This window comes from Macaca nemestrina, chromosome 6 (assembly GCF_043159975.1).
Source record: "Macaca nemestrina isolate mMacNem1 chromosome 6, mMacNem.hap1, whole genome shotgun sequence".
Taxonomy (NCBI): Eukaryota; Metazoa; Chordata; class Mammalia; order Primates; family Cercopithecidae; genus Macaca; species Macaca nemestrina.
The window spans coordinates 139,867,147-140,126,308 of record NC_092130.1 but is presented as its reverse complement, the minus strand read 5'-3'; the positions used below and the strand labels follow the sequence as shown (position 1 = coordinate 140,126,308).

The window sequence follows — 259,162 nt, the reverse complement described above, 5'->3', positions numbered from 1 at the left end:
TTAGGATTGTTGCAGCAGGTCAGCAAGGGGAAAGTCATTTTTAAGATTAAATTTTTAAAAATGTTTTGAAACTTCCAAAATAAGTTCTTGAACACCTATGGAGAGGCTTTGAGGAAAGCTAAGAGAACGGCTTTATACCACAAAAATCAACGGAAAAAGAATAAAGAGTGTGAGAATTCCATCTGCCTGCCCTTCCCTGTGCCTCAGATCAGGTGAGGGTCATCTGGGTTAGAAGGGGATAGAGCCTTGGAGGAGGCAGAGGGCAGAAAGCATTGCTGAGATTAAAGTCATTTGGCCCTCAGAAGGAACAGATAGAGAGAAGGAAATTGGCTGGTGCATTAATCATCACTAGCTGCAGGGAGCTATGTGGAGGCCAAGGCACATCCTACAGATCATCGCTTACCACTCATGAGGATGCTACAAGTTACCTGGGCAGAGAAGGTGCCTGGGAACGTTACATTATTAAGAGACTGAAGACACTTTGGAAGGCTCATTATCATCATGCCAAAGCTACTTAATCCTATAGGGTCACAAGGGGGTCCAGTCAGTGGGCTTGAATGCAGCTTTATATAATGCCTGACTTCAGGAGTTGCTTTTGGTGCTATCTGTGCACAGAAGAGTTTCTGGACTTAGAGTTCAGTTGTGGCGCCTTATTAAATACTTTCACAATGCACACGTGGGTTGTTTATAGCCTAATGATACACCAGTCGTGAGCCTGTCATGTTAATCCCTTTTCTCTTAGGGATGCCAGGCAAAACTTTTTCTTTAAAAAGAAAATTCTATTTTACTATTGCTGAAAATTCCTTGACCTCTCTGTATTCCCAGTTGACTTGGGTAGCTGATTATTTTGTAATAGACCCTCAAGCCAACATCACATGTATTTTGTTTTTCAGTCAATGTCTCTCTGTCTTGGACATCATTGATCTGCCATGTACCTAAGTCCCCTTCCCTGGAATTCAGTGCAAGTCTCATCTCATAGAGATGCATGGAAATAACAGTGATAAAAGAGCATTTCCTAGGTTTGTCTTTTCACAGGAAATTGTCCTCAGCCTATGAATCAAAAAGAACATTTTCACCTTCCTTCTTCTCCTGCGCACCTTCTCACCTCCAGCCCACCCCTTCTGAAACAACGGCACACTGGTCTTGTTAACCCTTGGTTGAGAAAGCCAATTTTTCTATGTGATTGATATCTTGAATGTAAATCTAGAGCTTTGCCTTCACAGCCTGACAGGAATAAATAAAAAGACAAATCGTAGGCGCTTTGGTTGTCACAGCAGGGGCTCCTATCATGGCATCAGCTTTGTGTCTACAAATGTGTGAATGGCCTGAAAGGCCAAGGAAATTGAAAGTCAGGCATAAACCTTTCTGTTTTCTCAGATATTAACGGAAATTGCCTCCTACTGAGAGGTTGCTTTTCTGGCTTAGCGTTCTGAGGAAAAAACAGGCCATTCTGTTTCTAACACAAGTATCGAGTACACTTTAACTAGTCCATCAACGAAGAAAAATCTCAGTAATGACTGGCTGTTTAGCATGGACATAGGCACAGATTCATTACATGTGGCAGAGAAAGGCACTTTTGAGGAAATCTGGTTCCCAAATCCCCTATAGCTTGGTGAAAATAGTGACTTATCCTTATGGTTCTAAGCTCCTCATTGCTCAGTACACTGGCTGTATATGCTTAATAAAATGCCCATTTTACAGTCACTTTTCACAGTCTCACAGCTAGTTAGCAGAAAGTCTAGTCTTAAAGAACCTGTTTATCTCCCAGAGTAGAGCTCATCCTGTTTCACTCCAGCACTGGCCCCTTTACTATCTTGTAGACCTTGTGGATATTTTATGCTAGTTGTGTCTTGCCAGACAGCAGCATAGTTAATGAGTCGTGTAGGGGTGATTTCTTGCTATAGTATAGTGCTAGTATTATGAAATGCCAGCATAGACTTAAATAAGCAAGACTTTTCTTTTGTTCCATGGGTAGTATGATCCTCCTAATTATCTTCCTTCCTTGTGTTGAATATAGATGGAGGTTACCTATAAATTTCCCTGTGGGGCATTGATTGAGGGTGAGAAAGTTGAAAATTGTGGTAGACAAGGAGCCAGAAGGCTTAAGGAGGAAGCTTAGCAATTACTGAGATCTAAACAATGTTGACAAATAGGCCTAAGTTTTGGAAAAGTTGATCTGGGGACTTTGGCTTATGAAGAGACTGCTAGTCCTGCTTCTAACAGTGGAGGTGACTGCAGCCAACAGTTCTTTTGGATGTATACTGGGAATTATGATCCTGCAATAAACATTCTTTCCCTTTAGATGGGAGAAAGGAGGGGACTGTCTTAGTTGGTTCAGGTCTCTATAACAGAATACCACAGACTGGGTGGCTTAAACAACATTTATTTTTCACAGTTCTGGAGTCCAGAAAGTCCAAGATGACAAATTTAGCGTCTATTGAGGGCCTGCTTCCGAGTTTGCAGATGGCCACCTTCTTCCTGTGTCCTCACATGGTGGACAGAGAGGGAGCTCTGGTTGCTTACTCTCCTTATCAGGGCACTAACATCATCAGAAGGGCCCCACCCTCATGACTTCATCTATACCTAATATCCCCCAAAGAATCTACCTCCAAATACCATTGTATTGGGGATTACAGCTTTAACATATGAATGGGTAGGGGGACAAAAACATTCAGTCGGTAGTAGAGACTGTGAACTGGTGTGATTTTTTGGGTGAAACTATTGCTTCATTCAGTGAGTTTGTGAGGAATTTTGCTTCAAAAGGTTGCCCTTTGGCAATCCTGGCAAGTAAGGCAAAGAGATCAAACTAAATTTGTAAATCTGATATATTGTGTCTGCAGATGCTGGGGAGACAGTTTTCTCTCATATTGAAATAGCAGTGCCTCAGAGAACTAATCCAGGGCCTCAGCAACGTAGGCTGGAATTACCATCTCTTCTGAGACAGAACACAGGTCCTCAATCTTCAGATGTGTAATGCAAAGACCTGAATACCAGAAAAGAGCGATGTTAACATTTAAAGCTAAAACTTCAGTAGTGCTTATTATGTGCCAGTAAATGCTGCTAGTTGCCTAGTTCCTTGCTTCTTATAAGTGGTTGATCAGAAATATCCAGTGCAGTTATTTCATGTATCTCTATTACCAGTTCATGCCATGGTGCGTAAGTGCTCTCTTTACTACTGGAAATAGAGTCATTAGCATCTTTAAGCTTAGATCCAAATCAGAAAACTTGTCTTTGAAATTCTGTTTCTCTAGAACCACTCTCAGTAAATAAATCTGTATTAGGGTTCTTCAGAGAAACAGAACCAGTCAGATAGATATAGATATATGATATCATATATATCCTAAAGGATATATGTAATATATATTTATATAATTTATTATTTTTTAAATATCTTCTATATTTGTCCTCATTGTCTTGAGCATATGGAGCACATTTTTAACAGCATTAAAAGTTTTAATATATTAATTCAATCAATTTTGGCATTTATGGGTCCATTTCAATTATTTTTAAAACGTTTCTTCTGGTTAATATTATTTCTTTTTTGAATGACATAATTTGTTGACAAATTTTACATTCTTTCATGTTGGATTTGATCCTAATGCACAGCTAAGTTACTTAGAATACGTTAGATCTTTTAGTACAATCAAGAGCTACTATTATTATAGAGTTTATATTACATCCTTCCATTCTGGTTGGTACAAAATGATCCCTCCTTGTGTGAGTTAGGAATTGTTAGACTTAGTGGTTTCTGGTGCTTCTCTCCCTCACTTGTACACAGCTCAGCTTCCAGTCAGCATTCAGCATAGATCAGCAAGAGCCCCCCTCTGCTGAGCTCCGGAGCTCTCATTCCTCCTTGTGCAGCTCCTTTGTCTCAAGCAGTTTACTCTCTAAATTCTAATGCCTTGACTCCCCAAACTGAGATTTTAGCTCTTCAATTCAGTGAAGCCAATGGACACTGTTTGAAATCCACCTACCTGTGCAGTGGCCTGGAAATTGCCACAAGGAAGTAAGCCGTGGCAAGTCTAAGTCTCGCCTCATTTGTTTCCCTTCTCTTGAGGATCAGAATCCTTCAATGACTGTTGTCAAATGTTGTCAAATCAACTAGAAGTTGATTAAGGTGGAAGAGGAAATCTAATTCCTATCACTCCATATTGGTCAAAAGCAGAAATTTCTTTAATATAATAGCATTTAAAATAAGCCTCTCATTCAAGTCCAAACATGAACTGTGTGGTGGTGTGCTTCCCAAAAGTGGAATGCAGCATCAATGAAGGTACTTTTTTATTTGTTTGTGTTTGAGACAGAGTTTTGCTCTGTCACCCAGGTTGGCGTGCAGTGGTGCCATCATGGCTCCCTGCAGCCTCAACCTCCTGGGCTCCAGTGATTTTCCCACCTCAGCCTCCCGAGTAGCTGGGACTACGGATGCATGCTACCATGGTCAGCTAACTTTTTAAATTTTTGGTGGAGATTTTTAAATTTTTTAAATTTAAATCATTATGTTGTCCAGGTTGGTCTTGAACTCCTGGGTTCCAGCATTCCTCCCATCTTGGCCTCCCAAAAGGCTGGGATTATAGGCGTGAACCACTGCCCCGGCCTCTGAGGGTATTTTCTGATTTCCACGCTGTTCAGTTTTGGGAACAAGCACTTCTCTTGGGAAGAAAGTAGCTTCATTTTATTATCCTAGTCATTTAAGCTTAAATTCTCAGAGTTTTCTTTGATTCACCGATTTAAATCTTTCAAGCAAAATTATCTCTGTCATTTATCTTTTTTCTTTTTTTAAAAAATTATACTTTAAGTTCTACAGTACATGTGCACAACGTGCAGGTTTGTTACATATGTATACATATGCCATGTTGGTGTGCTGCACCCATTAACTCGTCATTTACATTAGGTATATCTCCTAATGCTATCCCTCCCCCCCTTCCCCCACCCCATGACAGGCCCTGGTGTGGGATGTTTCCATTCCTGTGTCCAAGTGTTCTTATTGCTCAATTCCCACCTATTGTGAGAACATGTGGTGTTTGTTTTCTGTTCTTGCGATAGTTTGCTGAGAATGATGATTTCCAGTTTCATCCATGTCCCTACAAAGGACATGAACTCATCTTTTTTATGGCTGCATAGTATTCCATGGTGTATATGTGCCACATTTTCTTAATCCAGTCTGTCATTGATGGACATTTGGGTTTGTTCCACATCTTTGCTATTGTGAATAGTGCCGCAGTAAACATACGTGTGCATGTGTCTTTATAGCAGCATGATTTATAATCCTTTGGGTATATACCCAGTAATGGGATGGCTGGGTCAATTGGTATTTCTAGCTCTAGATGCTTGAAGAATCGCCACACTGTCTTCCACAATGGTTGAACTAATTTACAGTCCCACCAACAGTGTAAAAGTGTTCCTATTTCTCCACATCCTCTCTAGCACCTGTTGTTTCCTGATGTTTTAATGATTGCCATCCTAACTGGTGTGAGATGGTATCTCATTGTGGTTTTGATTTGCATTTCTCTGATGGCCAGTGATGATGAGCATTTTTTCATGTGTCTGTTGGCTGCATAAATGCCTTCTTTTGATAAGTGTCTGTTCATATCCTTTGCCCACTTTTTGATGGGGTTGTTTTTTTCTTGTAAATTTGTTTGAGTTCTTTGTAGATTCTGGATATTAGCCCTTTGTCAGATGAGTAGATTGCAAAAATTTTCTCCCATTCTGTAGGTTGCCTGTTCACTCTGATGGTAGTTTCTTTTGCTGTGCAGAAGCTCTTTAGTTGAATTAGATCCCATTTGTCAATTTTGGCTTTTGTTGCCATTGCTTTTGGTGTTTTAGACATGAAGTCCTTGCCCATGCCTATGTCCTGAATGGTATGCCCTAGGTTTTCTTTTTGGGTTTTTATGGTTTTAGGTCTAACATTTAAGTCTCTAATCCACCTTGAATTAATTTTTTTATAAGGAGTAAGGAAGGGATCTAGTTTTAGCTTTCTACTTGTGGCTAGCCAGTTTTCCCAGCACCATTTATTAAATAGGAAATCCTTTCCCCATTTCTTGTTTTTGTCAGTTTTGTCAAAGATCAGATGGCTGTAGATATGTGGTATTATTTCTGAGGGTTCTGTTCTGTTCCATTGGTCTATATGCCTGTTTTGGTACCAGTACCATGCTGTTTTGGTTACTGTAGCCTTGTAGTATAGTTTGAAGTCAGGTAGCATGATGCCTCCAGCTTTGTTCTTTTGGCTTAGGATTGTCTTGGAGATGCGGGCTCTTTTTTGGTTCCATATGAACTTTAAAGCGGTTTTTTCCAATTCTGTGAAGAAACTCATTGGTAGCTTAATGGGGATGGCATTAAATCTATAAGTTATCTTGGGCAGTATGGCCATTTTCACAATATTGATTCTTCCTATCCATGAGCATGGTATGCTCTTCCATTTGTTTGTGTCCTCTTTGATTTCACTGAGCAGTGGTTTGTAGTTCTCCTTGAAGAGGTCGTTTACAGCCCTTGTCAGCTGGATTCCTAGATATTTTATTCTCTTTGAAGCTATTGTGAATGGGAGTTCATTCATGATTTGCCTGTCTGTTACTGGTATATAAGAATGCTTGTGATTTTTGCACACTGATTTTGTATCCTGAGACTTTGCTGAAGTTGCTTATCGGCTTAAGGAGATTTTGGGCTGAGCAATGGGGTTTTCTAAATACACAGTCATGTCATCTGCAAACAGGGACAATTTGACTTCTTCTCTTCCTAACCGAATACCCTTTATTTCTTTCTCTTGCCTGATTGCCCTAGCCAGAACTTCCAACACTGTGTTGAATAGGAGTGGTGAGAGAGGGCATCCCTGTCTTGTGCCAGTTTTCAAAGGGAATGTTTCCAGTTTTTGCCCATTCAGTATGATATTGGCTGTGGATTTTTCATAAATAGCTCTTATCATTTTGAGATACGTTCCATCAATACCAAATTTATTGAGAGTTTTTAGCATGAAGGTCTGTGGAATTTTGTCAAAGGCCTTTTCTGCATCTATTGAGATCATCATGTGGTTTTGGTCTTTGGTTCTGTTTATATGATGGATTACATTTATTGATTTTGCATATGTTGAACCAGACGTGCATCCCAGGGATGAAGTCCACTTGGTCATGGTGGATAAGCTTTTTGATGTGCTGCTGGATTTGGTTTGCCAGTATTTTATTGAGGATTTTTGCATTGATGTTCATGAGGGATATTGGTCTAAAATTCTCTTTTTTTGTTGTATCTCTGTCAGGCTTTGGTATCAGGATGATGTTGGCCTCATAAAATGAGTTAGGGAGGATTCCCTCTTTTTCTATTGTTTGGAATAGTTTCAGAAGGAATGGTACCAACTCCTCCTTGTACCTCTGGTAGAATTCGGCTGTGAATCTGTCTGATCCTGGACTTTTTTTGGTTGGTAGGCTATTAATTATTGCCTCAATTTCACAGCCTGCTATTGGTCTATTCAGGGATTCAACTTCTTCCTGGTTTAGTCTTGGGAGAGTGTAAGTGTCCAGGAAATTATCTATTTTTTCTAGGTTTACTAGTTTATTTGCATAGAGGTGTTTATAGTATTCTCTGAAGGTAGTTTGTATTTCTGTGGGGTCAGTGGTGATATCCCCTTTATCATTTCTTACTGCATCTAATTGATTCTTCTCTCTTTTCTTCTTTGTCTTGCTAGTGGTCTGTCAATTTTGTTGATCTTTTCAAAAAACCAGCTCCTGGGTTCATTGATTTTTTGGAGGATTTTTTTGTGTCTCTATCTCCTTCAGTTCTGCTCTGCTCTTAGTTATTTCTTGCCTTCTGCTAGCTTTTGAATGTGTTTGCTCTTGCTTTGCTAGTTCTTTTAATTGTGATGTTAGGGTGTCAATTTTAGATCTTTCCTGCTTTCTCTTGTGGGCATTTAGTGCTATAAATTTCCCTCTACACACTCCTTTAAATGTGTCCCAGAGATTCTGGTGTGTTGTATCTTTGTTCTCATCGGTTTCATAGAACATCTTTATTTCTGCCTTCATTTTGTTATGTACCCAGTAGTCATTCAGGAGGAGGTTATTCAGTTTCCACGTAGTTGAGCGGTTTTGAGTGAGTTTCTTAATTCTGAGTTCTAGTTTGATTGCACTGTGGTCTGAGAGACAGTTTGTTATAATTTCTGTTCTTTTACATTTGCTGAGGAGTGCTTTACTTCCAACTATGTGGTCAGTTTTGGAATAAGTGTGATGTGGTGCTGAGAAGAATGTATATTCTGTTGATTTGGGGTGGAGAGTTCTGTAGATGTCTATTAGGTCTGCTTGGTGCAGAGCTGAGTTCAATTCCTGGATATCCTTGTTAACTTTCTGTCTCGTTGATCTGTCTAATGTTGACAGTGGGGTATTAAAGTCTCCCATTATTATTGTGTAGGAGTCTAAGTCTCTTTGTAAGTCTCTAAGGACTTGCTTTATGAATCTGGGTGCTCCTGTATTGGGTGCATATATATTTAGGATAGTAAGCTATTCATGTTGAATTGATCCCTTTACCATTATGTAATGGCCTTCTTTGTCTCTTTTGATCTTTGATGGTTTAAAGTCTGTTTTATCAGAGACTGGGATTGTAACCCCTGCCTCTTTTTGGTTTCCATTTGCTTGATAGATCTTCCTCCATCCTTTTATTTTGAGCTGGTGTGTGTCTCTGCATGTGAGATGGGTCTCCTGAATACAGCACACTGATGGGTCTTGACTCTTTACCCAATTTGCTAGTCTATGTCTCTTAATTGGAGCATATAGCTCTTTTACGTTTAAGGTTAATATTGTTATGTTTGAATTTGATCCTGTCATTATCATGTTAGCTGGTTATTTTGCCCATTAGTTGATGCAGTTTCTTCCTAGCATCGATGGTCTTTATATTTTGGCATGCTTTTGCAGTAGCTGGTACCGGTTGTTCCTTTCCATGTTTAGGGCTTCCTTCAGGAGCTCTTGTAGGGCTGGCCTGGTGGTGACAAAATCTCGCAGCATTTGTGTGTCTGTAACGGATTTTATTTCTCCTTTACTTATGAAAGTTAGTTTGTCTGGATATGAAATTCTGGGTTGAAAATCCGTTTCTTTAAGAATGTTGAGTATTGGCCCCTACTCTCTTCTGGCTTGTAGAATTTCTGCCAAGAGATCCGCTGATAGTCTGATAGGCTTCTCTTTGTGGGTAACCTGACCTTTCTCTCTGTCTGCCCTTAGCATTTTTTCCTTTATTTCAACTTTGGTGAATCTGACAATTATATGTCTTGGAGTTGCTCTTCTCCAGGAGTATCTTTGTGGTGTTCTCTGTATTTCCTGAATTTGAATGTTGGCCTGCCTTGCTAGCTTGGGGAAGTTCTCCTAGATAATATCCAGCAGAGTGTTTTCCAGCTTGTTTCCATTTTCCCCGTCACTTTCAGGCACACCAATCAGATGTAGATTTGGTGTTTTCACATAGTCCCTTATTTCTTGGAGGCTTTGTTCAATCCTTTTTACTCTTTTTTTCTAAACTTCTCCTCTTGCTTCGTTTCATTAATTCGATCTTCAATCACTGATACCCTTTTTTTCAGTTGATTGAGTCAGTTACTGAAGCTTGTGTATTTGACACGTAGTTCTTGTGCTGTGGTTTTCAGCTCTGTCAGGTCATTTAAGGACTTCTCTACATTGGTTATTCTAGTTAGCCATTCGTCTAATATTTTTTCAAGGTTTTTAGCTTCTTTGCCATGGGTTCGAACTTCCTCTTTTAGCTCGGAGAAGTTTGATCATCTGAAGCCTTCTTCTCTCAACTTGTCAAAGTCATTCTCCTTCCAGCTTTGTTCCATTACTGGCAAGGAGCTGCATTCCTTTGGAGGGGGAGAGGTGCTCTGATGTTTAGAATTTTCCACTTTTCTGCTGTGTTTTTTCCCCATCTTTGTGGTTTTATCTACCTTTGGTCTTTGATGATGGTGATGTACAGATGGGGTTTCAGTGTAGATGTCCTTTCTCTTTGTTAGTTTTCCTTCTAACAGTTTGCAGGACCCTCAGCTGCAGATCTGTTGGAGTTTGCTGGATGTCCACTCCAGACCCTGTTTGCCTGGGTATCAGCAGCGGAGGCTGCAGAACAGCAAATATTGCTGAACAGCAAATGTTCCTGCCTGATTGTTCCTCTGGAAGCTTTGTCTCAGAGGGGTACCCAGCCGTGTGAGGTGCCAGTCTGCCCCTACGGGGGATGTCTCCCAGTTAGGCTACTTCAGGGTCAGGGACCCACTTGAGGAGGCAGTCTGTCCGTTCTCAGATCTCAAATTCCATGCTGGGAGAGCCAATACTCTCTTTAAAGCTGTCAGACAGGGACATTTAAATCTGCAGAGGTTTCTGCTGCTTTTTGTTTGGCCATGCCCTGTCCCCAGAGGTGGAGTCTACAGAGGCAGGCAGGCCTCTTTGAGCTGTGGTGAGCTCCACCCAGTTCGAGCTTCCTGGCCACTTTATTTACCTACTCAAGTCTCAGCATTAGTGGGTGCCCCTCCCCCAGCCTTGCTGCAGTCTTGCAGTTAGAACTTAGACTGCTGAGCTAGCAATGAGGGAGGCTCCGTGGGTGTGGGACCCTCTGAGCCAGGAGCGGGATATATTCTCCTGGTTGCCCTTTGCTAAGACCCTTGGAAAAGCGCAATATTACAGTGTGAGTGACCCGATTCTCCAGGTGCTGTGTGTCATAGTTTCCGTTGGCTAGGAAAGGGAATTCTCTTACCCCTTGCACTTCCCGGGTGAGGCTATGCCTCACCCTGTTTTGGCTCTCACTAGGTGGGCTGCACCCACAGTCCTGCACCCTCTGTCTGACAGGCCCCAATGAGATGAACCCGGTACCTTAGTTGGAAATGCAGAAATCCCCCATCTTCTGTGTTGCTCATACTGGGAACTGTAGCCTATAGCTTTTCCTATTTGGCTATCTTGGAACCGCCTCTGTGTCTTTTCTTTTTTGTTTCTTTTCTTTTTTTTTTTTTTTGAGATGGAGTTTCACTCTTGTTGCCCAGGCTGGAGTGCAATGGTGCAATGTCTGCTCACCACAACCTCTGCCTCCTGGGTTCAAGTGATTCTCCTGCCTCAGCCTCCTGAGTAGCTGGGATTACAGGTGTGTACCACCATGCCTGACAAATTTTGTGTTTTTAGTAGACATGAGCTTTCTCCATGTTGGTCAGGCTGGTCTCAAACCTCCCAAAGTGCTAGGATTACAGGTGTGAGCCACTGCACCTGGTCACCTCTGTCATTTATTTATATATTTCCTTAGTCTAAAAACCATTCGGCTAGTGTCTGATTTACCAGTTTATCTATTCTGTTAATCATGTCCTAAAGTGCTGATATTATCATTTTGCTATCTGGATCAAGAACCCCTTTTGGTTACCCACTGTCTTCTGAATAAAGATTAACTTAATTTGTCATTCAACGTTTGGTCCCTTTGCTGTTTGGTCATCTTTATCTCTTAACAAAACATTTCTGCTATTGTCAAAAGGGCTTCACTTTGTCCTCTGTTGAATGTAACAGATCAGGAAACTGCCACCATCAAGCCCTGCCCACAGGCCTATCTGCCCCATCCACAGGACAGGCACATTCCCACTGTCTCTACCCTGAGCACAGCCTCTCAGGATTGGATAATGAATGGTTTTCTTACAATTCGACTGGAAGCAGAGTAAAGATAGATTCGAACACCCCCTATTCTCTTTGAAAAATTGAAAAAGTCCTGGTTAACCTGTACTGCAGGCTAATAAGCAGTTTCCCAGGCTCTCCATCTCCATGATAGAGCCTCTTTTGACCACTGTGCAGTTAAGAAAGTGCTAGGGTATTGACTATTTTAATCCTCAGACCCAGAGTATTTGGAGGAAGTGGTAGGTAATGCAAGAGAAGCAATTTCTTATCTTGTGTTTTTCAGTGGCTCCCAAACTGAAAAAGAAGCTGTGAGTCACATATATTTGGAAAGTTATATTCCCCAAATTTATCTTGCCTTTAGGATAACCACATAGCTCAATAAATAAAATCCAGGACAGTTTGTCCAGAAGGAATACAAATAAGTAAGGATGTTTTTGTTGGATAGAGAAAGTCTGACAAAGTAGAAGTAGAAAGCAAATGTCCTTTTTTCAGGTCATGACTTGGTGATTATATACACACACAGACACACACATGTACATACACACACACACACACACATTTTTGTAATGAATTCCACTGTCCCTCCCTCATGTTCCTCTCCACTCTGCCACATTTTCTACTTGGTTTAAGGGATACCAGCAGTGAATAAGATCCCTGGTTTAAGGGATACCAGCAATGAATAAGAAAGAGAAATCCCAAGAAATGATAATTCCCAGGCTGCAGCTACATAAAATTGTTTATCAGAAAGTTTTTCTCTGCCAGGACTTTTGATTAGCTCACAGGTTACTAGCCCTTCTAATTGACTATGCATTCTCTACTTCTATACTCAGGAACTCTGAAGGATGATGGCGGGGTTGGAGACTAGCTCAAGTAAGAGTAAAGCACCATTAGAAAACTTTGCTCTAATTTTAGAGCCTGGTGAGTGCTTCAGAAGTGCCTCTTTCTGTACTTTATCCTTTGAAACAGTGGCAGTACTGGGGCAATTCCAGTTGAGCAATTTCTCTGGCTTCTTTCACTGGGAGCCTATTTGTTTCTTCCTGTCTGTGATCTTTGTTCTTCTTTATTTCTGGTAAAACTGCCTTCATGGCAGGGTCAGCCAAACTAAACAGGCCTGATTTACCAGCAGAACATTGGCTTCCACTGTTGGGTTAAAGGGCAGAGTTCTGAGTATCAAAATAACAAAATTCAGAGTTCTTCAAAGCAGTGCTCAGCCATTAGGCAGTTCATGAACATTACAAAATCTCCATCCTAAAGTAAACATAAATTGAAAAATGATTATGTGTGCAAATAATAGTGAGAAAAACAACAGGAGTGAGACTAAAAGAAATCTGTAATTTCTCCAAGAATACTTGAACATGCTATTCCTCTGCAACTCTGTTTCCACGAGACCCTCAAGGAGACTCTATTAGCTCCTTCTCACACTACTATGAAGAAATACTCAAGACTGGGCAATTTATAAAGGAAAGAGGTTTAATTGGCTCACAGTTCTGGAAGGATTCAGAAAACTTACAATCATGGGGGAAGGGGAAGCAAACACATCCTTCTTCACATGGCAGCAGGAACAAGAAGTGCTGAGAAAAGGGGGAAAAGCCCCTTATAAAACCATCAGCTGTCATGAGAACTCACTTGCTATCATGAGAACAGCATGAGGGTCATTGCCCCCATCATTCATTTACCTCCCATCAGGTCCCTCCCATGACATGAGCATTATGGGAGCTACAATTCAAGATGAGATTTGGGTGAGGACACAGCCAAGCCATATTATTCTACCCCTGGCCTGTCCCAAATCTCACGTCCTCACATAAAACACAGTCATACCCTTCCAACAGTCCTATCAAGTCTTAACTTATTCCAGCATTAGCTCAAAAGTCCAAGTCCACAGTCTCATCTGAGACAAGGCAAGTCCCTTCTGCCTATGAGACTGTAAAATCAAAAGCAATTTAGTTACTTTGTAGATACAATGGAGGTAGAGGCATTGGGTAAATACACCCATTCCAAATGAGAGAAACTGGCCAAAACAAAGTGGCTACAGGCCTCATGTAAATCTGAAATCCAATAGGGCAGTCATTAAGTCTTAAAGTTTCAAAATGATCTTCTTTGACTCCATGTCTCACATTCAGGGCATGCTGATGCAAGAGGAGGGCTCCCATGGCCTTAGGCAGTTCTGCCCCTGTGGCTTTGTGGGATACAGCCTCCCTTCCTGGCTGCTTTCATGGGCAGACATTGAGTGTCTGTGGCTTTTCCAGGTGCATGGTGCAAGATATTAGTGGATCTACCATTCTGGGGTTTGGAGGACAGTGGCCCTCTTTTCACAGCTCCACTATGCAGTACCCCAGTGGGGACTCTGTGTGGGGGCTCCGACCTCACATTTCTCTTCTGCACTGCCCTAGCAGAGATTCTCTATGAGAGTTTCGTCCCTGCAGCAAACTTCTGCCTGGACATCCAGGTATTTCCATACCTCCTCTGAAATCTAGGTATAGGTTCCCAAACCTTAATTCTTGACATCTATGGACCTGCAAGCCCAACACCACATGTAAGCCACCAAGTCTTCAGGCTTGCACCCTCTGAAGCAACAGCCTGAGCTTTACATTGGCCCCTTTTAGCCATGGTTGGAGCTGAAGCAACTGGATTCAGGGCACCATGTCTGGAGGCTGCATAGAGCAGGGTAACCCTGGGACCTGTCCACAAAACCATTTTTCCCTCCTATGCCTCCAGGCTTGTGACGGAAGGGGCTGCCATGAAGGTCTCTGATATGCCCTGGAGACATTTTCCCCATTGTCTTGGTGATTAAAATTCAGCTCCTTGTTACTTAAGCAAATTTCTGCACCCAGCTTGAATTTCTTCCCAGAAAATAGGGTTTTCTTTTGTATCATATCACCAGGCTGCAAATTTTCCAAACTTTATGTTCCGCTTTTTATTGAATGCTTTGCCACCTAGAAATTTCTTCCTCCAGATACCATAAATAATCTCTCTCAAGTTCAAAGTTTCACAGATCTCTAGGTTGGGGCAAAATGCTGTCAGTATCTGCATAGCAAGAGTCACCTTTCCTCCAGTTCCCAACAAGTTCCTCATCTCCATCTGAGACCACCTCAGCCTGGACTTCTTTACCTATATCACTTGTCAGCATTTTAGTCAAAGCCATTCAACAAGTCTCTAGGAAGTTCCAAACTTTCCCACATTTTCCTGTCTTGTTCTGAGCCCTCTAAACTCTTCTAACCTCTGCCTGTTACCCAGTTCCAATGTCACTTCCCCATTTTTGGGTATCTTTACAACAGCAACCCACTCTCTGCAGTACCAATTTACTGTATTAGTCCCTTCACATGCTGCTGTGAAGAAATACCCAAGATTGGGTAATTTATAAAGGAAAAAGGTTTAATTGACTCACAGTTCTGCATGGCTGAAAAGGCCTCAGGAAACTTACAATCATCATGGGAGTGGAAGCAAACATGTCCCTCTTCACAAGGCAGCAGGAGAGAGAAGTGCTGATCAAAGGGAGAAAAGCTCCTTACAAAACCATCAGATCTTGTGAGAACTCACTCACTGTCATAAGAACAGCATGAGGGTACCCATCCCATCATTCAATTACTTTCCACTGGGTCCCTTCCACGACATATTGGGATTATGGGAACTATAATTCAAGACGATATTTATGTGAGGACACAGCAAAATCATATCAGAGACTCTCTCACTTGAGTAACCTGCCTGTGTTTGAACTATAGAAATGAACCACAGAGGGTCCTGGGGGAGTGACTGGGAAAAGAAGTATCAAGGAGGAGGACTAGTGACAACTCTCTGAGGGGGAAATGGTAGAAATATTTGTTGAGGATGAAAAAGAGATCTAAATGTGTCTCCTGTTACAAAGCCTGACTGTGGTGTACTATATGTTATGAGAGCAAGTGAGAAGACTTTGATGGGGTCTGGCAAGAGAAACAACTATGAAGCAGCCAGAGCAGGAGCACCAGATGCTGAGCTGAGATCTCCTGAATTAGAGGGGCCACCTCATCTTCAGTGTCCTATGAAGGGCAGTAATATTCACAGGGTCAGGAATACGGCCACATGGGGCTGAAATCATCAGCTGGGTTTATATACCAACCATTAAGTTTATGCTAATATTTGTGATTATAATGATAAATTTGCTAATATCATTAATATTTATATTGCATAGTTAACAATATAAATATTAATTAAACAATGATTCTGTGCCGGGCTTCTAAATGCTTTACTTGTGCTATAGAATGAATGTTTGTGTTTCCCTCTAATTCATTTGTTGAAGCCTAATGCCCAAGGTGATGGTATTAAGAGCTGGAGCCTTTGGAAGTGGATTAGGTTCCACCCTCATGAATGGGATTAGTGCCCTTATAATAGAGGCCTGAGGAAGTTTGTCTGCCTCTTCTACCATGTGAGGACACAGCAAGAAGGAACTGCAGGAAGGAACATACGAAGAACGAGCCCTCACCAGACACCAAATCTACTGGCACCTTGATCTTGGACCTCTCAGTCCCAGAACTGTGAGCATAAATTTTGTGGCTTGCAGATTACTAAGATATTTTGTCTTAGCATCCTGAATGGACTAACATATTTAGTCAGATAATAATAATCAAATTATTATCCTGATTTTACAGTTGTGGAAATTGAAGTACAGAGAGGTTAAGGGGTTTTTCAAAGTCAAATGGCTAGTAAGTGGTGGATCCAGGATTTGTGAGAAAGAGAGTCTTAGAACAAGTCTTAGAACTGTCTAAGATGAGGGTTTAGACAGTTAAAGTTTTCAGAGGCAATGTGTGTTATGTGTGGCCATTCTACCTAATCTCTATTAATCAACCTATGAGAAAGGCCCTATGCTGCATGCCAGGATGGGGCTGTGGTGAAGATATATCAATACCCGACAAAGTCCTATGTGAATGAATTTACACTCCTGTCTAGGATGTCCTATGGTTCTGGGGTGGCTCAACCCAAATTCTATTAATACTTTTTGCCCTACATTCTGAAACTGTCCTGTGCAATACCATAATTACTAGCTATATATGACAATTTAAATTTCTGTTAATTAAATTAATTAATTAGGTTTGATTTTTAAAAAATGATAAATAATAAAATTATTAAAATTAAATAAAATTAAAAATAGAATCCCTCAACTACCTACATTTCAAATGCTCAGTTGATACACATGGCTAGTGACTACCATGTTGGTCAGTACAGAAAGAAAAAATGATTTCCATCATTGCAGAAGTTATATTGGATAGCACTATTTTGCAAGGTCATCTGACTTAAAATATCTGCCAAAAGATTTCAACTAAACCCATCTCTTTTGCCTTCTTTTTTTTTTTTTTTTTGCTCTGTTTCACAGATGTTGTGCTTGGGAATAGCTTCTGACTCCATTAAGAAGTTAATGAAAGCCATTACCCAGAAAATGTACCTATGCAATTCTATGCAGAAATTCTTATACAACTTTGGTGGGATCATGGACTCTCTGTGTAACAGTTACCTACTGGTGCCTAGCAAATTACCTCAAAACCTAGTGGCTTAAAACACTGAAGTTTTATTATTTCACACAGTTTCATGGTTCAGGAATTTGGGAATAGCTTGGTTAATGATTCTGGTTAAAGATTCTCATTAGATTTTGCTGGAATTGCTAGATTTTGCTAATAAAAATATAAGATGCTCAGCTAAATTTGAATTCACGATAAACAAGAAATATCGCGATATTCTTGAATATCGTGAATCACGATAAACAAGTGTAATATACAACTAGGTTATATTTTTACCAAAAAAAATTCAACATTTATCTGAAATTCAAATTTAACTGGGCAGGTGTATTTTATCTCAAAATCCTAGGTTGCAGTCAATGTGTGAGTGAGCTGGGGTTTCAATCATCTGTAGACTAACGGGTTCTTGGGTCCATTCCGGAGATGATTCACTTACATGCCTTGCAGCTCAGTGCTCATTGCTTGCAGGAGTTTTTTTGCTACATGGACCTCTCCACAAGGATGCTTGGGTGTCCTTACAATACATCATGAATGAATCAAGAAAATGCACTATCACTTATGACCTTGTTTTGGAAGTCATATTCCATCACTACTGAAATATTGTATTGGTTGCACAGGTCAGTTTTATTCTTTGTAGGAGGGGACTTCCCAGGGGCATGAATACCAGGAAGCAGGAATCACTGGGGCTATCTGGGAGGTTGGCTCAATTCCTTGGAATTTATACACAGATTTTATAGAATGTGAGCTCCATGAAGGCAAAATTTTTCTATTTTCCCTCCCTGTTGTGGTTCCAGTGGCTATAACGATGTCTAATAAAATATATAAAACGCATTCAATAAATGTTTGCTAACTGAATAAAGAAATTAACTCCTACTCCATAATCTCTTACCCAAAAGATTCTATTGCTCCCTAGGTTTTATATAAACAAAGATGTTTCCCCAAAGAGCTTGGCAATGAAGATATTAGAATACAAGTAATAAAAATTTGCAGGGACATTCTAAAGTAATATATTAACAGTGGTGCTAATAAATGATCATGATAGTGCTTTTAAGTGAGTGCCAGTATCTGTGTTAGAAACTTCATTTTAGGGCTGGGGGCTGTGGCTTATACCTGTAATCCCAGCACTTTGGGAGGCCAAAGTGGGTGGATCACCTGAGGTCAGGAGTTCAAGACCAGCCTGACCAACACGGTGAAACTCTGTCTCTACTAAAAGATACAAAAATTAGCTAGGCATGGTGGTGGGTGCCTGTAATCCCAGCTACTCAGGAGGCTGAGGCAGGAGAACGGTGTGAACCCAGAAGATGGAGCTTGCAGTGAGCCGAGATTGTACCCCTGCACTTCAGCCTGGGCGACAGAGCCAGACTCCATCTCAAAAAAAAAAAGGAAACTTCTTTTTAAGTACATAATTTCATGTATGTGACCGCTCACTTACGCATTGTGAAAAACAAGAAATAATAATGATCTCGATACTATGAAGAAATGAATGCACTCACGCACACACATATACACGTGCTTGTGTGTGTGCATATCCACTATTGCTCTGGGATAAAAGCAGAAAGGAAATGATGACATTTAATAGAATATCAGACAGGGTCTTTTGTAGAAAAGTTCCTGGCATAGTCTTGATACATAAATTATAACCTGGGAGAGAATAGGTAGGTTAAAGTTTATCATAAGACTGATTTTAAAAAGAGGAGTGTGGGTAGTAATTCAAAGCTGACAAAGATCTGAGAGGAAAGGGCTACATGTGGAAAATAACAGTGGACCTCTTTTTAGTGGCAGCAGAATTGTGTGGGTCAAGTTCTGCCACTTTTTGATATCTGCTGGGACTTACTTTCTCAAGATAGAGGGTTATCTTAGGCAAAGCCATGTGGCTGTCACTATCCAAATCACAGGTTATTCCTGAAGTGAACTTGTGGGATTTGCTTTTTGCTAATGGAAGCCACCAAGGAGATTCTTTTTATTATTATTATTATTATTATTATTATTATTATTATTATTATACTTTAAGTTCTAGGGTACATGTGCATAACGTGCAGGTTTGTTACATATGTATACTTGTGCCATGTTGGTGTGCTGCACCCATCAACTCGTCAGCACCCATCAACTCGTCAGCACCCATCAACTCGTCATTTACATCAGGTATAACTCCCAATGCAATCTCTCCCCCCTCCCCCCTCCCCATGATAGGCCCCGGTGTGTGATGTTCCCCTTCTTGAGTCCAAGTGATCTCATTGTTCAGTTCCCACCTATGAGTGAGAACATGCGGTGTTTGGTTTTCTGTTCTTGTGATAGTTTGCTGAGAATGATGGTTTCCAGCTGCATCCATGTCCCTACAAAGGACACAAACTCATCCTTTTTTATGGCTGCATAGTATTCCATGGTGTATATGTGCCACATTTTCTTAATCCAGTCTGCCACTGATGGACATTTAGGTTGATTCCAAGTCTTTGCTATTGTGAATAGTGCCGCAATAAACATACGTGAGCATGTGTCTAGAGGAAGAAATATACCACCACTTCAATATCCCCATCCTAGGCAGCATCTCTTTCCTCAAAATGCTGCAAGTTTGTGAGGTAATAGGATGAAGACAGGAGTCAGATATAGGAAAAGCCAGCAGTTTATTTCTTGATGGCTTACAGAGGAATGCTTGTCTCTTTACACCTTCTCAGGAGGGTCTGCAAAGCAGCCTCAGCTGCTCTCTGGACACTAATACATGGATCTCGACGAAGTGCTTGGAGCCCTGAAATGGCAAGAATAGCAAATAAGCACATGAGGAGAGTCAGAGCCCAGCAAGAAGGGCAAACCAAGCCAAGGCCCAACTTTTTAGCACTGAGGGTCAGATCCAAGTGGGGCTCAGGTCCTCATGCTCGAATTTTATCCTAAAAGGTAGAATGTGGAACTACAAGAACTGCTTTTAACATTGAAATAAGGGAAGAGAAGCCCTGACCTTGTGATCAGTAGGTTTAGGCAATTGGAAAGTTGTAGTCTATTGGTGTTTCTGATGCCTGCAAAGAGCTGGAGCTGGAGGTTGCTTTATACCCTGGAGAAATTCTACTGTCTAGAGAGCATCAGATACAATAACTGGTGCTAAGATTTTCAAGTTCTGGGCTCACTTGGAACTTAGAGTAGCAATATTTTCTCTTTTCCTAAGAATGTAACAATATGCTGGGAAGAAACTAGGTTGGTACTCACGTGTGATCAGTTGTTCTCTGTCTAGTAACTCCACATATTGGCTGGTCAAATTGAGAATAATGGCATCTAAAGTCAATAGGAGACAATGTTACTGATTTCATTATAAAGGAAGAAGCCATGAAAAGTAGATCAGGTTAGACTCTGCACCTGGTGAGAAGGTAAATGGTAGGCTGGTGACTGAGCAAACTATATGACTTCCTTTGCACCCCCTAAAATGATGTCAGGGTGACTTCTATTGGGTCCAGAGTGCCATGCCTGCAAGTAGTCACTTATCCAGAATATTTGGCAGAGTTTACAGAATGATCTTCTGAGGAGGCTAGTTGTTGCTGGGATTTCAAGTGTGTGTAAGATAGAATCTCTGTCTTCAAAAAATGTATAATATAGTTGGGGGGATCATATATATGAGTCAAGAAAGAACCCTCATATTTTTAATTTGGTCTTAAAGGTGGTGAAGGGAGTGGGCCTGTAGTCTCTTGGCTGAATTAGTTGGAACAGGCTTCAAAGTAAGACTTAGAATTTCATGATAGAAGGATCTTTAGAGACTTACTTATGTTTTATTTTATACATCAGACAGAGAGGTAACATAAAGTTAAGTCAATTTCCAGAATCACATGGCAGAGCCAGGGGTTGCTGGCCCCCACATGAACATACTTCCCACTTTTATCATGTTACCAAAGCTCTCAGCTTGAACTGAGCTTTGGATGTTGAGTGTGGGTTATTTTATGAGATGAGGTGAAGAAAAATATTTATGTAAGAGCAGCAGCTGGGAGCAAAGATTTGGGGAAAAGAAGGAGCAGGACTTGGAGCCAGAAGGAGCATGAAGGGCTCAGATGGGAGGAGAATTAGTGTAGGTGAGTCAGGAGAGGTCATGAGTTTTCACTGCAAAAGGAAGCAGGTTTCTTTGCAGGAGGATGTTACAAGATGTAAGATAAAAGCCCTTCCTGAGATTTAATAAAAAAGGTTATATTGGTCATACTAGTGTTTATACTGGACAGCTTCTGGTCAAAGCAAAACCAGATGGAAAGAGCAGACATATCTGGGTAGGAAATGGGGGAGTGTACTCACCTGTGAGTTTGACAGCTGCACTCCTGATCACCTCCCAGCTGCTAGTGAAGAAGGTGAAGGAGTGTGTGTGGAGGATCCACAGAATTTCCTGGCTTTTCTTGGCCTAGAAGAGATGTGAATTACAAAGAGAGCAACTGGAAAGTGAACCTTTGTGACATTCAGCATCCTATAGGTCCTCAGAATGGATCTGTAAAGGCCAGTGAGCACTCATACAGCCACAAATTAATTGACTGCAAATTGTCTTATGCGTATTTTGATCTACATTTAATCAGGAAGGCATCAGAGTTTAAGGGATTAATCAACTGATACGAATTTTAGGAACCGAGGAGAACATATCCCAGTCAGGACTTGGGAATGGAGCAGAGGGTCCTGTGGCAGGATACCAAGGATCACTGCCATCCTTCCAAGGCAGTTCTGGCTCTGGCCAGAGATTCCTTGCTACATTGTTTGCCCTTCTAGGATTTATCTAGACCCTTGTCCTGCCTGTTTTGGAGGCGGCATCTATTGGACACTCACCAGTTTCACACAGAATTGCCTATAGAAATCCCTGACCCTTGGTAGATCCTGATCAAGGAGATGGTCTAATACCCCGTAGAGTTCCTGGAGGCCCAAAAAGGGAATGCAGACCATCAAGACATCACGGCAAGCCTGGAAAACAAGAGTTTTCTGCATCACAGTCCAGAACATTAGGATCTCCTTCCAGAAGGGAAAAAATGCTGAACAGTACTGGGAAAGAAGCAGTAAAAGTCAGTGGTGTGAATGGCTTTATAGTCATTGCTGGCACCTTCCCAGTTTCAAGGATGGAAGAGTAAACTCGGGAAGAGACAGCAAGAAGAACCTAGAATTGGAGAAGAGGTTTTCAGATTCAGTTCTAAGGGGTGACTTTAGATCTGGCACTTTAGATCTGGCTTCTGGTGCAGCTAGACCAGGTTTATTGGTGCTTCTCAGCCATGGGGAGAGCAGGAGGTGCAGGTGTCTGTGGAGAGCACTTACAACTCCAATCTTGGGGTTGGGATCCCAAAGGTGCAGAAGGAATGAGATCAGGCTCTTTTTTATTTCTTCAGCAAAAAAAATCTTCCACCTTCTTCCTGTTAGGGATGCCAGGTCCTCAAATAAGAAGATGGCAGTCAATCTCACATCATCCTGCTCCTGTGGTGACGAATGCATGTCGTGGTGAATATCCTCTCAGATGCCATTCCCTGCCAGCACACTCTCAGCTCTAATCCCACCCTTCCCACTTCAGCAAAAGAAGGCTGGAACCCAGGCACTGGTCCATCATAGTCACAGCCTCTAAATGTTCCAAGAACTCGTTTTCTTTCCCGAAGCTTTCTCTCCACACTACATGAGTTGAAAAAAACCCTGGGTCTGGGGTTTATGTGATGCCAGAGAGTTGATTTCTGTCTTTGAGTAGCCAGTGGGGAAGTGTGAGCATGACCACAGGAATGATACACAGGGGTACTCATAGACAAAGCCAGGGAGGGCTTCTGCCAGTTGTGTATTTTACTTAGTTTGGTTGCGTTACTAACTTAGAATTATGAGGTCTCTAATCTTAATTGTCCAAGGCCTAGTACTGTTCTCCATGACACCAAATATTTTCTAAAGGGATTACAGGCAGTTTGGGAATTTGGGCCTTGGTTCTTAGAGAGGTTAAACATAGAAGTGCCTAGCTCTACTCTTGAGTATGTGAAGTTATGGAACTTTCTTTTTTTTTTTTTTTTTTTTTTGTCTAGGATGGCAAGCAATGATTTTAGAAAACCAAGAGAGGCCAGGTGCGGTGGCTCATGCCTGTAATCCCAGCACTTTGGGAGGCTGATGCGGGTGGATCACTTGAGGTCAGGAGTTTGAGACCAGCCTGGCCAAAATGGTAAAACTTTGTATCTACTAAAAATATATAAATTAGCCAGTCCTGGTGGTGTGTGCCTGTAGTCACAGCTACTTGGTAGGCTGAGGCACAAGAATTGCTTTAATCTGAAAGGAGGAGGCTGCAGTGAGCCAAGATCATGCCACTGAATTCCAGTGGTGAAGGAGCAGGACTCTGTGTCAAAAAAAAAAAAAAAAGAAAACGAAAAAAGAAAACAAGAGAAAGGTGGTGGAGGAAGATGGCCTCCTGTTTTCTCGTTAGAGTTATGTTTCAGAGTTCCGACAGGGAAGAAATGAAGCGAGATGAATTTCATGGAAGTTTTTTTACTTTTAGGCCCAGAAAACCAGTTTAAAATACCCATATGAACAAAGAGGGATTAAAGAAAAAGCAGTCCTGAATAGCAGAATATTATTTAGATCCACAATAAAGTTAATATAGATCTTCTAAAAAAATGATGATTTGTTGGGAAAAGGCCGGAAAAGCTCAGATGTGACCTTGTATAATGAAAATGAAAGTAGAAACACATTCTTTAGATTTATTAGGAATAAGGTCAGGATATATTTTTAAAAGATATCTCTTTAGAAAGGGAAAGCTAACCAAAAACAAGGTACTAGAAAAGTAGAGAAGCATCTAGTTAAAAAAGTTTGAATTTTGCAAAATCAATGAGCTAATGATAGGTCCAGGAAAAATCGACCAATCGGGATGATGAAAAATCTGAAAGAAAAAGTGGCAAAAGGGTTTTGGGTGCTGGGAGAAATATTAGAGAACGTCTAGTCCAATGTCCTCATGTTTGCTTGAGAACATTGAGTCACAGAGGGAAAAGCAATTGCTCAGGGTGACAGGGTAGGGAATAGTAGCAAGAAGGGAACGGAGCATGTGGCAGCAGCCACATTTTCTGTTCTGTCATTTCATTCAAGTGTCACCATGTTTTGAAAAGTCTAATAAAGTATTTAAATATTGAAAGAACCAAAGAAAGGAAACTTGGAGATTATAGAGAGCTATGCTTAATCTACAGAAAAATATCAGGGCAATAGATCATAGAGTTAAATATACTTATGTAAAGATGGCATTACTGGAGAACAAATAAGAGCCAAAGTTTTGTCCAACTTTACTTTTATGCAAACATGATGGAGTTGACACCTATTAGAGATGAGCAAGGTCTGAGCTAACAACCAGTAAGACTTTAGCACATTTTATCCTTCTCTGATGACACTGAGAAATATTATCTTGACCACGAAATTGTTAAGTGGACTTGTGATTTACTGGAGGCTCAGATCTAAAAGAATGATTATCAGATCAACAACAATCCAGGAAACTTAACAGCTGGGGTTCTGAAGGAGTGACTTCAGCCCTGTGCAATGAAGAAAAAGAATATCATTGTTACTTTTACCCCAGTAAGCATTTTTGAGGACAAGATAATTAAAAGTTGCTGGTTTTTTTTGTTGTTGTTGTTGTTGTTTGTTTTTTTTGGAGACAGAGTTTCACTCTTGTTGCCCAGGCTGGAGTGCAGTGGCATGATCTTGGCTCACTGCAACCTCTGCCTCCTGTGTTCAAGCGATTCTCCTGTCTCAGTCTCTTGAGTAGCTGGGATTACAGGCACGCACCAGCACACCTGGCTAATTTTTGTATTTTAACTAGAGGTGGGGTTTCACCATGTTGGCCAGGCTGGTCTCAAACTCCTGACCTCAAGTGATCCATCAGCCTCAGCCTCCCAAAGTGCTGGGATTACAGGCATGAGCCACCATACCTGGCCTAAAAGTGATATTGGTTAATTGGAGGAAGTAGTTGGAAACAAGCAGAAAGATATTTTCAAAGGCCAGGTTTAGGCTAGCACACACACAAGAAAAACCACAAAAATACAAAACTGAAGAATGCTGTGGGCATATATTACAGACTAAAATCTAGAGGTTCATATAGTTAGCATGTCAAGATCAGGAAGAAAGGGCAAAATTTTAAAAAAACGAAGCAAAGAAATAGGAAAAGGTTCGATTTGAGAGATAATATTTCCTTAGATTCTATTCAATACTTCTTGAGCCTCATTTAGAGGTCCAACTCAGTCACAGGCTTGCAAAATATTTAATGAGCAGAAAAATTAGATTTATGATGAATAATGAGGGAAATGAAGACTTCTCAAGTCTGCAGACTGTACGGTAACTAGGTAATCGAATAAAGCCTTAATGTTTATGAAGAATGCACTAGAGAAGGCAACTAGCAGTTTTCCATCTCCTTTGACAGTAGCACACGAGGAAGCAGATTTAGATTACAAAGTAATAGGTTTGGGTTAAAAATATTTTTACATCGCTGGCAATGAATAACCAAAAATAAATACTAAAATGTGCTTCCTGGAAGGCATAAGGGAAAATTACCCTCTGCCTAGGACTGCTCACTGATCTTTTTTTGAAATTGGGATTATGGAGCAGGCAAACTTTTTCTCTAAAAGGCCAGACAGTAAATAGTTTAAACTCTGTGGATCCTAAGGTCTCTGTAACAGCCAATCAACCCTGTTAGTGGAGTGTAAAGGCAGCAATAGACAATAAGTAATCAATGAGTATGACTGTGTTCCAATAAAATTTTATTTACAAGAACAGGCTGTGGGTGGGATTTGGTCCATGGACTGCAGCTTACTGACGCCTAGATAAAATGAGTCTCTGAATGTTGGAAGTGGAAAGATAGTGTTAGAAGCAACATTGTCTTTACTCAGGTCCTAGTTCGTCTTTGAGCACTGTCATAATTTATGCTTCCCCCTAAAGCAACCTTGAGATGAGGACTTAGGTGCAAGTAATTTATTTGGGAGGTGAACCCAGGAAGCAGGTCGGGGAGTGGGAATGAGATAGGAAAGGGAGGAAAGCCAAGAAAGGAAGTATTAATGAGTGTGTCACTGTTATGAACAAGTGGAGCTCAATCTTTCTGAGGGGTGAGGAAGCCGGGAAATTTATCTACAAACTCTTGTTTCTTATTGTTTGAGGGTCCTTCCCAGCGCATTTCTTCCCCCAACAATTCTGGCTCACTCAGCTTAGATCAATCATGACTGCCAAGCCACAGAGCACCCTCAGGCAGGGAGACACAGGAAGCCATCAGCTTGTATGGAGATTGTGCAGGTGACCTGTCTGGGGCAGGTCAAGGAACATGGGTGGGACACTGACAATGTCTTCTGTGAACACTACCTAAACCTTTTTCTGTTCCTTAACTTCTGGAGGGAAGATTCCTAAACAGGCTCACTTACATCTTCAAAGAAGGTCCTTGTTTGCAGCACTATTTCCTTGAAGTAGAAGCTCACGTCTCGGTCTGTGAGCAGATTCAGGATTTTTTTTAGAGCCTTCAAGCTTTCACAGACGACTTCGGTGCGAGCCAGGTGATACAGGCCTCTGATGATAGATTCTAGCATTAACTGCTTATGTTTCTTCACCTATTTTGAAATAAGACCTCTTAATCTTCAAAATTGTTCTGTGCATATCTGGAATAGGGAAGGAGTCCTCAGACAAGAGGACTGAAATTTTGTCAGGGTCACATGTACTTCAACCCAAGAACTACTACTTCAGCAATGTATCTGGATTTCCAATTAATTTTTATGCAACTACTAGGTGTGGGTTAGGAAGTAATTATTTCAAAACTCTACTTAAGTGAACCTTTTCCCCTTAGAATGCCTTTTACCTTGTGAGGAGCCCCAGATGCTGTGTTGCCGAGCCCTCGGATAGCCATCTGCCTCAGAGTGGCGTTGGAGTCCCAGGCACTTTGATCCATCAAGATCAGCACATCTCGCAGATTCCCATGCTTCCAAAGGATTGGCTCCTTCATGAGCTGAAACCAACACACTCCTCCCCTTTAGTTAAGGGTGTGGCCCCCTACTTCAGGAGAGTGCCAAAGACATCATAAGTACAATTAAAGAGAGGACCCCACTGCTTGTGGAGCAGAGGAGGAAGCCCTCTGGGGAAGCAGCAAGTCTTGCTGAGGCTGAGCTCTAGATTTGAGCAGCGCACAGGTCAGGCTTAGGTGGCGCTGTGAACCCGGTTACCTGCATAAGAGATGTCTAGTCTCAATGGAAAACGGGGCAGGGAAAACAGGAATGACTGAAAGTTTTCCTTCTCTGGATTGGCTGGAATAGTCTTTAGGCCAGAATTTGAAGCATCAGTGCTACAATGCTTTGTTTCATCCCTCACAGATGTATTGTCCCCCTTTCTCTGTCTTGTGCAAACTAGAGGGCAGGAGGTGGGTGAGGTGGTTTATTTTTCCTCTTTCACCCCCTGCTTAGGTACCATATCTCTGGCAGTAGCTGGTCTCTCCTCTATTAAAGCCCCCCACTTTGAAGTCTCTCTTCCCTGGTTCCAGTGCACACTGGGCTCCAGACCCTAAGAGAAATACCCCAAGGGGACCCAGTGAGTGTGCTCTGGGGGCTGCTCTCCCTTGCCTCAGAGAAGAAAGCGGTGCCGGTTATCCGGTAGCTCTCCGAGGAGGAGGTGAGAGATGAGAGCAGCTGTTCCATGATGTCCAGTATGACTCCGTGTTGCCACACTGCCATGCTCCTAGAAAATGCACGTTTTAGCAGAGACTTATTTTTCTAAACAATGGAGGAAAGCTTAGTCTATTTGTTCATCAGGCAAGTAATTTGTCTAAAACGGAATGCTTGGCTGGGGGTGGTGGCTCATGCCTGAAATCCTAGCACTTTGGGAGGCTGAGGCAGGTGGATTGCCTGAGCTCAGAAGTTCGAGACCAGCCTGGGCAACGCGGTGAAACCGCGTCTCTACTAAAATACAAAAAATTAGCCAGACATGGTGATGTGCGCCTGTAGTCCCAGCAACTCAGGAGGCTGAGGCAGGAGAATTGTTTGAACCTGGGAGGCAGAGGTTGCAGTCAGCTGAGATTGCCCCACTACACACTCCAGCCTGGGCGAAGAGCAAGACTCTTGTCTCAAAAAAAAAAAAAAAAAAAAAAAAAAAAAAAAAAAAGAGAGAGAGAGAGAGAGAGAGAGACACTTGATGAAAGCCCACCAGGGCTCAAATTTTAAAATGACCTATCCAACTGTCCAATTTAAATGTAGTTTGAAATCCCATCAAAAAGCAGGCTAAGGACATGAATAGATAATTCTCAAAAGAAGATATACAAATGGCCAACAAACATATGGAAAAATGCTCAACATCACTAATGATCAGGGAAATGCAAATCAAAACCACAATGCGATACCACCTCATTCCTGTAAGAATGGCCATAATAAAAAAAAAAAAAAAAAAAAAAAAAGATGTTGGCATGGATGCCATAAAAAGAGAACACTTTTTCACTGTTGGTGGGAATGCAAACTAGTACAACCACTATGGAACAGTGGAGCTTCTTAAAGAACTAAAAGTAGATCTACCGGTTGATCTAGCAATCCCACTACTAGGTATATCTACCCAGAGGAAAAGAAGTCATTATACAAAAAAGATACTTGCACACGCATGTTTACAGCAGCACAATTTGCAATTGCAAAAATATAAAACCAGTCCAAATGCCCATTAATCAATGAGTGGATAAAGAAAATGTGGTGTGCATATATATATATATATATATATATATATATATATATATATATATATAATGAAATACTACTCAGCCATAAAAAGGAGTGAAATAATGGCATTCACAGCAACCCAGATGGAACTGGAGACTATTATTCTATGTGAAGTAACTCAGGAATGGAAAAGCAAACGTTGTATGTTCTGTCTCATATGTGGGAGCTAAGCTATTAGGATGCAAAGACATAAGAATGATACATTGGACTTTGGGGGTTTGGGGGAAGGAGCAGGAGTGGGGTGAAGGATAAAAGACTACACATTGGGTACAGTGTACACTCCTCAGGTGATGGGTGCACCAAAATCTCAGAAATCATCACTAAAGAACTTATTCATGTAATCAAACATGACCTGTTCCCCCAAAACCTAATGAAATTAAAAAAAAAATTTTTTTTGAAAGGCTGATTAAGAAAATGTTCAACAGAATTCTAGGTATGTGAATATTAAATATTTCTTTCAAAAAATAAGTATAGTTTGTCTAAAGATGTTCACCTGAATCATGTTTCTTGAGGTGAGTGGTGTGTGTGGGGCTGATCTTACCGTCTCTTCCCACTCCCTTTTCCTTCTTCCCTGTTTGTCCTCCTTCGACTATTAGTCCTAAGTGAATCATTATGCTCAGTGAAGTTGCCTGTATTGCATGTTTTTTTTTTTCTGTTTTTGTTTGTTTGTTTGTTTTTGTTTTTTGTTTTCTTCTTTGTATCTGGTTCTAGAAAGTCTGCACATTACCTGGCCAGTGAACATACGCCTATGTGATGTGTACTAGGACTGCTGAGGAGAGTCCATAAGTTGTCCCCCTCATCAGATTCCTTTGCAAGGCCTTCTCTCATGGCTTGGGCTTGCAAACATCTTAGAGTAGCAGTTGAAAGCCTAAAGAAGACAGTCAGCGTTACAAAACTAAGTCAACCCTTATAGGGAATTGCAAATTCCCAAGTTTACCTTCCCACTCCTCACAATGCTTTCCCACCGCTGGACTAGGGGATGTTGTATAAGGGAAAAACAGGCAGCCCTATGCTCACATTTTAGCCTTAGGATCCTTGGGGACATTCAGATGACGTGGGTCAGTAAGTAATGCCACAAAATCTTGTCAACACTCCCCCCATGAGAAAAAATAAGCCATAAGAATAAAAAGTGAAAAATACCATATTTCACTGATTCTAAAACAGCATCTCTAAAATCAGGATGCATCCTGCAGTAGATGTGTGTTACAATTGTTCTTGGCCAGACAGTACTTGTGACGTAGTTGCTATTGTCTGTGCATTCACATCTGTTGCCTGTTAAGGTATAGCTCTTTATATTACCATCATTTTAGTAAAGTTACATGTATTATTGGAACTATTACTTTTAATAGTAAAATCAGCAATTACTTTTGCACCAACCTAATACATGTGTTGAATCTAAATGGTGTTTAAAATGTCTTTAAAAATGTTGCACTATAATTTTACATTGGAATGAAAAGTTCTGCAAAAAGCAAGGAAACAGAATGATGTGATATAAAATGAAAATTTATACCTCATAATCCTAAAAGAGTTCTTTTGATAAGTACAGAATAAAAATTTTAAAGTTTAAGAAAGCATTGATTCACTGCTTACTTTGGAGTCCTTTTCTGTTTTCTCAATGGTATGCAAAAATGCTTTTTTTCAATTGCTGAAGTCTCAGAATTTATGAAATATGGTATTTATTTTTATTTTTCTTCTTTCCCTGGTAGACTTGAAGATCACAAGAGTCCAGCCTCTTTAGGAAGATCTCAATGATAGAAACCAAAGATAATACAGTAGTTCCTCTAGGAAAGAAAGCATAGACCCTCATTCTTTAAGTGACTATTCTGTGTAGCTACACTGGATACTGGCTCAAGAAGAACTATGGTGTCATGGCTTAGGGACAGTAGAGCCTTGTTTCTTCATGGACAATGGATGTTATGACAGAAAGGGCAGACCCTGACTTCTGCAATGCTGCTCCTGGAGTCTGGGATTGGGACCTCTGTGGAAGATGCTTCCTGATTGGCCGTTTACCTGCAGGGGTCTGGGATCTGCTGCTGTTCTCCCTGCTGCATCACATGCCGCCTGCGGCTCCAGGAAGACGTGGGCATCTTCTGGCCCAGTGTGCAGCTAACCAGCTTCAGGAGGAGGGTGAACAGCTCTGAATACAAGCCGGTGACAGAGGTGCCTATTGAGATCACTTCATACATAGCACAGGCCACCTGAGAGGAGAAAGGGCCTCTTGGTCAGGCCGTCTCATCTCCTCCAACACCATCTTCTGTCTGGGCTGATGTTCAACTTTGTTTTCTCCACCAGTAAAAACACATAGAAATGGGAGGGTTTCTTGTCTGGAAATTTCTCAACTCAGGGACTGCCATGTCAGTCCTGTGACTGCCAGGGGATACTAGTCATGTAAAATAAAATGTTTTCAGCACTGGGGTTTTTCGACAAAAAAGGGTCCTTCGGATATCTTCTAGACTAATCTAGAAATATAGATACATAGATTTTGGGGGTGGGGGTTGATGAGAAATTTGCTTCTAAAAATGATCAGCCACAGACAAAAGTACAGCCATAACTATAAACTGAATAAAGTTAGGGTATGAGAGAAGGAGGTGTCATTAATGTGAGAGCACCAAGCTCCAGGTGGGGATAGATCATAGAGGATGGCGCAGTCTCAGGCAAGTGATGGGTTCAGGCTGTCCAACTCACTGAAATTGCCTCAACCCTGGCGATGTCATCTTCTAACTCGGTCTCCAGTTTGTCTATTAAGGCTTGCAAGAGTTTCCCACTGGAGGCTGGCTTTTCAGCCAGCGCCTTCCACAATGTCTTTGTGTCCCTAGGGTGGCAAAGCAGGAAATTGGTAGATAAGGCACAACCCCTCAGGCTCTAAGCTTCTCCATCTGACTCACTCTAAAATCACATTATGACTAATCACAATTTCAAGGGCAGATGGACATGCTGCCATGCCTGGGGATAAGAAAGATGTTTTACATAACAATTCAGCAACCTAGCCTTGGGTTACAGAACTTTGTTAAAGTCCACTAAGATGGGAACCTCTCACGTAGGTGCATTCTAGGCCACCAGAAAGAGGAGAATATTCACTTTTTAATATTCTCTTATTCCTATGGCATATGGTTAAAAATATTATTATGCAATACATATATATCTTATATATATGAAAAGCACTTGGAAAAACCTCATTTGTGATTCAAATACCAATTGTTAAATTGTTATTCAGATGAGCTATTTTCAGCCTTTGTTTGCTATCTTGCTCTCAAACCATAAATCCCTCCCCAAGGCCTTTCAGAGTGGCCTTCTCTAGGAGAAGGAATCAGTTCAATAAGAATCTACCTGTCAAAGGGCAGAGGCTTCTGTAAAAGGTTGTCAACAACTGTTTCCATGTGAAAGCTGGCTATCTGGGAGATGGCTTCTAGCATGAACTGAAAACTTTCTTCTTTTTGTCTGAGGACTGGCATGTGATGGTAAATTGTGCTTAAGATCTCCAATAGCTAAAGAGAAAAAAGCGAAGTCAAACATTAAGTTGCCATTTTCCCTCTATGTGAATGACTCAGAACAGGTACCTGTCGTGGGTGGGCAGTTGATGAATTCTAAGTAATGTTAAAAATAATAATTGATTTCACATGTGGCCTATTTCTCACTCAGGAGGATTATTCATGAATTGGGTATTTATTCCTGATTCAATTTAGGAAACATCTTGTGAAAGAGTGTATTATGACAGTTGCTGTGTTTGCCATTGTTGCAATTTACCAAAGATGAAAAAGATGTACCCCTTTTGCAAAATGAGTGAGTGATCCAATAAAAAATATCAATCATAGACCTAAAGTCCTGTACTTCAAGGCAGTCTATGGCAAATGGTATACATGAGGTGCATACAACCAGAATCCAGGAGGAACTGATTCACATTGGAGGGCCATTTGGTTTGGGTCTTGAAGCATTTGTAGCAATTTCAAAAGGCAAGGTGGAGACAGATGGTGGGGAAGGGCATCCTTGTCAGAAAGAAGAAAAACAGATAAAGATGTGAAGTTAAAAGACATGAGAATAGGTGGAGCACAGAGGATTTTTAGGGCAGTGCAACCACTCTGTATGATCTTATACTGGTGGATACATGTCATTACACATTTGTCAAACCCATGACTGTACAACACCAGGAGTGAACCCTAAACCCTAAAGTCCATGGACCTGTGGACTTTGGGTGATAATGATGTGTAATTGTAGGTTTACGGATCATAAGAAATCTACTCTGGCGGGAGATACTGATAGTCGGGAGGCTGTGTGCATGTAAGGGGAGTGGGTAGATGGGAACTGTGCTTAATTTTGCTGTGAACCTAAAACTGCTCTAAAAAATCTATTTTTTAAAAAATCATGGGAACATGGGCATAAGAAAATGCTGAGATTCCTAGTGTAGGAGAATGGTCCAGGCTGGAGTGTAGAGAGAACAAGGGTAATAAAAGGAAGATGACTTTATAGAAAAGATGAACCCAGATCTCAGAGTACTGAATGCCACCTTTATGGATTTGGATGTTAATCTGTGGGCAGTAGGGAATGATATCACACATTTGGATTTTTGACATGGACAAACGCATATATCTATGCTAAAGTAACTTTGCTTCTAGTAGACATTTCTCTCTCTTATTTTGGATAGACATTTAAGTTAGACATTAATTTAAAATATATTTTCTCTGAATTACAACTCCTTAGTTATAAATAGCCCCCCTTTATGATTACCACAGATTCCCAGCTCAATGATGGTTGGAGAGTATTTAGGTCCCTATTGTAAGCCTTTGCCTACTGTGTGAACAACTCTTTATGCTATACACTCAAATATATGGACATTCCACATTTATCAATTTATCAATTTTGGCTGTCCAGTGCCTACCACGTAGTATATACTCAATAAATATTTTCAAAAAGACTTATTGAAAAGTAATCAGCACAGAAGAAATTTTCAATGCCCTTGACACAAAAGCTGTGCTTTGGAGAGTCTTTAAATTGAGAGTAGTTGACTGGACCATAGGGACAAGAACTTCTTTCTCTTACTCCCTTTGAATTGCTTTCATTTAGGTAAAGATTTTTTTTTTTTTTTTTTTTTTGAGACAGAGTCTTGCTCTGTTGTCCAGACTGGAGAGCAGTAGCACAATCTCAGCTCACTACAACCTGTGCCTCCCTGGTTCAAGTGATTCTCCTGCCTCAGCCTCCCAAGTAGCTGGGATTACAGGCACCTGTCACTATGCCCAGCTAATTTTTGTATTTTTAGTAGAGACAAGGTTTCTCCATGTTGCTCAGGCTGGTCTCAAACTCCTGTCCTCAAGTGATCCACCTGCCTTGGCTTCCCAAAGTACTGGGATTACAGGTGTTAGCCACCTCACTCAGCCCATTTTTCTCTTCTTATTAATGTTTGAATAACTTGTATTCTATTTTTGACTTCAGAAGAGAAAAGAGAGGTATCTCCACTTGGAGCTCTTAACCAAGCTTCCTGAATTTAAATCTTGTTCACTCTGCTTAACTCTCCAGTTGGGAAGAAGAATTGAGGACTTTCCCCAGTCCAATGGTTATCAGACAATAAACACTATGGGGTGTGGGAGAAAAGCCTGAAGAGTAGCAGTGAAATTAGAAACTCCTGCCCTTGGTGGTTGTCTCTAAGGCATCCACATGGTCACTCTTATCCTTACAGCTCTAACAACCCAGTTTTCAATCATCCAAATGGCCTTGTTTCAAAGATGCTTCCTCTAGCCAGAGTGAGACAGTTTGAAAAGCTTTTATATTAAAAGACAAGAGACGCAATTGAGACAGGACCTCAACATGAGCCTTGTTGTTAAACACACAATGTGGGTCTCTAATGAGGCCTCTTGAGGCTGTGCAAGCCTTTGCATGCCGCCCATCAGTGGACAAACAGAGGCAGTGGCTGACTTGGCATTTTAGAAGTGATAGAATTCTGCTCAGTTGTAAAACTGGCTATCAGTTCACCTGATCTTCCAGAGCAGCTCCCTGCTCCTTCAGGACAGTGATCATCCATATGCCACAGGCCTTTGTGCATGTGGGGTTGAGGCTCTCCAGACCATCCAGCATTTCCTCTAAGAACATCAGAATTTCTTCATTTGGGATGAATTTACTGACAATCTGAAAATGCACCCAGAAAGATTCATGTAATCAACCACCCCATTTTATATCTAGATACTTACAACATGCTGTTATGGTTTGTTTTAGGGTATTAGAAGCCACTGAACTTTTCAACAGTTTTGACTGAGGCCCCAGAAACTAGAGAAAATACTAGAACAGGGCATAGACATGACCTGTTATTACTAAGCAAACTTTCCATGGAGTTGTCTTTTTATCATTTCATATTTATTGAATCCTAAGCCTGCTAAGGCAATTTCCTCTCCAAGCCTAAAGTTATAGCATACTACATAGGGAAAAATAATGTAGAATGCTTATATAGCAATATATACATTATAAATTCCTTTTACATACATTCATATATCATAGAAACATGTCTTGAATCTGCCACATAATACCTAAACCTTGAGAATTCAGGAAAATCTATCAATATGTACTAATTACCATGCTGAATAGTCAGGTGGTGGACAATGTACATATGGAGTATGGATTATTATGAGCCTTGTTTCTTGCTCTTCCATATTTCAATATTAAGAACAGTCCATAAAAGGTCAATAAAATGGAAGAACTTTGCAATTGTTATCTCTAGGTGCAAGCACTATACAGAATGCTTGGTTGATAGCAGTGTGTGAATTTGAGTGTGTATGTCTGTGTGTGTGCATTAATGAAAAAGGAGTGGGAGGGCAGGTGAAAAGCTGGTGTTTGAATGAGTTCCAGGATCATTATCTGGGGAATTAACTAAGCAAAATGGTAATGATTATGAGTTTGTAGACCTGAGAAAGTTCCTATTTACAGTGGTCTTCCCCTTGCATTAAGTGGCCGGATGATATTGTGAAGATATGAGCTCCTTTCCTTGAATATTTGCACATCCAAGCCATTCGCTGAGTTATTATGGTTCTAAGATCAAAGGACTATGCCATGGCTACCATTCTATGTAACTCCAAATGCTTGTCTGTTGTCCAAGCTTCATGATTAGCTGTTTTGTCTCACAGTGGGTTGGATGTTGATTCAGGAGCAAAGGAAAGAAGGGAGCTCATGTTTTTGAGCACCTATTATGTGTCGGGCCCCTTTTAAGGCATTTGACATATGTTCCCTTCCTGTCCCCCAAATGGCTTCTCTGTCATTTGCTGATCAACTACTCGTGTCTCTGCTACAGCCACCTTCCTTGGTCCCAATTGCCTCATTTGATAGCTGGAGTCTTGCAGTTTCCTCCAAACTGACTTCCCTAATTTTGCTCTTAACAGTCTACATTCAAGTCTCCACATAGCTGCCAGAGTGGCCCTTCAGAAATGTAAGTCTTGTTGTGTTTTTCCTCTCAGAACCACTCTTAGCCTAGAAGAGGCATTTGCACACTAGGAATATGAGCCCCGTCCTCAAGATATTTCACTTCTCTCTTTAAGTATATTGTCATAACGTACTGATTTTGCTGGATCCTTTACTGCCACCTGTGGAAAATTGCCATTAACATCAATATAAATCTGTAATGTCTACATTATGAGTGATGTTGTCACACATGAGGGTGCCTTTTTGCATTTCAAAATTGGCATAATTATGTGTAGTGGCCTGACTCTTCTCAGAACCCTCCACTGGCTTTTGATTTCAAATAGAGCAAAAAAAAAGTTCCTTAAAAAGGCTCAGAAGGCCCTTGGATCAGCCTCTGGTTATCTTTTGGATCTCATTACTCCCTCTTTCTATACTTCAGGGGCTTTGCACTTGCTCTTTTCCCTCTGCCTGGAATTCTCTTTTCCAGATATTTCCATGATTATCTCTTTCAGGGTGTCCTTCTCCAGAGGATCACTTCATACCTATTCTTTATTCCCTTTCTTGACTTTATTTTTCTTGGTTATCATTATCTGATGTTTATTTTTTGGATTTCCTTAACTAAGATGCAAGCTCAGCGAAACAGGAATTGTATTTTCTGCTTTCTTAGTGCCTAGAATAGAGCTTTGCATATGGTAGGTGCTCAGGAGAAGGGAGGTAAGTGAATGCATGACTGAATGAGTGATTGAATTGATTGGCCAGTCCTCACAACAACTACAAAATGGTCTTTTGTTTTTGTTTCTTGAGGATGAGGAGACTGAACTTCAATCAGTGCACACAGAGTGCATCTGATTAACTCCAAAGCTCTTGTTCCTTCCACTCCAACCCACAGCATCCCACATTCTGGGGAAGAACACTTGGTCTACAAAGTTTCCCACCATATGAAATGATCAGTAGTGAGTGTTGACTAGGCATGTGTACTCAGAGTTAGAAAATGACAGGACCATGAGTCCTTCAACCAGCTTGAATATCTATCTTCCTTTGCAGTGGGGAGTATGTAGCTTACCCATTTGGAAATCAATCCAGAATCTTTATATCCACTGGCCACTCCTCCATATTTATTACCTTAGCTATTTTAGAAGAAATCTTGATCTGAACCTGCACATCATCACTTTCCAGCCCTTCCTGCAAACGCTGCAGTCTTTCCACTTCCAGGTGAATGCCTAAAATCAACAAAGGGAGAAATGTTTAAGCATTCAAAGACCTGATAGGGGTTGACGAGGCTGGCTACATTTTGATATGACTCTAAATTAGCTGCTGTCTGATGAGAAGGTGAACATAAGCGCTAACACATACTGAGGGGTTTCTACATGCTGGGCACCATGCAAACACTCTGCATACAACGATCTCATTTATTACTCATAAGCATTATCTGAGGTAGACTCTCCTATTCCCTTCTTGGTTTTGCAGATGAGAAGGTGGGAACAGAGCTGTGAAGATATGGCCCAAGGCACATGGTGAATAAAAATAGGAGAGTCTGAATTTGAGCCCTGGTCTGTCTGACACAAATGCCCAGGCTCCAACTACTCTGCTATGCTGCTATCTCTCTTGGATTTCTATTCTTCAGTGAGCTCCCTCATCGGGGAAACTGAAAAGTAACTATTGTAATGAGAAGTTTACATCAGCAACTGTGTAAGTGATTGTTGATATCAATTTGTAAATGCAGGCCTAACCAATAAAGATTTTGTTTGTTATTTGAATGTATATTAATCATGGAAACTAACACATGAACCATTCTACGGAAGGCAGCCTAGCCCAGTGCAATACATGTGGACTTTGAAGTCAGATGCGCCTGAGCTCAAAACCCAGATACTCTACTTTCAGTGGTCCAAGTAACTGGAAACTTCTTAATTTCAGATTCTCCCCTTTCAAAACTAAGTGAGAAATGTCCATGAGTATCGATGGGTATTTAATTTAGCATCACACTTGTTACTTGTGTCTAGTAGGTATTTTAGTAGTACATGTTCTTTCTCTCCACCATGCTTGTTTGGTCCATCAGGGAAAATGTCAATGTAAATTACAAAGTATGGGAGTTTTATTAACAAAGAGTGTTTGAGGACCTGAATTTTTCATATTTTAGGAAAATGAAGTAGGCTAAAGGAAAAATAGGTAGAACAATAATAGAATCCAAATTCCTTTCTTCCTATGAGTTCCCTACTGGCATATTTCTGTTATTACTGTAATGGTTTTTGTTTTGTTTTGTTTTGGTTTTTTTGAGACAGTCTCCCAGGCTGGAGTGCACAGGTACGATCTTGGCTCACTGCAACCTCTGCTTTCCAGGTTCAAGTGATTCTCTTGCCTCAGCCTCCCAAGTAGCTGGGATCACAGGCATCCACCACCACTTCTGGCTACTTTTTTGTATTTTTGGTAGATGATGGGGTTTCACCATGTTGGCCAGGCTGGTCTTGAACTCCTGACCTCAAGTGACCCACAGACTTTGGGCTCCCAAAGTGCTGGGATTACAGGGTGAACCACCACGCCCAGCCTGGAATGGTTCTTTAGTTCTCACTTCCTTAATTCTGCTTTTTTCCTGACTTGGTAAAAACATATATCCTTAATTAATTATCTTCCTATATCCCAAAGGACTTTCATACCTACTTTGATTCTGCTGAAGAGTTTTTTCTTTTCTTTTGACTGACTATCTCTCTCCCCCTAACCAAATCCTACCTTTTGGCTTTAACACACTTATAAAATGTGAATATTGGAACTGTAATATCTCTGTGTCCCCAGCATTAGAACAGTGCCTGACACATGGAAAGGCACTCAACAAATATTTTGAATACCTAAAAGAATGATGTGTGGAACACAGGCAGGCATGAGATGACATTAAGTCTAGACTGTTTCTGGCCGCGCCTGCTCTGCAGAACTGCACACACACAATGTTGAGCTATCCTTGATGAAACATGGACTCAATTAACCTGGACAGGAAGCCCTGATTGTTGGTTTCAGCCTGAGACGGAGGTTTAAAAATTCCTAATATCTGTGGTATTGACAGTTATTCACATGTACTTGGAGAGCAGGAGGAGCTCCTGCTCTGAAAATTTCCACAATGTTCTGTCTCTTGGAGAGCTTTGAAAGGCACTTAGTACCATGATAATACTGCAATTTTCTCCTGAAGAAAACCATGTGATAGAGGAAGCATTGCTAATATGCCCAATTGCTTAGTGATTTAAATCGGAGACTCTCAAAACATTTTACCTACTTTAATGGATCTTTATAATGCTTTGGTGTTATTATCTCTATTTTAAAAAATGGGAAAACAGAGCCACTGAGGAAAGAAATACTTGTTTCAGATCTAGGAGACAGATTCTGTGATATAATTAAGGTATTAAAACAGAAATTGCTGAACTGGAGAGGGAAGGAGGAACAGAGAGAGAGAGAGACAGAGAGACAGAGACAGACTGAGAGAGAGATGGGGAGGGGAGAGAAGAGGAGAAAAGGAGGAAAATGAGGAAAGAAGAGACAGGAGAGGGGAGAAAGGAGAGAGACATAGGTGCATAGGAGAAAAGCTGAGAATAAAAGAAGATGGGTTTCTTTTCTTCATTTGTGGGCTCCCCACCTTTCCCTCACCTTTTATATAGAACAGACCAATAGTTGAGCTAGCAGCCGCCTGACGGATGGTGGGCAGGGTATCACAGGAGTGAGGAGCCAGGAGTCCAAGCAGTGAACCAATTTTAAAGTTCTCTGGTGCCTGCAGGATAAAGGAGGCACCCTGTTGTGATGAGGTAGCTTGGTCATATCCCAGGATATTCCCAACACTGGATCTCAAGTCTCTTACTTTCTCTCTGCAGGTCCTTGGAATGAAATCTGATCTTGCACTTTCTCCTAAAAGATGCCTATTTTTAAGGGCAGTGGAAAAGTAAGCATGCATGTAAAGACAACCCAATAGCTCAATTTGTATGTGTGAGCTGCACTCTGAAGTTAGAGCTCTCTCCAAAAATACTTCAAAAAGCACTTTGCTCTGAGATGCAAGATCCACCATGCAGGAGTTTTGGATTCCAGACGTCTCAGAGATCCCTGCTGTTCACAAGCAATAAAGTCTATTCATTCCAGGGGATTACTTACCACAATATCATTTGTCAGCACTTTCGCGGTGATCTGGAAGGCTCTTTCTCTTTCCCACTCTTTTTGTGAAACAAGCCACATTCGGAGAAGCTGTTGGTCAAAGAATACATGTTCTTTCTTTAGTATTCTTCATATTCATCTAGTTTCATATTCTCTCTTTCTGTCTCTGCCTCTTCTGTAACAGGGTGCTCGCCTCCCCACAATTTTTAAGTAGATGGCTGTATGTGGGGTGTGGGTGGGTCCAGCTGGATGTCTTCATGTGAGGAAAATGCAGTAGAGTTTGGAGTGAACGTTGAAGAACAGGTTAGGGAGAATGAGAATCAGTTTGAGTAGAGGCTCTACTCACATTAAACATTTCCTGACAGTCCTCTGCATTCACATTATCCCACATCATGGTCTTCAGAAGTTTTCCTAGGGCATCCATGGATCGTTCATAGAGAAACTGAAATCAAATACATGTGTGTAAGTCTCAGGCTGGGGTGAGAAAGTAAGGTCCCACTGCAGATTTTCATTCTGCTTAGGCCTCACTAGTGCATACTTGAATGTGCTCCTTGTCCTTGTCTGTCTGGCCTTCACTTTTCAGATTTTCCAGAGGTGGAAGGGGCAGCAACCTCCGAGTATTCTCTTCAAGAATGTTAAGGTGATCTTGTAGTGACAGCTGAGGTTTCAGTTTACTGAAATGAGAACCAGGTGGAGGAATGGATATTACAACGACCAACAGAACATACCCAGTGGAGTTCCCAAGAACTGCCAATCACGTCTGACCACGTGACTAATGTGTCACATTTTCTGACATGTTGGGATGTTGAGAGAGGTGGTAACAGGAGTAGGGAGAGATGGGAACGTAGAATCAGACTGCATTGGTGAGCATAGTCAATACACCTCCATTCTTTAGATTGATGAACAAATCACCACTCACTTTGTGTTCCTTAACACTTTATTATATGATCTGTGACCGCTTTAACCCACTTGTTTTCTCCGTCTTGTGTGTGTGTATGAGAGAGAGTGTGAGAAAGAGAGAGAGAGAGAATGACAGAGAGATATATATGTATCTCCTCAACTAGATTGTAGGTCTGCAGCAGTGACTTTTATCAATTTCATGTGCCTTTTCATGTTCTAAATAGTGCCACATATACTATAGGTTCTTATGAATGCACAAGTGAACAAATGACACTGGAGTGTTTCTTCCTTTCTGCCTTTCTTTCAAATGTTTACTATAGACTTCTTGAGGATATGAAAAAGTCTAGACATAACTTGGGAAAATGCACATGTTCAATAAGGCTGAAAAACCCCATTTACTTTTAAATAAATGTAAGTTAAGACAATAAGATACCATTAGTCAGCTACCAAATCAGCAAAGCAATTAAAAATGATGACACCATCAGGGAAATAAGGTTCTCTTAGAGAGGAATAAAATTCAGTACCAGCTGGGAAAGCTCTATGTAGTATTCTCGTCTTTATTGTCTGGCTCACTGCTAATCAATGTATCAAAGTATAATTTATGTATAGTAAGCTGCATCCATTAAAACAATTTTGAGAGATATTCATACTTACGAAAACACTGACGGTTAGATAACCAATATAGAATATTTCTATCATACTTTATTTTTTTTCTATTCCCCTTTGCAGGTTATCTTTTCCTCCCCCTTGACAACCACTGATTTGCTTGCTGTCATTAGAGATTAGTTTTCAAGTTCTACAGCTGTGCTGTCTCTAGCCACATGTGCTGGTGAACATGAGTTGTAGGCTGATCCGGATTAAGATGCAATGTAAGTGTAACACATGGGATTTTGAAGATTTAGTATGAAGAATAATATAAATTATCCAATTTTAAAATACTGAATATATGTTGAAATAATATAATAAATATATTGGATCAAATAAAATATACTATTAAAATTAATTTAATCATTTCTTTTCACTGTTTTAAAAGTGGTTACCAGACAGTTTTAAATGACATATGTGACTTACATTGTATTTCTACTTGACAACACTCTTCCAGAGCCTGGTTAATTCTTAATTCATCTTCAAGATTGATTTATTTGAGATTTCTACAAACCTCTCTCATTTTGTTAACATGGCAACCTGTACTTTCTCTTATCTTGCCTCTTACCACGTTTGGAGAAATTACGTGGGTGCTTCTCACATCCGTTTCCCCCAGTAGGCTGAAACTCTGTCAGGGGAGGGTCATATCTTGTTCATCATCACTCTTTTGCAACCGAGTTCACTGACCGATATGACATAGATGCCACTTAATAATATTTATTGAATAAAACTATCAACTATTATACTTAAAAGTTCAGAAAATAATTTTTTGCACAAAGGTGTTCATCAAAGTATTATTTCTAGTTTTTAAAATAGGCAACAATTATAGATAGCAATAGGAGGTTGGTTCAGTAAGATGAGACATATTTATACAAAACACTAGGCAGCCATTAAAGATATATTTGTTACCTCAACGTAATCAACACCATATGTTAAAAGCTTATAACTAACATTATACTCAATGGTGAAGGGCCGAAAACATCCCCTGTAAGGTCAAGAATAAGGCAAGGATACCATTTTCACAAGTTCTATTTAGCATAGTACTGGAAGTCCCAGCCAGAGCAATTAGGTAAGGAAAAATTAAAAAGGCATCTAAATTAGAAAATCAGAAGTAAAACCAGCTCTGTTTAGAGATGACATAGTCTTATATGTAGGAACCCTAATGACTCTACCAAAAAACTGTGAGAACTAATAAATGAATTCAGCAAAGTTGCGAGACACAAAATCAACCTACAAAAATCGGTTGCATTTCTACGTACCACTGATTTGTTAAGAAATGAACAAACTGAAAAGGAAATAACAATTCCATTTACAGCAGCATCAAAAAGAATAAAGTACTTAGGAATAAACTTAACCAAGTGAAACACAGAAACCCACTAAACATTGTTGAAAGAAATGAAAGAAGGCACAAATAATGGAAAGGCATCCTGTGTTCATGAATTAAACAATAATGTAAAGATGATGAGATCTTAATATTGTTAAGATTAGATCTACAGAGTTAATGTAATTCCTATCAAAATACCAAAGGTGCTTTTTGTAGAAATAGAAAAATTCATCCTAAAATTCACATGAAATCTCTAGAGACCCTAAATAGCCAAAACAATTTTGAAGAAGAACAAAGTTGGAGGTCTTATATTTACTGATTTCAAAACTTTTTACAAAAGCACAGTAATCAAAATAGTATGTAACTGGCATAAAGTTAGACATGTAGGCCAGGTGTGGTGGTAGGAATCTGTACTCCCAGCATTTTGGGAGGCTGAGGTGGGCTGACAGCTTGAGCCCAGGAGTTCAAGACCAGCCTAGACAACATGGCAAAACTATGTCTCTACAAAAATAGAAAAATGAGCTGGGTGTGGTGGTGCTCACCTGTGGTCCCAGATACTTGGGAGGCTGAGGAGGGAGAATCACTTGAGCCCAGGAGGTCAAGGGTGCAGTAAGCCGAGACTGTGCCACTGCACTCCAGCCTGGGTGACAGAGTAAGACTCCGTCTCAAAAAACAAAAACAAAAAAAGAGACATATGAATCCACGGAATAGAATAAAGAGCTCATAATAAACCATTAAATGAACTACGACAAGGGTACCAAGACCATTCCATGGGGAAAGGACAATTTTTTTAAAAAACAAATTTTATTGAGTATATTTAAGGTTTACAACATGATATTATCAGATATACATAGGAAAAGGTTACCATAGTGAAACAAATTAACATAGCCATCATCTCACATAGTTATCCATTTCTCTTCTACCCGCTCCCACCTCTGCCCCATGGCAAGACCAAAAGTAGGAGCAGCTATAATCTACTCACTTAGCAAAATCCTTAATACAATACAGTATTATTCAATATAGTCCTAGGTTGTACATTATTAGATCTTTAGACTGGTTCATCAGACTTCCTTGCTACTTTATATCTTTTGACTTACATTTTCCATTTCCCACCCACCACTAGAATAAAACAGTAGCCACTGTTTTTTATTCTCCATTTCTGTATATCTGACATTTAAAAAAATTCCACATACAAGTGAGATTATACAATATTTCTTTTCTGTGTCTGGCTTATTTTACATAGTATAATGTTGTACAGGTCCACTCATGTTGTAGTAAATGGCAGGATCTCCTTTTTAAAGGCTGAGTAATATTCCATTATGGGCATAAATATCACAATGTCTTTATCCATTCATTCATTGACAGACACCGAGGTTGTTTCTACATCTGAGCTATTGTTAATAATGCTGCAATAAATATGGAAGTACAGATAACTTAAAATTTTTTTAATTTAAAAAGCTATATGGGTACAAGTTGTTTTTGGTTACATGGATGAGCTGTATAGTAGTGAAGTCTGAGATTTTAGTGTACTTGTTACCCAAAGGGTGTACATTGTACCCCAATAGGTAATTTTTCATCTCTCAGGGAGTGCAGATATCTTTATGAGGTGGTAATTTCATTTCCTTTGGGTATATACACAGAAGAGAAATTGCTGGGTCACATAGTAATTCTATTTTTAATTTCTTTTGGGCCCTCCATCCTGTTTTCCATAATGGATGCACCAATTTACATTCCCACCAACAGTGTGCAAGGGTTTCCCTTTCTCTACATTCTTGCTAACATGTGTTAGGGTTTCTTTTTGATAACAGCTATCTTAGCAGGTATGAGGTAATATATCAGAGCAGTTTTGATTTGTATTTCCATAATTATGAGTGATATTGAGTATTTTTCATTTGCCTTTTAGCTATTTGCATGTTTTCTTTTGAGAAATGTCTACTCTGGTCCTTCGTCCATTTTTAAATCAGGTTATATATTTTCTTGCTATTGAGTTGTATGAGTTCTTTTTAATTTTGGATATTAACTCCTAATCAGATACATGGTTTGCAAATATTTTTTCCAATCCATAGGTTGCCTTTTCATTTTGTTGACTATTCCCTTTGTGCTGCAGAAACTTGATAGTTTGATGTAGTGGCATTTATTTGTTTTTCCTTTTGTAGGCCAAGCTTTTGATGTGAGGACAATCTTTATAAGAAACGTCGTTGGAAAAACTGAATATCCACATGCAAAAGAGTTAAGTTGGACCCTTATGTTACACCATATGCTAAAATAAACTCACAATGGATCAAAGATCTAAATGTAAGAGCTAAAGCTATGAAACTCTAAGAAGAAAACATAGGGAAAAGCTTCATGATCTTGAATTTGACAGTGATTTCTTGAAACACAGGCAAGAAAAGGAAAAATAGACAAATGGACTACTTAAAAATTATAAACTTCTGTGCATTTGGGGAATACAAAAGAGGGAGTGAGAGTGGGGAGCAAGGTTGAAAAAAGCTACTTATTGGGTACTATGCTCACTATCTGGGTGACAGATTCATTTGTACCCCAAGTCTCAGCATCATGCAATATAGAAACTTGCACATGTACTCCCAAATATAAAATAAAGGTTGAAAAAACAAACTGAAATAAAACTTTTGTGAATCAAAGGATAGAATCAGCAGAGTGAAAAGGCAACTTATTAGATGGGATAAAGTATTTGCAAATCATACATCTGATAAGAGGTTAATGTCCAGAATAAATTTAAAAAATACTATAATTAAACAACAAAACACCAAACAACTTGATTTTAAAAATATGGAAAGGACTTGAGTAGACATTTCTCCATAAAAAATATACAAATAGCTAAAAAACATATGAAATGATGTTCAACATAACTAATCATTAGGATAATGCAAATCAAAACCACAAGAAAATACCACCTCATACCCATTAGAATGGCTATAAAAAACAAAGTTTTGGGTCACAAAAATCAATATACACAAATCAGTAGCTCTACTATATACCAACAATAGTCCCTTTTACAGCAGCTGAAAAAAAATTAAATACCTAGAAATATACTTAACCAAGGAAGTGAAAGATCTCTATGAGGAAAACTACAAAACACTGGTAAAAGAAATCATAGATAACACAAACAAATGGAAACACATCCCATACTCAAGGAAGGGAAGAATCAATATTGTGAAAATGCCCGTACTGCCCAAAGTAATCTACAAATTCAATGCAATTCTCATTAAAATACGATCATCATTTTTCATAGGACATAGGATAAACAATCCTAAAATTCATATGGAATAAAAAAAGAGCCCACATAGCCAAAGCAATAGTAAGAAAAAAGAACAAATCTGGAGTCATTACATTACCTGACTTTATACAAAACTATAGTTACTGAAACAGCATAGCACTGGTGTAAAAATAGGCACTTAGACTGATGGAACAGAATAGAGAACCCAAAAATAAAGCCAAGTACTTTTAGCCAACAATATGAATGTACTTAACAATACTGAACTGTACACTTAAAAATGACTGATTATAAATTTTATATTTTATTTATTTTGCCACAATTAAACATCAACAAAAACTAAAAACTAAGAAAAGTATGATGTTTGTGAAGAATTGGTGATAATGTGGAAATATGTAAGGTGAAGTTAGAAAAAGCAGGATGAAAAATCATATGCAGAGTAGAATCTCAACTCTGTTATAAAAATGGAGGACTACAAATAAAGACTTAAAGGAATGTATTAGCACATTTTCACAGTGCTATAAAGAAACACCCAAGACTAGGTAATTTATAAAGGAAAGAGGTTTAATTGACTCACAGTTCCACATGGCTCAGGAAGCCTCAGGAAACTTACAATTGTGGCCGAAGGCAAAGGGAAAGCAGGTACGTCTTCACAATGCAGCAGAAGAGAGTAAGCATGTGAAGGAGGAACTGCCAAACACTTATAAAACTATCAGATCTCATGAAAACTCACTCACTATCACGAGAACAGCATGGGGGAAACACTCCCACGATCTAATCGCCCCCTTCCCTTCACACGTGGAGATTACAGGTCTCTCTCTCAACATTTGGGGATTACAATTCGAGATGAGATTTGGGTGGGGACACAAAGTCAAACCACATCAAGGAAATAGACCAGAGTTTTAGCAACAGGGGCACGATGGGCGGTTTTTATTATTTCTTAAAAATTTTGTGTGGTTTCCCAATCTTTACAGAGGACTTCTATTTCTTTTTCTTTTTGTTTCTTCATCTTTTATTTTAGGTTCAGAGGGTACATGTGTAGGTTTGTTTTATGGGTAAATTGCATGTCATGAGGATTTGGTGTACAGATTATCTCATCAATAAGCATAGAACTAGATAGATAGTTTTTAAATTCTCACCCTCCTCCCAACCTCCACCCACAACTAGGCCCCAGTGTCTATTATTTCCTTATTTGTTTCCATGTGTACTCAATATTTACCTCCCACTTATAAAATTAGTGGTATTTGGTTTTCCTGCATTAATTTGCTTAGGTTTATGGCTTCCAGCTCCATTCGTGTTACTGCAAAAGACAGATTTAATTCTTTTGTGTGACTGTATAGTATTCTATGGTGTAATGTATCACATTTTCTTTATCCAGTCTACCATGGATGGACATCTAGTTTATTTCAAGTCTTTGCTGCTGTGAATAGTGCTGCAATGAATATATGCATGCATATGTCTTTATGGTAGAGCTATTTATATCCCCTGGGTATATACCAAGGAATGGGATTGCTGGGTTGAATTGTAGCTCTCTTTTGTGAGATATCTAAACTGCTTTCCACAATGGCTGAACTAGTTTACATTCCCAGCTGCAGTGTATAAGTGTTCCCTTTTCTCCACAACCTTATCAGCATCTTTCTTTGAGTTTTTAGTAATAGCCACTCTGATTGGCATGAGATGCTATCTTATTGTGGTTTTAACTTCTATTTATTTTATTGCAGGGTGAAAATATTATTTTTAAATTGTGCTAAAAATTATTTTCTTTTTCAGGATTATTGCTGCTAACCAACCAGAATGTGATTAGGGCTTTCATAAGATTTTAATTGAAAGTTTAAAATTTGCTTGGAGGCCAGGATCTAGAAAGAGGAATTTCCTTTTGCAGAGAAATTTTAGTCCATATATCAATACATGTAATTCATCTGAGTAGCTCTTCAGTCTCTGTCAGTCATCAAATGACCAATCTCTCAGCCAGATCCGTAACTCTTTGGAAGGAGAAAAAGCCCCAATTTGAAGCTCTTATTAATGAACTATTTTCAGTTTTTGGAGTGTGTACCGAAGTCTGCACTAATAGATGTTAGTTGATCAGGAGGAGGATAATTGGGAAAATACTTTTTCAATAAAAACAACAAACAATTATCTACCTGAGATATCTAATGGCGATTAAGGCTTTCCACCGAACAGGGCTAGCTAAGGAATCCAGGGGCTCGCCTCTAATGAAGTCCTGCAACACAAATAAGGAGATCAAATATTTCAGAAAGGCTCAGGAAAGTTTCCAGATGCAGCTGCAATCTCATCGGACCATTGGGTGCCCTGGGTCATAAACAAGGCAGAGATCTGTTGTGTGGGACTGGTGAAGTCTATTCACTTTTTAAAAAGATAGCCCTGAAGTCTTGGTAATAGAATACTCAGGACCTTCCTTATTCCCTCTCTGCACACTCACCAGCATGTAACCAATCAGCATCTCCTTGTAGGAAAACTGGAACCCCTGATCCTCAGCATCTTGGACAGCAATGCCAATCTCAGTGATGCTTCTTGTGAAACTCATTTGCAGATCCATATCCTAAAGAAAAAGCATTCACAACGCAAGTCAAGGTCTAAGGCACCACACTCAGGTCTATTAACATGTGACCTAGCTTTGAAATATGTTCCCAGACAGGAGTGAGGATCTTTGCTTCCTTTGCCATCTCTACTCCAGACTAGGGTTTAAGTTGCAGGGAAAGTGAGAAACAAAGGCCATTTTTCCTCCCTACCACCCACAATAGAATGAAAGTTCTCTAGAGCAGTGGTTTTCAAACCTTTTTGACCATAAACAACAGTAGAAAACGTTTACAATTCCACCTAATATCTATATGCCCCAAATATGTTTAATATATAACAGAAATAATAGTTATAGTTTTTATATGTAAAGTACTCTGTTATTTCATTAAAGAATTTTTCTGTTTTTGACCTATTAAACTGATTTCATGGTCAACTGGTGGGTCACAACCCAAAGTTTGAAAAACGTTGCTTTAGTTTATAGCTCAACTTCTAAAGATCCTGGAACCAGAATACAGTCCCTTGTTCTGCCCTGGATTAGGATGATGGATTCTGACTTCAGAACTGGATTTTTACATGTTGGAAATCTTTCAAATGGAATCAAATCAAAAGAACATCTTTGCTTGGCATACTTCAGGGGGGCATTTATCTATCTATCTATCTATCTATCTATCTATCTATCTATCTATCTATCTATCTATCTTATCTATCATCTATATCTCCTACCTTGTTCATCACAGACATGCCAAGAACCTAAAAAAAATAAAGGCAAAATTAGATTCTCAATGAGTAGCAGTCAGATATACACTCAACCCAACAAAATGACCCACCCATCAACCTGAAGGAAAACAGTAAAGCAGAAGGTAGAGCCTTGCCAAGGGGGGTCTTGCCAAGGGGAGGGAGGCAATTCACTTCTTCCATTTTTAAAGTGAGACCTTGTACATTTGCAGAGTCTTTCCCCCAGGTGAATCATGAGTAAGCTGCAGAAGGCAGGTTAGAGACCTCAAGTCTTGGGTTTTTAGCCTTCACAATCATTTAAAGAGGCTCAACAGACTTTGGTAAGGAAGGGTAAAGGCTCTTAGGGAAATGAGAAGTGAAAAATTATAAAATGAAAAGTCAAAGGGCAGCTAACTCTGGAACTGTGAGTACAGTGAGTTCTGCTATAACATTTGTGTTGAAAATGCAGATTTGTTCCAATGAGATTGACATACTGTATCAGAGAATACTTTTAGTACATGCTGAATTCACATTTGCTTGTGTGCAGTTTCCTCGGTGAGAGGAAAGGTGCACAGGTGAACCGAGCCACGTAGGAATACTCAAAGCATACACATGCACACACCCCATGAATCTACCAGCTACCTCAGTTTACTGTGTGTTATGAGTCTTTCCCATCCAAATCTAGTATTACAACAATCCATTAGACTTCAGATAACCCTCCTTCCTTTTACCATTTCATAGGAAATTCCAACCTTCATAACTGACCTCAGGTGTTTCAAGGTAAAATGCCATTTTTTAGGTAGCATTTCTGTATTTTTAATTTTTTGTAAAAAAATTCCTATTCACTGGCAAAATGATTGCATACGCAGGAAACCCGAAAAACTCCACCAAAAGACTGCTGGAGCTGATTAATGATTTCAGTAAGGTTTCAGGATACAAAGTCAATGTATAAAAATCAGTAGCATTTTCATACACCAAAAATGTCCAGGCTGAGAGTCAAATCAAGAACATAATCTCATTTACAGTAGCCACAAAGAAAATGAAATACCTAGGAATACAGTTAACCAAGGTCATGAAAGATCCTTATGAGAACTACAAAACACTGCTGAAAGAAATCAGAGATGACACAAATAAATGAAAAAACATTCCATGCTCACAGATAGGAAGAGTCAATATTGTTAGAATGATCATACTGCCCAAAGCAATTTACAGATTCATTGGTATTCCTATCAAATTACCAATGTCATTCTTCACAGAATTAGAAAAAAACTATTGTAAAATTCATATGGAACAACAAAAAAAGCCTGAATAGCCAAAGCAATACTAAGATGGAAGTATCATACTACCTGACTTCAAACTATACTATAAGGCTATAGTAATCAAAACAGCATGGTGCTGGCACAAAAACAGACACATAAACCAATAGAACAGAATAGAAAACTCAGAAATAAAGCCATACACCATATGATCTTTGACAAAGTTGACAACAACAACAAAGAAGCAATAGGAAAAGGACTCTCTATTCTATAAATAATGTTGCTGGGATAACTGGCTAACCATATGCAGATAAGTGAAACTAGACCCTTATCTTTCACTATGTATCAAAATTAACTCAAGATAGATTAAATATTTAATTGACAAGTGGGATCTAATTAAACTAAAGAGCTTCTGCACAGCAAAAGAAAATATCAACAGAGTAAACAGACAACCTACAGAATGGGAGAAAATATCCTCAAACTATGCATCTGACAAAGGTCTACTATCCAGAATCTATAAGGAACTTCAACAAATCAACACGCAAAGAACAAACAACCCCAATAAAAAGTGGACAAAGGACATGAACAGACACTTCTCAAAAGAGGACATATAAGTGGTCAACAAACATGAAAAAATGCTCATCATCACTAACCATCATAGATATGCAAATCAAACCCACAATGAAATACTGTCTTATAGTGGTTAGAATGGCTATTACAGAAAAGGTAAAAACAAACAAACAAACAAAACAGAAGCTGGTGAGGCTGGGGAGAAAAGGGAATGTTTATACACTGTTGACGGGAATGTAAATTAGTTCAGTCACTGTGGAAAGCAGATTGGAGATTTCTCAAAGAACTTAAAACAGAGCTACCATTCTATCCAGTGATTCCATTACTGGTAATGTACTTAAAAAATAGATCATTTTACCAAAAAGACACATGCACTCATATGTTCATTGCTGCATTATTCACAATAGCAAAGACATGGAATCAACCATGGAGGACTGGATTAAAAATGTGGGATACACACACACACACACACACACACACACACCCCATATTTACATAGTTTGGCTGTATCCCCACCCAAATCTCATCTTGAATTCCCATATGTTATGGAAGGGACTTGGTGGGAGGTAATTGAATCATGGGAGCAAGTCTTTCCTATGCTGTTCTCATGATAGTGAATAAGCCTCATGAGATCTGATGATTATATAAGTGGGGAGTTTCCCTGCACAAGCTCTCTTCTCTTGTCTGCTGCCACATGAGACGTGCCTTTCACCTTCTGCTGTGATTGTGAGGTATCCCCAGCCACATGGAACTGTAAGTCCACTAAACATTGTTTTCTTCCAAGTCTCAGGTATGTCTTTATCAGCATAGTGAAAATGGACTAATACAGTACATATACCATGGATTACTATACAGCCATAAAAAATAATAATATCATGTCTTTTGCAGCAACATGGATGGAGCTGGAGGCCATAATACTAAAAATTAATGCAGGGACAGAAAACAAAATAAGTGTGAGCTAAATATTGAGCACATAATCATGGGAACAAGACACTGTGGACTATTAGAGGAGGACAAGGGTAAAAAAACTAACTGTGGGGTACTATGCTCACTACCTGGATGCAATATACCCATGCAACACACCTGCACGTGTACCTCCTGTATCTAAAAGTTGAAAAAAAAATTCAATGGGAAATAATTTTGTTCAGATCTATGAAAAGAAATAATCTGTCCAGGAGGGGCTTCTAAACTAAAGAGTGTGTCACTGATGGAGTTTTTTGAGTGTTATGCCTCAACCTCATTTCCTCCTTATGTTTTTACCTATATTATCTTGTGTATATGTTGTTATAGCAGAACGGACTGTACCCTGAAAGTGTATAGTAATGTTTATCTTAATCATTCTTATTTTCTTTCCTCTTTTATTTATTTATTTTTAGAGATAAGGTATTGCTCTGTCACCCAGGCTAGAGTGCACTGGGACTAATGGTAGGTACCACCCCACCTGGGCAATTGTTTTATTTATTTATTCTTATAGATGAGGTCTTGATACTTTTCCCTGGCTGATTTCAACCCCCTGGTCTCAAGTGGTCCTCCAACTTTGTCCTCACAAAGGGCTGAGATTACAGGCTTAAAAAATAATTTCTTGTAGAGATGAAGCCACACTATGTTGCTCAGACTGGTCTCTAACTCCTGGCCTCAAGTGATCTTCCCACCTTGGACTCTCAAAGTGGTTGGATTACAGCCATGAGCCACCTTGCTTGGCTCCTCTCTCTTGTATTTTCCTCATAATGTTCCTCAATTACTGACTATAAATTAATGTAACATAAAACATATTTTATTATGTTTTCTATTTTCATCATTGCTTATCAGATTTTGGGGGCATCAGAATCAACTCTTGAGGAGCATGTTGAAAATACAAATTCAGTGATTCAACTCTGAAGACTGGGATTCATTAGGCATCTCTATTTTTGACAGGCTCTCCAGGCAATTCTTATGCAACTAAGGTGTGAGGAAGACTGCCCTATACCCTTCCACTAGCATATACTGATGACTACAATTTCATGAGTCCTTATGAGTCTATTCTTATCACATGTACATATGAATAAATTTGAAGAGCACTTATGCATCAACATGTGGTTTGTGGAGACACAGACCAGAAGCTAAAGGAGTCAGCAAGGTGCTGACAATCTAACAGGAGAAGCAGATGTGCATATAATCAATGAAAGCCTCCTACATCGATCTATAAATAATCACTTGACCCTTTAAGCATATAGATTTCCAGAGCTTTCCCAAGACTTACTGAAGTAACTTCTCTAGAAAACAACTCTAGGAAGCTATATTTTAAACTTGATTCTTATGTGATTCTTAGGTGGCCAGCCTGGTATCTGTCAGCAAAATGGATGAATTCACAACATGTATAAAGCAATTTATTAAAGATACAAATAAAATGCTATGGAAGACAGAGTGATCAGATAAATTTCAACCTGGTTTGGTGGCTCTGAAGGTAGAACATTCTTCGTATGTTTGAGAAGCATCAAGGAGGGTCAGGGTGGCTGGGATGAATGTGGAGAGGAAGACAGTGCAACATAGGTGAACTGAAAAGCCTGACGAATGACCTATTTTATTCACTTAAAGTATGTATATGACACTTACTATTTGTGAGACACTGTTCAAGGTAATTTGTAAGTCTTATCACATAAAAAGTTAAAGAACTACCATGGGCTAACACTTCTGATACTATTACAAGGAAGTAATAAGCCAGGTGCCCTAAAATAGTACAGGAGTAACTGTTTTAAGTTCAAACATGGGTGAGATCACTATGGATATGATTGATCTGGGACAATCACACATCACAGCAGTGGTAGGACATGAACAGCTCAGGGCCTTAGGAAAGAAAATAGATTACCTGATGCTATTTTAAAATGAATTTTTCTGTTCCCATATGTTCTCATTTCCCAAACATAGCAGATCCTATCTATCTTTCTTTTGGCCTGTATCCTTTGAGCCTGAAGGATGCAGCCATCCATGTTGCTGCAAAACACATGTTTTATTCTTTTTTTATGGCTGCGTAGTAATCCATGAGACATTTACTGTATTAGTCTGTTTTCACGCTGCTGATAAAAACATACCCAAGACTGGGAAGGAAAAAAGCTTCCCAGGGGCTGAGTCCCTGCAAGTTTTAGGAACCCCAGCCTAGAAATGGAGGCAGTCCTGCAATGGGCGTTACCTGAGAGCACTGGCCATGAAGAAACAGGACTTGGGATACGATGTCTTGATTAAGTCTGGAGAGAAGTTGCTTCTTGGGAGCATGGAGGGCCACAGCTCCATAGATGACCATGACATCTGTCTTGGTCAGGCTCTTTTTCCCAGAAAAAAGGCTCTGAAGACCAGGAAAGGGAGATGTGAAAAATGTGACTGAAGGAGTTTTATTTTCTCTCATGTTTTTTTCCTAATCCCATGGACCACTATAGGGATAAGAAACTGAACTGGGATGATTCAAATGAGTCTAAAATGAATGTATTTTTGCCTGTTTAAATGTAAACACGCAGGATGGTCCTGTGGGACGATCAGGGCTTCAGAGAGATAACTGGGAGAAGCTTTTGTCAATTATTTACTTATCAGGCCCCTTTCCTTCAAGGTAAGCAGAGTATACATGAGAGGAGCTATTCCTGAAGGCTGAGCGGTTGGCAGAGCAGCAAACCTAGGCACATGCAGAGCGCATTTAGGATCTTCCAGATCAGCTTTAGGGTCAGAGAAAATAGACTTTTCATATAGCTGATCATCCTGCAAAGACTAGGCTTAGACGGTTCTGACCTGGACTAAGAACCTGGCGACAGGAGTAAGTGTAATGTAGAGAAAGGATATGCACTGAAGAAATCGGGGTTGTCTGGCCTTGCAATCCTGAGAACCTTGAAGAAGATGATTCTTCTTACCTTACATCGATTCATGAAAAACTTTTCCTGATTTTGAAATGTTTTAAGTACTTTTAAAACAATATCCAAATGGTTCTCGGCACAGTATCCTAAAATAGATGTGATTCCCTAAAATCAGAGAAGGTATGACATTTTGAGTTTAACCATTTATTTACTCAACAAATACTTACTGAGCACCTATTATGGGCCGGGTACCCTTTTAGGTGCTGAGGGCCCAGTAGTTTGCAGAACATACCAAAGTCCCCATCTTTGTGAAGTGTACAACCAGGAGAACTGACAGGGAAGGAACAGGGAAGTGAAATAAGTAAACACATCAATTCAGTAAACAGGTAAATATACAGCGTGTGTGCCAGATGGTGATGAGTGCTACGAAGATAAGTAAAGCAGGAATAGGTAATGAGGATTGGGGGAAGTTTGCATTTTTAAAATAGGATAGTCAGAGATGGTCTCATGGACAAGGTGACAATAAGCAGAGCCCTGAAATGAGTGAGGGAGTGAGCCATTAGACTATCTGGAAAGGAGAGTTTCAATCAGAGAGAAGGTAAGTGCAAAGCTCCTGAAGTCCACTGAGAGGGCTGAGTGAGCAGTCAGGGAGGAGAGCAGTGCAAAATGAGTCAGACAGGAGGTGGGAGTTCGTCACAGTAGGGCCGTTTAGGCTATCCCCAAGATTTTGGACTTGTAATCTATGATTGCTGGGATGCTAATGGAGGTTTTTTTCCAGCTTGAATTAACTGATGCTTTTAAAGAATCATTCTGTTCCTGAAACTTTATTGTATCTTAAGAGGTTAAATTTCTGAAAGTCGGCAGCTCTTGTTTCACACTCAGGTTATATATTCCGGCTGTCCCCACCTCTCTTGTCCAAAGCTGATTTCACCAGAGTTCCTTCATGGCAATTTGCTCCTGAAACCTGTTATATGTCATTCAGTTGCATAACCCTGCCAGAGCCATTATGAAAACTCATAGACTAGATCATTCTTGTAGAGTCTAGATAATAATCGTTCTAGTATGAAGCTAGAATTGGAGCTCTGGCATCACATGATTGAAAACATTATGCTTAGGAGATTGAAAACCAAGTAGGTTTGGTGGGTTATGAAAGTCACGTGTTAACAGTTTATTCATCCAGAGGTCATTTACTAAGCCACTTTAGTATGTAAGACATATTCAAGAACTTAAAATTAAGTCAAAAAGGCATTTGAGAAGCTCAATTGGACGTCATAATTTTTTATTTTTTTATTTTTTGAGACGGAGTCTCACACTGTCACTCGGGCTGGAGTGCAGTGGTGCAATCTCAGCTCACTGCAACCTCCGCCTCCTGGGTTCACGCGATTCTCTTGCCTCAGCCTCCCGAGTAGCTGGAATTACAGGTGCATACCACCACACCCGGCTAATTTTTTGTATTTTTAGTAGAGACGGGGTTTCACTATGTTGACCAGACTGGTCTCGAACTCCTGACCTCATGATCCGCCTATCTCGGCCTCCCAAAGTGCTGGGATTATAGTCGTAAGCCACTGTGCCCAGTCACAATTTATTTTTTAAGTCTGTGAAACTCTCAGAGCTTGAATGAGAGTCTTATTATATGCTTATATCTAAAATCAAGTTACTTTGTTTCCTAACCTATACCAGAGCTAAGATGGAAAAAAATGATATTGAGATGGTGCCAATAGCAATAAATGATGATAATATCTGACAAGAAAAAAGGAAATAATAGTAACATAAAAGCAGTTTCAAAAGTTCAGTGAGGTCTAGTGGTTTCTGGTCATTTAATGTGTGAGAAAGAACCCTAAATATCTCATAATTTCTGAGGAGAAAGTATAACACACTATACTTTTTTTATACTGGTGGTCTTTATCAGCCTGGGAACTATTTTTTGTTGGTTTGTTTGTTTTAAAATATACATCTTCAGTGGGGCGTGGTGGCTCACGCCTGTAATCCCAGCACTTTGGAAGGCCAAGGTGGGTGGATCACCTGAGGTCAGGAGTTCAAGACCAGCCTGGCCAACATGGCGAAACCCTATATGTTAAAAATATAAAATTAGCCGGGCATGGTGGCAGATGCCTGTAATCCCAGCTACTTGGGAGAATGAGGCAGGAGAATAGCTTGAACCCGGGAGGCGGAGGTTGCAGTGAACCAAGATCCTGCCACTGCACTCCATCCCAGGTGACAGAGTGAGACTCTGTCTCAACAACAAAAACAACAGCAACAAAATGCACATCTTCTGCTTCCTCCATATTTACATATGCTCTATAGCCACAGGCTATGGTAGGAAGTAGGTAAAGCTTTGCAGAAACACTTCAGGTTATCTTTACATTCTCTCTAGATTAGTCTAAAAGTAGCTTTCAGCTTGTAAATTCAATCATTTTGATGCTCACAATCATGCTGTAAGTCAAGCTAAGGTCAAAATATATCAAATACACTCTCGTTAGGTAAGAATTATTGAAATTGATTTTTCAATATTTTCACGAACTTGGCTAAAAATGAAGTATTGATTTTTTAAATAGAAAAGCCTAACTTTTCTGAAAAATTCTGTTAGGCTATTCTGAGTGTATTAATTGATAATTCTGATTAAGTAGAACATTATTATAAAAGCTGTCAGATGTTTTGTGGGTAGGATTAGTTGTTATCATCATAAGAGGAAATTGAGAGCAAGGGGTCCCACCTGTCTTTGATCCCCCAGTTGGTTGGGAGCAGTCAGAAACTCCTTAATCTGTGAGTTTACAAAGTCTGAATCTTGGCAGGATGCTAAGGTGGTTCCCAAGGCTTTCCAAAGGAATTTCTGGAAAACAAAAGATAAGCAACAGGATTTTAAAGGTTGGAAAGCAAGATTCTGATGAAGAGTGGAAAGAGTTAAAACAATCATCTGAAGGAAAGAAATTGGGGTGACTTAAACCACTTAATAACCAGGTACCTCAAGCATTCTGTCTTCTTCAGAGTGTTTCCTTACTCCAGGCTCTGTCCTCTGTCTGTGCTCTCCTATGTTCTTCTCTACTTTGTGCCCTGCCCCTAAAATATTCTTCACTCTCCATTGTAATTTTTTATTTTCTTGCTTGTCTCCATGCTTAGGATTTGGGTTCATTGTAGCAAAGGGTCTTATTCATTATTTCCACTGTATAGTTCCTGGTTGTTTATATGTGCTCAACAAATGCTCATTGAACATGCTCAATAAAAAGAGGGTTTTGTGTTGTTGTTGTTTTTTAGATAGAGTCTCACCCTGTTTGCCCAGGCTAGAGTGTAGTGGTATGATCTCAGCTCACTGCAACCTCTGCCTCCTAGGTTCAAGTGATTTTTTGCCTCAGCCTCCTGAGTAGCCAGGATTACAGGCATGTGCCACCATGCCCGGTTAATTTTTGTATTTTTAGTGGAGATGGGGTTTTACCATGTTGACCAGGCTGATGTCAAACTCCTGGTCTCAAGGGATCTGCCTGCTTCAGCCTCCCAAAGTGCTGGGATTTCAGGTGTGAGCCACCTTGCCCAACTGGTTATTTTGAAGATGGCTTTAATTTTTTTATAAGGTTCAAATCATTCCTAGCCATATAGTATCAGATTGGCATTTATTTAGAATCTCCATATTGTCACACACAAGAGACAAAACAGGCTAGTTGGTGATTGACTTCAAGGACTCTGCATAGCTGGCAGGACTGTTCCTAATGAGTGGTCATTATTGACCATAGGAGAATCTGTGGAGCAGGAGGACAGGACATTCTAATAGACACAGACCAAGTTAAATTAGTACATTCAGGAGAAATGTGCAGCTCAGTCTGGCTTGAAATAAGAGGGGTGCATAAGGTTAAAAAGAGGTGGAGCAGTTGCTGTTATCTCAACTCCCAGAGTGACAGTGGCCTCAATCAAAGTGAGAATCTGACCAGGTCGCATCCACCCCACTTTCACTTATTCAGGTCAAAGTCCCTATAATAAGGAAATTATACTGGAGAAAACTGTGTACAATACAGATGTAAATACAATTTGGGGACGAAGCTGCTAAAGTCTATTTAAGCCCACCTTGGAGGAAAGAGTGGAAAGAATCTGGGAAAGTCGTGCTGCAGGAAAAAATTGATGTCATGAAGGGAAAAGTTCGACTTAGGTGTAAAATATTAGTCTTAGTGCCTCCCAGTCCTGCTGACCTGTTGCTTCTCTGCAGATTTTGGTCCAGTGCATAGTACATTCCTGCTTTGGTGCTTCACATGGAATCCAAGAAATCAGGAGCCTAGCACTGGGAGAAAATGTGGTAGGGTGCAAAAATAGCAAATTTTCTATCCTACTTCTGTCCATGCCTCCTTACCATAGGGTGTTGCAGCTCCTTCAATCAAAAAAGGAGTCTATTTTTCCATTTATTTGAACCTGGGCTGGCTTTTTGACTTGCTTTGGCCAATAGAATGTGGCAAAAATGATAATGGGCCAGTTCTGAGCCTATGTTGTAACCAAGTGAGTGAGAGAGAAATGCCGCACTTTGAGACGAATTCAGGAGTCCTTTATCAGCCAGCGACTGAGAGACAGCTAACGCACGAAATTCTCTCGGCCTAAAGAAGGGGCTAGATTTGCTTTTATACTTTGGTTTAGAGAGGGGAGGGGGATTCTAGCTATAGCATTCTTACAGAAGTAAAACAGACAAAAAAGTTAAAAAGACAAATGGTTATAGGAAAACAAACAGTTCCAGGTGCAGGGACTTTAAATTCATCACAGGGTGATAGGTGTGGGGGCTCTGGGTATTATCTGCCAGACACAAAAGCAGAGGCTTTATTGTATTCTCTGCCAAGTGAACTCCTGGGAACTGCGGACATTACTTGCCTCAGTACCTTTTTAGTTAATTGCACTCTTTGATATGTTGAGAGTCAGCTTGCACAAGTTAAGTCCTTCAGGAAGAGGGTGGGTAAGGAGCCCTTGATGTCTTGTAAATGAAGGAGCCAAGGGTTTTCTCAGCTAATGGAGAGCCTACTCATATTAAAATAAGGTGAAGTATTTAAGGGAGAGTCTATTCATGTTAAATACAAGGTTGGTTATTACACCTATACCTCAAGAGTCCTTACATACTTTGTTGCTATCACCCTGAGAGTTAGCTTGGGCTAGCTTGCTAGAGGATGAGAGAACAACAGGAACAGAAATCAACTGTGCTATTTAAGATGCATCATAGGCCGGTGGTGTGGTGGCTCACACCTGTAATCCCAGCATTTTGGGAGGCTGACGTGGGCGGATCATGAGGTCAGCAGATCAAGACCATCCTGGCTAACATGGTGAAGCCCCATCTCTACTAAAAATACAAATAAATATATTTGCATTTTACAAATATATTTTGTATATTTTTATATACAAATATACATTTGTATTTGAGTTGGGTGTGGTGGCATATGCCTGTAGTCTCAGCTACTCAGAAGGCTGGGGCAGGAGAATTGCTTGAACCCAGGAGGCAGAGATTGCAGTGGGCCAAGATCGCGCCACTGCACTCCAGCCTGGGTGACAGAGCAATAGTCCATCTCAAAAAAAAAAAAGATGCATCATATACCAGCCAACCTCAAGTATACCTTGTAAGCCTAGTTAAGATTAGATGACTACCCACCTGAGCCCAGCCCAAAGTGTCAAGGTATAAAATTGTGAGATAAATAGGTAGCTATTATTTTAAGCCACTAGGGTTAGTTTGTGATTCAGCAGAAGCTAATTAGTACATTCTTACTTTACTCTTGTTCAGCGTAAGGCTTGAGAGCATCTCGGCAGCTAATTACTAAAATTGCTCTGCCTACCAGTACCACCATTATTCTGGAATAATCTTGTGAGTCTGGAAGCTGTTGAATACATGGCATGGACCTTTGAAGAGAGTAGTGGTTCTCCCACATGGAGTTTGAGATCTGAGAATGGACAGACTGCCTGCTCAAGTGGGTCCCTGACCCCCAAGTAGCCTAACTGGGAGATACACCCACAAGGGGAAGACTGACACCTCACACCTCACACAGCCAGGTACCCCTCTGAGACGAAGCTTCCAGAGGAATGATCAGGCAGCAACATTTGCTGTTCAGCATTATTCACTCTTCTGCAGCCTCCGCTGCCAATACCCAGGCAAACAGGGTCTGGAGTGGACATCCAGCAAACTCCAACAGACCTGCAGCTGATAGTCCTGACTGTCAGAAGGAAAACTAACAAACAGAAAGGACATCCACACCAAAACCCCGTCTGTACATCACCATCATCAAAGACCAAAAGTAGACAAAACCACAAAGATGGGGAAAAAGCAGTGTAAAAAAGCTGAAAATTCTAAAAATCATAGCACCTCTACCCCTCCAAAGAAATGCAGCTCCTTGCCAGCAACAGAACAAAGCTGGATGGAGAATGTCTTTGACGAGTTGAGAGAAGAAGGCTTCAGACAATCAAACTTCTCTGAGCTAAAGGAGGAAGTTCAAATCCAAATCAAAGAAGCTAAAAACCTTGAATAAAGATTTGACAAATGGCTAACTAGAATAACCAACATAGAGAAGTCCTTAAATGACCTGATAGAGCTGAAAACCATGACACGAGAACTACGTGACAAATGCACAAGCTTCAGTAACCAACTCGATTAACTGGAAGAAAGGGTATCAGTGATTGAAGATCAAATGAATGAAATGAAATGACAAGAGAAGTTCAGAGAAAAAAAGAGTAAAAAGAAATGAACAAAGCCTCCACAAAATACGGGACTATATGAAAAGACCAAATCTATATCTGATTGGTGTACTTGAAAGTGACAGAGAGAATGGAACCAAGTTGGAAAACACTCTGCAGGATATTATCCAGGAGAACTTCCCCAACCTAACAAGGCACACCAACATTCAAATTCAGGAAATACAGAGAACATCACAAAGATACTCCTCGAGAAGAGCAACTCCAAGACACATAATCATCAGATTCACCAAAGTTGAAATGAAGGAAAAAATCTTAAGGGCAGTCAGAGAGAAAGGTTGGGTTACCCACAAAAGGAAGCCTATCAGACTAACAGCTGATCTCTCAGCAGAAACTCTACAAGTCAGAAGAGAGTGGGGGGCCAATGTTCAACATTCTTAAAGAAAAGAATTTTCAAATCAGAATTTCATGTCCAGACAAATAAGTTTCATAAGTAAGGAGAAATAAAATCCTTTATAGACAAGCAAATGCTTAGAGATTTTGTCACCACCAGGCCTGCCCTACAAGAGATCCTGAAGGAAGCACTAAACATGGAAAGGAAAAACCGGTACCAGCCATTGCAAACACGTGCCAAAATGTAAAGACCCTCAATGTGAGGAAGAAACTGCATCAACAAATGGGCAAAATAACCAGCTAACATCATAATAACAGGATCAAATTCACACATAACAATATTAACCTTAAATGTAAATGGGCTAAGTGCTCCAATTAAAAGACACAGACTGGTAAATTGGATAAGGAGTCAAGACCCACCAGTGTGCTGTAGTCAGGAGACCCATCTCACATGCAGACACGTACATGGCTCAAAATAAAGGGATGGAGGAAGATCTACTAAGCAAATGGAAAACAAAAAAAGGCAGGGGTTGCAATCCTAGTCTCTGATAAAACAGACTTTAAACCAACAAAGATCAAAAGAGACAAATAAGGCCATTACATAATGGTAAAGGGATCAATTCAACAAGAAGAGCTAACTATCCTAAATATATATGCACCCAATACAGGAGCACCCAGATTCATAAAGCAAGTCCTTAGAGACTTAAAAGAGACTTAGACTCCCACACAATAATAATGAGAGACTTTAATACCCCCCTGTCAACATTAGACAGATCAACAAGACAGAAAGTTAACAAGGATATCCAGGAATTGAACTCAACTCTGCACCAAGCAGACCTAATAGACCTGTACAGAACTCTCCACCCCAAATCAACAGAATATACATTCTTCTCAGCACCACATCGCACTTATTCCAAAATTGACCACATAGTTGGAAGTAAAGCACTCCTCAGCAAATGTAAAAGAACAGAAATTATAACAAACTGTCTGTCAGACCACAGTGCAATCAAATTAGAACTCAGGATTAAGAAGCTCAATCAAAACTGCTCAACTACATGGAAACTGAACAACCTGCTCCTGAATGACTACTGGATACATAATGAAATGAAGACAGAAATAAAGATGTTCTTTGAAACCAATGAGAACAAAGATACAACACACCAGAATCTCTGGGACACTATTAAAGCAGTGTGTAGAGGGAAATTTATAGCACTAAATGCCCACAAGAGAAAGCAAGAAAGATCTAAACTTGACACCCTAACATCACAATTAAAAGAACTAGAGAAGCAAGAGCCAACATATTCAAAAGCTAGCAGAAGGCAAGAAATAACTAAGATCAGAGCAGAACTGAAGGAGATAGAGACACAAGAAACCCTTCAAAAAAATCAATGAATCCAGGAGCTGGTTTTTTGAAAAGATCAACAAAATTGATAGACTGCTAGCAAGACTAATAGAAGAAGAAAGGAGAGAAGAATGAAAAGACGCAATAAAATAATGATAAATTGATATCACCACCAACCCCACAGCAATACAAACTATCATCAGAGAATACTATAAACACCTCTACACAAATAAAGCAGAAAACCTAGGAGAAATGGATAAATTCCTGGACACATACACTCTCCCAAGACTAAACCAGGAAGAAGTTGAATCCCTGAATACACCAATAACAGGCTCTGAAATTGAGGCAATAATGAACAGCCTACCAACCAAAAAAAGTCCAAGATCAGACGGATTCACAGCTGAATTCTACTAGAGGTACAGGGAGGAGCTAGTACCACTCCTTCTGAAACAATTCCAATCAGTAGAAAAAGAGGGAATCTTCCCTAACTCATTTTGTGAGGCCAACATCATCCTGATACCAAAGCCTGGCAGAGACACAACAAAAAAAAGAGAATATTAGACCAATATCCCTGATAAGCATTGATGCAAATATCCTCAATAAAATACTGGCAAACTGAATCCAGCAGCACATCAAAAAGCTTATCCACCATGATCAAGTGGGCTTCATCCCTGGGATTCAAGGCTGGTTCAATATATGTAAATCAATAAATGTAATCCAACATATAAACAGAATCAAAGACAAAAAACCCATGATGATCTCAATAGATGCAGGAAAGGCTTTTGACAAAATTCCACAGACCTTCATGCTAAAATCTCTCAATAAATTCAGTATTGATCTAACATATCTCAAAATAATAAGAGCTATTTATGACAAACCCACAGCAAATATCATACTGAATGAGCAAAAACTGCAAGCATTCCCTTTGAAAACTGGCACAAGACAAGGATGCCCTCTCTTACCACTCCTATTCAACATAGTGTTGGAAGTTCTGGCTGGGGCAATCAGGCAAGAGAAAGAAATAAAGGGTATTCAATTAGGAAAAGAGGAAGTCAAATTGTCCCTGTTTGCAGATGACATGATTGTATATTGAGAAAACCCCATTGTCTCAGCCCAAAATCTCCTTAAGCTGAGAAGCAACTTCAACAAAGTCTCAGGATACAAAATCAATGTGCAAAAATCGCAAGCATTCTTATACACCAATAACAGACAAACAGAGAGCCAAATAATGAATGAACTCCCATTCACAATTGCTTCAAAGAGAATAAAATACCTAGGAATCCAACTTACAAGGGATGTGACAGACCTCTTCAAGGAGAACTACAAACCACTGCTCAGTGAAATAAAAGAGGACACAAACAAATGGAAGAACATTCCATGCTCATGGGTAGGAAGAATCAATATCATGAAAATGGTCATACTGTCCAAGGTAATTTATAGATTCAATGCCATCCCCATTAAGCTACCAATGACTTTCTTCACATAACTGTAAAAAATTACTTTAAGGTTCATATGGAACCAAAAAAAGCCCATATTGCCAAGACAGTCCTAAGCCAAAAGAACAAACCTGGAGGCATCATGCTACCTGACTTCAAACTATACTACAAGGCTATAGTAACCAAAACAGCACGGTACTGGTACCAAAACAGACATATAGACCAATGGAACAGAACAGAGCCCTCAGAAATAATACCACACATCTACAGCCATCTGGTCTTTGACAAACATGACAAAAACAAGAAATGGGGAAAGGATTCCCTATTTAATAAACGGTGCTGGGAAAACTGGCCAGCCATAAGTAAAAAGTTGAAACTGGATCCCTTCCTTACACTTTATACAAAAATTAATTCAAGATGGATTAGAGACTTAAATTTTAGACCTAATACCATAAAAACCCTAGAAGAAAACCTAGGCAATACCATTCAGGACATAGGCATGGGCAAGGACTTCATGTCTAAAACACCAAAAGCAACGGCAACAAAAGCCAAAATTGACAAATGGGATCTAATTAAACTAAAGAGCTTCTGCACAGTGAAAGAAACTACCATCAGAGTGAACAGGCAACTTACAGAATGGGAGAAAATGTTTGCAATCTACTCATCTGACAAAGGGCTAATATCCAGAACCTACAAAGAACTCAAACAAATTTACAAGAAAAAAAACAAACAATCCCATCAAAAAGTGGGCAAAGGATATGAACAGACAGTTCTCAAAAGAAGACGTTTATGCAGCCAATAGACACATGAAAAAATGCTCATCATCACTCACCATCAGAGAAATGCAAATCAAAACCACAATGAGATACCATCTCACACCAGTTAGAATGGCGATCATTAAAAAGTCAGGAAACAACAGGTGCTGGAGAGGATGTGGAGAAATAGGAGCACTTTTACACTGTTAGTGGGACTGTAAACTGGTTCAACCATTATGCAAAACAGTGTGGCGATTCCTCAAGGATCTAGAACTAGAAATACCATTTGACCCAGCCATCCCATTACTGGGTATATACCCAAAGGATTATAAATCATGCTCCTATAAAGACACATGCACCGGTATGTTTACTGCAGCATTATTCACAATAGTGAAGACTTGGAACCAACCCAAATGTCCATCAATGACAGACTGGGTTAAGGAAATGTGGCACATATACACCATGGAATACTATGCAGCCATAAAAAATGATGAGTTCATGTCCTTTGTAGGGACATGGATGCAGCTGGAAACCATCATTCTCAGGAAACTATTGCAAGGACAGAAAACCAATCACCGCATGTTCTCACTCATAGGTGGGAATTGAACAATGAGAACACTTGGACACAGGAAGGGAACATCACACACCAGGGCCTGTCGTGTGGTAGGGGGAGTGGGGAGGGGTAGCATTAGGAGATATACCTAATGTAAATGATGAGTTAATGGGTGCAGCACACCAATATGGCACATGTATATATATGTAATAAACCTGCATGTTGGGCACATGCAGCCTAGAACATAAAGTATAATAATAAAAAAAAAATACATGGCATGACATGACGTGCACAGAGCTAGTTTGTATTATAAGAAGATAGAGCATTACTCACCAAATCTTTCCCATGTGTGTTGGTGGGTTTGATAAACCCATATGGAAAATCAGTACTCTGCACCAAACTAGAGAGTTTTGAAAATTACATATGTGAGGAGAATTTTGAAAATTACATATGTCAGTCAAAGATTGATAATGAATAATTTGTGGAAAGAAATACTGAGTACTGGAACTGAGAAACGTAAATATTTTTCCAGGAAAATAAACTTATGAATGGTATTAACATAATAAAGACTATGTTAAAAGACCATGTTCCAAGCTACTATTACATGAAGCACACGCCCTGTGTTAAGCACTTCACCAGGAACTTTATATACTGTATGTCATTGAACCCTCAGAATACTACAACCCTCAGAGGTGGGTATTGTTTCTATTTTATTGATGAGTATGTTGAGCATCCAGAGAGATAAAATAATTTACCTAAAGCCCCATTAGTATTAAGTAGGGGGGAAACTGGCTCCAAACCCCATTGGGAATGGATGGCTACAAGGTGGAAGGTTAGGTAGGGGCCATTTAGAGACAGAGGGATAGAAGAACTGACTTTAAAAACATGGAAAAGAATAATGTTTGAAAAATACTTTATTGCTCTGACTTGTCCTGTTAACCGACACATGGATGTGGGGCCTTTAATCATTGTTCTCCATGGCCGTACCTCTTTGTCACTGGAAATTAAAACATATTTCTTTGGGCACCCTTTCCTAGAAGTAGCTTTTGAGTATTATTTTAGCTATAAGCCTATGTTAAATTGTAGTAGATACTTTTTGATAGCCAGCATCACAAGACTGGCATAATGGAAGCCAAGACAGAAGCTGACATTAAGCATTGCTGTTAGCCTTCCAGTATCTATTCTTCTTCCTCCTCTAGAAAGAACCTCTGAATATTAGTCAGGCACATATCTATCTTATCTACCTCTCAGTCTTCCTCGCAGATATGTGAGGCCATACAAGTAAATTTGGGCCAAATGTGAGGTGCAGAGAAGGTAGTATTCAGCTTTCAGCTAGTGGCCTTAAAAAGAAGGAACTCTTTTTTTCTAAATGTGCCTCCCTCCCTTTGATTGTAATACAGACAAGATGGAGCTATAGAAGCCATTTTGGATCACAGGTAAAAGCTAAGGTTTCCCCCTTAGCTGAAAAACCAACCTTCTCAATGGAGGTATTGCTGTAACTGCCCATTTGTTGTTTGAAATCCCGAGTCAGTTGAATGGTCCAGGCCACGTCATCGATCTTCCACAAGGATTCTTTGAGCAACTGTTGTAGGAAGTGGAAGTTAGATATGAATATGACAGTTTCATGTGCTTACTTGGTATTTTTTTGGTTATTTATCTTTTAAAAGTTTAAATCTATTTTAAACAGTATTATTACTTTTCCCATAAAATAATTAATTCCTTTGAAACTTTCCTGTTAGTTTATTCCAAAAAACATTTTATGATATGTTCTGAATTTGCATGGAGAATAAGATACACAGAATGTGGAAAAGCAACTTCCTTTTCTTCCTTTAAATAAACATTGCTAAAAGACCTAAAATAGAAACTAATCTAATCTGAAACTTAAATTTGGCATTTTTCTAGTTTTGATAGATTTGGAAAAACTCCATTTGTTAATATTAATTTAACTTATTACATACTTAAAAAAAAAAAAACCCAAACAGGATAGAGATTTTTGGAATCAAGAATTAAATGTCTTAAAGAACAGGCACATTTCAATGTACAGGTACATTTCTGCAAACTTCAACTCTAGTAACTAAAGATTCGTGGTTTTACCAATATCTATGAGACAGGGTCACATCAATCCTTTGAATCCATGTCCTTTTTCTTTGAACAATACATAGAAAGGTGTTCTTTTTTCTTTTTGACAAACACATTGCAATATATATATTATTTCTCCTATATTTTTTCAACTTAAAGCTTAGAAAAGGACACAATGCCAAACAAAACCAATGAAAGGATGTGTATGTATGCTCTTAATAGGAGCTCATTCATGGGTTCTTTAAAGAAACTAAACAGTTTTGGAAATTTAAGAGAAGAAGACATGGGCAGACAGTTTTGGGGAAAAAAAGACCAGAAATATATTCAAAATTGGAAGAGGAAAAGGAACTGTTGTCAAGGCTTCCCATTAGAAAAAAAAATATTTTTCTCCCTAGTAGAGATAGTTATTTTAAAATGGTAGCAGAAGAAAATCTGGTGGGAATTTTGAGAGAGGGAATGGAACATAAAAGAACCATAAATATAGGAGAGAGGTGGATCCTAGAATTGAGGACCAGGAGAGTAGAGCAGTCACTTTCTTTTTTTTTTTTTTTTTTTTTTTAATTTATTTATTATTATTATACTTTAAGTTGTAGGGTACATGTGCATAACATGCAGGTTTGTTACATATGTATACTTGTGCCATGGTGGTGTGCTGCACCCATCAACTCGTCATTTACATCAGGTATAACTCCCAATGCAATCCCTCCCCCCTCCCCCCTCCCCATGATAGGCCCCTGTGTGTGATGTTCCCCTTCCTGAGTCCAAGTGATCTCATTGTTCAGTTCCCACCTATGAGTGAGAACATGCGGTGTTTGGTTTTCTGTTCTTGTGATAGTTTGCTAAGAATGATGGTTTCCAGCTGCATCCATGTCCCTACAAAGGACACAAACTCATCCTTTTTGATGGCTGCATAGTATTCCATGGTGTATATGTGCCACATTTTCTTAATCCAATCTGTCACTGATGGACATTTGGGTTGATTCCAAGTCTTTGCTATTGTGAATAGTGCTGCAATAAACATAAGTGTGCATGTGTCTTTATAGCAGCATAATTTATAATCCTTTGGGTATATACCCAGTAATGGGATGGCTGGGTCATATGGTACATCTAGTTCTAGATCCTTGAGGAATCGCCATACTGTTTTCCATAATGGTTGAACTAGTTTACAATCCCACCAACAGTGTAAAAGTGTTCCTATTTCTCCACATCCTCTCCAGCACCTGTTGTTTCCTGACTTTTTAATGATCGCCATTCTAACTGGTGTGAGATGGTATCTCATTGTGGTTTTGATTTGCATTTCTCTGATGGCCAGTGATGATGAGCATTTTTTCATGTGTCTGTTGGCTGTATGAATGTCTTCTTTTGAGAAATGTCTGTTCATATCCTTTGCCTACTTTTTGATGGGATTGTTTGTTTTTTTCTTGTAAATTTGTTTGAGTTCTTTGTAGGTTCTGGATATTAGCCCTTTGTCAGATGAGTAGATTGCAAAAATTTTCTCCCATTCTGTAGGTTGCCTGTTCACTCTGATGGTAGTTTCTTTTGCTGTGCAGAAGCTCTTTAGTTTAATGAGATCCCATTTGTCAATTTTGGCTTTTGTTGCCGTTGCTTTTGGTGTTTTAGACGTGAAGTCTTTGCCCATGCCTATGTACTTTCAAATCATATATTGGATAAGAATCACTGATGGAAACCTTTAAAACATGCCAGTTCTCAGGTACCACCCCTAGAGATTCTGAATCTGGAAGGATGGAGATAGAAGGTAGAGGAGGTGCTGTAGAGAGATCATTGAAAACTGACTCTTCTAAGAAGCCATAGGTAATTCCTAGGTAGGTGCCTTATAAACTGAAAACCTATATTAAAAGCTCCCTATCTGTGGGCTTCTTCCCTCCTGCAAGTTTCTGAAGTCACATCTTTGTAAAGTCAATGTCCACCGCCTGTCTGCAATTTACTATTTCTGGGATTTGGTATCACCTGTAGTGCTGTTAGTTGTAAAGCTCCAAGAAGTTTATGGGTGAGAGATGAAATTCGTTTTTGGAAATGGGATACAATGTGGCCGTTTGTTTTCTAGACATTAGGAAAAAGACATTAAGCCACAAATAGAAGAGGAAATACAGTTGTGTTTAGGGGCACGGAAGTGGAAATTATGTTAATCTGTGCTTCATTATGTGGCTGGTAAAAGAATAAAGTTGCAAGAAGTAAAAAGTTGAAAATTAGAGAAGATTTAAGAAAGACCCAGGAAAAATATTGCTAAGTAAAATCTTCAAAACTGTCTGAAACTTACCCAAGTGGATTTAAGATTGTTGTCCAAATTATGGCAATTTAAAGAACGTTATCCTTAAGTGATCACTTATAGCATTCTAGTTCTTTTCCAAAGAAAAGAAAAGGTTATTATCCTCGGGAATCTAGTTCCTTTAATTTAGGATGGGTAACTTTAGCTGATTTCATCATGCCATTATCAACAATTATTCTAGAAGCCAGCCTTACCTGAAGCAGCATGGTTTCCCATAGAACGGTACTGATGTTCTTTCCTAGAAACAAAAATTGATGTAATAATCGCAAAAAAAACCCAAAAAACAAAAAACAAACACAAAAACCACCCCTAGACTCAAATTCTCCTGGCCAGGCCTCCAGTGGTGCTGGAGTTCAATTTTAAGCTTTCTTTTTGCTCATAATGCTTATCTGAAATCAAATATACTACATTGGCTAGGTAGAGAGAAGGTCTTCAATCCATCATAAAAATCTAGGCTTTCCGCTAATTTCGATGACTACTGAAATGACCATATTTTGATATTCTAACATGATTAATAACTTTTTAGAACAGTACTAAAATAGAATTTCTCTAGATACAAGAAAAAGACAAGCGCGAAAGTAAAAATTCCCGTTAAGAATGTTACCCACTAGGTCTTCTTGTAGTATGAATATTGGCAGAGAAACAGAACATAAGGAGTCAAGAAGAAAAAAATAGCTATCTACCTTGCATATCAAGTTCATTGTTTTTATTGCCTAAAATGAGCAATAATGGCTTTACACAGAGAAATGGTGCATCATTTCTTTATGTTCCTGCCCTGCTGGGTAAAGACCTGGCCCCACTCCCTCGTACCTTCCAGAGGCTGCAGAAGCTCAGGTAAACGTATTTTCCATAGGTCTACCAATTTTGGGTGAATGATCTCAGGCAGTATCTTCAAAAGCCCTATTGCACCAGCCCCACGTAACTCCCCTAAACTGGCAGGCATAGATATTACCTGAAGGATAGAAGAGAAAGAGCTTATCAATTTCAGGGGCCTTTAAAAGGCCCACTTATTTTTTCCTTTTACCATTGTTCCAATTCCTTTGATTTCTGCATTGGATAATCTTTTAACAAATCATCACAGTCTGTTCTTATTTATTCTAGAATGAAGCTAATACTTAGTCCTTCTCCCATTTCCTTTTCCCTGAGGATGAAGGTGAAAAATACATGGAAAGCACCAACCAAAAATAAATGGAAAGAAGACTTAGATATATCAATTAATTAAATAAAGACACGAGGAAAGAGTGCTTGAGTAAATGATCCATATGGGGCCAAAGAGAGAGATGGGAAATCCAAACAACAGATGTGGAATTTGTTTGATGGTACGTACGAATGCGATTCAGTATATGCTCACTTTAAAATTATAAGTAAAGTTTAACAAGTATTTCAGAGTGGGAAGGTAATCGTGTGAATAATAAATACTCATGAATGTCACTAGTATAGCAGAAATTTATTATGCTTTTTTAGTGTTTCTTTTTGTTTGGAGTCTCCATGTAATTTATATTAGCATTTATTTGGAACTGAATTATCCTTATCAGCTTAAATTTGCTGTAGTTTGGTTCTTTGTAACTCACTCACCAGAAGTCTGGCCAGTAGCTGCTGTGGTGAAGGAAGTTTCACTAGAAAGAGAAAGCAATTTTCATCATCACTGTAGGGGTTAGAGATTGGGGTTGGGTTTAAGATCAAAGCACTGTAGCCTTCCTGGAAATGGATCCCTCATAATAGAAAAGCTTTTCTGTGTTTATGAATGTACAGACCAGCTCCCGTAGAGATGACAAGTGCTGTTGACTCCTTGGCACTGTGCTTCTTCTTCTCCTCTGCCATAATCAGGATTCTGATGATACTAAACAGGGGCTCCAGAGCTTCTGTGTATTCTGCAGGTACCACGAAAGTCAGGATCCTTGGCCACAGCACCTGTGGAAAATAGGGCAAGATGCAAGGATTACTTATTCTTTTCCATTACTTCTCCCTGGTCCTCACTAGATGTTTTTTCTCTGATGTAGAAGCTTTTATCCTGTTATTATTTTGCTTTTCGGGCCAAGTCAAGATGAGATCATTAAATGAAGCCTCTGCATAGCACATTCATTTTCAGGTGTTAGCCGTAGTGAGTGTTGGTCAGTGTTTCTCCATGGGGATGTTGCTGGAATGTGGGGCAGGACAATTCTTTGTCATGAGGGACTGCTCCAGACACTAGGGGAATGCTGGCATCCCTGGGCCCCACTCACCAAGTGCCAGTATTCCTCTTGTCAGTGTGACAACCAAAAATCTCCCAAGTACTTCCCAAAACTCCAGGATTGGAGTGTGACTGCCCCAGTGAGAAGCTTGGGAGAGGATAGTGAATGGGCTGCTACTGTCCTCTGTGCTTCAGGCTCTGACCTGCCTGCTCTGGAAGTCTGAAACATTGTGTTTCTTTAGTATGTTTTATATCCTTTAGAAAACTCTCTTGTGGCAATGGAAACCTTGGTGTCAACTTGTACTCTTCTCTCTTCTTTGTCATCTATATTTAATCACCAGACTCAGTCTTTTTTTCATTGTAAGATCTCTTGTGCCCTTCCATGTCTCATTTCTATTGTAATGACATTGCTGTAGTTCCTACAAGTTGCATCTGATCTCCTAGACAGTCTCTTTGCTGTTAGTCTACTCATGTGTGAATCTACTGATTCCCTACAATTATCATTTTAAATGTTTAGCTCTTGCTTAAAATTCTCACTGGTTTATCAACCATAAGGTAAAAGTTTGGCATTCCAGGCCCTTTAGGGTTTGACCCTAGATTATTTTTTTCATCATTTACTTCTATATCAAAAAGTCTTAAACTTTAGTATGTATCAGAAATATTGGAACTTAGTTGATTGTAGACTTTTGGTCTCTATGTCCAGTTTTGCTGATTCAGTAGGTCTGGATGTGACCTGGAAATCTGCATTTTAAGTAAATATCTCAGATAACTCAGGAACCACATATCATCCTAGATGAAGCCTCTGATCTACTACTTAAATGGTGTGGTCTGTTGTTTGTCTTCTGATTGTGCTATGTACTTCTGGGCACTACAGATTCTAAGGCTCTTCCCCTTGAGTTTCAAATGAATCAGGTCTCCAGTGAGGCCTGAGAATGGCTGCTTTTAACACTTTCCCAGATGGAATAGGGTAAGTTGGCATTGGTTGCATTAAAACCACTACTTAGTATTACCGTATGCATTAGAGGAAGAAGAGAAATCATATACTAATATTATATATATAAATTGTCATGAACTATCCAGATGTAAGATACTTTATATTAATTATCTTAATTAATTCAACATCTGTTTTTGAGGAAGCACTATGTGCTGGACACAGTATTGCCATACACCTCCTCTAGTCAGAGCATCAGGAAGCTGATGACAAATGGAGCACAAACTCATGCCTTTATTCTTACACAGACTGGACTTTAAGAAGGTGATCAAAGTAACTGTAAGTGGTGACAAAAGACCCCTTACCTGAGGCATTCCAATGACCAGTGGGTCCAGGGTTTTTAAGACCTCAAGACTTGTTTCTCGGACAGATTCCTCTTCCTTTTCATTCTCATGAAAGTTAGTTTTCACTGGTTTCTCCTTTAAGAAAGGTCAAACAGGTGACTTGTTAGTGACTCCTAAGGTTAGTCTCCTCTGTCTTTCCTTGGGTGCATTCTCAGACTCTGGAGTAAAGGATGTAGTCCCCCAACTTAAGTGGCTCATGGAACCTAGAAACCTAGAATTCCTTGGAGGAATTAGTTGGGAAACACATCCCTTGCTAAAAGAGAGAAACAGAAATTGTGAGGCTCCTTTAACTGCAGATATCCCCTCTCTTTCTCAGACCTTTGTCATTGTCTTCAGGGCAAAATTTTCAAAGCGTGCTTCTTTGTGGAGGGAACTGTGATTTCAGTTGCAACTAATTTGCTAAAATCACAGAGATCATAAGCGCATATTTTTCAGTCAATTGATCCAAAGAAAGCTGACCTCAGTTGCTGTGGTCTGAGTGTTTGTGTTTTCCCAAAATTCGTATGTTGAAATCCGAACGCCCAAGGTGATGGTATTAGGAGGTGTGGTCTTTGGAAGATGATTAGGTCATAAGAGAAAGGCCCTCGTGTTTGGAATTCATGCCCTCATGAAGGAGACCCTGGAGAGCTAGCTATTCCCTTCCACGGTGAGAAGGCACCATCTGTTAGGAAGGAGACACTCATTGGACAGTCTTGGACTTCCCCGCATCTTGAACTGTGAGAAGTAAATATTTTCTGTTTATAAACCATCATTTCACGGTATTTTCCTTTATATATGGTAAGTGTTCCTAAAGGATTTTAAAAGCCTGCTCCATCAGCATACAGCTTTTTCTCATTTTATATAACAGATACATTTCTGTTTGTGCACAGCAAAGGGTTAGAACCCTAATAAACTTGTTTATGATTTCAGAAGTATGCTGTTTTAGAAATGCACTTCATAGAACTTACTTCACTGCTCCATGGTATTTTGCTATAGCAGCCTGAATGAACTAAGACATCATTGCAGCAAGTGTTGACATCTCTTTTGCTTTCTCTGAAGCAATCCAGTTTCTGTGCCCCTCTCCAGACAATCCCAATCCAAGCTTTTGGTGGCTAGGTTAACTTAGAGAAAACTGATTTAACCTATCTTGTGCTTATTATAAGTTAGAGGTCATTTTAGAAAAAAAAAAAAAAAGAACTGAGAAAACTAGAGGCTGTAAAAAATATCAGCAAAAGTGACAAGATTAAAATATTACTTCCAAATCAGTTATTTAATTGAACTCTAGTCATTTTTATTTTTTTTACAATGTATTTTTTTTACTCTACTCCTGTGACAGATTAAGGACCCTAACAGTTTTTTAAAAAGAAACATAGTTGAGCGAACTGTACTTTTTATAGTGCATCACTCAGAACTGTAGCCTCTGCATACCAGATTCCTGTTCAACGTTGCAGACTGGGAGAAGACATAATCAATCAATGGCCATCCTTCCCGAGCTTCAATATAGGACTTTTCACACATGGTTTGGATGAGGAGAAGAACAGAATTTCTTACCTAGGGTAAGAACAACGCAATAGCAACATTTTACTATGTTTTGCAGAAGGGAAATTTACCTTCCTTTTTTCTATAATCTTAAGGATAATTAAGTGGGAACATTTTTGAAAAAGGAACATAAATTGAGTAATGTTAATACAGGTTGAATAATCCTTATCCAAAATGCTTGGGATCAGAAGTGTTAAAATTTTGGAATTTTTTTTCAAATTTTGAAATGTTTTCATTATACTTACTGGTTGAGCATTCCTAATCTGAAAATCCAAATTCCAAAATACTATAATGAGCATTTTCTCTGAGCATGACCTTTGAGTGTCATGTTGGCTCAAAAAGTTTTGAATTTGGAAGCATTTCAGATTTCCTTTGGATTAGGGATGCTCAACCTGTAGAAAGTGACTGATAGGTTATGAAAGAGTCACCAGAAATGCTCTCTTTAGGCAAAATCTTTCTCCTTGGTTCCCAAAGACATATTGTCTATCACTATAGATTGTGAATTGTTGGGTAACTTTGGGCTAAAACACTGCTTAGCTTTTAAAATACTCAATGAAAGATAACGTATTGAACTACAGGTCCACACCTGCTTATTCGCAATTTCCAAGTCCAAACAACTATGAAAACTGGAATTTTGTTTCTTAAGTTTAGTGCCAACTCATTTGGTGGCAAACCCAAACTGAACTGTTTTAAAGCTATTTGTAATCTTATTCTATGCTGTGTGGATATGCATTAATTTTCTTGCAGAAATATTCATGGATTTTGATTGTGGGTTACTATCAGAGAAATGTTTTTCTAAAAGCTGAAAAATTGTCAATTCTGAAATATATCTGGCCCCAGAAATTAAGAGTGAAGTTTTATGAACTTGTATTATAGTATTTATAATAATTTGGTTTTAATTTGTTTATTATGTTGCTTCTCTGGTGAATAGAAACCTGAGAACCAATCCCTTAGTGAACAGGCCTTTGAAAAGAGAGTGGGAAGAAAAAAACCATTTTGAACAGGGAAGCAGAGTTATATGGTGGCCAAAACAATTAGCATAAAGACTCTGAGTAGTCTACCTAGAGAAGAGGTACACCTTTTCTCTATTTTTGCCTGGGGAGTTGGCCTTCCTCAAAGATCTGTGCTCTTTATGCTATCCTAAACTCTTCTCGTAATTCTTCTTTTGTCTTTTGTCAGTTACAAGGCCAGGTTTTTTTGTATAATCACTCTATTGCTTTTTATTGCAAGGCTTTTACTATTTTAAACGTAGTCACTGGCAGTCAAAGTTTCCTAAAAGAATTTATTCCTCTTAATTGTCTTCTGTCTAGCATTTTATTCCAAACAAAATGTGGTATTCTTACAAAAATGTAATAATTGATAATGTTTCTTGTTTTCCCAGTATAAGTTCTATAACTTCTAACATAGAATCTCCCCACCTTTTTTTTTTTTTTTTTTTTTTAAAAAAAAGAGAGAGTCTCACTCTGTTGCCCAGGTTGGAGTGCAGTGGTGTAATCTGGGCTCACTGCAACCTCCAGCTCCCGGGCTCAAGTGATTCTTGTGCTTCAGCCTCATGAGTAGTTGGGATTACAGGCGTGAGCCACCACACCTGGCTAATTTTTGTATTTTCAGTAGAGATGGGGTTTCACCACATTGACCAGGCTGGTCTCGAACTCCTGACCTCAAATGATCCACCTACCTCAGCCTCCCAAAGCACTGGGATTGCAGGCGTGAGTCACTGTGCCTTAGAACACTTTCATCAAATAATCAGAAATATTGAGCAATCCACTATGTGCATTACTTGCTCTAGGTGGTGCCTGGTTGGAAATTAGGATGTCTATGCTAAGAACAAGGTTTAGGGATTATTATTTCCTGAATGAAGATACATTATCTTTATAATTAACAAGTAAGTTTTAAACTATCTGAAGTACATTGGCATAGTGAGATACAGTCTCTTTGCTCTTATTCTACTCATGTGTTAATCCACTGATGTCCTACAATTATTTTAAATAAGCAAAAATCTTCCTTTCACTGAGATGTCCTTTAGCTGTGTGTACTTTAGGCCTCTACCTTGATGAAGTTTATCTTTTTGGAAAAGATGGAGTTCTTTGAGAAACGGAATTGACCACAGAGTTCTTTATAAAATAGTCTCATAAGTAGGTCATTAAAGAATCAAAGTAATTTCATTTATTCTTAAAGCTACCATCGACAAAAGTTTCTATTAATTCTCTTACTTTTGTATTGAGATCACCCATGACGATTTTGACTGTTCTTTCTATTGAAATGATGTGATCCCTCAACCTGGGCTCTGAAAGACAGAGGGAGAAACTGAGAGGCCTGACTCAACAGAAGCACAGTATGTGCTAGGATTGACGAAAAGCTATTCGAATTATGGCACATAATAAAGTCTCTTGTCTTTAACAACTTATTTTTTTTCAATTCCCTCCCATCCTCTTTGTTTCCAAATCTTTAATGATGTCCAGTGCTTTCTTTGTTTCTTATTACATTTGTTTCATTTTGTTTAAAATGTTAGGTTCCATAGTGGTTTCAATATATCATTCCTGGTAGATCCGATCTAAATATTGTGAGACTGCTTCATATTCATCTGCTGATTCTTCAGTAAATCAAAGTGCTAACTGAATGTTAAAAAACTATATCATACTATGCAAAAACTAATTTTTGTATTTTAGCAAGTCTAAGATATCACCAATTTTATCATGTACCATTATTTCATATTGCACCAAAAAATAGTGGCTAATTATAATTAAAGATGCATTCAATTGTAAGATGCATTCGATGTTATGAAAATATGTACTTCCTGGAATAAAATATGGCAATTCATTAAATTCTGCTTTTTTGTAACCATATCAATCTCTAGAGAATTGTACACTCTCTCCCACCCACCCCTTGATATTGGACCATTTAACCAACCTACAAGAGCTTCTAAATTCTAACTTTAATTCTCAAAAATTCTGCTCATTCTTCTCAACTGGGTGCATCCATAAATGTTATGAAAGAAGTGAAGTAACTAAAGATGCCTGTTGAAAGGAATTATAGATTGTGGAAGATTGAGAAGACAGAGTTTCATTTGCACATGATGTTATATAAGCATCCAAAAGATGTAGAATAGGATTAAAGAGTGCATAGGCTTCAGTCTGCTTCTTGGCATGAAATAAACCACGTTGGTTTCAACCCTCTTGCTTACCCTCAGCACTGACAGCCGATCTTAACAAAGTCAAGATTCCCATTCGAATGGCTTCATTATTACTTCTTATTTGTTCATCAAAAAATTCCATCAGCTCTCCAGGATTGGAATGGGCTGCAGGTTCAAGAAACACTAGGGCTGTAAGAACTCATTTTCATCTTTGGTAAAATACTTGTGAATGGGAGGAGGGAAATTCACCATGAAGATTATCCAAGGCACTCTTCAGTTGTTAATTTGATTTTATTATGTCCATGCTTCTTCAGTGTCACAGAATTAATCAAGCAGTTTGGTTCCTAAGAGAGCTTGCTATGCCTAGGCCATTTCTGTTCATATCCGTGAATGTGGCCTTATTTAAAAATGAGGGTCTTTGCAGATATAATGAGGTTAAGAAGGTTATTAGAGTGGGCCTGAATTTAATATGACTGGTGTCCTTATAAGAAAAGGAGAAGAGACATGGGGCACAGTGAGAACACCATGTGAAGATGGAGGGAGAGATGGCAGTGATGCTTCCCCAGCTGTGAGAGCTGCAGGCGTTGAAGCAGGGAGGGGTGAAAAAAGGCCTGGCTAGAGGACAGTGGTTTATTCTAGAAAGTATCATGGGTAAGGTGAATTAGTTAGGCAGGGATTGGGGAGAAGAAGAAAGTATAACGACAAAGGGGCCAGTCAGGAGAGAAGTAGAAAGGTATGCATACACATGACAGAAAGATATGCAAGGAGGTAGAAGTGATGTAGTATTTGGGGGAGTGAGGAGGTTCAGGAGGTATTGGATTGCTGCTATCCCTCCTCCTCAGGAACTGTATGGGAGCATAGTTTTGTATTCTGACCCTGGGATTTTGGTGCCCCCCGTGCATCCCATGTCAGGCCTTCTAATCAGGTGATATAACGTAAGGTCAAGATAAAGAAGGATAGAGTGGAGGACAGAGAGAGAGAGAGAGAGAGATACAGAGTGACTGATGGTTAAAGAGATGTAGACATTAAGAGATAACCAGGAAGAAAAAAGAGTGACTTTGGATTTGACACAGACTCAAATAATCTCAAATATCAAAAAAAAAAAAAGAAAAAAAAAAAAAAAAGAAAGAAAGAAAGAAAGAAAAAAGAAATTTCCTATTTTTAGGGTTGTCAACTCATTCCAGTTTTCCTGGGACTTCCTTGGTTTGAGAACTGAAAATTTTATCTCCCTGGACCTATCCCAGTCGTGGGAACCCTGGCATCCTTGGCCATTCTTCCCGTCCTGCTCCTCCTGGGAACTTGTGGGGAGAGGGGCAGGCACAGAAAACTGTGAGTTAAAGAAACAGTGTGTGTGTGTTTGTGTGTGTGAAAGTAAGTTAATGCGACGGTTTGCCCTCCTTTTACCATTGTCATCATCATCACTTGGGGACATTTTTATTAAAAGCCTTCTGGATGCTGGTCCTACCTAGAATGAGAAAACAGCTTGAAGCTTCCATTTCATTTTCCTTTACTGGAGGCTCTGGAGCTCTGCAGATCTGAATGGGGGTGGAAATCAGGTGGTAGATGTTAAAAACAGAAAACAGGTTGAAATTAAAAATCGGAGTTGACAGCATGGTCTTCTTACCTGCTGCAGTAAATTGATAAAGATGGATCTTCTCAAACTCCTTGGCAGGCCAATGTCATACAGAACTGCTGCAGTCAGTATTTGCTTTAGACTCTAAAGTGGAAACTCCCACAGGTTAGTTGGAGGCTGCCAGGAAAGCAGCTGCACAGGATGTGGAAGGCAAATAATTGTGTTCTGAGAGAAAAACAAGCTCCTCATCTTCCTGCAGTTACAAGTTTTCTTGAATGATTCTGGCCCCTTCTACCCGGTTCAGTGCCTCAGCAGCTTGGAACGAACATCCTCTTTTTTTTTTTTTTTTTGAGACGGAGCCTTTTTCTGTCACCCAGGCTGGAGTGCAATGGCACGATCTCGGCTCACTGCAACCTCCGCCTCCCGGGTTCAAGCGATTCTCCTGCCTCAGCCTCCCAAGTAGCTGGTACTCTATGGGCATGCACCACCACGCCCAGCTAATTTTTGTATTTTTAGTAGAGATGGGGTTTCATCATTATGGCCAGTCTGGTCTCAAACTCCTGACCTCAAGTGATTCACCCGCCTCTGCCTCCCAAAGTGCTGAGATTACAGTTGTGAGCCACTGAGCCAGGCCCAGAATGAACATTCTTAATCCCTTTCTGAAGTTCCCTTCATCCAGTGATACAATCCTTTTCCTATCTCATATTCTTCGAGAGATACTTAAATTCAGCTGCCCAAACAGGAGTTTAAGCTGCTTCGGCTCTTTTGAGACTTACTAGCCTCTGGGAGGGTTGCATGCGGGTTCTCTGATTCAGTTCCTTTAGGGTATGACTCTTACCTGAGTGACATGGAAATCAATCTCTTTGTCTTTATACTGGCTCAGGAGCCAGGGCACCTGGCCCAGAGCGTATCCGCAGAAGTCTTCCCGATGCAGCAGCAAGCTCACCGTGGGCCCGTGGGCCTTAATGATGCTCAAAGTCTGTACAGGCAGCAAACAAATACCATTTCTGAGACTTCCTTGGGTTTTTCATGGGTTTTCAGAACACCAAGAGCTTTAGGTACGCCCCAAAACTTTCCTCGCTGCTTTCAGTCAAGAAATAGTTCTTTAAATTCTTTAAAATCTTTTAAAAATGTTCAGATTAAGATCATTGCATGGGACAGAGCTGTATTTATATTTACCTCTGTATTTATACTGATACTCATTTCAATACTTGCCCTTCTCTCATATTTTTTATTTTATTGTATTTTTTTGAAACAGAGTCTCACTTTGTTGCCTAGGCTGGAGTGCAGTGGCACGATCTGAGCTCACTGCAACCTCCGCCTCCCAGGTTCAAGCAATTCTCCCCACCTCAGCTTCCTGAGTAGCTGGGATTATAGGCGTCCACCACCATGCCTGGCTAATTTTTGTAATACCAGATTGTATTTTATTTTATTATATTATATTTATTTTATTTTATTTTATTTTATTGAGACAGAGCTTTTCTATTTTTTAAACCTCTCTCTAATAGTCACTTTCTTTCAGTGTATTAAGCAATAGAACTTACCTCATCTTAAAGAATCTTCAAGTTGTTGTGGTGGCTCATGCCTGTAATCTCAGCACTTTGGGAGGCTGAGGCAGGCAGATTGCCTGAGGTCAGGAAATCGAGACCAGCCTGACCAACATGGTGAAACCCCCATCTCTACTAAAAATACAAAAAGTAGCTGGGCATGGTGGTGGGTACCTGTAATCCCAGCTACTTGGGAGGCTGAGGCAGAAGAATCACTTGAACCTGGGAGGTGGAGCTTGCAGTGAGTGGAGATGGAGCCGCTGTACTCCAGCCTGGTTGACAGAGTGAGACTCCATCTCAAAAAAAAAAAAAAAAGAATCTTCATTGATTCCACCTCACTTTGACCCCAACTATTACCCCCACCTGACTCTGTTTCTCTTTCCTGCCCTTGGAGCAAAGGGTTTCCAAGGTATGGTCTATATTTGCTATTTCTACTTCTCAGCTCCCATTCACCTCCCAATCCACTAGAATCTTGCTGCCATTCAGTGTAGAAAATCAACAACTTCCAGATTATGAAATATAAATGTGATAAATTCTGATTATAAAAATGTAGAAATCACAAATGTTATGATGAAGAAAACGTAATACACATAGTACTCATGGATAAACACTGGTATATTTTAGTATATTTTTTATTTATTTGACTTATTCTTTCCTATGTTTTCTGTGAATTTTAATTTATTAAAGATGACATCATTCTTACAGAGTTCTATATTCTGCCTTTTCTATCTAATGTTTGACAATTTTTTGTATCAGCTACATTTTACAACAAATCATCTCAAAACTTAATGGCTAATGGCAACTATCATTTATTTCATTAAAGACTATGTATTAGCTGGGTGGTTCTTTCACCATACATTTCCAAGGAATGGACACTTGTCAAGATTTTTCTTGAGTGCTGTAACACTCAGGACTAGATCTTTGCTTCTTTAAAACTTCTCCTTTCTAAGCTTCTAAGACCTCATTCTACTTCACTTTCCTACACTCTTAGCACATTCCCTATTCTCCACCATGAGTTCTTCTCTCTTGCTTTTCCCTTAATATTGATGCCCTCCAGAACTCTATTTTTGCCACTTTCCCACTCTATATACTCGCTTTAAACAACTCCATCTAAATCCACTTATTTGGTTGTTACTTATGCAATGATGATACTCAAATCTGTATGTCCAGTTTTTGCTTTTCTTTTTAAACTGCAAATGTGAATATCCTCAAACCTACTAATATCTCCACTTGACAGTACCATAGGTGTTCAAATCAAAATGTCTACATCAAACCCATTTTGTACTGTTCCATATTTGTAATTCCTCCTCGTTTAAATTGATGATCCCAAGATCACCTGAGTCAGAAACCTAGGAAACCATCCCAGGTGTTTCCATTGTAATAAGCTTCCAAATGATGCCAAGTGCTGGTCATTCTATTCTTCAGCATCTGACTACTCTGATCAGTTCCACAGACACTATGTTAATTGATCTCTTTACCACTTATGAGCTGGAATACTTCTATAGCCTCCTAGCCAATAGTCTTATCTTAGTCCACCCCATACCCCTCTATTTTTAATGTTGATATTAGAATGATTTTGCTACTACAGTACTCAAATCCTTGCTTAAAACCTTTCAAGCATTTCTTGTTTATTAAAAAAAAGTCCAAACTTGTATGTAGCAGCTAAGGCTCTTCATTATATGACTAAGACCATCTTTTTGGTTTCATTTCTTTCTGCCTTATATCTTTTTTTCTCTCTTCCCTTCCCTGTCTCCCATCACACTAACTCAGGTGTGCCCGATCCCCCATTTTCAACCTCTGCCTCAGTAAGTTTTAGTCCCTCTGTAGGGAATGCATCCTCGCTGTGGTGAGCAGCTTCATGGGCTGCAAGGATCAATTCCAATGCTGCAGCTCACCAGGGCAGCTAAGTGCTTCCCTCTCTGTGCATCCTTCTCACTTTGTGTACCTTCTGTGCACTTGCCTGGCTCTTCCTGTGGGGAGCAAGGAGAGTAGTCGTTAAACAGATGCATTGAATTTGTTTTCCAGGTGCCTTGAAGAAAACACTTCCCTACAGAATATTTTTAAAGTTCCATGTTGCTAATGATTTAACTACCTCAGGATGTTAAAAAAATAAATGCTTTAATAGTTTAAAGTGTTGAAAAGAAACTAGAGAAAGTTGCTAAGTGTTAAACTTTTTATAATAAAGCAATGAAGAGACCTAAATAGGATATCATTTAGCCTTCTTAAAAAAACTATAGCAGTTAAGCAAGATAAAGGGAAGACACTTTTAAAGCAAGATATGTGTGAATGTACTTTGTAATCTATTCTTTACAAGGACAAGGCACTGCAGTATTTTGAAGCAGCCGAGTATATTCTTTAGAGGTTATTTTATTTAATCATGATATTCTTAGACACAAGAAGCATCTGTGAACTGCTATTTTTCCTAATTAGTGACTCAGCTCAAATATGAGTTTTAATATATAAAACGTGAAATATCTAACTTTTTGGGTTTTCTTTACTCATTTTATCTTATTGATTGTTCTTTCCACACACTGAAATGTCAGTTTCATGAGTGTGGGATTTTGATTTATTTAATTCCTGCTATAACCTCAGGATCTGGAACAGTGTCTGGCATGTCATGGGGATTCAATAAACATTAACTGAAAGAATAAATAAATGGTGATTTGAAATAGGTGGAAAAAAAAGAAAAAATGGATGAATCTCATAAAATACAACCAATGGCTTCCAAAAATACTGACTATAATTATCATGTTACAAACAGAAGAGAAATTTCAACCAGCATGTAGGGACATCCAGCTTGAGGCATCCTGAGGCCCACTCACCTGCATGGGTGAGGCCGAAGGAGCCCACTTCTCCATTATATACCGGAACAGCATGAAGATCTTGTCAGACAGTCGGTTGGCATCCAGTCTCGGGTAGGGAAAATCTCTCCAGTGGTTGACATATTTGTAAATGGCTTTGCTGAATTTCTCAAGGGCTGCATTTAAAACACATAACCACAGACTGAGAAAAATATAAAAATGGGACAGACGATAAAATAATTTGAGAAGAGAGTGCTGATGATTAGTAAATATGTAATGGTTTTTATATGATCTTACGACTGCATCAAATACACATATGGAAAGTACTCAGCCACAATAGTGAAATGCAAATTAAAAGCATAATAAGACACTACTATCCAGAATGTCTAAAATTTAAGACTGTCAATGCCAAGTGTAGACTAAGGTGCAGTTGCTATTCTCACATACTGCCGTGGTTCAAGCATTTGGCAGGACTCTTTGGCACTATCTAACAAAGTTGAATATGCATTCTATTTGACCCAACTATTCCAGTCTTATGTATATAGCCATTAGATATGTGTAGATATGAGCACTAAAAGTTTGTACAAGAATCCATTCATATTAGCTTTTTGTTTTGGTAATAGCCCCAAACAGAATATAGTATAAATATCTGCTAATAGGTAGAATTCTATTACATTCTATAGACATGTAAAAGAATACAGAAATAAAAATGGGTGATAGCTCCACAGAACAACATGGATGAGTCTTACAAACAGGCAAAGCTAATGGTGTTTGAAGTTAGGACTGTGGTTACCCTTTGAAGGTAACATGAGGGAGCTTCTGGGCTCTGACAGTCTCCCACTTCTTGACCTAAGTGGTGGCCACATGGGCAACTTCACTTTGAAATAACTCATCAACATGTACACTTCTGATTTGCGTGCTCTTCTGTGTCTATCTTTTACTTCAATAAAATAAAAAAGAAATCTAAGCCTGCCAAAATACCACTGGGGCAGTGAATCCACATATATTTGCATGAAATGCATAAAATAATAATATTATTTTCTTCAGCCCTTGTGTGCTACTTATTTTGCTCACATTCACAAAATACCCCGGAAAAGACCCTGAGCATGTTATAGCAGTAGAGCTGGCCATTTATTGGCTCATTGATGGTCTCTCCAAACTCCCTATAATTTCTTTGAGAATCTCCTGCAATACTTTCTAATAATTTATTTCTTGGTGTATGTGTGCACGTGTGTGTGCGTTTCTAACTGACTTGTAAGCAACCTGAAGTAAGGGATGATGTCTTGCTGGTTCATGGTATGTGAAGCAGCCAGCACAATGTCTGCTAATTTGCTGATTGATCAAATGACTAGGTATGAATGAATGGATGGATGGCTGAATGGCTGGCTGGATGGATAGTTATTTTTTATACCTTTTCTTTAGTTGCAGTCAGGCAAAAAGTTGCTTTAAGACCAAAGGGCGCTTAGATAATTTTATAACACAGAGAATTCCCTTAGTAATGTTCATGAGGATTTCCAGTTTTATTTAATTTTACATTCTTGGTTGTTAATATTAAATGTAGAAATGCTGTTAGAGGCTCCAAAGTTTTTTTTTGCAGGAACACAGTGTTAGCTATGATAATAAGCAGGAATAGTAAAAAATATTGAAAGTAGGTTAGTCTAGTATAGTTGCACAGGTCCTTGAGTCAGACTGTCATAGTTGACAGTCTTAGCTCTGCCATGTACTGGCTGTGTGACCTGAGGCAAGCTGTTTGAAACTTTCTAAGTCCAATGTTCTCACTTGTAAAATGGTGAAAAACATGCTACCCATCTAATGTGGTTGCTGTGAGAGTTAAATGAAATAGTAATCTTTCTATTTTTATTTTTTATTTATTTATTTTTTGAGACAGTCTTGCTCTGTCGCCCAGGCTGGAGTGCAGTGGCGCGATCAAGGCTCACTGCAAGCTCCGCTTCCCAGGTTCACGCTATTCTCCTGCCTCAGCCTCCTGAGTAGCTGGGACTACAGGTGCCCGCCACCATGCCTGACTAATTTTTTGTATTTTTAGTAGAGATGGGGTTTCGCCATGTTAGCCAGGATGGTCTCATCTCCCGACCTTGTGATCCGCCCACCTCGGCCTCCCAAAGTGCTGGGATTACAGATGTGAGCCACCGTGCTCTGCATGAAATAGTAATCTTAAAATACCCAGGGCAGTGCCCAGGCACACAGCAAGTTCTCAATATATATGAGATAAAAATATTACTTTGATGACAGAACAAGAAGAAATGGGAAAGATGGAATAGAAGAACCTTTATTAATAAGTAAAGAAGACATTCCTGACAGTGTGGGCTTTTAAATTACAAAATAGTAGTGTTAGGGTATGTTGGAAGTGGAAGGGAACGTAGCAATCACTTATTCTGATGTTTTTGGAGTTGAAACTGGGACTGAGAGAAGGGCAGGGTCACTTGGTGGCTCAGTGGCTGAGCAGAGTCAAGAGACCAGGTCTCCAGTCTCATCCAAGTAACCTCCCTGTACACTGTAAACACTACTTCCTAGGAATTCCAAGGCACGTTTTTCTCTGTAGGCTCTTGATTTCTGTGACGTATTTCAGTTTTGGATAGAGGAGTTTGTGACCATAGTTTGCTTGCCTGTTTTTCTTGATTTTATGATTGCTTGTAGTTTGGTTACTTTGTTTCGTTATCATTATTACAATATTGCATTATAATCAGATGCCAAAATTTAACCTATGCTAAGAACTGGTAAGTGCTGACAATCATTGCCAAGAAAGTATCCTCCAATTAGAGAAGGAGGTCAGTTGAAATGGAAGTTTGTACAGGGCAGTGAAGAGTGTAGACTGGGTGGTCCCATAGACCTGGGTTTGAATGCCACCTCTGTATCTCACTGACTGTGTCATCATTTTGGGAAAATTCCTTACTTTCCTTGCACCTCAGTGTCTCCTCTATACAATGGGAAAATAGTACTTATCTTGCAGCATTGCTGTGATGATTGAATGAGATAACTCCCCTGCTGAGGACTTTCCATGTGGTAGGCACTCAAAAAGTGGTAGCTATTATTATTCAAAAGGACAAGATTGGAATTAAAGGGAAAATAAGACTTTTGCTTAATTTGTAAGACAGTTCACAGTCTGGTTTTAAGCAAAAAGGAAATCATCGGGATACCCACCAATACAGAAAGTCCCCTTCATCCTTTCATCCTCGGCCAGCCTGAGCATGGTTTGCATGGTGAGCAGGGTCATCATCATGAAGGGAATACTCTGGGACACTGCAGTGAGGGGCAGAAAGGAGAGAGGTGTTATTTGTCTTCTCAAATTTGGGGTTCTGTGACTCCAAATCAACAAAAAGCATTTCAGGGCTGCATGGAGGAGGCAGATGAGGTGTAGTAGAAAGATGTTTCTATAATTCCCCCATCTCTGCCCCACTTTAATACCAGGCTATAGTTAGATAATCAAGGAGGGGCTGATTGAAAATAAGGTTCTAGCTACACAGCCATTTGTACCTGTTGTTAAGTGGCAGTTGCTTATTTGGAAGGCAGCTATTCTCACCACTATACCATCAATGCTGCCAGCAATTGCTTAGTTGGATAATTAATTTATTAATGTCAATCTCTCCCACCAGATCTTCCCTGTATCCCCCAAGTATATGTAAATATATATAACAGATGATTCCTAAATATCTGTTAAATACAGTAGTGTAGAAATAAATGATAGGGATCCCTATTTCATGAAAGTGTTCAGTGGTTAGTAGAATATACCTTACAGAAAATGTGCTTCTGCAAATGCAAAGCTGGATGAAGGGGAAGGTGAGGATGGGAGAGTGGCCAAATTCAGAGCAGTCTAGACTAGTGGCTGGGCAGCAGAATCGTCCATGCTCATTTTAAGTAGCTGCCCATATCCCTCTATCAATATTTCTTGGTAGAGAAGAAGGTAGAGATGCTAGCTCTTCTACCATTTGCTCCCATTTAGCTTTTAGACAATTAGCAGTTGTCATTTCCCAGGGAAAACATGGAGAATAGTCCCACTATACCATAGCTGGCTGCCAATTCAGCCAGGGCAAGCACAACGAATTCATTTGGTAGCTCTAAGATCTTGAAGTTACTTTGTACTTCATACATCACAGAGTTGAAATCATGTGCAGCAAGAGACACCAAAACCTCACCAGCTAGCATTCTGATTTCTCTGAGCATCTGAAGAGGAAAAGAAAAATAACAATAACAACTGAAAAAGGGGTAGAGTGAGGCTATGGAGGGGAACTAGTCAGCATAATATTTATGTATGTATTTATTTATTTTTAAAATTACAGATTCACGGGCTACGTGTGCCGGTTGGCCACATGGTTCAACTGTGTAATGGTGAGATTTGGGCTTCTAGTGGACCCTCACCATTCCTCCCACCTTCCCTTCTTTTGGAGTCTGTGAAAACGTCTACTGACCCCCAAATCTGCAAGAACACTATTAAAACTAGTTTTTTAAAGTGCAATCAAGTTACCTCTGCTTTCCCAGCAACTGACACCTACCAAGAATCTTTCACCATGGTTTTCTAGCAGCCCGTTCTCTACTATCCAGCCATACTATTTATAAGCTACTCTAGCGTTGGGACGAAGGGAGAACAGGCTGTTACAAAACCGTAGTGAGAAACGCTTGGTAGGTGTCAGTAGCTGGGAAAGCAGAGGTAATTTGAATATGTTGAAAATGCTGGTTTTAACAGAGTTCTAGTAAACTTGGAGGTCAGTAGCTGTTTTCTTGCTGATTGATCTGGTACCATGAACACAGGACTTATATTTTATGTTTAAGTGATGCAAATTACTGTGGTTGAAAGACTGAAAGGAAAAGTGAAAGGAAATGAGCTAGGAATTGAGAGCTTTGGTTTCAGTGTTAATCTGGCCTAATTATCTCCAATATTGATGGTACTGGGAAAGACTTCCGATTTTGGTGATGGTGAGCTAGGTAAATTTGATCAACTCCTCTTCCTGAGGAAAATAAAAAAGACCCAGATAAGATATAAAAATATATACTCATAAAGCCATCAGCAAACTCACAATATAGGTTGGAACGAATTACTGAGTTGAGGCCTGGAAATGATTATTGATCTAGAGAGATAAGCCCTGCATTTGAGACTGTTTTGTTGCATTTTGAAGCAATAGTCAGAGTTCAGAGCCAACCAGTGGTGAGACTCTGCTCATCCCACCTCTTGTCTTTTGGGCTAAGACACCAAAGGGCTGTGCTCAGATGAAAGGTTAAATTGGTGTTCTCATGAATAACAATCCAATTTTGAGTTATAGAAGTGACCCAGAAATCTCAAGCCCTGAAAGCATCATAAATTGTTAGTGCCATTGGCGGGAACAAGTAATTCTTCTTTCTGGAAGAGATAACATCATCCTAGGATTCAAATTATTTCTACAAATTATTATTTTTTGCTATGTTGTCTATCAGACAATCTAAGATAAGTAGGTACATAAAAAATAAGTCATAAAGAAGCCAAGAAAATTGGTTTCTAGTTCTGTCAATAGACAGCTATGTTCCTTTGAAAAAAATATATCTCTAATTGTGAACTTCCTCTTCTAAAAGGAGGTTGGATAATATCACCTCTAAAATAACTCTTATCTTTGCCTCAGTTTCCTCATCTGTGAAGGAGTAAATATCAGGCATTATAAGGATATCCAAGTTACTGCAAAGAACAAATACAAGTGATTTGTGGTCCTGGCAACAGTGTAGAACAGTCCACATGGGTGCAGTTGGATCACTTAAAGACCCTTTTCACCATCATGAACCAAACTTACATTGTTGTCTCTCATGTCCTTAGAAGCATAATAAATCAACTGTTGGACAATTGCATCATCCAAGATGTCAGTATTCTGAATAACAGAAGTGAGATGACTGTAAATGTCTTCCTGTGAACATACAAAGGCATACATAGAAATTTGGATTGCAAAACTAAAGAATCAAATGAAGTCCTAATGAATAACACCATTAAAGTAAGCAATTTATCTTTTCTACACAATGAATTTCATATTATATGCCTTAATTAAGACTTTCTTTTTTTTTTTTTTTTAAGGTGGAGTTTCACTCATTTTGGCCAGGTCAGAGTGCAATGGCATGTTCTCAGCTCACTGTAACCTCCGCCTCCTGGGTTCAAGGGATTCTCCTGCCTCAGCCTCCTGAGTAGCCAGGACTACACGTGTGTGCCACCATGCCCGACTAATTTTTGTATTTTTAGTAGAGACGGGGTTTTGCCATGTTGGCTAGGCTGGTCTCGAACTCCTGACCTCAGGTGATCCACTTGCCTTGGCCTCCCAAAGTGCTGGGATTACAGGCATGAGCCACCGTGCCTGGCCTTAATTGAGGCTTTCTGAACATAACGTGCATCTTTAGGAGTCAAAGGCTACAGAGCAAAGTTAATTCTAGAAACTATTTTAACTTGGCTACATTTCTATGGCAAGATCTGATTGAAGACCAGGATAGGCTACCTGCCATTCCATGTCTTTTGAAAATCACTGTTGTGGGACACTCAGGGGAATGGAAATGGCTGTCAGCCTAATTGCTGCCCTTACTACCAGGGAGTGATATGGTACTAGGGAACACACTGTAACTCCCCAAGAGGCTGCTAAACTATGAAACTGAATCCTAAGGGACATTTACAGGCCCTTGTTTCATTCATGCCTCTGCAGACAGAAAGTTGTGGACAACCTTTTAGACAGGGCCTCCGGTTGTGTGGCTTGACTCGATGCCCTGTGTGAGGGCTCTTGTAAATCTTTTAGGTGGCTATGTGTCCTCTGGAAGACAAGAGACTGGTGTTCTGAAATCTCCAACAGCTTCAACATGTACCTCCACCCACTGCACCCATGCTTAAGTTGTTAAATAGCATCCTTTGCATTATTCCTCAGGGCTGGTCCTTGGGAAGTTTGAGAATAATGCATAATTTTTCTTTGCTTTCTTCCTTGTATTTTCTGGGCCTGCCTAACTATCTCTGTGAGTCTTTTTCTTGCTCCATGTGCTTACTCTTCTGTCTGCAGGCCTTGTTCTTTGGCAAGGCTAACATTTATGGAGCTCTCACCACATTCCTGGAACTGTGCCAGACTCATTATCTGGAACATTTTATTAATACTCACAAGTCCCTGTGTTAGGTACCACAAATATATTCATTTTATAGATCAGGAAATTGAGCTTCAGGGAGCTTAATGTACTTAGTATTACGTACTGATGCTACAATTTGAAACCAACAGACTGAATTTTAGCTGGCACCTTAACCTCTTGGTTATGCTGGCTATTATTATTCTTTAACTAGAATCATCATAAAATAAATAGGAAGTGCTTCTTAAAAACATGTATTCTCTGATCCCTTTACTGGAAATTCTTCTTCAGTGCTTCTGGGATCCAGAGGTTATTCTCCAAGTGATTCCCAATGTTTGAGAAAGAGTGCTCTTTGGGAAAGGTGACTTCTACTGAGAGATTAATGTAATGGTTTTCAACCATACCTAAATATTTGGATCACCTCCAAGAGCTTTAAATGCTCAAGATTTTCACAGACTGATCCAATAAGAATCCCTGGTGGTAGGGTCTGGGTGTTGATATTTTCTCAAAACTCTCTAAAGGATTCTAGTACGTGGTCAGGGTTGAGAACCACTGAATTAAGAGACAAAGGTATAGGCACTGCCCTTCACATGGAGACAACACTGAATAATGATTAGGAACATTTTTTTGGAGTCAGATGGACTTGCTTTTGGATATAGTCCTCTGTTCTTAGTTGAGCAAGTCGTGTAACTTCTCTGTGCCTAATTTTTTCTCAGTTATCAAATGGAACTAGCAATATCTACCGGATAAAATTGTTCTGGGGAGTGAATATTATACAATACACTGTTGTTTGGAAAATATCTAGCATTTTCCTTCCCAGGTAAGTGTTCGATGAAGGGCAGTTATTTCTTTTATTTTACAGAAGGTTGTTGAAATGTGAAAAGTCTTCAATTCTTAGGTAAACTTCTAGCTGTGAAATAGCATTATAGATGATCAGGGAAGAGCTTTAGGGATTTTTGTAACAACCCTCAAATTATAAAGGAAACAGTCTCATCCACATGTTTGTAAGTCTGACATACACCTTTCAACATCTGCCTATATAAAGTTATAAAAAGGAGCTTTTTTTTTGCTATTTTCTAGACATAGATACTGTGATTCTTGAAATGCTAAATATCATTGCTTAAACATTACAATGACTTTCATTACAACAGTGTTTACTGAAAAATTGAATGCCATGTGACACGCCAGAGAAAAATGAGAAAGTTGAGGCAAAGAAAAATATATACAAAATATCGCAACAACAAGACTGAAAAAGGGAAAAAGATTTTTTCTACATTCCCTACCTTGTTAACAATATCTTCCTTGTTCAGCATGCCAAGAGTGAGGTTAATATCCCCAAACATCTCTAAAATGTACAGAAAAATATGAATTAAAATATGTGCTGAAATGTCCTCCTATTAATTATTTTGTAATCAACACAGAAAGTTCATTCATTCATTTATCCTCTCTCTCTTTGTCTCTCTCCCTTGACTGCTAGCTCTTTGACGGCAGGAACTGTTTTATTCATATCCATGACATAATTGAAACTAGCAGATGCTCAATTATTATTATTATTTTTTAAACCTGAATCAAATGTGAAAGGGAAGATAAAAGATGCTGGATTCCTCTTCATCCCTCTAGGCAAGTGGGCATTGCCTTGTAAATTATCGCTTGCAGGGTTTAGCTCTAAGTGTCAATGAGTTGAATTTCTCACTCCTGACTTGAGCATTAGAAGGCAGGGGTGCAACATAGCTGTTTATTTTTCACTCGTCCTCCCCTCAGTACCTCTCCCATCTTCTTTTTCCATGCCCTCTTCAACTCCATCTATTCTCCTGTGCCTGCTGACTCCCTCTTTTTGTCCCATCCCCATGTCCTGTTTTCTGATAATGACCTAAATGTGTTTGACTTGCATTTTCTATGAATATATGTTTTGGAATAATGCACTCTAGAAAACTGGAAAAAAATGGAGTCAAAGGAATTGAGCAATTTCAAGCTACATGGCAAGTTGATAGGAGAAATGCTTTTGGAGATGAAGATTTCTCATGAATTTCCAAACCAAACAATATACTCATTTAGGGCAATCTTTTTGGCAAAGCAGAAAGGCAACCATACCTGGAAATTGGGAGAAATACTTCCAAAGGACTCTTCTAGTATTTAAAATTAAATAACAAACTGCCTTTCTTTGATATGTAGCCACTTTCTCCTCAGGTAGACTATAAATTTTAAAGCACAACCATCCCTTAGGCTTCCAGTCTATTATTGATCCTTCACAATCAGCATAACTTTATTATGTATTTTGCATACCATTTCATAAATCCTTTGAGGTGTACAGACCTCCCACAATGACGCACCACCCCCAGACCTCATATATGCCTATAATTCCACAGACACAAAACACAGGGAAGAGCCTTGACTTCTCAGGATCTGATGATGCTTACCTATGAATTCTTCTGTACTGGGTGTCATGTCTTGGCTGTTTCAGGGTCTCTAAAAGATAGCACCTAAGTATTCGAAATAGTAAGGCTAGAAAATCAAACAGGCAGGTTGGCAAGTTTCTCATATAAGGTTCACATAAGCCTCTCTAAATGAAAGTGCCTCCTCCACTTGATTGGCACAATGGTCTGGGAGCTTCCAGCGATGGGCTTGCTGTTGAGGTTGATACTGTATTCTACCACTATGACATTTTCTTGTGTCTGAACTCCTGCTAACCAACAAAATGGCTGCATCTCACCAAATATTTCCCTTTGATTACCAGAGTATTTGGGAAAGAAGTAATTAGAGACTGGGATTCAAACCATAGTTGTAGACCAAAGGTGCTCCTCTCCCTAAACTTGAGTCCATTGATCACAAATTCAGGAATGGTTTTCCGTGGTCACTTTAGTGTCCTGATGTTGGGAAAGGCTTTCTGGTGAACTTGTTGATTGTTATACTTAGTGAAAGTCAGTCATATGAACTGAGCATGCTCAGTGGGCTGGAATGTACTTCAGGGGCAGTTGGATGGAATGTCCAACTGACAGCAGCAAAGCGAAGCCCTCTCTACCTCCCTCTCCATTAATTCTTCACTGGCATGTTCAGGATCTTGGCCTCACTCCAGGCTCAGGCTTTTTCTCTGTCTTCATGCTTTCTTTTTGTTTTCAAATTATTTTTTATCTAGACCAATTTTCCATAATGCTTTCAACTTTTCTAGCATGAACTGAAATCTGGTCCCCAACTATAAATCTATGTGATGACAATCTTCGATATATGTCCAGATGCTATGTGAATATGGAGGATGATAGAGAATGGAAAGAGGGTACTGCTAGTCTGTAGGGCTAAATGTAGAAGGCGCTGAGGAGGGGAGCTCATGACAATTTTCATCTGCTGCTGCTTTTTTGGCTATCTTACCTTCATCAGCAAAGCTTATTCCAGATTCAAAGGTCAAGTGCCTCCAACTAAACCTTTGAATTCATCATTCTTCTCATAGACATTTTGCACTGTATTAAAGAGTTCCTCAACATTTTCCTCTTCCAAAGTCAGCATCACTTTCAGAGTTTTGTCTGGAAGTGACTTATCATGGGATTTACTTGGTGTCCTTATTTAAAATGTGAATTCCCAGTCCCCACTTCAGACCCAGTAAATTGGAATGAGGGGGCAGCAATCTATAGTTTTAATGTGCGCCCCTGGTGATTCTTAGGTTCGTTAAACTTTGAAAAGCATTGACCAAGGTCCTTCCCCAAATATTCATTAGTGGATCAGTAAATAGCAGTTAACTGAAGAATGTTTGTTGTGTTTCGGCAAGGAACTCTTCCCCAGCATCATGACTCACTCACTGAAGAATAGGCCAAGATTGGTGAGTCAGGGAAGTACTGGGGTGATTAGAGGCATTTTGAAACTCTTAACATCTTATAGGGAAAAAAGATATTACAAATTATGTGCTCTTAAAGTCTTAAAGAACCATGTACAGCAGAATCGATAATAAGAAAGCTAGGAATTTAGGTAATTGTTACAACCATTTTCTTAATATTTTTGTGAATGGTGACAAATGATTTTTCTGTATGTCTGTACATAAAGACTTCCTTGATTTCATAGAGATTAGAGAATTTAGGAGACAACTGATTTATATTGGCTTTAATTTATTAATCACTACAATCAAAACACGTTTTGCTAAAATCCTTTCAGACAAAGCAAATTCACTCATTGAAACCAATATTGTAGATAGTTTAAAAATCCCCAAATCCTCAAAACAGCTAATTTGCTGTCATTTCATTTCATTTTCAGTGGCCTGGTTGTTGCATCTTCCCATCATTTCTTCCTCTTCTCATTATACGAGGCTAGCACAATATGGGTTTGATTTCTCTAAGACTCTACGAGGATTCTAAACATGAATTCTCAAAGTGAATAGGATGGCATGTGCTAACTATGCCTAAATCTAGCCTGCTAAGGAACTACAGTGCCTCATTGGATATGTGGTAGCCATCGCCTTTCAATGTAACTTATCAAATGAAGCTACCCAATCCCAGGCCGACTATGTTCCCATGTGATGTTATCAGACAAGAATATTAATAAAGCAGTAAAGGTAAAATAGAAAGCTATAGAAAAATAGATACATAGAAATAATACAGAAACATTATAAAAATTGAAATTTTGTGGTTTTATTACTTTTATTGTAGATGATTTTAATGTAGACAATCATTAATTTAAACTTTGAGATTTCTCCTTTTATTCTTCAAATGAAATGTTAGATTTTTATAAAGTATATTAAAAGTGAAATTAGGCTCTGTTTTGTTTGATTTGTCAGTTTCATGAGATAAGCCTAATCTCTTTTACTCTAAGATACAAAAGGGAAAGAAATATTAGCTGGCAATGTCATGTAGAAGTAATTATGCCTTTTGACGTTAGTAGCCCTAATTTCTCTTCTTTCCTTTTCCCTTCCTCCTCCCTTACTACTTCTTCCCTCTCCTCTTGTCTCTCCTATCTTCTCTTTTCCTCTCCTTTCCTATTCCCTGGTCTCTCTTTTCTTTTCTGTTATTATTATTTTTTACTCTTTTTCCTTTGCTTTTCTACTTGTAGTAAGTAAAACAACAGAATAACTTACAGTAAAATTCACATTAGCTGAATTCAGCACACATTTACTGACTACTTAGTAGGCAAGAAGCCCATGATAGGGATTCTTGGACAAATCGTAAAAAGAGAACCATGTCCTAACCTCAAGGAACTTGCACTCTAGGGGAGAAGCCAGTCCACTCATTCAACAAATGGAAAAATGAGCCAGGACAGTGATCGTTATAATAGAGGAGTAAACAAAGAACATGGAAGAGTTGTGAATTTTGTCTGCAAAGCATGATGGTAGGACTTGAGTTGGTCCTTGAAAGTAGAGATGAATCCTCTTCATAGCATTCAGAGAAACCTGTCTTATTCTCCAAGTAGAAGACTGCACATCCTCTAATTATTTTTTCTTCTTCAGCATGAGTAGCATGAGTAAATTGTAGCATTTTTACTATGATGATTACTTCTTTTGCTATGAAGAAATTCTTCAGTTTAATTAGGTTCCTTTTATTTATTTTTGTTTTTGTTACATTTTCTTTTGAGGTCTTAGTCATAAATTCTTTGCCTAGGCCAACATGCAGAGAGTTTTTCCTAGGTTTTCTTCTAGCATTTTTATGGTTTAGGTATTAGATTTAAGTCTTTAATTCATCTTAAGTTCAGTTTTGTGTATGGTGAGAGATGGGGATCCAATTTCATTCTTCCACATGTGGCTAGTCAGTTTTCCCAGCACCGTTTATTAAACAAGATGTCCTTTCCCCAATTTATGTTTTCGTATGCCTGTGGATCAGTTGTCAGTAAGTATTTGGCTTTATTTCTGGGTTTTCTATTCTCTTCCATTGGGCTATCCATCTGCTTTTATACAAATATCGTGCTGTTTTGATACTATAGCCTTGTATTATAATTTGAAGTCAGGTAATGTGATGCCTCTAGATTTGTTCTTTTTGGTTAGAATTGCCTTGGCTATTTGGGTTCTTTTTTGACTCCATGTGAATTTTAGGATTTTTTTCCTAATTCTGTGGAAAATGATGTTGGTATTTTGATAAGGAATTGCACTGAATATGTAGATTGCTTTGGGACATACGTACATTTTCATGATACTGATTCTTCTAAACCATGAGTATGGGATGGATTTTTATTTGTTTGTGTCATCTATTTCTTTCAGCAGTGTTTTGAGTTATCCTTGTAGAGATATTTTACCTCCTTGATTAAGTATATTCTAAGGTGATTTTTTCTTTCTTTTTGTTTTGTAAAAGGAACTGAGTTCTTGATTTGACTCTCAACTTGTGATTTACCAAGATTTAGACTGTTATTGTTTTCAGTTGCTTTTTATTGGAAATATATAGTGTTCAGCTGTTACTATGATAAAATATATATTCAACATCCTTTTTATAGAGCAGGATTCATATCTGAAATAAAAAAGAAGAGGAGAAACAGTATGAGGCTTCTAGCTCAGAAACTTGAATTGCCTTTAGATTCTGCTTCAAACTAGTTTTATTACTGTGGGAAAATCAACCCAGTTGATATGGTTTGGCTGTGGTCCCACTAAAATCTCATTTTAAATTGTAGCTCCCATAATTTCCATATGTTGTGACAGGCACCCAGTGAGAGGTAATTGAATCATAGGGGTGGGTCTTTCCTGTGTTGTTCTCATGATAGTGAATAAGTCTCATGAGATCTGATGGTTTTATAAAGGGAAGTTCCCCTTCACATCCTCTCTTGCTTGCCACCATGTAAGATGTGACTTTGCTCCTCCTTCTCCTTCTGCCATGATTGTCAGGCCTCCCCAGCCATGTGGAACTGTGAGTCAATCAAACCTCTTTTTTTTTTCATAAATTACCCAGTCTCAGGTATGTCTTTATTCGCAGTGTGAGAACAGACTAATATACCAGTCCCTGGATTGATACATGAAAAAGGAGGAGATAAGGTTAGTTGGCCTAAGGATCATTTCTTCTGCCAAGCAACTTTGTTTTCACTTTCTTTGTACCACTAAAAACATTTGCAATGCTGTTTCTAATTTTAAAGCAGCAAAATTATAAATAAAACTTTAAAATATTGGAACCTTGCTATGCATGGTTTGAATACATCTCTCAAAGTTTATGTGTTGGAAATTTAGTCCCCAGTGCAACAGTGCTGTGAGATGGGACCTTTAAGAGGTGATTAGCAGGGTCATCAGGTCTCTGATCTCATGAATGGATTAATGTGGTTACCAAGGGAGTGGGTTCCTAAGAAAAGGTTGAGTTCATTCCCCTTTTCCCAACCCCTCCCATCTTTCTTGGATGTGTGTGCTCTTTTGATCTTTTATTTCCTGCCATGGGATGATACAGCAGGAATGCTCACCAGATTCTGGTACTTTGGTATTAAACTTGACGTCTAGAATAAGAAGTAGTATATATTGTTTATAAATTACCCAGTCTGTGGCATTCTATTAAGCATCACAAAATGGACTAAAACAAATCTTCTGTGAATAAGGAATTTCTTACACCTTTCCCCATATAAACCCAGGATGAAGATTTCCTTTTCCCTTGCAATTGATGTAGGGACAGGAGGTTAGAGAATTTTCTAAGGACTGAATGCACAGCAGCCATTGCTGTGGACAATAAGGTAAGGCAGGATAATACATCTCTAAGCTTAATACAATGACCAGGCTTCAGTTAATGTTTTTTGATTAAAAATCCCCCAGAGATATAAGCTATAAATTGCTAATATGAAATGTGTAAACAAAAGCTACTTTTCTGTATGTCATCAAGGTCATGCTTGATGACACTTTAAAATTGAGAGAATGGTTTGAAAATTATCCCTTTAGGAATTTAGAAAGAGCTTAAGAATATAATCTTGGCCAGGCATAGTGACTCATCCCTGTAATTCGAGCACTTTGGGAAGCCTTGGCAGGAGGATCACTTGAACCCAGGAATTTGAAACCAGCCTAGGTAATATGGTGAAACCTCATCTCGACAAAAAATAATTAAAAAAGAAAATAGGCCACCCACTGTGGTAGTGCGTGCCTGTCATCCCACCTACTCAGGAGGTTGAGACCAAGTGCAGGGTGGGGTGGGCAGTGGGGGGTGGGGAGATCACTTGAGTCCAGGAGAGAAGGTGCAGTGAGCTGTGATTGCATCACTGCACTTCAGCCTGGGAGACAGAGTGAGACCCTGTCTTAAAAGAAAAAAAAAAATTAATCCCTCTAGAATTTGCAGACGATTTAAAAAAATGATTTCACTCTCAAGTGATAGAAAATTAAATTTCCTGTAGATAAGTAATTTACTAGTATGGTATTTCTCAGAGCCTCTTTTATTAGGCATGTCTAGCTTTGCTACTGACAGTAGCTGAGAAAAGAACTCAGCCTATCTTTATAATTTGGGGTAGTGAGAGAAACAACAGAGCCCTTTACCTCTGAAGATGTTACCTAGTGACTTGGCCTCATGGTAACTGGGGCTTTCTGCTTTTTGGAGCTCATTATACCTTGGCCAGAACTTTTAGGACTAGATTTTAACTGTCAGTTCCTGAACCTGTAGGTTGTGTTAGTGAGAAATTAGACATCTTTTTTTTTTTTTTTTTTTAACTGAACAACTCACTTTTTGTGGCAGCTAAATAATTCAAAGCAGGATACTTTGATTATCTCAGCTTCTCATAATGAATGACTTGGATATCATAATTGCCCAAGTAAATAATCTTAGATGAAAAAGTTGTTAGTATTATATTTTTAAGGATTAAAGTACAAATTCATTGCCTCTGAATGACTCTCTTACATTTTGATTTTTTTCCCCTTTTTTAAAGAAGAAATAAACATTTTCCTGTTGTCTTTTGTTTACCTTTATGGGATTAAAAATATGCTTTTGATTCATTCTTTTTGTAGTTTCAATGGCCTCTAGATGTGCCATAAAAATGTGAAAATTCTCATGTTACAGTTAGAGACTTTTAGAATCCTAGAAACGGTCAGTAAGTTTTATAAAAATAATTTGTTGGTGAAACTATTAAAAAACATTTAAATCAAAAAGTGAAAGTAAAATATTAGATACAGTTTCAAGTAGTAAATTTTCTGGTACCAATGGCATTCAAATATGATAGGAATATTTGCTGGAAAAGAAGCAAATAAAAAAATAAAGTGGATCTAGGATTGAAAAACAAAACATAACTTTCATTGTTGGCCCTAGTATTCATATATGTAACTCTTCATCCACGTCTGTAGTGCACAGAAATGAGTACAGAAGCTTAGAAAGATAAACCTGGCACTCATTTTCATAGTTTGTACTTACTAAAAGAGGAAGTAGATATATATCCGTTAATATTACAGATTTTTTACCAGTAAGGTTATTTAATCCACCTGAGTCTTAGTTACATTGTCTGTAAGATTGTTTGTTGTATAGATTAAGTGAATAGTGCAAGGAAAATATGTTGTACTGAGGTAGCATTATTTATAATCTGTCATTTTTGCTGTTGCTGCTTTTGTTGACATAATTACACCAAAACAGCCTAATGAGACCACATCATTCCTGCAACCTTTCTGCTCATTGAGGTGTTAATATCATGATTTCTGGTTTTAAGAAAATGCTTGTAAGCTTTGTAAAATGTTGGAACCAAGCAATCTTAATATAGGGCTAATTTTAAGAGAAAGTGTTATGTATGTAATGTGTAGTTTTTCTTCTAGCTGATTTTTAAAGTTCTTTTTATCACTTATTTTAAGCAATTTGGCTATATTGCAGCTCAGCATACTTTTCTTCATGTTTCTTTGTTTGGAGTTCACTAAGTTGCTTGAATATATTAATTTATAATTTTTATCAAATTTGGAAATATTTTAGCCAGTACGTTTCCAATTTTATTTTTCTCTCTTCTTCTTTCTTCTGCTTCACTTCATCAGGGATTCCAATGATACATATGTTAGGGCACTTGACGTTGACTTATAACTTGCTGATGCTCTGTTAATTTTTCATCTCTTTTTTATCTTTTTGTATTTTATTTGGGATATTTTCTATTGCTTTGTCTCCAATATTTCTTTCAGCATTGTCTAACCTGATGTACCGCCTGGTGTACTTTTTGTTTTTCTGTCCTGAGATGGAGCCTCATTCTGTCGCCCAGGCTGGCGTGCGGTGGTGCCATCTCAGCTCACTGCAGCCTACGCCTCCTGGGTTCAAGCGATTCTCCTGCCTCAGCCTCCCGAGTAGTTGGGATTACAGCTGCCCACCACCATGCCTGACTAATTTTTATATTTTTAGTAGAGGCAGGGTTTCACCATGTTGGCCAGGCTATTCTCAAACTCCTGACATCAAGTGATCCACCTGTCTCGGCCTCCCAAAGTACTGGGATTACAGGTGTAAGCCATTGTGCCTGGCCTGTATTTTTTATTTCACACAATTGTTTTCAATTCTAGAAGTTTTATTTGGATCCCTTTTTATATATACCTTTTGTGTCTCTATCTAATTGGATCAATTTTTCCTCTAGCTTCTTTAGCATCTGTAATAGTTATAAGACTGTTTTAATGTTCTTATCTATTAATTCTGTCATCTGTGTCATTTCTTAATATGTTTCTATTTGTTTTTTTATTATAATTGATTGTATTTTCTGCTTTTTTGAATGCTTTCCCTCCATTAGATAGCGGATATTGTGAATTTTATTTTGTTGGGTGTTAGATACTCTTGAGCTTTGTTCTGTGATTCACTTGTTATTTGGAAACAATTTGATCCTTTCAAAGCTTGCTTGTAAGTTTTGTAAAATGTAGGGACCAGACAATCTTAATATAAGGCTAATTTGGTGTATTCTTTTGAGTATATCTGATGTCCCATGAATTACAAAGCTTTCCACTCTGACTGGTTGAAAATATGGATTAAGCCGGGCACGATGGCTCAAGCCTGTAATCCCAGCACTTTGGGAGGCCGAGGCGGGTGGATCACAAGGTCAGGAGTTTGAGACCAGCCTGGCCAATACGGTGAAACCCTGTCTCTACTAAAAATACAAAAAAAAAATTAGCCGGGAGTGGTGGTGGATGCCTGTAGTCCCAGCTACTCGGGAGGCTGAGGCAGGAGAATCACTTGAACACGGGAGGCGGAGGTTATAGTGAGCCGAGATCAGGCCACTGCATTCCAGCCTGGGAGACAGAGTGAGACTCCGTCTCAGGAAAAAAAAAAAAAAAAAAAAAAAAAGAAAATATGGGTTATTCCTAAACCTGTGTGAACTTTGGAGATTATTGATTCTTTTCTTTCTGCAAGACTTATTTCCCAGCTTCAGTTCTCCTCATATGCATATCCTAGTAGGTACTCAACTGAAGACTAGAGAGGAATACAATGGAGATTGTCAGAGTTCTCTCTGTATGCACCTCTCTGCTGTCCAGTATTCTTCCACTTAAACTGTATCTACTTTGCCATTCCTTGACTCCCAGCTCCATCTCTCCAACTCAAGGATACCTCCAGGCTCCTTCTGGTTTCTCTTTCCTGTGCTGAGGCTTAGAAACTTTCTCCAGAAAGTAAGCTTGAGCAATCATTGTGGCTAACCTCATATTTTCTCCCTCTCTCAGAGATCAATGTCCTGCATCAATGGTGTCCAGTATCTGAAAACTGATATTTCTTAGACTGTGAGTACCTGGGTTGGTTTTTTGTTTGTTTGTTTGTTTTTGTTTTTGTTTTCCAGTTGTTTCAGTGGAAGAGTAAAATTCAGTTCCTGTTACTTCATCTTTGTCAGCATCGGAAGTCTGCCAAGATTCTTACATATATTTATGCTGTTCAAGTCTTCTGAACTTCTGCCACCTATTTTGCTCCCAGGAATAGTAGTGTAAAAGTTAGGACTATGTTACCCTTCCCCTCCCACCAAAACCCCAAATAATGAACCCCCAAACAAAAAACAGACCCAGAAAGCGCTCTTAACAGTTGCTTAAATCTATAATGTTTTTGTTTACTTGTATAAAGCTCATCTGGAGACAGGTAGCCAGGGCTAAAACAGCTCTTCAGCAATGTGTTATGGATCTGTACTCTTTCTTTTTTGCTATCTTTAGCATGTTATTTGACCTTTAGTTACAAAATGACTGCTACATATCCAGAGCTCATGTTTACATTCCAGGCAGGAAGAAGGTAAAATACAAAACTTTCTTCATGTGAGAGTTTACATTTTCAATTTGGAAAGAGAAGACATCCACAGTGAATTTCATTCACATATTATTAGTAAGAACTTGGTCACATAGCCACTCTTCACTACAGTGTAGGTTGGGAAACCATGTATTTTAACAGTTTCAATGCTTCTCAATAGAGGAAGGTAAAGAAGAAAAGGGCTGTGAGTATCTTTCAAATAGAGTGTCTATGGTATCTATTAGAATAATAATTCTTTCATGTTCCCAACGTTTAAGGGTATGCAAGATTGCCACAAGCCTAAATCTCGAACTATGACTAAAGATCTGTGGGAGCCAGAAATAGCCACTTATTTCCTATATTTGATAACATTTTTATTATTAGTCAGTCTTCCATATGTAAATCATGAACAGTGAATGAGAGTAGAGGCAGGATGATAAAATTAGGTTATAAGTGATAAATTCAAATAGAGACTATACTTTATATCGTTGTCCTAATTTGTTAGTTTTACACCATGTTGAATTATCGTTTTATTTAATTCAGAAGCTCTCAAAAGTATTCATTTTTTCAACTCTCATTTAAGCTTTTGGGCCTCTTGATCAAAGATGTACAGATGCATATATGCACGCATACCTGCGAGTATGTGCATGCATACACACACAATAAATTAGATGCTGTTTTGATAATAAAATTTTTGGTAACACATTTTCTTTGTTTAAAATATCCTAGTGTAATGATATACAAGGAGAACCACACATAGGCTAGCTGATGTTTATATGTTTATATGTTTTAGTGTGAGAAGCAAGATATCAAAGGATAGGCTCTAAGCATAATTATTAATAATAATCTTTAATGTGCTGTTTCCAGGCTGGGGTTAGTTAGCTGCAAGACTTTTGTTTTTCTGGTTGAGGAATATAAGTGTGAGGTGAGAGCTGACTTACTTGGGAAAATATGGGAGTTTGGAAAAAATGTGGTGAAATAAGAAAGTTTGATTGTTGCTGGTTGAAGACTTTGGGAGACAAATGTCTAACTGAGATTGGACTTTATTTGTAAAATATGAAAATTATCAGACATATATAAAATGGAGATAATTGCATAATGAATAATTGTATATGTTTAAATCCTAGTTTTAATAATTATCAAGTTATTGCTCATCATGTTTTATTTCTATCCCCATTTCTTTCATTCACATATTATTTTGAAGCAAATACCAGATATTATATAATCTCATTCCTAAATATTGTAGATTTTCTTTTCCTAAAAGGTAAGGGTTCAAAAGAGTATGCCAAGAAAAAATAAGACCTAGTCAGAGCTCAATTTTCTCATAGTACTGTTATATTTAGAGTTTGTTTAAATAAGATCCAGTTATGACTCATCTATTGCAATTAGTTGATATGAATCTTAAATCTCTTTTAATATATAGATTTTAATTGGGACTTTACTAATTTGATTTCTATGTAAAGAGTGAAAACATTTCTCCCTCATCTTCAAATTAAATAATCAATACAATCTAAATAATTTAGTTGTGCTATTTGAAACATATTAGTTTCTGATGCAATGAAATAGTCATAGTATAAGAAAAAAAGCAGTATCAAGGAAAAGAAAAAAGTAAGCTTAAAGACATCAATACTGTACAATTCAGCTATAAACACTTACTTATAAAGACAAATTTATACACTCTAAGAAGGAATTCCTTAAAAAGCATGCATGGATGTGCGTATGTCTGTATACCTTATTTGCATTATAAATTGGCAAAGTATCTTATTCTAAAGTTATGGTATTTAGACAGATTTGTGGTTATAAAGTTGGCACTTAAATATTTATCTTGTCTGTCAAGAAATATCACTTAAAAATTTATTAAATAAGTACTATGGGCCGGGCGCGGTGACTCCCGCCTGTAATCCCAGCACTTTGGGAGGCCAAGGCGGGCGGATCACAAGGTCAGGAGATCGAGACCATCCTGTTAACATGGTGAAACCCCGTCTCTACTAAAAAATACAAAAAATTAGCTGGGTGTGGAGGCAGGCGCCTGTCGTCCTAGCTAACTGGGAGGCTGAGGCAGGAGAATGGCGTGAACCTGGGAGGCAGAGCTTGCAGTGAGCCGAGACCTCACCACTGCACTCTAGCCTGGGTGACAGAGCAAGACTCTGTCTCAAAAAAAAAAAATAGTAATAATAATAAAATAAATAAATAAAATAAAATAAATAAGTACTATGCACTTTTAAATTTATACAGTTTTATTTAGGTATTGAATTAGCATTCTCACAGGGGCCATTTTGTTTCAATTTGTGCTGACTTCATTGTTGGATATAACTTTCTCCACTGTGGGAACATCATCAGGCTAATTACTAGGAAATCTCTCTCTCTCTCTTTTTTTTTTTGGTATATGGAGTAATATACATGGATGAAAGGACCTTAAAATTGGCGGATTTTTCGGTCTAAAATTAGATGCTCATACAAGAGAACCTCTTTCCTATCCTAGACTCCCTTCTCCTTCTGCTAATCCCCATCCTGTTCTTAGCAGATGGAGACTGGGCTTATGCTAAAAAACTTTCAGGGACAAAGACGTCGCTACTTGTACACAGGAAGACTATTCCATTTTGACGCAACTCAAATTACTAGAAAGTTCAACCTTATGAGACAATTTCTTTAATTATGAATATCCTATCTTTGGCCATAGTTCTCTTCTTTGTAGTAGGAAAAATTTATATTCTCTCTTCCATATAGTGGTACTTAAAATATTTAAAAAGATTTTCAGAAATCCTCTACACCTCAAAGATTTTTTATTTTCTAGGAAAAAAAGTTTCTAAATGGTCTCCTAATAGTTCCTTTAGTAATTTGATTTCCAAGTCTCTTACAATCTTTCTCACTTTCTTTGAATGATGAATAGTGTTTAGAAGCCCTTCTATGTTATCAATAACTGATCAGAATATTTCATACTGATATGAACATGAAATTTTTCTTAGTTTAGCCTAAGATGTAAGGTTTTAAAATTTCTTTGCAGTTCAGTTACATTGTGTTTCTATTCTTAAATTAACTCATAGATTTTTTTTTTTTTTTTTGAGACGGAGTCTCGCTGTGTCTCCCAGGCTGGAGTGCAGTGGCGTGATCTGGGCTCACTGCAAGCTCCGCCTCCCGGGTTCACGCCATTCTCCCGCCTCAGCCTCCCAAGTAGCTGAGACTACAGGCGCCCGCCACCACGCCCGGCTAGTTTTTTGTATTTTTAGTAGAGACGGGGTTTCACCATGTTAGCCAGGATACTCTCGATCTCCTGACCTCGTGATCCACCTGCCTCGGCCTCCCAAAGTGCTGGGATTACAGGCTTGAGCCACCGCACCCGGCCAACTCATAGATTTTTTTTACTTGAACTACCAAAATATAAGAACCTCCTTATATTTGAGAGAGATTTTAAATCCAATTAAAATCAACCCCATCAAAAAGTGGGTGAAGGATATGAACAGACACTTCTCAAAAGAAGATATTTATGCAGCCAACAAACATGAAAAAAAGTTCATCATCACTGGTCATTAGAAAAATGCAAATCAAAACCACAATGAGATGCCGTCTCATGCCAGTCAGAATGGCGATCATTAAAAAGTCAGGAAACAATAGATGTTGGAGAGGATGTGGAGAAACAGGAATGCTTTTACACTATTGGTAAGAGTGTAAATTAGTTCAACGATTGTGGAAGACAGTGTGGCGATTTCTCAAGGATCTAGAACCAGAAATACCATTTAACTCAGCAATCCCATTACTGGGTATATACCCAAAGGATTATAAATCATTCTACTATAAAGACACATGCACACATATGTTTATTGTGGCATTATTTACAATAGCAAAAACTTGGAACCAACCCAAATGTCCATAAATGATAGACTGGATAAAGAAAATGTGGCACATATACACCATGGAATACTATGCAGCCATAAAAATGCATGAGTTCTTGTCCTTTGCAGGGACATGGATGAAGCCGGAAACCATCATTCCCAGCCAACTTACACAAGAACAGAAAACCAAACACTGCATGTTCTCATTCATAAGTGGGAGCTGAACAATGAGAACACATGGACACAGGAAGGGGAACATCACACACAGGGGCCTGTCAAGGGGTGTGTGGCTGGGGAGGGATAGCATTAGGAGACATACCTAATGTAGGTGACGGGTTGATGGGTGCAGCAAACCACCATGACGTGTATACCTATGTAACAAACCTGCACATTCTGCACATGTACCCCAGAACTTAAGGTATAATAATAATAAAAAAAATGTAGCCTAGTGATGTCAGCAAGATGGCAGAATAGGATTGTTTGTGCTCATCATTTTGCAGAAACATCAATTTGAAAAACTCATTGTGTAAAAATACCTTCATAAGAGCTAAGGAATTTAGGCGAGAGATTATAGCACCTGGGTATAATACAGAATTAAGAAAAAAGAAACATTGAAGAGATTAGGAAGGACAGTTTCAAATTATACATGTCACACTTTCCCTCGGCCTAGCCAGCACGGCACAGAGAAAGATATACTCTGCTTCTGAGTAGGAAAGTGAAGTGAGCACCAGACTTTGTTGTGGACCTGACTACCAGGCCTGTCCCAGTGAAACTGAGTGCCAGTCTTGTGCTTAAGGCTTCAGGTTTTAGGTTGGCACTTGTAAATTGAGTTCCAGGCCTTCTCTAATGCTAGACCAGCCCCAGTGGCCTCAGGCTTCAGGCCACACCTACAGACTCAGACTCCAGACTGGGTCTCACAGACCCAGACATATCATTATCCCCTGCAGACTTAGGCACCGGGCCTGCCTGCCTGAAGGCTACAACAACAAGCCTACTCATGATCTCTGGGCTGACTGATGAAGGGCTTTGCTGGCCAAAGCCAATCTGTAAAGACTGGAATAAGTACCAACTTCTTCAAATGTGCGGACACCAATGCATGGCCACAGGGATCACAAATAATCAGGGAAACATTGTATCACCAAAGGAATAAAATGAAGCTCCAGTAACCTTAAAAATGGAAATGTGTAAACTACCTGATAAAGAATTCAAAATCGGCTGGGTGTGGTGGCTCACGCCTGTAATCCCAGCACTTTTGGAGGCCGAGGTGGGTGGATCACGAGGTCAAGCCCATACTGGCTAACATGGTGAAACCCCATATCTACTAAAAATACAAAAAAAAAAATTAGCCGGGCATGGTGGCAGGTACCTGTAATCCCAGCAACTTGGGAGGCTGAGGCAGGAGAATGGCATAAGTAAACCCGGGATGTGGAGCTTGCAGTGAGCCTAGATCGAGCCACTGCACTCCAGCCTGGGCGACTCTGTCTCAAAAAAAACAAAAAAACAAAAAACCCCAAGAATTCAAAATAATCATTTTAGTGAATTATAAGAGAACACGGATAAGTGACTAAATAAAATCAGAAAAGCAAAAACACAAATAAAATGAGAAGTACAATAAAGAGATGTAAATCATAAAAAAAAGCAGAAATTTTAGAGCCAAAGAATATAATGCGTGAAATGAAAAATTTCATAGAGAGCTTCAACAGCAGCCTTGATAAAGTATAAGAATTTGTGAGCTCAAAGACAGTCCATTTGAAATTACTCAGAGAAATAAAAAGAAAAAATTGAAAAGAATAAGGAAAGCCTGTGATGGAATACCAGCAAATGAACAAATATATGTATTATGGGTGTTGCGAAGAAGCAGAGAAAGAGAAAGAAGGCAAAAGCTATTTAAATAAAGCTCCGCAAATCTAAAGAAGAAAATGATCGTTCAGACCCAGAAGCCCAAGAAATCCCAAATAGGAGTTAAGTTACATGTGATTTAACTCCAAATGAAACTTTGACTCCATTAACATGGCTAGGCACTTGCTCACTACTCTCATCTATCTTGCCTAATTTTGCTTCTTTTAACTTTTCTTTCATGAGTAATTCTCATTCATGGATCGGTTGGAAGCCACTTAAGATTGAATCACCCAGCTTTATCCCTTTTATGTGTTATCAGTGACCCCCCTGCAACACTGACCTACTGTTCTTTTTCTAAGTCCTTCCTTCAAGCACTGTCCTCAAAGTCCTGTGGTCTTTCATGCCTGCGTGCTTCACTGCCTTCTAAGTTTTGAACACCCCTAGATAATTCTTAGAGTCTCTTGCTTCTGTTTTGTATTTGTCCTTGAATATGAAGTACTCAAAAAAGAGAGGAAAGGTCCCACCAAGACAAGAATTTAAATGTTGTTCCCCCTTTATGCCAACTCTTTCTTTTGCACACCTAATAAAAACTTCACACAATAAGCTTCCATGGAAAGTATTTATTGAACATACACTATATCCCAGACACTGTCTCTTAGTGCATTTTATTATTTTGATGTTTATTCCTTCAATAAACCTAAAAGGTGAGCATTACTATTTATATTTCATAAAGGAGGAAATCAAGACTCACAGAGGATGTGATAAGAGGGACGTGGGAAGAAAGCTAATTAACCTTTATAGCCAGACTTAATCCTTATTGTCTAGATTTGAGTTGAGTGATTAAGTAGATGAAGTTTCTCTGTAACACTGCCTCCACATTTCCCTTTGAGACAAATCCTAATTTCATCCTGCTTGTGTCCTACCCTAGCACATAATTAGTTCAGTTAAACTAGACTTCTTTATTCAGTCCAGCTTTCCTCATGTTGTCCCATTTTCTAAGGTATCTAATATTCCATATGGCAAGACCAAAATGAAATAATCTGATACATTTCTCTCTGTATCTACCCAAGGTAAAGGGGGTCAGTCAATCTTAACTATGTTTTACTACTGTGGAGACCAAAATTCCCAGAGACCTGGCAAACTGTACAAGTTCTCTTGACTTCAGCGATAATCCCCCTTCCTACTATCCTTATTGAGGCCAGCAGGTGCTCATTGTGTGTTAGAACATGGAATTCTTGGTTGTTTAAGTCATGCGATTTTGCTGAACACTGAGGAGGAGAGCAGGAGCAAGACACTTGTGTGGGCTTAAAGGCAGAGATGAGAATTGAGTGAATATCATCCTGGAGCCCATGGGTGTCATGGTAGAGGCAACAGTACAGAAAGGGGCAACTATTACAGGAGGCAGGGGCTACCGAGTGGGATTTTGTAAGAGTAGTAGTCATAAGATACTGATAATAACATAGAAAAATATTAGTGTGTACAATGAAAAACCCTAAAAACAGAAACCATGGTTCTCTAAAAAGTCCTTGATAACATATAATCTAGAGCTGCTACTTCATTTTGCACCTTACTCTCCTTTAAAGGAAAACCTGTTTCTTTTTTTAGACCCAGAATCTTGGCACAGCAATGGCAATTTCCCAGCATACTCCTTCATTTCTGCTGAGCAGTAATTGTTGGCAGTGCTTTTAATGAAGTCCATTATCATTTTGGCAGTTCAATAAGACTTCCAGGAGAGAAACAGAGAGCATCATTTGGAACAAACACATCCTTGAGCTGTTTTCTATTATTCATACAGGCTACTCAGCTTTTTTTTTTTTTTGAAGAAAACTAGATTAGAGTAAAAATTAATTGCTATATTAATGCATCACTCTTTTTTTTTAAATACATTACTCTTAACAGGTGTAACTCTGTGGTGTCTGGAAGCTAACAAGCTAACTTTCTGAGTGGCATGTTTTTTGGGAATCCCTTAGGTCTCCCCTCAATGCAAAAGATACACAAAGAGAGCTAGAGTCAATGCTGGAGTGCAAAAGGAGAAACTTTTTGTGGTCTCTAAGGGCTCATTTATCTTCATATCCCCATTGTCTACATACTGCCAGGCACTCTGAATCAGCTTTAATTGCACTTACTTCCATTTGTAATCATGTTTCTATTTTGTGATTATGTGGATGATATCATGAAGGCAATGATCACGTGCATTTTGCTATGTATTCGTATGCCCTCTGCCTAACAAAATGACTTGCCCATGGCTGTCCTTCAATAAATAGATGACCACTAACCATGTAGTGAATAAATACAGTTCATCTGCCTGAGTATCATTTGTAAAAGTCATACACTTTTTATTTCAAAATGAAGTTTACCCAATATTGATCCTGTGGTAGCAAGAAAAATCCTCTGACCATTTCAGGCAGACTAAAATTATGGTCCTATTTTAAATATATTTCTTAAAACCTCTTTCCTCAATATTTATTTAGTGGAAGTAAGGGAGAAAAGTGATTCGTATTAAAGAAATGTACATACAGATCTACTTATGAATTAACATGCACTGACCAAAGCAGAACGAATGTTTAAAAAGTTGTCAAAATGTTTATCTGAATGTTACACAGAGACTAACTGTCTCTTAAATATATATTCTCTCCTTCAATAGTAGTTGAAAAGCTTTAGCTTGGTAGCAACATTTTCATAAAAACTACATTTCCCAGCCTTCCTTGCCATCAAGGAGCCATGTGACAATGCTCTGGCCTTTAGGATGTGAACAGAGGTGCTGTGTACAACTTCAAGGTCATGCCTGTTTAAGTAAAGGAGGCCGACCTCTGCTTCCTTCCACCTCCTTGTGGACTGGAATGTGGATATTGTAGTAAGTCATTTTGACTTGAGAATAATGGTGTCATTTAGGATGGCAGAAAAGTACTGTAGAAGACCTCAGACACTGATGAGTCTGTGTACCAACCAGGACAATGAAACAAACCTCTAGAGAGAGAAATAGACTTCTTTATGCATGACATTTTTAGTTATCCAGGATTAGTACTGCAGCCAACTTTGAATTGTCAGCTTGTTGCTAAATGAGATAGCTCCTATTTGTTTCAGAATACTCAATAGAGGTAAGCCAGTGATGAGGAGGAGGCTTATCAAATTTCCGTTCAAGGGTCCTATTTACTTTTGTAGGGTTTATGTATGTAATAGTGTGTGGAAACTCAAGTTAGTTTACTCTAGTGATGACTCAGCATCGTTTTGAGATTGATCTGCCCATAATCTGATTCTGCAAAATACGTTTTTTTATCTTTCAAAAGAATAGATTTGATGTAAAGTGGCAGTTCTTAGGTAAAACATTAGGTTTTTTTTTTTTTTTTTTTTTCTTTCTATAATGGACAGAATGTTTGATATTGCAAAGACGAGAAACAAGGAAATTAAATAGAAGTACACTCACTATGAATGCCTATCATGTAGGACAGTTCTCCAGGTGTCCTTAGACCAACCCATGTCTCCCCACTTTCTTGCTTGTAGTTCTCAAAAATAACTGTAGAATGTGCTGAAGATGTAAGATCCTGAGATAAAGAGAAGCTGGCCAGAGTAGCCTAGGCTCTGTTCCAATCTCCCACTGGAAACATGATATCCTTCAATGATTTAGCCCAGAGAGCTGCACAACCTTGGTGTATAAAACCCAGGGCAGGCTGTTTTTTGGGGTCAGTTATCTGTGGTACAACTGGGGCATGTGCAGTTGAGAATCCATCTGCTGTGGGCAGCTTTTCTGAGCCTTGCGGAAATCCTAGGCTTCTGTTTTCTCTTGCAGTCTATCTGTAAGTAATAAAGCTGCTTTATGTAACTTGTTACATGTGAGTGTATTCTGTCTCATCAGCCTCAGTCAAGCTGGTAAGCAGTGCACAGTGAACCTGTTTCACACTTCAAAAAACTCCCGGTAATGGAGGTTGAGACCTAGAGGCTGTGAGTGAAACTTGGTTACCAGAATGTTTTGTGCTTTAACTTTTCTCTTAAAATGTAGGGCCAATTTTAAAAGTCAGATTCTAGACACAAAAATGTTGTGTACAATACAACCCTGGAAATCTCAACGGCACACAACACATATTTGACTTTTTTGCTCATGTGTCTTCAGGTCAGCTAGGGTGACTCTGCTTGTAGGTCAGGGTTCAGGTCTGCTTCATGTGTCTCTCATTTTGTGATCAGATACTACTGGTGGCACATTTAAAACTCTGGCTAGACTTGGAGTACAATGTACAGTCAATGCCTTTCTAAGTGGGGCAGGGTATTGCATTCTGCCCCAAGAAAGTGGGTATGTAATTTTATTACAGGAATAGAACGAATTCAAAACACTAACGAAATCTACCATAGCAATATTTTAAGATGAATATTTTCACATAAAGTTGGGAAATTTTACATAAAAATGTGAATTTTTTAATCTTCTTAAAAATTGGAAGATTTGTCAACTCTGATCTTATATTCTCCTGTTGACAAAAACTAGGTGGACCCAAGTGCAGTTTTCTCCCTTCTGATGGGATATGCTCTTTTGTTTCATTAGAACCCCCACCACCCTTGATTGCCATTCGCCAGCTCTATTTAATCATCATTTTCATCTTGGCTTCCGGAAGCAATTCAGCTTGTGACCTACTGTATAGCAGATGGGTTAGAATGCACAAAAATACCTCAAAACTCTACTGCAAAACATTAAGAGGCTATAAAAAGGGGCAGATAAATTGCCATGGAAAACTGTGTGAAACTGTGTGACAGAGATTATTTTTGGCTAGTGGCAAGTCATTAGGATAGAAAGGGAGGCTAGCTGATAGCAATATTTATTAAAGAGAGAAAATTGGAGCTAAGTCTCCAAGTATGGGTAAAAGTTTGATATATAGCCACAAAGACCTATTCTTTTTATTTTTATTTTCATTTTTTTATTTTTTATTTTTTTTCCTTTTTTTTTATTATACTTTAAGTTCTAGGGTACATGTGCATAACGTGCAGGTTTGTTACATATGTATACTTGTGCCATGTTGCTGTGCTGCACCCATCAACTCGTCAGCACCCATCCACTCGTCATTTACATCAGGTATAACTCCCAATGCAATCCCTCCCCGCCCCCTCCCCGTGATAGGCCCTGGTGTGCGATGTTCCCCTTCCCGAGTCCAAGTGATCTCATTGTTCAGTTCCCACCTATGAGTGAGAACATGCGGTGTTTGGTTTTCTGTTCTTGCGATAGTTTGCTAAGAATGATGGTTTCCAGCTGCATCCATGTCCCTACAAAGGACACAAACTCATCCTTTTTGATGGCTGCAATGTATTCCATGGTGTATATGTGCCACATTTTCTTAATCCAGTCTGTCACTGATGGACATTTGGGTTGATTCCAAGTCTTTGCTATTGTGAATAGTGCCACAATAAACATACGTGTGCATGTGCACAAAGACCTATTCTAAGAGGTGGACTGCAGCCACTAAAGAATATATGAAATAGAAGCATACCCTGAGTGTTAGTAAAAGGGCAATAATAAGAAAAACTAGCAAGATTAAAAAACATTATAAACTTTAAGTGGGACTTTTTATTTCATAGTTGTTTAATTGTGTATCATGGCTGTGTCATTTCAATATTTCAAAGACTCTTAGGGAACACTTCTAGGATTATTTCTTTGACAAATTTCCCTAAACTGTGTATAGAAACAATATTCAATCTTTTGTAAGTTGTGCAACCTGTAGGATTAAGAAGAAAAGAAAAACATGCATCACAACCTAATTCCTTATGCCTATGGTATAGAGTATAAGGAGGTATACTCATTAGCTATTGCCACAAAATTGTTGATAACAAATCATCTCAAAACTCAGTGGCTTGAAACAATAGCATTTATTTTCACAGATCTGTAGGTTGACCAAAGTGACTGAACTGGGGATGGTGTGGCTGGATGGTTCTGGTGGTCATGGCTACATTTACTCATGTGCCTGCAACTCACTGGGCTCACCTGGTGCAAGCTGGGTGGATTTGATTCATGTGTTTTTCATCCTGTCTCTGGACCAGTGAGTCTTTCTCACGGTGCTGGTGCTCATTTGCATGATTGAACTTTCCCTGTTGCACAAGTCCAGTCTTGCAAATGCTCTTCAAGCCACTGCTTACATAATGCCTATTAATATCCCATTGGCCAAAGTAAGTTACATGTTGGAACTAGAATTGAGATATAAGGGGTACCTCTTTCCACAGTGATAGGGCCATATGAAGTTTCATGACAAAAGGCATCTTAATAGGAAGCAGTGAGAGTTGGGAGCATTAATGCAACCTACCACTAAGGCCAGATCACATGCTTATTCAACATATGCACTGTAGTACACAAAGCTGAAAAGATCAGTGGTTTTATAACTAACAGACCTCGATTCACATCTTGGCTCTGCTATTTATATGATCAGTTTTGTCATCTGTAAAATGAGGATTGTAGTAATATCTACTTTTTATGATTGCATGAAGGATTTAGAACCTAGCATGCACTTAACGAATGGCAGGTCTCTCCCTCTGCAAACATTTTTTCGTTCAATTACCTTTTCATCTTTCTTTATGGGGTTGTTCTTTATTTATCAGACTCATTTAATAATCTTTATCTTTAAATGAATCATCACCTAACATTGTTTGGTGACATGAATCAAATACCTAGGACACTTTAAATTCTACCAGAGAGGTAGGGATGAACATATTCTAAGGCTGTCATGCCTCCCTAGGAAATTAGTTCCTTCAATTATCTTTCACAACATGTTTATTGAAACTCTCCTGGAACAAACATTTTTGTCAGAACACGAGTCTAAACTGAGTTAAGATAGATTTGTGATTTCTGATGGAAGTCATATAACTCTAAAAGTAAACATGAACTGCAGACAAACCATAGCATTCTCTAAAGCTGCAGCAGATTGAAGTCTAAAGTAACAGAGAGATGCTGCACCCTGGGAGTGCATAAGGGGATGTGTTTAAAACTAAATTGACATTATAAAACTGGATGGAAACAGATTTGTTGTCAAGGGATGCATCAAATTCCCCCCAAACAAAAAAAAATCAGGAATATTTTTATTGCAGAAGAATATAGGCTTTGGTTATGAAAGGATGCCAATTTGTGTAGATGAGGCAGAATGGAAGGATGAGACCAAATGAATTTTCCGCTTAAAGTGAAACAAATAATTCTGGGAATAAATATACCCTCTATTGGGTTCATTAGGACTATTAAACATATTTTTCTTTCATAGAGCACCTCAATTTTTATTTATTGTCTACAAGTTGAATGGGAGTGATAAAATAACTCTTATGTCAGAGATAAAAATAAACCATGACTTTTTGTCTAGACTCATCAGCAACTGGAGTGCATTTACGAGCATGGAATAGAGGTCACCCAGCTTTGAGGATATTATGGGTATAATCTGGATAAAGTCAATACTAGCTCCTAGTGGCTGTTTCTGCAATGTCAAAGTTAAAGTGAAAGATGAGAATAAACCTCTAATTACACTCATTTGAAAAGGGTTACTATTAACTAATGTGCATATACAATATTAAATCAAATTGAAGGCTATGGAATAGGGAAAATGCACGTGGATGTAGAAGATTCATTTTAGTCTTTGCTGTATGAATTCTTAATTGATTGTTTTTGAGCAAGTTACCAATGGAAATATCTGTCATACCACTTCTACAGAATTGTTTTGACTGTCAAATGAAAGAAATAATATCTAACAAGACAGTTTTCTTAAGTGTTAAATTCCAGTACATATTTATTTTAGTTGTTGTGAAAATTCTTATAGTGGAGTGCTCTTACATTTTCAGGAGCTTTTGGACTTGGAGGTTCCTTTGCTTTACAGAGTGTCTTTCAAGTCAAATGCCACGTTTTAAAAGTATTGTTGAGATTAGGCAGCATATACCAAGTGCTTTAGCAGTATTATCCTTTTGTGACCCAGTTGCAATTTCACAAACAATGAAACAAGGATAGCAATAACAGTGATATTTATAAAATGAAAATATATTTAAGACCTTAATTGTGCAATAAGAAGAACATAATTGAATAAATTATGGCATATTCATAACACAGGCATTGTGATAATTTAAAAAATGAATTACATGGACATAGTATACCTGTATGGTACAGGTGCAACTTATCATATGGGATTCTGACCATTATGCTGGAGTAGACATCTGGAACTGTCTGGCAGTGTCAGAAATATTCCTCTAGTTGATGAAATGTAAGGAAGTCCAGTAGTGGAGCTGACGCAAGTTTCCTAGGGGCAAATGAGCAAACTTGGGGCGACAATCATTTCTGACCACGGTGGAAATATTTTAATATTTTCGGAACTAAAAGGGTTGTACTGTGCTTTCCAGTTGAGTATCAGCCCATTCGTGAACTTAAAAGGATAGAATACAAGACTGCATTTATAGTATTATCCCATTAAATTGTATTTACGGATAGGAAAAATACTGAAGATAATATTCCTATATATTTTCTTCTTTATTTTTGCCCATATTTTCAATAATGAGAATTTTTGTGACACTTAGTTTATTTCTAGTTTTTCTTTTTTTTAAAAAATTATACTTAAAGTTCTAGGGTACATGTGCACAATGTGCAGGTTTGTTACATATGTATACATGTGCCATGTTGGTGTGCAGCACCCATTAACTTGTCATTTACATTAGGTATATCTCCTAATGCTATCCCTCCCCACCCCCCATCCCCACAGTATGCCCCAGTGTGTGATGTTCCCCTTCCTGTGTCCAAGTGATCTCATTGTTGAATTCCCACCTATGAGTAAGAACAAGCAGTGTTTAGTTTTCTGTTCTTGCGATCGTTTGCTGAGAATGAGCACAAACTTATCCTTTTTTATGGCTGCATAGTATTTCATGGTGTATATGTGCCACATTTTCTTAATCCAGTCTGTCATTGATGGACATTTGGGTTGGTTCCAAGTCTTTGCTATTGTGAATAATGCCACAATAAACATAAGTGTGCATGTGTCTTTATAGGAGCATGATTTATAATCCTTTGGGTATATCCCAAAGGATTATAATGGGATGGCTGGGTCAAATGGTATTTCTAGTTCTAGATCCTTGAGGAATCACCACACTGTTTTCCACAATGGTTGAACTAGTTTACAGTCCCACCAACAGTATAAAAGTGTTCCTATTTCTCGTCATCCTCTCCAGCACCTGTTGTTTCCTGACTTTTTAATGATTGCCATTCTAACTGGTGTGAGATGGTATCTCATTGTGGTTTTGATTTGCATTTCTCTGATGGCCGGTGGTGATGAGCATTTTTTCATGTGTCTGTTGGCTGTATAAATGTCTTCTTTTGAGAACTGTCTGTTCATATCCTTTGCCCACTTTTTGATGGGGTTGTTTGTTTTTTTCTTGTAAATTTGTTTGAATTCTTTGTAGGTTCTGGATATTAGCCCTTTGTCAGATGGGTAGATTGCAAAAATGTTCTCCCATTCTGTGGGTTGTCTGTTCACTCTGATGGTAGTTTCTTTTGCTGTGCAGAAGCTCTTCAGTTTAATGAGATCCCATTTGTCAATTTTGGCTTTCGTTGCCATTGCTTTTGGTGTTTTAGACATGAAGTCCTTGCCCATGCCTATGTCCTGAATGGTATTACCTAGGTTTTCTTCTAGGGTTTTTATGGTTTTAGGTCTAACATTTAAGTCTGTAATCCATCTTGAATTAATTTTCATATAAGGAGTAAGGAAAGGATCCAGTTTCAGCTTTCTACTTATGGCTAGCCAATTTTCCCAGCACCATTGATTAAATAGGGAATCCTCTAGTAGAATTCGACTGTGAATCTGTCTGATGCTGGACTTTTTTTGGTTGGTAGGCTATTAATTATGGCCTCAATTTCAGAGCCTGCTGTTAGTCTATTCAGGGATTCAACTTCTTCCTGGTTTAGTCCTGGGAGAGTGTATGTGTCCAGCAATTTATCCATTTCTTCTAGGTTTTCTAGTTTATTTGCATAGAGATATTTATAGTATTCTCTGATGGTAGTTTGTATTTCTGTGGGGTTGGTGGTGATATCCCCTTTATCATTTTTTATTGCATCTATTTGATTCTTCTCTCTTTTCTTCTTTATTAGTCTTGCTAGTGGTCTATCAGTTTTGTTGATCTTTTCAAAAAACCAACTCCTGGATTCATTGATTTTTTGGAGGATTTTTTTGTGTCTCTATCTCCTTCAGTTCTGCTCTGATCTTAGTTATTTCTTGCCTTCTGCTAGCTTTTGAATGTGTTTACTCTTGCTTTGCTAGTTCTTTTAATTGTGATGTTAGGGTGTCAATTTTAGATCTTTCCTGCTTTCTCTTGTGGACATGTAGTGCTATAAATTTCCCTCTACACATTGCTTTAAATATGTCCCAGAGATTCTGGTATGTTGTATCTTTGTTCTCAGTGGTTTCAAAGAACATCTTTATTTCTGCCTTCATTTCGTTACATACCCAGTGGTCATTCAGGAGCAGGTTGTTCAGTTTCCGTGTAGTTGAGTGGTTTTGATTGAGTTTCTTAGTCCTGAGTTCTAGTTTGATTGCACTGTGGCCTGAGAGACAGTTTGTTATAATTTCTGTTCTTTTACATTTGCTGAGGAGTGCTTTACTTCCATGTGGTCAATTTTGGAATAAGTGTGATGTGGTGCTGAAAAGAATGTATATTCTGTTGATTTGGGGTGGAGAGTTCTGTAGATGTCTATTAGGTCTGCTTGGGGCAGAGTCGAGTTCAATTCCAGGTTATCCTTGTTAACTTTCTGTCTCGTTGATCTGTCTAATGTTGACAGTGAGGTGTTGAAGTCTCCCATTATTATTGTGTGGGAGTCTAAGTCTCTTTGTAAGTCTCTAAAGACTTACTCTATGAATCTAGGTGCTCCTGTATTGGGTGCATATGTATTTAGGAATAGTTAGCTCTTCTTGTTGAATTGATCCCTTTACCATTATGTAATGGCCTTCTTTGTCTCTTTTGATCTTTGATGGTTTAAAGTCTGTTTTATCAGAGACTAAGATTGCAACCCCGCCTTTTATTGTTTTCCATTTGCTTGGTAGTTCTTCCTCCATCCCTTTATTTTGAGCCTATGTGTGTCTCTGCATGTGAGATGGGTCTCCTGAATACAGCCAACTGATGGGTCTTGACTCTTTATCCAATTTGCCAGTCTGTGTCTTTTAATTGGACTATTTAGTCCATTTACATTTAAGGTTAATATTGTTATGTGTGAACTTGATCCTGCCATTATGGTATTAGCTGGTTATTTTGCTCATTAGTTGATGCCATTTCTTCCTAGCATTGATGGTCTTTACATTTTGGCATGTTTTTGCAATGGCTGGTACTGGTTGTTCCTTTCCATGTTTAGTGCTTTCTTCAGGATCTCTTGTAGGGCAGGCCTAGTGGTGACAAAATCTCTCAGCATTTGCTTGTCTGTAAAGGATTTTATTTCTCCTTCACTTATGAAACTTAGTTTGACTGGATATGAAATTCTGGGTTGAAAATTCTTTTCTTTAAGAATGTTGAATATTGGCCCCCACTCTCTGCTGGCTTGTAGAGTTTCTGCCGAGAGATCTGCTGTTAGCCTGATGGGCTTCCCTTTGCAAGTAACCCGACCTTTCTCTCTGGCTGCCCTTAAGACTTTTCCCTTCATTTCAACTTTGGTGAACCTGACAATTATGTGTCTTGGAGTTGTTCTTCTCGAGGAGTATCTTTGTGGTGTTCTCTGTATTTGTTGAATTTGAATGTTGGCCTGCCTTACTAGGTTGGGGAAGTTCTCTTGGATAATATCCTGCAGAGTGTTTTCCAACTTGGTTCCATTCTTCCTGTCACTTTCAGGCACACCAATCAGACGTAGATTTGGTCTTTTCACATAGTCCCTTATTTCTTGGAGGCTTTATTCATTTCTTTTTACTCTTTTTTCTCTAAACTTCTCTTCTCGCTTCCTTTCATTCATTTGATCCTCAATCACTGATACTCTTTCTTCCAGTTGATCGAGTCAGTTACTGAAGCTTGTGCATTTTTCACGTAGTTCTCGTGTCATGGTTTTCATCTCTATCCGTTCGTTTATGGACTTCTTTGCATTGGCTATTCTAGTTATCCATTCTTCCATTGTTTTTTCAAGGTTTTTAGTTTCTTTGCACTGGGTCCGTAGTGCCTCCTTTAGCTCTGAGAAGTTTGATTGACTGAAGCCTTCTGTCAACTCGTCAAAGTCATTCTCCGTCCAGCTTTGTTCCGTTGCTGGCGATGAACTGTGTTCCTTTGGAGGGGGAGATGCGCTCTGATTTTCTGAATTTCCAACTTTTCTGCACTGCTTTTCCCCATCTTTATGGTTTTATCTGCCTTTGGTCTTTGATGATGGTGAAATACTGATGAGGTTTTGGTGTGTGTGTCCTTTGTGTTTGTTAGTTTTCGTTCTAACAGTCAGGACCCTCAGCTGCAGGTCTGTTGGAGTTTGCTTGAGGTCCTTGTCAGGCCCTGTTTGCCTGGGGTATCACCAGCAGAGGCTGCAGAAGATAGAATATTGCTGAATAGCAAGTGTTACTGTCTGATTCTTGCTCTGGAAGCTTCGTCTCGGAGATGTACCCAGCGGTGTGAGGTGTGAGGTGTCAGTCTTCACCTGGTGGGGGATGTCTTCCAGTTAGGCTACTCAGGGGTCAGGGACCCACTTGAGCAGGCAGTCTTTCTGTTCTCAGATCTCATCCTCCATGCTAGGAGAACCACTGCTCTCTTCAAAGCTGTCAGATGGGACATTTACATCTGCAGAGGTTTCTGTTGCTTTTTGTTTAGCTATATCCTGTCCCCAGAGGTGGAGTCTACAGAAGAAGGCAGGCCTCCTTGAGCTGTGGTGGGCACCACCCAGTTCGAGCTTCCCGGAGGCTTTGTTTACCTACTTAAGCCTCAGCAATGGTGGGCGCCCCACCCCAGCCTTGCTGCCACCTTGCAGTTAGATCTCAGACTGCTGTGCTAGCAATGAGGGAGGCTCCGTAGGTGTGGGACCCTCCGGGCCAGGCGTGGGATATAATCTCCTGGTGTGCTGTTTGCTAAGACACTTGGTAAAGCACAGTATTAGCGTGGGAGTTACCCGATTTTCCAGATGTTGTGTGTCTCAGTTTCCCTTGACTAGGAGAAGGAATTCCCTTCCCCCTTGCATTTCCCAGGTGAGGTGATGCCTCGCCCTGCTTCAGGTCTTGCTGGTTGGGCTCCATCCATTGACCAGCACTGACTATCTGACACGCCCCAGAGAGATGAACCCGGTACCTTGGTTGAAAATGCAGAAATCACTCATCTTATGTGTCACTTATGCTGGGAGCTGAAGGCTGGAGCTGTTCTTATTCGGCCATCTTGGGCCCCAAGTTTTATTTTTTGTTCTCTAATTTTTCACTATTACAACCTAGAAATTATATGGACTTTTTCTCATGTCTGCAGGCAAGATGTACAGGAATTTCTCCAGGTTATACCCTTATAATTGGAATTGCTAAGTTGTAGAGTACATGGATGCTTAACTATATAGTATAATACTACAGTATGTTCCAAAGTGTTTATGATAATTACACTCCATCAGCAGTACATATATGGACCCAGTAGTAGCTTACCCCTTGTGCTTGGTATTGTCAGATTTTATTTTTCCTAATAATATGGGAGTATATTTAGTTTTCATTGTGATTTGATTTGGATTTTCTTGTATATTTTTTGATTTTTTTTTCTATATTATGAAGGTCTGTATTAGTCCATTCTCATACTTCTGTAACTATACTACCTGAGACTGGGTAATTTATAAACAAAGGATTTTAATTTACTCACAGTTCCATATGACTGTGGATGCCTCAGGAAAATTACAATCATGGCAAAAGGTGAAGGGGAAGCAGGCACTTTCTTCACAAGGAGAAGTACATGAAGGAGGAACTTGCCAAACCCTTTTAAAACCAGATCTCAGATCTCATGAGAACTCACTATCATGAGAACGGCATGGGGGAACCTCCCCCATGATCTAATCATCTTCCACCAGGTTCCTTCCTCAACAACTGGGGACTATCATACAATTCAAGATGAGATTTGGGTAGGGACACAAAGCCAAACCATATTAAGGACCTATTCATTTCTCTTGATTATTTTCATATTTGATTGTTTGCTATTTCTTTATTTATTTGTAGGAATTCTTTAAATATCCTTGATGCTATTTTATTGTCAGTTATTTGTTTGCAAATATATTTTGCTGGTTTATAGCTTGTTTGATAATTATTTGTTAGGTGTCTTACTGAACAAAATTTTCAAATTGAATTAATCGATTTTGCTTCATGGTCAGCACTCTGTGTATCTTGTGTAATCCTCCCTTACCTCAAGATCAAAAAGATATTCACCTTATGTTTTCTGAGGGTTTTAAAGTTTTGTTTTTAACATCTATGTTCTTAATCCATCTATAGTTGATTGTTGAATATGATTGAGGTAGAAATCAAATTTCTTTTTTTTCCATATGAATGACCAATTTTCCAGCAGCATTAATTAAATAGGCTCCTCCTTTCCCAACAACCTGCCACTTGACTTTTACCATTTATTAAAGTTCCACATGAAGGTGGATCTTCTCCGAGGCTCTCTGTTCTGTTGTATCTGTTTATTGGCATTTCTTGGCATCTATGTAATATGATCTTAATTATTACAGTTCCATAAAAACAGCTTTATATCTAGTAGAGCAGCTAGTTCACTAGTCTTAGCTATTCTTAGCCCTTTGTTCTTCTATTTACTTTTTAGAATCTACTTATTAAATTCCTTCTCATTTCCTCAACAAAACTTTTAGGAATTTTTATTCGAATTGCATTACATCTTTACATCAATTGGAGAACTGATATTTTTGTAATATTATCTTTCTATCCATTCATGAACATAGGATGGTATCTCCATTTACTTAGGTTTTTAGAAATGCCCTTCAGCAAAGTTATGTAATTTTCTATGTACCAGTCTTGCACATAGTTTTATTTATTCCTGAATACTTTATAATTTTTGTTACAATTGTAAATTTAAAAAATTATGTTTTCTTGTTCCTTGTTGCTGTAATGTAGCAATTTTTATATTATATAAAGCTATCTTCCTATACTTCTATTATTTTAAATACTTTTTTAAGAGACTTTTTAGTGTTTTGTGTAGAAATAATATTTGCTTCAAATAATGACAGTTCTTGAATTTATACTGACTAGAACTTTCAGTACAATGTTAAAAGAAGTGGAGATAGCAGGCATTTCTCTCTTTATAGCAACTCTTTTAATGTTTCCTCACTTAAGATCATGCTTGTTGTAGGTTAAAAAAAATAGTTATCCTTCCATTTCTAGTTTTCTAAGAGCCAGATCTTTATCATGAATGGGTTTTGAATTTAATAAAGTATTGATCTCAATTTACTCATGTAGATAGAAAATGGTATTTATAGATTTTCTAATATTAACTCAGCTTGTAATTCTGGGGTAAACAATTTGGGGATGATACATTTTCATACACTTTTGAGTAAGGTTTGCTAGTATTTTCATTATAGTTTTTACATCTATATTTATCATGGATATAATGAGCTTGCAATTTTTCTTTTGTATGCTATATCTTGTCTTCTCTTATTGTTAAAGACTTGACAAGTGAATTGAAGTCTATTTCCTCTAATATTATTTTCTGGAAGAATTGTCTAGATTACAGGGGTCCCCAGCCCCCCGACCATGAACCAGTGAGGAGGAGGTGAGCCCTGGGTGAATAAGCATTATCGCCTGAGCCCCACCTCCTGTCAGATCAGCGGGAGCATTAGATTCTCATAGGAGCGGAAGCCTTATTGTGAACTGCGCATGGAGGGACTTAGGTTGTTTGTTCCTTAAGAGAATCTAATGCCTGATGATCTGAGGTGGAACAGTTTCATCCCCAAACCATCCCCACATCCCCTCTGTTCCTCACCTCCCTGCTCCATCCTGTGGAAAAATTGTCTTCCATGAAACTGGTCCCTGTTGCCAAAAAGGTAGGGGACCACTGGTTTAGAATAAACTGTGTGACCATCTAGACCTGCTCTTTTCTCTGTAGGAAATTTTAAAATTTTTACTTTATATCCTTTACTAGTTATAGGAAAACACAATCTTTCTACATCTCCTTTAATCAGTTTTGTTAAATTTTTAAAGGCATTTGTTAATTATTCTTAAGCTTTCAAATTTGTTAGCATTAAGTTGTATTCCCTCATTTTCTTTTCAGTCTCTGCAGTATTTACAGTTATACTCCATTTTTTCATTTAAAATACGAATTCTTGTCTCTCTGTTTTCCCTCCACTACCAATCATACCAAAAATATTGTCTACTTCGTTAGAATTGTGAATTTGGTTTGGTTGATTACATTATGTATTTTTAAAAAATGTCATTTGTATCTTCTCTCATCTTTAAGATCTTTTAACTTCTTTTAGATTTATTCTGTTGTTTTAGCTTTTTAATCTCTAGCCTTAAAGGTATATGATCTAAAAATATAATTATAATACATGAAGCACCACTGTCACTGCCTTCTAGAAATTTTGATAATATCAGTTTTGATTATCATTCATTTCTAAGTATTTAAAATTTTTTATTATGGTGTCTTTCTTGACCTGAGAGATATTTAAAAATATATTTTAAAAGATTTTCTAACATGCAGGTATTCATAATTTATCTTTTTTGTTATTAGCTCCTATCTGAAATGTATTATGGTTGGAGAACACAGTTTTTATTGCATTGATTCACCAAAATTTGTTGGGAATTGATATGTTTCAGCAGATGGTCAAATTTTGTAAATGTTGTATGCATGGTTTGGAAAAATCTGTACTCTAGTTGAGTGCAGACTTCTACATATGTGAGGAAGAATAAACCTTTTGCGCCAAATGGCCATGAGGGCTTAGTTCCTACCTCTCCTTTTGAGTGACTATGTAGGGAACTGTCCTTTAACATATCAGGGAAGGGAGAATCACAAGATATCTGACTGCTATCAGCAGCATTGGTATGCAAATGGCCTAAATGAACTTCGGAATCTCTTCAAGATTACTTTCTGGACTGCGAGCCACATAAGAATATGTTCATGATGATACTTTAGTTGTGTTCAAATCATCTACAACTCTTCTAAATTGTTTTCTGCGTCACCTGTCAACGTTGTGAGATATATTACAATCATCTACTATAAAGATGATTTGCTAAATTCCCCCTACAAGTTATTAACTTTTGCTTTATTTATATTAAGATTACTTTATTTGAGGCATACCTATTTTAAAGTGCTACGTTTTCCTGGTGAATTGAACATTGTATAATTATGTAATAACTCATCTCCATGATAATTTTTTTAAAAATTAACTATATATATCTCCATTTGCATAATAAGAGTTTTCTATTCTTTTACTTTTAACAGTTCTTTTTTTAAAAAAAAATCTAAATTATGGGATGCAATTGTAATATTGTTATACGGATACGTTAAGCAGTGGTAAAGTCAAGGCTTTAATTTATCACCTGAATAATGTACACGGTACCCATTAAGTAATTTCTCCTCATCCTGAAATCATCCAGAAATCATGTCTTTTTCTAGAAAACAGAGTATCAGCATCTCTCCTGTCCCCTTGTTTCTTTCTCACCTGCCCCCACCATTCACAGTTAGATTTTTTTTGTTATGTCCTCTTACAGGTTATTTGATATATGTAATTTTTTGGTATTGATTTTTTTTTTAACAATAAAATTTATGAAAGTGTGTTTGATTACCCTTAATTTCTCTTACAGAATCGCCTGTGTTTGTTTGTTTTCTATTAATAATTTGAGTACTTTTCCCAAAGCTATCCAATAAGGGACTTTTTGTGACAAATCTTCTAAGGCCTTTATGTCTAGGAATATTTTTATTAAACCCTTACATCTGAGTGACAATTTGTCTGGTTATGCAATTCAAGGTTTAAGTTACTTCCTGTTAACATTTTAAACCTGTTCTTTCATTTTCTTCTTGCATCCATTGACGTTATTTGAGGGTCTGATTAAAACAGATTCTTTTTCCTTTGTAGGGAATTTGTTCTTGCTTCCCAGAAGCTTTAGTTTTCCTTTATTTTTTATATTGTATTTTTTGGGTGTGGGGTGGGGTGGGGACAGAGTTTCGCTCTTATCGCCCAGGCTGGAGTGCGGTGGCGTGATCTTGGCTCACTGCAACCTCCACCTCCCAGGTTCAAGTGATTCTCCTGCCTCAGCCTCGCGGGTAGCTGGAATTACAGGTGTGCACCACCACACCCCGCTAATTTTTGTATGTTTAGTAAAAACAGGGCTTCACCATGTTGGCCAGGCTGGTCTTGAACTCCTGACCTCAGGTGATCCACCTGCCTCAGCCTCCCAAAGTGGTGGGATTAAAGGTGTGAACCACCACACCCAGCCTATTTTTTATATTCTTAACATTTGCTATACTGCATATAGATATAATTTTAGTCTCCCTTGTAGGGTATTCTCTGTATTCCTTCAACATAAAGGTATTTATCTTACTTGATTCTGAAGGATGATAGCAATTATTTTCTAAGTATCTCCTCCTCATTATTTTTATATTTGTCTGCTTCTGGAAGTTTTATTAAGCAGATGCTGGCAATTGTAATCTTATTTTCATTTTTCTTAAACTTTCTTTTTATATTTTTGCACTATTCTCCTCTTTCTATTCCATCTAGGAAGATTTCTAGAATTGCTAGAAAGAACCCATTAATTCTTTGTTCAGGTGTATTCATTTTAGTGTTTATCTCATTGATTGTGTTTTTTCAATTTATCTTTTTCTGATTTAATATTTCTAATTTTATTTTAATTATTAACTTAAAAAGTTCATTATTTTTATTTACTACTCATAATTTCTTAATTTCCTTTTGTATATTTATCATACTTATTTAAACATTTTTGGGCTGTTACTATATTCATTTCATTTCCAGTGGTATATGTTGATCAATTTTTTTTGGAAGAAGTTGTACTCCTTAAATTTCTTATTATTTGGGGTTGTAAGTTTATATTCCTCCAAAACGTTAGCACCTTTCTCTGATATTGTGTATTAAGCATGGTTAGAATCCAGTGAGCTCAATGAGAAAGAAAGTGGTGAGCTGTAGCCTAGAAAGTTCACAAAAATAATTTGGGCAGTTCTTCACCTTTTTATTTTTGTGGGATTTTTAAATTTGTTTTGAAGAGCAGAAATTATACATTTTTTGGAATAAAAAGGTCATTGTCTTCATAATTTCTTCATTTATTTTATAATTAAAAATATTGGTCACCCTTCCAATATTTTTTACAGCTATAATGAAAAATACATTTAATCCTTTAATCTGCTTGGAACTTCTGTTTGTGCCGTTATTTATTGATTGAAGCTTTAGTAAGAAGTTGACAGAGACAGATTATTGAGGGTCTTTTAAGATTTTTGCTCCTTCAAAGCAGCATCAATTATATTTGCTATTCTCTAATAGCATGTAAATGGAAAAATAAGGTAGTATGTGACCATAACTTATAATTATTACTTTTTGTATATATTAAATGTTTTTTTCTGAAAAATAGTATGTAACCCAAATAATATTTAATGTCTTTTTGCTCTCAGACTGACAAAGGTAAAAAAACATATAGTAGCCAACATGGTGTTGAATAGAAAAGTGGGCATTTTTTAGAGCAGTTTTAGATTCACGTAAAAATTGAGTAGAAGGTACAGGGTCCTCCTATAATCTTCCCTCTCACCAGTTTCTTCTGTTATCATTATCTTTCATTTGTGTAGCACACTTGCTACAATTGGTGAACCAATATTAATACATTATCATTAACTAAAGTACATAGTTTATATTAGGATTCACTCTGTGTTGTATAGTTCTATGGGTTTTAACAAATGTATAATATCATGTATCTGCCATTGCAGTATCTTAGAAAATAATGTTACTGCCCTAAAAATCCTCTGTGTTCTACCTAATCATCCCTCTCTCCCCCTAATTCCCTGGCAACAACTGATCTTTTTTCTTTTTTTGAGACAGAGTCTCGTTCTGTCGCCCAGGCTGGAGTGCAGTGGCCGGGTCTCAGCTCACTGCAAGCTCCGCCTCCCAGGTTTATGTCATTCTCCTGCCTCAGCCTCCCGAGTAGCTGGGACGACAGGCGCCCGCCACCTCACCCGGCTATTTTTTTGTGTGTGTTTTAGCAGAGAAGGAATTTCACCGTGTTAGCCGGGATGGTCTCGCTCTCCTGACCTCGTGATCCGCCCGTCTCAGCCTCCCAAAGTGCTGGGATTAAACAGTTGATCTTTTTACTGTCTCCATAGCTTTGCTTTTCCCACAGTGTTGTGTAGTTGGAATCATATACTATGTATCTGTTTCAGACTAGCTTATTTCACTTAGTAATATGTATTTAAGGCTCCTCTGTGTCTTTTCATGACTTGAGCTCTTTTCTTTTTATTGGTGAATAATATTCCATTGTATGGATGTACTACAGTTCCTATATCCATTCACCAATTGAACGACATCTTGATTGCTTACAAGATTTGGCAATAGTAAGTTAAGTGCTATAAACATTCATGTGCAGGTTTTTGTGTGGACATACATTTTCAACTCATTTGGTAAATACTGAAGAGCATAATTGCTGGATTGTGTGGTAAGACAATATTTAGTTTTATAAGAAACTGCCAGACTGTCTTCCAAACTGGCTGTACCATTTTGGATTCCATCAGTAAATGAATTAGAGTTCTCGTTGTTTCATATCCTTGTCAGTATTTGATGTTTTCAGTGTTTTGGATTTTAGCCATTCAAAAAGCTGTGTAGGAATATCTCACTGTTGTTTTAATTTGCTATTCCCTAATGATGTATGATGTGGAACATCCCTTCATATGCTTATTTGCCATTTGTATATCATCTCACTTGATATAGAAATCCCACTTCTAGAAATCTGATACTTAGAGATACTTCTGGATGAAAATTTATGTTCAGTGATGCTCAATACTGCATCATTTGTAATAGCTAAATGTTGGTTGCCTCTTAATTTCTAACAATGTAGTAGAGAGAGAGAGAAATATGACTTCTCTGCATATTCCTTTGTGAAAAATACTCCAAACATATTAAGTGAAAAAATAGTCACAGAACAATGTATCATAGTGTGATCCAATTTATATAAAAAGTATATACTAAACACTATAGTGAAAATAATTTAAATATCTGTAGTTTATAAGAATGTTTTTCTGTAAGATGATTGCATAAATTTTTCAAGTTTGACATATAGTATTATGCCATTCTTGTATAATGAAGTTGCACAGTATCTTTTAAAAATTTTATTTTTAAAAATATTTCAAGAGTTTTGGGGGTACAGGTGGTTTTTGGTTACATGGCTAAGTTATTTAGTGATGACTTCTGAGATTTTAGTGTAACCATCACCTGAACAGTGTACACTGTACCCAATATATAATCTTTTATTCCTTACTTCCCTCCCAATCTTCCCCCCACCAAGTCCCCAAAGTCTATTATATTATTATTGTGTCTTTGCATCCTCTTAGCTTAAATCTCACTTATAAGTGAGAACATATGATATTTGGTTTTTCATTCCTGAGTTACTTCACTTAGAATAATGGCCTCCAGTTCCATCTAAGTTGCTGCAAAAGACATTATTTTGTTCCTTTTTATGGCTGAGTAGTGTTCTGTCATGTATATATATCATATTTTCTTTATCCACTCATTGATTGATGAGAACTTAGATTGGTTCCATATCTTTGCAATTGCAAATTGTGCTTCTATAAAAATGCGTGTGTATGTGCCTTTTTCATATAATGACTTCTTTTCCTATGGGTAGATAACTGGTAGTGGGGTTGCTGATCAAATGGTAGTTCTAATTTTGGTTGTTTAAGGAATCTCCATAGTTTTTTCCATAGTGGTTATACTAATTTACATTCCCACCAACAGTGTAAAAGTGTTCCATTTGCATCACATTCATGCCAATGTCTATTGTTTTTTGACATTTTAATTATGGCCATTCTTTCAGGAGTTAGGTGGTGTCTCGTGTTTTTAATTTGCATTTCCCTGATTAGTGATGTTGACCAGTTTTTCATGTTTGTTGGCTGTTTGTACACTTGATCTTAGCCAAAAGGCCAAGAAGAAATGTTGTTGGCTGTTTGCGTATCTTCTTTTGAGAAAAGTCTATTCATATCCTTTGCATACTTTTTGATGAGATTGTTCTTTTTTTTTTTCTTGTTGATTTGTTTGAGCTCCTTGTAGATTCTGAATACTAGTCTTTTGTCAAATGCGTAGTTTGCGAATATTTTCTCCTACTCTATGGGTTGTCTGCTTACTCTACAAATTTGTTTTTTTTTTTTTTCTTTGCAGAAGCTTTTTTAGTTTAATTAGTTTCCATTTATTTATTTTTGTATTTGTTGCATTTGCTTTTGGGATCTTAGTCATGAATCCTTTGCCTAAGCCAATGTCCAGATGAGTTTCTCTGATGTTATTTTCTAGAACTGTTATGATTTCAGGTGTTAGATTTAAATCTTTGATCCATCTTGAGCTTATTTTTGTATAAGGTGAGATGGGGATCCAGTTTCATTTTTCTACATGTGGCTTACCAGTTTTCCAAGCACCATTTATTAAATAGGGTGCCCCTTCCTCAGTTTATGTTTTTGTATGCTTTGTCAAAGATCAGTTGGCTATAAATATTCGGCTTTATTTCTGGGCTCTCTATTCTGTTCCATTGGTCTACATGCTCGCCCCTCCCTTGTTTTTTTTTTTTTTTGAGACGGAGTCTCGCTCTGTCACCCAGGCTGGAGTGCAGTGGTGCTATCTCAACTCATTGCAAGCTCCGCCTCCTAGGTTCACGCCATTCTCCTGCCTCAGCCTCCCGAGTAGCTGGGACTACAGGCACCCACCACCATGCCTGGCTAATTTTTTTTTTTTTTGTATTTTTTAGTAGAGACAGGGTTTCACCGTGTTAGCCAGAGTGGTCTCAATCTCCTGACCTTATGATTCACCCACCTCGGACTCCCAAAGTGCTGGGATTACGGGTTTCAGCCACTGTGCCCTGCTGGTCTACATGCCTTTTTAAATAACAGTACCATGCTGTTTTGGTAACTATATCCTTGTTATATAGTCAGGTAATGTGATGCCTCCAGCTTTGTTCTTTTTGCTTAGTATTGCTTTGGCATGAAGTTTCCTTTCTGGTTCCATATGAATTTTAGGATTTTTTTTTTCTCTAGTTTTGTGAATGATGATGGTATTTTTCTGGAAATGACACTGAATCTGTAGATTGCTTTGGGTGGTATGGCCATTTTCACAATATTGATTCTTCCCATCCATAAGCATGGGATGTGTTTCCATTTGTTTGTGTCATCTATGATTTCTTTCAGTAGTGTTTTGTAGTTTTTCTTGTAGATATTTTTCACCTCCTTAGTTAAGTATATTCCTAAATATTTATGTATATGTATTTGAAGCTGTTGTAAACAGGATTGAGTTCTTGATTTAATTATCAGCTTGGTCATTGTTGGTGTATAGCAGTGCTACTGATTTGTGTACATTGATTTTGTAACCTGAGACTTTACTGAATTCATTTATCAGATCTAAGAGCTTTTTGGATGAGTCTTTAGGGTTTTCTAGGTATAGAATAATATCATCAGTGAACAGTGATAGTTTGACTTCTTCTTTTCCAATTTGGATGCCCTTTATTTCTTTCTGTTCTCTGATTGCTCAGGCTAGGTCTTTCCGGGGTATCGTTCTAAAAAAACATTTATCAATAATTGAACACAACTATCTTTTCTCACTGAAATAATTGTGCCTCCTTTAAATACTATACAGAACATCCCTCAAACCATATGAATCTTTTTTTTATTATAACAATGACCATCACAGTTATATGAATTTTCCTCTATGATTTTAAGTGAGATACACCTGAGTCCTAGGACATCTTCTCCCTTGTTGGAATCTTTTGGAATTGTTGGTTGATTGGGTTTGGATGATGTATTAAAGAGAGATATTCCCTGCGTACATAGATGGTATTGCAGTGTAAACATTTGTGAACAATCTAAATATTCACTGCATTAGTTTCCTAAGGCTGCCATAACAACATACCAAAAAATGGCAGCTTAAAACAACAAAAATTAATCATCCTACAGTTCTGGAGGCTAGAAGTCAAAAAGCAAGGCATTAGCAGAGACAAACTCCCTCTTGAAACCTTTAGAGCAGAATCCTTTCTTGCCTCTTCCAAGCTGGTGGTGGTTTGTCAGCAATCTCTAGTATTCTCTCCTGTGTCTGCATCTCTGTGTCTCTGTCTCTTATAAAGACATCAGCCATTTCAGCCCAACTTAATTCAGTACGCCTCATCTTAACTTAATTACATCTGCGAAGACTCTATTGAAATGAGGTCACATTCATCAGAACTGAAGGTTAGGATTTTAATATATCTTTTTGGGAAACACAAGTCAATCCATGACATTCATCAGTTGGAAAGTCATTAAGTAGAGCATGTTATAATTATAATATAAAATGTCATGAAGTAGACCTATATGTACTGATATGACAAGATATCAAAGACCTATTGTTAATAGAATAAAAAGGTTGCAGACCAATATGTAAAATATGGCCCTATGTGTGTAAAAAAGATCTGTCTTTATATCTACATAATCTATGTAACTATCTTATTTTTATCTTTACTCATGTTTATATCTATACTCATATTATTTTCTCTCTTCTGTGACACTATCTATGGAGAGAAGAGTAGGCAAATGGAGAAGAATGAACAGTCTTTCATAATATGAATCTTATTATGTATTACTGGTATAGTTTTTCATTTATTAGAGAAAAAACATAAATCACCAAAGAAACAGTGATGGACAGAGATAGGAAAGATTTTTTTTTTGGTGGTTGTCTTAAATTAGCTTCATTTTTTCTTTTTTGAGACAGTTTTGCTTTGTTGCCTAAGCTGGAATGCAGTGGCACGATCTTGGCTCACTGCAACCTCCGCCTCCCAGGTTCAAGAGATTGTCCTGCCTCAGCCTCCTGAGTAGCTGGGACTACAGGAACGCACCACCACATCATCTTATTTTTGCATTTTTAATAGAGATGGGGTTTAACCATGTTGGCCGGGATGGTCTCGAACTCCTGACCTCAAGCGATCCCACCTGCCTCGGCCTCTCAAAGTGCTGGAAAATTAACTTCATTCTTATTCATTTCAGCAATGTAGACAAATCATTTGTGGTTTCTGAAACTTACCTTCTTTTCTAAATCTACAAAAGTTATTTGCTGTTTTTTCTCTCAGCCTCATAATTCACTTTACTTACATAACCATTTGAAAACTTGATTGAAGTATCTCAAAGAAAGTAAATGAATGCGGTGATATATTATCACTTGAGTTTAGTATCTGGAACTTGCTTATGTGTGAACAAGGTCTTTCAATTAAAGTGAAGGGAAGCAAAAAATGTTGAGGAGGTGGTATTTCAGTTATATATAAGTTTTTAATCTCTACAAAACCCTATTATATACATAGCATTCCTTTTTTTCTCCCCCTTCCTCCTCCTCCTCCTCTTTTTCACTTCCTTTTTCCTTTCTCTTCTTTCATTTGCTCTGCTCTCACATTTCCCGATCTCATTACATTTAAACTTTTCTTTTTACCTTCCATTAAAAAAATCCAACATTGAAACTCCACGGGAAAATAAAATATTTGAAGCTTTCTAATGTCTTTTTGTTGTCTATCTTTTCATTATGGATATTTTCAAATATACACACAAAAGAGGGAATTTACAATAATAACCAAACACATACTCTTACGTGGCTATCAACCAGTTTCGATGGTTACTAACATTTTCATATTCTAAGTCCATGCATAAACATTGTATTTTATTTAACTTTCTGTTGGAATATTGAAATAAAATCACAGATATCATACATTTCAGTTGCAAATATTTCAGTTTGTATTTGATATCTTTTTCAAAACAAAAGTAAGACTTCACTGACTTAGGAATACTTTCTCAAACATAGGATTTAGGACCTGTCAGAGACCCCAGGGGATGGGTAAAGTTAACTGCTTGGATGGTTCTTAGAAGCCTGGAAAAAGTGGTAGCCCTGCTGAGTGAAACTGAAATGCTTGAGTTGCTAAGGCAGATTTTAGAGGAAGCAAAAATGCTGAGGGAGGTGAGCATGCTGGAATGGATATATTATGAGATCAGAAGACTCATCAGAGGATTACCTTACATGGAAAGACCCAGAGAACACTCTATTCATTCAGGCCATTGGGTATGGCTCAGAGGGGCAGCCAATGAGAGCGATAGCCACAGGGGTTCCTGCCTACATTTACCATCCAAAGAAGACAAGAAAAAAGGAACTGAAGGATGGGAAATGGCTGCTAAATAAAACATCATGATTCCTTGTTCAGCTGACTTTTCCATACTTAGCCAATTGTCAAATTAGGAACTCAATAATTTTAGGGATGGCCAGATCAAGAAGAAAAACCCTGCAATACCATTGCACGTATATACTATAAAAGTATCTCTAGGCCTTCCCCAAATGGACTTAGGGCCATTTACTCGGGTCACAATACACTGTACATAGGGGAAATGACAATGTCCAAATATTTTTGAGGACTAGTGGACACAGAGTCTGAGTTGACATTGACACCTTGAATCTTGAAGGATCATTGCAACTTCCTTCTTAGTGTGGAGACACCAGGGAGACAGATAAAATATGGAGTGCTGTGTAAAGCCTACCTTACAAGGGACCCATTCCTTGTCACTAGTGTATAATTGGGATTGCCATAGTTGCCAACAAACCTTCACTGGAGTTTTTGACTTGTGGGTTAAGATCTACTATGTGGGGAAATGACAAGCGTAAGACTTGAAACTGTCTCAAATGCAAGACAAGATGTTAAATATAAAACTATTCTGGTGTGTATGTATAAAAACTACTGTCAAACTTAAAGATCTAAAAAATGCATGGGTGGAGGTTCCTATCGTATCCATCTGGTTAGCCACTATGGCCCCTGTAGAAATTGGATGGTTGCTAAAGAATCCACTATTCCACTGTTAGCCAAGGGACAGCCCCAACTACAGCTGCCATGCCAGCCATGGTATCATTGGTAGAGCAGAGTAATTATGTCTCAGGGACATCCTATGTGGTCTTTTATTTGGTAAATGTGTTCTTTTCCATTCTCAGTAGAACAGAAACAATGTGCACCCGTGTGAACAACAGTTAATTTAGTGTTGCCTTAGATACTAACTCTACTACTTTCTGTCATAACATAGTTCAAGGAGATTGGAACCACCAGGTCCATCTGGATATCCCACAGAAGACCACACTGACCCATTATTACACTGATGACATCATGCTGATTGGGCAAGACAAGCAAGCGGTAACTAGGTCTTGGTAATCCAGAGGATGGAAGATACATTTATGGAGACTTATGGCCTTGACACATGGGTAAAGTTTTTAGGGAGCATACTCAGGAGTGTGGCAGGATATCTCTTCCAAAATAAAAGATAAATTGCTGCACAATGCCTAATGGTCCTCTTTTGGTTCTAGAGGCAGTATATTCTATACCAAGAAGCTGTGCCCTGGCCCATATACACAAAAGGCTATCAGCTATGACACAGCACCCTTGCCCCTTGCACCATATGGTCCAGTCAACATGATGCTATTGGAAATACGCTATGTTTAAAAAAGATTCATTATGGAATTTATGGCCAGCACCAGTGAAATAATTACAATGCAGGCTTCTGTTGTTCTGGAGAAAGACCAAGCCATATGCAGTAGAGAATGATATACTTTCTGAGAAACAGCCCCTGGAGTGCTACTGAGTCCTTGTAGAATACTTAATCATGGGTACCAAGTGACCATGCATCCTTAATTTCTTATTATGATCTGGGTTCTGCCAGACCTGCCAAATCATAAGGCCAGAGAAGCCAGCTGTGGCTCATTGCACAATAGAAGTAGTATGTCCAGAATTAAGTCTTTAGAGATCAAAATGATATATCCAGGATCATGTAAGTAGGGATGCTTTAATAATGGAAACAGGCACAAATATACGGTATTTCAAGGAATGCAGAATCCAAGGGATCCAAGTGGGTCCATTTTGTTACTTTCTTACCCACTTGTAATTGTGAATACACAAATGCTGCAACTCTGTCCTGAGGACAGTCTGATTATCAGAGTCTCAGACCTTTCAGAAATGAGGCTTTGGGTAGTATTATCAGGTAAGCATTAAAACTCGCAGCAATGATAGCAGAGGGTAAGGAGAATTGAGGATGGATAGTGAAGTGGGGAGACAGTCAGCCCCAGTCGCAGCCCATGGTCAGCCGTAGTGGCAGGGGAAACAAGTTTGTCTTACTAACTTTCCTTTTCTACGTTTCCCTCAGGAAGGAAGGCCCACAGAAGCTGCTGTGTGAACATGTGTGGAGATGTGAATCCATACAGCACAAAGGGTGGACTGTGACACCTATGAGGTGTGTTGCACAGATATTTTTAAGAGAGAAGCTACTGTAAGGATGATCGTTAGCTGACAGCCTCCAACTGCTTTGGGATCTACTGCTGCATTCAGCCCAAGGTCATTCTTTACTTAGCTTGCTCTCAATCAATGAGTAAGCATGACAGGGGTACTGGAGCCAAGCTTTTTCTTTCCTGTGTCTGGCAATCTTTGCTCTGAGGCTCCAATCAGCCTGGCTGACGCTGCCTTAGAGCTGCATTGCAGCCTGACATTTTCCCCTCTCTATCCTCCTTCTTTCCTCTTATTTTTCTGTACATATCAGATCTGCGTGATGGTCTGAGACTCTTCCTGTATACTTCTGTTTTCTCTCCCCTTTTATTTTTGCCAATGAATGCTTTGTACCTCTCATTTCATCTTGGTGCCTCCTTCCTGGAGGACCCAAACGGATGAAATATACTTGTTTTAATTTTAATGTAATTACTGATATATATTTATTATCCTGATGTTTGCCTTCTAGTTGTCTTAACTATGCTTAATCTCTTTTTCCTTCTTTTGACTTGTTTTAAATTATATTTTATTCCATACATTTAAAGTATTAAATTTACTTATAATTATCTATGTTTTTATTATTGTTTAGCTGTTATTGATCCAGAGAGTACAGTCTGCAATCCTGAGTTATTAAAGTCTAATATAAATTAATACATGGACATGTTTTAGACAATGTGAAGACTCTGGAAGACTTTAACTCCATTTATCCTGTTCTCAAATTATGTGGTGTCATTTTCATATATTTAATTCTCTCTTTATTTTTCTTCATATTTTATTTTAATCCCCACTAAGATATATCCCCATACATACTATTTATTCAGTCTGTGTTCACTTACCCACAAATTAGCCTTTCTACTTGAATCATTTTCCTTCTATCTGCATAATGACATTTGTTATTTAGTGCAGCTTTGTTCATGAAAAATTATCTCAGTTTGTGTTTCTCTTTAAAAATTTATTTTTATCAGTTTCGTTTTTGGCAGGTATTTTTTTCTGTATATAGAAATCAATATAGCAGATGTTTTCTTTCTGTTCTTTTAAAATATAATTTTATTGTCTTTGGCTTCTATTATTTCTGCCTAGAAATCAGCTGTGAGGTTAATTTGTTAATTAAAAGGTTAATTCCTTTGAAGGGTTTTTTTTTTTTGGCTTTACAACTTTCAAGTTTTTGTTTTTGTTTTTGTTTTTTCTGTCTGGTTATTAACCGCTTGACCATGATGAACCTACATGTGATTTAATTCTAGTTCAGCATTATTCCTAGGGTGTAGCTCTATAAAATTTCCATAAAAACCATGTGGTATTTCTTGGGGATCCTCTTGTGTGTGATCACTGAACTCAAATTTTTGTAGCCTCATGAATTGGTGTAAAGCTCTGCTCAGCTTCTCGGCCCTCAGCTGCCATTTTCAGAGTTGTCAATTCCCTTAAGGGGAAGAGCTTAGCTCTCCGGGCCTCTTTCCTCTGCTTAGACCGTGGCACCCCAGATCTCACTTTCTTGGGACCTTTCTTATGCTTTTACATAAACTGAAAAAAAATGCCATACTTCTGAGTTGTTCTCAGTTGGAAGGATAATCTGAAAAATCTGTTGCCAGAAGCAGATTCCTATGTGAGGCACTCAAAGCAGTGTGCAGCCCTATGCAAACATCACCCTTATCACAATACAACTCAGTGATGTGGATTTACTTTCATTTGTTCTGTTCGGCACCAAGAATTTTCCTCCTGATGACTTCTGTTTTTCTTTAATTCAGCAACATTTTCAACCATGTACTCTGTTCTTTAATTTTGGAAAAATTATGAGGTATATGTTGGAGTTTCTCAATCTATTCTCCTTATTTCGTATCTTCTAAGTTTTTTTTCTTTCTTTATCCTCTATATTTTGTTTTGGGTACATTCCTAACTACTGTCCCCCATTTCACCAATTCTCTCATCAGTTGGATTCTTATCCTAACCTTTCTTGTTTCAGTGATTGTATTTTTCATTCCTATGATTTTAGTTTTCCTCTAGCTTTACTTGTTTTTCATTCATATCTTCCTGTCTTTGCTCCATAATTATTAATTTTGCTTTTGGAAGTGAGAGGAAGACTCAGGGAGATGAAGGGAAGTTCACAAAGGAATCTCCAGCATTTGGCACTATGTTTATTTCTCTTAGGGTGTTTGCTAATGCCAGTGTCTAGAAATTGAGAAGCTAAGTGGAGTTTCAGTGATTTAATGGGGTTCAAGTAAAAATTGCAGTTTCCCCCTATATTTTCCTAGTGATTTGTTGTATTAAATAAGTCAGTCAACTTTGGTGACAAAAGTACTCAATATATTTTAGCTGGCATTACTTTGTGTCAATATTGTTATCATTTTTATTATATTTCTTTTCCTCCTCCTCATAACTATGAGGATTTTAAAGCCCCTCTTAGAAGAATGCTTTAATATTTGCTATTATTTTAGAATAATTTCTCCTGTCTTTTGATCTTTATGATGCTCGTTGTTCTCATGCACTTGGAGATTTTCATTTCCAAGTTCATCTTGTGTAGAATTTATGTGTATGTTTATGCACACATGTATGTGTTTTCTCCCTCCTCTCGCCCTGCACATATCTCTGTGCTTGTATTTTACAACTGCCTTTGCCCAGTATGCTGAAATCCTCAGCTTGGAATCAGACCTTATTTTGGTGGCATGGGTGTGTCATCCTGAAAGATTATCAGAGTCATTTCGTAAGTCGCAGGTTTGCTTGACCCAAGTTTGGAATCTTAAATGTTGATACTCTCTCTAGCATGGATGGACCTTTTTATAAAGACTTTGGCCATGGCAAGGAGCCCCGGTCACCCCTGGATTCATGCTACAAAACTCACCCTGATGTCTAAAATGTGTTTGGGATTTATGGTTTTTAATCAACCACCCAGAAATTGATCACCTACATATTTGTTCTGGATTGATCTGGAAGCTCACGAGGTCTGGGGTTCTAACCCAATTTAATTATTTCTGATTTATGAATGTCTAGTTAATATCATTTTAAGCACAATTACAACTTGCAAAATATATGCACATATTTTATCATTGCTACGGGTAGATTTTCAAGTTGTTTATTTAATGGGTAATCTTATACTACTACTTTGACTAGGATCAAATATTGCTATTATTATCAGTGGTAACAGTAGTAACAGTAGAAGCAGTAGTGGTAATTATCGCAGTACTGGTTCACACTAAGCTTGTCATCACCTAAAAGTCTCAGATTTTTTAATATGAATTATTCTAAAGTCAGTGTTTGATTTCCTATATGCGCACGATGTACACTCATATATTTTTCTAAGCAGAAGGGCAGAAACTACCAAATTCAGCTGGGAAGCCATACAGCTAAAATATTTCTTGACAGTTTTGTAATTTCTAAATTACAAATTAATAGTTAAGAATAAAGCATATAATCCAGATGTTTTGTCAAAGGCAAGTACATGGATCCCTGCTAAATGTGGTTCTATATTAATATATTTAGAAATTACAAACTGTTAAGAAATATTTTAGCTGGATGGCTTCCCAGTTGAAACATAAACATTTTCTTTAAGCAAAAGTAATTTCATGAAATAGATGTAAAATAGTTTCTTCTGTGTCAATTTTTTTCCCCAAAGGTTTATTGTTAAATACCCATATGATAAAATTGCTGGCAGCTTCTTCTTTGTTTTCATCCTTTTCTTCCTCTTTCTATTGTTTCTTCCCTCCGTGATGAGGTTGAGATTCCCAGCATCATATCTTTTGGGAAAAATTAATGTATCAGGCAAGATAATCCCATTAATTAATTTGGTTTTTAGTTGTAAAGTGTTGTATTAATCATAATCCTTGCATTGCAGTACATTTGAATCATTAGTTTAGTTAGTTAGGCATGGCCCTGTTTTAGTTCTTTGTTTATGGAATAAAATTTGAACTTCTATGTTAAATATAAATATTTATGAATATTTATATTAGAAACACATTGTAATTAGAAACACATCACTGGCCAGGTGCGGTGGCTCATGCGTGTAATCTCACCACTTTGGGAGGCAAAGGCAAGTGGATCACCTGAGGTCAGGAGTTTGAGACCAGACTGGCCAACATGGAGAAACCTCATCTCTACTAAAAATACAAAAATTAGCTGGGTGTGATGGTGCATGCCTGTAATCCCAGCTACTTGGGAGGCTGAGGCAGGAGAATCGCTTGAACCCGGGAGGCAAAGGTTGCAGTGAGTCGAGATTGACCCACTGCATTCCAGTGTGGGTGACAGAGTGAGGCTGTGTCTCAAAAAAAAAACAAAAGAAAGAAAGAAACAAGAAATACGTTGCCTTTTTCATTAAGTGGTTAAGCAAAAAGAGGGTACTTAGACAGGAATTGCCTATCTTTTGCTTATGTTCAAAGGCAAAATAACATGGTACCAAATATATTTGCATCTAATTAGCAGGCAAACTGTATCTCATAATCTGTTTCAGTTTCATCAAGAAAGTGGTTGAAAATATTTTAAAAATTGAATTTGGATGCCTCCTGGTGGTATATATACTGCAGGTTCATCAAAGGATGCACCCACCCCATTCTCTATCATCATACAACTTGATCTTTATCCATCTTAAGTTTCCTAGCTCTGAAAACATTTTCATTTGCTACTTATGTTGAAACTCACATAATTAGTTAATTGATCACTCTTGGAAACTGGACTTCTAAACACAATTTTTGTGTGTGTGTTGTCTTTAAAATATGTATAGAGGTAATACTACTGAACACAGTTCCTAAAGAAAAGTTAATTTAGTATAGTAGAGAGTACTGGACTAAGAGTCAGGAGACCTATATTCTAGTGCTGTAGTGCTTGTTTTTTTTTTTTTTTTTTTTTTTTTTTTGAGACAGAATATTGGTGCGAAGCCCATGATGAAGTGCAATGGCACGAACTTGGCTCACTGTAACCTCCACTTCCTGGGTTCAAGCAATTCTCCTTCCTCAGCCTCCTAAGTAGCTGGGACTACAGATGCATGCCACCAAGCCTGGCTAATTTTTATATTTTTAGTAGAGACAGGGTTTCACCATATTGGCCAGGCTGGTCTTGAACTCCCAACCTCAAGTGATCCACCTGTCTTGGCCTTCCAAAGTGCTGGGATTACAGGCATGAGCCACCATGCCCAGTCTCTAGTCCTTGTTTTGCTACTAACTAGTTGGTAATCTTAGGAAAACCCCTGAACTTCAGTGGGACTTTCCTTATGCTCCCTATTCTATTTTATTACCAATTTACTGCCTCTTGCTTAACCAGCAACCTGAGAGTTATCTTTGATGGCTTTCTTTTTCCAGTCAATTACATTAAATCCATCAGAAAGTCGTGTTGGTTCTACCTCCAAAATATATCTTGAATCCTCTACAACAATCCCAGTCAAAGCTACCATCATCTCTCACCTGGATAAGAGTTATAGCTCCTTACATGGTTTTCTTGATACTGCTTTTTAAAATGCAAACTGGGTTATTTTACTTTCTTACTTAAAACCATGACTTAGAATTAAAAATATACATATATTTTTTACCATGACCTAGAAGTCTCTGCATGATCAACTCTTGCTTATTTCTTCAGTCTTGTATCTCACTTGCTTATATGGTCTAGCTACATTAGCCTTATTTCCTTCTTCTTCTTTTTTTTTTTTTTTTTAAAGGTCAGGTCTGCAACATAATAACCATAGGTATTTTAATGTCCTATTTCTTTTTTTTTTTGATGTCAGAAAGAATTTTTTTTTTTTTTTTTTTTTGAGACAGAGTCTGGCGCTGTCACCAGGCTGGAGTGCAGTGGCGTGATCTCGGTTCACTGCAAGCTCCGCCTCCTGGTTCAAGTGATTCTCCTGCCTCAGCCTCAAGAGTAGCCAGGACTACAGGCATGTACCACTACGCCCAGCTAATTTTTGTATTTTTAGTAGAGACGGGATTCCACCATGTTGGCCAGGATGGTCTTGATCTCTTGATCTCATGGTCAGCCCACCTTGGTCTCCCAAAGTGCTAGGATTACAGGCGTGAGCCACCACGCCAGGCCGATTTTGGAAATAATTTAATATATTCTTTATTGTTAAGTGTACTCGATGCTGGACTTCTGCAGTCAAATGCTCTACCCCTGAGCTATACCCATAGCAATGCTGGACTTCTGAAACAACAATCATGCTTCAGCATAATAGCATATTCTACATATTTCTTTTCAGGATGCTTGTTCCTTTGGTTTGCCTGGAATCGATGAATCATGTTCCAAGCACTGTCCTAGGCACTGAGGATACACAGCAGTGAATAAATTTGAGTGCCTCGTAGGGAAGTCAATAAACGAACTGATAAATAAAGTATATGTCAAGCAAGTACGAGGGAGAATACAGCAAGCAATGGGTCTAAGAAAGCTTTCTCTCCTCTGTACTTCCATCTTGCTTTGTATGGTGGCTCCAAGCTTTGGGCACCAGGTCTCTTCTGTGCTGGCATGGCACCTAGCACTGAGTGGTTGCTCAGGAAACGTTTGTCAAATGAAGGAATTCACTTCTTTGTTCACCATTCAACAAACCTTTCTGAATCTAGGCCCAACAGCTTAAATGGGCTGGAAGGCCAACGAGGCTCTAAACTCAGAGGCAGCCAGGTGCGGTGGCTCACGCCTGTCATCCCAGCACTTTGAGAGGCCAAGGAGGGAGGATTCCTTGAGGTCAGGAGTTCAAGACCAGCCTGGGCAACAAAGTGAGACCCCCCCATCTCGAAAAAAAGAAAAAAGAAACCCAGAGGAGATCTCACAGTTAAGAGTGCTTTATAAACTTTAAAAATGAAAATTGTTCTAGAGAAATAATCATACAACAGAGGCCAGACCTCCAGTGCCTCAGCTTCTTCCATGAGGCTGTGGGGCCAAGGGAGAATCCAGCACCTAAGGCTATGCGCCAGGCATTGGAACCCCAGGCAGGCCCCTGTTTTCCACCACCAGGGACCACATTCAGCCTCGGCCCCCAGGAGGCACCCAGGGGCGCTCACCTAAGCTCGGAGAGGCAGACCCCAGACCGCGCCAGCCCACTACCTCTGGAGATATACAGTCACCATGCGCCCACCAACTGTGTTGCCCTGTCAATTCCCTGTTTCTTAACTAATATTTGAGTTACATGACATGATGGTCTGCATTTATTGTCCAATTTGTTTCTCTTAGTTATTGGTTATATAACTCTTCTATGCTGCTGTCTCTTTACATGCCTAGTAATTTTAAATATCAAGTATTATATATTTAAAAAAGTAGAGGTTCCAGTTGATGTTATTACCCACCAGGGAATTTCAGCTCTTTCTTTCGCTGGGCAGATAGGGTGTGGAGTCTATCACTTGGACTGAGATGGGTTGAAGCTGGGTTGCAGTATATTTCTAGTTCACCCTTGTTCTTAGGGCTTGGTCCTCCAGGGCTTTTTCATCAAAGAGTCTTCGGGATTTCTTCTTCTCAGTGGTGAAACATGGTAAGAATTTCCACTCTGATTTTGAGACATTTTTTTTTTTTTTTTTTTTTTTGACGCGGAGTCTTGCTCTGTGCCCCAGGCTGGAGTGCAGTGGCGCGATCTCGGCTCACTGCAAGCTCCGCCTCCCGGGTTTACGCCATTCTCCTGCCTCAGCCTCCCGAGTAGCTGGGACTACAGGCGCCCGCCACCTCGCCCGGCTAATTTTCTTGTATTTTTAGTAGAGACGGGGTTTCACCGTGTTAGCCAGGATGGTCTTGATCTCCTGACCTCATGATCCGCCCGTCTCGGCCTCCCAAAGTGCTGGGATTACAGGCTTGAGCCACCGCGCTCGGCCGAGACATTTTTTAAAAGCAACTTTACTGAGAAATAATTTACAAACGATTACATTCACCTATGTTGAGTGTACAATGGTGTTTAGTGTATTTACAGAGTTGTGCTGCAGCCATCACCACTGTCTGATTTTAGACCCTTGGAGAGGTTTTGACTTCACTCTTTAGCCTACCCCATGTACCTTCAGCATTGGCAGATGTCTTAAGAAAATGACTTACTCTATAATGATGCCCCAGAAGACTCCATTTGTGTCACTCCTGCCCTGTAGAGCTGCCAGACCTGCTGGCTTTTGTGTCCCCAGCAATAGCTCTTTGATGGGGACCCAGCTTGGATTCTCAGCCTCTAGATTTGCTGACACTCCCATATTGGCAAATGCCCTTGTGAAAAAGTGAATGGAAACCACCAGAGTTATTTCTCAGGGCTCTAACTTTTTTTTTTTTTTTCAAGACGACGTCTCCCTCTGTCGCCCAGGCTAGAATGCAGTGGCTCAATTTTGGCTCATTGCATCCTCCACCTCCTGGGTTCAAGCAATTCTCCCACCTCAGAGCCTTCCAAGTAGCTGGGATTACAGGTGCCCATTACCACACACAGGTAATTTCGGTATTTTTAGTAGAGATGGGGTTTCACCATGTTCGCTAGGTTTGTCTTGAATTCCTGACCTCGGGTGATCCACCTCCTCTTGGCCTCCCAAAGTGCTGGGATTGCAGGCGTGAGCTATGGAGCCTGGCCGAAGGCCTCCAACTCTTGTGATTTTCCTCCCAGACTTTTTGCTGTTAAGCACTAGGAGAGTACAGGAAAGAGCGCTGTCTGCTTTTCTGAGGCTTCAGCTTAATGTTTTAGCCTCTGACATGTACCCACTGGTACATGTCAACATGTCTGAGAGTAATACTTGTGAAGAGCCTCTTGCTCTTCACAACCAAAAAATCCCACTGGTTCTGTTACCACTGGGGACTCCACGCAGGGTCGACAGTCCTCAATTCTTCTCTTAAAGACTTGGGAGAAAGAATTTGGCCAAGAGACAGAAGTAGATTTAAGGCAGAAACGAGAGTTTAATGAAGAAAAAAAAATAGTACACTTTTAAGGAACCAAGAGTGCAACTCAAAAGATTGAGTGCCCTACCTGACTGTTAGCTCGGGGCTCTTACAGATTTACTATTTTCTGGCTTTTTTCCCCAGACTTTTCTAGTCATCCCTCCACAGGGAAGGCTGTTGGCTACTGGCGGCAAGCACAGTGATGCGTCAGTATCTGGGAGAGGCTGCATGCACCCTTTGGTAGTCGAAGTTATGGGCTTGCTCCCCAGGGCAATTCTCCCATACCAGTGTAGCGCCCCCAGAGGAAGGTCATATATGGGTCAAACTCCGCCAGTTTGCTCCTTACTGTGCATGCCTGGACATGTCCCAGAGGAAGGTGAATGTCTGCCATTTTAAGTTCTTATCGGGAAGTTGTTGCTCACAAGTTCAAGGTGTCTCCTGTTTGTTAGGAAATTTTCCCCTCCCTGTTGTCAGCTACCTGACCATTGCTTGGTAGTCACCCTTCAGCCACCTGACATTCTTTGGGGCCCTATCCTGACCAGCTCATATCTGCCTATCTACCTACTCTAACAGCTTGTCTGTCCCCCAGCAGTGGAATGCTACCTATATTCCTGATTTGTAGCCTCTAGCCTATGTCCAAGACAACCTATGCCCCAGGAGGACAGTGGCAGAACCTTAGCTCACCTCTCGAAGGTTCTTTCTCTGAAATGTATTCCCTTCAGTCCTTGTGGCCTCTACAGTCCTCTTGTGCCTTAAAAATGTGATTTTTAAATTTTTCTGACTTTCTGTTTTTAGTGGCACATTGGCCTTCAACCTATGTGACAGCAGAAGTTGAATTAGCCTTATTTCTTGGAAAAGTCCCAGACTCTTTTAACTTTGGGGTCTCCACATGTGCTGTTCATGCTATGTGGCACCCTCTACTTAAAACTTTTGGTGTCTGGCTTCTTCCACTTCTTCATTCTCAGCTTGAATGCCTTCTTCTCAGAGACATGTTTCCTGACCACTATTTAAAGCAGGTTTTCAGTCATCATTCATTCCCATTATTCTCTACCACAGCATTTTTTTTTTTTTCCTTTATAGCACTCATCACAGTTTGGAATAACTGATTAATAATTAATAATTTATTTTTTTTATCTTCTCCATGATAGTTTATGCTCTTTGAGATTAAGAATCATATGTGTCCCTAATAATGTTTTTAGCAACCTCTCAATTAAACAAAGAAATGCTGAAATGAATTAGTGAATAAATAATTCAAAAAAGAAAATTGGGCTTCATTCTCTTGGGAAGATTATTTACTGATATAGTTTTTATTTGTCTGTCTTTTTAGAGATAGGGTCTTGCTATGATGTCCAGGCTGGCCCAGAACTCCTGGGCTCAAGTGATTCTCCCAACTCAGCTTCTGCAGGTGCTTGGGACTACATGCCTATGCCACTGCACCCAGCTCTACTTACATAGGTTTTTTTTTTTTTTTTTTTTTTTAAACTGGTAAATGACTTCCAAACAAATACTTCTGACATAATTTTTAAAAAATTTCTCCATGTTTTTACCTTAATCAGTTAATATATTTTGATTGCTTGCTGTGTAAATAGCTCTGTGCCAGTTATTTTGAGGTATAAACATAGGTCTTTTTCTCGTTTACATTGTGATCAATTTTAGGAGACACAATTTGTAAACCTTACAATCTCCCATTATACATAACACTTAAAATAACTTAAACTAAATTCATTTTATTACCCTAAACCATTCTCTTTCTACAATCTATATTTCCATTAGAATCACTGTCCTAGATACTGAAGCAAGATATTTTGAAATTATCCTCAGTTCTTCTCATTTTCCAAAGCCTAACAAACGTATGCTAACATCTCATTCAGGCCCCTCATGTGCTTGGAAAAGTTATTTATCTTCTTAGAACTTTACTGTAAAATGGTTAATATATAGATCAAATAAAATATGGAATATATGAAAAAAGATGTTTTTCTTGTTATGGCAAGATTAAAGGCAAATAGATAATGTCTCACATTATTGGACTAATGGACAAGTTTTATTGGCAAACTTACCAGCAAAAGGTCAGCAGAGGAGGTATGTGGGGGTGAGGCAAGGGAGCTAGTAGGTTTGCTCTAGAAGAACCCTCCCTACCCTCCTTTAACTCTCCCATCCCCACTCTGCACTTTCATGAGAACAACCCTGTATGCAGGTAATTTACTACTGGGGCTGAAGTGCCCCACTGGTACATGTCAACATGTCTTGAGAGTAATACTTGTCACCCTTGGCAGAAGTTAAATGAGGACTTCTTGCGGGAAGATAAATTTTCCCTGTCTTGATCAGTGTGTTACCAGAGAATCTGAGCCTCTGTGATCATTCACCAGACAGTCTTGCTTGTTTCTTTACATAATGTCACCCCCTGACACAACCTGAGATGGAAATCAATTGGATTTTTAATGGCATCTTCAGCTTTTGTTATAAATGAAAGTACAGGCCTCAAGTAATAGTATGAGGGCAATCATGAATACTTGCAGAGTCTCCCACAACCACCCAGTTGTGGTATCCATGCTGAGATGTGAAAAACAAATTCCAAAGCTTAGGTGAAACAGTAGCCAGGAACCAGATTGTGTCCAAGAAAAAGGCATGATATATTTGTCTACCCCCCGGTTGGGAAAAGAGATCTGGGATATACAAACATGGTGCTCCCCTGGCACTTGTTGAAAATTAACCCTCTGCATTCATTTTGCATCGCCACCATGAATGTGGGAGTGCAGGAGCACAACTGTTGGAAGCCCAGCCAGCAGGGATTGAGACTGCTCCCAAGTGGAAGCAGCACCTACTTTTATGAAGAGTGCAGGAATAATTTGCACTCAGTCCCTCTAGAATGTATGGATTTAGGCATAACATCTGAAACTGTAAAATCTTCAGTAAAATCCTTATTACTCAGTAACATTTTGGGGGGATATGATAATATGCTGTCTTCTGTTTCAAGATGCACCCACCTAGAGTGTCCATATGGAATCTAGTTACGTCTGGGTTGCATATGTAGAATACTTAATGCTGTGCCTGACACAGCAGGTGCTTAATTATTCAGCTGAATTCTGTCTTCAGTGCATCTCTGATATTTGTCCTTTCTTTTTGATTTCTCCTGCCTTGGTGAGACCCTCTTGTCCTCAAGGACTTCAGACTCTTTAAACAGGTCTCCTTATCTCCAATCTTTCTTGCGTCAAGCTGGCCTTTCATATTAGGCTAAGAGTTAACTTTCTAATCTAAAATCTAAATTCTCTTATTCCCTGCTTTAACATATCCAAGGACTCCTTTTATAGAGATGAGGACCGAGAGATCTAGTTAAAATAAGAGTTCCTGAGTGCTAAACAAAGAGATTTGGGTTCATCATATTTCTAATAAGAGTGATGGATATCCATATCCCTACATGCCCTTGAGCAAATTTTTGGAGTTATTTTTGTTTCATTTTTTTGTCTTTAAAAATGAAGAAAATATTACCCATCTCATAAGATTTTAGCCAGATTCAAATGTATTAATTTATGTAAAGTGCTTGGAACCATGTCAATCATATAATAAGTGTTAAGTATATTACTATTGTTGTTGCTGTTGTTTAAATAGTACCTTAGGTTAAGTATACTTAAAGCGCCTGTGTGAGAAAAGATTTTTGCTGGTTTTCATGGGATGATGAACTTGTAACAGAGTGTATATAAAGTTTATCATTGATTACCTTGTTAAATTTAGTCAACTACTTTTCTTGCAGCAAGATTTTGTGGATGAAGGAAGTAGTTTGATGGTTTACATTCTAGTGCTATGTTATTATCTTGTTGGATACCATAATAAATAATGTACAGAGAGTTCTCTTTTAGTAGCACTATTTGAGGTGATATTGGTCCAGGTGATCTTGGCTCTATCTTTTGAAAAATACTGACTTACAGGATAAATTGCATAACCTTTAATATGACACCCCAGTTCATCACAGTATTCTCATTTTATCCGTTCTCTGTAATTTTCTTCTTAATTTGGCTCTATTCCTCACTGTTTTAAAGTAATAAACAGTATGGAGACAATAGGCAAAAATGAAACACTTCACTTACAAGTGGAGGCTGATTCCTGTGATTCCTGAGCTTAAAGCTAGAGTTAGAGTTGGCCAATGCAGTTGGTCAAGCGGAGGACTCAAACATGATAGTTAAAGGAACACATTTTCAGAAAAAAGTACTGGTAATCGTGTAATCTGATTGCATTGGCACAGATTTAGGAAAGGTAGCGAAGCCGTAAGGTGGGTGTAAGAAAATGGATGAGGAGTAAGAGTTTGGACTAGGGCCAGCATTCAAGAATTTGGAGCAGGCAGGCAGTGTGATTCTTGATACACATCACCTGCCTCAGCCTAGATCTGAAAACGTTTTCTTGATTGGGTTTTTAGCAACTGTGTGCTATTATCCAAGTTCTAGAGATTTTGTTTTAGTAGGTGTGGGGTGTGATTTTAGAATAAATATTTTTTAAAAGCTCTCCAAATGATTTTGATGACCACCAGGTTTGGGGACCACTACCAGGAGATCTCTCATTGTTGTAGCAAATGTCCTCATTTCCTGAAGGGGGTATCATTACCCCAATTCAAGACCCTTCATTGTCTGGCAAGTCAATGGAAAGTTTGAAGTGTGGTTGCTGTATTGTGCTGCTCTATGTGTTATAGTAACCAATCTCAAGGGAATTGGACATCCCCATCACCTGCCTCCCACACACACGCTGCCAGAGGACTAGTGCCAGAGCTGTTTTGCTCTTACGTGAACTTGCCCTTTGACAACAGTTGACTGGTCTAGGAGTAAACCACTCGTTAAAGTAGAACTAATGAGTCTTCTTTGAGGTTTTTAACTTTAGATTAGAAAGCTGAAGTCTTCTCTCTCATTCTTTTGTTAAATTCTGACTGCCATGTTTTCTACTATGAAATATAGCTAGTTTGTGGAGTCAGAGAATAAAGAATGCATAAGAAAACTGAAATATGAGATGGGAAGATAGTTCTGGCAATATTCAAAGTCCAAGTATTCTGGAAAATTCTGGTAGCTCTGTACCCATCCTTTGGGATCAGAAACAAAGAGGTTAGGATACCCTTAGTATTAGCAGATATTTGATATTTTGATATTTGATACTTGGTATTTTGCTTTGTAAAACCATTTATAATCAATTTTTTAAAAATCTCCCAATTTCATGGAGACCCTAAGTCTAATGCTGTCTGAAGTACAGCAGATATGGTAGGCAGAATAATGATCCCACAAAATATCCAAGTCCTAATATTCCAAATTTGAGAATATATTACCTTACATGAGCAAACAGATTTTACAGATGTGATTAAGTTAAGGATTTGAAATAGTGAGATTATTCTAGATTATCTGAGTGGGTCTAGTGTAATCACAAAGGTTCTTATAAGGGAAAGTGGGAAGAGGAAAGAGCATGAGAGATGGAGGGAGAGATGCGATGACAGAAGCAGAGTTGGAAGGATGTGATTCCTGGGTTTGAAGAGAGGGAAAGGGAGCCATAAGCCAAGGAATGCAGGAGGCCTCAAGAAGCTGGAAGTGACAACGAAAAAGATTCTCCCCTCCAACTTCCAGAAAAATTGTAATCTTGCTGGCACATTGCCTTTAGCTCAGTGAGATCCACTTTGAACTCCTGCCCCTGCCAGAACCTTAAGATAATAAACGTCTGTTGTTTTAAGCAATTGAGTTGGTGCTAATTTGTTACAGCAACAATAGGAAATGCACCAGGCAAAAACAAAGGTGCAATTAGGAATTTCTCAGTGGTCAGCCTTGTGGTGATAAGGGCATGGTTTCCGGTAGCTGAGGGCCCAGGAGCGCACTCCTTAGTTACTCTCAGTTCAGTTGCCCATAGTTCCATGAAAGCATGCCCTATGGTCATTAATTTTGGTGACTTTGCATTGGCAGAGGGCCTTGAGCTCAAGCCTTAGCCTTCCTTTATTATTCCTGCCCAGTTACTTTTTGAGAAAGGAGGCAAGCAATAAAGTCCTCCAAAGATCAAAGGCGTTGTTTAGAACTAAGAGCAAAAAGTCCCAACAATCCGAAAAACAAGTTTCTATTTGTGAGTAAAATGGCATATTGATCACCTAAAGAAGACATCCACTCCATAACAGAAAATTCAGCCTCATAGTTCTGCTGTTAACCTGTCTGCTCAGGCTCCCTACGACAGGCTTGTGACCAATTGTGCTGTGATTACCAGTGCTCAGTGGAGCATGATCAGCTGCTGTCAGCTCTCATGTGCAGCCAGGCAAAGAACACAAAACAATTCTTGTTCATAGTTTAATGAAACGCAGTTCTGAAGGGACTTTTTATTGTATTTATTTTTCCAATTTGCTCTCAACTAGGTTTTTGAATTTGCAAGATTATAAAACTGTCCACCTGATTACTTTTCTGAAGAGCCATCAACTCTACCCAGCTTCTTGGGTGCCTCTTGTCTTTTAAATAATTATACAAACAGGTGTTTTGGAGAGGAAACCATAGTTTTCTTACAGCTGAAAAGCCAACTTTCAGTTTGCAAAAGAGTACATGTTAAAATATGTCCTGTATTCCAGGTAAAATCATAATGCTGTTGTGATTCTTTTCCTTCATTTTGAAATGGAGAGGAACTCTATTTCACTTCTCAATATATCCTTCCCAGATGAATATTGATGTGTAGAAATGAAGTGATGTGGTCTGTACCATGTAGCTTAGCAGAAAACTAGATACTGCATTGGGTTGTCGGCAATGGTTTTACACAGATATGACATCTCATTCATGTTACAGTGAAAAGCCCATGGGTTCTCTTTTTAAATTTATTTTAAAATAATGTTGGACCTACAGAAAAGTCTCAAGAATAATACAAAAAACTCCATATATATTCACTCAGATTCATCAATGATTAACATTTTGCCAAATTTCTTCTCCTCCTCTTCCTCTTTCTCCTTCTTCTTCTCCTTCGTCCTTTTCTTCTTCTTCTTCCTCTTCTTCATCATTTTTCTCTTTATTTCTTTTTCTTTCTTCTTCCTTCTTCTTTCTCTCTCTCTCTCTCTATAATATATATTACATATATATTACCTTACATGGCCAGAGTATTGGCTATGTATATATTTATATGTATAAAATTACATTATATATGTGTATTATACTATCTTCTCTGGGTCACTTGAGAGTGAAAGGTGAACATTATATCCTTTTATTCCAATACACTTCAGTGTATATTTTCTACGAGTAGAGACATTCTCTTACATAACTATTTTGGTCATTTATTGCTGTACAATAAACTGATCCAAAGTTAATTGTGTAAAATAACAGTTGCTTTTTTTGCTTATGGAGTCCATGGATCAGGAATTTGGAGTGAAGACAGTTGAGATGGCTTGTCTCTGCTTCTTGCTGTCTGGAGCCTCAACTTGGAAGACTCAAACCTCAGAAGGTGTTTTAAACATATGGAATCTGGAAATATCTGAAGCCTTCTTCATTCACATGCCTGGTGTCTAGATTTGGATGTGTCAAAATCTGGGCTAAGCTATACCTCTTGCCAGAACCTCTACATGTGGCTTCTTCATGTGTCTTTTGTTGTCTCATGGTATGGTGACATCAAGGTCATTGAATTTCTATCATGGCAGTTCAAGGCACCAAGAGCAAGTGTTTCTGTAAATCAGGTGAAAGCTTCAAGGCCTTTTTTTTGACAGCTTCAGAAGTGTCACTTCAAAAGTGTCACTTTTGCTGTACTCTATTAGTCAAAGCAGCAACAAGCCTGTCAAGATTCAAGGGGGAGGAGAATTACAAACCACATCTCAATGGGAAGAGTAATAATTCACAGCCATCTTTGTAACCACTGAAATCAACAGCATAATTATAAAATCAATTAATTTAACTTTCATACAATACAGTCAGCTCCCAAGTTCTTCAGTCAGGCTGCCCAGGTCTGAATTCTGTCTCTGCCTCTTATGAGATGTATGACATTTGGCAGGTAACTGTGGTTACCAAATCCTCAGGTTCTTCATCTCTAAATGAGGCCAATAACACCTACATCTCTTAGAGTTGCTGCAAGGGCTAAATAAAATAATTACATGATGAGTCTGACGTAAATAGTGGCTTAGTAAGCATTAGGTCTTCCTCCTCAGAGAAATAAACATGGTACTGAGTACACAAAAGACCTATAATTAATTACGGTTATTTGAGAAGCTTTAGAGGTGCCTGGCTTTCTGAGAAATAATGGAGAGATTCATTACAAAATTACAATGTTTTTTATTAAGTTCTATTTCTGAAGATTTTTTTCGTTTTGTTTGTTGCTAGATAAGTATCTTCAACCAGCGGAGAGAATCCTTCAATTTTTTAAATACAAATTATAGTCATTTTAAGAGAAAAACTTATGCTATTCATCTATCAACATCATGAAAGTACAAACCTCAAAATCATGATTAACTTCTTTTAAAAATTCTTATTTTTACCCCTATTTATGTATTTATGTATTTATTTATATTTTTTATTTACATTGGTTTTTGAGGAACACGTGGTTTTGGTTACATGAATAAGTTCTTTAGTGGTGATTTCTGAGATTTTGGTGCATCCATCACCTGATTAATATACACTGTACCCAATTTGTAGTCTTTTTACCCTCTCCCCCCGTCACACTTTCCCCCCGAGTCTCCAAAGTTCATTGCATCAGTGTTATGCCTTTGTGTCTTAATAGCTTAGTTTCCACTTTTAAGTGAGAACATACAATGTTTGGTTTTCCATTCCTGAGTTACTTCACTTAGAATAATGGTCTCCAATTCCATCCAGGTTGCTGTGAATGCCATTATTTCATTTCTTTTTATGGCTGAGTAGTATTCCATTTTTTATGTGTGTGTGTGTGTGTATATATATGTATATGTGTGAGAGTGTGTGTGTGTATATATATGTATGTGTGTGTATGTATATATATGTATATGTGTGAGTGTGTGTGTATATATATGTGTGTGTGTGTGTATATATATGTATATGTGTCAGTGTGTGTGTGTATATATATGTATATGTGTGAGTGTGTGTGTGTGTATATATATGTATATGGGAAGGGAAATGGGACCACGCTGACTGCCTTAAACCAATTGGAATTCACTTTTTGGGACTGGGGTTGAGATTGGGACTAACATCTCCTGAATGTATGTCCATATATACATATGTGTGTACGTATATATATATACACACACACACACACACACCCCATGGAATACCGGTAGTATTCCTATATATATATATATATATATGTATATGTATATATGTATGTATTTATATATACATATTTTTTTCACCCACTCTGTGGGTTGTCTATTTACTCTGCTGACTGTTCCTTTTGCTGCACAGAAGCTTTTTAGTTTAATTAGGTCCCATCTATTTATCTTTGTTTTTGTTGCATTTGCTTTTGATTTCTTGGTCAGGAAGTTTTTGCTTAAGCCAATGTCTAGGAGGGTTTTTCTAATGTTATTTTCTAGAATTTTCATAGTCTCAAGTTTTGGATTTAAGTATTTGATCCATCTTGAGTTGATTTTTGTATAAGGTGAAAGATAAGGATCCAGTTTCATTCTTCTACATGTGGCTTGACAATTATCCCAGCATCATTTGTTGAATAGAAAAGAACATGATTAATTTCTGAATCAGCATATATTTGGCTATGAGTAGCAGAAAACTCAAAATCACTTAAACGATGAAGAATATTTATTATTTTATAACAGAAAGACAAGAAGTGTGAACATTCCACAGTTGGTTAATTCAGTAGCTCAGTGATTTCATCAATGGTTCAGTTCTTTCCATGTTTCTGCTGAAACCTCCTCCATATGTTGGCCAGACCAGAAATGGAAATTTCATGGTAATAAGAAGGCTGAAGAAGCTGCCAGCATCATATTCAGATATGGTAACATTCACAAAAAGAGATGATTTCTTCCTCTGAACTGTCGAAGAGTAAGAAAAATTCTTCTCATAAGTCCTCCAGAAGATGCTTCTCACCTTTCATTTGGCAGACTTGCCATGCATGTGTCCGATCCACATGGGAAGGGAAATGGGACCGCACTGACTGCCTTAAAGCAATTGGAATTCACTTTTTGGGGCTGAGGTTGAGACTGGGACTAACATCTCCTGAAATATTGCCCATTGGGAGGGACCTGAATGAGTGTTGGGATAGATGGGGCAATAAATAGAACCTGCTACAACATATGAACTGGATTTTATGTTTTATTCAAGGATTAGAAATCGGAATAAAGAATCAATTTTTAAATATTGACATCATTTGTAAATGCCCAAAGTTCTTTATAATGTATTTTTGACAAGCAATTGGTTTGAAATATAATGAAGATGATTTGGTAATCAAGAAATATGAAGCAGGTTCAACAACTTTGAAATGCTTTTAAAAATAATAAACATTTCCAAGATACTACAGAATTATTCAAATTATAAAATGTTTCTTGGGAAAGTGTTCACCATTTTTTTGCATTTATGTTCCTTTTTAGTCCTCGCAAGTAAACTCTATATAGAAGGATTTATTTTTTCTTTGCAACTTTAAATTTTCCTATTCAATTTCTCTATAAAATAATGGATACAATTCAGAATGTATTTTAAAACTAAACATTATCATTTTCATCTTCTAATTTTAATTTGTTTATGAATTTTCCACCCAAGTATACTCATGATTATAGGCCATGTTCAATGGAATGACAATTCTTACTTTTTAATTCAGTAATGCCTGGAGAAATGTGAAATTGTTCTGGAATGCAATTTGAGGAAGTGAGAGAGATCAGCTTTTAACGGCATCATGTCATTTGTTACATTATAGTTAATGTCAGACAGGTAGGCTAGGTAATGATATAACGAATAACCATCCCAAAATATCAGTGGCATAAAACAAGAAAGGTTTATTTTTTGCTCAAACCACATACCCACAGATATTCAATGGAGTATAATGGGCTCTGTTCCTATTAGTGACTCAGGAACTCAGGCTGATGAAGAAGTCACTATCTCAAATGTGCCATAGAGAAAGGGAAACTGGGGGAATCTTCAGGCCAGCAATTAAATACTTGACCAAGAAGTTCCACACGTATATCTGCTCACATTTCATCCATCTGTAAGAATGGCATAGCACTCCTACCACAAGAGCCAAGAAGTGTGATCCAACCTGATTCCTGGGAGATGGAGAGCCACAAATATTGGTGAGCAGTATTTTTGACTATTGCAGAGATGTACTAGTGTACATCACCATATTTCAACAGAAGGGTAGACATGGCCGAACAATTAGTTTTCAGTTGTGATAAACAAAATGAAAATTCTTCAGTTAGGGTATTTCTCTAGAAGCTGGCATTATTAGAAATAAAGTGCATGAAGGACAACAGCTTCTAGTCTCATGGCTTTGAACTGTGATGTCACTTTACCCTCATGTTAAGGGCCACGTTTTAGTAAAATGGAGACTCTTCTAAATAGACGATGTCCTTCCCTGTGGGACAGGGAGAGGGTGACACTAAACAAGTAATCCTTGGAGTATATTTCCAATTTCTCCATCTAATTTTTTCCTCATTTTCTATTAATGAGTCTTCTGTCTACATTTCTTTGACATCATTGATTTTTATTTTTTTCCCCATTTTGTTTTCATTTGCAAAACATTTGTTCCTGTCCATTTATCTGGCATACATGATGAATACTCTAAAAAGAACTCAAAACTTTTACTTCTGTTGTTGATACATAAGCACAGTGAACAAGTACATTTTCTCTGCTTCGTCTGATATGGATTCTGAATATTCCAGCTCTTTCTCTCCCCTGAGCACTCCACCATGGGGTCCTTAATAAATCAGGTTTCAATAGCAAGATTGGCAGTAGAGGAAATATGTCATGTAATAGAAAATAAAGTGTGAACTGCAGCCACTAGTCTCCATTGTTGTTGTTAATAATAATAGTAACAATAAACAACACCCAAGTAGTAAATGCACTTCTCATTCTAGGCTCTCTAGTGGTAATTGTGATATATACAGATATTTTTTATATATAATTTTTTTACTCCACTCAATCCTCAGAACAAACAGAGTGAGTTAGCTGGTGTTATCTCCATCTTTCATGAGAGGAAATTGAGTCTTGGAAAGACTTGTCCAAATTTAAACAGCTACTAAGTGTCTCTAACTGCTATCAAACTTTGAAGATTTAGGCTTGATTTTATTAACTGTCTAGTTTTTAAAATTTATTCCTTTAAGACATTGTCTGTACCTACAATTATTTTAACAGTAACTCATTCCTTTCTACTTTATGTAATACTGTTTTAAGTATACCTTTATGATCTTTTCATCATACTCTAAGTGCCTCCAAAACCTCTGCATGATTATAGCCCTAACTCCTGGAACTTAGCAGGTAGTCAGTAAGTGTTTGTGAATGAATGAATGATGTATATGAGGTTCACAAGTTTCGCTGAAAGCTGCCACACCTCCCCATGTGGTCAAATTCAGACCAGGGAGATCTCTACCATATAAGCCATCAGTGTGTCCATACAAGCAGAATTAACTATCTGCCCTTCTCACCTACGTAGAAGAGAACAAATTTTAAATGACTTTTCATACACAACTATAAAAAAAAATGCATGCCAATTGAAGAAAATCTTGAAATATAGAAGCTATATAAATAAAAGTCACTCTAAATTCCAACAGTAGATACTGTTTTTCCAATCATTGTTTTTAAAGCCATTTATATACACACACAATTTTCATAGCTGTAATCATGTATAGTTTTGTAGTCTGGTCTTTCACTTTTTATTATATCCCTTAAAATCATTTAAAAAAGATGTTTGTCAGTGACCTCATATTTTCCTTTATATTGAGGGGCCATAATTTATTATTGGACAGTTAGGGTCTGTCATTTTTTGCTATTACAAATAATGTTGTGATGAGCATCTTTCTATATAAATCTTTGTGAGCATGACTTTCAGTGTGCCATCTGTTCCTTGGAGTCCCTTGATTGGTGACACACACCTCTGTTAACTGATATTTGACACTTGGAACTGAAACCATGCAGCTAGAACTTGTCAAGAAGACAAATAGGGTAGCAGTGGCCTGTCTTATGTTCATAAAATGGACTGGATACAACTATAATTTTGCAGGCTATTTGTTTGGTTAGAAGCTCAATGCCTCATTGATTCCACACATGATGTCCAAAAGAATGAAGGTGACCTTGGAGAGAGTCAGCCATTTAGAATCCAATTAATTAAGCTTCGGGGTAGTTTTGTACCCAGCACTGACCAGAAACATCATGATCTATCAGATTCTTGTTACTCAGAATTAGATTTTAGGAAGGAATGTGGTTCAGGGATAGCTTATAGGTGCTCTTTGGGAAATAACAGAGGAGCTCAATCTTTAAAACTATGAAATGTGGATTGTAGGAGTTGAAGGCTTTGGTAGAAAGAGAAAAAACAGTAACATATTCTAAAATTTAGTGGGCTTTATTGAAGACTGCTCAAAAGAGGAAACCTTTGATTAAGCTTGATTGTCAGATAAACAGAGGACTGGAATTTTAAAATCATAATCTTATAATTATTTTTGTGTCTTCGCTTCCAGGACATCAGAAATATATAACATGTCTAGTCATAAAGTTCTTTAAGCTGGTGTCTCAGTTTGTTAGTATATTGCAGAACCATCAACAATTCAAATCCATATTTAAAAAAGAGCTGAATTGATTTCCAGTTACTTAAGCTACAAACATGAAGACTTAGTATTCATCTCTAATAGCCAAAGAGATAAAGCTTTTACCTTTGATCTGGAATTTATTTAATCTTCTAGGACAGAATTGGAGATTGGAGGGCCAAATTCCAGGTATTTAATATGTTTCAGTTTTGTTCTCTGTTTCATGTTAATAATTTTATCACTAGCTCTTAACACTTACTGTACTAAATTGCTATCTTAATATTAATATCAAAGTGTAAAAATTCAGCTGGTAAATGGTATGCAAATCAGCCTAATGCAAACTTTAATGGATTAGTGTACTCAAAAAATTCTTTGAAACAAAGGTAGCTGAAGTGGTAAAAGACCAACTAATCAAGAGCCTCACTACAGAATTTTCTGGGGTTTAAATACCCTCTAGAGGTTTCCATTGGTTACTTAGTGTATGCCCTATGGAAATAAAGAGGATGAAGTAAAGTTACAAAGTCATATACTCCATGTACACCCTAGGTAAATGGAGAGGCTATTTCCTGTCATAGCTGAAGTGTTTCTATTTGATTTAGTTCTAGGAAGTCAGTGCAAATCATCAATCGGCCTTGTGTTGCTTACCTCCAGACCCTACTCTCCTGCCTCATTTAGTGTAGGCCTAGTTTAACAAGATTAGCATCCTTATAAGACAATGGAAATTCGGGCAGATATTGACAGAAGGAAGACAACAAAGATGGCCACGTGTTGATGAAGGCAGAAACTGCAGTGATGAATCCAAAAGCCAAGGAATGCCAAAAATTGCTGGCAAACACCAGAAGCTGGCAGAGGCAAGGAAGGATTATCGTCTATAGGTTTCAGAGGAACCATGCCTCTGCCAACATCTTCGTTTCAGATTTCTAGCCACCAGAATTGTGAGACAAAAAGTTTCTATTTGTGTGACTTTGTTATGGCAGCTCCAGCTTTGTATGACTTTGTTATGGCAGCTCCAGCTTTCACTAGCTTTCAATAGTCTGCCAAATTCCATTCTCCTTAGCTCTGGCACAGATCAGACAGCTTTCTGGTCAGTTTCTATTTTTTGAAAGTTGCTCCAGTTTAAGTCTCCAATCTCATATCTGATTTTCATTTCATCTCCTTCTTCCCTCCAGTGACAGTGCTGGCCTTTCCTCTTCTCTGTGCTCCACAGGAGCCACCAAGTTTTCATGATTTCCCTGTGCCATGGGATGCAGATGGAGAAAAGGGCTGTATCCATCTTCTCCCTAGTCAGGCTGCAACTATGAGAGAGGGGCAAGGTGCTAATCCTCAGAAACCTTGCCAGTAGCAGCTATAAGATTCCACAGCCTCCAACAAGCTAGGGCAGTACCATATATCCATATTGTAGGTAACCCCACTGTAACTGTCCAATGAGTTCATTTTGCCCACTGCTCAGAGAGAGCTGATTTATCACGACAGGGGTATTGCAATAGAGAAGGAGCTTAATTCACACAGACCAGCTGAATGAAAGACCTGAGTTTTATTATTACTCACATCAGTCTCTCTAAAAATTCAAAGGCTAGGATTTTTCCAAGATAGTTTGGGGGAAAAGGGAGGAAGGCTAGGCAATGGGTACTTGCTGCTGATTGGTTGGGAGTGTAATTATAGGAGTGTGGGAAATGGTCCCCTTATTCACTGAGTCACTTCTGGATGGGGCCACAGAAGCAGCTGGTGGATCCAGGTGGAGCCACTGGTCATCAGATGCAAAAAACCTGAAAAGACATCTAAAAAGGCCAATCTTAGGTTCTACAATAGTGATATTACTTGCAGGAGTAATTTGGGGAAGTTGTACATCTTGTGCATCTGGAATAATGTGTGGGTAATCATGTATGTCTACACCCTAGCGAAATTCAGGTTCGTCTCATCCTCCTAGTGTGGTGGTCTCTCATTAGCTTTATAAAGGTGGTTGAGTTTTGGGGAGAGGCTATTACCATTTAAACTATAAACTAAATGTCTCCCAAAGTTAGCTTGGCCCAAGCCCAGGAATGATTAAGAGTAGTTTGAAGGCTAAACGCAGGATGGGGGTTTGTTAAATCAGATCTCTCTCACAGACATAATGTTCTCACTGTTATAATTTTAGCAAAGGTGGTTTCATCACACCCTCAACCTAGTTGTCTTAGGGCTTTGGTTGCCTGGCTTCAGTGGACATTTTCAGCATCCTCCTCCTCCTCAGCAAAGGGAGAGAATGGACTTAGGAGAAGAACAGGACACCCGCTGTGAACTCTGCATTCCTGTGGCTGCAGATTCACATGACTCCCTTCGCTACTCATCTAGTCCCATTTTATAGCCTGGAAAGGTGTAGGGCTGGCATGAGAGCTGGGTTGAACAGAGCCAGTTCAATCCTGGGGAAAGTTTATTGATTTAATTGTTAGTGGTTCTCCTTAGGACGTGGGAGTATTTAATACCTCTTTGCTCTCAGCTGATGTCTCGCATGTGCTGAAGGCTTATGATGCTTACCGGAGTGGCCCGCACTCCTCAGAGTGAGAAGGGAGTGGGGTGGTATGACTGGTAAATAGTTGGGTTACTGACTCCTGCGAAAGAAAAAGGTCATGTTCAACCTCTGTTACACCAGGAAAATGATTTTTGTTTATAGGTGTTTTCATTCCCCATTCTTCTCCTTTAATATTATGATATATGTTAGATTTTTTGCGGATATCCTATGATCAATGAGATGAAGGAGGAGCTGCATGTATAAGGTCTGGGGACGGGGTTGGCAGGTAGCTGTGGCTCACAGCCTCCTTCCAAGAGGTGAGGATCCCAATGAGTTTTGCTGGAAGGGAATCTGCTTTCACTCACCTCCCTGGAGATTGGCTATGGTTTTGAGATCAATTACTTAATCAGAGTTAGCTGTGTGATGACTCCATCTCTAAATTCGGTATGCTCAAAATGTGGTGTCCTGATGATCATAAGCAGTACCACCTGGAATGCTGTTAGAAACACACATTCTCAGGTCCCACCCCAGAACTACTGAGTTAGAAACTGGGGTGGTTCCAGGCATCTATCTGAATACACACACCCTCTAGGTGATTCTAATGCACTCTAATATTTGAGAACTGCTGCTCCAAAGATGCCTCTCTTCTCCAATTCAAATTGACACCCTAGCCATGCTAATAAACTGGTTTCTTCTTTGTATGGCCTAATGAAAAATATGACTTACCTTAAACATTATTCCTTCAAAATTCTCTGACAATTTTCCATCCATCACACACTTCAGCCTAAAACTTTATGATGCACTTTAGGTGAGGCAAAGGGAATCTCTTTTCTACTTTCTGAGAGAATAGAACTCCAGAAGTTTATCCTTAACAACTTTATACAAGATAATTTCCACTGGAGTTCAATCATCCTTACAGTGATGTTTATTGTTATGGAATATTTCCTTGCATAAGATGATAATTAAGGATGGGACTCACCCTTCCATGTTGTATTTTCTCCAAAACAATTATCACCATGAAACATGCCACATATTTTACCTGTTTATTTCATTTTTTGTGTGTCTACCCCTGAATGAATGTATGCTTCACGAAGGCAAAGGCTTTTGTCTGTTTTATTATCTGCCGAGTTCTCAGGACTTTGGTCAGTACTTGACATCCTGTATGTACACTCAGAAATTATTTGTTGAATGAAGACATGAAAGTTGGGCTTCAAGAATGTGTTTTAGAGGTTCTGGAGATTTCTGTTTATTAACTCATTGAAGAAAATTATGGGTTTTATTCTTATTTCTAATTGTGAGAATGCTTAATGTCACAGGCTACATAAGGGTCTCAGAAGTCACATTATTTTTGTGCAATGTGAACAGGAGAATTTACCAGACTGCTGTAGAAGTTGGTACCTAGGGGTATGCTACAGGGCCTCATGAGCTGGAACTGAGTAAGACATGCCCAAACAGGAGAGTCAGGGGAGAATAATGATCTCAAACTAACATAAAATAATTTTTGTCAGTAACTTTGAGCATGCCAGTCTGCTGTTTGTACAAGAATTCTCATTTGTAGGAGCTGGTTCTTCTGGATGGTAAATCTGTTAATTGTGCTGGGCCTAGCAGTAATTGTGCTAGGCCAAACACTTTCCAGGATGCAGTATTTCCACCTTCCTGTTTGCACATCTTATAGCTCCCACTTCACAGATGTTCAATGTTTTCTCACTTGTTGATGATCCCATCTTGACACAGTAGAGTTGGTTTCCACCCTTGAAGCACTGTGGGGGCAATAGGCAGACACATTTGGAAGTGGAGGCTGTAATGAGAGAGAGAGAGACAGTGTGACTCACCACAGTACATTAGGGTTTGGTTTCATCTAAATCATCCCCAGGGTGGCGAGCTCCTTGATGGTGTTAAATTAAGTTTGGTCCAAAGCTTTCTCTAATGAATGAGAAAGCCAAAAAATAAAAATTGAAAACAAAACAAAACAAAAACAACAAAACAACCCACCAAAGGCAATGACCCCAAAGACCCAACTGTGATTGAATAGAGAGATCTGTATATAAGAGACTACAGGGCACTAGTAAGCCAATAAGCTTAAAGAGTTGGCCTATTTTGGGCAGTTCCCCCTGTCTCACTGTCCACATCCAATGAAGATTTGCGCTATCTCTGGCACCTCCCTCTCACTCACTGCCTACATTCAATCAGGCACTAGTCCTATCAATCCATTTCTCCAATGTCTTCAGCCTGTCCTTTTATTTTATTTTCATTTTTAATGTTGGCATTGCCTAAGTACCTTTATAGTTATCATTTGTAGATCATGTACTGTGAAGCCACACAATATGCCAAGCATTTTATATGCTTAATTTTTTCGAACCCTTACAACAAATGTATGAACTAGGCTATCATAATAATTCTACAGAAGAGGAAACTGAGCTCAAGGAATTTAAGCTCTTTGCCTATGGCCACACAATTTAGTAAATGGTAGAAGCAGGATTTAAATAATACATGACTCCCAGGCCTGAGCTTTTTAACATAACTCTATATCACATTTGTTTCTTTCTTTCTAGAATATTATTGCGTTATACCTGGGTATCTGTATTTTTAATAGGCAGTTAAATTGGGTGATTCTCCTATGAGGCCTGCTGTTGGAATCACCAAAGAACTTCATAATTCATTTAAGTCTTATGTTCATGAAATAGGTTTAAAACTTAGGGATAAAGTTACCAAAGCTGAGTATATTAAATTAATTTTGAACAAAGGTTTATAGGCTTATATATTCTACACATATGTTTTAGTCAAAGGTCAAGGTTCTCCACAGTTAGGCCTCAACTTCCATTTTCAACATTGTCTTTTTTACTTTCTGCATTTCAAGTAGATTAACTGTTTCCCCAACAAGATCCCAAAGGTATTCCAGTTTTTGTCCTTTCTCCCATGTCATCTTCCTCTTTTGCCAGACTGATGAGCTCTTTCCTACTTCTCCCCACACGTCTAGTTTCTACAAGTCTTGCCTCCTCAATGAAGCATTTCATAGCAACATAACCATATTCTGATCTTTTGATCTTTTTTTTTCTTTTTTTTGAGACAGAGTCTTACTCTGTCTCCCAGGCTGGGGTGCAATGGCACAATCAAGGCTCACTGCACCCTCGAACTCCTAGGCTCAAGAGATCCTCCCACCTTAGCCGCCCAAGTAGCTGGGACTACAGATGCACCCAACCATGCTCAGCTAATCTATTACTCTTTGTAGAGACAGGGTCTCATTATGTTCCCCAGGCTAGTCTTAAACTCCTGAGCTCAACTGATCCTCTTGCCTTGGTGTACCAAAGTACTGGGATTATAGGCATGGACCACAGTGTCTGACCAGATTTTCTCTTTTTTCTTTTTCTTAACTTTTATTTTAGTTTCAGGGATACATGTGCTAAGTTTGTTATATAGGTAAATTGCATGCCATAAGGGTTTGGTGTACAGATTATTTCATCACCCAGAATAAGCATAGTGACTGATGGGTAGTTTTTAAATCCTCTCCCTCCTTCCACTATCCGCCCTCAAGTTGGCCCTGGTATCTGTTGTTTCTTTGTGTCCATATATTCTCATTGTTTAGCTCCTGCTTATAAGTAAGAACATGTGGTATTTGGTTTTCTGTTCTTGTATTAGTTTGCTTAGGATAATGGCTTCCAGCTCCATCCATGTTGCTGCAAAGGACATGATCTCATTGTTTTTATGGTGGCATAGTATTCCATGATATATTTGTACCACATTTTCTTTATCCAGTTTACTGTTGATGGGTATTTAGGTTGAGTCTATGCCTTTGCTAATGTAAATGGTGCTACAGTACAATACATGTGTATTTGTCTCTATGATAGAATGATTTATATCCCTTTGGGTATATACCCAGTAATGGGATTGCTGGGTCAAATGGTAATTATGTTTTAAGTCCTTCAAGGAATTCTGTTTTAAGTTCTTTGAGGAATCGCCATACTGCTTTCCATGATGGTTGAGCTAAAGCATATCTTTTATTTGGCTAAATTTTAGTGGTGTAAACTTGTCAGTACCATATGTGACATTTTTGTGTACATTCTTAGTAGTTAGCTTTCATATGTCTTTTCCCCAAGACAATGAGAAGTGCTGTTTTGGAGAGCAGTGTGGCTCATCCGTCTGATCAGCTCTTAACAAGGCACTCAGTTCATTCTTCTGGATCAACTGATTTGAAATTCTGAATTGTGGGTTCAGGTATAAGTGTACAAAAAAGAAATTTACTTAATGGATCTGGAATAATTCATGTTGCCAAAATACCTGAGTCAGCGTGAGTATTAGCAATGAGGTCATGAATGAATAGCTTATTTTAGGCGACATCAATTCTTTCCCAGGTGTCTCAACTGATGGGAAAAAATAGGGAAAGGAAGTAGGGAGATACTCATATGTACCACATGCCTGGGCATCTTGCCCTTGGTAGGAAACATTTTATGAAAAAGCATGCATTTTCTTACTATGCTCTCTGTCAACCAGCTAGAGAAGATAGTTGTTCATTGTTGGAAAGAATGTTCCTGTCCACTGTTGGAAGGGACAGAGTTTGGTGAAAGATAGGGGACTGTTCCACCTCTGGTTAGGACATCTATTCCTTAGGTTTTTGGAAGGGCCATGGTCACTACTCTTTTAGTATGGATATAGCTTAAATGTTCTTTGCCTAATTATTTTCAGACTACCAGCACCAAAAGACCCCACCACCTCCACTAATTGATCCTTCAACACTCAGTTCTCACGCTTCTGTGCTTAAGAAACCCTTCCAGACCAGAAGATATTTCTCTCTTAAAGCTCTTATCACATCCTGACTTGCACTAAAGTGATTCATGTAATTATTGTCTAACGTTACTCCTCCAAAAATTTGAGGGGTAAAAAGGGTGCCTCATCTTAAAACCATCATCATGCCTTGAACAGTGACTTATACATTGGCTGCTAAATGGATGTTGACTGAATAAATTTCCCCTTTCTGTTGGTTGGTGGTTGATATTTCTGAAATTCAGATAATATACTTAATATCTATAAAATAGGCTTCTGGGGGATTTCATTCATGTTGTAACTTTTGAAAGGTGACCTTCATATTACTTTGAAGTTCCGTTTTAAAGTTTTTAAAATTTCATTTTAGACAGAGAAGGAAAAGAGTAGCTAAGAGCGCAATGTAATCAAGAACACAGTTTAATCAAAGTGACATGCAATTGAACTGAAAATTACTAATATTTCAACTTCCCATGACTGGCCTGGGTATAAAGTACATTTTTAGCTTTCTCTGTCTTCATAAATGCTATCATTTGTATGTTGATAATTTTCTACAGTGCTAATCCAAACAGAACCCTCTGAGACATTTACTTTTGCTCACCAGTTAAAGAAAGCTTGCAGAGACAGATCGTATCTATAGGGGAAAAAATGCTTTGAGTTTCCTGATTGTGTGCAGAACCAAAAAATGTTTTAAATTGCCTAAATAAATCTTCTATTAAGAAATGTTCATGTGTTAGTTTGACTACCCAAAGCATTCTGTTAATTTCAGTTTTTAGTACTTTTTTTTTTTTTTTTTAGCAAACTTAGACTCTTCAAGTATGCGATGATTTAGATATGTGTATAGCAAAGGGGTAATAGTAAAGACAGGTATTTTGATAAAATTGTCAACTGTTATTTTTCACTCAGGCAGATTTGAAAAAAATAATTTGTGGGAAGATAGCAAAAAAAAAATTATTTCCAATAGAAGAGTTCTCTGAAGACTGCTTCTCTACAATGAATAAGGAAGAATAGAAGGTAACACTAAATATAGCCCCAAATGCCTGACCTATCTATTACAGTATAGTCAGGGATTAGTTCTTACCTGCCCTGCTGACCAAATTTTATTTTCTCTATGTATTTTTGGCAATAATGTTCTTACACTACATTTCTCAGATAAAAAGTTTATATTTAAAATAAAAATGATACTGTATATACTTTCAGCTCTTTTCTATCACAAATTATTGTCTGCAAGAGATGTCAGTTGAGTAATGGTGTTGATCAAGCATCAAAAAAATGAATAGTAGAGTTTTTGTTTAAAAATTATTTCATAGTGATTAGAATTAATATCAGGCCTTGGTTTTCTGTATGTTATATGGAATTGCCTTGTTTAGTCATGGCATGAAGGTTGAAAACCCCAGATACTGGCTTCCTGAGTTGTCACCATTAGATGCCAGCTATGTCCACCCTCTGTCATGTTTCAATCCTGTGGCCTGTCAAGGGAGCTGAAGCTTGATAATCAGCTTGAAGTGGATCAGGAAAGACATGGTTTTAAGTAATAAGACCTCTCCCCTTTCCAGGACTGAGCTGAAGAACACTGGGCCACAAAGTCAAAAAAGAGTCAAGGGGAACAATATAGTTTTTGTCTTTCTTTTTGCAAAAGTAAGGTGGTTTCAGCAAACATTCCTTTGCATACTTTATGCCCCAATTTAAGATAATTTTTTTTTGGGAAAATGTTCCACAAAGGAAGTATCTCTAACTGCTTGGGTTCTGTTGTAATCTCCAATCCATCTTTTGAAAAAGATATAAAGCTTAGTTGGACTATTTCAGGGTCAAACTTCATCTTGGAGCAAATGTACTGCTGTGAAGTCCCTGCCTCGAAACAACTCACAAATGTAATGTCTATGGTCAGTAAACTTAGGAAAAATGGAAATAGAATGCTACTCCTTAAGTATTAAATTGGCAGAGATACAAAGGAGTGATAACTCCAAGGTTTGGTGAGAGTGTGGGAGAGCAGTCTTTATTATATGTTCTAGAGTGAAATATAATATGGCAAAAACATTTCTGGATAGGGAGCCAATATATTATATTTAACAATAATATTTACCTAGAAATACCCCTTTATAAGCTATATCTGAAGGACGTAATCTTAGATCACTGATTGATTTGTGATAGATTTAGGTATGATGGCACTATTTATGATAGCAAAATACAGGAGAAAATTTAAGTGGCTAACCAGAGATTGGCTAAATAAATCATAGAATACCTATATTTTGCAGACATTGAGAATTATGTGGCCGAATAATATATGTTGATATGAAAACAGTTCCATGACACAGTAAGTGAAAAACAGCAATATATAGAATAACATGGAGAGTATGATCCCATTTTATATTTTTAAAATTTGTATTATATGCAGGGCCACTCCTGAGATGTTTGAGACCCAGGGACAAATTTTTATGGGGTGCTTATCTATAAACAATTAGAGTCACCCCAAATTAGAGTGTTAGCATCAAAATGGCTTTCTAATTTCAAGCAATCTTGCAAGAATGCCCTGCTGGCTAGCAGGAGCAATTTGTTCACCAAGCTGTTTTCTGAGAATGAGGGTATAGCTCTGGGCCAGAGATGACCCCACAGGCATGAGCCCCAGAGCTCTTTGGGGCATCTGGCTGACCCTATGCATGGTGGGGAGAAGAAGCAGTAGAGAGTTGGAAAGTATAACAGTGCTTGCGTTCGTGTGGGATGTTGTCTGGGCTCAGGGTATCCTGCTTGAATAGTATTGTCAGCCTTGGCTTGACCCAGGCACTGAAAGAAGACTTAAAGAAATTTCAGGAAGATGCTTTGGCAATGCAAAATCCAGTCCTGCTTGGACAGCACTATTGGCCTCAGACAGTCCCAACACCAGAAGGAAACTTAGACAATTCTGGTGAAGGCCTTCTGAAGCTGGGACTGGGAGGGATGCCTGAAACATGAGATCAGGACAGGTGCTCTTCCCACTAGGGCCTAAGGGTGGTACTGATTACACATATGCATAGAGAAAAGATTGGCAAGATAAACACCCACATTACTACCGTAGTTATTTCTACTTGTAGGTGATTATAATTTTCCTTTCTGTTTAAATCATGATTATTTTTTACAATGAAAAGGAAATATTTTTGATTAAGGATAGGTTATTGGTAAGGAAGATGATGTTCAAGCTGAGATGAAGGTTAAGTGAGAGCATTTAGTGTGGTCACCAGTGGAACTGACCTGTACATTTTTCCCAGTCGTAGCAGGTGTCATAGCCACAGGATTCTTTCTTTGTGCTGTTGGATGAAAGTCTTGTCCTTTCAAGACCCCATTCTAACTGGCGGCCATCTTGGCAGGAACCAATATGTAGAAAATGGAGTTGCTGATTATTTAAACATTTCTCAGCCAGAAACTTACAAGCAGGTGAAGTAAAGTAATCGTTGGAGTCTGTGTCAAACACACAGAGATCTTCTGAATAATGGCTGCCCAAAAGAAGAAAGCAAGCATTTCCATATGAAGATCAGAAAAAACAGGGGCACGTAGTCAATGCAGTGTGTTCACTCACCAACCAGTTTCCTTGTGCCTGTTTTCCCCGCCCCACTCCAAGCCCTGGGCTTGAGTGAAAGGAAAAGGAAGGTGTTGATATAACTGAGTTCAAAGTTTTTACATGTGCAGAAGTTAAGTCTTTATAACCAAAATGAGACTGTTTTAATAAACAATCTCATATTAAACAGGGAACTGGGCTGAGAGATAATTAAGAAACTTGCTACCCAATGGCAAAGGAGGAATTCAGCAGAGCACAGGAATATCAGTTATGTGGAAATTTCATTTATTTCATGTCTGTGCTTCAAGAAGCTCAGCTCTTCCATCAAGTTTCTTACACTAGACTGGTTTTCCCAATTTCCAGACACAGTCTGTAGGGTATCTCTTACCTACAGTCTTCTTCTGGAGACATACAAATGCATTCAGATCCTGATTGTTTCTGTCCCAGCTGACAATGGCCTTTTAATTTTGTTAGACTATCTGAAACAAAAGAAAAAAGGAGAAAAGAACAGTGCACAGCATGGATTCTAAGTGATAAGCTTGAATTCAGAGAAGAGGCAGTGGTAACGGATTCATATTTATCTCTTGGAGTTGGAACATTCATTTTGGCTTCTCTAAATACATTGTCATTAAATATTCCATCTGAAAGTTCCTTTCCAGTGCACATGAGGTGTCATTTTCCAACCTAAAATTGCTATTATGTTCAGATAACTAAAGAAAATGGAACTGTTGAAATTTTTGTTCATTTATTTTTCAAATATTTATTGCATATGCATGATATTCCCAACACTCTGTAAGGTTCTGGAGAGAGTAGATTGAGCATAAACTGACCCAGATAATAGTCTTGTGGGTGCAGACAGACATTAATCAAATGAGCACACTAATATACATACAGAATTGTTGCCTTTCTTAGTGCTATTAAAGAGAAGCATATAATAAAAAAATTGATGTAGCTAGAAAGATTAGAAAAGGTAAAATGAAGAAAGAAAAGTGAGGCTGTTCAATGCAGAGGAAACATAAGGTATGGAAATGTTCAAATGGGAGGCAGTGGCCGGGCATGGTGGCTCATGCCTGTAATCCCAGCACTTTGGGAGGCCAAGGCGGGCAGATCACAAGGTCAGGAGTTAGAGTCCAGCCTGGTCAATATGGTGAAACCCCATTTGTACTAAAAATATGAAAATTAGTGGGGTGTGGTGGCATGCACCTGTAGTCCCAGCTACTCAGGAGGCTGAGGCAAAAGAATCACTTGAACCTGGGAGGCAGATGTTGCAGTGAGCCAAGATGGTGCCACTGCACCCCAGCCTGGGCAACAGAGTGAGACTCCGTCTCAAAAAAAAAAAAAAAAAAAAAAGAAAAAGAAAAAAAGAAAAAGGGAGGCAGCTTGTGAGTTTCCTGGAACTGAAAGAATCCAGTGTGGTTGAAGTGCTGAAAAACAAGAGCATGGAACAAGATGTGGCCAGAGAGGTACATGTGTGGTAGGTTGTGTGGGGGACTAATAGGGTCTTTGAAGGGTTTTTGTCTTCATTTTATAAATAGTAGACAGTCTCTGATGGGTTTTAAGCAGGGAGTGTTGTGACAAAATCAGTCCTGGATTTTGAAAAAAAGAAATTAATTCTGGCTTCTGTGCAGAGAATGGATTTGAAGAGGCATGGTGGTCAATAGGGCTCCAGGGAGCTAATCGATGAGGTTATTGTGGTAGTTCAGGTGAAAGAGGATGATAACTTGGACCAAGGTTCCAGAGGTAGAAATGGAGAAAAGTAGATAAACTTGAGACACAGCTAGCAGGTAAAATACGTGATATTATCTATTGTGGGTAAGTTATGAGAGCTGCCAATTATATGATTCTTAGGTTTCTGATTTGCATAAGAGAATATACATTGGTGCCTTACCTGAAATAGAAAATATTAGAAAATGCTTAGTTTTAGGAAGGAAGGGTGATGAATTAAGAGTTCCCCTCTGTAGATGTTGAATTCATGGTATCTTTAAGACATCCAAACAATGTAGATATATAGGTATTTAGATATTCATGTCTAAATCTCAGTGGCGAAGTATGTGCTAAAGATTTAAATCTGTTATTAGTCTATGGGGGAATTACTGAAGCTATGCATGTGGGTGAGATTCTTCAGTAGGAGAGTACAGATCCAAAACTTGGGAAACGAACAGCCTGCCAAAAATAGAGGGCAACAGCCAGAAATTCGGAGGTAAACAAGAATATGAAGCCAAGGAAAGAACATACGTGCAGAAGGTCAACATTGCTGAAGGTTGCTGAGAAGTCAAAGAAGATAAGGAAAAAAAAAAGTCCATTAGATTTAGCAATGTGGATGTGAATGGCTTGCAAGTCAGATTTTCTTACAAGAATCAATGGAGAAATGCAGCTCCTAAATGTAGGTATTAATCCCTGCATGACATTCTAGGCACTAGGACATTATGGTGGGGAAAAAAAAAAAGAAAGGACAGATGGAAGAAAGGTGGAGGAGAGGAGAGGAGAGTAAAGGAGAGGAAAAAAGAAAGAGAATACAGATATTAATCAAATAATTATAATAATGGATTTATAATTAAGGGCTGAGACAAGTATTCTGAAGAAAGGGAACATGGTTTCAGGAGACCACATACCATAAAGACTCCAAATGGGAAGGGTAAGGAAGGATTCGTAAGGAAATTACGCTTGAACTAAGATGAGGAACTGAAAAGCATGTCGGTGAGGGAGGGGGATGAAAATAGAGGGAGTGACACTGGGGGTGTATTTATGAAAGAGGGAACCTTGGTTTCTTTGCTCATGTTGAGGCCCACCTAGAGAATCTGGACCTAGAGCCAAACTCCTGAGTCTATTGAATGAAACAAAATTTTTTGATCCGGATCTGACTATTCAGGCATCCCCAGAACCAAAAGGACCTCGTGAGCAAGTTAATTGTCAAGGCAGAACTGGAGGCTTAGCTCACTCTTCCTCCTCTTAGCTTATCAAGTAGAAGGCTTGATAAGGAAAGGTGGCTCATGTTAGAAGCAAAAATAAAGATATAAAAAATTCCTAGGTTTTCTTATTCACAGTTGTTTTCATTTCCTTCTATTACCCCCATGCTATCTGGTGAAACTTGGCCCAGAACTCTGGTGAACTTGGAGACCTATCCTTCCGGTAAGGCTTTAGCTACTATGGTTTACATTGTGGTGATATTGTTTACTTATGCCTCTTTGCCCTTTGTAATTCTACATTTAGGCCAGGGAGGAGCAGCAAGGTATACACTGTTTCCAAAAAGAATCAATCAGTTTTCAAGTGGCACGGAGCCTTGCTCTTTCGCTACAGGTTTGAAATTGTCAATGATCTTATGCAAGGAATCTGCTCTTCCAATCAGCCTCAGGTTGAAGCAGTGCTGGGACTCAGCTGCCCACACCTCCCAACACAAGAGCAACAATACTGCACAGTCTGTAAAGCGCTCAGGGCAAGAGGATCCTCTGAAGGGCTACTGGAGGAGTCCAGGTCTGGGAGGAAGGAAAAAGTAACTGTGTAGCATCTCACATCTTTATGAAGCAGAACTTTTTCACATTGAAATAATTAATAATGTTTCCCTGCCTGAAAGTGTCTTTACCTCACAGTGTCGGTTTTATTTACAATTGTCTTTCTCTTTCTGTGACTCCCTGCATTGGTCTTTCTGTCAATATTATTGGAGAGAAAGTATATGAAATAGGCTATGTGTTTCCTTTATCTAGCGGTGGAACATTTCCTATTTCTCAGTTTGAATAATAATTTTAATGAAACATTTCCTATTTCTCAGTTTGGATTATAATTTTAATTTCTAATCTAAGGGGATGTGTGTGCACATGCATGCATATGCTCTGATGAGGATACTGCCTACGGTGTCCAAAAGATCTTAACTTTCTGAAGTCTATGGCTTCCACATACATTCATTCCACTGACATTTATGTTCCTTGTAATTTATTATTATGATCAGGAGTCTAGTGAAACCAAGACACAATACTTACACAAAATTAGTTCTCACTAATTTCCATGAGATCTTTTTACTGATAATTTTATTTAAGGTTTTTCAAAAGGTTAACTTTCTCCCTTTATTTCACACATCATAAAAGCCCAGAAGAGAATAAAGGAGGCAGGATGGCAAAGAGCTTACGGAATTAGCAGAGCCATTGCATAGTTGCTGTTTGACCCACACTGTCTAAACTTGTGTTTTATTTAGCCTCTCAGTGCTTAAGACATAGAATGGCTGTAGAGGCTATACTACCAATCTCAGGGTGCACCACCTTATCAGACCCCAGAACACTGAGCTGCTACGCACCTTTTTCACAGGTGAGTGAGTTTGAAATGGGTGGTGTCCAGGAATTCCCCTGGCATGTGTACCTCGATGGCCCAGCAACAAAAAAGCCTTTGGGGCAAGTTAGCTCAATGGATTCACCAATTCTATACAATCTCTGAAATGGTGTAATTGTCAGAATTTCCTGCACAACTGGCTTGATGCACTCTGTCCCTGCAAGAGAGCAACATTTCATATGTGTTTAGTGGAACAGAATAAACAACAAATTTAGGCAAATTTTATGCAACCAAAGAGGTGATTTTGATGAGATTTACAGCATTTGTTCAACTGTGGTGCCTCCTTTTGATCAGGAAACCTGGGGGATAAGAATCCTGGGCTTTCCCTCAGACCCTTCATTGAAAAATTCCCTTTAGTTTCATTATCTGAAGTTCCCTTGCTAAAGAACTGGTTCCAGACACATCCAACTTTTATGAAATCATTGGGCCCTTTTCCTTTCAAGAAACACTTTCTTTTCTCTTATCCCTAGTGGATTTCTCCAAATGCAAGTTACCACGCTGTGAGTGATGCAGAGTGATGGGCATTCTAATTGACATTGGTCTCAACTCTGCTTCATGGTGCCCCAAAATAAGTCTTTGGAGTCCCATTCAAGCCTTATTTGAACCTTGGTTTTTACTTTACTCTAGCACAGATATGTGCAGAGCCTAAAGCTTATTCACTCTTTCTCAGCAAAGAATGTGAACATGCGCCAAGGAGTAGTGTCTTGGTGAAAACTGTATCTTACACAAAATCGCGTCTTACACAAATTCCCATTTCTGATACATAAAGAGTGTAAATATCATCTTCTTGAGACTCAGCAATTTGCGTCAATTTGAACATTGGGCAAGGCAGATATCTGTGGTTAGATACAACTTGCCGACTTCCCGGATTTCTTGCGAAGTGCATACTTCGCAGTCCTGTGTGTGTGACAGTAATATGTAGGAGCAGGAACACGGAAGTATGGAGATATCTGGAAATCCAGTTTTAGCAAATGAGCCCTCCTATTTATTTCCTGCTTCACAAACTCTTTCACCAGAGTTACTAAAAATGAGTAAAATGTATTGATCTAAGGATGTGATTTTACTGTTTTTATATTGGGCACATTCATTCTGTAAAGTTGTCAAGCAAAATTGTTTGCCCAGTTCTCACGTTGGCATTCCACATCCCCTTGTCTCCAGGTCCCGTCTGGTAAGCATCTGAAGTACTGGTATCCAACAGTTTCAAAGCCAGTAAGGCATGAAATTTCAACATCTTCTCCAACCGAGTATAGTTTCTTTTCATTCTTAATTAAAGCAGAAACCAGAAATTATTAATGCTACGAATAACACTCTCTAACTCTTTAGGCTCACACTGAGCCTTTCTATCCTTCACTTCTGGATCTACTCAGTCACCGAGTCCTCTCAATTTCTACTTCTGAAAACCTGTTAAAGTTCTCTCCTTCCCGTTGCCATCATTGTTTTTCTTCATGGTATTTATTGTTTCTTACTAGGGCAACTTTTTAACTGGTCATTCTTCCAGTCTGTCTCCCTGAATTGATTAGGGTTTTGTTTGTTTGTTTTTTAACTTGAAAACTTGCTCCCCTGCCAAGAATGGTGGCTCATGACTATAATCCCAACACTTTGAGAGGCTGAGGCAGGTGGATCACTGGAGTCCAGGAGTTTGAGACCAGCTGGGGCAACATGGCAAAACACTGTCTCCACAAAAATACAAAAAAAGTGGCCAGAAGTGGTGGCATGTGCCTGTGGTCCCAGCTACTTGGGAGGCTGAACTGGGAGGATTGCTTGAGCTCAGAAGGTTGAGGCTGTGGTGAGCCATGATTGTTCCACTGTACTTCAGCATGGGTGACACAGTGAAACCCTGTCTCAAAACCAAAACCAAAAACCAAACAAACAAAAATCCCCAAAACAAAAACAAAAAAAAAAAAAAAAGAAGAAGAAACTAAAAATCTTTATATATGGTATGTCCTTCTATTGCTAGAATAGAAAACCATATGCTCACTATGTAGTGACTATAAACTGAATAAATAATATATCTTACATATAAAGCAAACATAAGCAGTTGCTATTGTGACTGAGTGCAGATCATTTAAAATTGTTACTCAATTCCTAGTAACCCACTGGTCATTATATATTTTCCCAATTAATGGATTGTACAACTACTATCATGTTGCCAGGGGTGGTGGGCGGGGGGGTAGTTCATTACAATTTTCAAGGTAAAGTGAGTCTTATACTTCTTAGATCAGAATATTTATTTTAACTTACTTTACCCCCCTCACCGCCTGCCATTTCCTCCCATAAAACCTATGCTCTAGCAAAGCAAAACCCTGCCATTCTTTGAACATAAACTTCTTTTTCATGCCTCCATGTCTCCACGTGGCTGTTCCTTGTATCCTCAACACCTTCTCTCTTCCCCTCAAGACCCAGCTCAACTAGACCATCCTTTGCAAAAATCTTCGATTTCCCTGGTTTCATGAGGTACAACGTCCTTTCAGTTCTGAGAGAAACTCATGCAAGGCTCTATTTTTATAGTGTTTATCACGTTTATCAGCCCCAGCCCTGACCCTTTAGTGTCAACTCCACAACCAGATCTCTGTCTCATAAATCTTTATATGGGCCTGAATTCTTTGCTGAAAGAATACAAAACGTTATCCTTCTTAAGGAGCTAGTAATGCAATACAATTTTCCTTTACTGAGAGGGGTAAGAGTACCAAGAATTGACTAAGCAGTTGTTCTCTGATAATCGAAGCTGGGAACTTGAGGGCGGTGAAAACTTAATTGTCAGCTTATGTTTACTTGGTCATATGGTTAAACTTGTCTCCTAGAAGATTCTTAATTTTTTGGATACAAAACTACCATTCTACTGCTGGTTATTACTGATATGGCTTTGTTTCCAAGGGAAATGGACTAATGATTTGGATGTTTTATTCAAAGGCTGCACAGTTTTTTCTTGCATTTCTTCTGAAATAAATTATTGCCTTAAACTTTTGTTTGTATTTCTTGTTTTTTTATGAATTTGTAACATATAAGTGTATGCTGCAATAATCAAAGTTAGGGAAGTACATTTGGTAGACTGACTAAACAAAAAACCTTGCCAAAAGTCCCTGTCACTTGCCTACAGAGGTTGGACTTGTCTGTTACTCATTAAATAAACATACTTGTGTGCAATAACATCATTGCTCTAGCTTGGAATTAGGCATATCTACCTCTATTTGAATCTATACAAGGGGCATTTTGCCACTAGAAATTCCAGAAGATGCTTATTAGGAAAAAATAAAATTTTATTACATTTGAGTAAAAACTATTGCCAGATAGAGACCAGGACTTTAGTAAAGAGCAAAATAAAATAAGAAATGAATTTATCCATGAAAATGGGAATATATAATCTAACCTTATAAAATGAGTTAGAAGAATAATGCATCACTGTTGAAAGCCTTTGTGCGTTTTTAAAATGAGAATGTCAATAATTTTAATGGTCTTTGTATGCAACCGGAATAAATAGATTAAGTTATTTTGGTATCTGGATCTGCCAATATGTGATTTTAAGGATAATGTTCTAGGGCAGGGGCCAGCAAGCTTTTCCTATAAGTGGCCTGGATAGTCATATGTAGGCCATGTGGTGTCTGTTGAAATTACTCACCTCTGCCGTTATTGTATGAAAGTAGCCATAGACGATATGTAAACATATGAATATGGCTGTGTTTCAATAAAAATAAAACTTTATTTTTTTAAGTGGCAGGTCAAATTTGGCCTTTGGGCCATAGACTGATGGCTCTTGTTCAAAAGAATTGGTTCCCAAAGTGTGGCTCCTAAACCATCAGCGTCTGTATTACCTAGGAATGTATTAGCTATGGACATTTCCGTGCCCTTCCCAAAACCTTCTGGATCAGAAACTCGAGGAGTGAGACCCAATGATCTGTGTTTTAACAGGTCCTTTGGCGCATTGTTGAGTTTGAGAACCTGTTTTCTAGAGTAAAGACTAATTAAAATTACCTCCCTCTGAAATATTTCCTCCCCATAAACTTTAATGTATGGTCCTTATGCATGGGCAGAAAAATAAATGAATATGGAAGATACATTAGCCCAGACTATACTCCGTGAATAAAACTATTTGCTGACCTTAGAGAATTGAGTGTTATTGATCTTTTATCATAAGTGTGATACAGTTGGGAAAAGATTAATGTAATGATATTACTAAGTTTAAGAAAGGTAAAATGAAATAGGGAGCATGCCTTCTGTGATCAATTTTAGATATCATGTATCACCTGAACAATTTATGTCTAAGGGCGTAGATCTGTTTGACAAAAAGTATTCAGCTTTTTAAAAAGTCATAGAAACATACTGTGACTTAGTAAAAAAAGTTGAAACTTAAAGGTACGTGAAAATGGTTTTGACTGCGTAAGAACTCTACAGGTTTCTAACCTAATAAAACAATACAGAACAAACACCTCCTATGATTATAGCCAGTCTAGTGTGTTTCTCTAAACATTCCTTAGGTAAAGGTATCAGTTTGCTCAGACTCTGAAATAGCCAGATCTTACTTGCAAATTCTCACAAGTCATACAGTCTTATATTATATTGAAGTTCTATTATCTTTCCAAGAAACCCAAGCAATCTGCTATCCTTTAGTCTAACAACTGGCTATGAAGACATCTCTAGGAAATTCAAGATGGAAGAGTGGCAAAGTGTTTCTAAATATTATTTTGTACTTTTAAAGTCAACAGGAGATTATTCGAATAGGAAAACAGTAACTCTAATTAAAAGACAATCTATACTTTTCGAGGTTTTTAAAACTATAAATCAAAAATGAGGGTTAGGATGCTGACCCGGATAAATCCATTTTCTGGAGGAACTGGCTGAGGACACCCAGAATCTGCTTCTATCTCAGGAAGATTGACCTCTTTCATTTCTTCATCATCATTGATACATGGTTGCCCACTAAAAGGGAAACATAAATATGCGTGTATATGTATGTATGTACACACATTTACATGTGTGTATATGCTTCTGTGTATACATATGTACACATTACATACATATATGTATTAAATAGAAAACATTACACACAGAAAAAGGCACAGCAGCAGACCCAATGGCTCATTAATATTCTGTGTTGGTATAGGTAAAGTTCTAATTATTTCTTTACTTAGCAGTAGACTAATAACCATTTGAACTCTCAATGTTATTGAGAGTTAGGGCAAAATGACCCATTCTTTTCCCTTACCCAGTCTTACTTGTTTTCCATGATTGAAAATGTGCAGTCTTCCTCTTGTCGCTTCTCCCCCTCACAGCGTTTCCCTCCTCTTTCGGGGGCAGGATTATTGCATTCTCGGATTCTCGATCTCTTATAAGTAGCATCACAGGTACTCCAGGAAGACCAACAACCCCAGTGTCCATCTACTGCATCTGGAACAAAGGAAGACTCACCCCCATGGATCATGGTGCAGCTGAATTTGGGTTTTGAAGCGAGGCCAACCTGGTTTCCTCACTTTTTAGCTGAGTAACTTCCTTTGTGGAATATGATAGGGTTCTTCTGAGGATTAAAAGAAATTACCTGTGGAAGGGGCCTGATACATTGCCTGATTTCCTTTTAGCCTTTGTTCCCATAAACTTAAATAAAATGGCAACAAATGGCAACCATTATGAATTATTTTCAACTGTTAACAAACCTTTTTATTCTTTGCTTTGGAGACCTTTTAAAAATGTGCACTCATATATGTATAAACATGAACATCTTCTTAATAGGATGCATACTAAATTACATTTTTAAAGGTAGTAGAATACATTCTTACTCCCATGCCTTACCCTGTTTCTCAGGAGGATTTGAGGTAACTGTGAACATTACTTAGTCCTGTATGAAAACTTTTGTTGTGGCTTAATTCATCTTTTATTACAAAGTCATCCTCCTTCTATATTACAATACATAAGAGGCTTATAATATCAGTATCATATATTTTATTTAATGTTATGTTTGATTTTTTATGTTATGAGCATTGTGCGTGTACTCTTGATATACAAATACTTATATAATATATTCATATTCCTTAGATAGATACTGGTGTTATCCTCATTTTATGGATGAACAGATTGAGGCATAGGAAAACTAGGTAACTTTCCCAAGGTCACATAGTTGGTAGGTTACACTTGAGATTCACACTTTTTGCAGGTTTATCTTCTCTCTGAGCCTGTACAAGGTGGAGGCTGCTGATAGAAGTTTTGTTTCTTTTTAATTGAACAATTTAGAATACTCTTTGGAAGGGAAAACGTATCTACCTCACAATAGATTCCTGATACTTACTGGATTTGTAATCTGGAGATCGTCTCTCACAGTTCTCACCATAGGTGCCGCTCTGACACACACACAGACATTCAGTGCCGGAGAGGGTGGGTCGGCCATTATTAGGGCATGGAGCACACTGGCAAGGATCGAACTTGGCTGCATACTCTTGGAAAGCTTTCCTGAGATTGTTCCGTTTTGTCACTGCACAGGGGATGTTTCTTACCAAGTCCACGATGGGGGCAAGCTAGAAGCAAATGGGAGAGAGGAGGTCCAGTCACATCCACTTTGGTAATAGGTTGCCATTACTGCCCAGTTCTCATGAGATGAGAGGGAAAGCCAGAAAATTCTACACTTCAAAGGGATTATTGCAGAATATAGTATTGGCACCTGTTGAACCAGTAGGCAAAAGCTTTCTACCTGTGGATCGGTGTGATGTATATGGCACTTACCTGCAATTTTACTGTGAAGGAAGTCACATGGGAGGTGTTGCTTACTTGGTTGTATGTTATGTTATTTATTAAGTATTCTATGCATGCATCAAAGCACTGAGATAGGTGACCAAGAGTTTGGCAACTCTTTACTGCTCTGCTGAAACCTTATTAAATTTGATTTAAGCAACAAAAAATCTAGAGAGGATAAGAGAAGCTTTCCATGTTCTTTTTTTTTCCAGGGACAGTTTTGGCTTTTGTTGGAGTTAGATGAGAAAATATGGAGTGGGAGAAAATGAAGAAATAAACTTGCCAGTAGGATGAATGGAAGAATTACAGTAACAAATAATGGGCTAATGATAAATCAGGGCTCATTTTATTAACATCGTAAAACCTCAAAGAAATGACCGTCTAGTGCAATATGACTTGCAAGTACCCGGAAGGGCAGCTGGGTCTCATTTTTCTCCCATAACTTGTAGAGTTCAATACATCTTCATGCTGCATGTAAATGATTCTATTTTCATAATGATTGAACTCTTTCATCTTCATTTAAACGAAATGAACATAATAGCTTCTTTGGAGGCCTTTTAAAAATGTGGAATGTTTGGGGGAAAACAAGTTCTAAATGGCATATGGCTGATACGTGGGTAAAGCATTCCATAAATAATAAATATCACCTTTTAATGCAATTACAACAAATACAAAACTGGTAAATTCAATCAATAGTAATAGAAACAGGAAGTAAAATGGATCTAAAATCTCATTTATCTCACAGAGCTACAAATGAAGACTTAGGAGTGTTCATCAAATAAGGAGTTGCAAGAAGAATGCAGAAACCAGATTTATTGTATACATGGAAAAATAAGTACTACTCAAGGCAAGTTTGAGCATTTTTATTCACTAAGTTCCATTTCCTGGTGTTTCATGCATGCTAGGAATTCTAAATACTGTACTGTTAACAGCAAAAGCAATAGACATGCAATATAACATTTAAAAAAAGGTACGTTGTGCATGAATACTAAAGAAAGCCATTTCTTTTATTGTCTGAGAAGAAAATGGAAAATAAATTGTGTGATGTGCAATTTGGGCCACTAGAGAACTACTTTAGATCTCTTACCTGGAATAATTTTTACTCTTACCTCAAAGTCAATCACAGCAGGATTTTCCTTCACTGATTCTAACCAGTCAGAAAATGTCTTCTCCTCCAGACCAGAGCTCCCTTTCTCCCATGCCAAAGCTGCTGCATATTCACTCCTTCCACCTCGAATCAGGGATATGGATTTCTCTGCTCCCTGCAAAAATGAACCTGCAAGGTGTTCCAATAAAAATGCCCATTTAATTTTAGTTTTTTTTAAAAAAACCAGCCTATTTGTACAGAAGGGAGAAGTAGATGGTACAGTATGTAGCTCCATTAAGTAAGCCAAGTGAAAAAGTAAAAGAACACTCCTCCTTCCTGTAGGGAGTTTAATAACAGAAATAATAATAACAGTACTAACAGCTACCATTTATTAAGCATCTGGTAGATGCCAGGCACTTTACACACATCTCATATAATTCTCATGACAACCCTGGGAAGTAGTTATTATTATAAACATTGAAGTCAAAAGTAATTTGTCCTGGAACACATGGTTACTAAGAGACAGGACTAGGATGCAATTACAGCCCAGTCCTTGACTACTCTGCCCCTTACTCTTTAATGTCAACCCCCTTGCTTCTGACTTACGTTACATATGTTTTGGGTGCCCAGAATAAAATAAGTCACATGACTTCTGATAGCCAATCAATTGACTGTCACGGTGAAACTTCCAATTACAGGAAAAAATGATAGAATGATTTTAGATTTAAAGACAGAGGTGAAAGCACAACTAACACAGAAAAAAAATTAACCATCAGTTTAAGAGTTGGCACAATGTTTCTTTAGACACAATGACATTTACTGTTAAAGTATATAGCACAACTCTTTTATACAAATTTCCATAACAATTTCCCCTAACCAAATGGTAACTTTAATTAACAGGGATAGAGACTGAGTAATAAGGAATTGCAGTAAGAAATACTAGCAAATAAAAAGAAGACTAGTGATATGAGTGATAGTTAGTGGCATTAATTTGGTGTCTATCAGTAAGAATTAGCTATGCCCTCACTATTCAGAAATTCTATAGTAAAATAGTCTAGAATGATTAGAAAATAATGAAATCATCTTCCTATGAAGAAAGTAGTATGGCTGCTTTTACAGTGAAGTGCATAACAAAACACAGGTATAAGGATTAACAAAACAAAGGTATACAATGAAAATTTTAGAGGTTTTCATACTTAATATCATGTACAGACTGACAGTGGCTTTGTCATGTTATTTTGTATTTAGATTGATACCATGTATTTCATAAACGGATTGACACTGGTAATGGTTATCTGTGAGGGCAATGGGATCCTGAAGAAAGAGTAAATCTGTTTACTGTTCCATTGGTTTACTCTTACAAGTGAACAAGTGCCTTAAAAAGATTCCAGAAAGAAAATGCAGATTGAAGATAATGCCAATAATGCAAACAAAAGAAAAAAAGCTAGTAAAATACAGAATGAATATTTCTACTTACACAGTCTTCTCAGAAGCCGCATCATAAGATGAATACCAAAGCTGACCAAAAGCATGTAAAAAATTTCAAGAAACTTTTGTAATATATGGATTTATCAATGAACTTTTTAAATTTTTTCCTTCTTTTTTTTTTTCTTTTTTTTTTTTTTGAGACAAAGTCTTGCTCTATATCCCAGGCTGTAGTGCGGTGGAGCGATCTTAACTCACTGCAGGCTCCACCTCCTGGGTTTAAGTGATTCTCCTGCCTCAGTCTCCTGAGTAGTTGGGATTACAGGCACCCACAACCAGGCCCAGATAATTTTTGTATTTTTAGTAGAGACCATGTTGGCCAGGATGGTCTCGATTTCCTAACCTTGTGATTTGCTCACCTCAGCCTCCCAAATTGCTCAGATTATAGGCGTGACCCACTGTGCCCGGCCTGAATTTTGTTTTTAAGTGTGTGCAGCCACCACTATGAGGAAGATAAAAATTCTGTTTGTTCCATATACGCTATTGAAAAAAAATTCCATTTTTTATATTTGCATATTTTAATGCACATTTTTGAATAATACATTTATACAATTCTTTAGTAAATATATACATATTAGTGATGTATCTTCAAAAATTTTTAATGATATAATTACAGACTTGAGAAGTTTGAAGTCCAATGATTTACTTGAACTAGTTTAGGGTTAGAAATAGGCAAATCTATGTTCTCGTGTGTGTTTTGCTCTTCAATGTGTCTGTGTCTTTGACTTTAGGCAAATTGTCATCAGTAAATATTTGTTGAGAATCTTCTATATGTCAGGCCCAGATAAATATCAAATATCATGTTAAGAACTCAGACTCTCAGTGAGTATATGGAATAGGTATATAAATATATTAGCAAGACTATAGAGAAGTAAACAAGGATGGAAAAGAAGAAAGGAAGGAAGGTAGAAAGTGGCAGGGAGGGAGAGAAGGAGGGAAAATGGAAGAAAAGAAAGGAAATTAAAAAGACCAATAAAATAATTTTTGCTAAGTATTACTCAATGGTAAGAACAATGAACAATTAATGAGTTAGGAAAGTGAAATAATTCTGTCATCTTTGGCAATTAGGGAGGATGGCGCTCTGAAGGAAGACTGATGTGTTCCTGGAAGGAAAGCTGATTCCTATTAGGGAGATCATGGCCCTAATATTAGGGAGACAATGGCCTTCTAAGCCATGGGCACACCATGAGCAAGGACCTGGAGTCAAGATGTGCCATGGTCTGGAGACAGCACATACAGTCATCAGTTTGAGTTGAAGTGGAAGGTCTGGGGACAGGGAAGAACAGCAGAACTGAGAGAATCTGGATGTAAAGTCAAGGAAATTAGACTTCATTCTTCAGGTTTAGAAACAATTACGTTTCCTAGAAACAATGAAAGGTTTTGAAGTGGGGATTTAAAATGATTCAGGAATATCAGCAGTATTGTGTCGTCTGGGTAGCAATGGGTAATTGAAAAACCAGTTTGGAGCCTATTGCAATAGTCTTTAACTTTGCAATGTCCTCTTGTTCCTACAGTCTGAAAACTGGGTTCATATTTGATATTTTCTCACTTAAATTCCTCTACATTAACTCAGTTTCCTAAGTAGCCCTGATTCCAGTCTAGTATTTTCTTATATTTTAAGTAAACTTTTATACTGACGTATAATATTGACATAGAAATGTAAACAAATCATTAAGCATACAGCTCAATTAATTCGTAAAAAGTGAGCACACCCACATAATCACTGCCCACGCCTAGAAATAGAACTCTAGCAACACCCAAAAGCCTCCTTCATGCTTTTACCCAGTCATTATTCCATCCCCAAATGCAAACTCCAATTTTGTTATTATTGCTATAGATTAGCTTTGATATTTTTAACTTTATACGTAAGATTACAAAACATGTACACTTTTGTGCCTGGTTTCTTTTGCTCAGTTTTATGTTTGTGACATTCATCTATCTTGTTTGCAGCAGTAGTGAATTCATATCGTAATTGGTTCATTTTACTCTTGATAGACATATGAGTTGTATCCAATAAATGAATAATGAGGCTTTTCTTATTTTTTGCTCCACGTTTGTGCATATTTTTGCTGGTACACACCTATTCGTAGAGTTTCTAAGTCATAAATATGTGTGTGTGCATTTATGTTTCACTTTAGTAGATATTGCCAAATAGTTTCCAAAATGATATTAACAATTTATACTCCTACCAGCAGTGTACGGCAGGTTGTAAAGTTCTACTGCCAATACTTGTTAATTTAAGTTTTTTCACCATTTCACGTATTTTATGGTTTTAATTTTATCTTTTTCATTCCCAGTTATCTTTATCATCTTTTCCTGTTTATTGTTTTTTAAAATATGTTCTTTTGTTAAGTGCTTATTCAATATTTTTGCTTATTTTACAATTTCAACTACAATTTTCCTATATTATATGTCTTTACTACATGCCACTTGTGCAACCACAAAATAGTTATAGCAGACATGAATTGAATAGTTAGTATAGGCTACGCTTTGTCCTCATCCATTTATATGGACTGTTTATTTAATTCTCACAATAAGCATAAGTAAATACTATTGTTATTTTTAATGTACTTACAAGAAGAAAGATTAAACTCTTGATGTTGATTACATAGCCAATCAACAGTGGAGCCAACACTTGAATGTAATCTAGCCTGAAAATTTAGTTGATATGCAATGAACTTAATACATCACAGCAATAAATAATTTCTATAAATAACATTTTACTTTCCTACTTAATAATTTTTACTGCTTTCCTACTGAATCAATCCAGTAAAGTGTTCTGCTCAACAGTAAGTCTCTTAATTTCTTGGTAAGGTATTTGAGGGAAAAACTGCACAGTATATCAGCTTCTTAAAAAATTACAATGTTCTTTATAATTTTAAAAGCTCTGAGAAATCCTCTTAAATACTGTTACACTCAAAAAGTTTTTCAATTTAAAGATGGAACTCCCTTTTCACATGCAGCACCTATTAACATTCTGTAGATCATATGTGGGATAGTGACAATATTTAATAGGATTAAGTCTAATTTTTTTAGCAAGGCATACAAGCCCTGTTTGATATGGACCAAACCTACTTTCTCAGCTTTATTTCACAAATTTATGCTCAAGCCAAATAGAAGTACTCATTTATTCACTTACACATTCATTCTTTTCCTCTCTATGTCTCTGTTTCCTCATCTACAAAATGGTGGTAATAATTATACCAGTCTCATGGGGTTGTTGTGAGAATTAGAAGTTAACACACACAAACACTTAGGACAGTGCCTGGAGCATAGTAAGAGTTCAATAAATGTTAATTTTCCATTCATTTATTCTTTCAAGCATTCATGTGTTCATTGAGCACATCTATTAAACATTTATAATGTGCCAGACATGGTACGAAGTCTGGTACCATGGTACGAAGTCATGGTACGAGGACATAAAGACCACACCACGGTCCTGAATTTGCATACCATGGAGGAAATAGAAAGTAAACATAATACAGTGTGATGAGTGCTATGATGTTGTGAATGCAAGTTGTAGTGAGTACGTATATGAGGGCACCTAACCTTAATTATGAACAACAATAGAGATGGTAATCAGGTAAGGCTTCTTGGACTGTCTGCTAAAAATTACAATTTCAAGATTTTGTCACTTCAAACTAGCTATTACATCTTTAGCATATTAAACACTTAAGCAACGCAGAAAAACACAATAATTATTCCCCTTGTTGTTTAGTCTTAGTTTTATATAGTAAATGAATCTATTTCTCATTGCTTCATCTTTGCTCACTGTTTCTTTACTCCTGGGCTCTATATTTATCTATTGGATTAATGTTTTAATATTAATTTTTATGTGCTTTTATATTTTCTTTATTTCGATTATTTCTTTGATAATTGAAGCTGAATCATGGGTTTTCTACATGTACAGCCTCAGGCTGGAGAGAATCAAGAGAGAAAAAGAGTAAAATTTTGTCTTTTTAGATCTCAAGTACACTTTTATAAATCTAGCAAAAATCATAGATTTGAAGGCTAGGGATTTTAATGTTAAGGGCCAAGCTCTTGAGAGAGAAAAAGAATTCTTGAGATCTTAATGCTTGAACTAAAATATCAAGAGCCAAACATTTTAGGATCAGAATCATAGAATTTATAACATCAACCACAGAATGATAAAAAATGTATAAGATAGCCATTTTCCTTCTCAAAAGTAGAAAAGATTTTGAGCAGCTGGGAGAATGGGGGAATACTGGACATGTGGTAACTAAAATATAGACTTGGTGGATTCCTTTGTGCAGGCCTAAGATTCTACCACTTTGGAGAAAGTCTTGGAAAGAATAGTTTGACAAGCAGAAGTTTGATAGAAGCTCATCAGAGGCTCTTCAATAAGTTAATGGAAAATGTGTATTATGAAAAGAAAATGCATGGCTTTCAAATTTTTTGCACAAAAATAAACTCATACTAACTTATTATAACATAGCTAAATAGGATCAAGTTTGAGGCACAAAGAGGGATAAGACATCACTTTGAAAAGAGTCCCTATCAGAGCAACTTGAAATCTGCTAAAATAGAAGTAAGATCAAACATCAAATTTATGGTTTTGATGAAGTAAGATCAAACATCAAATTTATGGTTTCCACCCAAAAACTTGGGTGGAAGAATGGTGAAATCACTGATGTCTTAGGAAAAGTTTATGTGGACAATACTTCAAGGCAATCAGCAGTTAATAGATTCATAACTCATTGTAGGAAGGGAAGAAATAATGTTGAAAACTCCTAGCAGTAGATCATCTACATGAATTTGTGAAGAAAAAATTTACCTTATTCCTGCCCTAATTGAAGAGGACTGATGATTAACAGTGGGAACAAGAGCCAACACTGTAGATACCTCAATTAGTTCAGTTTACACAATCATAACTGAAAAATCAAAGATGAGTAAACTTTCCACCCAATAGCTGCCAAAACGATTGTGTGCAGATCAGCTGCAGACAAAAACAGAGCTTTCAGTAAAAATTTTAAACATGTAGGATCAGATCCTGAAGCACATTTTAAAAAGAAATGTACACAGGAGATGAAAAATGGATTTACTAGTATGGTCCCGAAGACGAAGCACAATCAAAGAAATGGCTACCAAGAGGTGGAAGTGGGCCAGCCAAAGCAAAAATGACCTAGTCAAGAGCAAAGGTCATGGAAATGGTTTTGTGGGATGCTCGAGGCATTTGCTTGTTGATTTCTGGAGGGTCAAAGAATAATATCATCTTCTTATGAGAGTGCTTTGAGACGGAAAAACTTTTAGCAGAAAAGTGCCCAGGAAAGCTTTACCAGAGACTCCTTCTCTACTGTGATGATGCTCCTACTCATTCCTCTAATCAAACAAGGGCAATTTTGTATGAGTTTAGATGAAAAATTATTAGATAGTCACCTTACAGTCTTTCTTTGACTCCTTCTGACTTCTTTTTGTTTTCTAATCTTAAAATATCTTTAAAATATCATTAAAGGGCACCCTTTTTTTCAGTTATTAATGTAAAGAAGATTGCATTTTTACAATCTCCAGAAGTTAAATTCCTAGGACTCTCAGTTCTTTAGAGATGGACTAGATGGCTGGCATCATCACTAACAAATGAGTCTTGAATTTGATGAAACTTATTTTGATAAATAAAGTTCATATTTTCTATTTTTATCTTTTACTTCCAGTTCCCCGTGAACTCTCAAACTTTTCAAAGTCCTCTCATGTACATTGAATCTTCTCAAGTAGTAGGATGGGAATGGCAAGTTTTGTAGAGAATCTTTTGTATCCAACATGGCATGCAAGCAAGTAGTTCCTTGGTAGTCTCAAAGCCCTCACATTTCACTGTGATGTGCAGAAAACGCAGGCAGGGGTTCCCTAAAGCCTGAAGAAGGTAAGGAAGTCTCGAGAAAGAGTGGTAGACAAAACAGGGCCTGGCCTTTTGGTGAGAAAGATTTAAGGATATGAATCTAGTAACCGAAAGCTAAGGCAGGACAATCAACATTGGCAATAGGTGCCAGTGCGTGATTGTGAGAACCAGAGGAGGCAAATGACCTATCAGATGAGGCTAGCCAAGGCAAACAGAAACATGCTAACAAAGGTCTCATTCTTCCTGTGACTTTAGGATACTATCTGTCCACCCTTCCCCAACACATATGCATATGCACATGCATGTGCATGCATACACACACACATGCACACACACACACACATGCGTGCTCTTAAATTATCCCTGACAAGCAGCAAAGGAGAAGAGTGAGGGAATCCTGAGTTTGACTAAAAATTGAAAACTGAAACCCAGAATGACTGGGTTACATTACACTGGCAATTTTATACTTTTTATCACTTAAAAGAAATAGGAATTTGAGAGTATATTAGCTCATTGTTGCATTGCAATAAAGAACTACCTGAGTCTGGGTAATTTATAAAGAAAAGAAATTTAATTGGGTCACCATTTCACAGGTTGTACAGGAAGACTGGCAGGGGAGGCCTCAGGAAACTTGCAATCATGGCAGAAGGTGAAGAGGAAGGAGTCACGTCCTGCATGACTGGAGTAGTAGGAGGAGGGTGAAGGGGAAAGGGCTACATACTTTTAAACAACCAGATCTCATAAGAACTCACTGTCACGAGAACAGCAGGGAGGAAGTCTGCCCCAATGATCCAGTCACCTCCCACCAGAGACCTGCTCCAACATTGGGGATTACAATTCAAAATGAGATATGGGAGGGGATACAAATCCAAACCATATCATAAAGCTATGTTAAGTTCCATTAAAATATCCTAACTTTGAACATCTGAATTATTCAAATTGCTTTTTTATCCACCTCTTTGTTGCATGGATTTTATAGTTAAATAGTTTTTTCCAATAGTACTTAATAATATATTTCTAGAATTTGTCTTGAAGTTGCATATTTGAACAATAGTTCCAATATATATAATCAAGAAAAATTTCTTCCTTTATTTCAGAGACATGTTCTTATATAGCATTTTTTAAAAATACAGTTTTTCTATTTCATTTATTGGGATCTCTTTTTCATGGATACTAATTTTCACATATTAAATTACATTTGTCATTCCATTTCCATTAAATTTTCTTTAATAATATCTAAATGTTTTTCTGTGTTGAGATTGCTTGATATCTTTCTTGTATGTGATTAATTTGATTAATTTTATTTTTAAAGAATTATATTTTGTCCTTGCATTGTGATAATTTATTTATAATTATAATGATTATATTTCTCAATGTTTGTTTTTGTACCTCAGTTTTGAAATCTGTTTTAATTAATTCTTGTATTTAATCTATCTCTGAGTTCTTGATTTATTGAACTCATATTCTTATTAAATTATTCTACTACATGATAAACTTATACAGAATCTATATCTATATTTTGGTTAATATTACCAGATTATTTGTTTTGCATTCTATATACCTTTGTGCCCTCTTTTTCTTCTTTGCTATAATAGGAATGTGCAGTTGTCAAGCCAGTTCTTTTCATTTTGCTTATGCATAACACAGTCATGTATATGTAGACTATCTGTTCTGATATTGTATTTAAAATTATCTATTTATTATTACAGTAAATCTTATATTTTATTTGTTTCTTGTCTGTCTTCGCCATGAGAAGGTAAGCTTCAAATTTGGGAATTTCTGTGATTCTGCTTCCCTTTATTCTAAGTAATCAAGCAAACTAAGGAAATAGAATTTTACAGAGAGGAAGGAGTTATTTATAATGGCAAGGCCTAGGAGAGAGCATGACCTGTTTAGGAGACTGCATAAAGATTAGCTATGCAGAGAAGGACAGGAACTTATGCTTAAGGCCATGTGGAACCTGACATGTTCCAAGTATGAAGATTTCATGAATAAGATTTTCCATAGAGAAGATTCCTCTCATAAAAATGTGTAGAATAGACTGGAATAAAGCAGACTACAAGCAGGGAGACCACTTAGGGTGCTTCTGAGATAATCCAAGTTGGAAATAATGAATGGATGGTTTGCCTTCCATGGAAGGTTTTATATCCATAGAAATAAAAATATGAAGACAACTTGCAGAGACATTCAGAAGGTAGAATGAATTATGCATGGTTACTTATTAGATATAGAAAGAGGGTAGAATCAAAGACAATAGCCAGGTTTCTGGTTCGACTGACTTAGTTGATGGTGATACCATCATCAAGCCTGGGACTGCTGAAGAAGAGGAAAGGTGAAAGGAGCCAACCACTGCTGGTCACCCTGCAAGGCTCCTTATAAACATCATGTCACAACAGTCCTATTAGGCTGTAAAGTAAAGGCTATGCTATTAGATGTGAGTGAGAACCAACAGCAGCAGGGAGAGAATACATAAAGCATTGTTGCCTAGAGACTTTCCGGTAGAGATGTTTAGTGGACAGTAGGTGTCTGGAGTTCAGAAGGGATGTCTGGGTTGGGGATTGGGATAGAAGAATGAAAGCCGATTGGGGATTGGGATAGGGAGTGAAAGCAGCGGCTAAAATTGGGAAAGAGTAAGATAATTCTGCAAAACATAACTTGCATCTTCTTTTTTCAGTATTTTTTGCCTGGATTTTCTTTCTCACTCTTTCCATTTGCCAAAGTCTTCAGCCATTTTTAATGCATGGCCCCAGAATAATTCTCTTTACAAAATCTGATGTATTTCAATTCCAGGATTTTCTTCTGCTCATAGTCCTTTATAGCCTTTTAGAAACTATACCTCTCTTAAACCCTTGTCAATCTGTATTTTTAATGGATGTTTATATGTTTCTTTACTTTGTAAGTTCCTGGTTCACAGCCATATGCACTTCACAATGCCTAATATTGAGTTCTTCCCATGAGCAAAATCAATAAATTATTCATTAAACAACCTAAGTATGAGATAAAGAAAACCTTAACAATTTCCTTTTTTAAGGTAATGCTAATGGTATTTTATTTGTATCCCCTGTCCCAACACACAGGGTTCTGAGGCAGAGAAATTAAATAAGTGAAAAGCTAAAAATAGCACAGTGACATCCAGTATGGTCTGTAAATGACAGCTAGGCTCAGGGCACACTGGATAAGCTGCTAAGAGAGTACGGTTACCTTCATGTTTCTCTGATAGCTTGTTGGTGGTGCACCTATGCTCCACTTTTGTTTTCTTAACAAATAAAACACGTTTCTTTGTTTCAATCCGGACACAGTGTTTGGTTTCTTCCTCGGTTAAACCTAGGAGATGAAGTACAAACAAAAACCACTGAGAGTGCACCATTGACAATTCAAAGAGGAACATGATGCTCTGGTCACTTCGGAGTTACAGATACTTTATATTAACCCCTTTCTTCCCCAATTCCCATAAACTTAAGTGGCAGCTCAAATTAGTTTTACCTACAGATTCAATCCTGCATGGGCAGAGAGATGGTCCTGAACTGAAGAATCCTGTGAGTGCCCATCATCTCCTCCTTCAACACTGACCCTCAGAAGCACATACGAGCCGTTGTGGCCCTTCCCATGGGGACAGTGATGTCCTGTCCCTGTTGCCTGCCCCTTGTTGCCACTCATGGAGCTCTAAGCTTTCCCTTTCTATTGGCCACTGCACTATGTAGCCCTGCAAATCAAAAGATTATGACATGCTCTGATCTGTTCTCTAAGACCTACTTTCTGGGCGACTGCTGATTTTGTGATACCTGAGTCCGCTTCAATTGCTTTCCTGTTTGTCACCTAAAATGCAAATCTTCTGGACCATGCTTCTTCCCTGAACACTCATTCTCATACCTCTCTGGGCTTTTTCTGCTTAATTAAGCTGCTCACTCAACCCCTACCTTAAAACCCTTTTTATTGTAATCTCAGAAATTCTGACTTCCTGACCTATGAATTATTTTCAAACTCCTCCTTGGCTGTTCTGTCTCCCCATGTTAATTCAAGCCTGTATTTGATACTGTTTCCACTGTCATCTCCAGCAGAAGTTCAGAAGGCCATATTCTCACCCCATTCATGTCTGGGAGTTGGGAATGATATCTTCCTAGTTTCCCACTGCTGCTTTCATTGGATGACTCCCCATGGTCTTACAACCTGCAAAAACCTGGATGCCCTGAGGCTCAGGCCATCTGGTTTTAACACCTTTAGTCCTCATCATTCTCCTTTACCAAACTCTCTAGCATCACTTGTTGAAGATTTGGGCATCTGAAACACTCCCGCCGCCACAGTCCTGTGATCATTCTCAATGGCCTCAGAATCTGTGTGTTAGTGGAAGAGTGCAGGGAAACAGATCTAGTATTTTTGTAGGCTGAGCTATACTGTCTCGGGTAATTGAGGGAAATCATTTTCTTTTTCTTAATAGCTTCCCAAGGCACCTGACTCACTGCTGGAAACATCAAAACTAAAATCCAGGTCTTTTGATGTTTAGTTAAAATTTGCCTTGCAAAATACAAGCACATGAGAGGTAGAGCTGTTAATATAAGCTCTTAAGTGCCTAAAAGCAAATACTAGTATTTGGGGTTACAGGTCATAATAGGCAGGGATGTGTGTTTTTAGAGCTTGAGGTTCTGATTACGTGTGATACTGAAATGGAAATCTGAAGGCATAGATTGCTGAGAAATGAGGCTGGGTAGATGTGAACTGGGTCTGTCTACCTCATTTTTTTGGTGACAGTTTGAAGATATGCATTGTTAGTTGGGAGTAAAAAATTCTTGGTTTGAAGCCCTCATATTTAGTTTGCATATTCAACTCTAACAAAAAGATAATTGTTTCAGTCTAGTTGAATAAATATAGTTCATTTTTCTTCTGGTAGGATTGTTTTTAAAAGTGGGTTGTCAAATATTTAGGCTGTACTTGGAATGTAATGCATTTATAGTGCATGACTCCTTAATCATTCATTAGGTTCCTATTATTTATAAGTAATAATTAAATTGTATGTGTCCAGTTAATTAACTATAACATAATTAATCAACTATAACATAATGAATTAACTATAAACTTAATTTCATTTTTGAGGGCTATAGATGAAAAATTGAAGATTTGAATGATGAATATTTTTTATGACATTGGTCATGCAGTGATTAAAGTATCAGTGAATTTCTGTGCAACTCTTTTCTTCCCTGCAGTATGTCCACTTTTTTGCTGCCGGACCTCTATCTATATGACCGAACAAGCTACTTGATACTGCAGTACCTCGTATCTTAAACCTGAGTGTTCCTCTGCTGAGGGGTGCAGGAATGAGTATTTCAGTAATATCTTTAGCTACTCTGATGCCCAAAGATAAGATTGTTAGTTGAAAATTTCATATTAATAATTAGTGTGGTGAATAATTTTTAACCTCCAATTCAGTGTAGAAGATGACTTCCCAACAGAAGGAGTTTAAAATTATCCTCTTGCATATTATGATATTTTTATTGTTTGATGTTTTCAGTGTGTTTATGAAACTCTTTTCACCTTGCATACTGAAGCAATGTCAACTTTTATTTAAGGTTTTAACTTGACTATGGGACATTGAACAATAGAGAAATAAATCAATGCATGCAAATAAAAGGCAATTTAATTTTGTTTTCTTTTCTTGAGGGAAAGAAAGTACTATGAAATATTCAAGTCATTTTTCAAAAATTAACAACGGGATATAATTCTTATTCAATAAAGCATAGAAAAAATTAAATCTATACTTTAGTTTCATGTTATGATGAGGTAAAAGGAGAGAGACTAGGAGGAGAGAAAAGAGAAGAGGCCAGAATATACATTTATCTAGAGAGTTGGGAAAGCCAGACAAGCACATGAACTGGAGAATTTCATTTTCTTGAGAAGTCGTTTCTGTCTGGGTGTGCTTCATTTTAACCACAATTAAAATTTTACAGATAAGTTATTACATATAAACTTATTGAACATGAGAATATCAAATACATCTTATTGAGAGCTTGTTTGGAGTTTCTAGCAGGGGAATGCAGCTACTAATATACCCTTGACCTAAGACCAGTCCTCCTCTATTGGGGATGGTCATCCTCTTTGACTGAGCATGCAGCTTTGGAGGGACACACATGAAGTGGTGAGGGAGGAAAGGGACACCCACCTAGCCAGCCAGATCAGCCAAATCAACCCTGGAGATCAATGAAGTGACAGATGTCACAGCCAGATCGTCCTCACATCCAGAATACATCTTACTGAATATATATACACATATATGTGTATATATATGCATATATCGACATATATTCAATACATATACACAGTGTATGTGTGTGTATGTATGTATTGTGTGCTTGCATGTATATATGGATATGCATGGGTATTTATTTATTTTGAATTTCTTATCACATCCCAAACTCTTTTTCTTTCCTTCATTATATGTAACTGTCAATCTCTACCTCTACAGAGAAAGAGATGGAATGTGAGAAGGTTTCTGTAGGAAAGTATAACTCATCACTCTTCATTTTGGTTATGGGGCTTTAACTCTTTAAAGGATAAATAGTTGATTAAAGATTCACCCAGTTCTTAACTGACCTGAACTCTAAGCATTTAGGGGCTCTGCTCTGAATGCATGAGGATTATACTCATCAAGTGGGAAATTATTGTCTGGGCTATAGCAGAAGTGACCAGAATAATTTCATCTGAGGGTGAGACAAAACCAAGTCAAAGACCAGAGATTTCCCCTAACTACTCTTGCTCAGCACTGGAGTTGATACTATTTGTGGTAGCAGAAGACATCAAATTCATCATGCCAGAGTTGCTCCAGTGGAAAGGATAACTGAGAGGAAACATAAAGCATGCAGGCAGTATGGAAAGCCTACAATAACACAGATCTTTTGCATTTAGTTTCAAGTTTCATTGCCCATAGGTGCTCATCTGGCCCACTCCAGCTTAGTTGTTTGTCAAGTTTCTAACTTTACTTTCATCATAGGTTTCATCTTGGCTTTTAGTTAAAACTATTATAAGAAAAAAATGCTATTTAATTTGTTATAAGGTATTGCTCTATGAAATTATATCCTATAAAATGTTATTCATAAATTATGTTTTAGAATTTAGTGCCAGTACAAACTTTGTTTCCCTTGAGATACTGGCATGCATCTTCCTCTTTGGGTAACCACTACTGCATCAGCTTATGATGTTCCCAGATGTTAGGAAATTTAGAGACAAATATGATGCCTAAAATCACAGTGGTTAGGCATACTTATTTTTCTTATATTTTGGTCTTAGCTTTCTATTTTTGTTTTATTTATTTGAATGTGTATGTTTTTTTATCATTCATCATATTTTGGAAATAAAGCAGGATCTAAATAAAGTCAAAGCAGAATAATTAAAATGACAGAGTAAGAGAAAAATGTACTGCATGCTCTCATACCAGTTAAAAAGAGTAAGGACTGAAGAAAGTTACCTGAGTTCTTTAGTTCCTCACTGCTAAACTGATAGAGGAGGTCATACACGCCCCCCAGGGAGCCAGAGGTGAAGTAATGAGTCCCAAAGTCATCGAATATTCGGGTGTACAAAGCAGAGTTGTATTCTAGAGGCAGATGGTTAAGTGCTTTCAAAAAGACATCAGAAAGGTACAGATCTTTAGCTTTCGTTGTGAAGTTTAAGACTTTCATCACTTTATGGATCCTAATAAAACTAGAATCCTAAATGAAAGAAAGAAGTAAAAAGATGATTAAAGGTAATGAAAGTTTGAAGTAGCAAGCATTTAAATGTCATTGATTTATCATTAGCTTCATTCCCACCATAGTATTACAATTCTCACTCTCTATTGCACGTTCTCACATACAAGATTATAAATTTCATTTTACTTTCCAATACCAATGTTCAATGGGCAAAACAGATAAGATTATCTCAATAAAGTAAACTGTGTAATGGGGGCACGTGTTCTCTAAGAAAGAAGAATTCAATGATCAAAAAAGTCATCTTTCCCTCCTAATTGCCAATCATGGCTGCATTTCTACTGTGTTTTTATTTAGAATGCTTGCTAATGTGAATAATTGAAAAAGGATTGTGTGAATTTTGAACTGGAAGTTATGCAACTGAGACGGAGGTTATGCAAGTGAGATTCAAATTACAGCTTTGTCACTCTGGAAAAAATGTTTCGATTCTCTAGACTTCAGTTGTCAAATGATAAGATGAGGGCTTGCACCTGGTAACATTTCAAACCTCCTTTCAACTCCAAAATGCTGATTCTAAATTACTTAGGGGGTGAAATCAAGTAAAATTATTTCTATTCTCTCTCCTCCACCCTTATGCAGAAATACATGAGATTTTTTTTTGTTTACAAACTTATTTATTTATAATTTCTTTTTGTGTCAGTTTAATTTAGAATTAGCTGGTGGATATTATGCTTAAAATCTCATTTCCTCAGATTATCTTTCCACATAGCCACTGAGGTTTATAAGTGTATTTATGTATATTGTTTTAAAAAATTTTATATACTTTATCTGATCTCTCAATTTTAACAAATTGCAGTAATAGTAACAGAGTAAGGGCCATATTTTAGCAAAATAACTGTATTATAATTGTTAATTATTAACCATATTCCTCTCTGCTATACGTATGGCACAAGATGACTGCTGAAGCAAGAGAAAAAAAATAATCACAAGATGGAGAAAGAATCAGCATTAATCTCCCTTCTCTCTTTCCTTGTCCCTCTCCCTCTCTTCCTTCATTCCACCTTCTGGCCCTCTATACATTTATTGCCTAGCTATCTGAGATGCTGTAGATACAGAAGTAAAGAAGGCAGACAAAGTTCGTGCCTTTATGGAACTTACATTTTAGTAAGTGCTCATTAATTCTATTTTTAAGTTTAATACTTGAATTTTGTCATAGAACCATAGTTTCAAAAGTTGGAGAGCCCTTGTGCTTTTAATAAGAAGCACACTCACTCCCTGAGTATCTGAAGTGCCTGTTCTGGAAGGTTCAGCATTTCCAGGTTGCTTTAAAGTCTCAGTCATGGAAAATACAAGTTAAACTTTGGTAACTCAACTTAGCATAATCATTCCATGGTGTTCTACTTGCTGGTCCCTGATACCTGAAACTGGCTATTTTAGATTAAAAAAAAATACATTACTATAGGTTATTAAACCATATATAATCCATTTCAACAATGTGTGAGGTCTTACTTTATTTTAATAATATTGTTGTGGTTTCAGTTTTGTAAAGTATATCAGGAAAGTACTGAACCTTACTGAGTTAACTCGTATTTTGCTTGGAAACAGACTGTTTGCCCAACAAACGTCTAGTTTGATCTGTGATTGCCGAAACAGCTAAAGCATCATGCTCTACTGAAAGGCTTGGATTGATTTTCAATTTTGTGGTATCTTGTTTTCTCTACTTGAAGACTAAGAGAGGCTGCAGTAGAATTTTTTTTCTTCCTTTTTTCTTTTCTTTCTTTCTTTCTTTCTTTCTTTCTTTCTTTCTTTTTTTTTTTTTTTGAGATGGAGTCTAGCTCTGTCACCCAGGCTGGAGTGCAGTGGTGCCATCTTGGCTCATTGCAACCTCCGCCTCCCGGTTTCAAGCGATTCTCCTGCCTCAGCCTCCTGAGTAACTGAGACTACAGGCCCCTGCCACCACATCCGGCTAATTATTGTATTTTTAGTAGATACAGGATTTCACCAGGTTGGTCATGTTGGTCTTGAACTCCTGACCTCAGGTGATCTGCCTACCTCAGCCTCCCAACGTGCTGGGATTACAGGTGTGAGTCATCATGCCCAGCCTCATTTCCTGTTTAGACTGAAATTCCTTAATTCTGTTCAGACCTAATCAAAGGTGACAGTAATGATGTTGGATTGAACTGTATGAGGCTAACAATTTTGCTGTCGCCCAGGCTGGAGTGCAGTGGCGCCATCTCGGCTCACTGCAACCCCGCCTCCCAGGTTCAAGTGATTCTCCTGTCTCAGTCTCCTTAGTAGCTGGGATTACAGGTGCACACTACCTCACCCAGCTAATTTTTTGTATTTTAGTAGAGACGGGGTTTCACCGTGTTGCCCAGGCTGGTCTTGAACTCCTGAGCTCAGGCAATCCACCCACCTTGGCCTCCCAAAGTACTAGGATTACAGGCACGAGCCACGCACCCGGTGAGGCTAACAATTTTGCAAATCAGAAATGGTTGAATAACAGTAGTTTAATATGTTCCAACCTGATAATGTGAATAGCTCTAAATTTTTTTGCTTTGGGACAGACTATTAGAGGATCAAACAATAGTTGTTTATCTACATATAAGGGTTTTACAAATGTTCTCTAGCATGTTTGAAATACATATAAATCACATACGTGAAGCAAGACATAGGACTATAACTATGTCTCATTCAAACATGTCTATCTCACTCATCTTTGACTATGTTTATAAGCAGTTATTTCTAATCCTGCATGCTATATTATGCTGAGCTAGGGAGCTAAAAAAAGGCCATATTGTCATGCCCAATTCCAGATATTCTGAAATCAGTAGATTAAGGGAAAGGCCTAGAGATGTGTATTTTTACTTACAAGAAATTCTGGTAATATCTTGTCTTACAAATACAATTTGTTAAGTTTGGAGGGCACTATAGGACCCATAGCCCATTCTAAACTAAATTTTATATATATAATTTATACATAAAATGAATCTATTTCATTGTCATTTTTACATGTCTATATCACCAGAACTGTGTTCCTTCTGTAATTTGCTAAAATTATGAATAAATAAATAAATGAATAAAGAGTCGAATATCTTGAAGTGTAATGCAATGGATAAGAAAAGTAAACAAAAATAAGACAAATTGATTTCAGCTCCCAACTGTGGCATTTATTTACTGTAAGATCACTGGAAGTCACTCAGTTTCTTAGACTTCAGTTAGTGCCTGCCTCATGGTAGGTATTTGATAAATGTTTATTGAATTAAAAATGCATATATGAACTTCAATTTATTCATCTGCAAAATGATGTTTAAATATCAACTCTGATAATCTCTTAAATTTTCTGAAGATAAATGAAATACTTGGGAAAATTATCCATACAGTGCTGTTAGGTCTTATATTTATATAAGCGCATAAATGGTTGACTAAATAAAAGTAGAAGAGCAATATGATAAAGATAGGAGCAACCATAATATGATTCCATGGTTCCATGATTCAGGGCTCATTCTCTTCATTCTTCTCTTGGGGAAGAGCAAATGCTACTTAGAGTGGTGGTTGTAGTAAGCAATAGACAGTATTTTAAAAGACCTTTGTAAATGTTTAAAAGTTTGCGATAGAAATCTGTCTCCTAAATCATTTAAGCACTGTGAGACATATCTAAGAGATTTAAAATGCAAGTAATAGGAGAAAATTAACAAGGGGAGTTGTATCTTTGTATATTAAAAGGGTTCCTTGAGTCCCTGGCAAGATTAACAGGCAAAGGCCAATACTTGGACATACCTTAAGTTCCAAGTGCAAAAAAATAATTGTAACTTTTTAAGCAGGGAAAAGAAAATGAAAAAATTTGCTCTGAATGTGATTTTTCTTATACAGCAATGGAAATCAGAAGACAGTTGAAAAACATCTACTATCTAGAGAAGAAGATTGTGATACAGTCAGGATATTCTTTATATTTATTGCTCAGGGAAAAGGCAGGCAATGTTAGATACACAAAGATTTAGAAAATATACCTTGCATGTGTCCTATATGAGGAAAATACAGGAAAAAAAGGCAACTGAATGAGAATAGGGATTTCAAGAAAAGGATTATAAGAGGAAAAAAACAGAGATGGGTAAATGTGTGTGTTTACATAAATGTAACAAAATATACATTTTGTTATATTTTATATATGTATTTGTATATGTGTACAAATATATACATCTATACAAATATGTATATAGAATATAACAAAAATATAAAATACAGATTGTCATATTACATGAAAGGTCGAAGTTCTGTTATTTGGAGTTTATAAGAAGCACACCTACAACAGTATGAAAAAAAAGTTAAGATAAAAAACACAACAATAGCAGTCAAATGCATGCAAAACGGAACCATTAATACACATAGTATTTCTTTAACTTTTGAAGTGAGATATAACCAAAAATGGGAAAATTACTTATATCTGTATTAGAAGTCACACTGGTACAATATATAAACTCTCCTCTCCTTATTGTATGATTGCTAGAATTGGTATTAAATTTCAAGAAAGAATAAAAGGTTAGAAACCATTTTTGATACCTTTTTGTGAGAGGCTTGAATGGCTTGTTTGAAGGCAGAATTATGGTTGATATTTTCACTTCTCTTGGAGGAATAAAAAATTGGTACCCTGAAAGAGCTCCCCCCCTGACTTGAAAAGGAGCCTTGTTGATTTTCATTGTGTCCAAGAGAAGTTAAATCCTTGTAGAAATCTGTTTTCAAATCATCTTCTGCAGTTTCTACCTGGAGAAAAATCCATGTAAAATAAAAAGTAATTTAGGAAATACTGGAGCTACTTGTGGATATCTAATGACATGATTTATTTATTTATGCACTCAGCCAATATTTATTGAGGACACATTTTGCTAGAGAACAAAGAATAGTGTTAGTTCCTGCACTGAGGAGTTAATAGTTTAGTTAGAGAGAGGGATAATCACAAACACTTAACATGGTAAGTATTGTGTGGCCAGTGGAATCCCATAGGAAATAGAAGACCCTGAGGGGCAATATCAGGAAACCATCCCTCAAGGAAATGCCACCTAAGCTGAGACTTAACAGGGTGATAAGCAGTGAGGGTTATTTTTATTATGCCTGTGATTTTGATGCAGTGTGCAATCTAACTAAGATTCCTTTCAGTCCTGACAACTGGGCTTGTTCTTTATAACCAAGTCCCATCTTGTTTTATACTTATTCAAGAGATGAGTCTGACTTTAGGATCACAGTTTCTGAGGTTGGGCTTCCATTGTCTGCTCCCTAAGTCCCCAGTGATGCTCAACTCTTGACTGACCTTCGTGTTAGTCATAACGCTGTTTACAACTACCCTAGTCTCTTTCCGGGCACATAAAAAGCATGCATTTCCCTACTCTCTTTGGCCAATGAAATGTAAACATAAATGATATCTGTCACTTTAAGAGTTGATGGGCAATATGTCACGTTCCCTTTTTTTTTTTTTTTTTGCAATTCATCATGGAAGGATGTGTCAAAGCAGAATCCCTTAAGTCCCTTGCTTTCTAAAGGACTATTATGAGTAGAAAGTACGGTATGAGTGAAACTGTTTTAAGACACTGACATCTTAGTATTGATATTGCAGTGTAACCTAACTTACCCTGATTGATAAAATGCTGGGTCTGGTGTCTGTATTCCCTCATCTATCCTGTAGTTTTTCTAAGGTCTTCTAACTCCCTGCCCAGTTGCCTTCTCTTCCCTTCATGAGCCTCTTTAATCTTTGTGTACCAGCGAGCCCGTTATTTCATCTATCTTCATAAGTTACAACACTACAAAAGAAGGGAAGTGAGATGCCTGCTATTTCTCCTCCTCTATTGTTTTCAATAAGGTATAGCTTAGGTTTGCACAGCTGCCTGCTAAGGCATGCCTAAAGAATGAAGTTATACAGAGATCAGTTAAAAGAAAACCAATAGCTCGTGACCTTGATTCTAGTCATTCCCAAATTTTTGTTTGAAGAAATACCACTATGACCTTCTTCAGCCATATCACTATGACTTCAGCCATACCACTATGGCATAGAGTTAAAGATTAGCTCAGGTAGCTTCATAAGGTTGGACAAATCTTAGAGCTACATTGATAAGGAAATGAGTTTAATCTGCTGTAAAAGAATTTTCAGGCTGTATTTCCTCATGTAACTTGTTATCCAGGCTTGTGTTATCAAACTTTGTGGGTTAACCCATTGATCTGTTAGTAAATGTTTAACAGCTAGCTCTCTGGGAAGGGGAAGAAAGCCCTGATTTACTATAACATTTGCTTTTTCCATTGTGTATATATTCCTACCACGGCTGATTTCAAGCTACCTATGTGATGTCCTGAACTCATACTTGGGAAGAGATGCACAGTAGCAAATTACAAAGTATTTTCAAAATACAGATCCAATAGATGTAAATAACCTCTAGAGCATGGATAATGGTAAAATGTAGCAAAATAATTGAAAAGTGATCAGTTTTGAGTAATTATAATCTTTGTTTTTAATACGTTTACCTGTGAGATAATATATTTGATACTTAATAATGACTGTGTTTTGACCAACAAATATACGAAAAAATGCTTATCATCAATAATCATCAGAGAAATGCAAATCAAAGCCACAATGAGATACCATCTCACACCAGTCAGGATGACTAGTATTAAAAAGTCAAAACAACAACAGATGTTGGCCAGGCTGTGGAGAAAAGGAATGCTAATACACTGTTGGTGGGAATGTAAATTAGTTCAGCCACTGTGAAAAGCAGTTTGGATATTTCCCAAAGAACTTAAAACAGAACCACCGTTTGACCCAGCAATCTCATTCCTGGGTACATATCCAAAAGAAAACAAATTGTTCTACCAAAAAGTCACATGCACTTGCATGTTTATTACAGTACTATTCGCAATAGCAAAGACATAGAATTAACCTAGGTGCCAATCAGCAGTGGATTGGATAAAGATAATGTGGCACATATGTGCCATGGAATACTAGCAGCCATAAAAAAGAACAAGATCATGTCCTTTGCAGCAACATGAATACAGCTGGAGACCATTATCCTAAGCAAATTAACACAGGAACAGAAAAACAAATACTACAGGTTTTCACTTATAAGTGAGAGCTAAACATCGGGTACTCATGGACATAAAGATGGCAACAACAGACACTGGGGTCTACTAGAAGGGGAAGGGAGGGAGAGGGGCAAGAGTTGAAAACCTGTTGGGTCCTCTGCTCAGTACCTGGGTAAAGGTATCATTTGTACCCCCAACCTCAGCATCACACAATAAACCCAGGTGACAAACTTGCACATGTATTCCCTGAATCTAAAATGAAAGTTGAAAAAGAAAAAAAAAAGTCTATGTTTCACAATTGGATTCCAAAATTCCTGAAAATTTAACAGTTGACTCGTGAACTCAAAGAGCTGGCTCCAGCACATCCTTGTCTACCTTCATGGGGGATACATTTTAACTGATAGTTTATGAAGGTGCTCAGACTTTTAACCTACTGCGAGGAGTTTTAATGTCTTTCTTGATATACTATAAATGTCTCATCTAACATAGGCCGCCCTCGACTGTAAGAGCCAGAAGCCAGGAGTTCTTATTTTTCTGTGCCATTTATTTGCTGTATAACTCTGAGAAAGTTGTTTAACTTCAATAAGCCTAAATTTTCTTTTTTTTTTCTTTTTCTTTTCTTTTCTTTTCTTTTTTTTTTTTGAGACAGAGTCTCATTCTTTCACCCAGGCTGCAGTGCAGTGGCACAATCTCGGCTCACTGCAGCCTCCACCTCCCGGGTTCAAGCAATTCTCATGCCTCAGCCTCCTGAGTAGCTGGGACTACAGGTATGCACCACCACTCCCAGCTAAGTTTTGTATTTTTAGTAGAGATGGGGTTTCACCATGTTGCCCAGAGTGGTCTTGAACTCCTGACTTCAAGTGATCCGCCCCACCTTGGCCTCCCAAAGTGCTGGGATTACAGGTGTGAGCCACCACACCCGGCCGAGCCTAAATTTTCTGTTAGTAATGTGGATGTAAACAATTTGCTACCTTTCTGGGGAGGTTGTTATAGGAATCAAATAAAGCAATAGACGAAAGTACTTTGAAGACTCTGAAGTATCATATAAGTATGATAAGTATGAAGTGTTATCTAAGCCTCAATTTGCTCCAATCTCATATACTTCCTTTAATTTGTTACTTGTAAAACTACATGAAATAGATGCTTGCTGAAAATGTAGGCAATATGCCTGTGTGAAATGATTGTATTTTGAAAGTAAACTTGTGGATTGGTTGTTTTGGAACTAGAAAGCAACTTCCATCAGAACAATATTACATATAAATGTTTAGGTTTTAGCTCTGTCTACAAAGCCTGTTCAATACAATACATCTCAAGAGTAGTATTATCAGTCTTCCCAGAGGTATTCAAATTTGAGAGTTAGTTCCCAAAGACATTCCCCACCTATTAGTATATATTAGATGGTTTTAAATTGAGTGAATCGAATTGGAAAATGCCTGTATTTATATGTATATAAAGGTCTTTTTAAAGGAAGGATTAAATGACTTTTTGCTGAACTTATATTACCCATAAAGTGGTTCTCAGAAATAATTACAACTTTTGAAATTCTCTCTAGCTTGTCAAATTTCTATGCATGAATGTCACCATTAAAACTGTGTATTTTCTGTTCTTATCACAATTTAAAAGAAGCAGATTACTCACTTTAGTGCAACGAATATGGAGCACTTATGTGTAAAGTGTGGGTTAGATTCTGAGAGTAGGTAGTATGCTGCTCATTATAATTTACTAAAACAAACAAATAAACCAAACCAACTAATAAAATAGGAATAAAAGTAAGCAGAACTCTCTCATTAGACTGACTTATCATGATTTTTCTTATGAGCCTGGCACTTTTAAAAAAAAGTCTATATTTTGTAGTTATCTAAGAGAACTAAGTAGGTTAGGAGAAAATCTGAAGAAATCAAACTGTTTATCTGTGTGGAGCTATTTTAGAGCTGAATATTCACTGGAGAAAGCATGGATTCGAAGCAGGAAAACCTGGCCTTGAATCTCAAATTCACTTCTTGCTAGCTGTTTGACTTCTGGAAAATTAGTTACCTTAGATTTTTCATCTGTAAATTCATAACACTGGCCTCATTGGGTGTGCATGGATAAAATACAAACACATAACAGGTGATTAAAATTGTTCACTACCTTTTCATTCTGTCCCTTCATTCATCACTAATTTCGCATCAGAAATTTAGCTTGTAATCACTGACGGTGTTGAAGTTGCCACCATGCTAGACTGTCATACCTCAAAGCCGACATTTTCCAGATTGGCCGGAACACGGTATGGATTACTTGTCCTACTGCTTTTGACAGTTTTACATATTCCTCCAGTGAAAGAGTTATCAAGGACTTCTCCTCTGGGCTCTCCTGCCAGAAAATGAAACCTAGAAACAAAGTAATTTTCAGGAATTCAATAGATGTAAATCAATCTTTAAAATTTATCTTAGTTACATGAAAGGAATTCCTCTTCTAAACATTTTTGACTGAAGACAAATGATTTGCAGGAACTCCACACACCCCCGCTTTTTTTTCCGTAGTCTGTGGTGAGGCACACAAGGAAGCTGGAAAGCCCAAGCTCAGCTTTTCTGGCTCTATTAGGTTCTCCTTTTCAACTTACTTAATTGTTCTTGGCTTTCAACATACAATAACATCTCAATTTATACTTTTTTATGACTTACAATGCCAGCGCAAAGTTTGGAAGCAGATTATGAAATAAGTTATTATATAATAAATGCCATTCCGGGTCCACTTCTTTCTGAGTGGAATTCTAATAGAGAGCTCATAATAAACTAGTAACAGCAATATTTTAATGGAATTATACTAATATTATAGTTTTACTAAAAACTGACTATAATATTTAAAATATTTTTTATTTAACAAATGCTTACATACTATTTACTATAAGCCAAGCAATAGTAAGTGCTTTAAAGTATTAACTTAGTTAAGTGCTTTACTAAGTAACTTATATTTACTATAACTATGTGATGTAGATATAATTATTATACCTGTTTTACAAATGAGGACATTGAGGCACATAGAGATTAATTAGCTTAACATAAATCAAATATTTAAGAGATTATTTTGTTATAGATTAAAAAAACTTCTCCAAGATGCTAAAACTTTTCCAAATTCTAAGGGATATGTATTCTGTGAAAAAAGTAGTTTTTTTGTCAAACAGTTTGGTAATGCTATATTACATAGATTATAAAAATTGTTCTGGGGGTCGGAGCAATATGGCCAAATAGAAACAGCTCCAGTCTCCAGCTCCCAGCGCGAGCGACACAGAAGACAGGTGATTTCTGCATTTTCAACTGAGGTACTGGGTTCATCTCACTAGGGAGTGCCACACAATCGATGCTGGTAGCTGCTGCAGTCCAACCACGGAGAGCTGAAGGAGGGTGAGGCATTGCCTCACCTGGGAAGCACAAGGGGGAAGGGAATCCCTTTTCCTAGCCAGGGGAACTGAAACACACAACACCTGGAAAATCAGGTAACTCTCACCCCAATACTGCGCTTTACCAAGGGTCTTAGCAAATGGGCACACCAGGAGATTATATCCCACACCTGGCTGGGAGGGTCCCACGCCCACAGAGCCTCCCTCATTGCTAGCACAGCAGTCTGCGATCTAACAGCAAGGCAGCAGCGAGGCTGGGGGAGGGGCGCCCACTATTGCTGAGGCTTAAGTAGGTAAACAAAGCCGCTGGGAAGCTCGAACTGGGTGGAGCTCACAGCAGCTCAAGGAGGCCTGCCAGCCTCCGTAGACTCCACCTCTGGGGACAGGGCACAGCTAAACAACAACAACAACAACAACAACAACAAAAAGCAGCAGAAACCTCTGCGGATGCAAAGGACTCTGTCTGACAGCTTTGAAGAGAGCAGTGGATCTCCCAACACGGAGGCTGAGATCTGAGAACGGACAGACTGCCTGCTCAAGTGGGTCCCTGACCCCTGAGTAGCCTAACTGGGAGACATCCCCCACTAGGGGCAGTCTGACACCCCACACCTCACACGGTGGAGTACACCCCTGAGAGGAAGCTTCCAAAGCAAGAATCAGACAGGTACACTCGCTGTTCAGCAATATTCTATCTTCTGCAGCCTCTGCTGCTGATACCCAGGCAAACAGGGTCTGGAGTGGACCTCAAGCAATCTCCAACAGACCTACAGCTGAGGGTCCTGACTGTTAGAAGGAAAACTAACAAACAGGAAGGACACCCACACCAAAACCCCATCAGTACGTCACCCTCATCAAAGACCAGAGGCAGATAAAACCACAAAGATGAGGAAAAAGCAGGGCAGAAAAGCTGGAAATTCAAAAAATAAGAGAGCATCTCCCCCTGCAAAGGAACGCAGCTCATCACCAGCAACAGATCAAAGCTGGACGGAGAATGACTTTGACAAGATGAGAGATGAAGGCTCCAGTCCATCAAACTTCTCAGAGCTAAAGGAGGAATTATGTACCCAGCGCAAAGAAACGAAAAATCTTGAAAAAGAGTGGAAGAATTGATAACTACAATAATTAATGCAGAGAAGGCCATAAACGAACTGACAGAGATGAAAACCATGACACGAGAAATACATGACAAATGCACAAGCTTCAGTAACCGACTCGATCAACTGGAAGAAAGAGTATCAGTGATTGAGCCTCAAATGAATGAAATGAAGCGAGAAGAGAAATCGAAAGGAAAAAGAAGAAAAAGAAATGAACAAAGCCTGCAAGAAGCATGGGATTATGTAAAAAGACCAAATCTACGTCTGATTGGGGTGCCTGAAAGTGAGGGGGAAAAGGGAACCAACTTGGAAAACACTCTTCAGGATATCATCCAGGAGAATTTCCCCAACCTAGTAGGGCAGGCCAACATTCAAATTCAGGAAATACAGAGAACGCCACAAAGATACTCCTCAAGAAGAGCAACTCCAAGACACATAATTGCCAGATCCACCAAAGTTGAAATGAAGGAAAAAATCTTAAGGGCAGCCAGAGAGAAAGGTCGGGTTACCCACAAAGGGAAGCCCATCAGACTAACAGCAGATCTCTCGGCAGAAACTCTACAAGCCAGAAGAGTGTGGGGGCCAATATTCAACATTCTTAAAGAAAAGAATTTTAAACCCAGAGTTTCACATCCAGCCAAATTAAGTTTCATAAGTAAAAGAGAAATAAAATCCTTTACAGTTAAGCAAATGTTTAGAGATTTTTGTCACCACCAGACCTGCCTTACAAGAGACCCTGAAGGAAGCACTAAACATGGAAAGGAACAACTGGCACCAGCCATTGCACAAACATGCCAAAATGTAAAGACCATCAAGGCTAGGAAGAAACTGCATCAACTAACGAGCAAAATAACCAGTTAATATCATAATGGCAGGATCAAGTTCACACATAACAATATTAACCTTAAATGTAAATGGACTAAATGGTCCAATTAAAAGACACAGACTGGCAAACTGGATAAACAGTCAAGACCCATCAGTCTGCTGTATTCAGGAGACCCATCTCACATGCAGAGACATACATAGGCTCAAAATAAAGGGATGGAGGAAGAACTACCAAGCAACTGGAGAACAAAAAAAAGCAGGGGTTGCAATACTAGTCTCTGATAAAACAGACTTTAAACCATCAAAGATCAAAAGAGACAAAGAAGGCCATTACATAATGGTAAAGGGATCAATTCAACAGGAAGAGCTAACTATCCTAAATATATATGCACCCAATACAGGAGCACCCAGATTCATAAAGCAAGTCCTTAGAGACTTACAAAGAGACTTAGACTCCCATACAATAATAATGGGAGACTTCAATACCCCACTCTCAACATTAGACAGGTCAATGAGACAGAAAGTTAGCAAGGATATCCAGGAATTGAACTCATCTCTGCAGCAAGCAGACCTAATAGACATCTATAGAACTCTCCACCCCAAATCAACAGAATATACATTCTTCTCAGCACCACATCACACTTATTCCAAAATTGACCACATAGTTGGAAGTAAAGCACTCCTCAGCAAATGTACAAGAACAGAAATTATAACAAACTGTCTCCCAGACCACAGTGCAATCAAACTAGAACTCAGGACTAAGAAACTCAATCAAAACCGCAAAACTACATGGAAACTGAATAACCTGCTCCTGAATGACTACTGGGTACATAACGAAATGAAGGCAGAAATAAAGATGTTCTTTGAAACCAATGAGAACAGAGATACAACATACCAGAATCTCTGGGACACATTTAAAGCAGTGTGTAGAGGGAAATTTATAGCACTAAATGCCCACAAGAGAAAGCTGGAAAGATCTAAAATTGACACTCTAACATCACAATTAAAAGAACTAGCAAAGCAGGAGGAAACACATTCAAAAGCTAGCAGAAGGCAAGAAATAACTAAGATCAGAGCAGAACTGAAGGAGATAGAGACACAAAAAACCCTCCAAAAAATCAATGAATCCAGGAGCTGGTTTTTTGAAAAGATCGACAAAATTGATAGACCGCTAGCAAGACCAATAAAGAAGAAAAGAGAGAAGAATCAAATAGACCCAATAAAAAAGGATAAAGGGGATATCACCACCGACCCCACAGAAATACAAACTACCATCAGAGAATAGTATAAATGCCTCTATGCAAATAAACTAGAAAATCTAGAAGAAATGGATAATTTTCTGGACACTTACACTCTCCCAAGACTAAACCAGGAAGAAGCTGAATCCCTGAATAGACCAATAGCAGGCTCTGAAATTGAGGCAATAATTAACAGCCTACCAACCAAAAAAAGTCCAGGACCAGATGGATTCACAGCCGAATTCTACCAGAAGTACAAGGAGGAGCTGGTACCATTCCTTCTGAAATTATTCCAATCAATAGAAAAAAAGGGAATCCTCCCTAACTCATTTTATGAGGCCAACATCATCCTGATATCAAAGCCTGGCAGAGACACAACAATAAAAGAGAATTTTAGAGCAATATCCCTGATGAACATCGATGCAAAAATCCTCAATAAAATACTGGCAAACCGAATCCAGCAGCACATCAAAAAGCTTATCCACCATGATCAAGTGGGCTTCATCCCTGGGATGCAAGACTGGTTCAACATATGCAAATCAATAAACATAATCCAGCATATAAACAGAACCAAAGACAAAAACCACGTGATTATCTTAATAGATGTAGAAAAGGTCTTTGACAAAATTCAACAGCCCTTCATGCTAAAAACGCTCAATAAATTCGGTATTGATGGAAAGTATCTCAAAATAATAAGAGCTACTTATGACAAACCCACAGCCAATATCATACTGAATGGGCAAAAACTGGAAGCATTCCCTTTGAAGACTGGCAAAAGACAGGGATGCCCTCTCTCACCACTCTTATTCAATATAGTGTTGGAAGTTGTGGCTAGAGCAATCAGGCAAGAGAAAGGAATAAAGGGTATTCAGTTAGGAAAAGAAGAAGTCAAATTGTCCCTGTTTGCAGATGACATGATTGTGTATTTAGAAAATCCCATTATTTCAGCCCAAAATCTCCTTAAGCTGATAAGAAACTTCAGCAAAGTCTCAGGATACAATATTAATGTTTAAAAATCACAAGCATTCTTATACATCAGTAACATACAAACAGAGAGCCAAATCATGAATGAACTTCCATTCACAATTGCTTCAAAGAGAATAAAATACCTAGGAATCCAACTTACAAGGGATGTAAAGGACTTCTTCAAGGAGAACTACAAACCACTGCTCAGTGAAATAAAAGAGGACACAAACAAATGGAAGAACATACCATGATCATGGATAGGAAGAATCAACATCGTGAAAATGGCCATACTGCCCAAGGTAATTTATAGATTCAATGCCATCCCCATCAAGCTACCAATGAGTTTCTTCACAGAATTGGAAAAAACTGCTTTAAAGTTCATATGGAACCAAAAAAGAGCCCGCATTGCCAAGACAATCCTAAGTCAAAAGAACAAAGCTGGAGGCATCACGCTACCTGACTTCCAACTATACTACAAGGCTACAGTAACCAAAACAGCATGATACTGGTACCAAAACAGAGATATAGACCAATGGAACAGAACAGAGTCCTCAAAAATACCACACATCTACAGCCATCTGATCTTTGATAAACCAGACAAGAATAAGAAATGGGGAAAGGATTCCCTATTTAATAAATGGTGCTGGGAAAATTGGCTAGCCATAAGTAGAAAGCTGAAACTGGATCCTTTCCTTACTCCTTATACGAAAATTAATTCAAGATGGATTAGAGACTTAAATGTTAGACCTAATATCATAAAAACCCTAGAAGAAAACCTAGGTAATACCATTCAGGACATAGGCATGGGCAAGGACTTCATGTCTAAAACACCAAAAGCAACAGCAGCAAAAGCCAAAATTGACAAATGGGATCTAATTCAACTAAAGAGCTTCTGCATAGCAAAAGAAACTACCAACAGAGTGAACAGGCAACCTACAGAATGGGAAAAATTTTTGCAATCTACTCATCTGACAAAGGGCTAATATCCAGAACCTACAAAGAACTCAAACAAATTTACAAGAAAAAAACAAACAGACCCATCAAAAAGTGGGCAAAGGATATGAACAGACATTTCACAAAAGAAGACATTTATACAGTCAACAGACACATGAAAAAATGCTCATCATCACTGGCCATCAGAGAAATGCAAATCAAAACCACAATGAGATAGCATCTCATACCAGTTAGAATGGCAATCATTAAAAAGTCAGGAAACAACAGGTGCTGGAGAGGATGTGGAGAAATAGGAACACTTTTACACTGTTGGTGGGATTGTAAACTAGTTCAACCATTATGGAAAACAGTATGGCGATTCCTCAAGGATCTAGAACTAGAAGTACCATATGACCCAGCCATCCCATTACTGGGTATATACCCAAAGGATTATAAATCATGCTGCTATAAAGACACATGCACAGGTATGTTTATTGTGGCACTATTCACAATAGCAAAGATTTGAAATCAACCCAAATGTCCATCAGTGACAGACTGGATTAAGAAAATGTGGCACATATACACCATGGAATACTAGGCAGCCATAAAAAAGGATGAGTTTGTGTCCTTTGTAGGGACATGGATGCAACTGCAAACCATCATTCTCAGCAAACTATCGCAAGAACAGAAAACCAAACACCACATGTTCTCACTCATAGGTGGGAACTGAACAATGAGATCACTTGGACTTGGGAAGGGGAACATCACACACCGGAGCCTATCATGGGGAGGGGGGAGTGGAGAGGGATTGCATTGGGAGTTATACCTGATGTAAATGACGAGTTGATGGGTGCTGACGAGTTGATGGGTGCAGCACACCAACATGGCACATGTATACATATGTAACAAACCTGCATGTATGCACATGCACCCTAGAACTTAAAGTATAATAATAATAAAAAAAATTTTTTTCTACAGGTGATGTCACAGACTTAAAAATATAAATTTTCAATCTCCAAATACATTTGACCAAATAACCTTGTCTTTCATAGAACACATAGTATAGTTCTCCAGAATATTACTGGAAAATTCCATGTAGCAGAAGGAATAGCACCAATGACCTTCCTTTCTCATGACCCTTCAGTACAACCATCCTTTCTGATAGTTGTGGGGGCTCAAGTGAACTCTAAACATCCTCAAGAACGTCATCTACCACTTACATGTCTGTTTCCCTTGTACTTCTATAGCGTTAACTCACAAGACAAAATGTACCTGAAAGGCACCACTTTTACCAGAAGCTGAAATATTAAGTTTTGTAACTATCACAAAGAGCCGAAAAAAAGACAAATAGACTCATCCATTTGTGAGAGAATCAAGAAGCAGTTCACTATGCGAGGCTTTTGTGATCTGCTATTAGACATTTGGATTTAAAGTAGTAAATTTGATCGATTACTCAGGTACTTCTAACCAATGGACACAATAGTTTATATCAAAGAGGAGCAAGGATAGTTTGAAAAGTTGTAAAGTGATGTTAAAATACTGAAAAGAAAGTAAGGCTAATAGAAATACTTGTAAATTCTCTACCAGTAAAATTGTGCTAATGTAAAAATACACAGACACACACACACACACACACACACACACAGCTTTTAAGTTTCTGAAAAGGTTTCTTCATTTGAAAATGGAGCTAATTGCTTTTTTATAGTAGTTGTGGAAATTAATAGTGATTAGCACAGGCCTGGTCTGCCCTATAAGAGGAAACAACACATACTAACTCTCCCAATTTTTCCACCAGGGAAAGTATATTTTAATTTTATTAAAAGGTTGCATGCTAAATTCAAAAGTAATTGCTTGCAGAAACAAAATCAACAAACAAAAATCAAATGTATTTCCATACAAATGGCAATGAACAATCCAAAAATAAAATTAAAGAAACAATTCCATTTCTAATAGCCTCTCAAAGAATAAAATCCTCAGGTATTTATTTAACAAAAGAAGTCTAAGACTCGTATACTGAAAAGTATAAACAATATTGAAAGATATTAAGTGAAATGTCAATGAATAGAAAGACATTCCGTATTAATGGATTGGCAGAATTTGTATTGTTAAGATAGCAGTACTTCCCAAATTTATCTATAGATTCAAGACAATCATTATCAAACTCTCAGCTGCCTTTTTTTTTGTAAACATTCACAAGCCAATTCTAAAATTCAAAAGACCCAGAACAGCCAAGACAATCTTGAGAAAGAAGGACAAAGTTCAAGGAATTACCTTCCTGATACACAATTTAATTCAATATTAGGGTAATCAAGACAGTGTAGTAGTACTGGCGTGAGGATAGACAGACATATAGACCAATGGAACAGAATTGCATCTAGAAATAAACCCATACATTTATGGTCAATTGATTTTCAACAAGGGTGCCAAGACAGTTCAATGAGGGAAAATAGTCCTAAATAAATGACGCTGTAATGACCGAATAGTTATATTGCAAATGAATGAAATTGGGCCCCTTTCTCACATAATGCAAAAAAAAATTAATCAAAATAGATAATAGAACCTAAATTTAAGAGCTAAAACTATAGAACTTTTAGAAGACAATATAGGACTAAGTATCTGTGATCTCTGGTAAGGCAAAGCCTTCTTAGATATGACATTAAAAGCACATTCAATAAAAGAAGAAATAAATATGTTGAACTTCACTAGAATTAAAAACTAGCGCTTTAAAGGAGACCAACAAAAAAGCGAAAATACAACTCATATAATGGCAGAAAATATTTCCAAATCACATATCTAATGAGGAACTTACACCCAGAATATACAAAAAATGCTTGGAACTAAATAATAAAAAACAAATTACTCGGCCGGGCGCGGTGGCTCAAGCCTGTAATCCCAGCACTTTGGGAGGCCGAGACGGGCGGATCACGAGGTCAGGAGATCGAGACCATCCTGGCGAACACGGTGAAACCCCGTCTCTACTAAAAAATACAAAAAAACTAGCTGGGCGAGGTGGCGGGCGCCTGTAGTCCCAGCTACTCGGGAGGCTGAGGCAGGAGAATGGCGTAAACCCGGGAGGCGGAGCTTGCAGTGAGCCGAGATCCGGCCACTGCACTCCAGCCTGGGCGACAGAGCCAGACTCCATCTCAAAACAAACAAACAAAAAAAAAAACAAAACAAAAAAAAACAAATTACTCAATTAAACAATGAGCAACTAATTTGAGTATCTAAATATGTATTTCTTTAAAAAATATGAAAATGACTAATAAGCATATGAAAAAACGCTTAATGTTATTACTCATTAGGAAATACAAATCAAAACTGCAATAAGATACCATTTCATAGCCATTAGAATAGCTTTAATCAAAAGATGAACAGAAACAGTTTTGATGAAGGTGTGGACAAGTTGATTTTCAATCATATGTAACTGGGGGAAATGAAAAATGGTGCAGCTATTTTGGAAAATAGTTGGGAGTTCTTAAAAATTAAACATATAATTACCATAAGACCCCGCAATTCCATTCCTAAGTATATATGCGAGAGAATTGAAAATATATATCAACGCAAAAACTTGTGCATGAATGTTCAAAGCAGCGTTACTCGTACTAGTCAAAGTAGGATCAAACCAAATGTTCATTAGCTGATGAATGAATCAACACAATGTGAGAGAATGATACAATGGGTTGTTATTCTCTCATACAGTGGAATGAAGTATTAGCATATGCTTTATATGGGTGATTTTTAAAATTATGTTTTTAAAAATTGTCACATAATTGTACATATTTATGGGGTATGTAGTGATGTTTAGATACATACAATGTATAGTAATAAAAGCAGGTTAATTAGCATATTCATCACCTCAAATATATAATTTGTTTGTGTTTGGAACATTCAAAATTCTCTCTTCTAGGTATTTGAAAATATGTACTAAATTATTAACTATAGTCACCCACAATGCTATAGAACACTAGAATTTATTCCTCTTATCTAGCTGTAATTTTGTAACCTGTAACCAACATCTTCCTATCCTCTCCTTCCCCTACTCTTTGCAGTCTCTTGCAACCCTTATTCTACTCTACTTCTTTCTTTCTTTCTTTATTTAAATTTATTTATTATTATTATACTTTAAGTTGTAGGGTACATGTGCATAACGTGCAGGTTTGTTACATATGTATACTTGTGCCATGTTGGTGTGCTGCACCCATCAACTCGGCATTTACATCAGGTATAACTCCCAATGCAATCCCTCCCCCCTCCCCCCTCCCCCCTCCCCATGATAGGCCCCGGTGTGTGATGTTCCCCTTCCTGAGTCCAAGTGATCTCATTGAGATGAACTTTTTACGTTTCTACGTGTGAGTGAGAACATGTAGTATTTATGTTTTTGTTTCTGGCTTATTTCACTTAATATCTTCCAGGCTCATCCATGTTTCTCCAGCGACAAGGTTTCATTCTATTTTATGGTTGAATAGTATTCCATTTTGTATATGTACCATGTTTTCTTTATCCATTCATCTGTTGATGGACACTTAGACTGATTCCATATCTTGGTTACTGTGAACAGTGCTGCAAATAAACATGGAAGTGCAGATACCTGTTCAGTATACCGATTTCCTTTGCTCTGGATGTATGCCCAGTAGTGGGATTGCTGGATCATATGGCAGTGCTGTTTGTAGTTCTTTGAGGAATCTCCATACTGGTCTCCATAAGAGCTACATTAGTTTACATTCTCACCAACAGTGTATGAGTTTCCTTTTCTCCACATCCTTTCCAACATTTGTTATTTTTTGTCTTTTTGATACCAGTCATTTCAACTGTGGTAAAATGATATCTCATTGCAGTTTTGATTTTTATTTCCCCGATGATTAGTGATGTTGAACATTTTAAAATATATTTGTTGGACATTTTTATGTCTCCTTTTGGTAAATGTCTTATTAAGTTCACTGGTGAACTTAATCCATTAAATTGGATTATTTATTTTTGCTGTTGAGTTGAGTTCCTTATATATCCTGGATATTAACTCCTTGTCAGATGAATAGTTGGCAAATACTTTTTTCCACTCTGTATGTTGTCTTTTCACTCTGTTATTGTTTCCTCTGCTGTACAAAAAGCTTTTTAGTTTGATATAATCCCATTTGTCTATTTTTGCTTTGTTGCTTCTGCTTTTGAGGTCTTTTTCATAAAACATTTTCTCACATCAGCGTTCTAAGGGTTTTTCCCTTATATTTTTCTCTAACAGTTTAATAGCTCTGGAATTTTACATGTACGTCTTTAATCTATTTGGAGTTGATTTTTGTATAGTGTGAGTGATGGGGGTCTAGTTTCATTCTTCTGCATATGGATATCTAGTTTTTCCAGCACCATTAATTAAGGAGACTCTTGTTTCCCCAGTGCATGGTCTTGGCACCTTTGTCAAAAATCAGTTGGTTGTAAATACATGGCTTTGTTTTGGGTTCTGTATTCAATTCCATTGGTCTGTGTGTCTGTTTTTATGCCCATAGTATGCTGCTTGGGTTACCATAGCTTTGTAACATGTAACACATGTAACAAGTATATTTTGAAAGGTGGTAGTGTGATCCCTTTGGCTTTTTTTTTTTTTTTTTTTTTAAACAGGGTCTCTGTGTGTTGCCCAGGCTGGAGTGGAGTGGCATGATCTCTGCTCACTGCAACCTCCACCTCCTGGGTTCAAGCGATTCTCTTGCCTCAGCCTCCCAAGTAGCTGGGACTACAGGTACCCACCACCATGCCTGACTAATTTTTGTATTTTTAGTAGAGATGGGGTTTCACTATGTTGGCCAGACTGGTCTTGAACTCCTGAACTTGTGATCCACCCACCTCGGCCTCCCAAAGTGCTGGGATTACAGGCATGAGCCAACACTCCTGGCCTGTTCTTTTTGCTCAAGATTGCTTTGGCTATTAAGGGATTTTTGTGGTTCCATATGAATTTCAGAGCTTTGTTTCTTTTCTGTAAAGCATGCCACTGGTGTTTTAATAGGGATTACCTTGAACTTGTAATTTTCCAAACTCATTCTTTGGACAGTTGAGTCACTTTAACGTATTAATATTCCAGTCTATAAAAACAGGATGCCTTCCCATTTCTTTTGTGTCCTCTTCAAGTTCTTTCATCAGTGTTTTGCAGAGATCTCTCACCTCCTTGGTTAACTTTATTCCTAGATATATATTTTTTTGTAGCTATTATAGATTGCTTTCTTGATTTCTTTTCCCTCTAGCTCATGGTAATATATAGAAATGCTACAGATTTTTGTATATTGATTTTGTATCCTGCGAACATTACTGAATTCATTTATCATTTCTAGGGCTTTTTTCTTTTTTGGTGGAATCTTTAGGATTCTCTCTACATAAGATGATGTCATCTACAAACAGGGACAATTTGACTTACTCCTTTCCAATTTGGATCTACTTGTTTCTTTTCCTTGCCTAATTGCTCCAGCTCAGACTTACAGGACTATGCTGAATAACAGTGGTAAGAGCAGGTATCCTTGTCTTATTCCAGTCCTTGGAGGAAAAGTTTCCAACTTTTCTCTATCCAGTATGATGCTAGCTGTGGGTTTGCCATATGTGGCCTTTATTGTGTTAAATTTCTTCTATTTCTAATTTTTGAGAGTTTTTATCATGAAAAGATGTTGAATTTTATCAAATACTTTTCCTGCAACTATTGAGGTGATCAGATGTTTTTTTCTCTCTGTTGATGTGATGACATTATTGATTTGAATATTTTGAACCATCCTTGCAGCTGCGGATTAAATGCCACTTAATCATAGTGGATATCTGGGATGTACTATGGGGTTCTGTTTGCTACTATTTTATTGACGATTTTTGCATCAGGGATATTGACCTGTAGTAGATTTGTTGTTGTTGTTGCTGCATCTTTATCTGGTTTTGGTATCAGGGTTATACTAGTGTTGTAGAATGAGTTTGGAAAAGTTCCCTTTTGATTTTTGGGTATATCTTGATAATAATTGGTATTAGTTCTTACAAAATTTGGTAGAATTCAGCAGTGAAACCATCCAGTCCTGGGCTTTTTTTTTTTGTTGGGAGAGTTTTTATTATTGATTTAATCTCATTATTCACAATTGGTCTGTTTTCTATTTCTTCTTTATTCAATCTTAGTAAGTTTTTTTTTGTATCCAGGAATTTATCCATTTCTTTTAGATTTTCAAATTTGTTGGCATATTGCTGTTTATAATAGGCTTTAATGATCCTTTGTTTTTCTGTAGTACCAATTGTGAGTATATGGATGAATCTTAAAAACATTATGCTAAGTGCAAAAAGGCAGACACAGGCTGCATTTTGTATAATCCCATTTTTATGAAATGTCTAGAATACACAAATCTACATGAACAGAAAGTGAATTAGTGGTTTCCTAGGGTTAGGAGTCAGGTAGAAGGGGGAAAGAAATGAAGCTTGATATCTAATATGTACAAACGTTTTATTTTGGGTATGTTGAAAACATTCTAAAGTTGTATCATGGTGATGGTTATACAAGTCTGTGAATATGCTAAAGACGATTGAATTAGATACTTTCAATGGGTGAATTGTATGGCATGCGAATTACATCTCAATAAGGCTGTTTTTTTAAAATGAGTGAATTCTGTGGATTGTCTAAGATGCATATTATATTCAAATAGCTGAAAGCATAACAGTGAGGACTAAAAAACTATTGACCTTATGCTGCTTTACACTATGTACTTATGTTTGTACATAAGCGAAAAAGGGTGTGAGAAAAATGGCTTTTAGGTCACGAGGAATCTACGAAGATGACCAGCTATTTGTGGAGAATCTGAAGATAGGATTTTATGGAGGTATTTCCAGCAGACCATGCCTGAGAAATCTTTTAGGAGCTAAGCAAGCTATGAATAAATTTTCCGTTATATTCTTTCCTTCCTCCTCTCAAGTTGTTGATATTGACTTAAAATAATTTAGTGTTTCACATACAGTGTTGTTTCTAAAGTGCTTTGATCTAAACTGATTTATGTGTCATACTTTGTAACTTTTTGAATATAACTAGAAATATATAAATCAAAAATATATATTTGTGTGTATGCATGAATTTTCACATACGTATGTGTGTGATCCCTAATCACAGGTCTCAGTATTTTGCCACATAGATGAATGTGTCCTTTCAACTGTGTGTGTATCAATACACGCACTAAGCCTGAGTGAAAACAAATAGCGTGCTATTATTGCCTGATTCTTGCTTCATATTTAGGACCTAGTGACTGATGTTGGCAATGTAGAAATTTTTCTATCTCTTGTTAAAATTTTTCATGGAGAAGTATCATTTAAAAAGAAGGACAGTCACTCAGGGAGCTACTTTTTTGTGGTTAGAAATATGTTGGGGAGCAGGATATAGAGGAGAGGCAGAGATTCTAAGGCCAGCAGATTAGAACAAGATTACAGTAAGCAATTCTCAAAACTCTCAGTCCCTGGGGAGGCAAGGAGAGGACTGGTTGTCCTGAGCCAGCAGGCTTTGCTCATTTCTGAGAATCACTGGGACAACAGCTCTGGTTGGCAGAGGGCCACATGGTCCTTCAGCCAAAGTACACATAGCATGTGGTCCTCCCCATCTGTAACTCTAGAGTTTAGATCAACTGAACAAAAGGGTGATTTTGTAATGTCACCCTTCATCAGTCAGAACATTAGAAGATGTGATTATCAGTGGGAGTTTTTGGCTGACGTTTTATTGTAGGCAAACCAAGAGAAGTAAACCATTTCTGCACATGGATAAGAACATGTTGTTGAAGCACTTTCATCGAAATCAGCACTAATTAGAAATTCTTAGAACAGAACCTCACATCAGTTTATAGTCATCCACCATATAGATGAGGAAACCGAGGCCCAGAGTTGTTAAATAACTCAGCTGTGGTGTAGTGACATAATGTAGAACTGGTTCTAGTTCTACATTAGAACCAGCTGAATTATTTAGAACCCAGCTCCTCTTACTTTCAGACTAGTGGTTTTTCCATTTTACTGGTGTCCTTGGGTTTGGTTCAATATTTTCTGGGTTTTATTCTAAATCAAATGAGGTTGTATTTGCAATTGTGGCTGTTTGTCTTTGGTGCCTCGAGGTTTCATATTATGCAACTCTGGCAGCATTAAGTGAAGATTCTAATTTTTAAAAGTCCAGCATGAAGCAATAGAAATTGATAGCAAACTTCGGCCTTCTGGCCAAACATTTAAGAGGGGTTTCTTTATTATGTAAAGGGAAGAGGATAGATTATCTTTACTGATTTTTCTTATGCTTCAAATTTAGGCTCAGTTTTTCTGTTTTGATAGCCTTCTCTTATATTTCCTAACATCTTTCAAGACACTGGTTCAGTCTAATGAATTTACAACCCCTTGTAAAACCCCCACTGTGTTCATAATTGGGCATTCCTGTAGTAGGAACAATAGGAGAAAGAGCTATGTGATCTCCTGAGGTTTCTTCCAAAATGTCTCATTTGTAAGGTGGATGTAGTCCTGAGTCAGCATGAAATGGTGAGAAAAGCCTGGGTTTTGAAGTCTGGTTTTGAAACCTGGTTCCACCATTTGCTCGTTGGTAGACTTGGTCAGGTTATTTAAGCTTTCTGGGACTCATTTCTCAGTTTGTAAGCTGAGACTGGATAGTAATATAGGTCTGGCCTCTGCCATTGGGCTCTACTGACCTACCCACACATCACACAGCCTATGGGAGAGAATACCTAGCTATATTCACTTCACCTCCTACCCTCTTACGTTTTCACACCCTTGTTGCTTAGCCCTCTCTTTTTTCTATGTTTGCTTAACTTCTTTCCTTTTGGCTTTACCATTCATTATTGGACTCTGGGTTTGCTTCTCATGCTGGAAGACTGGTTTTGTTTCTCTAGTGTTTGGCTTTCAACCCACCCATAGGCATACTTTTATCACACCTTCTTCCTACATTTGCTCCTGACATTTCTGAGTGGTTACTCACCCATTCAAGGCCTAGCTCCAGGACCCCACCCTGGTACCTCCTGGCTTGGGCTTTCTACCAGTCTGCTCTAATCCATTCCAAAGCTTTCTGAGAGATATATGAGAAATAAAACAAGCCATGTTTATGAAGGGCTCATAGCATTGCCTGGCACAAACTATATGTGAAAATGCTAACTTTTACTTCTCAGGAGTGAGGATCATGGCCTCTAAGTATCAGAGATATGGCTGGTAGGAGTAGTAAGAAGTTAATGAGGAAGATGGACAATGATGTATCTTATTGCTCCTTCTGACTCATTTATTCTGATACCTGTTCTCCCCAAGATGATAAAAAGACATTACATACCCATTGCCCATCAACTGTACACTAGGGACGGGATTATACTTCCGTGCACATACTGCCTTTGTCCTCCCACAGTCCCTTTCATCTGAATTGTCTCCACAGTCATTTTCTCCATTGCATTCTAACTTTCTGGCAATGCAGCGGCCTAGTCAAGAAAAGCAAACATCATCATTGCAACAAATTATCATTTTAGAAAATATTTATTAATTTGAAACACAAATGCTTTAAGTTTCAAGGTGAAGTTGAAGGCAAGTCTTCACTATTTTTGATAGAGTTTTAGGAGCACATAAAAATGGAGTGATAAACTGATAAATTTCCACTTGTAAGATTAAAAGGGTTGCCACAGAATTATTTAGTTGCTATGGGCCGATTGTCTTTAAAAAGAGAAGTACACTTAGAATATCATTGCCATTACAGTGGGATGCTATAGAGATCATGTTCCATAGGAGAAAATTAACAGGAGGTTCAAAATTTTGTTTTGATCCAGGATGGGAGACTCAAGGTCATTGTTTTGATTTAAAAACCTGTAATTTTATAGACACACACACAGATGCACAGTCACGCACAATAACATGGTTGGATCTCTCAAATTTTATGTTGGGTGAAAAAAGCCAGACACGTGAGTCATGTCATGTGATTCCTTTATATAATGTCCACAAAGAAGGAGGGGGAACTAACTAGAAAGGAGGAGGGAACTTTTTAGGCTTATGGGAATTTTCTATATCTTGATATAGAAATCTGTATTTTCTATATCTTGACATAGGGTTGTTTACATGATTGTATAATTTGTCAAAGCAAAATCGCATACTTAGAATCACATTTTACTATGTATAATTAGTACAGATTTTATTAAATATATCTACTATGTATTCTACTATATATAATTACTATACATAATTGTTTTACTGCATATAATTTGCTGTATCTATTTTTTGGACAAGTTAAGTGTCTAAATACTACAGTAGCAAGTTGAGTGAGCAAATTTAGAAAATGGTACAAATTCAATGTACCCAAATAATTACCTTCCGTTTTTGACTTACTGAATTTCATAAGGATCCTTGGAATCAGTGTATAACTATATATTACAGAAATTGAAATACTTATGTGCAATGACAGATATCTCCTCTCCTGCCTTTTACCTTCTTGCCTGTAGTCAATGATGTTGGCATCTGTACCCATATGTACAGGTCCAACTGACAATGATTAAAGGTTTTACTTGAGATTATCTGGTGGATTATTTTAAGATGTGATTAGCATCTCACTACAATTGTGCATGACTATTTTGACTAAAATGCTCGGCAAAATTGGGCATTCTGTTGAATTAATTCTTTTTTAATTAATAGCGGGTTCCCAAGAAAGTACTTGGTTTCAACTTTTTGGTTAGTAATCTTCACTTAGAAGGTAGAGTGTAATTAAAATAATTACATCTTCCATTTTGCATTATGTCAGGACTATTATTATAAAGAATTATAGCTACGAGAACCATAATCACACAGGACTGAAAATACAGATTGAATTGAATGTCTGTTCATCCCATGACTTAACCTGAAAGATGCTCTATTTTTAAACAGTGCATTTCTAGCTTTTTTTTTGTTTTGTGTTGTTTTCAGAGCAGAAGAGAATGGGCATTTAGGTTGAAATAGAGAGGCTATTTGTTAAAATATGAATCTATACATATTACATTTTTAAAAAAGTTTTGCAGCACACTAACATGGCACATGTATACATATGTAACAAACCTGCACGTTGTGCACATGTACCCTAGAACTTAAAGTATAATAATAATAAAAAAAAGACAAAAAAAAGTTTTGAACCTAGCACTTAAAATTTAAGCAAAGGTTTATTTTTGATATGGTTACACTAAAATCACATTTTATTAGACAGAAAGAGGGATACACATGTATAATATAGTTCTCATTAGCTTAGTTTTGTGAGTAGAGTACCAGATTTGTGAGAATAAAGAAAGTCTATTCATTTAGTACTTATAGTGATATCTTAGAGAGTCCATTAGCAAGGGCAGGGATGAAGGGAAGAGGATACCTCTTGAGTGATGTTTAGGAATAGGCCTGACGTGTCATGGTTGAGAATGGTTTCAGGCCATAAAAACTCTATGGAATAGAAAGCATAAGGGGAGAGATATTGTAAGCCATAAATATATTCTATACCAAAGAAGGAATGAGAAATTAAAGGATAGTTTGAATATTGCAGGATTTGCAGAAGTCAGCATGCTTAGCCAGCACATGCATATATACATTTGTACTTGGAACCATGCAATCACTTAGAAATTGCACGTTTTTCCTATCCATTGGAAGTGATTTGTGTCACTGTAATACTGTATTATTTTTTAAAACCAGCTGCAAATTCTCTAACCTTTTATGCTTAAAATTAGGGCTCTGAAAGAAGAGTTGGTATATTGCATGGGAATTAACCTAAAGGGTAATTCTTAAAAATCCATGTATATATCAAAATAATCCATTTAGTCTTGGGGACTCTTGGGAGACTCTGAACATCAGTCATAATGGAGGAAAGGCAAGATGGTCAATCTTTTCAGGAGAGATAGTTCTTTGTTAATTGAGGGCCAAGTATCATCTTGAGTCAGAAAAACAATCATTCATAAACCTCTTATTCCCATTGACAGTGGCATTAGTAGACGCAAAAGCAAAAGGAGAGCAAAATAGTATACCATCTTCAATGGAATATTTGACAACCAAAAGCCTATGGCATCACCCAGTCAGAATGTATGCCAACTATATCTGTGCCAGGGATTTACCAATCAGTTCCTGGATCATGAAAATATCTAGGGACTTTGGGCTCCGGAAAGCAGGGCATGGGTTACTCAGGGAGTACGGAGTAGCAGCTGCTTACCAATCATTACAGACACGTCTTCATAATACAGTTATTTGAAAATCAGTGGTTATGGACATAACTGTTGATGAACTGGTGATCAGCTGTGCTTACATTGCTAACCTTTCTAAAATTGTTCATTATAAATTGGTGACCCATTGATGCATCTCAAGGCTTCTCAAACTTTGAGAATTTTTGGCCTGAATGCAGCTCTTTTGTAATTTTTCATAGATTTATCATCTACTGAATAAAAGAGTCTTTTTTGCTTATATGTGGTAAAAACCATCTTTCAAGCTTCAAACAGTTATACTTCAGTTCTAGATCTTGATTTTGACACTCTGGATATAATGATCAGGTCTGTATTACCCTCAGCCATTGTCATCGGGATTTTGCTCTGATTTCCTCTGTTGTCAATTTGTGACATGACCTTATTTATATAAACACAAAGTGTATCTCCCCACCCAAATCTCACTCTCATATTCCAGGTTTGGGGTGGAGGTGGATAGAGGAAAACCCTGACCCCAGCATTCCTGTCTGACATTCAGAAAAAGCTGGCAAAGCTGAGGGCAGGAGGCAGGGAGTAAGAGGGGAAAACATGGGTTCCAAGGTCTTGGGTCAATTTTCTATGGAATTGGAAATTTGCTATCTAGTTATAAATACTTCACTTTTCAGGATATCTCAGAGCACACAGAAATGATAGACATTTCATTCATCTGAAATTTAATTTTATTGTAACTTTAAGTTGACTGTTTAGATAGGAGGTCAATGAACTACGGCCTGTGGGCTAAAACTAACCTGAACTATGGCCACCTGCTTTTGTAAAGAAAATTTTATCGAAACACAGCCATGCTCATTTGTGTATGTGCTTTTGACTTACTCGTTTGGAATTAATTTTAGAGCCAGTCAAGAAAGTTTTGTACATCATCTCTAGTCATCTTCCACCATGATATTTTAATATTCTTGTCACAATAAATTATATTAAAAATCTTTTAAAATATGTGATTTCTTTTAAAATTATCCTGATTATAGATTTGTGCATATCAGGTAAGTGGTCAAAATGGTATAACTGAAAAGCCATAATTTTACAGTGGAATATCTTGGAAATTGGCAGCGTAACACTCCATTACACTCTGCTTAAAACGTGGTGGGATTTCTCTGTGATGGATTCTACTGTTAGTCAATTGGAGTAACTTTGATTTAGTTAAGTTGTTTTTAGTGCGGACTGAACATTTCACAAAAATACATTACCACTGTCACAGCGAAATTTATTCTTGCAGTCAGCCTCTTCAATTTTGCAGAGCTTAGATGGAATGCATGGCTGAAAGACTACCAGAGGCTCAGTGCATGGCTGTCCCCCAAACTGACTGGGACGCAAGACAGATCTAACTTTAGACTGAAAGGAAAGAAGAGAAAGATAAAACTCTGAGACAGGGTCAAGGTCAAAATGTATCTAAGAAAACTGGGCTTCTCAGTCACAATAGTGATTTTTCTTATAGTAACCTTTCTTAAATTTTACTAATGATTCTTCAAATTCCATTATTATGCTCCCTTAGGGAAGTAACCACCTCTGTGGGCCTCTGTTTCCCAACCAGTAAAATGAGGAAGTGAGTCAAAAAGGTTTCTAAGGCTTCTTATAACTCTGAAACCATATGGGTTATACATTTTCAAAATAAAATGCATAAATGTTTGCTGAGAGTCTCTTGAGTACAGTAAATTCCTCTAGGCCATAACAGTAGCCTTTCCTAGATCTTAAAGATAATGTCAAGGGATAAATGTGAAATAATTTTGAGGTTCTTTTGCATAAGAAAGTCCCTGTGAAAGCCAATGCTAATGTAGTCTACACTTTAAAAAGATTTTAAATGGTAAGTAAAAAAATGGTGAGTCAAGGGAGAATAGAAATATGATAGGACTAAAAAGTACTGACTTTGAAGTCAGAAAAATTCAATTTATTAATTAATGGGTGTATTCTTGGGCAAATTGCTTAACCCCAAATGAGCAATAACTTTTTCATCTGTAAAATGGTTAGAGAAACCCAATATGATGTGAAGTTTGAATAAGATGACACATGAAAGGGAGCTAGAACAGTTCCTGTTAGAAAGTAGGTGTTCCACAGATGAGTTTCTTTTTCTTCCCTGCTATGTAAACGCTCAGCACAACCCTGACTGTGGTTCACATTGGCCAATGCCCTTACAGGAATGAGCGTGTGGTGGGTAAATATTCCAATCAGGAACAATAAACAAATTGAGGGACTGCTGTGAGGAGAGGGAATGTAGAGGAAGGGCAAGGAGTCAAGGTTTTGATTCATTTCCCTCATTTCTGTCTGGTTTAAAACCTTGGCCTGAAACCCAGTTTTTTTTGTTTTGTTTTGTTTTGTTTAGTACGAGTTGAGCATACCTAGTCTGAAAACCCAAAATCCAAAATGCTCCAAAATCTAAAAATTTTTGAGTGCCAACATGATGCCACAGTGGAGTATTGTATATGTAAATACTTATCATAAATTTGTTTCATGAACAAAATTATAAAAAATATTGTATAAAATTATCTTCAGGCTATATGTATAAGGTATATATGAAACATAAATGAATTTCATGTTTAGACTGTGTCCCATGCCCAAGCTACAACATTATGTATATGCAAATATTTCAGAATTCAAAAAACATCCAAAATCCAAAACACTTCTGATACTAACATTTCAGATAAGGATTACTCAATCTGTATACACTTTTGCTTTCAGAATTCTCAGAAGGCACAGGTAGTAGAATTCAGAACTGTGTAAGTACAATACCAATACTGGGAGCAAAATTTCCTTTTTGTGTTCATATGACAGTAAAATACATAAATAAATAAATCCCCTCTTCCCCCCACAAAAGTGTTAAATGGAATTTTCCCTCAATGGAAGCTAGGACAATTGATTTTCAGAAATTGAAGTAATTCAGCATTACTGTGCTGTTAAGCGTGTCAGGGAATCAGAGCCCTCTACTGTGACTTGTATTTCCTGGAAATGCCCATGATTGCCTACCTGTTTTTCAACACAAGGGTCACAGTCTGACCATGGTCCAAAATCTCCCAGGAGGCAGTTGATGGGGCAACTTTGCCAGTTACATTCTCTAGTCTCCTGCTTGCTGCAAATCTGTTCACAAAAGTTTTCCTGGTAGTACTTATCTACTACTATTTGTCTGTAACAGTGAAGAAAAAGTTGCTTAGAATGAGTGTATTCACCATACATCCTGCTCCATAATCAAAGTATCATTGAGCATTAACTACAATAAATAGAAAAGAAAGAAAATTTTCATGGAAAAATTAGGCAGGTTGGCATATATGCAGTTCTTGTCACTTAATAGAACTCAGGACATACTTTGTGAGACTCAGTATAAAATGAAAATAGGAAACCTCTTGCTCAAAACTAAGAACTTCAGGGCAGCAATGGCAGATCATTAAGCCAAGCACAAAGCCCTTCTAAGTGTGGGACCTGTGTGACTGCACATGTTACACTGTGAAGCCAGCCATGCTGGAGCTCCTCGAATGGACTGGAAGGCAAGGAAAGATGAAAGGAGAGAAATATCCTGCAAATTGCTTTGAGGAGGACAATACAGGGTGCTGTAAGGCTAAAGATTCAAAGAGAAATTGACATGAGAGAAACATCCTGAATAATTCACATGAAATCTCCAGGTAACAGAGGGAAGGGAATTTGGAGGAAGTGACATGTGCAAAGATTTGAGGTAGAAGAGAGCATGTCCAGGTAGCTCTCCAGGGAGGAGCTTGTGTGACTGGCCAGGAATATTTGCTGTTCTTTGTAGGCAGCAGGGAGCTACTGAGGAATATTGTAACAAATCTGTTTTCACATATGTAGTAGATAGTTTATCGGGGAAGTCAATCGGTAAGTTTAATGAGATTCACACTACATATGTAAACATAATTTTCTAAAATAAGGATCCTAAAAGATTCTGTAATGGTGAAAACACATTAAATGTATGTTTTTCTCTCCTAACATGTGAGCAACTCCATGGTACAGAAACATTTAACAGAGTTAAAGAAACTGTGGGGGATGAGAAGTCTGAATTGGTGAAAAGACTGAATTATTAAATGTTATCAAGAAAGAACAGTTTTATTGCCATTTTGTATATGCCAACAATCAAGCTAATAGCTAGCAGTTCTGCTCAATTGAGGTCCTGTTAGATTTGATTTAATGAGTAGAAAATTCTCTATAATTAACTCACTAACTGTAGGGAAGCAGAGTTGTATGCTGATTGAAAAAAAGCTTGGGTAGTGATTCTAAGCAAGTTGAATAGTCAACTGAAAGTGTTGCATGAATTCTTAATTAAATTTCTTTGAAACCCTTCGTTTTTGTAGAGAGAACAAACGTAGACTTCCTTTCAACCTCATAAGAAAAAAACTTCAAATTTCCTCCAAATTTGTAAGTTCTTACTTTGAGATATATATATATATATATATATATTATATATATGTTTTTTTCCCCCATTGCTTAGTGTGGCACTTCTGATGTTGCTGACTTCATCCTCCAGTCCTTCCAGGGCACAAAGAAAAGCTACAAAGCTCACACCCACCTGTGTCTGCTCTGGGTTCCAGAATTGCAGGTTTTTGAGCAGCTGGACCACTGACTCCATGGGTAGTGATCACAGAAGCAGGCTTGGCCCTTGTTGATCAGAGCACTCAGCAGGATGAAGTACAAGATGGAGTGTCTGGCCATGCTTGGAGAGCCTCCAGGCCCTAAAATGAAAGAATATATACCACATATCAAATGCTTTTTTGAGGGTAAACCTTCACAAGTCATCCTGAGTCACAGATTCAAATGTGATTTTAGAAAATATATGCATTTTTCTGCCTTCCTTAAGACAAGTCAACACTTACAAATTCACATGCTCATGAGTACAAATCCTATTTTTAAAGATTTTTAGTGTGGAGATTACCATAGGCACAACCTACAGTACTAGTAAGTTTCTTCAAACGGTTAGTGATAGGCTACAAGACAAAGTATGTAGCATGTATTTGTAATCCATTTCATTCCAAAAAGTATTTTAGACTTACACAATCTTATCCTTCTCAAAACACCTGCTCCTTTTGTGTGGGCAATAGCTTCAAGTACATTTCAGCTGTTCCTACTTTTCTGGGACTGGGAAAGAAGTTTGGATCATTCTTCTGGATGCTCTTTTTCATTTCCTGACATGCTGGAAACCTGCTAAAGAGAATGTTCACTGACTCCATATAGAGCCAGAGAAATAAGAGCTGGAAAGGGTCTTTGAAACCTCCAAGTCAAACTCCTTCATTTTATGGAGATAAAATGAGGCTCAAGGCAGTGCAATAGTGTTGAGGCTGCAGGTCAAGTAGGAGCTCATGAACCCTGGTTCTTGAACGAGGTGTAGCCCTTCACTGAGTTTCTAACAATCCTAAGTACTGTGTTACTGGAGCATCAAGATGGCTGGAGCTCCACCACTCAGACCACAAGAGGTTGAACAGAAAAATCTTTGACCAGTGGTTCCCATTTATGGTCTTGAAGATCCATGAGTTACTTGCAAAACCATACCCACTCCCCGTTATTTCCAGTTTGATCGTTATATCCCTAATGAAACATGCAACATGATTATATATGTATATGTCAATAATTCTGCTGTAATTAATAAAGTAGTAACTTTTACTTTAAAGAGTCAAATACCATTCACCTAATTTTTCTGTCTCAGTTTCACTATCTATAAAATAAGAGTAATACCTACCTCATAAAGCTTTTGTTAGGATTAAGTAAGAAGGTTCATGTAAAATGCTTAGAACAATTATTGGCATAGAATCATTACTCAATAAATACTAGCTTTTCAAATTAGTAATAACTTTAAGAATGTTACAGATTTAATAGTAGCTGTTGGTCACATATTTTTAATAGATATTTCCAAATTGCCCTGATAAAATATGGCTCTCTCATGTCTCAGAGGATGAGTTTCTGATTATATTCGTGTGTGGTTAGTTTATGTTTCTTAGTTTTGATGAAAGGATATCTCAGTAAAAATAAATGGGGTTCATCATTTGATAAATCTTGGTTTAAGCCAAGAGCTTGAGATCAGATATAAAAATTGTTTCTTCAGTATGTTCAGAAACTAAGGTATTTCTTGTTAATAAATCAGTAAGCTTTTTAAACTCTTCTACAAGCTCAAAGAAAAATGTCAGAATAAAAGCAACCAAATCCATTGACATATGGCTGAATATGTCTTTCAATTTAAGATGGAATGAACATGCATTTGAGTATTCATTGTGTGCTGCTAGGCATTGAATGAGACACAAAGAAATAGAAGCCTTTATCACTGTCTGGGAGGGTAGACAGAAATTGAAAATACTACCTATGTTTTTTACCCAAGCTTTTTACTCCAACTCATAGATATGCTGCTATAGCCCTAGACTATTTCAGTCATAAAAATGAGGGGCTTGGCCGGGCGCGGTGGCTCAAGCCTGTAATCCCAGCACTTTGGGAGGCCGAGACGGGCGGATCACGAGGTCAGGATATCGAGACCATCCTGGCTAACACAGTGAAACCCCGTCTCTACTAAAAATACAAAAACTTAGCCGGGCGAGGTGGCAGGCGCCTGTAGTCCCAGCTACTCGGGAGGCTGAGGCAGGAGAATGGCATAAACCCGGGAGGCGGAGCTTGCAGTGAGCTGAGATCCGGCCACTGCACTCCAGCCTGGGTGACAGAGCGAGACTCCGTCTCAAAAAAAAAAAAAAAAAAAAAAAAAAAAAAAGAAGGGCTTTTGGGCATTATTCAAGATGGCCGAATAGGAACAGCTCCAGTCTACAGCGCCCAGCATGAGTGACACAGAAGACAGGTAATTTTTGCATTTCCAACTGAGGTACCAGGTTCATCTCACTGGGGCTTGTCGGACAGTGGGTGAAGTCCACAGAGTGTGAGCCGAAGCAGGGCAGGGCATTGCCTCACCCGGGAAGTGCAAGGGGTTGGGGAATTCCCTTTCCTAGCCAAGGGAAGCCGTGGGAGATGGTACCTGGAAAATTGGGACACTCCCACCCTAATACTGCACTTTTCCAATGGTCTTAGCTAATGGCACACTAGGAGATTATATCCCATGCCTGGCTCAGATGATCCCACACCCATGGAGCCTTGCTCACTGCTAGCACAGCAGTCTGAGATCGAACTGCAAGGCAGCAGTGAGGCTGAAGGAGGAGCGTCCACCATTGCTGAAGCTTGAGTAGGAAAACAAAGTGTCTGGGAAGCTCAAACTGAGTGGAGCCCACCGCAGCTTAAGGAGGCCTGCCTGCCTCTGTAGACTCCACCTCTGGGAGCAGGGCTTAACTGAACAAAAAGCAGCAGAAACTTCTGCAGACTTAAACGTCCCTGTCTGACAGTTTTGAAGAGAGTAGTGGTTCTCCCAGCATGGAGTTTGAGATCTGAGAATGGACAGACTGCCTCCTCAATTGGGTCCCTGACCCCCAAGTAGCCTAACTGGGAGACACCACCTCCCAGTAGGGGCCAACGGACACCTCATACAGCCAGGTGTGCCTCTGAGACGAAGCTTCCAGAGGAACAATCAGGCAGCAACATTTGCTGTTCTGCAATATGTGCTGTTCTAAAGCCTCCACTGGTGATACCCAGGCAAACAGGGTCTGGAGTGGACATCCAGCAAACTCCAACAGACCTGCAGCTGAGGGTCCTAACTGTTAGGAGGAAAACTAACAAACAGAAAGAACATCCACACCAAAACCCCATCTGTACATCACCACCATCAACAACCAAAGGTAGATAAAACCATGAAGATGGGGAGAAACCAGAGCAGAAAAGCTGAAAATTCTAAAAATCAGAGCACTTCTGCTCCTCCAAAGGAATGTAGCTCCTCACCATCAATGGAACAAAGCTGGATGGAGAATGACTTTGACAAGTTGAGAGACGAAGGCTTCAGATGATCGGTAATAACAAACTTCTCTGAGCTAAAGGAGGATGTTCGAACCCATCGCTAAAAACCTTGAAAAAAGATTAGACGAATGGCTAACTAGAATAAACAGCGTAGAGAAGACATTAAATGACCTGATGGAGCTGAAAACCATGGCACGAGAACTACGTGATGCATGCACAAGCTTCAACAGCTGATTCGATCAAGTGGAAGAAAGGGTTTCAGTGATTGAAGAGCAAATGAATGAAATGGAGCAAGAAGAGAAGTTTAGAGAAAAAAGAGTAAAAAGAAATGAACAAAGCCTACAAGAAATATGGGACTATGTGAAAAGACCAAATCTATGTCTGATTGGTGTACCTGAGGGAGAATGGAACCAAGTTGGAAAACACTCTGCAGGATATTACCCAGGAGAACTTCCCCAACCTACCAAGGCAGGCCAACGTTCAAATTCAGGAAATACAGAGAATGCCACAAAGATACTCCTCAAGAAGAGCAAGTCCAAGACACATAATTGTCAAATTGACCAAAGTTGAAATGAAGGAAAAAATATTAAGGGCAGCCAGAGAGAAAGGTCAGGTTACTTACAAAAGAAAGCCCATCAGACTAATAGCGGATGTCTCAGCAGAAACTATACAAGCCAGAAGAGAGTAGGGGCCAATATTCAACATTCTTAAAGAAAAGAATTTTCAACCCAGAATTTCATATCCAGCCAAACTAAGCTTCATAAGTGAAGGAGAAATAAAATACTTCAGAGACAAGCAAATGCTGAGAGATTTTTGTCACCACCATGCCTGCCTTACAAGAGCTCCTGAAGGAAGCACTAAACATGGACAGGAACAACCGGAATCAGCCACTGCAAAAACATGACAAATTGTAAAGACCATTGATGCTAGGAAGAAACTGCATCAACTAATGGGCAAAATAACCAGCTAACATCATAATGACAGGATCAAATTCACAGATAATATTAACCTTAAATGTAAATGGGCTAAATACTCCAATTAAAAGACACAGACTGGTAAATTGGATAGAGTCAAGACCCATCAGTTTGCTGTATTCAACAGACCCATCTCACTTGCAGAGACGCACATAGGCTCAAAATAAAGGAAGGGAGGAAGATCTACCAAGCAAATGGAAAACAAAAAAGCAGGGGTTGCAATCCTAGTCTCTGATGAAACAGACTTTAAGCTAACAATTACACCAATAACAGACAAACAGAGAGCCAAATCATGAGTGAACTCCCATTCACAATTGCTTCAAAGAGAATAAAATACCTAGGAATTCAACTGACAAGAGATGTGAAGGACCTCTTCAAGGAGAACTACAAACCACTGTTCAATGAAATAAAAGAAGACACAAACAAATCGAAGAATATGCCATGCTCATGGATAGGAAGAATCAATATTGTGAAAATGGCCATACTGCCCAAGGTGATTTATAGATTCAATGCCATCCCTATCAAGCTACCAATGACTTTCTTCACAGAATTGGAAAAAAACTACTTTAAAGTTCATATGCAACCAAAAAAGAGCCCATATTGCCAAGACAATCCTAAGCCAAAAGAACAAAGCTGGAGCCATCACACTACCTGACTTCAAACTATGCTACAAGGCTACAGCAACCAAAACAGCATGGTACTGGTACCAAAACAGAGATATAGACCAATGGAACAGAACAGAGCCCTCAGAAATAATATCACACATCTACAACCATCTTATCGTTGACAAACCTGACAAAAACAAGAAATGGGGAAAGGATTCCCCATTTAATAAATGGTGTTGGGAAAACTGGCTAGCCATATGTAGAAAGCTGAAACTGGATCCCTTCCTTACACCTTATACAAAAATTAATTCAAGATGGATTAAAGACTTACATGTTAGCCCTAAAACCATAAAACCCCTAGAAGAAAACCTAGGCAATACCATTCAGGCCATAGGCATGGGCAAGGACTTCATGACTTAAACACCAAAAGCAATGGCAACAAAAACCAAAATTGACAAATGGAATCTAATTAAACTAAAGAGCTTCTGAACAGCAATTGAAACTACCATCAGAGTGAACAGGCAACCTGCAGGATGGGAGAAAATTTTTACAATCTACCCAACTGACAAAGATTATCTAATATCTAGAACCTACAAAGAACTTAAACAAATTTACAAGAAAAAATAAAACAACTCCATCAAAAATTGGGCAAGTATCTGAACAGACACTTCTCAAAAGAAGACATTTATGCACCCAGCAGACACGTGAAAAAATGGTCATCATCACTGGCCATCAGAGAAACAAAAATCAAAACCATAATGAGACACCATCTCACACCAGTTAGAATGGCAATCATTAGAAAGTCAGGAAATAACAGGTGCTGAACAAGATGTGGAGAAATGGGAACACTTTTACACTGTTGGTGGAACTGTAAACTAGTTCAACCATTGTGGAAAACAGTGTGGCGATTCCTCAAGGATCTAGAACTAGAAATAGCATTTGACCCAGTCATCCCGTAACTGGGTATATACCCAACGGATTATAAATCATGCTCCTATAATGACACATGCACACATATGTTTATTGTGGCACTATTCACAATAGCAAAGATGTGGTACCAACCCAAATGTCCGTTAATGATAGACTGGATTAAGAAAATGTGGCACACATACACCATGGAATACTATGCAGCCAAAAAAAGGGATGGAACTGGAAACCATTATTCTGAGCAAACTATCGCAAGGATACAAAACCAAACACCACATGTTCTCACTCATAGGTGGGAACTGAACAATGAGAACACTTGGACACAGGGCGGGGAACATCACACACTGAGGCCTGTCGTGGGGTGGGGGGAAGGGGGAGGGATAGCATTAGGTGATATACCTAATGTAAATGACGAATTAATGGGTGAAGCCTACCAACATGGTACATATATACATATGTAACAAACCTGCACATGTACCCTAGAACTTAAAGTATAATAAAAAAAAAAATGAGGGGCTTTTTTTCCCACTCCACTTGCAAGGTGATTCTAGTTCACCCGTAAGTAACTCGCATTTCCTGGTTTTCCACAGCAACACAGAATCACACGGTATTGGGACAAGAATAGCCAGATAGAATTTAGGTTTTGATCAGACATATGATGTGAGTCCCAAACATCCAACCCGAGTTCAAGATTGGGTGGTGTTTCACTGGCTTCAGGGCCCTTGGGAGCTGAGGCTCCCAAATAATGTGAAGCTTTCCTTTCAACCACTAGATAGACTAGAGAAACCACCTCCCTATACCCTTCACCCTTGCTCCCCACTGCCAAAATTGGAATCTTCTCATACAGGGATCTTTTCAGCAAGAAAAACTAAATAGATACTTTTTTGTCTAATTTTTTTTTTTCTTTTTAGATGTTGGATGAGACAGATATCTTCCAGAATATTTCTCTCAATTGTGGAGAAAACAAATTCTTAAAGCCTCTTGTGAAATTTTCATGTAAATAATTTGGAGAAGTTAAATTGCAAGAGATTATTAGTTCTCAGTTCTCAGCAGACACTATGTTTTAACTTCCAAAAGCTTGAAATGTATGGGTGAGTTTTATTCCAATTATCATCAAAAACTGCAAAAACAGAACCCTTATAAAATATTCTGATCTCTCTTTAAGCTGTAACTGTTTTGAGGCAATATGGAGCCTAATATAAGATGGAAACATTAAAACTTATTTGATGAGGTACTAATGAAAGAGCTAATTGGTAGCTTTTCTTTTTTAATATTCTATTGTTAGGAAGAAAAACTGTTTTATGTTAAAACAATTTTATTTTTATTTATTTATTTTTTTGAGACAGAGTTATGTTCTGTCACCCAGGCTGGAGCACAATGGCGTGATCTCAGCTCACTGCAACCTCAGCCTCCTGGGTTCAAGCAATTCTCTGACTCAGTCTCTCAAGTAGCTGGGATTACAGGCACCTGCCACCATGCCCAGCTATTTTTTGTATTTTTAGTGGACTTGGGGTTTCACCACTTTGGCCAGGCTGGTCTTGAACTCCTGACCTCGTGATCCACCTGCCTCAGCCTCCCAAAGTGGTGGGATTACAAGCCACCATGCCCAGCAACAATTTTTATTCAAATGAAAATAATTACTTCTCTGAACTTTTTTGTTATGATGACTTAGCATATCGTATCATATGGTTTCTTATTTATTAATTTCCACATCTCCAGGCATTTTGGAGGTATCTAAAATTACATGCAGGCATTTTACCCATTACTACACAATTTTCATACAAACATAGAATAAAAGAATGTTCAGTGAATAGAGGAAGATAGGAAAAAGTCTTCCAATTCAGTGCCATGGTAGAAGAGCAGAAATTCTGCATTTCTCTCATAGTTGCCATACTCTCTTGAGTTTTCCAAAAATCAGTGATCCCATTGAACCATTGATGATAGCTTTATGAGCATTTAGAGAATTTCAATTAAAATGAAGCCCATCTTATTCTAACCTGTCACCTACTAATGTATTTCACTCACATGAACCATTTGTCTGCAAGGCAGTTCAGCATATCTTACCCAACAGATTTCAGAGGATGCTCTAGTTTATCCCCAACTATAGATTCTTGCTTGACATCTCCATTTACACGTACTAAATTTCTTATTTCTTCTTACTTTTTTTGTTTTTGTGCATGCCCAGAGGCTCAAGAAAGGATATTTACTATAGCCAAGGTAAGCTGGGTGGTCCAGGCACATGACTGACCTTGGCTAAAGAGTATGTTTGCTTTACTTTTAACTAATTTAACTCCTAGAGAAACTTGATCTCAAATGTCCTCTGGAATGACATTTGTTTAAAAAACATGACCTCTGATTCTTTTCAGATTTAAGCAAAGCGATTATAAAAAACAAAGACAAAGAAATGGTTATAGTCTGAGTTATGTATTTTTATGAATGGTAATTTTGTTGGAAACATGATTAACAATTTTGAAATATTAAGATTGAAAATGAAATCATCATATTACTCACGTTTAAGGAGAGTTTGTGGTGTCCTCGGACCTAACCTGTAAATTATTTAGGAAAAAATAGATATGCACAATGAAGAGGGTATATATGTTAATCCAAACAAAGCTTCTTTTCTTATTGCTAGCTAACACAAGGTAATGCTGTCATATCCCAGAGGCCTAGCAACACCTAGAGTGTTGTCAAAATAAATGTTCTCTGGAACTTGAACTTTGCAAATGATTACACCAATCAGCAGTAACCCTGAAACCCTGGGTGTTGGATGTTACACAGAGTCTTGAATTTTCAGGGAGTTTTCAAGTCAAGGGTTACTGTAGTAGCTATTGCTACTGCATAGAAATCTCTCAATTTTAAAGAATCCTTTAGATTAATTACTTAAAATTGCTGCCCCCCTTAGGAATGTATAGATTCTTAGTTTTTGATTATAGAATATTTATTGGTAACTATTTAAGAAATGTTATTTGTAGACAATGTGATTGTGTATGTAGAAAATTCAAAAGGATCTACAAACATTAGAATTAATAAATGAATTTGGTATGATTTATCTACACAAGTTTATTATAGGAAAAAGTGTTTCTATATGCCAGCAAAACCAAACAGAAAATTTAATTTGGAAAGAATTAAAATAGCAATGATCGAATGGGCTCTTTATATGTAATGATGATTATGCTTCTCTGAAATGGTTGCAATATAACTTGAGATTGACTAAAATGGATTTCATCCTAAGGTGAAGCAGAACAAAATAGTGCAATAGAAAAGAAAAAACTATAGAGAATGAGAATGTGGATACATGTTCTGGTCTTGTTTCTGCACTGAGCAGCTACCAGCTATGCGAGCTTCAATAAATCACTTTACCTCATTGGAACACTGATCCCTCATTTGTAAAATAAGTGCTTTTCAAACTTTTTTCAAATCAGTAGAAAACAGCTAAAACAAATATTCCTTAGACAACTTGAATTTTTATCACATGGTGGGAAATGATGATCTCAGCAAGTCTACAGATTACTTGAAGCATAGCTGGGAAACCACCACTCAAAGGTCATATACTTTAACATACATGGTAGTAACTTTCCCAAGGACAGAGTGAGTCAGAACCAGAAAACAGACTATCTGATTTCCAGTCTTTTTTTTTAACTCTCTTATACTACATTGAGACTTTAAAGATTGAAATTTGAGCCTAAAGAGGAAAGTAGAGTGGTGTGCTGCAGACCAGTGTTGAAGCTAGTTTGGGGCTGAGATGGCAGTTTCACCCTTTATTACCAAAGAAGATAAATAGGAAAAGAAATCTTCGGTTACTGGACAAGAATATATATCATTTAATTTGCATACTTCTTTCTTTAATTGGTCTTTGAGGCCCTAAAATAAAATTCATTTGTCCTCAGTTCAAAGTGTTTGGAGCTAAAGGCAAATTCTAGAAGTCTTAATACAGAGAGATGGAAAGTTAGTTGCCAGTAGGATGATCTTAAAGAGGGCTTTATTTGTGTGGGCTTTGAGGAGGACAGAGAAGTAAGACTGCGTGCTGTGGCACTGGAAAAACACAGGTGGAGAGAGTTAAGGGTGGTATGGGGGAAATCCTTGAGATGGAATGCAAATGTCTGTGATCCAAACACTAGAATTGAGCCAGCACCAACTGAAAATCTAGAATTTTTCAAAAAATGTACTTGGGTTCTCCATCTTGGGTTCTTTTGGAAGGTTAAATGACATATCCCACTCGTGAGTCCTTTTCTTTTCTTTTTTTTTTTGTTTCCATCCTTTTATTATTATTATTATTTTATTATACTTCAAGTTCTTGGATACATGTGCGCAACGTGCAGGTTTGCTACATATATATACATGTGCCATGTTGGTGTGCTGCACCCATTAATTCCTCATTTACATTAGGTGTATCTCCTAATGCTATCCCTCCCCCCCACCCTCTCCCCACAATAGGACCCGGTGTGTGATGCTCCCCTTCCTGTGTCCAAGTGATCTCATTGTTCAATTCCCACCTATGAGTGAGAAAATACAGTATTTGGTTTTCTTTTCTTGTGATAGTTTGCTGAGAATGATGGTTTCCAGCTGCATCCATGTCCCTACAAAGGACATGAACTCATCTTTTTTTAATGGCTGCATAGTATTCCATGGTGTATATGTGCCACATTTTCTTAATCAGGTCTGTCACTGATGGGCATTTGGGTTGATTCCAAGTCTTTCCTATTGTGAATAGTGCCGCAATAAACATACGTGTGCATGTATCTTTATAGGAGCATGACTTATAACCCTTTGGGTATATCCCCAGTAATGGGATGGCTGGGTCAAATGGTATTTCTAGTTCTAGATCTTTGAGGAATCGCCACACTGTTTTCCACAATGGTTGAACTAGTTTACAGTCCCACCAACAGTGTAAAAGTGTTCTTATTTCTCCACATCCTCTCCAGCACCTGTTGTTTCTTGATTTTTAATGATTGCCATTCTAACTGGTGTGAGATGGTATCTCATTGTGGTTTTGATTTGCATTTCTCTGATGGCAAGTGATGATGAGCATTTTTTCATGGGTCTGTTGGCTGTATGAATGTCTTCTTTTGAGAAGTGTCTATTCGTATCCTTTGCCCACTTTTTTGATGGGGTCGTTTGTTTTTTCTTGTAAATTTGATTGAGTTCTTTATAGGTTCTGGATATTAGCCCTTTGTCAGATGAGTAGATTGCAAACATTTTCTCCCATTCTGTAGGTTGCCTGTTCACTCTGATGGTAGTTTCTTTTGCTGTGCAGAAGCTCTTTAGTTTAATTAGATCCCATCTGTCAATTTTGGCTTTCCTTGCCATTGTTTTTGGTGTTTTAGACATGAAGTCCTTGCCCATGCCTATGTCCTGAATGGTATTGCCTAGGTTTTCTTCTAGGGTTTTTATGGTTTTAGGTCTAACATTTAAGTCTCTAATCCATCTTGAATTAATTTTTGTATAAGGAGTAAGGAAAGGATCCAGTTTCAGCTTTCTACATATGGCTAGCCAATTTTCCCAGCACCATTTATTAAATAGGGAATCCTTTCCCCATTTCTTGTTCTTGTCATGTTTGTCAAAGATCGGATAGCTGTAGATTTGTAGTATTATTTCTGAGGACCCTGTTCTGTTCCATTGGTCTGTATCTCTGTTTTGGTACCAGTACCATGCTGTTTTGGTTACTGTAGCCTTGTAGTATAGTTTGAAGTCAGGTAGCGTGATGCCTCCAGCTATGTTCTTTTGGCTTAGGATTGTCTTGGCAATGCGGGGTCTTTTTTGGTTCCATATGAGTTTTAAAGAAATTTTTTCCAATTCCATAAAGAAAGTCATTGGTAGCTTAATGGGGATGGCATTGAATCTATAAATCACCTTGGGCAGTATGGCCATTTTCACAATATTGATTCTTCCTATCCATGAGCATGGAATGTCCTTCCATTTGTTTTTGTCCTCTTTTATTTCACTGAGCAGTGGTTTGTAGTTCTCCTTGAAGAGGTCCTTTACATCCCTTGTAAGTTGGATTCCTAGGTATTTTATTCTCTTTGAAGCAATTGTGAATGGGAATTCATTCATGATTTGGCTCTCTGTTTGTGTGTTACTGGTGTATAAGAATGCTTGTGATTTTTGCACACTGATTTTGTATCCTGAGACTTTGCTAAAGTTGCTTATCAGCTTAAGGAGATTTTGGGCTGAGACAATGGGGTTTTCTAAATATACAATCATATCATCTGCAAACAGGGACAATTTGATTTCTTTTCCTAACTGAATACCTTGATTACTTTTTCTTGCCTAATTGCCCTAGCCAGAACTTCCAACACTATGTTGAATAGGAGTGGTGAGAGAGGGCATCCCTGTCTTGTGCCAGTTTTCAAAGGGAATGCTTCCAGTTTTGCCCATTCAGTATGATATTGGCTGTGGGTTTGTCATAAATAGCTATTATTTTGAGATATGTTCCATCAATACCAAATTTATTGAGAGTTTTTAACATGAAGGGCTGTTGAATTTTTCAAAGGCCTTTTCTGCATCTATTGAGATAATCATGTGGTTTTTGTCTTTGTTTATGTTTATATGCTGGATTATGTTTATTGATTTGCATATGTTGAACCAGTGTTGCATCCCAGGGATGAAGCCCACTTGATCATGGTGGATAAGCTTTTTGATGTGCTGCTGGATCCGGTTTGCCAGTATTTTATGGAGGATTTTTGCATCGATGTTCATCAGGGATATTGGTCTAAAATTCTCTTTTTTGGTTGTATCTCTGTCAGTCTTTGGTATCAGGATGATGTTGGCCGCGTAAAATGAGTTAGGGAGGATTCTCTCGTTTTCTATTGATTGGAATAGTTTCAGAAGGAATGGTACCAACTCCTTCTTGTACCTCTGGTAGAATTCGATTGTGAATCCTAGAGGAAATGGATAATTTCCTGGACTTTTTTTGGTTGGTAAGCTAGTAATTATTGCCTCAATTTCAGAGCCTGCTATTGGTCTATTCAGGGATTCAGCCTCTTCCTGGTTTAGTCTTGGGAGAGTGTAAGTGTCCAGGAAATTATCCATTTCTTCTAGGTTTTCTAGTTTATTTGCATAGAAGTGTTTATAGTATTCTCTGATGGTAGTTTGTATTTCTGTGGGGTCGGTGGTGATATTCCCTTTATCATTTTTTATTGCATCTCTTTCATTCTTCTCTCTTTTCTTCTTTATTAGTCTTGCTAGCAGTCTATCAATTTTGTTGATCTTTAAAAAAAACCTGCTCCTGGATTCAGTGATTTTTTTGGAGGGTTTTGTGTGTCTCTATCTCCTTCAGTTCTGCTCTGATCTTAGTTATTTCTTGCCATCTCCAGGTTTTGAATGTGTTTGCTCTTGCTTCTCTAGTTCTTTTAACTGTGATGTTAGGGTGTCAAGTTTAGATCTTTCCTGCTTTCTCTTGTGGGCATTTAGTGCTATAAATTTCCCTCTACACACTCCTTTAAATGTGTCCCAGAGATTCTGGTATGTTATATCTTTGTTCTCATTGGTTTCAAAGAACATCTTTATTTCTGCCTTCATTTCGTTATGTACCCAGTAGTCATTCAGGAGGAGGTTGTTCAGTTTCCATGTAGTTGAGCGGTTTTGATTGAGTTTCTTAGTCCTGAGGTCTAGTTTGATTGCATTGTTGTCTGAGAGACGGTGTTTTATAATTTCTGTTCTTGTACGTTTGCTGAGGAGTGCTTTACTTCCAACTATGTGGTCAATTTTGGAATCAGTGCGATGTGGTGCTGAGAAGAATGTATATTCTGTTGATTTGGGGTGGACTCTATTAGGTCCACTTGGTGCAGAGTTGAGTTCAATTCCTGGATATCCTTTTTAACTTTCTGTCTCATTGATCTGTCTCATGTTGACAGTGGGGTGTTGAGGTCTCCCATTATTATTGTATGGGAGTCTAAGTCTCTTTGTAAGTCTCTAAGGACTTGCTTTATGAATCTGGGTGCTCCTGTATTGGGTGCATATATATTTAGGATAGTTAGCTCTTCTTGTGGAATTGATCCCTTTACCATTATGTAATGGCCTTCTATGTCTCTTTTGATCTTCGATGGTTTAAAGTCTGTTTTATCAGAGACTAGTATTGCAACCTCTGCTTTTCTTTGTTTTCCATTTGCTTGGTAGATCTTCCTCCATTCCTTTATTTTGAGCCTATGTGTGTCTCTGCATGTGAGATGGGTCTCCTGAATACAGCAAACTGATGGGTCTTGGCTCTTTATCCAATTTACCAGTCTGTGTCTTTTAATTGGAGCATTTAGTACATTTATATTTAAGGTTAATATTGTTATGTGTGAACTTGATCCTGTCATTTTGATATTGGCTGGTTATTTTGCTCGCTAGTTGATGCAGTTTCTTCCTAGCATCCATGGACTTTACATTTTGATATGTTTTTGCAATGGCTGGTGCCAGTTGTTCCTTTCCATGTTTAGTGCTTCCTTCAGGAGCTCTTCTAGGGCATACCTGGTGGTGAGAAAATCTCTAAGCATTTGCTTGTCTGTAAAGGATTTTATTTCACCTTCACTGATGAAACTTAGTTTGGCTGGATATGAAATTCTGAGTTTAAAATTCTTTCCTTTAAGAATGTTGAATATTGGCTCCCACTCTCTTCTGGCTTTGAGAGTTTCTGCTGAGAGATCTGCTGTTAGTCTGATGGGCTTCCCTTTGTGTGTAACCCGACCTTTCTCTCTGGCTGCCCTTAACATTTTTTCCTTCATTTCAACTTTGGTGAATCTGACAATTATGTGTCTTGGAGTTGCTCTTTTCGAGGAGTATCTTTGTGGCATTCTTTGTATTTCCTGAATTTGGATGTTGGTTCTTCTTACTAGGTTGGGGAAATTCTCCTGGATGATATCCTGCAGAGTGTTTTCCAACTTGGTTCCATTTTCCCCGTCACTTTCAGGCACACCAATCAGACACAGATTTGGTCTTTTCACATAATCCCATACTTCTTGGAGGTTTTTTTTTTTTCTCCACACTTCTTGCTTCATTTCATTCATTTGATCTTTAGTCACTGATACTCTTTCTTCCAGTTGATCGAGTTGGTTACTGAAGCTTGTACATTTGTCATGTATTTCTTGTATTATCGTTTTCATCTCTATCAGTTCTTTTAAGGTCTTCTCTGCATTGATTATTCTAGTTATCCATTCATCCATTCTTTTTTCAAGGTTTTTAGTTTCTTTGTGCTGGTCACGTAGTTCCTCCTTTAGCTCTGAGAAGTTTGGTTGACTGAAGGCTTCTTCTCTCAACTCATCAAAGTGATTCTCTGTCCATCTTTGTTCAATTGCTGGTGATGAGCTGCCTTCCTTTAGAAGGGGAGATGAGCTCTGATTTTTTGAATTTCCAGCTTTTCTGCACTGCTTTTTCCCATCTTTGTGGTTTTATCTGCCTTTGGTCTTTGATGATGGTGATGTACTGATGGGGTTTTGGTGTGGGTGTCCTTTCTGTTTGTTAGTTTTCCTTCTAACAGTCAGGACCCTCAGCTGTAGGTCTGTTGGAGTTTGCTTGAGGTCCACTCCAGACCCTGTTTGCCTGGGTATCAGCAGTGGAGGCTGCAGAAGATAGACTATTGCTGAACAGCAATTGTTGCTGTCTGATTCTCACTCTGGAAGCTCCATCTCAGGGGTTTACCCCACCGTGTGAGGTGTGAGGTGTCAGTCTGCACCTCATGGGGGATGTCTCCCAGTTAGGCTACTCAGGGGTCAGGGACCCACTTGAACAGTCAGTCTGTCCGTTCTCAGATCTCAACCTCTGTGCTAGGAGATCCACTGCTCTCTTCAAAGCTATCAGACAGGGGCATTTACCTCTGCTGAGGTTTCTGCTGCTTTTTGTTTAGCTATGCCCTGAACCCAGTGGAGGAGTCTACAGAGGCAGGCCAGCTTCCTTGAACTGCAATGGGCTCCACCCAATTCGAGCTTCCCGGTGGCTTTGTTTACCCACTTAAGCCTCAGCAATGGTGGGTGCCCCTCCCCAAGCCTCCCTGCCACCTTGGAGTTAGATCTCAGAGTGCTGTGCTAGCAATGAGGGAGGCTCCGTGGATGTGGGACCCTCCGGGCCAGGTGTGGGATATAATCTCCTAGTGTGCCATTTGCTAAGACCCTTGGTAAAGTGCAACGTTAGGGTGGGAGTTACCCGATTTTCCAGGTATTGTCTGTCTCAGTTTCCCTTGGCTAGGAAAAGGGATTCCCTTCCCCCTTGCACTTCCCAGGTGAGGTGATGCCTCACTCTGCTTCAGCTCTTGCTGGTCGGGCTGCACCAGCTGACCAGCCCCGATTGTCTGGCACTCCCCAGTGAGACGAACCCAGTACCTCAGTTGAAAATGCAGAAATCACCCATCTTCTGTGTCACTCACGCTGGGAGCTGAAAGCTGGAGCTGTTCCTATTTGGCCATCTTGGGCGCACCCTCATGAGTCCTTTTCTAGAGCAGGGATTGGTAAACTAGCCTACTGCCTGTTTTTGTAAATAACATTTTACAGGAATAAAGTCACATAATTGGCCATTGTTTATGGTTGCTTTTGCACTACAATGGTAGAGTTAAGTAGCTGGCAACAAGACTATCTAGCCTAAAAAGCCTAAAATATTTACCGTCTGGCCCTTTATAGGAAAAGTTGCAACCCAGAGGCAGATATTGCTGGTCTGATACAAAAAACACAGTGTCCAGTGGCTTTGGGAAGTAGAAGTAGTCTACTTGGGACTGATGAGTAGGTGACTGTTTCAGAGCTAGGAATTGAATACTTGTGTGTGGTTGTGCTCAGGTCTGACTCTGCATGCAAAGAATATAGGCATTTTCTAAACAATATTTAGATGTGTGCTGCCGAAAAACAAAGTCTGCTATGAAGTAGAAGTAGTCTACTTGGGACTGATGAGTAGGTGACTGTTTCAGAGCTAGGAATTGAATACTTGTGTGTGGTTGTGCTCAGGTCTGACTCTGCATGCAAAGAATATAGGCATTTTCTAAACAATATTTAGATGTGTGCTGCCAAAAAACAAAGTCTGCTATGAAGTTTACTGACTGAGTTGCTTCAGCAACTGCAGGCCTTCTAAAGTTCTGGCTGGTGACACGGAAGACCTTCTCACACAAAATCTCCTGTTTTCATAAGTTGCTATTGACTGACGAGTAGAAAGCATATAATTGTAAAAAAAACAGAAGGGTGCAGGAGAAAATGAGGGCCAGGACGTGGAGAGTTAAGATGGAGCAATTATCATTTTACCAGGAGGAGAATATGTATTCTGTTAGAAACCATTATTCCTCTTTTAACGATAATAGATTCATAGCCAAAAGGTATTTTCTGCCAAGAAAATAACCACAAATATAAAATAATGAACAATGGAAGCTGCTATCTGAAGGCTTTTTCACATGCTAAGTATTCACATGCCAACTTATCATTATAACAAAAGTACTATAATTTCTCATTAGAACCAAAGCTAATGATCCCATCTATTTCAAAAACTCTTCAGAGTGTGCTTTGTCAGTCAATATGTGAGCAGACAAAGTGAAATAGCAAATCAAACTCTTTCACTTGGGGAATCATAGATCAAAACTCTCAAATATGGAGGAAATAGAAGGTATTTTGGACCTCAGGCTTCCATGCTCTTTATGTCTTCTCTTTCCTACTACAATTATTAGAAAGATAGTCCAAGTTGACTGCATTTAATGTTGTGCCATCTACTCCTCAGTCACTTCACTCTGAAATCTGTGTGATAAATACCACCAGCCTACATGAACTATTCTCTCAATGACCACCATTAACCTCCTAATTGCCAAACTGAATGACCTCTTCTCAATCCACTATTGTCTTCCTGGACAAAATATAATACATGTATTTCTCTGAACACTTAAGCAATTTCTCTTATGCCTTCATCTATGATTCTCCTCCTACACCCATCTAGGATTTTATCCTCAGCCTCTTTTCTTTCATTTGAGATTTCATCTACTTCCATGGGTTTATTGATCACCTTTGTATTGATTGTTTCCTAGTCCACCTGTCTTAGTATTCTAATGTTCAGACAAGATAATAGAAACACCATATCACAGAGATCACATCCTCACTCCCTGACTCCTCCTATCCTTTTAGATGCTAAGATATGATGCAATTTTATCTTTTATTTAGCTTTTATCTTTGAAGTATCTCATCTATGCATTCCTCATCTTCCCACCTTGCCATCATGCCTATGGCTACAGCTCCACTTCCAGCCCTTATGATACCATACCTTGAAGATTGCATCAGTGGCTTAGCTGGTCTCTGAGCTTTAGAACTCCTCCTGTAATTTCTTCTAATCTACTCTGTAAGGATATTCTAAAGTTCACCTCTCAGTGACACAACCCTATTCAAAATCTCAGTGTTATTCTTTTAAGGAAACCACCAAATTAGTTACAAAGTCCCAGTCCCTAATATTGGAAACCTTGAGCAATTTTACTCTCTGTTACCCTTTAGACTCATTTTCTGTCCTTCCTTTTGCACAATCTACCATCTAACCAAATTGGACAACTTGCTAATCCTCAGAATGGACTATGATTTCTCTTGTTATTGTATTTTCTCCCTTGAAAGTTTTTCTTCCCCAATTCCAAATGTGGTGTATTGTGTACCTGTTCTTCAGAGGCCATTCCAAATGTATTCCTTTCTTAAATCTTTTCTGTATTTCACAACCATTTTCACAGTTTAGATCAGATGCTACATGATTCCTCCACCCTTTAAACGTATGAACCTCTTTTTACCTTTCATACGGAACTCACTTTCTATTGCCGGATATCGTGATCATTGTGTGCTTTATTATTGCCCACTCTTGGTCCACTTAATAGATTCAAAGTTCCTTTATACTGAGACTGAATAATATTTATCTTTATATTTGATAAACATAAAAGTTAAATCAATGTTGATTGAATGGAGTTGTCTACACACGAGTTTATGAGAAAATTGCTGAATATGCCTCTACAAATGTGCCCTTGGGTAAATTCCACTATGTAGATTCTCATGGGTTTGGCAATGAGGTAGCAGGCTTTCATATAGCAAAATGCTCGAAGAATTGCTTTTATTTGTGTTTGTTGAATTGTTGAACAATGCATAATGATGATATTAAATGGAATAAACTCTCTGGTGATTCTTTGGAATGGAAAGAAAATGAGCTACAATTTAGTCTCAAATCTAAAATTGGTCTAACATAGTAATAGAAATCTAGTTTGAGACAATGAAGCCAAACTTCTGCAAGTTTTGCCCCTTCTAGGATTATAGAGAAACTTAGATTGGAGTCTAATTTAGACCTTTGTGGGAAAATGTAGAATAAAAAGGCCTATTGAGGTCAGACGAATTGTACCTAGACTCTTGGGTCAGCTTTCTACTTTGTTTCTTGTCCTCCAATTGTCCCAAACATCTGGAATACTGTGACTAAGCTATTTTTTTCTAAAGCACTACTATAATGAAAATCACAATCTAATATTTGGGTAGCATTTTATGGCTTGCAAAGCACTCTTCAAAGTGCCATAGGAGGAACACTATCTTGATTCATCCATTTCACTCAATTCACAAACATTTACTGATTATATACCAGTCATTATGCTGGGACTTAAGATTCAAAGATGAATACTTTTGGTTAGTTCTTTCAAGAACTTCACCTCATAGTAGTAGTAGTTGGATAGAAAAGAAAAAGAATGTTAAGAAGTACTAAAAGTTATAAGAAATTCATCTATTCACAGAAATTGTAACTTCCCTTGTTCATGCAGTCACTTATTCTCTTATCTTTTAATCATATTCACTGTAATTACCACTGTTGTCATTATGCAAAGGTTTTTATTCACGAATTTTGCAAAAATTTACTGCAAGGAACTGTTCTAGGCACTTGAATAGTAAACAAGACAGAAAAAAAATCTTGCCTTTGTAAAATTTGCAATCTCCATAAAGAGAGGAGAGAAAAAACAAAATAAATAAATGAATTATATGGTTTTAAAGAAATGTTTCTTTAATATTTATTCAACTTTTGTGTCTTCTTAAAATGCAGATCATTCTTTCTGCCTCTTTTTTTCCTGGGTCTATGCTTTATTGAAGAAAATTTGTCCAGCCTGATCTCAGAAAATTTAATCCTGTAGGACCCACTGAGCTGGTTTCAGATCTCATGATCCTGCCCCTTGGACAAAGGTGATAGGCCAGGATTGGGTATGGGTCATTAGGATTGCATGTGCCAGGGCTGGGGAGTGGGACTTGGAGATATTAGTTAAATAGAATGTGAAGCTTGCTTAAGCTGCATGCAGGGAGAAGAAGAGAATGCCTGTCTGTAGAGAGAAAAAATAATGAAGTAAGGACTTGAAGAAATGTAAGTGTGAGAACATATGGCCCTGGAGAATGCAAATATTGTCCCTGTGAAGCTCAGCTGCACTTCCTTCCCTTGTCTTTCACAAGGTCCACCTTTTCCTTTTAGTAAACTATACTTTGAATACATTTTTGTTACTTGCAAGGAAGTTATCCTAACTAGGATGTCTTTTATGGTTTTCAAACAATTGCAAACAATTTCAGAAAAGATACTCCAACAATTTCACAAGTGGCACTGCTTAATGAGAATGGATGCTGTCCAGTTGATTCAAGCCACACGTGCTGGCTGATGTCAGCCCTGAGCTTGATGCACAATTATGTCACACAATCTCCAGCAATTGTAGAAATTAATAAATTAATTTAATTAACCAGGATTCTTTACCTCCTTGGGTGGTATAGAAAAAGGAAGCTGGAAATCATGCTTCCAAGTCTGGACATCTTATTTGAGATAGGGTCATCTAGATTTGTCTGTAGGATGGAAGTGGGGAGACTGAGAAAGAAAGGCCGTTCTGTGGTCAGATAAAGTTGTTGAGAGAGCTTTGGGAGGGCTGTATTGAACCCCTTTGTTCTCTGGGGTATAAGTAACTAGTACATGAGGCAATGCAAGCAATGAAGGGAAATGTGAAGTCCTTGAAATAACTCTGACAAAGTACTTTGAGGGAAAATTTTTATTCTGAGTTCTGAGGTTGTGGGAAACTACTGAAAAACTAATGATAGCAGTGATGTGATCCTGTGGGCAAAGAGCAATACCTAAAGCATGATGAAAAGAAGGAAGAAATAATTCCAGGTCAGAGGTTATTGAAATCTTAGCTAAGTTCATAGTAACAAGGCAAAGAAACACATGCTGTGTTGTCATCTAAGCAACTCCAAGTTTTAACGACATCTAAGGGAGAAAGGCAGTGAGAGGTAGAAAGGCCTCTCTTTGAGACATGAATCACACAAATAAATATCAATTTTTTAAAGTTCTTCCAGGAGAAAGATTTTCTCAGTCAAATGCTTGAATGCGTGACAATCCCATTAACATCATATGCTCTGGGTATTGAATCCTGCATGGGAAGACAGCAGTTTCCAATCATCTTTCTACATATTATTAGGAGTGTGGCCAAAGTAAAGAGGGAAATGAAAGAATAGGAACAAATTGAAAAGTGTTTGAGGAGGTCATTTTTTAAAATAATCAAACTCTGATGAATAGTTGTATTTTTTATTAATGATGACAAGAAATAATCTCACAGTAACAAAATGTCAACATCTACTGACCTGGGGTGGTGTGTAAAACAAGGACAAACAGTTTGCTGATTTCTTGCCATGTGTTTCAAACACTTGCAAAAATGAGGCTGGCCATTTAGCTGTGTTTATTCATTTTATGATAAAAAGCTACTTTTTCTTACCAATCTATCAAAATTTGAACTTAAGAGAGCTGAAAATGAATCCAAACTATTTCCCAACCCACCTTCAAACTAGATGTGTTTTAAAAGTCTATTTTTAGGTTCAGTTAAAACCCTAATATAATTATGAATAAAACAAATATAATCCTTCCTCTCATAAGTGTACTTATGGTATATTAGGTAAAAACTGATATTATTAAATAAACACACAGAAAAAGTATATAATAACAAATTTGCTAAGTGCCATAACAATTATAGAGTACTATGAGAAAGTATATGGAATAGATCTGGAGGTCAGGAACAGATGGAGGGCAAACATCTAAGCTGAGACCTATTAGATAAAAAAGAGCTTAATAAGTAGAATGGAGGCCAATAGGTAAAGAGTAGAAATTAATGAATTATTTTCTTCAAGCCTAAAAGGACTTAGAGAGCTTCCCTGGACAGCCCTCATTTTTATGCAGGTAATGAATTATTTAAAAAGGAGAATCTAAGGCTCTGATTACTTAAACAATTAGTCAAATGAATGCAACAAATAAATGATGGAAGAGAAATTTGTGGTCTTCTGCTCTCTGGTGGAAGCTGTTTTACCTTGTTCTTTATTATCTTCCCGTATTCCCTGGCTCCCTCAAACCATCCTGTTTTGCTTATTTTCCTTCAAAAGACTTACTAAGGTTTTGTGTGTAATCAGAAAGAAGGCCATTATATAAACTAGATTTATTTTTCATTTGTTTTTTTTTACTGCCCATCTTTTTTTATTATAACCATACGAGTGAGGGTGCAGTCATATCTCATTTTGGTTTTGATTTACATTTTTCTAGTGATTAATGATGTTGAGCATCTTTTCATGTGCCTGTTGCTCGTTTATATATATTCTTTGGATTGCTAATTTTTTAAAAAGGGAGTTCAACTTTTATTTTAAATTCAGGGGGTACACATGAAGGTTTGTTATATGTGTATATTGTGTAATATCGAGGTTTCAGATACAAATGATTTCATTATTCAGGTAATGAGCATAATACCCAATAGGTAGTTTTCCAGCCCTTTCCTTACTCCTTCTTCCATGACTCAATAGTCCCCAATGTCTATTGTTCTCATCTTTATGTCCCTGTGTGCCCAATGTATAGACAGATTTTTAAAAAAGAACAAGTATCTAATATATGTTCTTGGCAGTTTAATTTTAATATTTCATTAAAATGTTATCTTTTAAAACTAATCTATTTATGTAGCTAAAAATAGAAACACAAGACTTAAAGCAGCAAACCAAAGCCACTGCTCCACCCTGTCCCAGCCCTGCAGTTTTCTTCCTAGTACACTTTCAAACTGAAGGTTTTTTTTGTTGTTGTTGTTGCTGTTGTTGGTTTTCATCTCCATATTTCATAGTACTTGCTACTATGTAGTTTCATTTATCCTGATCCCAGGCCTTTATGCTATAGTTTTCATGAAAACTCTACAATGCACTGTCATGATTTTTGCTTTAAGGTATACATTCTCAACAGGGATGATATTTCCCTCCAAAAGGATGAAAATTGCTTGTTCATGGGGTTCCTGAACTATTCTCAGCTGTTACAATGGTGTATGGCCTGTAAAGTTCAACCCTGTCTGACACAATCTCATTCTTTACAATTTAATTTCTCGTGTTTGGTTTTCATGGGCATCCCATGAGCAGCATTGACATTGAGTTCATGGAAGATGCACAAAATGTATATAAGATCAGTGCTACAGGGAGTAGATAGCTTTCTTTCCTTAATAGATTGTAAGAAGTGGCCTATTCAAGTTTATTGGCTGCCATTGGCTACCTTATGGATGTTGTTTATGTTTGATCCTCATTGTTTTGATGTGTGACTAGGACTTTGAGAATTAAATAAGAATAGTGCTTTAATAGTTATTCAATAGTTATTTGGAATAATTATTCAATAGTTACTCAAAAGAGTTATTCAAGTATATAAAAGTTATTAAATCCATCATTATACAGGTGCTGAAAACAAAAAAAGTAACAATATATAAATGAATATCTGGCAGCTAGTTAAGTTAAAAGTTATTTTCTTATATTGAGCAGAAGTTAAAAGTTAAGGTCACTGGCCCGGCACGGTGGCTCACGCCTGTAATCCCAGTACTTTGGGAGGCTGAGGCAGATGGATCACCTCAGGTCTGAAGTTCGAGACCAGTCTGACCAACATGGTGAAACCCCGTCTCTACTAAAAAATATAAAAATTACCTGGGCATGGTGGTGGGCACCTGTAATCCCAGCTACTTGGGAGGCTGAGGCAGAACAATTGATTAAACCCAGGAGGTGGAGGTTGCAGTGAGCTGAGATCACGCCATTGCACTACAGCCTGGGTGACAGAGTGAGACTCCATCTCACCAAAAAAAAAAAAAAAGTTAAATTCACTAAAAATAAACTTTAAGAAATTTAATTTTGTAATTAGTTTACTTTTGCTGAAAATTAATAGTTTTGAAAACTATTACTGTGTATTTATATATGTTGCTAATTTGTATAATTATATAATTAAATATATTAAAATTTGCAATAATCATGCAGTTACAAAGTTGTTATATGCTAATAGTTTTTTAATTTTTTTTTTTTTTTTCTGTTTGAGATGGAGTCTCACTCTGTCGCCCAGGCTGCAGTGTAGTGGCGTGATCTCGGCTCACTGCAAGCTCTGCTTCCTGGGTTCACGCCATTCTCCTGCCTCAGTCTCCTGAGTAACTGGGACTACAGGCGCCCACCACCACGCCTGGCTAATTTTTTGTATTTTTAGTAGAGACGGGGTTTCAACAGGGTTTCGATCTCCTGACCTCATGATCTGCCCGCCTTGGCCTCCCAAAGTGCTGGGATTACAGGCGTAAGCCACCAGTTCCAGCCAGTTTTATAATTTTTTAAATATTACATTTAACTTGTAAAATTTAGTCATTCTGAAATTTGCATTAAACAAAAAACTAAGTTTTATATTTTTTATTTCGATGTATAAAGCACAGATATATCTATAACATATATATAAGAGCACAACGTATCTTGGGTATAAAAATGTCAAGGAAGGAATGAATAATTACAGTGAAAAGTATCTAAAAGTTTTCTTGGGGGGAAATAATGGAAAAAAGTTTGAAGATTTAATTTAAACTATTGCATTACTTTAAAGAAATTAAAAGAAAAATATTTATTTTTATGAATCTCTATATATTTACTATTTCTGATATCTTTTTGCATATAGCTTCCCCTGCTCTTATGAGTCAAGTAGTATTCTACTGCTTTCTGTTTTCCAAAATTTGTTAAAATATTATGTTTACTAGGATCTCCTCTATTCTCCTAGTCCTTCGGGTTTATAGCATTTTATTTCTTTTCTCTTGTATTGAAAGAGTAATGAAATAAGTCCACATGGCTAATTGCTATGTTCAATAGAAATTCATGTAGTCTTTTAAATGGGAATAAATTTAATCTCTTAACTGTATTCATTTAACCAGAAACTTTCCCTATCCCCACTCCCATTTTAAACTTTAACATGCTTAAATTCTCTGGAATTTCTATTGTAAATACAACCTCCCAATTTGTTTTGATCACAGATCTAAATAATGTAATTTATGTTATTGTGAGGGATAGATTTGTACTTAGCCTGGAGCTGAACTTACTTCAGGTACCACTGTAATAAACAAAAGCTTGGTTTCTATGGTTTCTCCTATAGCTAACATTTAGAGATTAACAGGTATTGTTACCACACTGGGCACTGGGGTGATATATGTCAGGGGAGGCAGGAAACAAAGAAAGCACCAGATAATTAGAGTTTAAAAAAAAAAAAAAACTGTGATGATTTCATTATTCTACAAGGACTAGATGGTTGAATAAACCTATACTTGAATAAATATGCTTTTTCTGCTCTTCTCTCTGGAGTAATTTAAGAGAAAACCAAAGAGGAACAACAATTACACATTAGGCTGGGTGGGTGGGGAATCTCAGGTCCCAGGGTACCAAGCCAAACTCTCAATCTGGCTTGGACATGGTACCTTCCTAGCCCTACTCCACAGTAGAGGATAAATTGAAATACCTTTTCTTGACATCATGGAATATGCTTAATTGGCCTTTTGTCTGACTGTATTGGCTTAATCTTTTCTAATTTGTTAAGTTGGAGGTGGATGAGAAGCAGTTTATTTTAATAAAAACCGTTCCATTAGGCTTAGATGTATGAAAGACAACAAAAATACATGTCTTTGAAGGAAATTCACAGTTTATTTATGCAATCTACTCTTAAACCAAGTATAGTCATCAAATTTAGAAAAGTTGGCAACATATACAGTACTTTTATTTAATATATGGTTTGTTTTGTTCATATTTCAACAACGTTTCTTTATTTTCTTTTTCCAGTACAGGATCCAGCCCAAGATCACATTTCATTTAGTTATCATATCTCTCTATCTCTTTAATACAGAGAGCAGTGGCTAAATTTTCATTGTCATTCTAGACATTGTCAATTTTGAGCAATAAAAGCAAATTATGTTTAGAATATTCTTTACTTTGGGTTTGTCTGACAGTATCATATCCAGAAATAGTATCAATAAATCTATTACAGTTAATTTTATTTAATTGACAAAATTATACATATTTGTCTATATTTACAGTGCACAACATGATGTTTTGATACATGCATACATTGTCCAATGGCTAAATCAAGCTAATTAACATATCTATTACCTCACTTATCATTTTGTTTTTTGTGGTGAGAACACTAAATGTGCTCTCAGTAGTTTTCAACTGTAGAGTACATTGTGACTAACTATAGTCTCCATGTTATACAGTAGCTCTCCTGAACTTATTCCTCCTGTCTAGCTGAAATTTTATGTCTCGTGAACAACATCTCCCCATTCCTATCACTTCTCTCCTGTGGCCCCTGCTAACCACCATTCTAATTGCTGCTTCTATGGGTTCTACTTTTTTAGATTCCCCACATACGTGAGATCACTCCGTGTTTGTCTTTCTCTGCCTGTCTTATTTTATTTAGTGTAATGTCCTCCAGGTTCATTCATGTTGCCTCAAAAGATGGGATTTCCTCATGTTTTAAGGCTAAATCATATTCCTTTGTGTGTGTGTATATATATATGTACACACACACACACACATACATATATATATGAAGGATTCTTTATCCATTCATCTGCCGATGGATACTTAGGTTGGTTCCATATCTTGGCTATTGTAAATAATGCCACAGTGAACATAGGAGTACAGGTATCTCTTTGACATACTAATTTTATTTCCTTTGTATGTATACCCAATAATGCAAATGCTGGATCATATGGATTTCTCTTTTTAATTCTTTAAAGAATCTCCATACTGTTTTGTATAATGTCTATACTAATTAATATTCCCACCAACAGTATGTAAGAGCTTTTTTCCTCCACATTCTCATCAAAACTTATCATCTTTTATCCTTTTGATAATAGTCAATTTAACAGGTGTGTGGTGATACATCATTATGATTTTAATTTGTATTTCCCCAATGATTAGTGATGTTGGGCAGTTTTTCAAATTCCTGTTGGTCATTTGTATGTCTTCTCTTGAGAAATGTGTGTTCAGATCTTTTGCCCATTTTTTAATTGTGTTTTTTTTTTCTAACTATTGGGTTGTTTGAGGTTTTTTATACACTTTGCATATAAACTTTTCATCAGAGGTATGGTTTGAAAATACTTTCTCCCATTCCGTAGGTTGTCTCTTCACTCGATTGATTGTTATCTTGACTGAGCAAGAGATTTATAGTTGGATGTAATCTCACTTACCTATCTTTGCTTTTGTTGCCTGTGCATTTGGGGTCATATCCAAAAAAATCATTGCCCAGACCAATGTCATGGAACTTACCCCTGATTTCTTCCAGTAGTTTTATAGTTTCAGAGTTTTCTTCCAATAGTTTCAAATCGTGTGTGTAAGTCTTTGATAACTTTTCAGTTGATTTTTGTATACTATGTGAGATAAGGGTCTACTTTATTTCTTTTCATGTGGATATCTATCTTTTCCAACACTTTATTTAAGAGACTGTCCTTTCCTCACTGTGTGATATTGGCATCTTTGTGAAAATCAATTGACCTCAAATGTATGGATTTATTTCTAGGTTCTCTATTTTGTCCCACTGGTCTATGTATTTGTTTTTACACCTGTGCCTTTCTGTTTGAAATACTATTACTTTACAGTGTATTTTGAGGTCAGGTAGTGTGATGCCTCCAGCTTTGCTCTTTTAGCTAAAGATTACTTTGCTATTTGAGGTGT

At 38.1% G+C, this 259,162-nt stretch overlaps 2 protein-coding genes and 1 long non-coding RNA gene across 5 annotated transcripts; 1 reads left to right on the top strand and 2 right to left on the bottom strand.

The window, feature by feature from the left end:
• Positions 1 to 19,669: 19,669 nt before the first annotated feature.
• Positions 19,670 to 94,776, bottom strand: LOC105487445 (maestro heat like repeat family member 2B). Its single transcript, XM_011750893.2, has 42 exons — positions 94,259 to 94,776; positions 93,125 to 93,186; positions 90,551 to 90,661; positions 88,799 to 88,958; positions 87,939 to 88,037; positions 84,801 to 84,955; positions 81,270 to 81,410; positions 80,483 to 80,575; positions 80,324 to 80,393; positions 78,910 to 79,023; positions 77,939 to 78,012; positions 75,615 to 75,737; positions 74,169 to 74,282; positions 72,457 to 72,613; positions 72,278 to 72,318; positions 71,513 to 71,654; positions 70,897 to 70,940; positions 67,811 to 67,918; positions 57,935 to 58,051; positions 55,279 to 55,386; positions 54,573 to 54,725; positions 49,590 to 49,616; positions 48,769 to 48,888; positions 48,470 to 48,549; positions 40,763 to 40,898; positions 40,571 to 40,666; positions 40,225 to 40,314; positions 39,730 to 39,850; positions 37,225 to 37,322; positions 34,690 to 34,842; positions 32,056 to 32,213; positions 31,414 to 31,540; positions 30,739 to 30,926; positions 29,456 to 29,596; positions 27,592 to 27,706; positions 26,838 to 26,984; positions 26,410 to 26,592; positions 22,319 to 22,474; positions 21,842 to 21,973; positions 21,326 to 21,428; positions 20,261 to 20,326; positions 19,670 to 19,808 (listed from the first exon to the last, which is right to left on the bottom strand). The coding sequence occupies exons 1-42, from the start codon at positions 94,284 to 94,286 to the stop codon at positions 19,702 to 19,704; spliced, it is 4,758 nt and encodes a 1,585-aa protein (XP_011749195.2). The 5' UTR covers positions 94,287 to 94,776; the 3' UTR covers positions 19,670 to 19,701.
• A 70-nt stretch (positions 94,777 to 94,846) lies between these two features.
• LOC105487446 (uncharacterized) lies at positions 94,847 to 138,523 on the top strand. Its single transcript, XR_011625056.1, has 4 exons — positions 94,847 to 95,649; positions 103,351 to 103,407; positions 136,720 to 136,826; positions 137,830 to 138,523. It is a non-coding gene; the product is annotated as an uncharacterized lncRNA (long non-coding RNA).
• A 25,409-nt stretch (positions 138,524 to 163,932) lies between these two features.
• LOC105487447 (complement C6) lies at positions 163,933 to 239,930 on the bottom strand. Of its 3 annotated transcripts, none has more exons than XM_011750895.2 (18): positions 239,754 to 239,930; positions 231,435 to 231,597; positions 229,889 to 230,045; positions 228,118 to 228,262; positions 224,029 to 224,170; positions 207,536 to 207,674; positions 202,804 to 203,004; positions 198,027 to 198,267; positions 193,775 to 193,897; positions 183,260 to 183,426; positions 181,711 to 181,936; positions 180,647 to 180,818; positions 180,239 to 180,350; positions 176,566 to 176,698; positions 175,405 to 175,593; positions 171,508 to 171,598; positions 170,816 to 171,057; positions 163,933 to 164,633 (listed from the first exon to the last, which is right to left on the bottom strand). In XM_011750895.2, exons 2-18 carry the CDS (start codon positions 231,575 to 231,577, stop codon positions 164,452 to 164,454), a joined length of 2,805 nt encoding a protein of 934 aa, XP_011749197.2. In that variant the 5' UTR covers positions 231,578 to 231,597; positions 239,754 to 239,930; the 3' UTR covers positions 163,933 to 164,451. The 3 variants fall into 3 exon arrangements, with proteins under 3 accessions (XP_011749197.2, XP_011749198.2, XP_011749199.2); XM_011750896.3 differs by lacking the exon at positions 239,754 to 239,930 and adding an exon at positions 239,307 to 239,432; XM_011750897.3 differs by lacking the exon at positions 239,754 to 239,930 and adding an exon at positions 231,916 to 232,043.
• Between the last annotated feature and the right edge of the window lie 19,232 nt (positions 239,931 to 259,162).

Coding starts and splice junctions, on each gene's coding strand:
- LOC105487445 (XM_011750893.2), bottom strand. CDS start 94,286: ATGACACCCAGTACAGAAGAATTCATAG. Junction 78,013..78,909: donor ATCGGCTGTCAGTGCTGAGG/GTAAGCAAGAGG, acceptor TCTGTCTTTCAG/AGCCCAGGTTGAGGGATCAC. Junction 70,941..71,512: donor GCTTCTGCAGCCTCTGGAAG/GTACGAGGGAGT, acceptor TTTTGTTTCTAG/GAAAGAACATCAGTACCGTT.
- LOC105487447 (XM_011750895.2), bottom strand. CDS start 231,577: ATGGCCAGACACTCCATCTTGTACTTCATCCTGCTGAGTGCTCTGATC. Junction 198,268..202,803: donor TTCAAGCCTCTCACAAAAAG/GTATCAAAAATG, acceptor TCTTTCATTTAG/GATTCTAGTTTTATTAGGAT. Junction 183,427..193,774: donor GCTATCAGAGAAACATGAAG/GTAACCGTACTC, acceptor AACACCTTGCAG/GTTCATTTTTGCAGGGAGCA.